Raw genomic sequence first — 288,358 nt, 5'->3', positions numbered from 1 at the left:
TGCTCAACCACTGAGCCACACCAGCCGGGCCAAGCTTCTGACTTCTAATACTTGGTAAAACATTGGCAGAGAGGATAAAAGGTGGGTTTTGGAATCATGAAGATTTAAATATGAATCTCCATTACATAACAGCTATCTAAACTTGACAATTAAGTTCTCTGGCATTCTTTTACCTCCTCTGTAAAGTAAAAGGATAAAAATGCCTTCTGAAAATAATCCTGGAGCTTGAGATTATGCATGCATCTAGTTCAGTACCTGGCACATAAAAGATGCTCAATAAAATGGAATTATTAACATTACTTAAAATTTCTAGTGTATTAGAGCTAGGAGAAACAGATATATATCCAATTTAGGATTCTTAAAGTTTAAGTGACCAAAAGCCTAACTTTGTGGTCGGCAAACCGCGGCTCGCGAGCCACATGCAGCTCTTTGGCCCCTTGAGTGTGGCTCTTCCACAAAATACCACATGCCGGCGCGCTCGTACAATGCGATTGAAACTTCGTGGCCCATGCACAGAAGTCGGTATTTTGTGGAAGAGCCACACTCAAGGGGCCAAAGAGCCACGTGTGGCTCACGAGGCACGGTTTGCTGAGCCGCAGTTTGCCGACCACTGGCCTAACTCAAACCATATTGAGCAAAAAAGTGAAATTAATTAGCTTATGCAACGGAAAGATCCAGAGGTAAGTTTTTCTGACTTTCATCTAAACTTGATCTAGTGGCACCCTCTACCTCTATCTCTTAGCTTTAGCCTCTTTTATACTATTATGCCACAAAAAGGTAATGTGCCATTCAGCAACTCCATGCCTACATCCTCCCAGGTTTCAGTCCAGCAAAAACAAGAGTGGCTCTCCCTGGTGGCTCCCACATGAGCTTTGGGCTTTGGAACAACTTAAGTCATGGGTCCACCCCTGGGTCAACAATATTACTAGGGAAGGTAACTGTGTGAAGTGATGGATGTGATGTATTAACTTGATTGTGGTAATCATTTCACAATGTATATCAAATCATCATGCTGTACACTTTAAATATATAGAATTTTATTTGTTAATTACACCTCAATAAACCTGGGGAAAATAATAAAGGTATTTTTAAAAACAATGTTATTGAGAGTATTTGATACTCCGATTGGCCAAGACTGAGTAACCTGGTCTATTTCTGGTGGAGCCCCACCAACTCATGGGGAAAAGATGGTTCTGCTTAAGACATGTGGGTAGCTTCCAGAAATGATGAGGAACAGAAAAAACAAATATTTGTTAAAAGATCAAATAATTTTTTAACAAACTAATAACAAAACACCAAATAAGGAAACAGATATTGTCATATATGATTTTAGTGGGCAGTTCGGCAACATCTGCCTAAAATTCAAATGTACATCCATGTTGCCAAATTCTACTTCAAGAAACTTACCATACAGGTAAGTCACACCAATGTGCAAAGATGTTATTTAAAGGATGATAATTGCAGCATTGATTGTGAGAGCAAACATTATCCATTAATAGGGAAGCTGTTAAATTATGATAGTCAAAGAGAAGAATATTGCACTACTATTTTTAATGAGGTAGGTCTGTACGTTCCCAGATGAAAAGAAGCCTATGATATGTTGTAAAGGGAATGAAGAAAATTACAAGAAAATACGTAAATAGCCCTGGCTGGTTTGGCTCAGTGGATAGGGCATTGGCCTGAGTACTGAGGGGTCCTGGGTTCAATTCCAGTCAAGGGCACATGCCTGGGTTGTGGACTTGGTCCCCCCCAATGGGGGACATGCAGGCGGTGGCCGATGGGTGATTCTCTCTCATCATTGATGTTTCTCTCTCTCTCCTTCTCCCTTCCTCTCTGAAATCAATAAAAATATATTTTTTTAAAAAGAAAGAAAAAGCTTTGGAAATATGTTTTAAAAAGAAGAAAATAAGTAAATATGGTATTCTGCTTGCCTAATACATAAATATTGGAAGAATATCCAAAAAAATGTATAACACTGTTTATTATTGGAGAAGAAGTACTAGGAAATTAGTAGTGGCAGGAAGAAGAAATTCACTTTTCACTTTATATCCTGAGGGATTTCATTTACCTGAGTCCATCTGATTTTTATTACTTTAAAAAGTTAGTCTAAAAAACACCTGTCATTAACTGTTACCATGACTCACAATTAGTATCATTGGCTTTAAAGGGACAAAAAATACCTTGTTTGGCCCTAGCTGGTTTGGCTCAGTGGATAGAATGTCTGCCTGTGGACTGAAGGGTCCCAGGTTTGATTCGGGCCAAGGGCACATGCCCAGGTTGCAGGCTCTAGCCCCAGTAGTGGGCATGAAGGAAGCAACCAATCAATGATTCTCTCTCATCATTGATGTTTCTATCTCTCGCTCCCTTTCCCTTCCTTTCTGAAATCAATAAAAATATTTTTTAAAATACCTTGTTTGTTTGTGCTAAAGAAATATATTAAATTATTAAAAACACATATAAATCATATTTTACCATAACACTCTATATACTTCCAAGAAGTACACAAATTTTGCTAAGAAGCAACATATTTCCATGTTAATCTAGAAGTTATCTGGGCTACTGAATCAACTTGGTTCATTTATTTACTTTGTTTATTGGTCAGACCAGCCCATCACAAGATTTTGCTACTATAAAATGGCCCCTGGACTGGCTCATTCAGGCAAGCAGCAACTCCATCAGACCCACTAATTAATCGGGCAGTCCTCCTCCATATGTCATGATGACTATTCATTAAAGCAATGCATATGGCTCTTACCTACACGTGCTAGCTTTTTGCTTCTACTCATGGTTCAACAAACTTATGATCCAGCAGAACAAAGAAAAATTAGTATAGAAAATATTATAATTAGGCTGAAAGTATAAAATTAGAAAAGGAAAAATAAAATTGAGAGATGTTGCCACTAACAGTAGAATTCATGACATAGCAAACATCTGTTGATTGCCTTCTATGTGCAAGACACAAGGCTAGGCTTCTAGAAACATGAAAAGATACATATGACATTGTTCGTGCCCACAGTCTTACTTTTTGTTCCAGGAGATGGCATATATATTAAAAAAAATAAGGTTATCACTGATGAGTGCCATATATTTCTAATTATCAAAATTCCCATTTGAGCCGAAACCGGTTTGGCTCAGTGGATAGAGCGTTGGCCTGCGGACCGAAAGGTCCTGGGTTCGATTCCGGTCAAGAGCATGTACCTGGGTTGCGGGCATATCCCCAGTGGGAGATGTGCAGGAGGCAGCTGATCGATGTTTCTCTCTCATCGATGTTTCTAACTCTCTATCTCTCTCCCTTCCTCTCTGTAAAAAATCAATAAAAATATATTTAAAAAAAAAAATTCCCATTTGAGGTGTATAAGCATTGTGGGAGTCATGAGTAAGTGAATTATATCACACTGCATATTATACCATAAGAATTACCATTAAACTCAGAGTATTGCTATGGACTAAATGTGTCCCCCCAAAATTCATATGTTGAAATTCTAACCCCCATTGTGATGGAAGTAGGAGGTGGAGCCTTTGAAGGTGGAATCCTCATTAATAGAATTAGTGCCCTTTTAAGAAGAGACAAGAGAGCTTGCTCTAGCTTCTGCTCTTTCCTCCATGTGAGGTACAATGAGAAGTTGGCAGTCTGCAACCCAAAAGAGGGTCTTCACCAGGCCTGGCAAAGCTGGGGACTTCCGGCCTCCAGAACTGTAAGAAAGAAATCTCTGTTATTTATAAGCCACCCAGTCTATGGTATGTTGTTATAGCAACCCAAACTGACTAAGACAAGTATATAGCAGTTAAATATCCAAGTTCCTAAAATAAGATATGAAGATTACCAAATTGAATTGACAGTGCTTTGGTAACTTAGGTATTCAGAACATAATCCCCATATGATTTGTTTAGCAATACACATAATAAGTACAAGACCAAAACACTGATTTAGAGGAGACCCTTAAATTGTTGCTGTGAATGATATAAATAAGATTGTAATCATAACATAATAACCATAATAATAGCTAAGATTTACCTCGTACTTACTATGTGCCAGGTAGTAAATATATATAGCACCTGGCACACATATACATTATGTTTCACATATAAAAATATATTTCATTCTCACAACAATTCTATGACGCAGGTAATTTATTTATTTATTTATTTATTTATTTATTTATTTATTTATTACTTTATAGGTGAGAAAACAGAGGCACTGAGAAGTTAAGTAATTTGCCAAAGATAAGTGTCTGGGCCAGACTTCAAAACTAGACAGAGTCCAGAGTCCCCGCCTGAAACCTCCTTGGTAAAGGTATCATATGTATTTTCTAAATTACCACTTTCTTCATATTTTTAAGGAGAAAATACAAAGCAAAGAATGGTAAATATATTATTTCTTCTGAGATAGCTCACTTCCTTTGGGACCTCAAGCCTGCCTTACCTATAAAGATGACCAATAAATACCTGTCCTATGAAAAGTTGGGCTCCAGGACTGTGAGAATAGTATTTGTGACTCTATTCCCCACTTATCTTCACAACCCCTGACCACATTGCTACTGGGATCCTAGTAGAGAGGGTGGCGCTCTTCCCAGAGTTCTGAGCAAGAAACAGAAAGAGTGTCTGACGTAGAAAATATATAGGAGAGCAGATCACTGGCCTGGAAATCAGCCCTAACATTGTTCCGTTATACAACCCAGAACAAGCTGGTTCAATTCTCTTATAAACGAATGTTCATTCATAGTTGTCAAGTGAAAGAGTTGGATTAGATGAGTGATTGTCAAACTGTGCTCAGAAGAAAGGAAGAAGAGGAAGCATGTGAACAGGTGTGACCTCTTTGGCTTCAAGGAGAATGGCTCCCCTTAAACCTGCTTTACATATTAAGGGTACAAGATTTTGTTTGAATAAAGGAACTGGGGGCTTTCCAAAGTTTGAAGACCGTTGGATTCAATCAAATTCTTAAGGACTGCCCCTTTTCAGATATTCTGTCCCTCTTGACTGCACAGACACACTCCAATACGTCAGACTATTTGTCTGTTCCCACCTGTTCAAGAGACATTCTACCTGAACCTTAGAATTCTTCCCATCACTACAATTCAGAATCTATCCTTTCAAAAAAAGAAATTGGTTTTTCCCCTCCACTCACATTTATCAGTCCATTTTATGGAAGTTCTTCTTGCCACGTCCTTAAATAAGTAAATAGGATAACTGTGGTAATTGCATGACCTGCAGAGTGTATAGAGCCTCAAGGTTAATGCTCTTGGCACAAGATTTTCGCTACAAACAGCAAAATTCCTCTAAACCTTTGCTGAGGCATCGGTTCAATAATAAGAGAAAATCATGCCATTTATTGAATTACTCAAAAGAGAATTATCAGAGAGTCCCCCAATAGTCTAACTATGGCTAAACTTTATTCCAAAAAGAACTGGTCTTAAAGAACTTCAGGAAAGGCCTTCTCCAGAGTTACAGCAGAAGAGCCAAATATTTATCAACACCACCATAACCCATGCATCCAAGAATTGGTACAATTCTACCCCAAATGTGCTCATGCCTATGTTTCATTTTATGACACCGAACTCCCTTTCACATGAATGAAAAGAATTGTTACTATTAAGCCTATCCATCCTCTGAAATTCCTTTAGTCAGTTTTCATTAAGGACTGTCAAATACATACATCATTTAGGGACTTTTAAATTTTATTGAAGATGTATTACATATGGTTTCATATTTCAGTTCAGCAATGGCAATCGGCAATAAGCATTACTCTGAGAGTGGGATTAATTAAATATTCCAGCAAACACCAGTGATCCAAATAGCAAAGAAAAATCCTGGGCACTGAGCCCAGATTCCCCACCTTCTCTTATGGTATGGCTCATCTCTCTCTCAAGTAAACTAGACAACCAACCAATCTTTCATCATTATTAGTGAATGTGTAGATGTGCAATAAGTGATCAAACTCTTCCACCAGGTCTCCTATTAAATTTTTAAGTAGAAAAAATTGCACAAAATCAAATTGCTCCCTAAAAGGCTATTTTTAAAACCAAGGACCAATATAGTGGGCAGAAATAAAAGGTAATTTTGCATGGTAATCAGCAGTTTTCCTCTAACTCGACTGTATCATCCCTCCAGTGACAAACTGGGAGATGGTGCTAGTGTATAATTATAAACCTGTCTGTGTTATGTCATGGAGTTTTAAAGTATTTCAACTTTGTATATTATAGTGACCAGGAATCTCAGCTCCACAGAAACCGAGAGATTCAGAGCAAACTCATGGTCTTAGTCCCACAAAGAGTACTGATAATAATCCAACCTTGAATGTTAGCCTTGGAGCTGAAAGGTTTTCATAATCTTAATCTGTTTTAATGGTGAGGTGGTGAGAGGAGCTCCAGGCAGAATATTTACAAGGTGTTTTATTCATCAAACTTTCCGGGCTACTCTTCTTTATTCCTTCTCTTGCTCCCAGCAGCAGCTACTTGGTGACACAATAGAGATATCTAGCCTAATCAAAAGTGACCTAGCAACAACCATTTCCTGCATCACCAAATCTGCATTTCCGAGACACAATGTACCTTTAAACTTCTCCCAAAAAATCCTCTTGGAAAAAAGATCAGATTTACTAGTAGGTGATCAAAAAATACAAACTTCTAATTATAAGATGAATAAGTACAAGGGATGTTATATACAACTAGAGGCCTGAGGCACAAAATTCGTGCAAGGGGTTTGGCCCTCGCAGCCATGGCTTTTGTCCGGAAGGCCGCCCAGACTATCCTTCCACTGTCTGGTCTAGAAAAAATAACATATGTAACATATTTGGTTCAGAGTATTCACCCAACTAGTATTATCCCTACCATGATAGGCAGTTTTTAACTAGTATTATCCCTAGCTCTTTATTATATAGGATTAGAGGCCCAATGCATAAAATTCGAGCATGGGAAGGGGGTACCTTAGCCCGGCCTGCACCCTCTCCAATCCGGGACCCCTTGGACATCCCTCTCACAATCCGGGACCACTGGCTCCTAACCACTCACCTGCTTGCCTGCCTGATCGCCCCTAATCGCTCTCCCCTGCTGGCCTGGTCATCCCTAACCACTCTCCCCTGCCAGCCTGATTGCCCCTAACCGCCTCTGCCTCGGCCCCTGCCACAGTGGCTTTGTCTGGAAGGATGTCTGGAAGACATCTGGCCTAATTAGCATATTACCCTTTTATTAGTATAGATATGCTGATATAGCTAATACTGCTGTCTGGCATATAAGAAAGTTGTTCAGAGCATAAATTTTAAGAGTTCTCATCACAAGAAAAAAAATATTTTTTGCTCTTTCTTTTTAATATCTATATATAATGACGGACACCAAAAGTGAAGGCAGCAGAAGCAAAAATAAACAAGTGGGACTACATCAAACTAAAAAGCTTCTGCACAGCAAAGGAAGCCAGCAACAAAATGAAAAGGCAACCCGCTGAATGGAAGGAAATATTTGCAAATCTTGGTTCAATGGGGTAGCTGTTAATAAAGTAACATCTTCGAAGGTAGAGCAGCTGACAAAAGAAACAAACAGCAAAAGAGCAGCAACAGCATGGCATCTATGCAGCCTCAGTAGTTTTCAAAGCACGAACAAGTACATTACATAATTGTATCTTCTCAATAAATTTATAAGGTGGTTATGGTCGTAAGTCACTTATCTTCCATGAGCTTTAGAATCCTTACCTTTTAAAATGGGGATAATATTTTACAGAGCTGCTGTGTGGCTAGAAAAAATAACATATGTAACATATTTGGTTCAGAGTATTCACCCAATCAACGATAGGCATTTTTTAACTAGTATTATCCCTACAAATAGAGGAGGCATCTCAAGCCTTAGAGAATGTAACCACCCCAAGGGCACTTTACTGAGCACCTGCAGAGGCTGTGAATACAAAGATGTGTGAGATCCCATCTCTGCCTTCTATCTAGAACAGCGGTTCTCAACCTGTGGGTCGCGACCCCTTTGGCTGTTGAACGACCCTCTCACAGGGGTCGCCTAAGGCCATCCTGCATATCAGATATTTACATTACAATTCATAACGGTAGCAACATTACAGTTATGAAGTAGCAACAAAAATAATTTTATGGTTGGGTCACAACATGAGGAACTGTATTTAAAGGGCCAGAAGGTTGAGAACCACTGATCTAGAACATCAGATTCACCTTTAGTAGAAAAAAAAACCAAATTCTAGAAACAAGTACTCTTTTTACTCCATTCTGAGCCAAGTCCAGAAAGAAAGAGGTAAACTGAGACCCATGTCAACTGCTTCTTAGATGAAAAACCTTACTATGCAGTAGTTTTTTTCATTGTAGTTAAGGGGACTCCAACTCCTGATGCCCTCCTCAACCTGGGTCCCCTCAAAATTCAAAATCTGTAACAGGAGGGATTTTCCTCCTTTGAATGAAGAATGCCTTGCTTTTTGTAATGCAGTACAGTTAACTAAAAACACTTTCACCCATACTAACTAATCTAATTTAACAAGCTAGCCTACTCTTCCCCACATCCTGTGAGATATGAATTGCTAAAGTCATTTTGAAGCATCCATCTTATATAAAAACTGCTGTTTGAAATTTTAACCCTGCTGTTTCTGGCTTCTGTAAATGCTTGCTGGCTTAAATAATAAGGAAAATAAGACTACTCCCATTTCAGCCATTAAACCTTCCCCAGACGAAGTTATCAGTGCTGGTGTCAGGCCAAGCCTTTTGGTCGAGGTCTCAAAGCGCCAGCACATAGGGCCCTTTAAGAACTTGCAAAGGGGACCGGAAAAACCCATATTGGGGAGACAAAGCGGGTAAGATAGTGTAAATACAGGAAACTTCCTGTGTGATTTCACCCAGAATTTGAGAGACTGAACAGCAGGCTGCGTGTGGTGACCAGGCTCGCGGGGGCAAATAATAAATATTTGCTGAATGAATTTATGAATTTCTTAATAATATCATTCAGTTTCTCAAGTAATTTGTTTCCATTTTCAAAAATTAAATTCAAGCTATGAATGCACTCAAATACAGTGCTTTTTCACTTAAGGTCTAAATTAAACCAATAATGCCATATTCAATACTAAACTATACATAGTGCAAATATGCTTTAAATGCTTAATCAAATTTTATCAAAACAGTCTCTGTTGTTAAGATAATGGTTCTGATGGATTTTATTATCGTTTATACATTCTCCCATAGCAATAAACATATGTAAAATATTTATTAAGAAGAAATTATCTTATATATGTATAAAATATTTAAATATGCCAAGAATAGTATAACATTTATGATGAATGTTAAATTTTTGCAAGAAGATGGCTATTATTAACATATAATTAAACTTCACTTAATAGCAAGCTATCTTGCTACACTCAAGATTTCAATTCCTGAAAAGCAGTCTTTATTTGTAAGTCAAAAGCTTCCAGAATATATGCTACAGTCCTGAGTATTTTCATATTTAGGAAGAATAAAAAATGCTACATTTTAGCTTTGCTTATTTATGCTGGCTTTAGTGGACTTCAAGTCTAAATTTTAATGTTTCATTATCATAGCTTTCTATGATAACTGGGTAGATTAAGGCTTTTCTACAAAACAAGTGCTTAATAAGGCACTAAACCTGTTGAAGGAATAAATTAGCAGGCAGGGTATGCTTTTAGGATAGTTACACTACAGAAAAGGTATTGTACTTACTCTACCTGGCGATTAGGTTTATATTGCAAAGTGACTCATAAGACTCACTGTACTGAATAAAAATTTAGGCAATTAGTGAGCTTATTTCTTAGGAAGAACTGCTTGCTATTGTATATTAACACAGATCTCACTCAATTAAAATTGCTCACAGTCAGCAAAAATAATTTCTGCACTGTAATGAAATAATGAAATAATTATATGCAAGGGAGGACTTGTGATCTTTTTAATTATTCTATTCTTCATTTTTAAAAGGGCTATTTGAAAACGCACTCTTATAATTGATAGCTATAAATCAGTCAAACGCATCCTAAGGATCATAAATATTCTAACTTTTAAAAGACAAAGAAATGCTAAATATTCAATGGAATACTTCACTATTCAGAAAATTTAATCTGGGGGGAAAGGAGAGACTGCTCTTTGGAAAATAAAAAAGTAAATTTGTTGTCCCGTGAAAAATGAAATATCTTGAATGTCAGTAACAGAAATGGAATTAACAAGAGATCTTTTTATTGTTTTTTAAGGTCATTAGGCTGTGAATTCTATAATTATGGAAATTGTCAGGCCAGTTCTGTAAGAATGTTTGCTCCCATCCATAAGGTAGTGGAATGTTCAATCAGTCTCTCTCGTGGGAAAGTTAGGTCATAACTGGAAGTGTACCAGCAAAATTGAATTAAGCAAAGAGATTTCATTAGTATTTATAGCCAGAAGGCATCTGTAAAAGTACAGGGCAAAGAAGTTATGTGGAAGTCAAAGGAGAAAAAAAAAATGGGTTTCTAGTGACAAAGGCACATCTGAAAGAGATATAAGTGTATAATGAATAGGAGCTATTGAACGCGGCTGCAAAGAGGGAGTTGCAAAGATGTCAAATATTGATTTTCTTGTGTATGCCTTTGGACTACATATGTAATTGTTTGGATTCGCTGTCTTCATCGTACAACAATATTTGTTGTCGAAGGTTAAAAAGCTTGATGTGAAATAAACTAAAAACTGAGAAACATGTTGGAGAATTATAATAACCCTCCACCCAGTATCTCATTAAGAGGGTTCTATATTTTCTTGCAAAAGAATATTTTTAATGAAGAAAAATGCTATATATTTTTTCAGACATAACAAGATTCTTATTATGTTATTGAAAATTATTTTACTGACTTTCAGCATCAATTAATTTAAATTAAACTAGGTTTTCTACTTCCTTATTTTATTGAGTGGATATTCTTGAACCATATATCTAATTTTGAAAGTACAGCTAAACCATACTTTACTTTTCCAGTGTGATTATAATGAATCCAATTAAAGCTAAGTTGATAATTAAAATCTAACGTTAGTCCTTTAAAAGAAATATCCCTTATATTTTCTTTTTCACTACTAAAACTCCAGAAGGAAAACTTCTGTAATTTAAAGTCTATATAAGCATATGTATTTAATAACAAATTGCAAACACAAGTAATCAAATTAATAATCAAGTTATATGGTCATTGGATAAAATACTTTAAAAAATATTTTTAGGGGTTATTTTCCCTTTGAATATTCAAGTCTTAACAAATAATTTTAACTATCGAATGCTCTTTGTAATAATAGACTCAGGTGTTTCTTTTATCTAATTTTATTATTTGTTAGGATCTTAAGTCATATTTATTAATATAACCTTGTTTTCTTTCCTGCCTCAGGAAGTTTAAAAACAGCAAAACTTGCCCTAACCGGTTTGGTTCAGTGCATTTAGCGTCGGCCTTCAGACTGAAGGGTCCCAGGTTCAATTCCGGTCAAGGGTACATGCCTGGGTTGTATGCAGGAGGTAACCAATCAATGATTCTCTCTCATCATTGATGTTTCTATCTCCCTCTCCCTCTCCCTTCCTCTCTGAAAAAAAAAAAAAAAATAGCAAAACTCTCCAGGTGAATTTTATTGGACTTAAAACCAGTGACCACAAATTGAAAAAAGAAAGAAAAAGAAAAAAATTAGGCATATTAAGCATGAGAGGTGGACAGCAGTACAAATAAAGGAACAGTATAAAGGATGGCAGAAGCCTATCATTTTCCCAGTGCAGAAAACACAGGATAGGAAAACTTCAGAGAAGACCATTTCTACAGCACACACAAGTTTCCGGCTTTATTTTCAATGTCTCACTTTTAACGTCACTAAATATTTAATAGCAAAGTAAAACAGAGTGACAACGTTGAGTGTACATGATATCCAAAACATTTTTTGGGGGGCGGGGGGGGGGGCGGGGCAGTGTTTTTAGAAGCATGCAGGACGCAAAGAAGATAATCCGACAGTAACAGCAGCTCCTCTCCAGGGTAAATACTTGTCAGGAGCAAAACATAATTCAGTTGCACTCTTCTTTTCTGAAAAGGTTGCTTGCGGAATATCCATCATAAAGTCATTTCTATTTCTTAAGAGCTATTAGTGCCTGACTCCTTGGCTTCATTAAGACACTCTTTTTCAGTATACTGTATTCTTTTATTTGAGACTTCATCCCACTTCCCAGCTACCCAGTGCACGCTGCAATTACTCGGCTCCTAAGGGAGATGTCAGCCACGCCCCCCAATGACTGACATGCAAGGACAAGGCAGCCACCGAAAGGAAGGCGGGTGGGTTTGTTGGCACTAGGTAGGACACATTTCTTAAACCCTAGAGGTTAAAAGGGAGTTTGGCCAAGTCTCCCAGGCAGAGTGCTATATCACTGAGCTGACACCACCATTACCATGCTCCCCATTAGGAGGGCATCAGCCTCCCGGCCCGTTAATCTCACCCAATGTTCTGGTGGAGCTAAAGAAGCTAGAAGTTTTGAGAATCCCTGCTGCCAGACCTCAATGTTGCCTAAGCAAGCATTAAGAGATTATGGTAATAGTGGGTGTGCTTACATCAAATAAAAGGTTTCATTAATCAAGCCATATTGAGATAAACCTGTCACTGGACGGAGGAGACCAGAAATCAAACGCTGTGAAAGTTCTGACAGATTGTTAAATAGAAACCCTTTAACATAGAATTTAATTTACTGTGATATTATAGATATTTATGCATCAATAGGCAAGTGCAGATTGAGTTCAGAGGTCGGCTCTGGTATTTGAAAAATAAAAGCCCAGGATGAAACAAAGGTGACAGTTACCTTTGTCTGAAATTAGGGTTCATTAGACTAAATGGGCAGGTTCTAACTGATTCGTGTAGCACAGGCATGTGATGTGCTGTGCAATATTGGATAACAGGCAAATCCAATTAAGGGATCTTCCTTCTGTTAAAGACTTGTCTACAAACTTTAAAAAAAAAAAAAAAGTCCACAGGCCAGCGGTTGTCTGTGATGGTCCTCTCTCACACCACAGCAGGTGAATCTATTCCCTTTGTGGCATTACGGTGAGCAGTGCTGGATGTGGGAGTCAGGCAGACCTGAGTTCAAATCTCACCTGTGCAACTTACTACCTGTATGATCTGTACCCTAATCAGTAAAGCAAAGTTACTCCTAGGACCAACTACCGCATCGGACTATTGGGCATTGGGATCAAGATTGCAAAGTTAGTGCTGTGGTTAGCAGTGCTCAAGAAATAACGGCTATTACTTCTTCTTCCTTTGCCTTCTCCTTTCTCTCTCTCCCTCCTCACTTCTTTCAGTTCCTTCCTTTCTGTTTTTTGCCCCCTCTTCCTTAAATTTTCTTTTTCCCCTGCTTATGTCAGCACCAACCAGCAGCACCTCCAGGCATCACGTAGCCTTTGGATTGAAGGGCCTGCAGACCTTTGGTTTGCAGGTAGAGTTCAAAATGAAGCTATGAAAGACCTGTTCATTCACAGGGACTCATTCATGAAAGACTGTTGGAAGTTCCCTTGACTCTATAATGCCTCAACTTGCTTGTTCAAACAGACAGAATTAAGTTCCAGATTCTACCAAATTGATCCACAGGTGCAATCTCTCCTTCTTTCAAGTCAGCATTTTGCCACTAATTTCATATCGATCAATAGCTAGAAATATGTGTGACAAATTACTAAGAAGATTTGCTTAATAACTTTTTAAAGAATGCTGCAGCCCTGACTAGTTTGGCTCAGTGGATAGAGCGTCAGCCTGCGGACTCAAGGGTCCCAGGTTCGATTCCAGTCAAGGGCATGTACCTTGGTTGCAGGCACATCCCCAGTAGAGGGTGTGCGGGAGGCAGCTGATTGATGTTTCTCTCTCATAGATGTTTCTAGCTCTCTATCCCTCCCCCTTCCTCTCTGTAAAAAATCAATAAAATGTATTTAAAAAAAAAAAAAGAATGCTATACCCCAGCTCTGCCAGTGTGGCTCAGTGGTTGAGCATCGACCTATAAACCAGGAGGTCACGGTTTGATTCCCAGTCAGGGCACAGGCCTGGGGTTGTGGGCTCAATCCCAGTGTGGGGCATGCAGAAGGCAGCCAATCAATGATTCTTTCTCATCGTTGATGTTTCTATCTCTCTCTCCCTCTCCCTTCCTCTCTGAAATCAATTAAAAAAAATGTATTTCTTAAAAGAATGACACACCCCAAATGTTTTATTTTTACAGTTTGACATTATGTATTTCAGCCTTCTAATTCATGTTTCCAATATTTCTATATATTTCCTGGTTTTTGTTTTGTATTTTAATGTTTCTCTCTTTCATAGAAAGGGTCTCTGTGGAAAAACAGAGAGCATCTTACCAATAAATGAAAGATAATAGGCAGGCAGCATACAATCGTGTTCCTACTACTCCCCTGTGTCTAGAAAACAGCCAAGACAAACTCAAAATGCTACAAAGGAGCTGTATGTCTTTGAGAAAGCCATTCGTCTTCCCTGAGCTAGGTGCACCTCTTCTTTTCTCCACCTATTCCTTTTTCTTACCTTCATCTGAACTCTTCCCACATGATTGAAACTATCTGCCCCACCACTAACCTATAACCTATTCATGGGCAGAGATATCTTATTTATCTTTGTATCCTCTGGTCAGTAGTGGTGTTCTTGACAAATGTTTGCAGAATTGATCAAAAGTATTCATATCTAGGCCTGGGTTAAATGACCCATTGAAATCCCCTTCACATTTATTAATTGAAAGTGGCATAATTGACCTGTGTGTAAAGATAAAATGACTCAGACTACTTGGAATGATTTAATAGCAAAACAACAGCTCTCGGAAAACTTTTCTTTAAGTGAAAGTTTCTTCAGATATAATTCTCTCGTTGGAATTTGTTGGTGTCATTTTCTATTTAGTCTTTACTTATATTTTTATAGAACCATATTTCAAAGAGAAATGGAAAAAGAAAAGAAGTATGCTTAATTCTTAGCCGTCACCACTCCCTCCGATAAGTAAATCGTTTAACTTTTCTGTTTCTCAGTTTCCTGTTTAACAAAATGAAAATATTGAATGCAGGCCAAGTATAGATACACTGTTTTATTTCCAATGGCCAAATTTCATAATAAAAACATCTACCTTGATGATGATGATGATGATGATGATGATGATGATGATGATGATTGCTTTTAAATTGAGAATGCTCAACTTTTGTCTTGTCTATTGTACTAGTTATCTATAGCTGTTTAACAAATTACCCCCCAAATTTAGCAGCTTAAAACAAAATAGCCTTTTCTCACTCCGTTTCAGGAATCTGAGTGTGGCTAAGCTGGGTGTTTCTAGGTCAGGGTCCTTTTTTTTTTAATTAACTTTTTACAGAGAGGAAGGGAGCAGGATAGAGATTTAAAAACATCGATAAGAGAGAAATATCGATCAGCTGCCTCCTGCATGCACCCTACTGGGGATCGAGGCTGCAACCAAGGTACATGCCCTGGACCAGAATCGAACCTGGGACCTTTCAGTCCACGGCCCGACGCTCTATCCACTGAGCCAAACCGGTCAGGGCTCAGGGTCCCTTTTGAGGCTGCAGTCAAGCCACCAGCTAGTGCTGCAGTCCACTGAAGGTTCAACCAGGACTGGAGGATCCGCTTGCGAGATGGCTCACTCTCATGGCTATGGGCGGGAGGCCACAGTCCCTCGCTGGTTGTTGGCAGAAGGCTGCAGCTCTTTGCCATGTGGGCCTTTCACAAAGCTGAGTGTCCTCGTGACCTGCCAGCTGGCTTCCCCGGAGTGAAGGATGCAAGTGAGTGCACAGCAGAAGCCTCAGAAATGACATGCCCTTATTTCTGCCATATTCTATTGGTAAGACAGACCAACCCTGACACAATGTGGGAGGTGCAATGCAAGGCCATAATTACCCAGAGACAAGGGATCCTTGGGGACCATCTTGGAAGCCTGGCTACCACACCAATAAAATGAACATCCACACCAAGGGAGTGAAGAAAAAATGCTTAGTTTTTCAGGGGGTGGAAAGCCTGAGTCCAAATGACTTCCTCAGAACTGAGATAAAACTCTGTGCTAAAGCCACCTCAAATCATAATTAGTTAATTAAGTGGATGACCTTGGGATCCTGGTTCTTTTTCAAATTCAAACTCCTCTATCCTGTGGTTTTTATGTCCAGAACTCTTCCTTGTATCACTTATTCCCTGAATTCACCAAAAACAAATTCACTTTCCCCAACTTTACCTATACCTGCAGCACTTGGGGTCGGGGGGGGGGGGGGGGGGGCGGGATCCTATTTCTCCTAAGCAATAACCCAACATCAACAATCAAGATATGAAATAAACCTACACCTATAAATATAGAAGCCAACAGACAGACTGGATATTCAGCAGGTAGCACTTCATTTTATTGTGTCAGTCTTTTCTTAGCTGGTTGCACAGAAATCATATAAAACTAGATTCTTTGATTCTCAGTTGAAAAGCATAAAAGTCTGAATCCTGTGGCTCTGATAAACCCTTCTCCACAAAATTATCATTCCTCCACCCCAAAAAATATGATTTTCCCTATGCCCTATATCCTACTGCTGAAAAGGGAAACTGGGAATTGAGGAGTTCTAGCCCCAGCTCTGTCATTAACTTGCTGTGTGATCTCCAGCGAATCACTTGACATCTCTGGTCTTGAACTTTAAGGAGCCAGGATTGGATCAAAAGAACTTTTCCAGGACTAAGATAAATCCAGCTTGCTTATCCTTACCTACTGTCATTTGTGACTGTAATTGCTTTGATTTCTTACTAGATTGTGTCAGAAAGCAATTAAGACAATGGCTATATCAGAAATGGTATTAGGCCTTTATTCACTCCACTCCTTCACAAAAATACTGTTGGAAATTACTTTGTAATAGTCACTGTGGGAAGCTTAGCAAAAAACGAAAACACTCAGCCAATAAGGTAAAACTATTCTGTGACCTTATACCAAATTGGAGATAAATTTCAGTACGTGGATATGAAACGTAATTTTTTTAAATGGCTTTTAACAAAAAATAATTGGTCATAAACAGAGACAGGAAGGTGTCCTTCCCCAGAAGACTCACTCTTCACCGTTTGGCAGCACAAGTAAAGGCAGAGGAGCATGATGCCATGGCCAGAAAGGAATGCCATCTCATTAGCTGGCAACCAGCTTCCCTCGGAGGAGGGACAGACATAGCCAAGCCAAGCCAGAAGTTAGGAATGTTCCTGAATTCCCACAGGAAAGAGTGGAGTACACAGAAAGGGGCCTCATCTACTAAGACTAGACAAACTTGAAGAAGAATGGGAAGCCCTTTGGCAATTTCCTGACAGAGAGAAAGAGGAGAAGTAAGACAATGAAGGAGAGAAATAAAGGTAAGGAAGAGAAAAGGCAGAGAAAGAAAATGACAGGAAAATGCAAGAATGAAAGAGAGGAGTCTGACCAGCATGGCTCAGTGGTTGAGCGTTGACCTATGAACCAGGAGGCCACAGTTTGATTCCCAGTCAGGGCACATGCCCGGCTGCGGGCTCGATCCCTTGTGTGGGGTGTGCAGGAGGCAGCCGATCAATGATTCTCTCTCATCGTTGATGTTTGTGTCTCTTTCTCCCTCTCCCTTCCTCTCTGAAATATATATATATTGAAAGAATTAAAACAAATGTCCTACCACTACATACATTGTCACTTCTTCTTCTGTATATTAATAATCTGTATCAGATAAGCACCTCATAAATATTTTAGGATCTCATGTAAAAAAAAAGAAATAAAATGATAACATTTTTATTTATATACCAGTTCAAAAAACATTCAATGGTTCTATTTTTAAAAGCACTTTATTTGGATATAGTATTGTCATCTATGTCATTTCTTAGAGCCTCTACCAATATTTTAGTATTGAAATAAAATTGTCAAGAAAAGGCAACTAAGAAGAAAAAAAAAAAACAGCATCTCAATGTTTCTAGGATTTTTATCCTTCTAATGTAGAATAAATTATTAGTTTACAAATTTGGTTCTTTTGGAGTAAATAGTTCACAAGATCAAATTGCATTGCAGTTGGAAACCTTGGCTCATTCCCCTTCTGCAGATTATTTTAGATCCTGGTCTAACACAACTATCCCTTTAGGACCAGTCGGATTGCCATAGTAATTGCTCAGTGACCACAGTTATTGCAACTTTGACACAGGAATGACCACAGTTCTAGGTCAGCTTTCATTTCACTGAGAAATGAAGACACGTTAACAAAAGTGGGACTACAGACACATACACAGACTGGAATCACAAATACAGAATCTGTTATAGAGAGAATAGAAAGAATAACATCCATTTCAATATCACACAAAGACTTGGATTAAAAATACTACTATTTTTCCTCCATCATTCCTCTCTTTTAAGTAGACAAAAAAGACAATTCCATACAGCATTTTAATCAGATATGCTTTTGTTTAAATCAAGTATATTCCCAAATGAAAAACAAACAAACCACATAGCCTGTAAATAAGCTATGAAATGGTTTTCCAAGTTCTTATCTTTTGTTAAATAAATACTTTAGGATAAGACTGAGAAATTAATTTTTTCATAATAAAATGAATTTTAAATTATCTGATTTTATTTCAGCTTAAAATGTGATTACTTTTTTTAATATATCTTTATTGATTTCAGAGAGAAGGGAGAGGGAAAGAAAGATAGAAACATCAATGATGAGAGAGAATAATTGATCAGCTGCCTCTTGCATGTCCCCAAATGGGGATCAAGCCCGCAAACCAGGCATGTGCCCTTGACCAGAATCGAACCTGGGACCCTTCAGTCCGCAGGCTGACGCTCTATCCACTGAGCCAAACCAGCTAGGGCAAAATGTGATTACTTTTAATAGAAAAACCATAAACATGTTAATAAAATAAGCTAGATTATGAGGAATTGAATTAAAAATCTATCCTATCTAATAATAGACCAACATGGTAATTAACCATACCTCCACTACGCTTCCCATTGGCTAATCAGCAGGATATGCAAATTAACTTCCGACAAAGATGGCGGCCAGCAGCCACACAGCTGAAGCAAACATGAGGCTTGCTTGCTACAGTGATGGAGGAAGCCAAGGTTCCCCGCCTGCCGTGGTCCAGCTCTGAGCTCCGGATGCAACAATGTTGCAATTACAGAAGCTAAACAAACCCAGATACCTGCTTTCAGCCGGCAACGGCCTCAGAGCTGGAGCCGGGCCTCAGAGCTGGAGCCAGCTCTCAGCTCCAGTGACAGATATAGAAGGTAAATAAATCCCAGAATAAAAAAAAAAAGAGGCTGGGAGCTTCAGTCACCCACCAGCCTGAAAATGGCCCTCAGCCCCTCACTCAGGCTGGCCAGGCACCCCAGTGGGGACCCCCACCCTGAAGGGGGTGTGACCAGCTGCTAACAGCCATCAGCCTGTCATCCAGGCTGGCCAGGCACCCCAGTGGGGACCCCCACCCTGAAGGGGGTGTGACCAGCTGCAAACAGCCATCAGCCCGTCATCCAGGCTGGCCAGGCACCCAAGTGGGACCCCCACCCTGATCCGGGACACCCTTCAGAGCAAACCAGCTGGCCGCCTTCCATGCACCAGGCCTTTATCCTATATAGTAAAAGGGTAATATGCAAACTGACCCTAACAGCAGAAAGACTGGGAATGACTGGTCACTCTGACACACACTGACCACCAGGGGGCAGATGCTCAATGCAGAAGCTGCCCTCTGGTGGTCAGTGCGCTCTCACAGGGGGGATCTCTGCTCAGCCATAAGCCAGGCTGATGGCTGCCAGTACAGCAGTGCTGGTGGGAACCTCTCCTGCCTCCTCAGCAGCGCTAAGGATGTCTGACTGCAGCTTAGGTCTGCTCCCCACTGGCAAGTGGACATCCCCCGAGGGCTGCCGGGATGCCAGAGGGATGTCTGATTGCCATCTTAGGCCCAATCCCCCAGGGAGCAGGCCTAACCCAGCAAGTGGTCATCCCCGAGGGGTCCCAGACTGCGAAAGGGCACAGGCCGGGCTGAGGGACCCCTTACCCCCAAGTGCACAAATTTTTGTTTACCGGGCCTCTAGTATATTTATATAAAAGGCTAAGTGTCTGTCCGTCTAACCGGTAGCTATGATGCGCGCTGACCACCAGGGAGCATACGCTCAATGCAGTAGCTGCCGTGATGCTCATTGGCCATCCTATATAATAAAAGGCTAATATGCAAATTGCCCCTCAACCGGGAGTTCAACCAGGGGGCAGAGCCAGCTGGCCAACTGCCCTCGGCCCCTTACCCCACCAGCCCAGCCCAATGGACCCCCCGATTGGGGCAGACTGACCAGACCCTACCCATGCACGAATTCATGCACCAGGCCTCTAGTTTAAAAATAAACGGCACCACAGACCTGGCGCCAACAAACCAACACTCGGCTTCCCCCAAGTGGGACAAAGGCCCCACCACCACCACAGAGTGACACCCCACCAAATCGCAGCCAATGCAGCCAAGGCCTCATGGCACAAAATGTGGCCCACAGCCCAGCCCAGACCAGCTCAGAAATGGTCACTGTGGGCACTGGGTAATTATGTCATGTAGCAACACCTGGCTTCCTCTCCCTAGCGACTAGCCTCCTTAGAGTTTCTTCAGCCTAGGAATCTGACTTGCTTTACTAGTATAGCCAGGTTGCAAACATTTTACAGTTAAATCAAATGTTTGTGAAGCATTTTCCTGTGCCTCATCTCATTTGATCCTCACAGAATTCCTGGAGTAGGTAGATAGGAGACTCGGTAGAATCCTACTTTCTTTTCATTAGCCAGAAAACGGAGATTTCAAAAGTTTAGAAACTTGACCCAACTGAAAAGAAGTAAGAAATGGCGGACCTTGAAAATGACTTTAGGTTTTCTCACTGCGCATAATATAGTCAAACACTGCTGCAGTTAAATATTTTACCCTTTGTTCTCCCTGTGTGATCTACAATAATCATCAGCTTCATGTTGACATTTACTGCTGTGTTGCTGACAAATATGTGAAAGAGAAGTTGGAGTTCTTCACTGGGCTGGAAAAAGTTTAGCTAAATCAGAAAGCAGGTCTACTTAAGCAAGTTTATTCTATATATGTAAAAGGCTAAGTTGACTCATACATGTGTGATACATGTAAAGCTCTCGCTGGCATTAATCGCATGCATGTGTTTTGATCTGTCATTGTCAATCGTGAATTTGGTTGACACTTCTATTATAGAGAAAGGGCGAATAGAGATATTAAAATATTTCTTCTAATTAATTTCCTTTCAATGTGTATGAATCTGTGCACTGGGCCACTAGTGTGTGTGTTTGTGTGTATATATATATATATATATATATATATATATATATATATATACACACAAATATATATATATATATATGAATTGAAAAATATATGGTCACACAAAAACTTGTACATGGATATTCATAGCAGCATTATTCATTATAGTAAAAAGTGAAAACAACCCAAATGTTCATCAACTAATAAATGAAAAGAATAAAATGAGGTATATTCATACAAGGAATGTTGTTTGTACACAAAAAGGAGTGAAGTCCTGATACATGTTACAACATAGATGAACATGAAAACATATGCAAAATGAAAGATGCCAGACATCAAATGCCATATTTTGTATGATTCCTTTTATATGATTATCCAGAATAGGCAAATAGGAAAATCCACAGAGACAAAAAGTAAATTAGTTGCCAGGGATGGAGAGAAAGAGGAATGGAGAGTGATTGCTAATGAATATTGGGTTTCATTCCTGAGTGTTAAAAATGCTCTGGAATTTTCTATGATGATAACTGCACAACTCTGTGGGCATACTAAAAATTACCAAACTGCATATATACTTTGAAAGGGTATTTTATGGTATATGAATAATACCTCAACTTAAACTTTAAAAAATATAGAATTCACCCAGTTGGTGTGGCTCAGTTGGTTGAGTGACATCCCATGCAATTCACCAAGAGGTTGCTGGTTCAGTTCTCCACCCACTCTCACCCCTAGATCAGGCACATGCCCAGGCTGAAGGCTCTCTCTCTCTCTTTAAAAAGATTAATCAATAAAAACAAATTAAAAACTTTTATTAAATATGGAATTGATTAATTAAAGATACAAGTCTCAAATAGGATAAATGAATTTAAAGACATACTCAGCACAGGGTAAGAAACCACAGAACACCAAATCAAATCCTATCTAATAAAGACAGAATATGCAAATTGACCATCACACTGTCACAAAGATGGAGACGCCCATAGCCACAGATGGTGGCGCCCAGTCCCCTCAGCCCTGCTGGAGTCCCACAGTCCTTTCAGCCCAACCGGGGCGGGGGGGGGGGGTGGCAGGCGCACGGTGCGGCCGGATCTGCCCTCAACCCCCCAGCCACCCAGGGCCAGTCCGAGGCACAGGCAAGCCTCAGATATCAGCTTCCCAGCTGCCCAGGGCAGGCCCAAGGTGCAGGCAAGCCTCAGATGGTGGCTGCCCAGCTGCCCAGAGCTGCCCGAGGCTCAGGTAACGAGGGCCGGCTGAGGCTTGCGCTGCCGGCAGTGGCAGCAGCAGAGGTGTGATGGGGCGTTGCCTTCCCCTGATCATTAGGTCGCCTCCCGCCCCTGAGGGCTCCTGGATTGTGAGAGGGGGCAGGCAGGGCTGAGGGACCCCACCCCCTCCAGTGCATGAATTTTCATGCACCGGGCCTCTAGTCATAAATATTGCCCAGCTGGCATGGCTCAGTGGCAGGATTGTTAGGTCCCCTTAATGAATTGACCTCTTTATTTTTATGAAATGACCTTGGTTGTGGGTTTTGGGGGTTTTTTGGTGTGTGTTTTTTTTAACATATTTTTTATTGATTTCAGAGAGGAAAGGAGAGGGAGAGAGAGATAGAAGCATCAATGATGAGAGAGAATCATTGGTGGGCTGCCTCCTGCATGCCACTAACTGAGGATTAAGCCCACAACCCTGGGCATATGCCCTTGACTGGAATCGAACCCAAGACCCTTCAGTCTGCAGGCCCATGCTCTAGCCACTGTTCCAAACCAGCTAGGGTGGGTTTTTTTTTTAAATAAATAAATGTATTTTTGTTAAATTTATTGGGGTGACATTGGTTAATAGGATCATATAGGTTTCAAGTATACATTTCTATGATAGAAGGTCTGTGTATTGCACCACCCAAAGTCAAATCATCTTGAATCACTATATATTAGACTCCCATTACCCCCATTCCCTCTGGCAACCACCACACTACTGTTTGTGTCTACCAATTTCAGTTTTATATCCCACATATGAGTGTAATCATATGGCTCTTAGCTTTTTGTGATTGACTTATAAAATGATCTTCTCTATCCCTGGTAATAATCTTTGTCCTGAGTAACTTTTTCAACTTTCTACTTTTAACCTATTTGTATGTTTATATTCAAAGTGTGTTTCTTGTAGGTAGCATATAGTTGAGTCTTGTTTTTTTTACCCAGTTTCATAATCTCTGCCTTCTAATTGATTTTTATAGATTTCATTTAATGTGATTATTGAAAATGATTAGGTTTAAATCTGCCATCTTGCTTTTTATTCCATCTTTTTCTGTTCTTCCTTTCTCCCTTAAGCTAATAACAGAACTCTGAGTTCCAACTGTTAGAGAATACTATTTCTTTTCAAGAACATGTGAAACATTTAACCAAAAAATACCAGGTACTAGATTACAAAGAAATTTCTACCAAGTACCCAAGAATTTGGTGCTTCTGAGATGAGGAAACTGAATTTTCATATAGTTTAGGTAATTTTCCTCAGAACATACAATTAGTAAGCAGTACATGGTTAACTCCATGGTCTCTAGTACTACCCACTACATTATACTACCTCTATTGAAAGTTAACTAAAATTAAAAATGTTCATACATGATACACATATTCTTTCTATATTATCTCTGTCATCAATGTCTAGGTGCAGATAGTCCTATTAACAGCAGCATTCTACTTTGTAATTCGAAGTATGGATGATTTTAATGGGCTGTGTAAGCATGTTAGACAGAGAAAACCACATGAACAAGAAAGGCAGAGAAGCAGGATTATGGGAAGGTGGAGGCGGGGCACATCAATTACAGTTCATTCATTAGACAGAGGTAGAGTATGGACCATTATTAGGAAAGTGACATGTTTTAGAAATAATAATCTGATTGACATAATAAGAAACAATGGTATCAAAACTACTACTCAGGAACTACACCATTGTTTCTAAATTGTCTTGTATTTCTCTTTAAATGTTCATCTCAAGAGCTAGCATGGCAGTGTAGAAACAAATATATATATATATATATATATATATATATATATATATATATATATATTTCATGCATGGATAGAGTCCCTAGGCCTGGCTGGAGATCAGGGCCAATCTGTGGGGCAACCAAAGGGGCGATCAGGGGGCCCCCACTGGCACCCGCCTTGGCCAGCCTGGCACTGCCCGCTCGCTGCTGCCACCGCTGCCAGTCATCTCCCTCTGCGGGATGCGACCAGCGGGGCGATCGGGGGGGCAGCACCAGCCCACTCGCTGGCGGGCCCTGCCACCCTGCCACCCACCACCACTGCTGGTCACCTCCCTCTGCGGGGCGACCAGCGGGGCAATTGGGGGGTCCCCACTGGCACCTGCCTTGGCTGTCCTGAGGCCTGCAGGCTGGGGGGAGCTCCTGCATTGAGCTGCCCCCTGGTGGTCACTGCGCATCATAGCAACTGTTCGTTCCACCAGTCAATTTGCATATTAGGCTTTTATTATATAAGATTAGCTGGTATTCCCTACTCTTGTGTTAGGGCATTGACCAAAGTATTTCTTTTTGTTGCATCCTGGATTTTGACTCAGAATCATTCTCAAAACAATCAATTGCTGAAACTTTTTGCAGGGCCTGGCGTTGTAAAGGAGAGTGAACTATGCTCAATTAATATTTGACAAAAAAGGCAAGAGCATACACTGGAGCAGAGACAGTCTCTTCAATAAATGGTGTTGGGAAAATTGAACAGGTACATGCAAAAAAAAAAAAATGAAACTAGACCACCAACTTACACCATACACAAGAATAAACTCAAAATGGATAAAAGACTTAAAAAAGTAAGATATGAAACCATAAAAGCCCTAGAATAAACCATAGGCACCAAAATCTCAGACATCTCTCGTAGCAACATGTTTATTGATACATCTCCCAGGACAATGGAAACTAAGGAGTAAATAAACAAATGGGACCACATGAAAATAAAAAGCTCTGCACAGTGCAAGAAACCATCATCAAAATAACAAGAAAGACCACTGTATGGGAGAACATATTTGGCAATGATACATCTGACAATGGGTTAATCTCTAAAATATATAGGGAACTCATACAATTTAACAAAAGGAAGACAAACAATCCAATTAAAAAATGGGCAAAGGACCTAAATAGACACTTCAAAGTGGACATACAGATGACCAAGAGACATATGAAAAAATGCTCAAAGTCACTGATCATCAGAGATATGTAAATTAAAACAACAATGAGGTATCACCTCACACCTGTCAGAATGGTTACCATCAACAAATGAACAAATGACAAATGCTGGCGAGGATTCGGAGAAAAAGGAACTCTCGTGCACTGCTGGTGGGAATGCAGGCTGGTGCAGCCACTGCGGAAAACAGTATGGAGTTTCCTCAAAAATTAAAAATGAAACTGCCATTTGACCCAGTAATCCCACTTCTAGGAATATATCCTAAGAAACCTGAAACACTCATCAGAAAGAATATATGCATGTCTATGTTCATAGCAGCACAGTTTACAATAGTTAAGACTTGGAAACAGCCAAGGGGCCCATCAGCAGATGAGTGGATAAAAAAACTATGGTACAGCTATACAATGGAATACTACTCGGCAATAAAAATGAAAAGAACTCTTACATTTGCAATAGCATGGATGGACCTGGAGAGTATTAGGCTAAGCAAAATAAGCCAGTCAGAAAAAGATAAGTATCACATGATCTCACTCATATGTGGAATCTAATGAACCAAATGAACCAATGATAAAATATAGACCCAGAGTCATAGAAGCATGAACAGACTGTTGAACCTCAGAGGGAAGGCAGGGGAGGGTGGGTTGGAAGAGATCAACCAATAAACTCGCATGCATAACCTGTGGACACAGACAATGGGGTGGTGAGGGCCTGGGGTGGGGGTGGAGGAGAAGGATGGGAGTGGGCTGGAAGAGGTTAATGGGGGGAAAAGGAGAACATATGCAATACTTTCAGCAATAAATATTTTTTTAAATATAAATAAATAAAAGAGATTGAGACTTGGATTATATGTCCAGCACCAGCTCTATTACCTATTTAGCGGTGTGATCATAAACAAGATACTTGGTAAGCCTCAGCTTTGGTTATAAAATGAGACTGAAGGTACTTACCATATAGAATTACACAAGATAATGTAATCAGTGCATAGGCCAACTAGCCATTTAGTAAATGTTAGTCTTTCTTTCTTCAATATAGCTATTCAAACTAGTACATAGTGTGGGCCCAGCATTTTCATAATGCTATCATCAATAGCTGGAAATAAACCCCAACTTAAAGAATATATGGCATGCAGTTCTCTTAGGAGGATAGTATACCAAGTACATACCTCCTTCAAGTCTTCGCTCAAATGTCACTTTTAAGGCCTATCCTGACAACCATGTTTAAAACGACACCAATGCACCACTCCTAATCCCTTTACCTTGCTCCTCCTTTTCTTTCTTTCTTTTTTTTATCACGTATTGCTAGGGTGATGTAGAATTGTTATTATATCTTTTATTGTCTTGATAGAAAGTAAGCTCTACTAGAATAAGCATCTTTATCTGTTTCACTGATGCACCCCCAGCACTTAGCACCGTGCCTGATTTACGACAAGTGCTCTATAAAGATTTGTTGATTATTCCCAAAGCATAATTCACACGTAGAATGAGGTTTACCATTAACAATAGTGAATATAAATCCATATTTCAAAAAATCTTTTTTTTTTTCTTTTTCAAAAAATCTTTCTTGAGGATTGTAAGTTGGTGGGCCAATTTCTTATCAACCCTAATTAGATCACCATTGTGTTGTTTTCATTTTGTAATGTGCTAGAAAAGGGCTTTAATTAGATCATTATTTTTGTCTTCTGCTGTGGCTAAGGAAGACCTCTACCTGGAAGGGGTGAAATGTCAGCTCTACCATTTTATCATTAGTAATATATTGAAGCCAAAGTTTCTTTGCAGGAATTATTTCAAACTTAAGCTATATGTACAATATATAAGGCTATTTTAACTATACAATGATCTATAAATTCGCTTAACCCAACAAATGCTAACTGCGATGACCTAACAGTAAACTGAAAGTAAACAAACAAAAAATACCACAAAAGATTCTCCTCGAAGCCCCTTGTGTTGTTCAATTCCTATTCTTCTCTCAGAATGCTTTATCTGCCTTAGTTACAACTGCCTCGGCTGTATTAGGACACTTTTTTTTTAAGTGAAAGACAGTTTATTGGTGAAGCAGTGGGACAGAGAGAAAGCTACTCCATAGGCAGAGCAACCAGGACACTACTATTTTAAGTAACCAAAGCAAAAGCAAGAACAAATTATATAATTTTGTCCTCTGTGTTGACCAAAACAGCAAATCTAGGCCCCTTCCCCGCTCCATATCACAGACTATTATTAGGTTTTTATGCCAGAGCAAAGATTAATGGCATGAATATCCTGTTTATTCAGGGTAGGGGGTGGGCTGCATTCCTGAAATAGGTGTGCAAACTAAATCAGTCTATAGGGAGATGTTTTTGCATAGCCCCTGTGGAGATGCTTGCTAAGTCAGTGATTGTCCTCTCCAAATCCCCTGGTGTCACTACATCCCTTAGATAACAGTCATCTTCGGCTACCTCCCCTACAGCCATCTAACAGCACGCCTTCAGTGATGTTTCTAATGCCCTTCACAATGTCAGAGGTTCCACCAATCTAACTCTTTTTCCTCCACCCTTCACTTGAAGACAAGCTGCCTTAAAAATGCATTTTAACACCCAGTATGATTTCCCTCCTTGGTTACTTTCTCTCTGCTATTCGAGTATTCTTTTGTCAGCCATTACGCTGGGTTTGCCAGATCACAGGATGAACACAGAAAGAAAGCAGTAGAGTACACCGAATGCAAAACACTCTCAACTCAGCATGGTAGGATGGAGGACTCCAAGGATGAGAGCAGAGGACCAGAGTTCAGAGGTCCTGAGAGTTCAATATTGGGTCACGAGTGTACAACAGTTCACAGAACACGGTTAGGGGTGGGGGATTTGACAAATTTCAGGAACGTGCATTATATTTATATGGAAAATATTTCACAGAGATCTAGGAAAGTAGTGTTGCTTAAAGCTGTTGTTCTCTTTCCAGATGAGTGTTGTCTTTCTGACAGAGCATCTTGGGAGTTGATATGTTTATTCAAATGCTCAAAACTTTTTTAGAATCCTGTTTGAAAGACCCATTCTTCTGATCATCCGTAAGGATAAGAAATTGTCATTATGTGAAGCTGGCTCTTATTTGGAAAATAGCCTGCAAAAGTGAGTTGTATAAAAGTAGGTAAGCCTGGCTGGCATGGCTCAGTGGTAGAGCCTCAACCTATGAACCAGGAGGTCACAGTTCGATTTCCGGAGTATGTCAGGGCACATACGCTGGTTGCTGACTCGATCCCCAGTGTGAGGCATGCAGGAAGCAGCCGATCAATGATTCTCTCTCATCATTGACGTTTCTATCTCTCTCTCCCTCTTCCTTGTTCTCTGAAATCAATAAAAATACATGTATTTTTTAAAAAGTAAATAAGTCAGTAGGGGGCAAAAGTTAGATGTCAGTGTAAAGTAACAGGACTAATTTTCTTTTTATGGTTTTTTTTATGACAGATCTCATTAATTGTATAACAATACTTCATAATCATTTGAATACTTCTCAGATGAGAACTCAGAACTAATATGTGGTATCACAAAGAAAAGATAGAGGAGAGAAAAAAATAAAGCAATTAAATTACAACATTTATTATTTACAATGATCAAAAAATATTACCAATAGCATTATTATCAGCTATTATTTAAAAATGGATTTGTTTGGTCCAAAATAATAAGCAAGATTTTAAATATGTATATACACATACTCACATATATACATAAACAGGGTGGGCTAAAGTAGGTTTATAACTGTGAGTATGTAAAACAGTTTATTGGGTTTTTTTTTTAGCTTTTAAGTACTTATTGCTCTGAGTTAAAAAAAAATTCTTAAATGTAATGTGGCAATGGCTCTAATACACTTGTAAACAAAATCCCACCAATAAAAATTTTATTGGCATGAAATACTGTAATTATGGATGTGTAAAACTTTTCAATTTTAAAGCCTCTTAACATAATCATGTATATCCATGTACAAAACATAGATAAATTTCATTTTATTTAAAACATGAAAGAGCAAATTTCAAATCACACTAAACAAAATAAATATAGAACTTGTATTGTTAAAAATCTACAGTGTACATTCAAGTAAAGGCTAAACTCTCAATGTCAACTATATATGGGACAAAAGTAAAACATTTACAACAATCCATTTACTAAAAGTGCTATTTTTAAAAAATATATTTTATTTTATTGATTGAGGAGGGGAGAGAGATAGAGAGTTAGAAACATCAAATGAGAGAGAAACATTGATCAGCTGCCTCCAAGATACATGCCCTTGACTGGATCCAAACCTGGGACCCTTCAGTCTGCAGGCCGATGCTCTATCCACTGAGCCAAATCAGTTAGGGCTTAAAGGTGCTATTTTTAATACCTATTAGAAGAAACTCACTCTAGTGCTTTTGTTTCCATCCAAACATCTATACATGCCTTTATTCACAGAACCAGATGCTTCTGTTACTAAAAATACATATCCAAACCTTTATATCCTTTCAAATAGATTTAACATTTTAGTTTTTGGGGGAAGAACAGGAAGTCCAGGCAAACAATTCAGACCATCTTAAATTATTAGAGATGACTGACTTTATGACACACCCTGTTTCAATTTAGATGTGAAATTTGATGAACATATTAATGAAAAAAGTCTCAGTCCACATGACTAAATTAAGCCATCTTTTTCTACATGAGAAATTGTGGAGGTCCCCGAGCACCCACTACAGCAACCTTCCTGTGATCCAGGTCTCGATGCCACACAAGCAGTTTATTCTTGTATTATTAGTAATTAATTTTTGTATTATTTAATTGTATTACACCTGTAAACCACCCCTACATATAAGATAATGAAAGTTTTGTTAGACCTTAAAAAAATATATTTAAAGTTGTAAAAACACTTACATAATCAATATCATTATTGTTCTATTATACAGGTGACCTTTAAGTACATAAGTATAATTTTGTTACCTATAAAACTAACCCTCTTCTTGGTATGCCATCTCTAGGAAAGCTTATTTTCCCATTCCCATAACATCAGTCTACACTCAATCTGGTTTGACACTGGTAAAATGTTAAAACTTTGGTATAAAAGGCAAAAGAAAAGTACTTTCAAATACATTTTTTTCAACCTCCCTAAATAGTTTACATATTAGAAACACAGGTTTGGGAATAGGGCTTACTTATAAATTAATACGTAAAAGTCAAGGTTTCATTCAAAATTTTCCTTGAAAAGGATATTTTAAGTCATTATATAATATATAAAACTAACATGGTTGATGGTATTGGTCTGAATTTGAAAGATTAAAATGTATTGAGAGTGTTTAAATTTTTCTAGGAAATAGCTTTATTAATTAACTAAAAGTTCTAGTTTTATTTTGTCCTCTTAGCATTTAAAATGAAAATTGCTTCAAATTAAGATCAAAAAGTATAATCTTCAGGGAGTAAGGAGATATACACACACACACACACACACACACACACACACACACACACATATATACATATACACACACACACTTAGTGGCCAGATTATTATGACCACCTGACGTTTGTAGGCAAATTAGCTATAATTTCGGGCTGAAGTTGCTAGAGGGCCAGACCATTATAAATAGGGAAGCAGGTTGTTTACCACGACAGTAGAAGTGATTTTTTTTTTCTGAAGATATGGGTAAACAACGCGATTTAACAGCCTTTGAATGTGGGGTGATTGTTGGCGCTCGGAGCCATGGAACAAGTGTCAGCAAAACAGCCTAAGGCTTGTTCGAACACCTTTGCTGTCTGCAGTTACCAAGATAAAACATCTCCAATTCGCACAGGAACACAAGGATTGAACAGTCGAGCATTGGAAAAAAGTCATGTGGTCTGATGAATCACATTTCCAGTTGCATCATGCAGATGGCAGAGTGAGAATTTGGTGGACACAGCATGAAAGCATGCACCCCACATGCATGAGTACAACCCTTCAAGCTGGTGGGGGCAGTGTTATGGTTTGGGGCATGTTTTCCTGGCATGATTTGGGCCCTTTAATTTGTGTGGAACAACGTCTGAATAGCACAACATACCTAAGTATCGTTGTTGATCAAGTTCATCCTATCATGTTGATGGTGTATCCCAATGGAGATGGCTTCTTCCAACAAGACAATGCACCATGCCACGGTGCTCGTATTGTGCAGGAGTGGCTTCAAGAACATGAGGGAGAGACTTCACCTTGCTTAGGAGGCCCCCACAATCACCAGATCTCAATCCAATTGAGCATTTGTGGGACGAAGTTAAAAGAGCCATCAGGCAGCTGGTTCTACAACCATCAAATTTCACAGAACTGGACAGTGCTATTCATCAGGCATGGTGTCAGATTCCTCGCATCACCTTTCAACATCTCGTGGAGTCAATGCCAAGAAGAATCTTGTCGCAGTATTGAAGGCAAAAGGTGGCCCAACGAAGTACTGATGGGGTGGTCATAATAATCTGGCCACTCAGTGTATATATTAAGCTAGAGAGAACTGGGAGTTTGATGGAAGAAGTAATTGCTCCACCACAATGTACTTTATCATTCTTCAATTTAAGATTTTTTTTCAAGATATATCATACAGAGATGGCGTTCAGAATAAAATACATCAATATTGCACCTTAGCTTTCTAAGTAACCCCTTTTTACAGCATCTTTAACCTTACTCCAAATGTTTTTTGTGTTTACTATAATTGATACAGGTGCACCCTGAAGTGGTTGTGAATGCTGCTTTTTAAATTGGTGTTGTTTTTCCCTTTTCACTTCCAGATTTTAACAAAGGACATCATCTCCACCCAGTTTGTAAGGACAGCCTTATAAAATAAACTGTCTGCACACACTGCCTGCTGAATAGGCCACACTTAACCACAAATTTAAATACCTTCAGTCTTCTTTTAACTTCCAAGCTGCAATGTCTTGTTTTAAACAAAGGAGCAGAGGGAATTTCCAATTACCCCATGGTTCTACACAAAGCCTTGTGCCTAAGAGGGAAGGGTTTAAACAATGTCATTTTACATAATACTGCTTTCTTAATTGTTGTTTTTATCAGTTTTTGTGTGTGTGTGTGTTTTATTATTATTTACGCTGCACCTTTCTTCTTAGCTTTTTTCCTCACCTTCACAGTCCACCAAGCCTTCATAGGAAGGGATGGAATCACTTTCCATTTTATAGACAGAAAAGCAGTTTTAGAAACAAGATCAGACATCAAGATAGCAAGAGAAAAGACTGGATTTTTTGTTTCCCCATCCATTGCTCTTTTAAAACTACCTCTCTAATTCTTTAGGCCTCCATATAATTTGTTAATAAATTTAAACAGCTGAGAAAATCAAATAAAGAGCCCTGGCTGGAACTCGAGAAAATTTTCCGGGAGTGCCATGAACTTCAATCCTGCTGTACACCACAGTCAAACTATTTTAGTCCTGGCTGTCCCCCAAGGGTCTAGTGACAATCGTATCAAATTGAGCATCCAAAATGCAGTAAGGACCACGATAAACACTTGCACTCATTTATACTGGAACTTTGAAATAGGATTTTGCCCCTTTCTCAGCATCCTAGTGTTTAAATCCTACTTACCCTTTCAAAACCAGAGCAAATGCTACCTCCTTCAGGAAGTCTCTCTTAATCTTTCCTCCTCCCATCCCCCTTGATCCCCCAGGGCTAAAAGAAATCTATTATGAATTTCCAGAAGTACTGTATTGGTATCTTTTATCCTACTTAATACATTCTACTTTGATGTAATATCTTATGTGTTTTAACTCTGCTATTAGTCTGCAAATTCATTAGGTTGTGATCCATATTACTTAATAAGACTTCAATACATGCTTTGTAAATTCAATCAATGTATTATAGGGTCAGCTAGTACAGGAATAAAAATAAAATGCTGGCCCTAACGGGTTTGACTCACTGGATAGAGCGTCGACCTGCGGAATGAAGGGTCCCAGGTTCGATTCCGGTCAAGGGCATGTACCTCGGTTGCAGGCACATCGCCAGTAGGGGGTGTGCAGGAGGCAGCTGATCGATGTTTCTCTCTCATCAATGTTTCTGACTCTATCCCTCTCCTTTCCTCTCTGTAAAAAATCAATAAAATATATTTTAAAAAAAATAAAATAAAATGCTGGACATTTCTAAATGGGAAATCACCAAAGAAAATACATGCACTCTTGAAAAAGTGTTAGAAGGCTAGATAATAGTATTCCAATTAATGACATAAACATTAGTTGTTAGTGTTTATCAGGAAGACTGATCTAAGAATAGCCATCCCTCTGTACAGGAAACAAAATCCAAACTCCTTTCCATGGCCGGCAAGGCCCTGTAGGATCCGGCCCAGCCAGCCCCTCGGCTGCACCTTGGGTCCCTCTGGCGCACAAGCTCCCTTCAACTGACCAAGCTCTTTTTTGCCTCAGAGCTTTGGCTTCCAAGATTATGCTACCCGGAACACAGTGCCCCACCCTTCCACCTTCCTCACCACCCACCATCTTCGAAAGATTAGGTCTTCATCCTTCAGATCTTAAAAGAATCAGGCAACTCTATCTTAAAATAAGTCACCTTAGGTTTCCCGGCTATTATTTTCTATCATGACACTGTTTCCCCCTTTATCACATTTTGTACTTTTAAAATTTGTTTCTTGCCCATTATGTAGTGATTCCATCGGGTTCTATGGTCATGACAGCAAAGACCACATTTGTGTGGTTACCACTGCAGACCTAATACTTGGCATATAGTGGTATAGCAGGTTCTCAATCCATTTGTTTCAATGAATGAATGAAAAAATGCCAAATACATGGATTTCAAACTGAAGTGTTGAGTTGACTTCAGTGTCCTAACAAGCTTCAATTTCAGATACTGTAATGACTTAAACATGGGACCTAGGTTCAAAATCCAGTTGAATTGCTTAGTAGTTATATAGCCTTGAACACTTTACAAGCCCTCTAAGCCTCATTTTTTTTTTCAAAAAGGGACCAAAAATAGCATCTATTTCTCTGAAATGTGAAAAATGAATGACAATATTTCTCCCTCCCTACTTAGCTATTAAGTACTCAACAAATGGTTGATATTATTATTCAGATTAGAATTTCTTTTGTCTCCCATTGAGTATTTATTCTTCTTTCCTGACATAATTTGCTTCACTTAAGGCACCACTTTTATGTTAATGGGGTTACTTTTTAATTTCTCTGTTTTGTAAACAGCGTTATTAAAGTATAATTGGCTTGCCCTTAACTGCACTGAGGTTATTTTTTAAATGTGATCTTAGCTAAAAGGATCTTGTAATAAGGAATGCTGAACGGCAACCTCCTGTATAACTTTCCATGTTATACGAATACTGATATGTTCCAATTGAGGAAATCTTTAGGACACATTATGTTTAGATTAAGTGAACAAATATTTAATGGCACCAATTTGTGCCAGGCAGTGTTCTAGGGGCCAGGTATATATCAATGAGTAAAATGAACAAGAACCTTGCCCTTCCTGGAGTTGATATACTAGTATTATTTGCTTTAATACAAAAGGATTTGTGATTTTTTGAAATTTTGTGAATTTTTTTAAAAGACATTCTTTTAAATAGTCATTACACATGCTTAAAAAGCAAGGCAATATTCACCTATCACATGAAGTATGCACTACCTATATAATAAAAGCCTAATATGCAAATTGACCTAACAGTGGAATGACCGGTTGCTATGATGCACACTGACCATCAGGGGACAGACATTCACACAGGAGCTGCCCCCTGGTGGTCTGTGCACTCCCACAGGGGGAGCACAGCTCAACCAGAGGCTGGCCTCACAGCTGGCGAGCACAGCAGCGATGGCAGGAGGTAAGGAACGAGGGATCCTGGACTGCGAGAAGGATGTCTGACTGCCAGCTTAGGCCCAATCCCCAGGGACCTCCCCCCCCCCCCAAGCGCACAAATGTCGTGCACTGGGTCTCTAGTCTGTAATAAAAAACCACCTCTTTTATTTAAAGTGTACCCAGTAAGGATCTGATACCCAAGTTTACAGCTGTTTCATTCCTTACCAGGGTATGCTATGAGACACTTCCTGGCTGCAACTTCCTCCACTCCTGAAGCTAGCAGTGATAAAAACTACCTTTCCATCTGTCAACCTGTAAAATTCCAGTTCTGAATATAACGTAAGGAGGAAATAAATGCTTAAAGGAAAACGTGAAGGATGATGTAAAGGAAGTAGGGAGATTTTACGTGGCTTCAGAATTCTGAAAGTCAAAAAGAATGTGCTTGGTCAATTCTGCGACTTCTCTTGAACTAGATACTGTTTTATCAAACTGTTGGCCACAACTCATTAGTGGGCCATGAAATCGATTTTGTGAATGGTGATTAACATTTCCCACCCCCCACCACCACCAGAATAGGGGGGAAAAAACATAATACAACACACAGTGTGAATCTTGTTCAAAGAAATGTGTTTCATGTATGTATAATATAGTTATATCTGTTTATATACTGAATCATATATTTCTTATTATGAGTCAAAGATAAAAAATACTGCAGAACCTTCATGTCGGGAGATGTAAAAGGGCTGTGGGTCACCGACTGGTGCAAGAGAAAGAAAAAAAGCCAAGTTTTCCAAATCAAATAAAACTCTATAAACACGTCTCAATGTTAATCAGTTTACAGGTTTTGTTTTAATCGTATGAAGGGAGAGTGAGGAGAAAGAAGCATTATGACCAAATACATTCACTTTTAATCAGAAAATTGCTAGGTCAAAACAAACTCTTTTCAACCTTTCTCTGTAAGACATAAAATGTTCTGTTCAGAAATAAAACTAAGGGTATGTTGAGTTTATCTTGGAGTTCAACTCTTAGCTTTCAAGTACTGTAATCGCCCATTAAGGTTTAGCAATCCAAGATCCCCTAGGAGAGTTGATCCTTCCTTTGTAAAATAACATGTGAATACCTAGGGCAAGGATTAGCCTCCTGGTAAAACAAAACAACAAAACAAAAACATTCCTACCTTCACAGTTGATTAATCCCCAACCACAGGTTTCTTAATTGTTGGCTGGAAATTATTTGCAGTGCCATATAAATATTATCTGAAGTAGGAGCCCCCACTTATATCAGGAAAGTCATTTCTCAAGATATTACTTCATGCCCTCTGCATGTTATTTATTTGCATGGCTTTAAAACAATTAAGATATTTAGGGAACACATTAAACTACAGATTACTGTGCATGTTTTCATTTGGACTATCTATCATTCAAAGGCTCACCCCTACCCTTTTCCACCTAGGGAGATAAATGTTTCAGAACCAGAGAGGCATATTTAATTTCTGTCTGTTTCTTAGAATTCATCTAAACATGCTTATTGAAATTTATTGCCATGCAGCATTTTAGCAAGATTCCCCAAATTTATACAAGCTTACAGACGGTAAATACTGCAGGACAAGATTGCTACCAAGTTTTCTTCCTTAGGCAAACAATACCACAGTCGAAATCCCCTATATAAACAATTCCAGTTGGTATGTAAATGACATTAACCTAATAAAAGAGTAAGTATAGCAGTTTTTCTCTAAGTCTTTTAAATAAACAGGAGTGAATATGCAAAAACTGTAAATGCCCCAGGGCATCAGGTCCTTTGAGAGTTAACTTAGGCCATTGATTTATAAGAGGACAAGAGGCCTGCCCATCTCCAAACTAAATGTCACTTTCTAGAAACAACACCCAAACCAGAGGACACACAAAATAGTTTTCTCTTTAAGGCGCTAGGTTTTAAAAATTGAGTACCTAAGGAATCCCTATGAGTTACAGGCTGTTAAGACTACCAGATACAGAAGATTTCATGGCTTTTTTGAGACCAATTTCCTATTCCTAAAAAGGAAAGATACCTGACAAAACTAAATATGACTACTTTTAAACAACTGCCCGATCAGGACACGAAAGGGAGAGTCATCTAAGCTAATACACAAAATTTCATTTCCTTAGTTAGGCCTCATAGAACATTCTCAGGGTTTGGTACAAAATACTTTGGGGGATGGGGGGAGATAAATTGCCACCCTTTTAGCAGATCATTATAGGTGGTGGGCGGGGCGGGGGGGTGGTAAATTTTCATCCTGTTCAGCTGCCTTAGGGGTAGCAAAGTAAGCAGATCTCTGTGAAACTAGCTAATTTAATAGACTGGACCTGGTTAGAGAAATTCGAATTTTGATCTCGTTTTAAACATTCTGGGTTTTAATCTCTTTTGTTTTAAAGAAAAAGAAATAAGTAATGTTGGTGATTTTAAAGCTGCAATATTGGCTCCCACAAGAATTGGAGGCTTTGACCACAGTTTTCTAGCAAATTGCCTTTTTTTCAGAAGAGTTCTCTTCACTCCGCATAGTGGTTAAAGCATAGATTTGGAATCACATAGGCTTGGGAAGGGTGGGTGTGCAGCTATGTTTTAGCTGTATCCCCATGAACAAATTGCTTAATCTAATCTCTCAACTAAAAAAAAAAAAGGGGGATATTAATCAGTACCTACTAGACAGGGTTGTTATAAGGACTGAGTAAGATAATGCATCCAAATAAGTGGTAGTAGCTCAAAGAAGACTGAAAATCAGAAAATTACCTATGCAAGAGGAAGAGGAGACAGGGGAAAGGAAAATAGGATGAGGGAAAGTGACAGGGAAAGGAATCCCAGAGAAGGGTGGGGCACGGGGCAGAGATGAGGGGTGAGGAAAAAGAGAGATCCATAAATATAATAATCAATCACTTCTTTGTAAAGTACTTGGCAAACACATAATCACATATATGAACCTGCTTATAGCCCATGATCCACTATTTTCTCCAGCTTTGCGCAATTGGCCCAAAAAACAAAACAAACAAACAACCACAGCCATGCTGACTAGGTATCACTTTTAAATTCATGGCCATAACTGGCAACTGGTTTAAAAATAAAGAACATTGTGTTTCTGGCATTGATTGATTCCGTTGATCAATTACATAATGAAGAACCTAAGGGTTTCCCCATCATTTTCCTCTGCCTGCCTCAAGGCCAAAAGATGGCAACTCCAAGTATGATGTAAACTTAACAATCTCTAATAGAAGAAAAGAAACTCTTCCCTGGGGATCTTTCGGTCAGCAAAATTATCTTTCCTAGAAACCACTGAACAATCTCCCCCTTCTTTCTCTCTGGACAAAATGCTATCACTTGATTATATCTTATCCAATCTTTGGTCAGGTGGATGACCCCATCATAGCTGGATTAAATCCATCACGTGTCAAACTCGAAGGGGGCCAAAGCTTTGCCACCCTAAAGCCGCCTTGTTCGATAATGATTTTAAGCTGGTTATTAAGAAACAAAAAATTCAGAAAGAATGTTTGACCCTCCCCCCCTTTCCTGCCAAAGAGACTCAGGAAGGAAATCCTAGGATGTTTGCCTTAGCCTAATTTGAATTGTGTATCGTGGGTGGGAGGGCTCCAGGCAGGGGCCTGATCACCCCACAGCCTCCACGCCCTGACACACACCACCCACCGGTCCTGTTTTCTGAGTTGCAAAAAAATGTGCCGGCCATATGTGTTCCGTTCTTCCTCAATCACCTGTAAATTGCCCACTGTCACTTTTAAAATCTAACATCCCTTACCACCCTTTTCTCCTTTGTCCAAAATGACATATATACCCCATGTTTGCTTTACCATCTTCGGAATTTTCAGGCTTATGTGGATTCCCTGTGTGTACACATTAAAATCTTGTTGTCTCTGTTCCTCTGTCTCTGTCAATTTGATTATTAGCACAACTAGAAGAATTAGAGAAGGTGGAAGGGAAAGTTTTGGGGGGTTTTTTAGCCTCCACACCTCCCTGGAACTGGAATGGGGCTAATTTCCATCAACATACATGTCTATGAGGATGACAAGGGGGTACCAGGAGAATTATATTAGCAGAAGAGAATTATATTGGCAGAATTATATACTGGATTTCAAAATTGCTCTGGATCAGTTATTCTTGTGCGACTCCCACTACTCCACCTTTTTTAATAGGAGGGTCTGTTTAGCAGTTATCTTATGCCTATCCTACCATTATGTGTGTGGAGGAAGATAATTTGTCTCTTTGGTCCACAGATCTTCTGATCACGAGCTGCACTCAAGGAGCTGTACTTATAAAACTACATTTGAGAGGTCTCAGTTGTACCTGAACTTGATTTATATCATGAGATTCTGAACTTTGACGTGATACTGTAATGGAATAAGACTTTGGGAGGACATGAGTACATTATGCATGTGGGAGTAAAATGAATCTTAGGGGAGAAGAGGGTGGATTGTGGTGGACAGCCGCCAAGGTAGCCCCACTGATTCCCACCTTCTGGTATCCATACTGTTACGTAGTATACTCCTACATTGCATCAGCGTTGTTCTGTGATACCAACAGACCTAGAACTGATTGCATGAGGCTAAGCCTTAAAAGACACTGTGGCTCTGTCTAACTTTTTCTTTTATGTCATTTGCTCTGGGGAGCCAGCTGCCATGTCATAAGGACACTGACGCAGTCCTATGGAGAGGCCTACCTGACAAGGAACTGAGGCCTCCTGCAACAGACATCTGAGTGAGCCTTGTCAAGTCTTCACATGAACGCAGCCCCAGTCAGCGGCTTGTCTGCGGCCTCATGAGAGATACTGAGCAAGAACCACCGAGCTATGCCCCTTCTGAATCCTGACCCACGGAAACTATGAGAAAATGAGCATTTCTTATTTTAAGCTGCTAAATTTTGGAATAATGTAGTAATAAATAAAAGTTAGAAGTAGTTATTAAAAATTCTATATCAATTTTTTCCTAAAGACGGCTTGCTCTGAGAGGCTCTCAGAATTGGTTATCAAAGTTATCTTTTAAAAGAAAATAGGACAAAATGGTTGACATATATCTTCATCCCATAAAAGAGCAAAGTATCAAACTGTGCAGTAATGATTAGGCAATAAAGATCTCTGTTTGTTCTCTGTACATCATCTTTCATAATTCAAATTTAATATTAAATTATTGGGGCATTTAATCAATATGGCCCCACCTAAAGGTTTAATTCAGTTGTGGGTGCCAGTAAGAAAGCTACTGGGGATGAGGAAGCAAAGGAAGGGGCAGGTGAAAAGAAAGATGACATTACATAGCAGTGCAATGTCGTGATTAAGAGCATGGGCTCGTAAGCCAAACTACACTTGATAGTGTAGGCCCTCCTCCCTCAAAAGCTTGCTGTAAGGATTAAATAAACACATGTCAATTAAATAGGAGAGCCCCTGGCACATAGCAAGTGCTTAATAAATAACTTTCTCCATCCTGGGGATGTCGATGGGATGGGAATGCACAGATGTATTTTGGATCACAAATAAGATTGAGTCACAATGTCACTTGGCAGGTTATGCTGCTTCAATTTCCCTCAGAGCCCTTCAGGAGAGTGCAAAGACAAGCCCTGATCTAACTTTGAGGTGATTAAAACTGCAGTAGGTGGCATCTATATCTGTTTCAAGCACTTCCCTATGCATCAGCAGAAAACCTGATGGGCAGCTTCTGAGTATGCTCTCAATGTGTTGAACGTTCTTTCCACTATGTACAGGGTGACCAAATAATTTATTATCCAAGCTCCAACATTTCTTAGAATAAAATAGGCTCTCGATATGATTATACATAAAAAGTAAGCTTAAACTGGAACATTGCAACTAACAATGAGTATTTGCTCATTGTGACTGTGGCAGAAGTTCATAGAAAGAGGCAATACACATATTCTAGTGAAATCAAACAATGACATTTTCCAACAATGCACAGAATGAAGAAATGCTCTCTACTCCCAATAATTGCCTCTTCAGAACTTGAACAGCAATCTATTTATGCTTAAATAATTCCTCAGAGGTGGCCAAACCCTTATATCTATATAAAAATTACACATAATACAAGTATATCTCAGAAACACCTGACCTTGTTGACTATTCAAAACTCCCTCTTTGCTTTCCATGATAGTACTTGCTCCCAATTTAAGCTTTATTTTCTCACTTTTTTCTATAGGCTTCTTCTTCTTCTTTCTCCCGCCTCTGATAGTTCCTTGGTCTTTTTCTCATCCCACACACTCCCAATTGCTGAGCTTACACACTCTCATTGCTTGAACTATCATATTTGAACGTTGATGTCTCCCAAATCTTTAGTTCCTGACTTCTCTCTCAAGCTCTAGACTTGAGCTATCCAGTATGATAGCCATTAGCCATATGTGGCCATGGAGCACTTGAAATGTGGCTAGTTCAAATTGAGATGGCTGTAGGGATAAAATACACCATATTTCAAAGTAAAAAAAAAGTGAATAGAAAAATATCTCAGTAATTTTTATATACATTGTATGCTAAGGTGACAATGTTTTTAGGTATATTGGATTAATAAAACATCTTTAAAATCAATTTATCTGTTTCTGTTTACTTTTTTAAATGTAACTATTAGACATCTAAAGTACTGTATACACATGGCTCACATTCGTGACTCACATTCAACAGCACTGCTCTAGTCTCTTACCTCTTACTAATTACTTCTATTCAAAAATTCTACCAGTGCCTCAAATTCAGTATGTGCACAACTGAAGCCATCATCTTCTCCTCTCAGTCCATTCTCCACACTGAATATTGAGTGATATGGCTAAAAACATATCCAGTCACATCACTTCCCTGCTCAAAATTCTGCTATAGTCCCTTTCGGGAAAAAAGTAATAGTCTAAACCTCTCAATCTCTACCTTCAAGGGCTTACAATGTCTGCCTCTCTCACGCTTCACAACTAAACCAAAAACTCCTAGAAAGCTGGGACTATGTCTCTCAATCAGAAAACACAAAAGGCATTGCAAAGGCACGATTCATTTTTAAAAATGTTGGGGGAAGCATGATCCTTAGATGTGTCAAACCCTATTTTAAGTGTTTCGGGTATACTTACTCTTTACAACAACCCCATAAGGAAGGTAATATTATTCCCATTTACAGATGAAGTAATCACAGAGAGTCTAAGAAATTTGCCTAAGGTCACACGACTGATATATGATGGGGTTCACAGTGTGTCCTGGGACCAGAAGATAGTCCATGGAGCTGAAGCATGGAGGGCAAATGGGACTAGAAGGAAAGTTAGAGCCAGATCACGGACATCTGAAATATCTTCTTAAAGAGTTTGGGTTTTCCTCTATAAACAATAAGGTTTTTGATACGGGAAGTGACTGGCATGCTCTGACTGATGTTTAAGGAGATAACTTGGTTGTCATGTGTATGACAAGGGAAAGAAACTACAGAGTGTTCCCCCATTTACGTTTTCCCTTTTGTACCATTTCCTTCAGTCTCCCAATTTTCATATCTGGGAGTTATTGCAAACTTCTCTCTTACGAGTCAGACACTTAGTTCTACCAATTTTTCCTCCTAAATCCTTCTCCATTTCATCCCACTTCCCTAGTCCGACTGCCAATAAGTGCCACCTTCCTCACCTCTTACTGAGATAACTGAACCTCTTTACTACCTCCAGTCTTACTTCCTTCAGGTTATTCTTCACATGCCCCCAACAAAGCATTCCACATTTTTATTTTGATCATGCCAATCATAAATTAAAAACCCTGTCATGGTTTCTTATCACTTTCTGGCTCTTTAGCCCAATATTCAAGAAGCTTCAGGATTTCACTTTTGTCTACCTCTTCAGTATCAACTCCAGCCACTCCCACACCTCTTGTTCCAATCAGATTAAACTATATGCTGCTCCTCATGTCATGCATACCTCTATTTCTGCTCATACTGTGTTCTCTGCCTAGAACTCTGTTCCTCTCTTCATTCACCTGACAGCAGTTACTTATCATTCAAGATGGCTCAGGCATTACTTCCTTGGGGAAGCCTTCTTTCCCACTCCTTCTCTTTTCCAGGCAGTTAGATATGTTTACTCTGCACCCATGTAACATTCTGTGATAAGTATCTCTAATTCATCACACTACATTTTAATTACAGACTTTCTAGGAATCAGTCACCCATCAGAGTGGGGCTGTGTCTTACTGATTCAGTTACTGAACCAATATTTATTGAGCATCTCCCCACCAACACCCCCGGTGCTTGGCTGGAGGCTAGGAATACAACAATGAACAAAACAGATCAAAATTCCTTGTGGAATTACATTCTAAAGGTAGAGCCTGCCTTCTTATTTACACTTGATTCCAGTGCCTGGCCCTTGATGAACTAATGTGACAAGGTTAGAAACATAGTTGGGTCCACCACCCAGTCTTTTCAATAATCTCTCCCTGTCGGTCTCCTCCCTAGGATCTTCACCTTTGATCTATGTTTCCTTCACATTTTCTCCCATGTGTTAGTCAAAACACTTCCATGTAGCCCAGCTGGTGTGGCTCACTGGTTGAACATCAACCCATGAACCAAGAGGTCACCAGTTAAGATTCCTCCATTCCCGGTCAGGGCACATGCCTGGGTTGCAGACTAGATCCCCCTGGGCAGGGGCGGGAGGGGGGGGGGGCAGGGGTGGTGGTGGTGGTGGTGGTGCAGGAAGCGACAATCAATTATGTTTCTCATCAATGTTGCTATCTCTCTATCCCTCTCCCTTCCTTCCTCTCTCTCTAAATATATATATATAAAACCCACACTTCTGGGTAACCTAAAGGGGGTCATACTAGATCTGGACTAAATTTCTCAGCAAAGTTCTATTTTTAATTACTTATTTTTGTTGTTGTTGTTAATCCTCAAGGGTATTTTTCCAATGATTTTTTTTTTTTTTTTTTTTTTTTTTTTAGAGAGAGGGAAAGACAGAGAGAAACATCAATGTGAGAGAAACACGTCGATTGGTTGCCTTCAGCAGGATTGCCAGGTCTGGGGAGGAGCCTGCAACCAAGGTAAGTGCCCTTGACTGTAATTGAACCCGGGACCTTTGGTCCACAGGCCAATGCTCTAACCACTGAGCCAAACCAGCTGGGGCCAGAGTTCTATTTTTATACTGTAACTTCTCCCTTTTCCAATTTTCTTCTGTTTCTTTGTCACACTATTCCCCATTTCCCTTGAGTATCCTTTGTCCAGAAGTACAATTAGGTACTTTGTTTTCCAAAAATATCCTAGGTTTTAATTTACTTCTCCCTAATCTTTCCTGGATACCCCTAAAGCCAGAGCTAGCTGGTCAGTGTTCGCTTATGTACTAGACAGCATCACACTTTCTCATTCCCACCCATGAGAAGGTCCTCCTCAGCGTTCTCCTCTATCACAGTGCTTATCACTCTGGAACTCGAGTTTAGTTCTTCTTTTCCTCCCTAGCACTGTCTAGAGTCCAGAACTGTTTAACAAAGTTTAAATAAAAGAATAAATCAGTAAATGAATATATCTATATATATATAGAATGCTAATATGCAGTGTTCCCTCAGGAGTCCCACCGGGATACCCGGAGTTCAATTGCTCGCTATGGTGTGCGCTGACCACCAGGGGGCAGTCCAGAATGAAGGAAGGCCCCGGCCAGCAGCCTGCAGCTGGGGAAGGAAGGCCCCGATTAGCCCTGATCGCTGACTAGGCCTAGGGACCCTACCTGTGCACGGATTTCATGCATCGGGCCTCTGGTGTGTGTGCATGTGTGTGTGTGTGTGTGTGTGTGTGTGTGTGTGTGTGAATATCACGTCCTCCTCATTGCATACATTGCAGGTAGATCTACAAAGAGCCAGGCCTTTGTCTGGGTGGCTCAATTGGTTGGAGCATCATCCTGTACAACGGTTCTGGGTTCGATTCCCGATCAGTACACATACCTCCCCTACTGGAGGCAACCCAAAGATGTTCTCTTTCTCTCTCTCCCTCCCTCCTTCCCTTTTCCCTCCTCCCCTCTTCTTCTTTCTCTAAAAATCAATAAATATATTCTAGGGTGAGGATTAAAAAAAAAGACAGCTGGAAATACCCACATGGGACCCAAAGTTAAGGTAGTCCTTTCTTTAAAAGTATCAGAAAGAGGAAATTTTTAATTTGAAAAGTATGTTTCAATAACCCAGGTCATGTCACACCTGCGTGTGTATCTTTAGTACATGGCGTTTACATTGTTTGTAAATTAAGTTTGACCTTCTGAATGAATACAGTGTGTATACAATGGTGTTTCTGTATGTTATCCAAGTGGGTCCTTTCCCCAGGATGTGACTGAGCCAATGGCATGGTTTTCTCCAGATTTTACCGAGAGAAGACTGAGCTGGAACTGAGGAATCAACTTGCTATTCAAATTTAAGAATCCTGTTGGATGTGTTTGGGAGTAGGGAGAATGGATTCCTGAATTAATACAAAAAATCATAAACTTTCTGAAGGGCAGAGTTGTAAGAGGTCACCTGGATACTCGGGGTCATAAATAAGTAGAAAATGGACCCAATACTTCACGCTGAGAATCCCCTGGGACCTAATCCTCCTCCTTACACCCCCATCACCGCCCCAAGACAGAACCTCTGCGCAGTATAGATGTGGGCGCGGTAGCTACTGCTCCTAGGACTGGACCTCTCGACCGCTCCCTTCCCAGCCAAGCTCGGGACACGTCCAAGCTTCTTAAGCAGGGATTTTCCAACCTGCCCCTGGGGAACTGCGCCTAGGCAAGGCGGACCAGCCCGAGCTGCGATGTGGAGAATTCGATGTCCGAGCGTCCAGGGAGGAGGAGTGTATCAAGTTAAATATAACCGCTCGAATGGAATGGCGCTAAAAATAAGGCAACAGCTGGCAGGTCCACAGCCAGGTCCCGGGAAGGGCGGGGCCTGAGGGATCTGGTGCAGAAAGGCCGCTGCCCGCCCCTGTGGCCCAGGGGCGAGGAGGCAGCAGCATCCGCGGGCCTGGGCTGGAAGACCAACGAGGTGGGCCCGAGCTGGCCAGCGCCCGAGAGGCCTCCACCTGCGCGGGTCCTGGAGACGGGACTCAGGGTCGCTCGGTGGCCGAGGGGGAACTTTACAAAGGAATCAGAAACGCGGGCGAACTTGCCTGGACGTGACAAGGTGTAAGGGCTGGGCGCAGAGGGAGCCCAACCTGCAGGGAGGCCCCGGCGTCGCCCGAGATCGGAGTGCGGGGGGGGCCGTGGCCCGCCGTCCATGCGCGCACACACGAGGCTCCCGTGGATAGTGGCGCTCGGCCTCTGCTCTCCCCACTTTCCCACAAGCCCCTTCCCGCGCGCGCCCCTCGGCCCTGCGCGCCCTCCCGCGGCAGCGTCCCAACCATCAAGCCCACAATTGAAACGTTTCCAAAATGGGCTATTTGTTTGCTCCCAATAAATCGATCGGCAGAGATTAAGAAATCGATGTGGCCTGGGTGGGCGAGTCACCAGCGGTGAGGGAAAGGCGCTTTCGCACTGCGCCCAAGGAGAAGCCGAGGATGGGCGCAGGCCTGGGAGAGGCGGGTCCCGCCCGGGCCACACCCGAGGACCCGGCACCCGGGCTCCCTCCGGCGGCGGCGGGGGGGGGGGGGGGGGGGGGCAGGGCGGGAGGGCGAGGGGCGGGACGCGCCCGCCGCCCGCTTCCCGCGTCCCTTCTTGCCCCCCTGGCGCGCGGGAGAGGCCGTGGCGGACAGCGGCCCGCAAGCCACTCGGAGGCTTTTGTTGCTCCTCCCCGGGCTGAAAGGGGGTTTTGTGATGCGGGACAGATAAAAATGAGCAGCATCATATTGTTTGACAGAGTGATCCCATATGATGAAGTGTCGGCTCGGAAGGGGGTGAAAATGGTGAATTCCTAAAAACCCAACCCTCGGCTCCTCCGCGGGCAGCCCGTAGCCTGGAGGGACCCAGCGGACAGCCGGGCCGCGCCGCCTCGCACCAAACCGTGTCGGAAAGATGCGAGCTTTCAATGCCAAGTCATTTTTAAGCCCCAATCTTGCCTGAGACCTTTCTCCTCGAGGATGAAAAGAACAATTTTCTAGAGAAAGGCTCGTTTTGATTAAATCTGACATGCTGCTGATAACTCCATGCTAATGTGAAATAATTAACATAATAGCCATAATTAAAAGCACGCTAACAATACCATAAATTTATCACACAATTTTACTAGCTTTCTGCCCCTAACTGCTCTCTCATCGTTAATTAAACGTGTTGCCTTTTACAGAATGGATGTTTATACATTTCCAATATAAATAAATTCAAACCCATCCTCTCTCTCTCTCCTCCTTTCCCTTTGGTCTCTGGCCATTCACAGGAACTTCTTGGCAGGGGCCCTGAGTGGCAGACAACTTGAAAATAAATGAAGTTTTGAGATGCAAATCTAAACAAGAACATTAAATTAGTCTTTTCTCCCCCACCCCGAAGAGATCTGGAGAGGTATACAAAGCTGGTGGGGAGTGGCTGAAAATCCCACTGACGTGAAAATAGAAATAATCTGGGTGGATTGGGGACCTGGGTATCAGCTCAGCCCTTCCCACCTCCCTCGGTGGCGGCCACCCAGGCAGACGCTGATCGTAGCTAAACAAACCTATTAAGATTGTCAAGAAGGAGCCGACTTCGGTTTTGGGGGGGACAGGAAGCGGGGTACATTCCAAATGGGCTCCAACCACGTCTTGTTTCCTCTGCTATAGAGGGTGGCTCCTCTCGGTGGCGGCTGCGCCCCTCAGTGCGCAGAACCTGGTCCCATCTCCCGGATTCTAAGAAAAGCGCAGCCGTGTGAGGGCATGATTCCATCTCACTTCCGTCCAACGATTTATTCCAGCCATTGGCATAGTCTCTGACCTCGAGGAGGAGGAAGGGGACGCCTGAGTTTCCTCCCTCCTGGCGAGCGTTAGGTGGGCCATTCCCGCCTCCAGCCCTCTGGCCGTGCCCCTCCTTTGTGTGGACCACTTACGAATCCAAACGGGGTTACAATTAATTTCCCCTTCAGCGCCATAAATTGTTCCACTTCTCCCCTCCCCATTTCATCCCGGAGAACGCACACAAAATCTCCCCTCCCCCGAGGTGTCTCAATTTCCTTCCAATCGATCCGGACTGCACGTTTCGTGTTTCCTGTAGCTAGAACCCTGGCCCCCTCCACCACCATGGCCAACCCCGTCCCCGACGGCCCCCGACCGGGTGGCCACCACCCAGCTGGCTACCATGGACTCTGCCCGCCCCAAGAGAAACCTCATGCCTTTCTCCTTTGGCTGAGCCGTTTCAAACATTTGAACAGGTGAGACAGCTCGCTTCCATCTTCTTTAAATCCCTCCTGGGAAGTTTGCTTGTGGCCCAGGTAGTCACTCCCGGAGTATGTGTGTGCACTCCTCTTGCTCTCTCTCCCAGTAACCCTCCACAACTCAGAAAATATTTACCGACATTTCACCCCCTCCCCAATATTTCCATTCCCTCTATCACATTTTTCTTCTCCCACTATTATGTCACTTTCTCTCTGTATCTGTCTCGCTTCTTTCATCTCACTTGACCCCAAGTTTGGCGGTAACTGACGACCTGTGGGCATTTAGTTGCAAAATGCAATTATTTAGCAAACAGGATTTACTGAGCCTGGAATGTAGTCGGCCTAGGGCAGGACCCTGCTCAATGTCAGGCTCCCGCCCAGGCCCTTCCGCCTTCTTCCCACCTTCCCTTCGCCTCCTTCCCTCCCCGGAGGTTGCGGGCTGGCGCTACTGTCCTCCCCGAAGGCGGGAAGCCGCGGCCGGTTTCCCGGCCGAGAGTGGCAGCGGGAAAGCAATCGATATTAAGCGGATGGGCCGGTGCAGGCGCCAGACGTAGAGGCTGCAGCCCGTCGGTCCTGCACGTCTCATCATTTCGCTAATCGAGTCGAAAAGTTTCTGTAAGGGCCAGACCCAGCATCAGATGGTAACACTGATTGAACAAGAGATGAGCACAATAGATCTCTAACCGAGGGGAAGCGTTGCTTTTCACGCTACGCACCGTAATTAATGGTATGAATCAATTAATTTGACTTTTATTGTGTCGAAGGAAAAAAGCGCAACAAATGGGACTGGCGGCTGGGAGTTGTTCAGCCCCCGCTTTCCCCCAGGGAGGTTACAAAGAGGCACCGGGGAATGGACGGTTCCGTCTCGGTCTTGGCCGGGGAGGTGAGAGGCAGCGACCAGCATCGCCCAGGGAATCCTGCGAGCCAGCCCGGGCGGGACAGCGGAATCCAAATTAGGCTCATTGAGACGCTACCTCCAGAAGACTGCGGAGGGCGGCCCCCGAAGCCGCCACCCTCCCGTGCGCGCACACACCCTCCCGTGCGTGCACTGGTTCACGCCGGCCCAGCCTCCTAGGCGCACGGTGGCTTGCGCTGCGGCGGCCCCAGCCAACCACTGGGGCTGGGTACCGCCGCCGATGAAAAGGAATTTCTGAATTTGTAAATTTCGGTTTTCTTTTTTGTCCTTCCGAGCTTCCTGTTGTGGTGTTTGGGTTACTCGGACAGTTGCAGCCACGACCTCTGCATCTGTGGGTAGTGGGCAGCCAGCTCACACTCTGGCCGGTTTTGCGGGAGGCTGTTCAGAAGGCATTGTAAACGGTTCGAAAGCCTGCGGGCCACAAAGCTGTGCAGCTGGGAAGTCAACGCAAGAGAAGCATTTTAGAGTCAGGTGCAACCGGGGGTCATTCAGGTACAGGAAAACTTGGATGGAGCAACGCCCCCACTTCCCCCCAGCCCCAACCTGGGAAGTCCTGCGAAGTGGGGAGCCAATGGGTTAGTGTTACAAATCCAGGAAATTATCGAATGGAGATGAGAGTCAATCTGTGTGATAAACTGCCAATAATGAAGTAAGTTTACCGACTGGGGTGGGGTGGGTGTCTAGGCCAAGGAAAGAGAGGGGGTCATCGGTGAGCGAGACAGATTGAGGGAATCAGAATACCACTGTCCACCAGGAATTTAATCGGTTTCCTAGTGTGTCCTGTAAATATGTCACTAATTATTTGTCCTCGGACCTCCTCCCCTTTTGCTCTTAGCTCCGATGAGGCCGGCATTCCCCTCTCAGGCCTTAGCGGACAGGCTGGGTTGGTTTCCAGGAGCCCGCCACACCCCGCAAGCTATGAGACGGCCTAAAAATGCAGGAGGGAAGAGGGGGCGCGTCGCGGATTCACCGCTCAGAAGCACTATTCGGAAGTGCAAGGTCCACGCGCCCCAAGTAACGCCCCAGTTCTCCTACCATCACTGTCTTTCCTCGCGTGCACGGTGCGCATCCTCCACCTGTCCTGTTGCCGACTGCCGAGGAAGTTACATCTTGGAAGGTTTCTCTAAGTCTTAAGAGGAAAGAATCCGCATTAGTTAGCAGCAACTGAGAGCCTAGCCGCCGTCAAGCCCCAGGCCACCCCCGCTCCCAGGAGGCCGGGCCCAGCCAGCGGGGAAGTCACACCACCGGCTCCCGGGCCGTCTAGTGCCATCCCAGCCCGGACGCGGCATCTAATCTAAAGGCCCAAAGTCTCTTCCCAGCACCACTCAACTTACCCAGGCCGCTGCCAATCCCAGCTCCTTCCCGGCACTTCATTTCCGATTTTTTCCCCCCCACATGCTGAGTTGTTTAACAACTCGGGAGCAGCTAGTTATGGCTTCTTTATTTATAGGTTCCCTGTTATTTTACGTCGTTTTTATTTCACTCGGCAACTATTCTAATAGATTAATCAATAGCCGTTTTCTGACCTTCGGGAACCCCAGCTGAGGCCGTCTGGACGCGGGAAAACACACACACACATATATATATATATATATACGAACATGCCAACAACGAGACGGAAAAGACAAGCCGGTAGCCAGGGTTTTGGGGAGGGGAGGAGGGGAGAGCGTCCCCTGGGTAGATGTTTCCACTGAATAAGCCCTGAGACAGGAGGAGGGGTCTGAAGTCTAATTTGCAAAACGGAGCCGAGTGCGCAGCCCTTACTCTTTAAAGCAAAAAAGAATAAAAACAAAACAGACTTCTAAGTTTTTCTTTTAAAAGGGAGGGGTGGGAATCTTGTTCTATGTTTCCCAGTCCCTGCCAAGGAGTGCCACTCTAAGGGGGGGAGGGGGAAGGGGGAAGGGGGAGGGGGCGGGGAGGGCAGGGCAGAAAGAGCCACCACGTCCCACCGACGCTCCCAGGCCCACGCCCTCACTCGCTCACACCCACTCTCCCTCACTCACACCCGCAGGCTCCCGCGCCCCCGCGCCGGGCTGCAGCCTGGGCTGAGGTCTCCGGGCAGGCCGGGGCGCCCTCGGTGCCCGCGGGATGCTGGCGCACCGCACGGCGGGAGTTGCGCGTCCCTCGTCCCTTTGTTGACAATTCCCCTGAACCAACTTGAGTTTGGCCGGCTCAGCCGTGGCCCTGACGTCACACGTGGTCACGTGGCCCCGCCTCCCGCTGGATCTTTAAGTAGAAAGTAATCTATCAGGCCAGTCCTTAAAACGCGACTTTCGACTACGGGGGCTTCGGTGTCCCTGCACCCCCTCCCCTCGTTGCCCCAGTCTGCGCCCTCCCGAGCTGCTCGGAGCCCGGCGTCCCGCGCCCGCCGGCACAGCTCCTGCACCCCACCCCCGGCCCAGAGGCCGAAGAAGGCCGGCGAAGTGAGGGGGCGCGGCGTGGAAAAGCCGCCGGGGCCGGGGCGCCTAGTACCGAGCGCCGGGGACAGCGGGAGTTTGCAGAGTGCGGCCACCGGGGCCGGACGGCAGCGCCTTCGCCGCGCGATGCCGGGCCGCCGGGTGTGAGCCGAGCCGGGAGGGCCCCGAGCCACAAACGCTCCCTCCTCTCTCCCCCAGGACCCCATCTTTCGGGGGGCGCCCAAATCCCCTTCCCCTGAGCTCGGCGGCAGCTCCTGACGGCCCCCATCGCCCGCCGCTTCTTTCCCGCAGCCGCCACCCACCCCGAGGAGGGATGACCCTCTCCGGCGGCGGCAGCGCCAGCGACATGTCCGGCCAGACGGTGCTGACGGCCGAGGACGTGGACATAGATGTGGTGGGCGAGGGCGACGACGGGCTGGAAGAGAAGGACAGCGACGCCGGCTGCGACAGCCCTGCGGGGCCGCCCGAGCTGCGCCTGGACGAGGCGGACGAGGTGACGCCGGCGGCACCCCACCAGGGGCAGCCTCAGCCGCCGCACCAGCAGCCCCTGGCATTGCCCAAGGAGGCGGCTGGAGCCGGGGCCGGGGCCGGGGCCGGGGGCGAGGCGGGCGCGTCCGAGGCCGACGGCTGCAAGGGCGGCATTGGCAGCGAGGAGGGCGGCGGGAACGGCGGCGGGCCCGGCTCGGGCAGCGGAGCGGCGGGCGGCTTGACCCCGAGCAAGCCCAAGAACAGCCTGGTGAAGCCGCCCTACTCCTACATCGCGCTCATCACCATGGCCATCCTGCAGAGCCCGCAGAAGAAGCTGACCCTGAGCGGCATCTGCGAGTTCATCAGCAACCGCTTCCCCTACTACCGGGAGAAGTTCCCCGCCTGGCAGAACAGCATCCGCCACAACCTCTCGCTCAACGACTGCTTCGTCAAGATCCCCCGCGAGCCGGGCAACCCGGGCAAGGGCAACTACTGGACCCTGGACCCGCAGTCCGAGGACATGTTCGACAACGGCAGCTTCCTGCGGCGCCGGAAACGCTTCAAGCGCCACCAGCAGGAGCACCTGCGCGAGCAGACTGCTCTCATGATGCAGAGCTTTGGCGCCTACAGCCTGGCGGCGGCGGCGGGCGCCGCGGGGCCCTACGGCCGCCCCTACGGCCTGCACCCGGCCGCCGCGGCGGGCGCCTACTCGCACCCGGCTGCTGCGGCGGCGGCGGCCGCGGCCGCGGCGCTCCAGTACCCGTACGCGCTGCCGCCGGTGGCCCCCGTGCTGCCACCCGCCGTGCCGCTACTGCCCTCGGGCGAGCTGGGCCGCAAAGCGGCCGCCTTCGGCTCGCAGCTTGGCCCCAGCCTGCAGCTGCAGCTCAACAGCCTGGGCGCGGCTGCGGCCGCCGCGGGCACGGCTGGCGCCGCGGGCACCACCGCTTCGCTCATCAAGTCCGAGCCGAGCGCACGGCCGTCGTTCAGCATTGAGAACATCATCGGCGGGGGCCCCGCGGCGCCCGGGGGTTCGGCGACGGGCGCTGGGGGTGCCGGGGTAACTGGGGGCACGGGAGGCGGTGGCGGCGGGGGCGCTGCGCAGTCCTTCCTGCGGCCGCCTGGAACAGTGCAATCTGCCGCGCTCATGGCCACGCACCAGCCCCTATCGCTGAGCCGGACGACGGCCACCATCGCGCCCATCCTGAGCGTGCCGCTCTCTGGACAATTCCTGCAGCCCGCAGCCTCGGCCGCCGCCGCTGCCGCCGCCGCCGCGCAAGCCAAGTGGCCAGCGCAATAGGGACGCGAGGTCGCCGGGACGCACGGCCCCGCGGTGGGCCCGGGCCGCGGCTGCACTTCCAGGCTGGGCGCCCCGCCCTGGTCCCGGCCCCCGTGCCCAATCCCAGACTCTGCCTTTCCTCCATTTCCTGCCCCCGACCCCTCAGCGCCGACCTCCGCAGCCTCCACCCTCTTATGCACACCTAGGCTGGCGGACCAAACTCTGCGCGCGCCCGCCGGGAATAGCTTTCCATACAGGTAAAACCGAAAACTTCAATTTTCCAAAAATGTTCCCTGACGGCATCTGCTCTCAGTACCGTGGGGAAGGGAGGGAAATTCTTTGTACATATTTATATAAAAATTACTGACTTTCCTTTTGGGGTTTTTATTTTTTTAAGAAAAAAGAAACAAATTCAGTAGATTTAGAGCTCTGAACTTTCATTTTTTTTGAAGGTTCACTCTCCACAGTTTTATGTGAGAAAAATGTATAGAGACGTTGGGAGATTTTAAATGTAAAAGAATTTTCAAAAGGCAAGAAGTGTCATTCTATTATAAAAGTCTGTTTATATATGAATGAATATATATGGTATTCTAAATGTTATTCCATCGTGTTGTACACAACTTTGTAAATAAATTTTTAAAACGCTCAGCCTAGTGTTTCATTTAGGTATCTGAAGTAAATGACGAGATTTTAAAATATTTGTATTTCATCTTTACCAGAAATTCGAGGAGTTTGCTAATTTATCAAAAGTTTAATTGAACAAGGAAAAGAATATGCTAATTTAAATCATAGTAATATTTTTATTTTAGTTTTTACATAAAACCCGGATGTGGGGCATGATCTTGTTCATATCAATCCATTAAATCTAAATGACCAGAAATGTCCATAGATAAAATAACCTGCTACTTTAAGAAAAAAAGAAAAAGAAAAACAAACCTTAGTCTCAACAATTAAATCTTTTTTTAATTAAAAAATACCAACATATTTTGCACAATAAAAATTTCTGAAATGCAGATCTTGGTCTGCATTAATATTATCCTCTCAAACGAATATAAATTCCAGACATAGCCCTCATTTTAGTATTTAAATCTTTAGTTTTTGAAATTTCTTATTTTCATTGCTCAAGTGGAAGTGGTAAATAAACCCAGTTGATTTTTTTAAGTGTATATTATGTCATTTTAAGTGTATATTATTCCATTTGCAGTGGAATTGTATTTTATTAACCTGATAGGTAATACATAGTTTTATTCTTAAATAATGTTTTCAAATAAGATACCTCCACAACATAATTTCAATTTCTGAACGGTTTCTTTGGATGCCTCCCCACCCTCCAACCCGCAGTTTTTCTGAAGGCCAAGGAATAGTGTGGCCTTAATATCCTTTTAAAAACAGGTGCACATCACCCCCTCCCCCCTTTTTTTTCTTAAAAAAATGCGTATACTTAGTGTGAAATTTGAGATCATAGGGCAGGAATGTGAAGATGTCCTAGATTTTTTTTTTCCCCTCCTAGATTATTTTAATGTGCATTTCTGCTGTTGCAACCTTAAAAGTATTAAGGTACAAATGTAACATCTAGACTCGGGATGCCGGTTCCCACCACCACTACCATATCCTCAAACGGCATCAATTCTAATTATTTTGTAATTAATTTAGGTGTTAAAATTACTTATGCGAAATCTCTTTTCAAAGCTGGAGCGGGTAGCGGTTTTGTCAGCTCAGCCCCAGGTTCCTCCTGTTTGCAGAACACGGCCACGATCCCTGCCGCTGGCGCCCACCTTGCCTCCTGGTCGCAGAGATGCCTCGGGGCTTCAGATCCGAGCCTTGTTTCTCTGCAGACGGCGTGGACGGAGCCGCGTTGAAAGACCCTCACAAGTACCGAATCTGTTTTCCTGGTCAATGGTAAACATTATTGTGTGTCAGTAAACATTCCTTCTGGATCAGGGTCCTAAAATAAAACAGGCTGCCGGGAGTGAAATAGTTCAACTTGACAAACAAGAACCAGATAACCGCCGCGGAGCCACGGTAACCTTCGAGGAGAAGAGATTATGGACCACACGGTCTCCGGGCGGGTCCCTTCTAATCTCCTTTTACAAGGAAAACTAAACGGATCTAAATCTGTTTGTGTGTTGCAGCTATAAAAGTAACAAGTTGTTTCACAGTTGTGTCTGGCTAATCGGTTTTTACACAAACAGCAAATGGTACATGATTTGTGCAAACACATAGAGGTTATTTCTAAATATAGCTGACACTCCTGGGAAAAGGGAAAGGCAGGGCTTCTTGCATTCACTTTTAGCCTCAAGAAGCTGCTGATCCAAGGCTTCTAAATGACATTGGATAACAGGGGCCTCATTCCACCCCTGATCCTTTGTTACTTATAAAATTACTCGCTCATATTTCCGCGCATAGCAGCAATACCGGCCGAGCCTGCGCCCGCAGCTTGACACTCAGCCACAAGCCGCCGCTTAAGATCCGAATGGCTTTTTCCAGCGATGCCTTGGCGGTGGGGTGTAAAGGAGAGAACCGCTGACAACTTCCAGCCTCTTAACCTTGAACTAGCTTAGAGATGGTCCCCCCCTTCCTTTATTTCTTGGAGGGTAGGAGACTCAGATCCAAACCCCCAAACCGGCAGTGGCTGTTTAAAGTCCTGGCGGATGTCTGGGAGACCCCTCTGAAAAGCTCTTTTTGTTTTAAGCTTGGTAAACCGCAAAGGTTTAGAACGGAAGGGAAAATGCAAATACATATAATGAACGCTAGCATTGGGTGGGGGAGGGCTTGAAACTCATATTTGATGTGACCGAACCTGCGCACCAGCGACGAAAGGCACTACAATTCCCTCTTAAATTGAGATTTAAAGGCAACACTACTGACACCGCTTTTTATTCCACATAGTGAGGTTTATTTGTAACAAAAGGGGGAAGCGGGTTGATTTTTATGGGGAAGAGTTTAGCGTTCGGCTACACACGGGTTTGCACTCCCTCCGACACTTATTTCTAGAAAGTCAATCCAGTTCCGAGGTCTAAGATCCTTAGAGCATCCCAGGGCGGAGTCCCTGAGTGGGGCCCCCCCGCACGCAGCCCCTTGGGGAATGGAGAGTGGATCCCGAGGTCCAAGAAAATGCGAACAAGCAAAATGCATGCATGGGCTGTACAGGGCTCTCGCTGCAATGGCGCACGTGGCCTGTAGGGGGAGACGAGCAGACGGAAAACTTGCCCATTTGTCTCCGAGGGTCCAGCCTCAGCCCTCCGAGGCCTCTCAGACTCGGAGCACGGAGCACGCTGACACTCTTGCTCATCTTCTGGGCCTGGGCCACCCAGGTCAAACATCAAAGAAGCTGTTTTCCTTGGCCTGTCTCCTAGAAGGGACAGAGTTCCGAAGGGGGTTCGTCCTAAAGATTGGGAAGCAATAAGATTTAGTGATGAGGAAACACTGACTTGGAAGCAATTAAGAGTTATATTTGAGGTTATTTATTTTACGTGGTTTATAGGAAGAGCCTTGGCAGTAAGGGGAACACGAACTGTTGGTGTGTGGTGTTTGGGGGTGGGGTCATTTTAACGTGGGCTCCTTGTGATCTGAAAAAAAGCTAGACCCAGAGCCAGGCGTCCATCGGACCATCCCCACCTGTATCTGTGATGGTGGCAAACTGCAGCATTAACTAGTGAGTGGACTCCCTCCCTGGGGGCTAGGAGGTTGGTGAGGAGGTTGGAAAGGCATTCTCACAGTTTCCAGGCTGTGCCATGGGTCTCTGTGTGCCTATTTCATGGGAGGGAATGACAAGAAGCAGTGGAATCAAAGAGGCCTTGCACAGGGGTCCAGATCAGGGATTGGGCATTTCCTGACTGTGACCTTGGACACAATGCTTGGTTTCTTTCTCTCCATTTCCTTGCCTCTACAGTGACAACGAGGAGTCTGCTTGCGGTGTGGGCTTGCAGAATTAGGCGAGTCGATATCAGTGGGAAATATTTTATAAACTGGTAAGAGGTGAGGGCACTTGAGATTTTTGTTTTTGTTTTTATGGTTTCTGGGCAGAGAAACAACTCTGTTCAACACCTGCAGTGATTGGCTTGGTTTTGAACAATTCAATTTTAGGTGTGAAAAGCATGTTTTTCTAAGAGGTCGCAGGACTTATTCTAGCCTCCTGCCTCGGGAAAGGATGGAGCAGAAGAGGCTGGTCAGAGGGAGGTTTAAAACTCTCCTCCTGGTCTTGAGACCTTCGACCACGCCCTGCCCTAGGCCTGCGGTGCCACCCACCATGAGCCTGCACCCCAGCTCCAGAGACCTCATGTATTTCTTTCTGGCTGAGCTGTCTGCTTTGCTGTTTGCCCCTTTGCTTCCTTTATCAAGCAAGTGAAGAAACCTGAGTCCTCCGTTGACAGACTCCCATTAGCGCAAGAGGTGGCCTGGGGGAGAATTAAAGGTAACCAGATCCCAAACCCACAGAAAAGACCACCCTCCCGTTGCCTCCATCCAACAGTTGGCACAATTACACCCAGAGCCAACTTCTTTCTTAACCGTCACCAACCCCTCCCTGTGCCCTGGTAGGAATGTACAAGCCATTCTTTGCTTCCAGGGGCAAAACCAGCCAAGGAGGGCTGGTGCACAGAACAAAATTTGGAGTGCTGCAAAATAGTCAAGGAGTCGTAAGAAAGCATTATCATCTTATTTTTCAAAATAAGAATTAAATTAGTTCCCTCCCTCATTTTAATATAAAACTCAGACCAAAAGCCCTTCTTTTCCGGATGATTTTGGGTTTATGCACACTGCTCTGTCCCATTATGGGCAAGGTGGAGAGGGAGAGGAAACACCTTCATTCCCTTGTCTGAGTCCTCTGGGGCTGAATTTTGGCAGCATCTTCAGCAAAACAGACCTAGAGAATACCCTTCCTCCCCTCTTTTTTTTTCTTTTTTCTTTTTACATAGACCCAGAAGGTTCCAAGACTTTCCCAAGATCACTCAGAAGCCCTGGTGTGAACTATGGAAATATTCAAGAAAAATTGTTCTCTGCCCAGGAAGGATGTCCCACTTGGGGAAAGAGAAAAAAAGAACAGTGGGGCAGAGACTATTGGGAAGAGTGGAAAAGAGAAGGAAAAATACAAATAGAGGCTTTCTGGGCCAAAAGGGACTCAGCCCCGGGAAGGGCGAAGACCCAGCCCCTGGGCGGTCCCGCGGCCCGGCCTCCCACTGGGACCGCGCCGCTGGCCCAGCGCGGGGCGGTTCTGCTGGGACCCATGGCTGGATTCCCTTCTGGCATCGTGATTTGGGAGGGGGAGAAAGAAGGCGGGAACTCCAGGCCCCAAGCTTCCCTCGCCCTGCAGGTCACCCTCCCCCTCGCGCCCCCCAGCCGTGGGGCGTCTCAGGTCGGTCCCCACGGGCCACCCCTTGCCAGCCCCTCCCACAGCGGGTTCGCAGTAGCACAAGCCACCAGGGCTCCGCCTAGGAGACTCCAGACCCTCCGCTAGAGCAGGGTTCTCAACCTGTGGGTCGCGACCCCTCTGGGACTCCAACCACCCTTTCACAGGGGCCGCCTAAGACCATCGGAAAACACATATATAATTACATATTGTTTTTGTGATTAATCACTGTGCTTTAATTATGTTCAATTTGTAACAATGAAAATACATCCTGCATATCAGATATTTACATTACGATTCATAACAGTAGCAAAATGACAGTTATGAAGGAGCAACGAAAATAATTTTATGGTTGGGGGTCACCACAACATGAGGAACTGTATTAAAGGGTCGCGGCATTAGGAAGGTTGAGAACCACTGGCCTAGAGGGAGAGAAGGGGGAAGAGAATTTGAATTAATTAGGGAGGAAGCCCATGCCTAAAAGGCACCCACTGCGGGGGAGGGGGCAGCCGGGCGCGGGGGACGCTCCTCCAGCCCTATGCAGCTGCACCCCACTTGTCTAGGGAAGCTGGGACACGAAACCAGTCCCCGCGTTAGGAAGCTGCGATCTCCGGGGCCCAGGACGAGTTTACGACACCAGTTAGGCCACATCCCTGACGAGTCTTCAGAGGGTTGTGAGGACTTTGGAGACCCGACCAAGGTGGCGGATGGTTAGGAGTGCCCCCAACCCGGCCCGTTCGCCCGGCCGCCTAGACGCGGGAAGGTGTCCTCTAGGCCACGCCCGCCCAGACCGCTCCCTCCTCGGCGGTCTCGGCATTTGTAATGCTTCCTCCTGGGATCCGGCAACAAGAGCTGCGGGCAGTGCAAGTCTTACTGAAGAGGGGAGCTTTGATGCTTTTCCTCCCGCCCTCCCTTCCACTCTCCTCTCCACAGATGGTAAGCAAGACTCCGTTTTCTCCAAAAGGTCGACAACACATTTTGCTGTTTACTCTTTTCCGCCAGGGGAGAGCGCCTGGGATAGCAGGGAGCTTTGCTGTCTGCGCCAGAGCAATCCTAAACCCTGAATTCTCTCTTCGCTAAAAAGCTCCACTTGGGAGGCAGCACCTCCTCCAGGAAGCCTTCCTGAGCTTCCCAGCTCAGGTTAGTTGCTCCTCCTTGCTGTGGCACAAAGGGGATGACCAAAATTATTTGCCTAATAAATTACAAAGTAGACCCTGGGAGTGGGGATGAGGAATCTTGAAGGCTGTTAATTGTGTAAATCAAGTCTTTGTCAAGAGTTTGAGGTCTGTTTTCTTTCCATTCCTTTTCTTCAGTCCCTTTCTTAAAAAACAAAAACAAAAAAAAACATTGATTTCAGAGAGGAAGGGAGAGGGAGAGAGAAACATCAATGATTAGAGAAAATCGTTGATTGGCTGCCTCCTGCAGGCCCCCTACTGGGGATCAGTCTAAAATCCAGGCATGTGCTCTGACCTCTTGATTCATGAGTCCTCGTTCAACCACTGAGCCACACGGAAGGGGCTTTAGTCCCTTTCCTTATAATAAATACTTTTGTTGTTGTTATTGTTAATCCTCACTCGAGGATATTTTCTCCATTGATTTTCAGAGAGAGTGGAAGGAGGAGGGAGAGATAGAGAAACATCGATGTGAGATACATCAACTGGTTGCCTGTCCCTACCTGCCAGGGATCGGCCTGCAATCGAAGTTCATGCCCTTGACCAGAATTCAACCCAAGACCCTTCAGTCCACTGGCCAAGGCTCTATCCACTGAGCCAGCTATATATAACTATATATATAACCAGCCACTATAACCAGCTAGGGCTATAATAAATGCTTTTATAAACTCCGTTTTAAAAGCATTTATTAGTCTCTCTCTCTCTCTCCCTCTCTCTTTCTCTCTTAGGAAGGAGCATTTGAAATCTTGCTTCCCAGCAATTGTCAGTTTGGGTTCAAATAAACGCACAAAAATTCAGAAAAAGAAAGAGAGAGAGAGAGAGAGAGAGAGAGAGAGAGAGAGAGAGAGAGAGAGAGAGAAGAAAGAGAAGGAAAGAAAGAAAGAAAGAAAGAAAAGAAAGAAAGAAAGAAAGAAAGAAAGAAAAGCATTTATTAGAGATCTAAAAAGTATAAGGCACATCAGCGTTCATAATATAATGGGATTTTCTGGAATGTTTTCTCTGCCATTGTGAAATTAGTTGAAAACTCCTTCTCCTAAACAAAAATACCAGCAATAAGTTGCACCTCTCACCTATTGGAAAAAACCCTTTAGAGTACCTTCTTCAGCCAGCTTCTGCTTCCATTTTTTCAGTAGAAGAGGAGTCACTTCCTCACAAAATGATCCATTACACTGAGGGCAGCCTTTCTTTCTTTCTTTTTTTTTTTTCAGCCTTTCTTTTATAGGACCCTTTTCTTTCCTTAGAAAAGTATAGAGAACTTAGGAGTCATTTGCTTAGATTTTAAAGATGATCATATTATCAGGTGTTGAGTTTCTTTATCTAGAAACACAAAGAATTCACTGTGGTTTGGCTTCTACATTAAAACTACTGGTGGTGGGGCCCTGGCTAGGTAGCTGAGTTGGTTAGAGCATCATCCCGATACACCAAAATTGTGAGTTCGATCCCCAGTCAGGGCACATACAAGAAGCAATCAATGAATGCATAAATAAGTGGAACAACAAATAGATGTTTCTCTCTCTCTAAAAAACAACAACAACAACAACAAAACACAATCAATAAATTGTTTGGTTCTTTAGAAAAAAACAACAACTACTGTTGGTGGGGAAAACTGAGCAAAAGTTAAAGCTTTTAAAAAGGATCATGATTCTGTATTAAGTCAACATTTTCCAGGACAGTCGATGGGCCTTGCTCTGATACCCACTTGGAGAGCCGTCCCCTAGGGCTGGGTTCAGGCTATACTGGTGGTAAAAGTCCTGTGGAATGGTGGTTAGAATCTCATGTTCTTTTTTCTTTCTTTTTTTTTTAACCAGAAAAATGCATTTTCAAGAAGTCAAACGAATCATTTAATTCATCTTTCATTGCTGTAATCATTGACATAAAAGTTACCTCTTCTCTGTCAATCATCCAAATCATTCACCATATGAAATTAGGAACTTAGATGTCTTCCCTGGGAAATATTCATGCAGATTCTACTGTTTCATATAGAGAAGAAGAAAAAAGAAGGGAATCCAGATTATTTGGGCACTGCCCTCCAATTGAAATTAAGATAGTTAAGCTCTTTAGTATATACACATCATGTATTTTTCTTATTTTTATTTATTGATTTTTAGAGAGAGTGGAAGGGAGGAAAGAGAGAGAAACATCAGTTTGCTGTTTCACTTTTTATGCATTCATTGGTTATCTGTTCCAACTGGGGATCAAACCTGCAACCTTGGCCTATCAGGGCCATTTGTTAGAGCAGGGCTCTGTATTTTTACTTTTTTTGTGTGTGTGTGCAAATTTATATCTAGTTTGTGTTGTCCCTATTGATTTAGTCTTTTGTGTAGCCCAGTTAGCTTCTCTGCCATTGTTACAGATCAGACCAGTAAACCATCTTTCAGATTCTACCAACTTGCAAATGTAAATGTTGGTTACAAGAGCAAGGTGGTATCAAGAGCAGCACAAATTAATCACAACCACTGGGAAGCATCTGCTTTATTGATGGTATTTCAACAGCATCACTTTTCCACATACATCAGGAATTATGACTGTATGATAAAGTTGCTCTTGTTGCTGGGGCAAATTGAGTGCAAGAGTTAATAGATTGGATTAAAAGACAAGACTAATTCCTAGTCCTAGTCTTGACATTGAACTTGGAAATATCTGATGGACTCTATATTTGCCCACATAAAAACCACTACTAAAAATTTAGCTGAGAGAAAAAGAGGACAAAGAGGAATTATAGTATTATAACTATCATTTCAAAATTTCAGCCAGCAGATCTTTTTGAATAACTTTAAAAATTTAGAGATTTTTAAAGCCTTAATTTTTACCTTTGTCTTGATTTAAGATCTCTACTCTTCCAAGATATCTGTCATTCAGACCGCCAGCACTTTGATGACTCCTTTACTCTGATATTGCTAGTTTATATTACAGTTCATGGTAGGAGACTGACTCACCCCCTCCTCCACCCCCACCCATGGGGCTCCGTGGGTAACTTGAAGAAGCCCCACGGGAGACTGTTAGTGAACCAATCCATCCTCCACTTTGGGGGCCATTGCTCTAGTACAGTATATTCAATATACATACTGAATGGATTGCATTTATTTATCTGTTGCTTTAAAATATTCTTACGTGAGATGGAGTGTGAGAAAAAACTTTATTGTTACAAAAGCTGAAAACTTACTGTGCTTTCAAAAATGATTTCTTTGCTAGAGAGGGTTTATCATTTGAGACTAGAATGATATTCTGGAAAGAGCATGGGCTTTGGATCTGATCATCCTAGGGTCAAATCTTCTTTCTGCCATTTCTTTCTTTTTTTTCTTCTGCCATTTCTTTTCTTTCTTTCTTTTTTTTTTTTCTGCCATTTCTTAACTGTGAACTTGATCAAAGTTATTTGGTCTCTCCGAATCTCAGTCTTCTTCATTATAAAATGGGGAATGTAATAGAAGGCTTACTAATGATAATGTATTTGGAGTACTCAAAAATGGTGACCATTATTGCTTTACAGTTTTGCTGATTTTATAGCAGTCATATTTTCATGAAGCTACCTTTATTTTTTTCCTCTGATATATACCAATAGTTGTCACATTTCATATTTAAAAATGAAGTTGCTGAGACCACTGCTCCTTCCATCTGTTTGAGCTAGGTATCATTTTTGTGTTCTCAGAACTTAACAAATGTGAAACAATTTACTCTGTAGTGCCACTTGGTAAATCATTTTTTCACTTCCAGGGCATTTTTCAGTCTTAGGGATGAGAGATCTTGACAATAGTCATTAAAGATATGATAGCACTTTCACAAGAACAAGGACATGTGCCTTATGTCTTTGCTGAGCCCTGGTCGAGGTGGACTACTTACATTTTTCTAGATCTACACTAAGATTTCACTAGAAGTTGCTACCTGCCCGGATTGGATCTGATTCGGCAAATACATCATTCTGAACTTGTGAAGACCACCTCGGTTATACTATCAGTTTAATGGGAGGATGTGATGTTGTATAGTTAAATGTAGGGAGCTGATATAGGGTTAAGCCTCGGTCTGACCTGTGGGCAAAGTCACAAACAATTCCCAGTTTAGAGGGCACAGTCCTCTTAGCATAATTAGGCTTGACCTTATAACACTCCCTAGATCTTATCTGGGAAGCTAATGGGCTGAGGAAGTGCAGGAAGTATAACCATGGTGTAAACAAGTGCAATTCACAAGAACAGTGTAAACAAGTGCAACTCACAAGAACAGTGTAAACAAGTGCAACTCACAAGAACTGTGTAACTAATGGAAACCACTACCTTGTTTACCTCTCACTATAAAATAAAGGCTCAGCTTGCCTTGGGATCTCTGTGGCCTCAGCCAGGCACAGGGAAGATCCACGGAGACTAAGGAAAGCTAGAGAGTTCTGAATGCTGTCTCCGTGTAAAACATTCTTCGCCGACTCCGTCCACACCTTTGGGAACCCCTGGACGGCTGGGGCAGGACCCCGGCAGTTAAAAGAGGATGGGAATGAAGTCAGCCTATTGGGGTTTGCTGCCTGGTGACAAGTGGCTGAGTCACTTGAAACTGTAAACCTCAGATCATGATAATCTAGTGGAGACATTAAATGTCTGTTTAGTTTACTCACATTAAACCAAACGAGAGAGAGAGAGAGAGAGAGAGAGAGAGAGAGAGAGAAATGAATGACCATTTAAATGTGAAGGTGCCCTGAGTTCTAGTCAATGGCCACAAGACACAGGGAAATGAAGTAAGGGTGGTATGAAGTTAGATTTTCCACAGCTAGTCAGTTCCTTTATGCCTTTTGCAGTGTGAACATCTTGCTATAGAAAATGGGCTGCGCCCTGGCCATTGTGGCTCCGTTGGCTGGAGCATCATCTCTTGCACCAAGAGGTTGTGGCTTCAATTCCTGGCCAGGGCACCTAGGTTGCGGGTTTGATCCTGGTTGAAGCATGTTTGGGAGGTCGCCAGAATTTGAAATTAGGCCATCTCATTTTCACTCCTGTGCTCTTAACCACTCCCTTATACTGCCTCTTGTTAGGCTTGTAAGTAGTTAATTCATAACTCTTTGCTTTCCCATCTAAATTTAGAATTCTTTAAAATCAGTTTTAAAAAAAGAAAGAAAAAGGTATTGGATCTCAGTGTTTAAACATATCACCCTTATTTTTTTATACAACATGGTGCCTAAGTGCAAGCCAACAATTACATCGAGAGCTCAACCAAAGAGGCCTCGACCTGTTCCAACAATGGAGAAAAAAACAGCTGTTAGATTAAGGAAAAGATCATATGTATATTGAAAGGGCAAATTTAAGGGATTTTGTGACTAATTTTTATTATTTGAGTTTTTTACCTTATATGTTACTTTATTTTTTAAATATATTTTTATTGATTTCAGAGAAGAAGGGAGAGGGAAAGAGAGATTGAAGCATCAATGATCAGACTCATTTATCAGCTGCCTCCTGCATGCCCCTACTGGGGATTGAGCCTACAACCCAGGCATGTGCCCTTGACTGGAATCGAACCCGGGACCCTTCAGTCCCCAGGCCAACACTCTATCCACTGAGCCAAACCAACCAGGGCTTATACGTTACTTTAGAATCTAACAGCTGCACAAAATGCAGTTTCCATTGTGAATTCTGCCTTACCAAGGTTGTTCTTGAAATGAAATAATATATGTTAAAGTGCTTTGCAAAAATTCATGGTGTTATAAAATGTAAAATGTTTCTGTCTGCTGGACAAACTTGGCCAGGAATTCATTTAAATTGTTTCTTTCTGAGTTTTCACACCAAAAGCGAATTGTAGCTGAAAACAGAACAACAATCACATCAGTAATAATGATAGGAGCTAAGAAGATTAATTGACCACTTACCATGGGTCAGGAAAGGTGTTTAGCACTTAAAGTGCATTATCTCTATCAGATACTACTTTGAGAGATATTCTTCCTCTTAGATTTCTACCCTCCAGGCCCTCCTAGGGGTATACCAGTTTCAAATATTATATATACTTCCTGGGAAGCCTTCGCATTATTTGTGTGTGTTTATCTGTGTGTTTGTGTGTACTTGCCGGAGTCCATTCATTGTCTTCACTAGCTGAGTTTAGACAGAGACCCCCCAAAAGCTAGTAACCTTTGAAGTTCTAGCAAAGGTCAGAACTGTGGACCACCCACTTAATTTAGGTAATAATAGTTGAAGCATCCCCGCCTTAGTTCCCTTAATTCCTTAGATACTTATGTAGATCCTTGTTGATTATTGTTAATCAGATACTCCCGGAAATCTATTGATGAGGTAATCAGATACTTTGTCTATTTCTGGAAATTGTTTGCTGATCTGTGTGTCATTGAAACCTCCTTACCTTAAGGGCTACTCCAGATCAATAAAAGATTGGAGCAGCCTGAGCAGTGGTGGAAGTCCTTCAGGACTTGCCCGCCTGGTCCCCCAATATTGCAAAATTATCTCGTGTCTTTTCCTCTCATTTGTTGTGCGGCTCCTCTTTCAGATACCGAACCCTATTCCACGCAGAACGTGGAGGGAGTCTTACTCGACATGTACTCATTATTTTTTCTTCTTATACAGCTGAATTTAATAACTAAGAAGTGCTAGGTGGGAAAATACTTATTTCCTACCCAACTTGTTTCCATGGGGAGAAATTTTCATTAGAGGACATGTGAGTCTTTCTCTACTACTCCTTCCTCCCCCGAGGGAGGGAGGATGGTTTATCTGATTGGTGAGTTTGTAGAGGGAACGGGGAGGGCATTTGTGCATCAGACACTTTTGCAAGTCTTGGACCTGCCTACTTGCAGAGCGGTTGCATTGATTTTCAGCTGCTGCCATGCCTTAGAATGTGCTCTGTGCCGTGGTTGACATTGGCAACTGCTTTTTGCTGCCTGTGACTGGTAGGTAAGTTTGACTAACTCAGCAACTATTAGCAAGTCCACTTGGTTGTACGTTATTTAGTTTAGCTTTCATTAGAAATAGAGCTAATAGGTCTTGTCTCTGCTTCTCAATTGGTTCTAAATGCAGAAGGGAAAGAAAAGGCTTATGAATTAAACTACTTACAAGCCTAACAAGAGACAACAAGGTAAGGGAGTGGTTATGAGCACAGGAGTGGAAATGAGATAGCCTAATTTCAAGTTCTGGCTTCGTCCCTTAGCAGCTATGTTACTTTGTGCCAGTTACTTAAACTCTTTGTTTTAGTTACCTAATCTGTAAAATGGGGACAATAATAGTACCTACCCTCGTAGAGCTGGTGAGAGGATTAAATGAGTTAATAAATGTAAAGTGTCTATAGTAGTCTTGGGTATAGAATAAGAAGTCAGCAAATGTTAGCTTTTTGTATTATTGTATTAATACTAACCATTCAAGGATACAGCCTAAATATTTGCAAATAATTTGCAAAATCAGCTCCTAATTTCCCTCCTTAAAAATGTTGATTCCCTGATTATGAGCACAGAGGCTTTCTACTGTGCTCTGAATTTAGTAATTCAGTCTTTTTTCTCCCTTTTTCTCTACTTGCTATAATCTGCAGGAATGAGACTCACAGTGACATTCCTTGGGGATGCTTTTAAGCTTCTTCCAGGAGGATTTTAGTCCAATCCACTGGGATCATTCTTATGTAAGAGACCCATAGTACTTTGCCTATCCTATACAATTTAACAATTAAATGTGTGCTGTCATATGTAATGGGTGCTGAATAGGGCAGATTTTTTTTTTTTTAAGACAAAATAACAGAATCACCCAAAGGGCTCTTCTTAGGGTATAAATATGTTACTGTAATATTTGAGGGAGAGTGTTTAACATTTTATTAGTAAAATTTCAGACAGGACACAGACAAAGGGTGATGAAGGTCTGGGGTGGGCTAGAGGAGTTCGAAGGGGGTAAAAAGGGAACATATATAATACTTTCAACAATAAAGATTAAAAAAAAAGAACATATATGCTTAGCCCATGGATACAGACAATAGTGTGATGAGGGCCAAGAGGGGGAGGGACTGGGTAGAAGTGGGCAAGGGGGCAGGGGGTAATGAGAGACATCTGCATTAGTGTCAATGATAAAAATTTTAAATAACAAAATGACAAAGAAAATTTCATACAGAAAAGTTGAAAGAATTTTGCAACAAACATTTGTATACTCATCATTCTACCATTAATATTTTAATACTAGAGTCCCAGTGCACGAAATTCATGCATGGGCGGGGGGGAGGGTGGGTGGTGTCCCTCAGCCCGGCCTGTGCCCTCTCGCAATCTGGGACCCCTTGGGGGATGTTCGACTGCTGGTTTAGGCCCAATCCCTGCAGTCAGACATCCCTCTCGCAATCTGGGACCCCTCGCTCCTAACCAACCACCTGCTCTCTCCTTATTGCTCGGCTCACTGCTTCTTAGCACTGCCGCAGAGGCGGGAGAGGCTCCCGCCACAGCCACTGCACTTGCTAGCCGTGAGCCCAGCTTCTGGCTGAGCAGCGCTCCTTCTGTGGGAGTGCACTGATCACCAGGGCACAGCTCCTGTGCTGAGCATCTGCCCTCCGGTGGTCAGTGCGCATCATAGCAACTGGTTGTCCCAATCATTCTGGTCATTCTGCCATTCCGGTCGCTTAGGCTTTTATACATATAGCTACCTGTTTTATCACATAATTGGTCCAGCTATCCATCCTTTGCTCTATCTGTCAGTTTATTTTACTTCTCTGATGCATTTCAAAGTCTAGTGTTGCAGTAATCTTTTGAAATGCCAACCTTTGATTTTTTTCCTTGGAATTTCCTGCAACTCCTTGATTTCCTCTCAGAGAAGTAGAAGCAGTGCATGGTGAGCAGGGTCTGGAGCCTGAACACCGGGGCTTGAAACCCAGCCCTCCCACTTATTGCCTATGTGACCTGTGTAACCTTACTGTTTCTTAGTGTCCTCATCTCTAACAAGAGGATGATAATAGTACCCACCTCATGAAGTTGTTGTGGAAATACATGTAAAGTGGTTAAAACAGTGCTTGGCCAGCAAACACCTGTACTTGTAAAGTATTAACTTGTGTTAGGCAGTTAACACCTATTAACTCATTTAATTCTCACCAAAACACCACGAGGTACCATTATTATAAAATACTAGAGGCCTGGTGCACTGATTCGTGCACTGGTGGGGTCCCGCAGCCTGGCCTGTGGGGATCGGGCCAAAACCAGCTCTCTGACATCCCCTGCGGAGTCCCGGATTGTGAGAGGGCTTAGGCCAGGCCGAGGAACCCCCACAGGTGCACAATTGGGGCTGAGGAGGGACCGAGGGAGGGCTCCAGGGCGTGTCCAGCCTGTCTGGCCCAGTCCCAATCAGCTGGACCCCAGCAGCAAGCTAACCTACTAGTCAGAGCATCTGCTCCCTGGTGGTCAGTGCGTGTCACAGTGAGTGGTCAAATGATCGAATGGTCGGACACTTAGCATATTAGGCTTTTATTATATAGGATAATGAATATTAGCTATTATATTTGGGATAGCAGAAATCATAGAGAAATAAAGTCTCTGCTTAGTTTTTGATTTTTTTAAAAGAGACATTATGAAGTTCATGGCAAAAAGATTACTTTAGGAAGGGAAGCTTTTTGAAAGAAACACTGGGCTCTTTGCCTATCAAAAGCCTAAGTATTTGGGGGAAAGTTGATGTCATTTAACAGTTGATTTTGGAACAAGAGATACAGAGTCTCACCTGCCTAAATTATGTAAAATTTCCTAGGTTCTGGCAGAGGGAATGAAAAGAAACCAGGAAGAAGATGATGAGGGTATCTGGGGCCTGCCCTTAGCCAGGCTGATTCCCAAAGTTGGGATAAATATCCCTCTGGATAGATTTGGGGACTTGAAAGCAGAGGAGAATTGTGCTTTCTGTGAAATTTTTTTGGGTTCTTCAATGCCATCTTTCTCTCTCTCTCTTTTTTTTATTTTATTCAGTGGTCGGCAAACCGTGGCTTGCGAGCCACATGCAGCTCTTTGGCCCCCCTTCTTGTTTTTAATATATTTTATTGATTTTTTACAGAGAAGAAGGGAGAGGGATAGAGAGTTAGAAACATCAATGACAGAGATCAATCAGCTGCCTCCTGCACGCCCCCCACTGGGGATGTGCCCGAAACGAGGGCACATGCCCTTGACCGGAATCGAACCCGGGACCCTTGAGTCTGCAGGCCGACGCTCTATCCACTGAGCCAAACCGGCTCGGCTCTTTGGCCCCATGAGTGTGGCTCTTCCACAAAATACCATGTGCGGGCGCGCACATACAGTGCGAAGTTGACTTAAAACTTTAAGTAAAGTTTATTAAGTTAATTTTAGGGAATGTTGTGGAGTGAAAGAAGATGTAGTGTCGAGGATTGAGAAAGGTATGTTGAGATGGTTTGGACATATAAAGAGGATGAACGAAAGGAGATGGATGAAACAAGTATACAAAGACGAGTGTGGATGGGAGAGTTGGAAGGGGTCAACTTCAGCGAACGTACCTCAATCAGATTGAGGACGTTTTTAGCAAAGGCCAGCTTAGGAGTACCCTAATTAAGTTAATAACAATGTACCTACCTCTATAGTTTAAGTTTAAAAAATTTGGCTTTCAAAAGAAATTTCAGTCGTTGTACTGTTGATATTTGGCTCTGTTGACTAATGAGTTTGCCAACCACTGGGTTAGGACATCATCCTGATATGCTAAGTTTCGGATTTGATCCCCGATCAGGGCACATACAAGAGGCAATCAATGAATGCATAAATAAGTGGAACAACAAATCAACGTTTTGCTCTCTTCTCTCTATTGTCTCCCTCACCCTTACTCTCTTGTTCTTAAAAAAGATCAATAAATGAATAAAAAAGCGTTAGGTGATTTGCAAGTTTTTGCCTTTCTAACTTAAGAGTTTATCCATAGTTCATTTTTTTCAGAATTAGGACTTCACTAAGGGTTGGGAAGGCAGATGAAAATGTTTCCTGAGATAACACATTGTTTCCCCACCCTAACTTTTCCCCTACCCTATTTTTATAGTTATTTTATTTTTATTTTGTTTTTTTCCCCCCTACCCTAATTTTTAATAGGATTGTGTTATGGACTGAATTATGTCTCCCCAAAATTCATATGTTAAAGTCCTACCTCTGTCCCCCAAACTGACTACTTGGAGACAGGGTCTTTAGGAGATAAGTTAAGTGAGGTCATAGGGTAGGGCACTAATCCAATAGGACCAGTGACCTTATAAGAAGAGATTGACAGTGATTCAACAGAAATTCATAACCCCCGCCTGATGCATGGAGGAAAGGTCATCTGAGGACACGGAAGGTGGCCATCTACAAGCCAGGAAGAAACTTCTCACCAGGAACACACCCTGCTGGACCTTGATCTGGGACTTGTGGCCTCCAGTATTATGAGGAAATACATTTCTGTATAAGCTACAGCCTGTGGTATTTTGTTATAACAATCTGAGCAGACTGAGAGAGATTATTAATTAATGAGTACCAAAAAACTGAGGAAAGCGCTTAGAGTTGTGTTCATTTGCTAAAGAATGGGCAGGCACAGTCACCCAAGTTTTCTTACCCCATCACTCCCTACACAAAGGTACCTGATGACTGAACAGAGTGGTGATATAGAAAAAAGACCTGACTTCTTGGCCCAGCCTTGCCCCTCATCACTGAGTGACTTGGGGCAAGTCTTTACACCTCTCCATGCCTTCGTTTTCTCCTCCATATAGAATGAGGTGTAAGAGATGAATATATTTATTCTGTATAATTGAGTTACATGTTTGGATCAATGACAAGGCTGGGATGAAGGGGAAGCAGCAATATAGAGCAGAGACCAAGAGCTTAAAAGACAAAGTAGTTGGAATCAGAAGCAACTGCCATGGGAATAAGCCCCTAGGTCTTTTCAGAGACGTTGGGAAGGGCGTTGGATTTTCCACAGGAGGTGGAGTGGGAGTTTGAGTCAATTTTACTAGGTCTTATGAAGCAGGGAGATCTTGGCTGATACCTGGATTATGAAGAGGTGGGGTTTTTTGTTTTTTAATCTTTATTGTGAAAAATATTGCATATGCCCTTCTCTTCCCCGCATTGACCTCTTCTAGCCCGCCCCCTCCACCCCAGGCCTTCACAATATGCATACAAGTTCTTTGGTTGACCACTTCCCACCCACTCCCCCTCCCCCACCTTCCCTCTGAGTTTCTACTGTCTGTTCTATGCGTATGAACAGGTTTTGACTACTGCTCTCTAAATTAGGTTCCAGCTTTTGGGTTCTAGAATTTAATGACTACAGGAGGTGAGGAAAGGAGCAGGATGGGCAGATGAGAATGCATTTATGCTAAAACTGAAATTAAATATATAATTGATCTCCAAATTCCCCTTAATTTCTGCAAGCTACAGTCGTTTGCCTTCTTTCACATACATATCTCTCTACCTGCCCTTGATATTCATTTTAACTTAATTGGAGTATCTTGTCTGGGTCCTCAGCATTCCCTACAATAGCCCTGGCCCTGCAGGACACTAGAGCCAATGCTGTCCCCTTTCACTTTATCTGTCATCCACATTTGCAAGGTATGCATTAGATTATAACTAGACCTCTCAGATTAACCTTGACTTCCAGCTCTGACACTACAATGTGCCTTTGAACAAGTTGCTTAAGCAGTCTATGCTACCGGCCATTTTATTTTCTAATATATTAGGTTAAATAAAATAAACACCTACTATGGCTGTTGAGAGCATTAAATGAGATCGTACTTGTAAACTCCCTCCAAATTTTAAGTAGCTTGGAACAAGAGCCATGTCATTGGTTCTTGCTCTCATGCCAGGCTAGTAATAAGTGCTCAGTGGCTGTTTTTTGAATGAATAAAAACGGCTTAGCCTGGTGCCTGGAACATAGTAAGTGCTCAAGAAAAGAACACATGCATCACCTTCTCTAGTGGTCTTCGGTCGTTTTTGCCTGCCCAGTGTCTATTTGTGCATTTTCTAGTAGCAAAACCTCCCGTTTCCTTTGTGAAAGTTCCCCTCCCTCATTCTCAGTTCTCATGATTCTCGTGGGGCTGACCCCATGTCTGTGTTCCACAAATTGGTCTGTGGCCCAGGCTTGGCCCAATTTAGGGCCAATGAGAGTCAGGCCAGGTCTTTTTCTGGACCTAATGTGAGAGATACTCTCTTTCCATCTAGGTTGCCAAGTTGGTAAAAGGTAAGCGTGAAGCTACTGGTGACTTTCTCGTTCCATGTGGGAAGAATCTGCCCAGAAATAAAACCACGAGAAAAAAAAACAGACCTGAGGGATGGAGGGAAACTGATTCCTGATGATGTCCCTTAGCATCTGGGTCCAGCCACAAGTGAGCTCTATAGATGGAAAAGGACAATATGATTGGAAGGGTCAGGCTCTCAAACAGACCAAGGCAGTCTAGCTAATCAGAATCGTGGTAAGCAGAAGTAAGTGAGGAAAGACTTCTGGACAGGCAGGAGGAGACAGCTAAGTAGAGATGGAAATGATGAATACGAATTAGCCAGGTGAAAGTGGGTGGCATAAGGATTGGTATGTGTGAGAGAGGGTAGAAAGGAAAAAGAATTTAGGAAGGAAAAAATAATGGCTCAAAGGTAAAACAGTATGGTGCTTACAGGGAGTACAACATGACCAAAGCATGCAAAGCACTTCTCCAAACACAGTCTCAACCCAACATGCTAAATCTTGCCCAGTGAAAGCAATGGACCAGTTAGAATGTGTTCAGCTGCAAGGAAATGAAAACCTGACTAATGGTGACTTAAGCAATGAAGACATTTAATTATTGACCGGTAGGCAGGCAACCCAGGGCTGGAACTGTGAATCTATGATGTCATCTACAATCTCGGCTTTTCCCATCCTTCTGTTTCACCATTATCAGCTTTGGGCCATTATGCATATTACTTTCGGTAGAAAAAAATAAAGGTCCCCCTCCCCCGCAAAGAGGTCCACATCCACATACTCAGAACCTATGAATATATTATTTCACATGGCAAAAGGGATTTTGTAGACACGATTTAGTTGAGGATCTTGAGATGGAAAGATGCCCCTGATGTATCCAGGTGACCCTGATTTATCACGTAGTCACAGTCCTTACATGAGGGAGGCAGGGGAGTCAGAGTCAGGGAAGGAAATGCATTGACAAGCAGAGGTCGGAGAAACAGAGATGTGAAGATGTTATGCTGCTGGGGTTTTTTTTGTTTTGTTTTGTTTTTTTGTTTTTTTAAAATATATTTTATTGATTTTTTTACAGAGAGGAAGGGAGAGAGATAGAGTTAGAAACATCGATGAGAGAAACATCGATCAGCTGCCTCCTGCACATCTCCTACTGGGGATGTGCCTGCAACCCAGGTACATGCCCTTGACCGGAATCGAACCTGGGACCTTTCAGTCCGCAGGCCGACGCTCTATCCACTGAGGCAAACTGGTTTCGGCTGCTGCTGGTTTTGAAGATGGAGGAAGGGGCCATGAGCCAAGGGATGCAGGCAGCCTTTCAAAGCTGGGAAAGTTCTGACCTCTAGAACTCTAATGTAATAAATTTGTTTCATAAATCACTAAGTTTGTGGTAATGTGGCAATGGAAAACGAATACATTATCTATGGTTTCAAGATGGCCGTCAGAGTTCCAGGTCTCACTTTCATATCGAATGCAGGAAGAGAGGTAAGGGTTAAAAGTACAGAACATGCTGCATCTATCCCTTCTTTCAGAAAAGCACTCTTTCCCAGGTGACCGACCAGCTGCTTTCCCCCTCCCTCCCCCCACATGTCATTGACCACAGCATGGATGCAATGACCACTTCTAGCCGCAAGAGAGGCTAGAAAACATATCACGCTCCAGTCTCATGTGTTTTGTAGATGGGTTAACTCGTAGTTAACGAAAGCATTCGAGGGTTGTGCTGAGGTGTAAAAGCTGGGGGTATTTGAGTGACGATGTCTTACATGTGGGACAATTAGGATTGGGCTCAGCCAGGCAGTTCTCTGGGTCTTCTCTCAGTCAGTCATCCAGTGACTGGGTAAGACAGGAATGATCTAAGATGGACTCAGGGTCTGGCTGCTGATGTTGGCTGTCATCTGACCCATTTGTCTCCAGCATAGCTTCAGCTTCTTTTTGTTGTTGTTAATCCTCACCTGAGGATATTTTTCCTTTGATTTTTAAAGAGTGGAAGAGAGGAGGAAAGACAGAGAGAAAGAAAAATATCAATGTGAAAGAAACATCAATTGGTTGTCTCCTGCACGTGCCCCAACCAGAACCAGCCCCAACCAGGGCCCAGAATCCAGTCTGCAACCAAGGTACGTGCTGTTGACTGGAATCAAACTCAGGACCCTTTAGTACATGGGTTGATGTTCTATTCACTGAGCCAAACCAGGTAGGGCAGCTTCAGCTTTCGGATATGATGTCTGTATTCAAAGAAAACAAGAGCTGGAGCTGCAAGGCCTTCTGAGGCCCAGACTCTAGAGAAACTCATACAATAGCACTTGGGCCACATTCATTACTTAAAGAAAGTCCCAAGGCCAGCTCAGATCCAAGGACTGAGGAAAGTCTCCGCCTCTTACTGAGAGAAGCTGCAAAAAAATTGTGGCCATTTTATTTTATATTAAAAAATTTTGTTTTTATTAATTTTAGGGAGAGAAAGGGAAAGAGAGTGAGAGTAAGAGAGAGAGAGAGAGGGAAGGAGGGAGAGAGAGAAACAATGATTTATTATTCCACATACTTATGCATGCAGTGGTTGATTCTTGTATGTGCCCTGACCCAGGATTGAATCCACAACCTTGGCGTATGGGGAGGACACGCTAACCAACTGAGCTACCTGGCCAGAGCTGTGTCCATTTTAAATCTACCACATGCACACGTTACTTTTTCCAATGAAAGGCTACTTAGTTAAAAAATAAGTATTAATGTTATTTGTAATACATTTATAGGACTTTAAGAATTGGTGGAACTTTGGAGATTATCTAGTACAAAACCCTCCAGTTTCCTAAGTAAGAAAACCGAGGTCAGAAAGATAAAGTGCCTTAGGTAGAGTAACACAGTCAGTACCTCGTAGTAGCATCGGGATTAGACCCACCGACTTCCAGTTTTGTGCTCTTAAATCCGCAGTAGTGGCTTAAAGCCACAGTAACCTTTTGCAAACAAAGCTTATTCCTGATTTGGGGTCAAGAGAACTTGACAATTTTGCAGCCTTACTGCTCTTGTAGTTAAGAACTGTAAAGGTTGCCGAAACCGGTTTGGCTCAGTGGATGGAGTGTCGGCCTGCGGACTGAAGGGTCCCAGGTTCGATTCCGGTCAAGGACATGTACCTGAGTTGCGGGCACATCCCCAGTGGGGGATGTGCAGGAGGCGGCTGATCGATGTTTCTCTGTCATCAATGTTTCTGACTCTCTATCTCTCTCCCTTCCTCTCTGTAAAAAATCAATAAAAATATATTAAAAAAATTATACAAAAAAAAAAAAAAAAAAGAACTGTAAAGGTTACATCCCAACCAAGTAAAGAAAAGACTAAAGAAAGAATTCAGGCAATTCTGAGAAAAGTAAAATGGGATCAAGTTTATCTAGTCTCAGTGCACCATTTAAAAAAAAGAAGAAAAGAGAAACTAAGATGGCGGCATAGATAAACACCGGGAAATAGTCACCCCACACAACAATTGAAAATTATCCCAAAGGACGGAGCAAACATCGTCCAGAACAACAGGAAGGCTGGCTGAGTGTAATTTCTACAACTAGAAGAAAAGAAAAGCACGCTGAGAGCCAGAGGAGCTGCGGAGGCTGAGTGCAGAGGTACGGCTGCGGCTCGTGCGCTCGGAAAGGGGGTGGCACCTGAGGATGCGGCTGCCTTTTTGAATCACAAGCTCCCGACTGCTCTGATCTCCGGTTCTGGGAAGTCTCTGGGGACCCAGGACACATACGGGGAGAGGCTGCTCTCTCAGGCGGCAGCGGGCGAACTTGAGGGCGGATTTCCCTCAGAGGTGCTTGCAGCCGTTACCGGGACACTGAGACGCGCGACTCCGGGCGCAGAGAATCAGCCATTGCTTCTTTCTCCTGCCTTTTGACTCCCTGAGACCCCGCCCCACCCAGGCTGCGGCAGAGGCTTTTGCATGTGAATGCCCCGGCCCTTTGCAACCTGATAATTACCTAACTGCAGCCGGGCCAGCCAGACCCGGAACTTCCAAGAGAAGGCCCAAGGCCCCATTGCTTCACAGCTGAGCCTCTTCGTGGTTCCTGCCCTGTGGCCTCAGGCAGGGGCTGAATTAGCACCTCCTTAGAACCAGGAGCCACTGTACCCAGTGGTCAGAGGGGGTCCATTCTCCCACTTCAGACACAGCTGCTTCCCACAGCCAATTGGACTGGAGGTCAATTCCTCCCAGTGATCCTACAACAACCAAGGCACCAAGAGTGCACCAAGAGTGTCCACCCCAGGTAACTGGGGAGGCTGAGCCACTGGGCCCTACAGGACACCTGGCGCGCAGGGCCACTCTATCAACACAGGGAAGCAGCCAAAATGCGGAGACAAAGAAACAGGTCACAATTGGCAGAAACGGAGGAGGCCAGACGACTGGATATAGAGTTCAAGGCCACGTTTATAAGGTTTGTCAAGAATTTTATGGAAACTGCCGATAAATTTAATGAATCCCTCAAGGAGTATAGTGAGACCATGGAGGACATGAAAAAGGACCAACTAGAAATTAAGCATACACTGACTGAAATAAAGAATAATTTACAGAGATCCAACAGCAGACAAGAGGATCCCAAGAATCAAGTCAAAGATTTGAAATACAAAGAAACAAAAAATACCCAACCGAAAAAGAAAAAAGAAAAGAGATTCCAAAAATATGAAGATAGTGTAAGGAACCTCTGGGACAACTTCAAGCGTACCAACATCAGAATTATAGGGGTACCAGAAGGAGAGAGAGGGCAAGATATTGAAAACCTTTTTGAAGAAATAATGACAGAAAACTTCCCCCACCTGGTGAAAGAAATGGACTTACAAGTCCAGGAAGCGCAGAGAACCCCAAACAAAAGGAATCCAAAGAGGACCACACCAAGACACATCATAATTAAAATGCCAAGAGCAAAAGATAAAGAGAGAATCTTAAAAGCAGCAAGAGAAAGACAGTCAGTTACCTACAAGGGAGTACCCATCCGACTGTCAGCTGATTTCTCAACAGAAACCATGCAGGCCAGAAGAGAGTGGCAAGAAATATTCAAAGAGATGAATAGCAAGAACCTGCAACCAAGATTACTTTATCCAGCAAAGCTATCATTCAGAATGGAAGGTCAGATAAAGAGCTTCACGGATAAGAAAAAGCTAAAGGAGTTCATCACCACCAAACCAGCATTATATGAAATGCTGAAAGGTATTCTTTAAGAAGAGGAAGAAGAAAAAGGAACTCTTACCATTTGCCACAGCATGGATGGAACTGGAGAGCGGATAAATACCACAAGATCTCACTTATTTGTGGAATATAATGAACAACATAAACTGATGAACAAGGACTGATCCAGAGATGGAGAGGCTTTGATTGGACTGTCTGGCCTTGGAGGGAAGGTAGGGGAGGGTGGGGGCAAGGGGGAAAAATCAACCAAAGGACTTATATGCAAGCATATAGGCCTAACCAATGGACACGGACAACGGGGGGGGGGGGGGTGAGGGGATGAGCGGGGGGAGGGGGGGTAGAGGGTACACATATGTAATATCTTAATCAATAAAAAATATTAAAAAAAAAGAAGAAGAAAGAAACCTAGCCTTCGTGTATTTGTAGAATACATAATTGATCAAGTCACAAATAACTTAGTCAAAATTGCTTTATAAAATGTTCAGCTGGTGGCCGTGTAGGAGGGGCAACTCGGTGGCAGATGAGATCGCCAAGGCTTAGGCTACCTGGCCTGGCATTGACCCAATCTTCAGGAAGATCATTCTCAAGGACATCCCAGCAAAAATCACTTTTGGGGATGACCAGTGCCATGCTTTCTATGACATTTCCCCTCAAGCGCCAACACACTTTCTGGCAAAGCATATATCCCAGATTTCTGTAGCAGAAGATGATGATGAAAGTCTTTTTGAACATTTAATGATTGTTGGCAAGAAATGTGCTGCTGATCTGGGCCTGAAGAGGAGTTATCAAATGGTGGTGAATGAAGGCTCCGATAGGGACAGTCTGTCATATTTATCTTCATATTCTTGGAGGTCAGCAAATAAAGCGGACTCTTGGTTAAGCATGTTCTAAGGATAATTTTCCTTTCTCTACGCAATATGTTAAGCAGTACACTTATTTTTGCCTGTGTATAGACAGATTGAGGAATAATTTTGAAAAACCCGTACATAATAAAAGACATTGTTGCATGGTCTGAAATAAAGAGTTCAAATGAGTCCGGAAGATTTTTCCTTTTGGGACATTTTAAAAAATCAAATATACTGTCAAATTTATTAAAATTATTTTTGTTGGTCCCACTGGGAATTGAGCAGTTCTCCAGCAGCTCTTCTTAGTCTTTCTTTAACCAATATAGTCTTCATTATAATTGATTGGTTAATGAATTTTTAAATTAATTCAGGAAATGTTTATTGTAAACCCACTGGTTCAAAATACTGTGGTGAAAATTGTAAAGGATATAGAAAAGAATAACACATACACTCTCCTCTTAAGAAGTTTAACATCTAGTTGCAGGCCAGTATGAGTATAACTAACTACAACACGAGGAGGAATGAATTCGATGAGGTATTAGCTATGGGAGGTATTAGCAAAGTGGAATGAGAGTATAGAAGGATGATTATAGTAATGCCAACTAGGCAGAATGGTAAGGTCTATATCATTTGTGGCAGGAAGGAAAAAGAACCAAATGAAAATTTTCTTCTAAATTTAGAGTGGTTAGTAGAATTTCCTCACGGAAAGTTAAAGTTGAAAAGGCTTAGATGCTTAGGATGCATGTCTGAGCTATTGAGAACCCTCAGAAAAGATCGTCTTTTACCCCCACTTAAGGGGATCTTTTTGGTACAGATAGTTCTGAATGAAACAATTCTTTTAGCTCAGACCAGTGTGGCTCAGTTGCTTGCGCATCATCAGGTGCACCAAAAGGTTGCCAGTTCCATTCCTGGTCAGGGCACATGCCCTGGTTGCTCAATGTTTCTCTGTCTCTCCCTTTCCCTTCCCCTCTCTCTAAAGTTCAATAAAAAAGAAAAGAATCCTTTTAATTAAAACCAGCCATGGCCCTGGTCTGTGTGTTCAGTGGTTAGATCATCGGCCCACACACTGAAGGTTTGTAGGTTTGATATCCGTTCAAGGGCATGTGCCTGGGTTGCAGGCACATCCCCAGTGGGGGATGTGCAGGAGGCAGCTGATCGATGTTTCTCTCTCATCGATGTTTCTAGCTCTCTATCTCTCTCCCTTCCTCTCTGTAAAAAATCAATAAAATATAAAAAAAATAAAATAAAACAATGTAAAAATATCCTAGGGTGAGGATTAACAAAAAAAGTAAAAATACAGTTATGTGTTTTTAGAAAAAAAGCAAACCGTGCATGGATCTGGATTAGATGGTCTACCAAACAATTAAAATCAAAGTTCTGGCATGCCAAATGAGCAAAACCATGTAAGTAGTGCTACTAACAGAATTCTCCTTTAACAGACTTACTTCTTTTGGGTTTGCTAGCACAGCACAATAGATTATAAACTACAATGAAAGAGAGATGCAGAAAAATAATTTCTGAATTTATATGAGTATAAATTTATCTCATGTTCATTTATTGACATTTTCTTTTGTGTTAAAAAAGTCACCTACATAAAAAGGTAAACGGGCAGAAATTCTTTCAAAAACAACAACAAATGCTAAAGTTGGCCTAAATTGCAATGAGAATAAATGATAAAATATCTGTTCTGTTTATTAAAACATAAGCCTATAAACCACTCCTTTCAGAGCCTTGAAACCAGCTATTGTTGCCCTTTTTGGTTTAAATAAGACTTGCAATCTCATTTTATGAGTGCTTATGTTATTTTTCAGCATCTGGTCACCTTGTGATATGCAGGTGCTAATGGAACAGAGGGAGTATATCATTGAATAAATACATCTTGAGGGACAACAGATATTTTTGGGACTTTTATTGAGTTACATTTTACTAGTCCTAAAATATTTAGAGTTATGTACTTAAAAGATACAGAGCATAGGTATTACATCCACAGAAAGTGTTTTAGTCAGTGACTGTTCAATGTAGCAGGTAGAGATGAACTTAGCACGTCTTGTAGACTGAACCGGGAACAGACTCTTCAGCCATAAAATGCACTTAACAGTCTATTTAATAGTGGTGAGGTCCTTGAAAACGCAATATCCATGCTAATCTCGCCTTTTTCTAAATCACAGATGAAAAATAGGCCAGTTAGGCAGACCCTTCTCTTTCAATTTAAAGTGTGACATTTAATCTATTTAAACAACTACCAAAACTTTATTAATTACATGTAAGAGAGGCATGCTGAGAAAGTAGAGAACTCTATTAAGAATCCGAGGTATTTTTTTTTCAAAATTTGATGTGGACGCCCATAGATCTCAGAACTCAAGAAAATCTCTACTTGGGGGTTGCCATTCAATTAGGAACACCAAAGAAGGACCAGAAAAAAACAAACACACAACTCACAATGTAATTCAATCTCACACTGTGAAATGGCTTAAAGGACCTGAGTATTTTACAAAAGGCAAGAGGTAAAAATTAGAAAAGGGAGCCCCTAGAGAAAGCGTTCCCTGATGCCTCTAGGGAGAATTCATTTGGGAAGAGAGGAACTAGCATATACAGACAGAAAGCTTCCGGCAGAGAGCAAACCAAGCAATCCCACGAGGGCCTAATGTAGCTCGGTACCGGCTTTGGTGCACGTCACTTAAACTACAATGTCCCATAGAATTCTCTGGAGAGGAAAATGCAGGGAACCTGATAAATTGTCCTTGCATTTCTCCGGGGTCTATTCTGGAGAATGACTGCTCACACTTTTCTTTCCCAGCCCCTTTCATTATTGTGAATAGGATTTAGCACTCTCTGGCCCCACCCACTATCAGCCCAAATGTATACCGAGGGTAAAGCTATACGTAGTTCCAATCTTTCCCCAGAACAATTACAAAGAACAAGCCCTCCAGCCTTTGAAAAGTAATCACAATGACACTCCACTATAGCTTTGGGTATAGGTGTTGGAAAAAAACGTTGTTGTCGTTTTTTCTTCTCATCGTACATTCCTGGGTTGCTGATGCGGGTGCCTTATTTGAAGGGAGAAGATGCCGTCCTTTCCCTCACCCACTTTTCCAGATCCTGAAAGGAATCCCGGAGGAGAAAGGGCACCTTCAGGTTATGCCTCCTACTTCACTGACTACTGTGGATTCAACAGTTTGGTTCTGTTCAGTTCAGCTCTTATTCCAGAAAACTAACTCCATCAATTATAGAAAATAACTTTTTATAGATGGAGTTGTTTTTTTTCCCAAGCCTGTCTTCACTGCATATCCAGGAAGGATTATTTTTCTTCACACCATCAAAGCGCTGAGGTTCTTTCCTTCATTTTATGAGAATCATTCAGGTGATATGTAGTAGCTCCTACTATTGGGCACATGTGGTATCTCATTTAGGTTTTTAAATCTATGTTCCCTAGAGGCAGAATATTACTATTGACAATAGCTGCCGTCCCCTTTCTCATTAAAACCAATCCCCCAAACTCACTGTAAAAAAAATGGTGATAAAACATATTTTTTTATTTTGTGTTCCATCCCCTCAGTGCTCTTTTTTAGTTGGCAATCTTTAAAAAAAAAAAAATTGGTGAGCAAAAGCAAAAAACAAGTAGGAAAAAAGGCTTTGTCACTTAGCCGGATTCTTTGGTATGAACTTTCATTCTTTACTATAAATAAAAATTTATTTAAGAGTCTGACTTTAAATCTTGATGTATTTACTGTAAAATTTACAGCTTGGAACCTCCTACCATTTTCATTGATATGATTTTAAAATGGAGTTCTTATCATTTTCCTTGGGGAGACTTTTTGGTTTGAATAGTTCTTACTGGCAGGTTGCCTCCTTTATAGTTAGCCCAAATTTTCATTTTCAAAGACCGTTTTAGACAAGTACTATGATAGCTCTAGCCAATGGATCTGTGTGTCACATAATAGAGTGTGACAATCCACTCAGTTGTGAAAGATACTGGAGCTAAAGTAATAAAGTAGCATTTGTATTATCACATTTACAAATCTACTTAAATACTGACCCAGTAGTGTTACTCATTTATTGGAAATTATAGATGTTTGTAATTCTCCAAAATATGTTGGGCTATGTTATATATCACACATTTAAATTTAAATTCAAAATCCTGGGCTGAGAGACATGTAGATTTGTTATACTCCTTGGAGATTTGGGGACCATGAACCAATGAATACATTACATTGGCACATTAAAGAACTCTTTTTTTATCAGTAAAGAAATAAGCACCATCCTATATATCAGGGGTCCTCAAACTTTTTAAACAGGGGGCCAGTTCACTGTCCCTCAGACCGTTGGAGGGCCGGACTATAGTTGTAAAAAAACTATGAACAAATTCCTATGCACACTGAACATATCTTATTTTGAAGTAAAAAAACAAAACGGGAACAAATACAATATTTGTATTTGCAAGTGGCCCGCGGGCCGTAGTTTGAGGACCCCTGCTATATATACTTCAATATATTTTTATTAATTTCAGAGAGGAAGGGGGAGGGAGAGAGAGAGAGAAATATCAATGATGAGAGAGAATCATTGATCAGCTGCCTCCTGCACACCCCCTACAGGGCATGTGCCTTGATCGGGAATCAAACCATGATCCTCAACCACTGAACCATACCAGCTAGGCCATCCAATGTTTTAATAACTTTTAAAAACAAGAGTTTTAAATTCGTATGATTTTATAAAACTTAGACTTCCATACCAAATTATATCTGTGAACTTTTATAGATATACTAGAGGCCCAGTGCACGGATTTGTGCACCGGTGGGGTCCCTCAGCCTGGCCTGCGCCCTCTAGTAATCCGGGACCCCTTGGGGGATATCAGACTGCGCGAGAGATGTAGCAGTGCGTGAAGCGGCAAGCGGCTGGGGAGGAGCCTGAGCCGGGGCTGGGCGCTACTCCCACTCATCCTGGCCCCACTGTGCCTGCTGCCCGTTGTAGCGCTGCTGTGGAGGTGGGAGAGGCTCGCGCTGCCATAGCTGTGCTTGCCAGCTATGAACCTGGCTTCTGGTTGAGTGGCGCTCCCACTGTGGGAGCGCACTGACCACCAGGGGGCAGCTCCTGCGTTGAGCATCTGCCCCCTGGTGGTCAGTCAATCGTTCAGTTGCTTAGGCTTTTATCTATCTACTAGAGGCCCGGTGCACAAAAATTTGTGCACTCGGTGGGGAGAGGGGGTCCCTCAGCTCGGCCTGTGCCCTCTCGCAGTCTGGGACCCCTCGGGAGATAACAACCTGCTGGCTTAGGCCTGCTCCCGGGTGGCAGAGGGCAGGCCCAATCCCTAGGTGCAGCCCCTGGTCAGGCTCAGAGCAGGGCCGATTGGGGAGTTGGGGCACCGCCCCCTGTCACACTCAAGGCAGGGTCAATGGGGAGGTTGCAGCGCCACCCCCTGTCAAGCACAGAGCAGGGCCCATCAGGGGGGTTGGGGCGCCGTACCCTGTCACGCACAGAGCAGGGCCCATCGGGGTTGGGAGCTCCCCCTGTCACTCACAGAGTAGGGCCTATAGGGGAGTTGGGGCACCGCCCCCTGTCACACACACAGCAGGGCGGATCAGGGGGTTGGGGCGCTGCCCTCTATCACCCACAGAGCAGGGCCGATCAGGGGGTTGGGGCGCCGCCACTGTCACACTAAATGCAGGGCTGATGGGGAGGTTATGTCTCTACCCCGTCACACACAGAGCAGGGCCGATCAGGGGGTTGGGGCAATGCCCCCTGTCACTCACAGAGCAGGGCCGATCAGGGGGTTGTGGCTCCGTACCCTGTCACACTTAGGGCGCGGCCGATGGAGAGGTTATGGCTCTACCCCGTCACATGCAGAGCAGGGCCCGTGGGGGGCGGTTGGGGCATCGCCCTCTATCACCCACAGAGCAGGGCCGATAAGGGGGTTGGGGAGCCGCCACTGTCACACTCAGGGTAGGGCCTGTGGGGAGATTATGGCTCTACCCCATCACACACAGAGCAGGGCCCGTGGGGCGGGGGGGTTGGGCCGCCGCACCCTGTCACACACAGAGCAGGGCCGATTAGGGAGTTGGGGCACCGCACCCTGTCACACACAGAGCCGAAGGGCGATCAGGGGGGTGGGGAGCTCCCCCCTATCAGGCACAGAGCAGGCTGATCAGGGGGTTGGGGCGCCTTCCCCTGTCACAAACAGAGCAGGGCAGATAGGGAGGTTGTGGCCCCGCCCCGTCACACACAGCGCCGCAGGGCGATCAGAGTGTTTGGGTGCCGCCCCCTGTCACGCTGATCCTGGTGCAGGGAGGCCTTGTGTCTTCGCTGATCCCAGTGCTGGGAGGCATATTACCCTTTTACTATATAGGATAGGGGCCAGGTGCATGGGTGGGGGCTGGCTGGTTTGCCCTGAAGGGTGTCCTGGATCAAGGTGGGGGTCCCCACTGGGGTGCCTGGCCAGCCTGGATGAGGGGATGATGGCTGTTTGCAGCTGGTCACACACCCTTCAGGGTGGGGGTCCCCACTGGGGTGCCTGGCCAGCCTGGGTGAGGGGCTGAGGGCTGTTTTCAGGCTGGTGGGTGACTGAAGCTCCCAACCGCTCCTTTTTTTCTTTTTTTTTTTTATTCTGGGCCAGCTTTAGCTCTGAGGCTTGGCTCCAGCTCTGAGGCCTTGGCTGCTGAAAGCAGGTATCTGGTTTGTTTGTGTTCTATAATTGAAACACTGTTTCAACTCCAGCTCTGAGATCCCGGCTGGCTGAAAGCAGGTTTCTGGGGTTTTGTTTAGATTCTCTATTTGTAACAATGTTTCAAACTGCAAGCTCAGAGGCCGGCAACAGCAGGCGGGGAACGTTGGAGTCCTCCATCACTGAAGCAAGCAAGCCTCATGTTCGCTTCAAGCTGCCTGGCTGCCAGCTGTCATCTTGGCTGGCAGTTAATTTGCATATCGCCCTGATTAGCCAATGGGAAGGGTAGCGGATGTACGGCTAATTACCATGTTTCTCTTTTATTAGATAGGATATATATAGACTAGAGGCCCAAGTGCACAGAATTCTGCACTAAGGGGAGGTCCCTCAGCCTGGCTTGCACCCTCTCACAGTCTGGGACCCCTCAGGGGATGTCCGCCTGCCAGCATAGGCCCACTCCCCGTGGGGATTGGGCCTAAGCCGGCAGTTGGACATCCCCCTCGCAGTCCGGGACCCCTCGCTCCTTACTGCCTGCCTGCTCCTTACCGCTCAGCTCGCTGCTCCTTTCTTAGTGCTGTTATGGATGCAGGAGAGACTCCTGCCACTGCTGCTGCGCTCACCAGCTGTGAGCCTGGCTTCTGGCTGAGCGGCATTCCCCCTGTTGGAGTGCACTGACCCACCAGGGGGCAGCTCCTGCATTGAGCGTCTGCCCCCTGGTGGTCAGTGTGTATCATAGCGACCGGTCATTCTAGTCATTCCACCTTAATGGTTGCTTAGGCTTTTATTATATAGATTTCCTGTCTTATTTGCATCTAGAAATAAAGATATAAAAGTATAAATATATGTTCTTAGAATTGTTTCCTAGATTCTGTTACAATAACACTGTTTAAACTATGTGGCAGGAACATGTATTATTTCTTTTATGGTCCATATAAACAAACCTATTTTTATATGTATACTAGTGACCCGGTGCATGGATTCGTGCACATTGAAAGGAAATTAATTAGAAGATGGCTGGTGGGGCAGGACTTGGGAGAGGGGCCAGACACGCCCTGAAGCCAACCTCCCACGGTACCTCCCCAGCCGGCCTCACCTGGGGTGTCACCATGGCTCAAAGGGCATCTGCGGAATGAGCGGGGTCCCTCCAGCGGGTGGGGTCCCTTGGCCTGGCCTGTGGGGATCGGGTTGAAACTGGTTTTCCAACATCTGCTCCCCTGGGGTCCTGGAGTGCGAGAGCGCACTCTGCAAAGTTGCTGTTGTACAGGGCATGGAACGCAAATGCAAGTGTGCAGTAAACCAGATTCGGGCCAACAGTGCTCCAGCAACAACATAACCCACAGTCAAAGGTGGACTCACCAGAGCCCACAAAGATTCGGGCTCCCTCCTCTCTGGTTTTGGGGTGTGTCACCCAAGAACCACTGCTGCCAAGTCACTGCAGCTCAGCAGCTCCTGCATTGAGCCTCTGCCCCCTGGTGGTCAGTATGCATCATAGCAACCAGTCAGATGGTTAGACACTTGGCATTTTAGCCTTTTATATATATAGATCATATACATATATATGTTTTAAAAATCTGTATTTGTAGAAAAATAATTCCAAGTGGCACCTGAAACTAACAGTAAAAATAACAATGATTTATATTCTCCTGGACTATATATAATATTGGTCTATAAACTCCTTAAGGGCAGGCTGTTTATTCAATAAATATTTGTTAAATAAATGAATATACCCATAGGTAATTTGTAACTTGATTAGCTTCCTTTAAGCAACAAAGAAATTTAAATCCCTCTATTCACAGCAGATAACAATGCAGTTTAGATAACAGCAGATAACAGCGCAGTTAATTTCACTTTGGTCCCATTTAAATATGAGGTTACCTGCTGAAGTCCCAAAGGCAATTTGTCTCATCTATAAGGCTATTGGTGCTTTGAAATAAGGGGGACTGCATGTGTGCTCAGACCAGCATGTATTTGTGTTTGTGTGTGTCTGTAAAGGAGAGGGACAGGAAAGGTAAGGGAAAGAGGAAGGGTGAGGAGGATTGGGAAGGGTAGCTGCTCTGTAGAGAGAAACTTTCCCATATCAACTATATTTGGCTACACGGTGGAATAATTTATATAACAAAGGCAAAATAACTGCTTGATTCTTTTTCTTTATTTACCAGATTTCAAAATAATGAGTGGTTTTTACTCCTTTTTCTTTTTTCTAAAGTATCATTGTGAGCTCACAAAGAATTCAAGAGACAATTCAACAGGCAATTCACATTTGATGTGTTTCAACCCATTGTAGTTATTATGCTTACTGATGCTCAATGTGTCTCATCTATGGCCAGCGGGAATCTCTTTGTTGGCTCCTGAGTCCGTCCCCCCCCTTTTTTTCCTGTTCTTTCTTAAAATTTCTTTCTTTTTGAGCCCTTCCCCCTTTTATATTTTTATTTTTTAAATATCTTTATTGATTTCAGAGAGGAAGGGAGAGGGAAAGAGAGATGGAAACAACAATGATAAGAGAGACTCATTGATTGGCTGCCTCCTGCACATCCCCCACTGGGGATAAAGCCGGAAACCCAGGCATGTGCCCTTGGCTGGAATCAAACCTGGGACCCTTCAGTCCGCAGGCTGACGCTCTATCCACTGAGCCAAACTAGCTAGGGCAAGCCCCTCCCCCTTTTTAAAAAAATCTTCATCTGAGGATATTTTTCCACATTGATTTTTAGAGAAAGTGGAAGGGAAGGAGGCGGGGGAGAAAGAGAAAAAGAGAGAGAGAGAGAGAGAGAGAGCGAGAGAGAGAGAGAGAGAGAAATCAACGTGAGAGAGACACATCAAATGGTTGCCTCCCCCACACGCCCTGACCAGGGTTGGGGATCAAACCTGCAACCTAGGTACATGCCCTTTACTAGGAATCAAACTTGGAACCATTTGGAGCTCGGGCCGATGCTCTAACCACTGAGCAACCAGCCAGGGCGCTCCTGGGCCTTCTTTCTTGACATTGACCCTAATAGTCTTTAGGTTTCCTTGATATCTGGTATAACAAAATATTACAGATTTATTTTCTTTTCCAAACCTGTAATTAGCTATTTCTACCAGGATGCCTGGTTTCTTTTAATAGGAATAGTATTTCAAAACCACAATCTGTGTGTGAAGGATGCTCATTGTTATTAAGTTGGTCTTTGCTTTTAGTTCTCTCAGTAAAAAGAGCTAGGAAATTGTTCTCTTTCTATTCCTTCCTTTTCTCCCTTCCCCCCTTCCTCTCTCTTTCCCTCCGTCCACTTTTGTCCTCCCCACTTCTTTCCTTTCAATAATTCAATAAAATAAATCATAAGTTCATACTGACACTTAATTTCTTTCTATCTTAAACCTTTAACTCATTTTTTTCCATAGCAAGAATCTTGGTATCAAAAAACCAGGGATGATAAAATTTGAATATCACATAAATCTTCATTTTCTTTATCCCACTTTACACATACAGTAGCCTTAGAACAGCACTAATCCTAATATCAACAACATGATTCTAACCATTATTTTGTTTATTTTTTAACAAATCTTTTTTTGAAAACTTAAATTTTTTTAAAAAAATTACTGATTTTTTTTTGAGACAGAAACATCCATTTGTTGTTCTACTTATTTATATTTCATTGGTTAATTCTTGTATTTGCTCTGACTGGGATCAAAACCACAACTTTGGCGTATGGGGATGATGCTCTAATCAATGGAGCTACTGGCCAGGCTGACATCATTTTTTCCTATTGGGGTTCTACCGTCAAATTACTGTTTTAAAGTCACTTGGAACAGTTATTCTTTGTGTAGTGAGCCACCAACTGTATATACACTTAAGTTCTTTTGTTTCATTTTATTACTGATTTTTACAGATTTATTTTTCCATTTAATTTTGTTGTATAATTAACTTAATTTTCAAAATTCACAGTCATACTAATGACCGTTATGTCAGTGTTTTGTCTTTTGTGCAATTTCTGCACTTCTGAATTTCACATAGACATAAAAAATGAATGAAAGTAACTGTTGGGGCAGAGGGAAGTTAGACTGGTGGGATAGCCTGGACCTGGGTTCAGCAACCGGGGTATTTGAGTTCTGGCTAAGGAAAGAATTCAGAGCCAAGACTCAAACTATAAGAGAACATTTATTTAGAAAATCACAGAGGTTGAAGAAGTAATTCATAGAAGAAGAAAACAAGTTATAGAGGCAAAGGAAGAACCTTTGGAGCTTAGAAGTGAGGAAGGTAAAGGTGACATGAGGGGAGGGGGGAGTGTGTTGGGAAGGGGGAGGGGGAAGGGAATGGTGTGCTTCTGGGAAGGAGAGCAGGCTGGGTTCTCAATTCTAAGGGTTTTAAGGGTGGAGACTTTAGGGGAGGTTCCAGGGGCAGATCTCAATAGAATATTCAGTAGTTTTCCCAGTGGGTCCTTTCAGGGTCTGGGTCTCCACTGATTCATGGGTTCACACCAGGGCAGGAGATCATTAGTCCACACAGCTGTGGCGGGTCCCGTCTGTTTTTGCTGCTGTTCTGGGCCTAGAGCTGAAATACAACTGAGGCCTCCACATTATCTCTAAGTGAGGAGCGGTCACCCTGGGGATGAGATCCCACCCTACAATTGTCTGTTGCTAAGCACCCTGGTGACCTTCTGTAGCTGTCCTATCATCCTTGCTCTGCATATCTGGCTAACTCCCTACCACATGGCTAAAATCTGTGTTCAATCATAGTTCTGACATTTATTTGCTGTTTTTCTTAGGGAAATTACACAATGTTTCAAACCAGCATTACCAACAGGGTTTCATGGACCAGTCTGTAGAATGGAAAGTGGGAGGTAAGGTTGGGATGTGGGGATAGGATTCCACGGTTAAATAAGCCTGAACATTCTATAGAGTTGACTTTTAAACAACTTTGGAGGTAGGGGCACCTAACCCCCCACAGTTGAAAATCTGCACATAACTTCTGACTCCTCCACAACGTAGTTATTCCTTGGTATACACAGGGAATTGGTTCCAGGACTCCCTACCACAAAGGATAGCAAAATCCCAATTTTCTTTGTCTATAGTCCCATTCCCATCCTCTTGGCGTATGTAAGCCCAGGCTTTCCTTCAAAGCTCAGCCGACTCCTCCAGTGAGAGCATTTCCTGATAGTTTTTAGTTTACAGTGAACCGTCTTTTCTGAACTCCGATAGTGCTTAATGCAAATACAATAATCTGCATTTAGCATGTGCTCCCTTCTGTTGCTTTCTATCCTTTTATGAAAATGTCTTCCCGATAAGAATTAAATATTTTAGGGCAGGGGCTTGGTCATTTTTATCCATATTTTCAGTGCTGATGGTCTTTTAAATATAGAATACAATTTTTGATCAGGAAGTTTACCCAGCCCCACTCACTCATTTCACGGATGAAGAAACCAAGATCCAGAAAGTGGTTCGGACCTGCATAGTACAGAGCCATAGCCAGACATTTGCTGATACTTGTGGATTCCAAGTGAGAGGGGTGGGCTCATACAGAATGGCCAGATTCAGAAGGGAGGAATGAGAGCACTCTCCGAACAGAGGAGGGGATGTAGTTATTTTTGGCAGTTCAGGAAAAGGTGATCCAGGCCGCCTGATGGGGAACGTGTAGTGGCTACTGGAAGGCAGGCCTGTTCTTCTGCATAACCCACCGGCTCTCGAAAATGGCCGGACGTTGAGTAACGTTTCTTAGATGAAGTGCCTTCCTAGCCTTAACACATTCTTCTTCGCAGGCAGGTCTAGCTTGAAGACCGTGAAGCGGTGTGGCTTTTTGATTTCTTGGGGACACAGGCCCAGAGGAAGACCTACTGGCCGGAGATAACCAGCCAAGGGCTCTCCACTCCGCGAAGCGAGCCAGGACGCGCCCCTGGCAGGAATGTGTGGACTAAGCAGCAGCTCAGGCCTTGGCCCTGATCCCAGGAAAGAAGAGCAAGGGGCTTTCCACCTGCCCCCTGCGTAATCCGGGGCCGCAGGCCTCTCGGGTTCCTCCCGCGCGTGCCACGTCTCCTAGCCCCGCCTCCTAGCCCCGCCCCTAGCCCCGCCTCCGCTGCGCGCCTTCCCCCGCCCCGCCCCTCGCGCTGGACGGGCTCGCTCCCGCGCCGGGCGCACGGGCGGGGCGAGCCGGCCGAGGCGGAAGCCGGAGGGGCACCCTGCCGCGGGGGCGAGCGCGCAGGCGCCTTCTAGGAACCCGCAGCACGCGCGAATCTCAACTGCGGAGGGCGGCGGGGTAAGGCGGGGATCCAGGGCTTCTGCACCATCCGGCTGGGTGGGGAGGGGCTGGGGACTCGCGCCGCGCCGCGAGCCAGCACGGAGCTGCGCGCAGCTGGCGGCCCGGCTCCCAGGTCCTGTTCACTGAGAAGGGGGCTTCCAGGCCTCGCAGCCTAGCCTGCAGGCGCGCTGGGGCGTGGGGGTGGGTGGGTGTGGACGCGGTGACAGTGGTGGGACCCCTTGGCTAGAGCGGCGTGGCCCCCTGCTCCTGTGGTACACTGAGAGCCTGGCCCGCTGGAGAAAGCCGGGGGGACGTCAGGAGGGGTCCCTTTTGCAAGACGTGCTCACCCGCGATAGCAGCACTCCCTGGGTGTTGTGTGCACCTTGGGGGAAGGACCTTGCAGACCGAAAGGAACAAATTCTTCCTTGGGAAGTGGACGGCCGGCTTTTCGTAAGTCCAGACGCGCTCTTAGTGCAAAGCAGGACCGAAAACTCAGCCGCCAGCGTGGCAACTTCCTGGCCCAGTGGATGGTTTAGAAAGTTACTGTATTTTGCAAGTAATAAAGGGCCCCTTTTACTCTTCAAGGAGAAGAGTCTCACATAACATCTTTAACCATTAAGGGCTCAGGAAAACTAGGGACCTCCCCATTTTACACGTGAAGATCGCCATTCTGCAAATATAGGACTGTCCTAGCCGGTTTGGCTCAGTGGATAGAGCGTGGGGCTATGGACTGAAGGGTCCCGGGTTCGATTCTGGTCAAGGGCACATGCCCGAGTTCCGGGTTCAATCCCCAGTTGGGGGCGTGCAGGAGACAGCTGATCAATGATTCTCATCACTGATGTTTCTCTCCATCTACCTTCCTTTCTGAAATCAATAAAAATATATTAAAAAAATATAGGACCGCCCCCTATGGGATGAGATTACATTCATTGTTGAACCCATCCTAAGTTAAGTTGAAAATATTGTAAGTTGAAAATACATTTAATACCCTAAACTACCCAACATCATCGCCTAGCCCAGTGGTTCTCAACCTTCCTAATGCCCTGACCCTTTAATACAGTTCCTCATGCTGTGGTGACCCCCAATTTCATTGTTACAATTGAACATAATTAAAGCATAGTGATTAATCACAAAAACAATATGTAATTATTATTTTATTTTATTTTTTAAAAATATATTCCATTGATTCTTTTACAGAGAGGAAGGGAGAGAGATAGAGAGTCAGAAACATCGATGAGAGAGAAACATCGATCAGCCGCCTCCTGCACATCTCCCACTGGGGATGTGCCTGAAACCCTGGCACACGCCCCTGACCGGAATGGAACCCGGGACCCTTCAGTCCGCAGGCCGACGCTCTATCCACTGAGCCAAACCGGTTTCGGCAACAATATGTAATTATTTATGTGATTTTCGATGGTCTTAGGCAACCCCTGTGAAAGGGTCTTTCGACCCCCAAAGGGGTCGCGACCCACAGGTTGAGAACCGCTGCTCTAGACAGAACAATGTTCTTTCAACATGTCTCTTTTGTTGTTTTTTTCACTCAGAAATATTTGCTTGTAAAGGCAGATCCTTACTTTATCTTTAGATGTATTGAGTCCCATTTAACAGGGAGAGCTACCTTTGAGGTATATTTCCTAATTAGAGGGCTAAGGAATAAGGAACTTAAAACTACCCCCTATCCTTCATGCCCCCACCCCCACCACCCAATTCTTCATCTTCCTATTTGGTTTAATGAGTTCATTGTTACTAGTACAAGTACTGTGCTCAGCTAAATCTTGGTATCCTTTTTTCCTCCCCTGCAGGCTACTTCTTCATAGACATAAAAAATCAGTATTTGTTTGGAAACGAAGCATCACTTAAAATCCTCTCCAACTCCTAATTCCAAGGAATTGATAACATTCTCTGATCAAGAAGAGAAGTGACTGACAGCTGTTAAAAGTATTCTGGCACTGGTCCCATTTTTTCCCTCCCTACATTTGAAGAAACATGGAGAAATGGTACTTGATGACAACTGTGGTCTTAATAGGACTAACAGTACGGTGGACAGTATCTCTTAATTCTTATTCAGGTAACACATTTTTACTGTTTAAAAAAATTGATAAATATTCCTTTGAAGAGTTTTCGTTTGTTTATTTGATTTTTGGTGATAGTTTATAGTTTTCCTGAATGGGATAGAGAAGAATTTCAGGTTTTATTGGTGTGGTCAAGAAAATACATTTAATCATGTAATTCTAATAAAAAGAATTTATATAAGAGCTAAATAGAGGCATGGCCTTTGTGACCTGAGAAAACAAAAATGTATTCTAACTGGGGAGATGACAAAATGAGAAACTTTGATGTACTAGACTTTGAAGACAGAAATGAGCTATTACTTCAAGGGGGCTTTTATCTATGGAGGTTTTTATTGTTTGTTCATTTGTTTTAGGGTAGAGAAGGCATGTTATTAGATTGAAAGGAAGAGATGAGTGGAGAAGAAGATTGAGAGTGATGTGAGAGAAAGGGAGGGAGAATTGATGGAGTGTGGACCAGGCGATTGAGATGGGATTAAATTTAACCCTGTGAGTATTTATTTAGCACTTCTCATGTTCCAGGCACTTTGCTAAGTTCTAGAAATACAGGATGAATATCCAGTACTCACAGGGCCCACATTTTTGTAGATAAGTGGTCACAACACAACATGATAATTATAACGTAGAAGTCTGTGTGAGGTACAAAGGTAACAGAGGTGGATGATCAGGATCCATTAGAGAAGACTTCTTGGAGATGACGTTTGAGTTCAGATTTGAAGGATGAGTTGTATTTGGGTACATTTTAGTTATGTAAATAAAGGTGAATTTTGAGAGGTGGAATTTGTGCGGGGGCACAAGAACGCATAAACCCATCTTCAGCTGGTCACAGAGTTAGACTCCAAACTTCGTACTCCAGTGCAGCTTTCTAGTGAACTAGTCTGGGCCAGTTGCAAGACTCCTTTTTTCTTGGCTAGAACCAAAATAGGCAGGTCCTTTTTGTCTTGTTTCTCTCTAAGCTCACACCCAACCTTAGATGTAGAGCAAAGCAAGGGCAAAGGATGAACTAGAAAATATTTATGCCAATTCCCAGAGCGAATTTGATCTAGGTCATCCATTCTACGCCTTTCTGATATTGAGGCAATTTCCAAGTGGAAGGATTCCAGTGACTTTACATCTTTCACATTTGGTAGCATTAAATTTTTGAATGTCTGCTAGGCTACAGTGTATGAAATGATATTTATTGTAGTTTTAATTTGAATTTCCTTCATTGCTAAATGTATTTAATTTGAATTTAATTCATTTCTGAAAGATTGAGTATATTTTTGTGATTATTAGCCTTTTGTGTTTTCTGTGATATTTGCTTATGTCATCTGTACATTTCTATTAGATTTTATTCTTGTATATAGTCTATATTTTTGTTGTTTTTTTTCTTTATGTGTTTTTATATTCTGGAAGCTAACCTTTGTACAAGTTGCAAATATCTTCTAGTTTATGGCTTATGTTTTCACACTTTAAGATGTCTTTTGATGAACAGAAGTTTTTTATTTTTTTTTTAGGTTTTCAATGAAATTTCTATTTATTTACTTTTAAATGTTCCAATTACAGTTGACATTCAATATTGTATTAGTTTCAGGTGGACAGTATAGTGGTTAGACATTTATATAACTTACAAAGTGATTTTCCTGATAAGTGTAGTACCCACCTGACATCATACATAGTTGTTACAATATTATTGACTATATTACCTTTGCTGTACAGGAGTTTTTGATTTAAGGTAATGAAATTTATCAGTCTTTTTCCTTTATGATTTGTGCTTTTTTTTTTTAAAAAAAATATTTTTTTATTGATTTCAGAGAGGAAGGGAGAATTAGAGAGAGACTGAGTGATCTGTGCTTTACTTTTTTTGTATCTTTAAGAAATCCTTCCCTACTCCTAGGAAGATCACAAAGATATTTTCCTAAAATTTTCTTCTAAAAGTTTTAAGATTTGCCTGGCCAGTGTGGCTCAGTGGTTGAGTGTCGACCTATGTACCAGGAGGTCACAGTTCCATTCCAGGTCACGTCACATGCCCGGGTTGCGGGCTCGATCCCCAGTGTGGGGCATGCAGGAGGCAGCCGATCAATGATTCTCTCTCATCATTGATGTTTCTCTTGAGCCTCTCCCTTCCTCTCTGAAATCAATACAAATATATTAAAAAACAAACAAAAAGTTTTAAGATTTATCTTCCTTATTTATCTCCTTAGAATTGAATTTTGTGTATAATGTTTAAAATTTTTTTTCATATGTATAATCAGTTGTTCCAACTCATGCATTGACTAGCCTATCCCTTCCCACTCATCTGCATGACCAGTCCTGTATTAGTTTTCCATATATGCATGGGGTCTGTTTCTCCATTTTGGTCCATTGGTTGTTTCAATACTGCGGTGTCTTCTTATTGTAATTTTACATTAAGTCTTGATATGTTGTGAGGCCTGTCCTCCCTCCTGGTAGTTCTGCTTTAGGAGGGTCTTAAATGTCCTGGGCTTTGCTCTTTCTTATTATAATAGGTAGATTTCCTAAAAATGCCCCCCTTCTTCCAAGATGTCCTGCCCTAATCCCCAGAACTTGTGGACGTGCTGAGTTCTCACTTGGGAGTGATTATGTTTTTTACATAACATAGTAGCCTTTATGATAGGGAGACTGCATTGGATTGTCTAGGCATGCACAATGTAATCACACCAGCCCTTAAAAGCCCAGAACTTTCTCCAGCTAGTGGCAGAAAGGAATTCTAGAGAGACTGGAAGCATAAGGACTAGACGCTTGCTGGTTTGATAGTGGAGAGAGTCACGTGAAAAGGAATACGAGGGGCCTCTAAGTTGCGGAGAGGAGCCCCCAGCTGGCAGCCAGCAAGGGAACTTCATACCCGTAACTGAAAGGACTTGAATGACGCTGAGAGCCTGAATGAGCTTGGAAGTGGATTCTTCCCCTGCCCTTCAGATAAGAGTCCAGACTGGTTGATGTATTATTTTGGTCTTGTGAGACCCTGAGCAGAGAACTGAGTTAAGTCCACACAGACATCTGACCTACAGAACTGTGAAATTATAAAAGAATATTGTTTTAAGCTGCTAAGTTTGTATTAATCGTTATACAGCAATAGAAAGCTAATATACACATATATGTCTTTTTAAAAATCAGATTGTCAAATCCAGTGAAAAACCCTGTTGGGATTTTGACTGGAATTACATTCTTCAATACTTTCGTTTAATGTAGGGGGGATTTGGCAATCATTAGCATAGTGGGGCTTCTAATTCATTAAGATGGTATGTTTCTCCATTTATTTAAGTCTTCTTTAATGCTTTTCAATAATAAAATTTTATAATTTTTTTTGTAAGAGTCTTATACATCCTGGCCCTGGCCGGATAGCTCAGTTTGTTAGAGCCTCCTCCCTGCATGGCAAGGTTATAGGTTCAGTCTCCGGTCAGGGCACATAGAAGAAGCAACCAGTGAATGCATAAATAAGTGAAACAAAAAGTCAATGTGTCTTTCTGTCTTTCTCCCTCACCCTTCTCCTCTCTCTATAAAAATCAAATAAATAAACAGATGAATAAATAAATGTCTTGCATACCCTTTCTTAGATGTGTTCCTAGGTATCATATATATTTTTTTCCTCACCATTGCAGATACGGTCTTTTTAAAAGTTGCTTTTCTAAATGCTTGTTGTTGGAGTATAATACGTGGTTGACTTCTTATGTTTGGCAGATTTCTAAACTCTTATTATTCTAATAATTTATCTGAAGGATCTTTCTATGTAAAAAAACTAAAATGATCTGGAACTAATGACAGTTTTATTTCTTACTTTCTACTACTTAATATTTTTAATATCTTATTTTTTTATTGTTAAGACCTTATTACAATATTGAATAGAGTAGTGATTCAGGCATCTTTATCTTGTTCCTAATTTTAATGGGTGCTTTCCATTCATGATTGAGTATGTTTTTGTTCTGTCTAGCATTGAACCAACCTTGCATTCCTAGAATAACGCTATTTGCACATTAGCACCTGTATTCGCTATCTGAAAGAAATCTGAAGATTTTTGCTTTTACCAAAAAAGGTGTTTACCATACTAATGTAGGTCTTTTATAAAAGGAAAGTGGGGTAACATGAACTTTTGGAAAGTGGGGAATAGATACGCTTCGCTTTAAACCATTTCAGCTTATGAAAGTTTTCATAGGAATGCTCTACCTTTGGATAGTGGGGGAAATTAATATAACCTTATTTTTTTTTAAAGGTATATTGCTAGATTTTAGCATCTATGCTCTTAAATTGTCCCACAAGAAAGTCAGTAGAACAAGATTACTTTTGGAATACGATATAAGAAAAGTAGTGTTCTTACACATTAGAATATTTGTAGGTGGTGATTCTCCCCTTTATTATAAAGAATACTAGAGGCCCAGTGCATGAATTTGTGCACGGGTGGGGGGGTCCCTCTGGGTGCCCTGCAGGGATTGGGCTGAAGCCCACAGTCCAACACCGCCTGCAGCTCCTATCTGCTGTTCCCGCTGATCCCGGTCGCACTGTGCCTGCCATAGGCTCGCGCCTAATCAGTCCCTTTAGCATTCACATGTGAATAACTTCTGTATCATGGGAGGCTGGGAGAATTAATGAATAAGTATGACATCTGTGATCGTACTAAGATTTTTTTCCCCTTTATTAAATACAATACTTTTGGGGGGGCTATAATTTGTTTTTAACATGCTTATTTTAGTTTGCTTATTGTTTATCTTGTTTTCAGACTGTAATTAGGAAACACAGGAATGGAGAAGCTTAGTATTAGTTTATACTTCTTTTTTGGAAATGTACATATTGGGTAGGGAAACTTATGTACATTGTAATTTAAGTTTTTTTAAAAAATGTATACCCCTTACATATTTACAATATACCCTTTACATAAGTGCTGCTTATATAATTAGTTTTTATAGACCCAAACATATTGAATAAATATTGCTTGTTGCTTTTATTTATTTTTGCTTGTTGATTTTGAACAAATCTTGGAGAGGAGACAAATTCTGATTTTAGTATTGTTTGTAGAGTTTTACAGTTCCTTTACACTTTGATCTAAAATGTTACCAATGTCTTTAGAACAAATAGCAGCACTTGAACCAATTTTAATAATCTTTTTTCCAAAGCTCCATTGGCTGTTTAGAAAGAGAAAGTTATAAAGAATCATTTTGTTTGCAAAATATTAATTATTGTTGAAGTATGTCTGTGCTCTGTTTAGTTGGTTAGTTTTTCTCAGCTTATTTCTTACTATTTGTAATGTTTCTTTTTACTCACCAGGAACATATAAAAGGGGATTTTATTTTGGAAAATTTTAGCCAGATTTTCTTCTCTTAGAATGTTTAAAATTTCAATGTAAAGGCAAGTAGTATGTATTGTTTTTAAAGAAACTACTTGTGTGTTTTGTTTTAATTCTAAAATTATTTTGAATGATTCAGCAGTTTATAAAATGAATATTTAAGTGGTGCTTAAGCCCATTTTCCTAAGAATGAGATAAAATTGAAGCTTTGTAATATACATTAGTGTGTTTTTTTTATGTAATTCTGAATCTCATGTAAATGAATTTGTGGAAGTAATCACAATGGAAGGAATCCTTTTTGCCCTTCCCAAGTGAAGCTCCCATAGGTACAGTTGGGTTGTCCTCCTGGGTTGCTTTAAGGGCACTTTAGCCGTTTTAAAAACTTAAGTACTAATTTCATAGCCAGTGTCAGCTGAATTTATTGAAGTAGGTCAGACTCTGGATAGAAACTTGTTTCTCAACCCTAAAGAGAGTCATTATCCATTCTTCTATTTATTAGAGAATGGTAATAAATTCTTCCACATTGACCACAGTCTAGACTAGAGCAATTTCAGAAAATCTAGAAAGCCGGATTTTTTTCAGGTATAAGAAATTCCTTTAGATTCTCTCTGACTTTTACTATCCCGGTGGACCACAAATAAGCAAATAAAAACAAAACAAACAAAAAAATCAACTCTTTTCCCCTATAGACAATGGCTGTATTTCTGAAAAACAGGAGAACACACTCACTTCTATAAAATACACCAGCAAAAAAATTAATTCAATGGGGAATTATTTTACTCTTTAAAAAAGTGTACGTTATTCTCCCCCTCAGTTGATTGAGGCAGTTTTTAATGGAAGTATGTACTATCTGCCTACCAGTATATTTCCTTTGAACTCTAGAAAATCATACAAATTAAAATTCTTATTTGGGTAGCAATTAGGAAATAGTATAGTCATATGATACTGAAAATGTAAGTATTGTGAAGGCAATAATTAATGATCAATATGTTTTTAATTTATAAGGGAAGAGTTCATGGAGAATTTGGAACTTAAGATGATTTTTGAAGGTTGGATTTAAGTTGATGTATGAGTAGGGGGTAGGCAGCATGAACAGAGGCTTAGAATTTCAGTGTCAGACAGTAGCTTAAAGATGTTTTTGGGCAAGAACCAATATATGGGCAAAGTAGCCGAGGCATGATTAATTGGTCTGCCATAACAAATTGCTTAATGTTGCACATCGAGTAAGTGGAAAATCAGGAACTGAAATCTTTTTTTTTAAATAAATATATTTTTATTAATTTCAGAGAGGAAAGGAGAGGGAGAGAGAGAGATAGAAACATCAATGATGAGAGAGAATCATTGATCGGCTGCCTTCTGTATGCCCCCTACTGGGGATCGAGCCTGCAACCCAGGCATGTGCCCTTGACCGGAATCGAACCTGGGACCCTTCAGTCCGAAGGCCAATGCTCTATCCACTGAGCAAAACCAGCTAGAGCAGGAACTGAAATCTTATTTTTTTAAAATTAATCCTCACCGGAGGATATTTTTCCATTGATTTTTAGAGAGAGTGGAAGGGAGGGAGAGAGAGAGAAACATTGATGTGATGGGTTGCCTTCCACCTGGGTCCTATCTGCAACTGAGGTTACGTGCTCTTGATTGGAATCGAACCTAGGACCTTTTAGCCTACAGACCAACGCTCTATCCACTGAGCCAAACCAGCTAGGGCAGAAACTCAGATCTTTTGAGAATACAAAAATGGACAAGATACAGTACTTTCTGAGAGACAGAGGCGCGCTCGCACGTGTGTGCGCGTGCGTGTGTGCGCGCGTGTATGTGTGTGTACGTACATGTGTCTATGTACTAATTCTACTTAATGTAGTGTTTTAAGCTGGACAAAATCTGGGTTGGATTTCAGAGAGCAGTAATATATCATTCTCCAACAAGGCACACCTTCCTTAGGGATTAATGACTGTATTTGATTTTCACTTGCTGATTAAAAAAAACCTATGACTAGACTATATCTCTTTGGGCCTTTTCACAATTTTATGGTCAACTGCTAGTTAAATTGTGGGTGTTTACTATTTACTAAGTGGAACTATATGTCATGTTATTGTTATTTTTATTTTTTTTATTGATTTCAGAGAGGAAGGGAGAGGGAGAGAGAGAAACATCAATGATGAGAGAGAATTATTGATTGGCTGCCTCCTGCACGCCCCACACTGGGACTGAGCCTACAACCCGGGCATATCCAACCATGACCTCCTGGTTCATAGGTCCATGCTAAACCACTGAGCCATGCTGGCTGGGCTCTTTATGTCATTTTAAATGATTTAAGGTTAATAACCTACTTAGCAGAGTAGGAGCTAAGAGCCTGGATTATGGAGCCAGTCTTCCTGAGTTCAGATCCAGACTGTGCTACTGAATACCTGGGTGACCATTGCTGCTGTTTCATCACCGCTGTTTTTCCAGCTGTAAAGTGGGGGTGATAACTTAGTTCACTGTTGTATTGGCATGTAGTAGGCACTATAAATTGTTAGTTATTAAAGATCCACTATTACTCTATTTGCAATTTTGAAATTAAAAAACAAGCTGTAAAGCACCAGTTTCTATGTAACTCATTTGACAGCAAAGCTTTGACCTACCTAATGTCTTTGTAATCTGTGTCTGTTCTTGGTTCTATACTTACCCTTAAGTTATTTATATTTAGTTTATAAAAACCCTCTTTCAAATACAGATATTTATTATTATTATTATTTAATGATACTTATTGGACATTATATGATAGTCTCATGAAATAAAAATAAACTTGGATATATTAAATTAGTATTATGAGCTAATTAATAACTAATTAACATTAATAGCTAATGTTAACAATATTTATTGAATGTTTACTGTGTGCCAGGTACTATCCGGTGCTTTTTCTATCTGTTGTCTTCTTTATTCCAATGGCCTTCTAGGTAGGTAGTGTTGATCCTGTAGGCTGAGGTTAGGGAGGCTAAGGAATTTATTTGCCTGCGGCCGCACAGTCACTCAGTGTGCTAGCAGTGCTAGGATTCAGACCTCATCTGGCTGACTCTTTTGGTAACTTGTGTTCTTTTCCTCCACCTACACTGCCTCTATAATTTAGAAATCTTTCATAAGGAAATAAAAATCTCTGATGTACTAAAATATATTGTTGTTTTGCTCTTTTTACTTTTCATCTTAGGTGCTGGAAAACCCCCTATGTTTGGTGATTATGAAGCTCAGAGACACTGGCAAGAAATCACTTTTAATTTACCAATCAAACAATGGTATGGGCAATTTTAACTTGATTATATTATTTAAAGATATTTAAATTAGATTCTTTGAAGATATTTAAAAGGAAAATCATGCTAGAAGGGTAAAAGACAAGAAAATTTAGATAAAAATGTTTTAACTTATCTGACATATCTTTTCATTTTAATTAAATTAAATGAGACAAGATGTTAAATATAATCTATGTTCTGAATATTGATTAATTGATGCTTTTTCTTTTTCTTTTTTTTTTAGGTATTTTAACAGCAGTGATAACAATTTACTATATTGGGGATTGGATTATCCACCTCTTACAGCTTATCATAGTCTTTTATGTGCATATGTGTAAGTTTTTCTTCCTTAATGTAACTAAATATTTATGTCCTTAGCAGACTTAGTAGAAACAGTAGGATCTGGCTTTGTTGAATAGAGGAGAGATTGTAGCTACTATTGTATTATGTTTGTAAAGAAAGCACTATACCTTTCTTTGCAGTCGGGTTGTAAGAAAGTTAACTATCACTTTGAACATTTTTATAATTCCTTTGGAGGACAGGCTAGAAAGAAAGGTGAAAATTAGCTTTGTTTTGAAGTGGAGTTGTTACCAATTATGCATGGACAACTGAGAAATATGTCTAATATGGTGAGTTGTGCATAGGAAAGCTTTTTTTCTGGAATGGCCTGAAGTATATGAAAAATATGGTATTCTGACTAATCTGTCAAGTTAGAAACTAGAATTACTGTAGTGTTTCACTTGTGATTTAAGATCAGGATTGGAATTCCTTCTTTTACAGAAATGGAGTGGTTTGTTGAAGATTAGGAACTTCGGTTTGGTGGAGACCCAGTTCTACTCTGTAGTGCTATTCCATTTCACACTTGAAGTGTGTCCGCAGAAATTTGAGGAATTTCACAGTATCTTCCAAATTTCAAATTAATTGTTTTACTATTTCCTATTTTGTAAAAATTAGTTTCCTGGATTAAAAACGAGTTCCAAAACTACATGATAATCAGTTATATTTTTGCAGTGTTCAGGGTAATGTAATATAATTGAAACTTAATTTATCTTTAACCATTATGTTTAGTTTTATGCAATGATTTGTGATTAATAGATATTTATTATAGCTGATTGTTGTGATAACTGAAAAGATTATAAATTATAAAACACTAGAAGCCCGGTGCACGAAATTCATGCACTTGGGGTTGGGGGTAGTCCCTCCGCCCAGCCTGTGCCCTCTCGCAGTCTGGGAGCCCTCAGGGGATGTCCGACTGATGGGGAATGCCATCAGTCGGACATCCTTAGTGCTGTCATGGAGGCAGGAGAGGCTCCCGCCACCATTGCTGTGCTCGCCAGACGTGAGCCCGGCTTCTGGCTGAGCAGTGATCCCCCTGTGGGAGTGCAGTGACCACCAGGGGCAGCTCCTGCATTGAGTGTCTGTCCCTTGGTGGTCAGTGCGTGTCATAGCGACCAGTCATTCCACCATTCTGTCAATTTGCATATTAGCCTTTTATTATATAGGATGATCCTCTGGTCAATACTAGCATATTGTTCTTTATAAAATATTAGAGACCTGGTGCACAAAATTTGTGCAGGGGAGGGGGAAAGGGAGAGGTCCCTCAGCCTGGCCTGCACGCTCTCACAATCCGGGACCCCTCGGGGGACATCCCTTTCGCAATCTGGGACCTCTGGCTCCTAATTCCTCACCTGCTTTCCTGCCTGATCGCCCTAACCACTCTGCCTGCCTGCCTCATTGCTCCTAACCACTCACCTCCCTGCCTGGTCGCCCCTAACCACTTGCCTACCTGCTTGATCACCCCTAACCACTCTGCCTGCCTGTCTGATTGCCCCTAACCACTCGCCTGCTTGCCTGATCGCCCCTAACCACTCACCCTCCTGCCTGACCACCCCTAATTATTCCCCTGCCTGCCTTTTCACCCCTAACCACTCGCCTGCCTGCCTGATCACCCCTAACCACTCTGCCTGCCTGCCTGATCACCCCTAACCGCTCGCCTGCCTGTCTGATTGCCTCTAACCACTTGCCTGCCTGCCTGATCGTCCCTAATTGCTCACCTGACTGCCTGATCACCCCTAACCATTCGCCTGCCTGCTTAACCACCCCTAACTACTCCTCTGCCTGCCTTTTCACCCCTAACCGCTCGCCTGCCTGCCTGATCACCCCTAACCACTCACATGCCAGCCTGATCACTCCTAACTGCATGCCTGCCAGCCTGATCACCCCTAACCGCCTCTGCCTCGGCCCCCACTGCCGCGGCTTCATCTGGAATGATGTCCGGAATGATGTTCGGAATGAGTTCGGAAGGTCGTTTGGCTGTCCAGTCTAATTAGCATATTATACTTTTATTATTATAGATGTGCTTAATAAGTGAAATGTCACATATCAGATTGTTTTTACACTGGAAGAATTGCCAAGGTAGGGTTCTTACCCATGTTACAAGGTTTCATTGGGAGATAAGCAAGGCAGACTCGGTTTTTTAGCTTAAGTCCATTTTACATGATTAAATAAAAAGACTCACATATCAGCCTTGACTTGATCACTTTATAAGAGCAGTGGCCACTTCTCAAAATAGATTCATATGTCCTCAGATATCCTTATTGCTAAAAATGATGGGGAATGAAGTGCATATATATATGCTTTGATTTGCAGGGCAAAGGTTATAAATCCAGATTGGATTGCTCTCCATACCTCACGTGGATATGAGAGTCAGGCACACAAGCTCTTCATGCGTGCAACAGGTAAAAGAACAATAGCTATTGAGTGCAAAATTTGACTTTCAAACATTTTTTGAACTGGTCAAAGGTTCTGTTATTATTCCTACTTACTTTTAAAATTGTACAACTACACATATGCATATATATGTAGATTTCAAAATATATTTGTGAGCTAAAAGAGAAAAGAGTAGAAAGGAATAATTCTGGAAGCTTTACATTGATTATTCTACTTAATAATTTGAATACCCAGTGAGGTAAATTCTATTATTATACTTATTTTAAGGTGAAGAAACTGAGGCACAGGTAAGTGAGATTAATAGCTCACTTTAGGTCTGATAACTATAAATTGAAGTTTTAGTTGTTTAGGTTGTTGCGTTAATATCCTAATTCCAAATCCCTTTAGACTTTTTCTTAAAGTAAACTTTACAGTCATATCTCATTCATTGTTTTGCTGTCCATTGTTGCTAAATTAATCCACTCGACAGATGTTTGTTGAGCATTTATTGTGTGCTGTTCTAAAAGCTTTACACGATTTATACTTTAACTAGAGGCCCAGTGCATGAAATTTGTGCCCTCGGGCAGGGGGTCCCTCAGCCTGGCCTGCGTCCTCTCGCAGTCCAGGAGCCCTTGGGGGATGTCTGACTGATGGCTTAGGCCCGCTCCCTGGACATCCTTAGTGCTGCTGCGGAGGCAGGAGAGGTTCCTGCCATTGCTGCTGCACTCACCAACCATGAGCCCCTCTTCTCGCTAAGCAGTGCTCCCCCTGTGGGAGTGCACTGACCACCAGGGGGCAGCTCCTACGTTGAGTGGGATTGAGCCAAAACCGGCTCTCCGATGTCCCCCGAGGGGTCCCGGATTGCGAGATGGCGCAGGCCAGGCAGATGGACCCCACCAGTGCACAATCAAGGCCAGAGAGGGACATGGGAGGTTGGCCAGCCAGGGAGGGGCCATGGGAGGGATCCAGGGCGTATCTGGCCCATTGCTCAGTTCTGATCATCCGGACCCCAGCGGCAAGCTAACCTACCAGTTGGAATGTCTGCCTCCTGGTGGTCAGTGCACGTCATAGCGAGCGGTTGAGCAGCCTTAGCATATCATTAGCATATTATGCTTTGATTGGTTGAATGGACGACTGGAGGACCAGACCCTTAGCATATTAGGCTTTTATTATATAGGATGCTAGCCTGGACCTTTTCCTCAATTAGTCTAAATTTGGTAGAGTTCTCTTTACTGTTCATCCAGGCATGGAATCTCAGGCCCAAGAGATATCTGTTTTGCCTGTCTTTTCCTTTCCCACACCATTCCCCTTTCTCCACAGTGCTTTAGTCCCCTCTGAACTACATACTCACCACATGACTATTTAGTGTCTGATCTAATACCTATGCCTGCAGGGAACTCACTCTCTTTAGAGACTATTTTGTTTTCAGAGAGCCCCAATCATTGAAAATGCCCTTCTTCTATTGAACTTCCACTAGGTATTTTAGGTTCCATTTCCTTGGGCTACATCAAGCATGTCAAACTCATGGCCCATGGGCTACATGCCTTATTTACTTAGCCTGTATTAGCCTTTAAGTTTGATATGCTTGGGCTACATAGAACAAGACTGGTCCTTTATATACTTAATACCCTAAAGACATTTGAAGTCACCTTTTCCCTGAGGAGGTTCGACATCCTCAGATCCTTTAGTTATTTCTTAGATGACCTGTTTGCTGAATGCGATTACGGCCTTGAGGCCTCTGGTTGTGCTACTTGGAATATGTTTCAGTCTGTCAGTGTCATCTTAAACGTGGCATCTGGAGCAGAAAATAGATTACACACATATAACACTGACAGTTTTCTGTCATTTACCTTATTCTGGACACTGTATTTAGTGTCCAGAAAAAATAGGCTTTTTGGATAGGCTGTGTTGTACTGTTGAAGAACTTAATGTACAGTATTTGTTTTTCTTTGTTCTAAAAGGATTGGATATTCAGAATTATGAGTTGCTTTATGTTAAAAACTTTTTTTAGTTTCTTTTTCACCTGGGGCTCTCAAGTTCTTTATATGCATGAATTAGTAAAGGTTTATGTATTTTTCTTTTTAATTAATCCTCACCTGAGGACATTTTTCCATTGATTTTTAGAGAGAGTGGAAGGGAAAGGAAGAGACAGAGAGAAACATCAATGTGACAGAGACATTGATTGGTTGCCCCTTGCATGCACCCTGACCAGGGCCGGGGAACCTGCAACCAAGGTACGTGCCTCTGAGTGGAATCGAACCGGGGACCCTTCAGTCCACAGGCCGACGCTCTATCCACTGAGCCAAACCGACTACTCTAGGACTGAAGTTAATGTATTTTTAAATAATATTCTAAAAAGATTCTCCTATGCATTGATTGCCACATTTGAGGTATTCTTCACAGGAGAAAATTTGGAGTATACAGATAGTAAAACAAAACAAAACAAAACAAAAAAACAAGGTTGTCTCTGCTTGCTTTGAGTATTCTTAATTTTTAAAAAAATATATACTGTATTGATTTCAGAGAGGTAGGGGGAGGGAGAGAGAGAAACATCAATGATGAGAGGGAGACATTGATTGGCTGCCTCCTGCATGCCCCCTACTGGGGATCTAGCCCACAACCCAGGCAGGTGCCCTTGAGGGGAATTAAACCCGGGACCCTTCAGTCCGCAGGCTGACACTCTATCCACTGAGCCAAACTGGCTAGGGCAGTGGTTGGCAAACTGCGGCTCAGCAAACCGCGGCTCGCGAGCCACATGCGGCTCTTTGGCCCCTTGAGTGTGGCTCTTCCACAAAATACTGACTTCTGCGCATGGGCCACGAAGTTTCAATTGCACTGTACGTGCACGCCTGCATGTGGTATTTTGTGGAAGAGCCACACTCAAGGGGCCAAAGAGCTGCATGTGGCTCGCGAGCCGCGGTTTGCCAACCACGGGGCTAGGGCATTGAGTATTCTTAATTTTTAAGTTCAAGTCAGAGCCAAGAGAGAATTTATTTTGGATACACCTAATTGATTCACTGTGTGAATATTTTAGAGAAAATTAAAAGAGTGTAGTACTGTATTAATTGAAATTTGGCAGAGGCCCTGCTCAGTGTGGCTCAGTTGATTGGAGTGTTGTCTCATACACCGAAAGGTCTTGGTTCGATTCCTGGTCAGGGCACATACCTAAGTTGTGGGTTCCAGTCCCAGTTGGGGCGTAGGAGAGGTAGCCGATTGATGTTTCTCTCTCCTCAGGTGAGGAATTAAAGAAAAAAATGGCAAAATTAAGGGAATGGAAAGGGCTCACATGTGAGGGACTTGTGCAGAGTGGGTAGGAACTGTGGGTTAATAGAATTCACACTTAAGGATGGAGGGAGGGAGATGATAAATACATCATTATAGCTCCTGATGGTCTCACAATTAAAATAATTTGCTTGTGTCTCTTTTTTTAGTGTTAATTGCTGATTTGCTGATTTACATACCTGCAGTGGTTTTGTACTGTTGTTGTTTAAAAGAAATGTCAACTAAGAAAAAGGTAAGTTTTAAAGCAACCTGACATCTCATCTCTGAAATATTTTATTAGCTTTACTATTGAGTATGAAGCTTAAGGAAGCCATGCTTTTGGGAATAGATACTAATAGGGAATAGTCTATATCTGTCAATTAATTTTCACTTAGAAAACATCAATTTACCTTAATTATTTTAATGTCCAACTATAGTAATAAGATGCGTTGAATTTTAGAAGTTATATACTACTGAATCATGGCAGCATGTTGAATTTATTGCTTAGCTGGTAAATCTGAATTTCTATCATTTACCTTATTCTGGACACTGTGTTTAGTGTAGTGCAAGAAAAAAAATAGGCTTTTTGATAGCTCTATTGTACTGTTGAAGAACTTCATGTACAGTATTTATTTTTCTTTGTCTTAAAAGGGTTGGATATTCAGAATTATGAGTTGCTTTTATGTTAAAAACTTGTGAGGATGACTAAACTGAAAGGTATTTTGAAAAGTTGCTATGTAGCCTCACAATCACAGTCAACAAATACTCTTTTTGGTGATTTTATATAGATTAATCATTGGATTAACTTCTCTGACCTGTGTATCTAAACGTGCTTTCTCTGACTAACACCTTCTAGTGATTTCCTTTTTACTGAGGCATCCTATCCATGAAATATCACCTCCATGAAAACTATAGTGTTTAAAGAGTTGTTTTATAAAAATGCAATTTTTTGATAACTGGAAGGTAAGAGGGGGAACATTTGCTACTGTGTTAAGTGAAACTACACTTTTACCCTGTTTGATTCAAGTAACAGATTACTCTCTTAATTCATAATATCTGTCTTTACAGGTTGCTAATGCATTATGCATATTGCTGTATCCAGGCCTTATTCTTATTGACTATGGACATTTTCAGTATCCTTTACTAATTTAGAAATGAAGCTAGATGCATGCCTATTAGGAAATCTAGACTCAGTGTGTATAATGTTATCATTCAGTAATATCTTATTTGCTAGGGTACTTGCTTATATAAACTACTAGAGGCCCAGTGCACAAACATGCATGGGTGGGGTCTGGCTGGCCCATCCCGATGGGGGCCAATCGGGGCCGGGCTATTAGGAGGGCGGGATGTGGGAGGTTGGCTGTTTGACCCTGCATGTGATCGTGATCGGGGTTGGGGGGCCGATTGGGGGCTGGGCCAGCCAGGGGTCAGGGTCGGGGAGGGGCAGGGGAAAGGCCGCAGCTGTCTGGGGGGAGGGGCCATGGGTGGTTGGCTGGCCAGCCCCGCCCCCGATTGGGGTGGGGGGGGCCAAAACTACACTTGTATGCCTCCTGAGTACTTCTTTCTCCTCCTTTCCCAGAGATAGCTAAGTGCTAATACTGCTATCCCCTCCCCCCCTTTGAACTTTATATATGAGAGACAACACACTAGGTATTCCTTTGTGTTTGGTGTTTTAGGTTCAACATTTTGTTTGTGAGAGTTATTCTTGTAGTTGTATGTAGCTGAAATTTGTTCAATTACATTGCGTTATAATATTCCATTGCAAGAATACACATAATTCTATTACTGATAGACATTTGGATTGCCTCCAGGTTTTGGCTGTGATGAATTTGCTGCTATGATTACTCTTATAAATGTCTCTGTACACATGTAAATATATTTTTTTATGAGTGGAATTGCTAAGTTACAGGGTATGCACATGCGTAATTTTAGATATTTCCAACTGGTTTTTAAGCATGGTACACCAGTTAACACTTCCATTAGCACTGTGTCAAAGTTCTAGGTGCTCATCTTCATCTGTTGTCATTCCTTGTTATTTTCACATTCTGGCAAACATGTAGTGGTATCTTCTCTGTGATTTGAATCAAACTTGAAGCTTTTGGGATTATGTCAGTTTATAGTGACACATTTTTAACCACTATGTACTTTACTTTCCTGATTTGTAAAGTGGGCATAAGAATAACCCTTACTTTGTAAACCTTTTGAGAATGAAGTGAATTAATATTTATAAAGCATTTAAAGCAGTACTTGGGAAGTATTAAGTATTGTATAAATATTTGTTGCTATTATTATCTGACATTACTGCTGCTGCTGCTGTTACTATTTTTTATTTTGGTGGCTCTGAAATTTCACAGTGATTGCTTAGGCATATGTATTTTGACAGTTGTTTTGGACACTCTATGGGCCATTCATCTTGAAGACTCATGTTCTTCAGTTCTGGGAAATTCTCTTATATTATTTCTTTGATAATTTTCTCACTTCATTCTTGAGCTGGTTAGAGGTTAGGTCTTTCATCTCCATCTTGAGCATCTCTTTGTCTTTATGGTTTGGGAGATTATCTCTAACACTTCTATTACGTTTCATTTGTTTTGTTAAGCATATCTTAAATTTCAATTCACTCCTTAATTTTTCCCTTACTATTTTCTTAATTATTTCCATTCTTCCAGGGTCATTTTTTTCCCCTTTTCATTTTGGTCTTAGGTTTTTCTTCAATGTCTATTTGATCCAAGAGTATTCTAATTTAAGGGTAAGACAGAAGAAAAAGCTACATGTGAGCTCTTTATTTATTTGATCCACTGTAGGTTAAGTGGGCAGGGAGCTGGCCAGTACATTGTAGGATCCTTAAATTTCAGGGTGTGGAGGGCTTTGTACTGTAGTGTTAATTTCTCCACTAGCTGTCCCAGATGGCTTGTTCCATTTTTTTGGAGAAATATTCCTTCTTCTGTTGCCTGGGGTGGTAAATGGTTTGGCTGCCAGATAATCTTTGCACAGGAGTGAGGTGGGATTTGATTTTTCCATCTAGGGATTTTCAGTTAATCCTCTTGTTTTCTTTTCAAAATATTGCTCAAGCCCTCTAACTTACTTGGTGTTTCCAGAGTTCTCCAGGGGCTTGCAGGGTAGACTGGCTCCTTGCTTGCCTAAGCTTCCTCTAGGCTACGGCTTCATTCATCCTATTTTATTTGTTACCACTTTTCTGTCTTCTTTCTGGCTTCTAGAAATGTGTTGAAATCTTGATCTCCTGTAGCCCAACTTCCTGTTCTCTTTATGGCTGTGAGTTTATACTTTAAAAAAATTCTCTATCTTAAGGGGGTTTAGGGAAGGAGAGGAGGTAAACATGAGTGCCTAGCTCACTATTTTGGACTGAAAATTTAATGGTGATGTTGTTTTAATATAACTGTTATTTGTTTATAATCAAGCATTTATATTTATACTGATGCATATTTATAGAGAAGTATAGTGATATCAGTAAATTTTATGTTTTTTTAACTTTTGAAGCATCATTTTATAATAACTGAAATAGTCTAGCAGAAACAAAGCTATGTGTTAACTATTTGGAGTTCTTTTAAAGCTAAACAAATCAGGTGCTGTGTTTAACACTAGATTTTATATATTTGAGGCCATTATTTATAATTTCAAATGTTTATATACATCCAATAACTTCAATTTCTATTTAAGTTAGCTTTCATATCTCTTATTTTTAAATTGTGTAAGAAATACACTCTATAAAGTGCAAGATCTACCTCTTTTAATTACTGAGATAATTTCCTTGACACAGGGACAGATATAATTCTGTGAGTCTTGGCTTTGCTCTGTGGGGTGTTCTTGGAGTATCTTGTCACTGGGACCTGCTAGGATCACTGGCATTTTGTTTAGCTATAAATTACAAACAGATGGAACTTTACCATTCCTTGCCCTTTTTTTGTTTTCTACTTGGCAAGTGTTTTAAAAAAGGCCTCAAAGGAAAAGGGTGAGTGGCTTCTAAACACCAAAATTTTACAAAGTACTCCCGAGAATGTATGTGGCCTGCTTACCCGGAGGAAGGTGGCCTTTCACCTGGCCTTTCGGTGATTTCTTACTAATGTGTTGACTATGGGGAGAGTAGGAAGAGAGAGTGTCATGTTCTACATTTACTTTAAATCTTCCTAACTAGAAAAATATTTTGATCAATGTACATTTCCTGTAGGTGATGTGGGTTGGTTTGTTAGAGCATTGCTGTAGGATTTCATCCATTTAAGAGCATGTTAGATTACATAGTTATTAGAAATATAACCCTGATTTGACATTTGTCTTCATGGCTACATAGGAATGACATCTAAGTTAAATGTTAATTAGGATGGTGACAGTTTTTTTTTTGTTAGAGCAGTGCAGATCTTTTTTAAAAAATGATTTTATTGATTTCAGAGAGAGGAAGGGAGAGAGAAAGAGATAGAAACATCAATGAGAGAGAAACATCAATCGGCTTCCTCCTGCTCTCCCCCTACTGGGGATTGAGCCTGAAACCCAGGCATGTGCCCTGATTGGGAATGGAACCTGCAACCTCTTGGTGAATGGGACAACGCTCCATCAACTGAGCCACACCTGCAGGGCGGAGAAGTGCCCATCGTAATGGTTTTGAATTTCTTAACCCTGATTTGAGTAGACTCCCATCTTAAACCCATGTCAGTGGCATGGATTTACCATTACTATACACTTGCATTTATTATATCTAGCGTGGTTCAGCTTTTCTCAGAAGTATTAACTTCTTGGCTCACGGTTGCCTTTGCTTTTGTTCCAGGTTTGTGCTGTTAGTTAAGCTGGCGTGCACTGTTGTGGCTTCCTTCGTTCTCTGCTGGCTGCCGTTTGTTACAGAAAGGGAGCAAACCCTGCAGGTCCTAAGGAGGCTCTTCCCAGTGGGTCGTGGATTATTTGAGGCACGTGTACACTCTCCTCTCACGGCTTTCTGCCACCTCCCCTGTGACCGCTGGGATTTCCTGTAGAAGACCCTCAAGGGAATAGTAACTTCAGCTGCTCTCTTCTCACCATCATTCCTTGCCAATTATTTAATTCAGTGTAAACCTCTAGCTCAGCTGGCATGTTCTAGTACATTACATGCATTGCTAATATTTATGCCATCATGAGATCCATAATCCAATTACACATTTTTCTAATGAAAGGGGTCCAGAATGAAGACAGCATGAGAAGTTGCAGCTACAGAGTTAAGAGCTCTGTAATTTCTTTGGTTTATTTTCTCTTTTTAGTCTTAGGAAATTACTTTTTAAACTAATAATCATGTTTGCTTCAGAAAGATCTCCTAATTCCTTATGAGATATATAAATACAACCTTCACCCACAGTAATTTCTAATGAGAATCTTTCATTTCATTTAATGCTAGCTTAATCACTCTTGTTAAACTTTAATTACATGGGTAATTTGATGATTTAGATTTAGTAATTAAATTAAACCATTTTTCTGAAACAAAAGGCCCTTTTAATAAAGTTAGACAGAAACAACATATTTATAGATAATTTGCTTTTGAATAAACATTTCTTTTAAAAAGAATTAGAAAAGCATATTATATGTATATGTATATGTGTATATATATATATATATATATATATATATATATATATGTAAATTTCTAATATATAGATTTGATCTGTAAGGAGATGGACCCAGCATTTTGAGACTAAGAGAATTTGGTTTTGTGAAGGAACAAGAATGCGCGACTTGTATGTTGATGGAGACCCTGCTGCTGATACTGATAATCATAAACAGTCACTATTATTATCACCACTTACTAGGTGCCAGATACCTCACATGATTTTATTTGATCCCTACAATAGGTCTGAGGTATCTATTATACCCACTTTACAGATCAGAAAACTGACGTCATGTAGGTAGTGTGTGGCAGAGCTGTGAGTCGAACTTTGAAAATTGTGCTCCTATCTTCTTTATATTTTTCTAACCTGAACACTTACTAGTATATAAAGAAAAGTTTGAGCCCTGGCTAGTGTGTTCAGTGGTTAGAGCATTGGCCTGCACATCGAAGGGTTGTGGGTTTGATTCCTGGTCAAGGGCACATACCTGGGTTGCAGGTTTGATCCCCAGCCTTGGCTGGGGTGCATGCGGGAGGCAACCAATTGATGTACATCAATTTCTCTCTCCCTCTCTCTCCCTCCTTCCATCCCTCCCTCCCTTCCCTCCCTTCTACTCTCTCTGAAAAAGCAATGGGGGAAAAATATCTTCGGGTAGGATTTAAAAAAAAGAAAAGTTTGATTCTCCTTGTAAGCTGCCTGGTTATTTGCTTTGCCTTCTGTTTAAGAGGTGGCATTTAGCATGGTAAACATAAAAATGGATATTAATATGTTTGGTGGTGTTGCAGGTCGCCTCCATTCCCTTGTTGCTCTCAGAATCTGAAGAGCATTTTTTTTTTATCTTACGGAGGGAAGAAGGGTGGTACAGCTGTCAGTGGTAGTTACTTTCTGGTTGTTTTGCCTACACAGCTGTGAGTCAAGCAGCTGTGTAGAGGATGGGTTTCACGAACAGAGAGCTGTAGTTACAAATTTAATTTTGAAAGTGATCCTAGCACAACTGCTAATGCCTTTAAACTTTTTGACTTATTAGCAATTAACTCTTGTCATTGCTAGTAGCTAGGAAGTTATATTAGATAATTTCAGATGTGTGATAAAACAGGTCACATAATATGTGTTCTACACACTAGGAAAACAAAAATATTCTAGAAACATTTTCAAAGATGAATAACTTCCTTATTTAGGGATAGTGTGCTGTTCTTAGAAAAATATGAAGTATTTCTTGGGAATGTCTAGATTAGGGTTGGGTAGTGACTTAGATAAACTCCCATTGCAAAAAAGTGAAAAATGCTTATCTGTGTGTGTACATATGCATTAGAGAGTTTAATCAACTTATAAAATTGTGAACAAAAGCTTTACATCTCACAAGTTTATTTAGGACTGTACTTTGTGGAGTTTGGTATTTCTTTCAATTATATCAGAATGTAAAACTAACAAATCTCTTTTAAGGATAAAGTAGCCAATATTTGGTGTAGCCTAAGTGTCTTTCTGAAGATCAAGAATATTTTGCCACATCACACCCAGATAAAAATCAGGTAAGAGTCACAAAGTTTGTATATAGTGTTTTGTATGCTTTCCTCTAAAAGTATTATGGTAACATCTCATTTATCTGGCATCATTAGGGAATGAGCTGGTCTTTGTTAGTGAATTTTCCACGTAACATTAATCTGTCCCTCTGTACAACAAAACTCTTCTATTTGATATATTTTATGTGAAAATCTTCCTGGATTGTTACCTACTTTTCTCCTCCTTAATTGGTGAGTATGCTCACCATGATTGAACATATGTTGGAAGAGTTGTGATTTTCAGTGATGTATCAGTCAGGGTTCAACTAAAGAATGAGGAGGGGATCAGTGTGTGTGTGAGAGTGTGTGTGTGAATTTGCTATGAGGAATTGGCTTATACAATTGTGAGGGCTGGCTAAGCAAACTGGAAGTCCACAGGCATTCAGGAAGGAATATTTAACCCTTTGCGGTCGTATGTCTGCTCTCAGCCACCACAGCAAGGAACCGTACGAATCCTAACTCTATTCATTCATGTATCAGTTCATAATTTCTCTGAAAGCTCTTAAGTGTCTAAGCGACCTTGTCACGAACCAAAACATTGCCCCGACAAATCGGAGATATCGAAACTCAATATAAACAAACGAGGTCGTTCCACACTCGCCATGTAAAACACCGTGGCGAGTCAGTCGCCTTTTGAGGGTGAAGAAATCGACAAGCTTTGGAGATACTTCGCAGAATTTCAAATAAAGCTTTACAAGTTACGTTTAACTGTATTTAGGCATTCTCGCCTGTTAAGATATTTCGAAATAATACTCCAAAATGGCAAAAAGAAAGTTACCGAAAGAAGTGTACTGCGAATCTGAAAGTAACGATGAAGAGTTTTATTTTGGCAGGAAGACCATCGGCCTCAGATAAAGATGAAAGGCTTAATGGGAAACTGCATGTATTGCGGCACTGTGAAGGTGTGAAAAGTAAAGATTGCTCTGTATGTTCGAACAGAAAGATTAGGGGCAGAAGACGCCAAACTAATTATTTTTGCGATACATATAGTCGAAAACCAGGACTGCATATTAGAGACTGCTTTCAAAGATACCACACAATGGAGAAATATAAAATATAATTTTTACATCAAAACATGTTATTGAAACACATTATTGTCTAAACATACATCTAATGTTCAAAAAAGAATTAATAATTCTTGTTTATCCTTCATAATCTTGCATGTTATGTATCACTGCTCTTTCAATGGAAATTAATTCCGACCAGTACGACACCCATGTCCAAATTTAATACGACCGCAAAGGGTTAAAGGGAAGGAAGAGCGATTCAGACCCAGCTGCTGTTGAGAATCTCTGAGTTTAGGGAAGGCCTAAGCCCTTTTACTGGTAAAGGGCTTCTAACTGATTGAGTCAGGCGCACTCAAGACTATCTTCCTATCGATTAACTTAAAATCAGCCGAAACCGGTTTGGCTCAGTGGATAGAGCGTCGGCTTGCGGACTGAAGGGTCCCAGGTTCGATTCCGGTCAAGGGCGTGTACCTGGGTTGCGAGCACATCCCCGGTGGGGGATGTGCAGGAGGCGGCTGATCGATGTTTCTCTCTCATTGATGTTTCTGACTCTCTATCTCTCTCCCTTCCTCTCTGTAAAAAATCAATAAAAATATATTAAAAAAAAAATCAACTGATTAGGGACTTTTGTTAGTTCTGCAAAATCTCTTCCCAGCAGCGCCAAGACTAGTGTTTGAATAACGGGGCAAAGCAGTGTGTGTGCTGCCTCCCTCTCCCATCCAGTCCTTTCACGAATATCCCTTATAGCCCGTGTAACGAGGGATTGTAGTTCTTCGGAGCCAAGCTGACACACCACAAAGCCACCCAAAGTGGGAAAATCAGTTACTGTATGAGTTATGATCCCGTGTCAGGGCTTTCGGGGCTGCGTGCCGTGGTACCACATGGCTCCAGATGGCTCTGCTTACGGAGTTCTCCCCTGCCCACCAGCCATCACTAGAAGCTCTAGCAGCTTCTGGCTTGTTTTTTCATTTTATTTACCAGGTGCTTGAAAATCAGATAATCAACTTTGTGAATTGAGGGCCTGAGAGATTCTCTTAGAGTACATTTTATCAATGTTTCTGTTACAAATAGAGCGTTGTCTCTTTATACTTGGTTATGTCTTCTCATTTTGAGTCTCTGATAATGAATATTTAGCTACCTTTCTTTTCTCTAAATGAGACTAAATAGTAAAATAACATAAGCAGCACTTACTACTATAATGTTTTGTTCTGTATTATATAATTATGTATATGTTGAAGAGCGTACATATTTCAAGGTGTGGATTTTATTTAAATTTTATTTAGTCTTAAATTTAAAAAGTAAAAATAACCTTTAATTTGAAGTCAATTTAAGTTGATAAGTAATGTGATCCTTATATTTAAAAAAGTATTTGTTTTAGCTATAGGCCTTTACAAAGATAACAAGTATTTTATTTTTATTCATTTTTTAGTTTTTGTTTTACATTTTTGAGCCTGCTTCCTGCATGTATAAAATTAATACTTCAGCCCTCTCCCAAAGGATTCAGATATACTCTGGTAAGTTTCTTCTTACTTTAGATACTTAATTCTTGCTGTAAATAATCTTTTAAAAATAGAGATAATTATTTGCTCTGAACAGGAGGCTTTATTGGGTTGGAACATTCATTTATTTGATGAACATTTATTGAGTGTCTGACATACTTAGGTATTCTTTTTGGCACTAATTACACTTTCAGTTTAATTCAACAGTTATTTAAGTCCTGCTTTGTATTAGTCAGTGAGGGAATCCAAACAAGAAAACAGTGGTGATAGACATATGCTTAAATAATTATGTGATAGAGCAGATGGTGTTAAGTTCTATTTGGTACAGATTAGGTGCTATGACTGTGCGGGAACAGGAGCTATTACTTGGGGGAAGATGTTAGACAGCCTCTTAGAGCAAGTGGGATTGGAGACAAAGTTTGAAAGCTGGGCAAGATTTGGGATAGGAGGTTATATAGTAGAAGAGAATTCAAGACAGGAGGAAGAGCTTGAAGGTATAGAGATGAGAAACGATAGGGAATGCTCTGGGAACAGCTATTGAACATTGAAATGTGTGTGTGTGTGTGTGTGTGTGTGTGTGTGTGTAGAGGATATAGTCAGAGAGCAGAATCAAAAATGATCAAATTGTATAAGGGCTTGAATGTTAGGTTGAATAAGTTGGAGTTAGATTTGTGTGCAAGAGGAGCCAGAAAACGATTTCTAAGCAGGGGAGGGAACAGATTTCTGTTGTAGAAAGATGACTTGTGTCAGTTTGAAGGTGCATTGGTTCTATTTCCTGTAGTTTAGGGTTTCTCTGAGTGGGTTTACAAATCCCTCCAGGTTGTATTTCTGCGGCACTTTTACAATTTTGTTCCTGTGTGGATGGGCCTATAAAATGACATTTAAAAGTATCTTTTAATATGTCCAGAAAATTTGGTTTATGAAAACAGTAAGTCAGTGGACTTTAGAAGGGCACAACATTTTAGGAATTAGGGTTTTGATTCTGGGACTGCCACGTACTTACATTGCATTCTAAAAAACAAGCCATAACATAGCATACTGCTGAAATACTTCAAAAGTGCCTATCAGTACCACCATGGAAAAAAGATAGTTTCATGTTCTTCTTCTCTTTTGATTACCTTTTTATTGACGTTTTCTGTTGTTTGACTCTGTGAATGAACTCTGAGCACACTGAGTCATCTACGGTTAATATTCTGTAGGACTTTTAGAACAGAGGGATATGGTTAGTGATGCTCCGATGTCTTCAATAGGCCTAACTTGAAATATTTGCAAGTTTATATCAGATGAGGCTATTTCTCTAGGAAATAGCATGCTAAATAAAGGTGTATTTCAAAGATAATGGAATGCAATTTTAGAGTTTGAGTAACTGTGGCAGCGCTAGAGATGATTACTTTCAGGGATTATAAGCCAGAAAAAACATTTTCTCTCTCTGAGTTTCCTAATTTTATTCTGTTTTAATACAAGCCACTGTGTTTAAAAAACAACAGAAAGAGACTTATATTAATGACTTTTGTTATTTTTGTTCGTAATGTTTTGAATTCTTACTGAATACTTCTAAGAGCTTTAAAAATATTTCTCATTTTAATTTCTTTTAAAGTGTTTTCCTTTCCATGAAGATTGAATTATTCTCAAGTCAATTCTCCGTATAAGTCTGTAATTGAGGTAATGGATGATATGAATACTAATGTATTTATAGCAGCAAAATGACTTATATTTAATTCATTCAAGTAGTACTTACTGAGTGCTCGCTAATGTGTCCAGTCCTTTTCAAGGTACTGGCATGTGAGGGAATGACAGCGAGCATCCCTGCTCTCTTAATTCTGGCAGAAGAACTACAATAAACAAAATAAATCAGTTAACAAGAAAGTATGTGGGAGTAGTGAGGACTATGAAGAAAACAGTGGTATGTGAAAAGACTGCGGATGGGCTTGGTTAGGGGGCATTACTTGAGTTTGGGAAGGTCGTTCTAGGGAAGTGACATTGATCCTAGGACTGAGTGTTCGACCAGAAAGAGCCAATCACAAGAAGATCTGGGCTCTGACTTGATGAAAGCAACTTTTTCCTTAAGGCAGGAACATGTTGGCACGTTTCAGGCTTAAAGGCACAGGTGTGAAGTGCTAGTGTGAAGTGAGGGAGGAAGACAGCCGTAGAGTGGAAGAGGAAGGCAGGACCCACATGACGCAGGAGGGAAGCAATGGGAGGAATTTAAATAAGGAAGTTGACATAAACGGGCATGGTGGCTGACTGGAGAATGGATTGGAAGGAGGCATGAGTGTCACCAATTAGGACGTATTGCAGTAGTCCAGGAGAAAGATGGTGGCTCAGACCACTCTTCTATCAGCGTCAGCAGAGGGAAGGAGAGAAGTGGGTGGGTATTGTATTTAGGAGGTGGTGTACAAAGGATTTGCTGATGGATTGGATGCGTAGCATGTACAAGGTAGTGACCCACATTTTTTACTTGAATAACTACATTTGGATATATACTGATGTCTGATATTCAGAATATAAACGTCTGAAAATGGGTCTATGTAATTTTTTTATTTAAAATCCCAAATAGCAAATGATTACTTTATAAAACATTATTTTTATTGAAAAGCACATTTTATTTTAAAATTAAATCGATTGTGGTGCCGTTGGTTAATAACATTATATAATTTTCAGGTGTACATTATAATTCAACATTTGTGTACACTATAGTGTGCTCACCACGCAAAGTCTAGTTTCCTTCCATTCCCATGTATCTGACTCCCTTTACCCAGTTCCCCCTCCTCCATCCCCCTTTCCCGCTGGTAACCACCATTCTGTTGTCTGAATCTATGTTTGTTTTTGTTTTGTTAGTTCATTTGTTCTTTTTGTCTTATATTCCACATATGAATGAAATCATATGTATATATGAATGAAATTATTATGAAATACTTAATATATTTTATTGAAATGCATGTTTTAAAAACACTGAAATAGATTTGTTTTGCCAATTTTAGATTTTTGACCTCCTTTTCCTTCATGCTTTTTAATTTAAGTTGTCAGAGATTCCAAGGGAGGATTAAGGCATGATTGTTGTATCTGAAGTGTTTAGTAGTTTTATTAATAACTGAGTCTCAATGAACTTACTTTATATGGTTAAGTATAGTGTTATAATTAGTTTTCTCAAAAATATGTTGACTATATATTTGAATGAAATATTATGCATTTAGTGCTATGTATATATTTTCCTTCTAGATAGAAGCCACATTAAACTTTAAAGTTTTACCTGAAATGATTTTTATTCAAATTCATAATTAAATTGCAGTTATATTTTGTAAGCTGTTATATTTCATTTCCCTTCTTTTTTTTCTTGAAGGTTACCTGTGCACTATCATTCTTTTTATTTTCTTTCCAAGTACATGAAAAGTCCATTCTCTTAGTATCATTGTAAGTAAAAATGTTTCAAGTATTTAATTAATTATTATCCTATGTAATAAAAGCATAATATGCAAATCGACCGAACAGCGGAATGGCCAGTCACTATGACGCGCACTGACCACCAAGGGGCAGACGCTCAATGCAGGGGCTGCCCCCTGGTGGTCAGTGTGCTCCCACATGGGGAGCGCTGCTCAGCCAGAAGCCAAGCTCACAGCTGGCGAGCACAGCGGTAGTGGTGGGAGTCTGTCTCGCCTCCACTGCAGGCGGGCGGTAAGGAGCCAGGGGTCCTGGACTGTGAGAGGGCACAGGCCGGGCTGAGGGACCTCTTCTCCCCCAGTGCATGAATCTTGTGCACTGGGCCTCTAGTGCATTTATAATATATAAATCAATGTGTTACATATAATTACATAAGTATAAAACACAACTATGCAAATGTTATATAGTTGCATAAAGTTATTTCATTAAATCATACTTTTTTCAGTTTTACTTCTTTATATTTTAAACTGAGAATATTTCATAGAATTATTACCGACAGACTTATTTCTTCCTACATATATTCTGTATGCTAATAAAGAATGTCTTCCAAAGATTGGAGTCTCTTTGTCATCTTTGCCTTTTTCATTTTCATACCTATTCAAAGCCTTGTTCTCTCCATTCACCTCGTTAGGGGCTTTCTTATGTTGCCTCTTTTCTATTTCCTTTGTCAAAACCTTTGGTTAGGCCCTATTGGCAATCTCTAACCAGACTACTTTGTATTAGGAGCATTAATTTTTCCCCCCTGATCTTCAGAGAAATTGGGTGACAGTTAAGGCTATATTATCCCAATATTAAAATAGTATTTGCCTAGAACACATTGGAATACTTGAATCCCAACCCACAACCACTCTACCCTTCACCCTGTTCATAGGTTCCTGTGGAAGATATGTACAGAGTGATCAATGGCAAGTGGGAAGCGGAGCTTTGCACTAAAACCTCAGTGCATAGCTTTATAGTAAGCTGGGATGGCCTATGTGGAAGGCTTCTTTGCTTTGAACAAAACAGTCTCAAATCAGTTTGATTTCATCCTCCAAAGTCTAAACCTGAGTTACCACTATTATATGAGGCTAGGGCCAGGGGTGGGCAAACTTTTTGACTCGAGGGCCACAATGGGTTCTTAAACTGGACCGGAGGGCCGGAACAAAAGCATGGATGGAGTGTTTGTGTGAACTAATATAAATTCAAAGTAAACATCATTACATAAAAGAGTACGGTCTTTTTTTTTTAGTTTTATTCATTTTAAACGGGCCGGATCCGGCCCGCGGGCCGTAGTTTGCCCACGGCTGGGCTAGGCTGACCCTGCACACAAATCTCAGGTGCCAAGAACTAGGGAGAGGTATTTACTTTCAAACATAGATTCTCCCTAGAATTTCTACCCCATAGAAAGGCAGCTCATTCAGTGATCCGTAATCTGACCATTCAGATTAGCTCTTGGGCCCCGAATACTAGATAATACTTGTAAGAGTATTTTCAACTACTTAACAATACAAGATACTATTATTTCAATTACACATAAGAAAAAAAGTTAAATTAACCATTTTTTCAAGGACATACAGTGAGTTGGTGGCAGAGGTGAGACTAGGACTCAGGTCTTCTGGACAGCACCCCCCCCCTTTTTTTTTTTTAGTATGTTTTTATTGATTTCAGAGAGAGGAAGGGGGAGGGGGAGAGAGAGATAGAAACACCAATGATGAGAGAGAATCTTTGATTGGCTGCCTCCTGCATACCCCCTACTGGGGATTGGGCCACAACCTGGCATGTGCCCTGACTGGGAATCGAACCATGAACTCCTGGTTCATAGGTTGATGCTCAACCACTGAGCCCTGCTGGCCAGGCCCCTTCTTCTTGAGCATTATTGCCACAGTTGGATCCAGAGGTAATAGGTCTGAGGTTGGTGGTAAGGAGGTCAGAGTTTGCACTTACGACCTTAAACCACTCTTTGGTAAAGTCAGTGGCTCCATTTCTTGGCATTACACTTCCTGTTCCTATACTATTGCTCTTTTCATGTAGCCTATTCCTACTGTTCCCCCACCCTCTTTTCTTTTCTTCTACAATCATGCACTTGTTTCCCTTTATAGTTCTTCTTTGCTTCTGTTGTCCTCTCTTCAGTGGCAGATGATCCTATTACAACTAGTTTTGAGCTGAGTAATATGTAACATGGAAGGTCATAAGAAGTATGAAAACCACTATTCTGGGAATTCATTTCATATTTACCAAATATGAAATATATGAAGCAGTTCTCTTTCTCTGTTTAGATTGGTTTATCTGATTCTTTTTTTAAAACTACTTTTGTATGATAAATATTCCATTGGTGGACTGAATTCTGGAATCACTTTTCCAGTTATGAGGAATTGACACCTTCTCTGTATTTAGACGCATTTAATTTGGATTGATGGTTATAAAAAATAAGTGAATCAGTAGTCCATATGAAGACCTTGATGGCTGTTTTAAAGTTTTTGGTTTTTTAGCTACCCTGAAAATAAGACATAAAATCTCTCCATATTTTTTATGAGAGTTGAAATTATATTCTATAAGATTAAATTGTTTTTTTTTCTTTATCATTTTAGACCTGTCTGCTTAGTTTTGAATGAAATTCCTTTTATGTCTACTTGGTTTTTACTTGTGTCGACATTTAGGTGAGTCAAACCAGTTTCCATATAATATTCTCAGTATAGTTCTTATAAACTCATTTAAAATGTTTTTACAAAGTGATGATGGTTTCTATTTTCCCTTACAGTATGCTACCTCTCCTACTGAAGGATGACCTCCTAATGCCCACAGTTGTGACAGTGGTGGCATTTTTTATAGCTTGTGCAACGTCCTTTTCAATATTTGAAAGGACTTCAGAAGAAGAACTGCAGTTGAAATCCTTTTCCGTTTCTGTTAGGAAATACCTTCCATGTTTTACATTTCTTCCCAGAGTTATCCAACGTTTGGTAAGTTGTTTGGTTTTTACGGAATGGTTCTTAGCTTATGCCGGTACCACACTGTCTCATTTACTACAGCTTTGTAGTTTTAAAATTGAACACATGGGCCCTCCAACTTTGTTCTTCTTTTTCAAGATTGTTTTAGCTTTCTGTGTCCCTCTTCTATTTCCATATTATTTTTAGGATCAGTTCATTAATTTCTCTAAAAGCCCAGCTGAGATTTTGAGAGGGATTGCTTTGAATCTATCTATCAATTTGTGGAGCATTACCATCTTAAGATTTTTGCCATCCAAACCCATGGACATAGGGTGTGCTTCCATTTATTTAGATATTCTTTAATTTCCTTCAACAATGTTCTATAGTTTTCAGTGTACAAGTTTTACATGTCTTGTTAAATTTATTTCTAAATATTTTATTCTTCGTGATGCCTTGTAAATATAATTTTCTTAATTTCATTTTCATAATGTTCATTGTTACTGTATACAAATACAATTTACTTTTTTTAAATAATGAACTTGTATTCTGTGCTATAAATGTTTAGTGGATTTCTTATGATTTTCTATATACAAGAATATGCAAATCATGATGGTTTTACCCTCTTCCTTTCCAATCTGGATGCCTTTTAATTTCCTTGCCTATAAATTACCCTAACTAGAATTTCTGGTACAGTGTTGAATACAGTGGCAAGAGTAGACATCTCTTCTTCATGATTTTAGGGGGAAAGCATTTAGTCTTCCTGCATTAATTAGGATGTTAGCTAATAAATGGCCTTTATTTGGTTAGGAAGTTCTTGGAAATTCTTCTGTTCCTAGTTGAGTGTTTTTATCATGAAAAGGTATTGATTTTGTCATATGCTTTTCATATATCTAATGATTTGGTAATGTGATTTCCCCCCTTTATTCTATTAATGTGATACATTACATTGATTTTTGTGATACATTACATTGAACTAGCCTTACATTCTTGGGATAAGTCCCACTAACTCATAATGTACAATCCTTTTTAAAAAAAAAAAATGATTTTTTTTTTTTTTAGAGAAAGGAAGGGAGAGAGAAAAAAAGAGAGAGATAAAGATTAAGAAAAACAGTGATGTGAGAGAGAAACAGATTGGTTCCCTCTCGCATGCACCCGGACTAGGGATCAAACCTGCAAACTGGATATGTGCCCTGACCAGGAATCAAACCCACCACCTTTTGGTGTATGGGACGATGCTCCAACTTAGCCACACTGGTGTACAATCCTTTTTATATACCACTGGTTTGGGTTTATCAGTATTTTATAGAAGACTTTTGCTCCTGTGTTCATAAGGGATATTGATCTATAGTTTTCTTTTCCTGTGATGTCTTTTTCTGGTTTTGGTTTTTATTTTTAGGTATGGTAAGCAGTGATGTCCTTTTTTCACTCCAGATTTGGGGAATTTGTACCTTTTTTTTTTAATTAAATATATATTTTTATTGATTTTAGAGTGGAAGGGAGAGGGAGAGAAACATCAATGATGAGAGAGAATCATTGAACAGCTGCCTCCTGCACATCCCCTCCTGGAGATGTAGCCTACAACCCAGGTAAGTGTCCTGACTGGGAATCGAACTGTGACCTCCTGATTCATAGGTTGACACTCAACCACTGAGCCACATGAGCTGGGCTATTTCAGTATTTTTAAATATACTAACTTTTATGTTAATGTCTCCTTAATTTTTGAAGGGCATTTTTGCCAGAAAAATTGTCTTTTTCTTTTAGCAACTTGAATGTCATCCATCCCAGTGCCTTGTGGCCTCCATGTTTTCTGATGAGAAGTCAACCATTACTCTTATTGGAGATAGCTGTGACATGTATTTTAGATTTAGATGCTTATAGATACCCAAGTGGAGATAACTTTCTTCAGTGCCTGGGTGGTATGAAATCAAAGATAGGGGTTCTTAGACTTTCCCTACGCATCGGAATCACTTGGAGAACTTTAAAAAATACTAAGGCCTACCTCAGAAACTGATTTAATTGGTCTTGGGTATGGTGTGGGCACCGAGTTATATAACCTCAGCTGATCCTAACTTGGACTCTAGGTTGAGATCCACCATAAAGAGATTGTACCCCCGAACCCAACCCTTCAGTTCTACTGATGTACAGCTGCAAATTTAGTGTTACATTAAAATTTCTTCTATATTCCTTCATAATACGTCTTTCTCCTTGCAGTTTCTTATGTCAGCAATCACTATGGTCCTCCTGACGTTAATGACTGTAACGCTGGATCCTCCGCAGAAGTTCCCGGACTTATTTCCTGTTTTGGTGTGTTTCGTGTCCTGCTTGAAATTCCTGTTCTTCTTGGTTTACTTCAACATTGTAATCATGTGGGATTCCCAAAGTGGAAGAAATCAGAAGAAAACCGACTAGCTCTACCTCCAGACAAATGTGGAAATGTTAACAGCGCTACGCATAAATAAAATGATCATCTTTGGGTATTATGGAATTATAGGAAACAATGGAGTCATTTTTCTCTACACAAATAGAAGTATTTGGGGACCAAACCCAGTTGAGGCTTTTATTTTCTATTCACTGGCCAAGACATACTGGAATTTTGTTAATATTCAGTTATTTAAGTGGGAAAACAAAAAATGCCTTTCGTTTCAGTATTTATTTAGAAAATGTACTCTATAATTCGTTGTCTTGTAAAAAATCTACAAATACAGCAAGTTTAATGGAGGAATTTAGGCCCTCCCCTCCCCCTCTTTTTTAAAGGAAATTCCTAATTTTGGTATTTAAATGTAATTTTCTTGCCCTGGCCAGGTAGCTCAGTTGCCTAGAGTGTCATCCCAGTATACCAAGATTGTGGGTTCGATTCCCAGTCAGGGCACATATAAGAATCAACTTGTGAATGCATAAATAAGTGGAACAAGTTGATGTTTCTCTTTTCCCCTCCACCTCTCTTTAAAATCAATAAATATTTAAAAAACACAGTTTTCTTTACGTTTTAGAATACCAGTAATGTGTATTTAATTCTTTACATGTGCAACTTTGAATTTTTTTTAACAAGGCAGAAAGATTAAACTGTTTTGTATTGCCAAGAATGTTGATTTACTTTAGTGTAATTAAACAATGAATTTTCCTGAATTTAAGTCTAAGTGGTTTGAGTGAAGTCTTTTTATTTCTCATGAGCACTAGGTTCTAAGCTTTCAGGATCACTTTATGTTAAACGTCCTAATGCAGGATTTTATCCTGTTATTTTTTATTTTAACACTAGAGGCCAAGTGCATGAATTCATGCACGGGTGGGGTCCCCATGGGATGGGGGAAGGCTGGGAGGCGATCGGCTCTCCAGGCGGGTGGTAGGACGCCCTTGCTGGCCTGGGATCCGGATCCATCCTGCTAACGTTTGCACCGGTTGTCAGGAGCCACCTGGCAGCTGCTTTTATATCCTTTCTTCCGTGCGGAGCGTCTAGGGAGGGGAAGCAGCCCCTGTGCCTGAGGCCAACTTCCAGGAGGCCGGTGCTGTCAGGATCTGCTGGCAGTGCTGGTCCATCAGTGCCTGGCCCATTCTCCAGAGATTGGACCTGCAGGACTACTGAGGGAGTGAGTGGGCCGCCAGGACGGGCCAGTCGGCTGAGTGGCACTCCCGCTGCGGGAGTGCACTGAATACCAGGGGGCAGCTCCTGCGTTGAGTATCTGCCCCCTGGTGGTCAGTGCATGTCATAGCAACTGGTCAACTGGTCATTCAGGCTTTTATATATATATAGATGGTTCAAGGTTACCAGTACCATAGGCATTGACTTCTATCATGCTTCATGTTAACTTGGCCTTGTTATTACTCTATCACTTTATATTAGCAGAAGCCCATATTTACTCTAGTATTCCATTGGTAAAAATAATGTATTATATCCATGTTGGAGTTTCTCATGTAAAGATGTGTTTTCTTTAATCTGTGATAAAAATAAAACCACTATCCCATCAAAAAAAATATATTTTAATCCTCACCTGAGGATATTTTTCCATTTCCATTGCTTTCCAGAGAGTGAAAGGGAGGGTGAGGAGAGAGAGAGGAATTGCGTGCCTCTTGCACAAGCCCTGACAGAAGTTGGGGATCGAAGCTGCAACCCAGGTACATGCTCTTGACTGGGAATTGAACCCACAATCCTTTGGTCCATGGGCTGACATTCTAACCACTGAGCAAAACTGGCCAGGGCCCATCAACATACATTTTTTTAATGTTTTATTTATGTATTTTTTAAGTTAAATCTTTATTGTTCAGATTATTACAGTTGTTCCTCCCCCCCCCCCATAGCTCCCCTCCACCCGGTACCCGCCCTCACCTCCCCCCCCCCACTGTCCTCATCCATAGGTACACGATTTTTGTCCAGTCTCTTCCCGCATCCCCCACACCCCTTTCCCCCCCAAGAATAGTCAGTCCATTCCCTTTCTATGCCCCTGATTCTATTATAATCACCAGTTCATTCTGTTCATCAGATTATTCACTTGATTTTTAGATTCACTTGTTGATAGATGTGTATTTGTTGTTCATAATTTGTATCTTTACCTTTTTTTCTTCTTCCTCTTCTTAAAGGATACCTTTCAGCATTTCATATAATACTGGTTTGGTGGTGATGAACTCCTTTAGCTTTTTCTTATCTGTGAAGCTCTTTTTTTTTTTTTTAAAAAATATAGCTTTATTGATTTCAGAGAGGAAGGGAGAGGGAGAGAGATATGGAAACATCAATGATGAGAGAGAATCGTTGACTGGCTGCCCCCTGCATGCCCCCGACCGGGGACCGAGCCCGCAACCTCGGCATGTGACCTTGACCAGAATTGAACCTGGGACCCTTTAGTCCGCAGTCCCATGCTCCATCCACTGAGCCAAACTGACAAGGGCATCTGTGAAGCTCTTTATCTGACCTTCAATTCTGAATGATAGCTTTTCTGGATAAAGTAGTCTTGGTTGTAGGTTCTTGCTATTCATCACTTTGAATATTTCTTGCCACTCCCTTCTGGCCTGCAAAGTTTCTGTTGAGAAATCAGCTGACAGTCGTATGGGTACTCCCTTGTAGGTAACTGACTTTCTTTCTCTTGCTGCTTTTAAGATTCTCTCTTTGTCTTTTGCTCTTGGCATTTTAACTATGATGTGTCTTGGTGTGGTCCTCTTTGGATTCCTTTTGTTTGGGGTTCTCTGTGCTTCCTGGACTTGTAAGTCTATTTCTTTCATCAGGTAGGGGAAATTTTCTGTCATTATTTCTTCAAATAGGTTTTCAATATCTTGCTCTCTCTCTTCTTCTTGCACCCCCTATAATTCGGATGTTGGTACGCTTGAAGCTGTCCCAGAGGCTCCTTACACTATCTTTGTATTTTTGGATTCTTTTTGCTTTTTGCTTTTCCGGTTGGGTGGTTTTTGCTTCTTCGTATTTCAAATTGTTGACTTGATTCTTGCGATCCTCTAGTCTGCTATTGGGAGTCTGTATAATATTCCTTATTTCAGTCAGTGTATGCTTAATTTCTAGTTGGTCCTTTTTCATAACCTCGAGGGTCTCACTAGATTTCTTGAGGGTCTCATTACATTTATTGGCAGTCTCACCAGACTTTTTGAGGGTCTTACTAAATTTATTGGCAGTTTCTAGAAAGTTCTTGAAAAACCTTAAAAGTGTGGTTTTGAACTCTATAACCAGTCGTTTGCTTTCCTCCATTTCTGTCATTTGTGTCCTGTTTCTTTGTCTCCACCTTTTATGCTTCCCTGTGTTGATAGAGTGGCTTTCTGTGCTAGGTGTCCTATAGGGCCCAGCGGCTCAGCCTCCCCAATTACCTGAGGACACTCTTGGTGTACCCCTTTGTGCACTTTGTGCACAGTCTTGTTGTAGTTAAGCCTTGATTGTTGTAGGTATCACTGAGAGGAATTGACCTCCAGGCCTATTGGCTGTGAGAATCAGCTGTGTCTACAGTGGGAAAACTTCCGTGCTGAAGACACCCTTATGGGGCAAGACTTGCTTCAGTGGGGCTTTGGTGCTAACTGAGTCTGCCCCCTGAGTGTGTCCCTTATGGATCTGAGGAGTTGTAATTGGATGGTCCCACCCTGACCACTGGGTACACTGGCTTTTGGATCTAAGGAGGTGCTAATTTAGTCTCTGCCTGAGGCTACCCAGCAGGAGCTATGAAGAGATCTGCAGATTCCCCTTCCTTTTTTGGGGTTTGGAGGTGCCCAAATGAGGCCCAGCTGTGAAGCAATGCAAGCTGCTGTGGGGCCTTGGGCCTTCTCTTGGAAGTTCTGTGTCTGTCTGGCCCAGCTGCAGTTTGTTAGATAATTTTCAGATTGCAAAGGGCCAGGGCATTCATATGCAAAAGCCTCTGCCAAAGCTTGGGTGGGGCGGGGTCTCAGGGAATCAACAGGGTGGAGCAAGCAGCTATGGCTGATCCTCAGCCCTGCTTTAAGAGGCCCTGAGTCTCAGTGTCCCAGTAATCGCTGCAAGCACCTTTGAGAGAAAGCCGCCCTTGAGTTCCGAGTTCTGCCCGCTGCCAGACAGTCCAGTTTCTCCCTGTATGAGTCTGGGTCCCCAGAGGCTCACCAGAGCTGGAGTTCAGAGCAGTCGGTGGCTTGTGACTCCCTCCCGATTCAAAAAGACAGCCGCGTCCTCAGTTGCCAGCCCTTGCCGCAGGCGCCTCCGTACCTCTGCACTTCCGCACCTCCTCTGAGTCTCAGTGTGCTTTTCTCTTTCCTTCTAGTTGTAGAATTTCCACTCAGCCAGCCTTCCTGTAGTTCTGGATGATGTCCGTTTTGTCTTTTAGTTGTATTTTTGAATTTGTTGTGGGAGGCAGCAATTTCAGGTGTTTACCTATGCTGCCATCTTGGTTTCCCCTCAACATACATTTTTAATGAATATATCTATTACCTAAGACAGCATGAAAGCAAATTAGCTAAGTGGTGGTGTATTTTAAAACAATGCAAGCATAACGAAAATCTGGTTTTTGACATTAACAACCATAGGCTGTTGCAAGAATGTATGTGTGTCTCAGTCTGATAAAGGGAGTGGGTTTAGACAAAGTGAAAATCAAGAAGTATTTCTTTCTCAAAGTAAATGTGCATAAAGACTCAAAGGGCAAGTCCGCAGAGAAAAGCAGCCTTGAGTCACTGCCGAATCAGCAGGAACATCGCTGTCCATGGTCACCATCTGTAAGCAGTGCGCCCAAATGACAGCATCTTGGCTGGCTGTGTAGTCTTATTTTTTTATTTTTTGTAATAGTGTACTTGTGTTAGCACAGGGTGTTGATTTAAGTCAATGATGAGGAAATTCTAACTTCTGAATAACTGGAACAGAGAAATGTTATTTGAAAATAAAAGTAGTATATAAATAGTAAAATAGAATGTACCCATATTCAAGGTATGTTATAGGTAAATTCTGTAAATAAAATATTTTCCAGAGGATTTAATCTAATGTTACTGAATTACATTGTAGCTTTCATGGAGATTTATATCAATTACCTTGAGTCAAATGCCTCTTATCTCTGTTAGAAACCACTTGAAGAAGAGTCAACTTTGTACTTTGAGAGATTTAAGTTCCAAATATCAAAAATGTCCAGTGATGAATTAAAATCACAGAAATAGGCAATTCTGTCAGCTACACCCAGGATTATAGGGATGTTTTAATACAAAACATTTAGGTTTTATAAAAATATTAAAGATTTATCACTTTCGTCACTAACATACCTGTCAAAAATAAACCCTTCTAAGTTATTTTCAACTTCATTTTAGAGGGAAGGGCTGTTTCTGAGAAATGCAGTTTTCTCTTTTGCCAATAATTTTTTGCTTCTTAAAATGAAGAGAATAGGGTGTATGTTCATGTATCAAATATGAGGCACACAAAGTCATTTTCCCTTGAGCCATAGGGAGGGGAAAAAAATCCCCGATGTAGCATTCTGTCCAAATGATGAACCACAACTAAGTGAGTGAAACATTCACAAAAGTCAAGGCAGCCCAAGGAGCCTCTCTGTTCAATAGAGACAGAGTAAGAGATGGATAGGATGCAACTAAATAATGGCTGGAGTAACACAATGGTTTCAAATCTCAATTGGTCTTTTTTCTGTTATGTTCACTGGAAAATCAGGGCCAAGTGTATCCACCCCCCACCCCCATATAAACATTAGTTTTGTGTGTGGATCTTTCTGCTTTGTCCTTCATGTGGCCTCCAAGGGTGATAAAGCGAGAGTCATCTGATCTACAATGAAGAGAACTGAGAAATGATTCTTAGCAGACCCAGCTGTTCTGAAAGGCAAAAGCTTAGTATATCAAGAGGTCAAATATACAGTAACTGATTTAATAGCATTAAGCACATACCTACATAACTTGGATTACATATGAAACCAATCTATTTCTTAACTCTTTATTTCCTTACTAAAGTAGGCTTCTTTACATGTTTTGGCTAACATTCTAAGGTTTCAATGCTAGAACTCAAAGGAATGATCCTTTTTGGTATATTTTAGGTAATGTTCTATAAGGCTGTGTCACAAAGTGTTCTTAATATTCTTAATATTTAGCAGACCGATTATCTCAAAAATCTTATTTAAATAGTACTAATACATTAGAGAAGGCAATTAGGCTTAATCGGGCTACTGTTTAGTGTTTGTCATTTAAATTAATAATATTTTTAAAAAAACTTATTTTCATTTTAAGAGGTGAATTTTAAATTTCTCTAAATGGTAATTATTTTCAACCTTAATTTGTTAAATTTTAAGATGTTCAAATAGTATTTTTATTTTTATGATACACTGAATTAAATGACATGGTAATATCCTATACAAATTTTGTTAAGACTTAAGTCAAGTACCAGGGAGTAACATTTACCTCCTATGGGGAAATCATGTTATCAAGTTATAACATATTCTGTGATTCCTCTTCTCCTTTATTTTTTTAAATTATTTTTTAAAAATATATTTTATTAATTTTTTACAGAGAGGAAGGGAGAGGGATAAAGAGCCAGAAACATCGATGAGAGAGAAACATCAATCAGCTGCCTCCTGCACACTCCCCACTGGTGATGTGCCCGCAACCAAGGTATATGCCCTTGACTGGAATTGAACCTGGGACCCTTGAGTCCGCAGGCTGACTCTCTATCCACTGAGCCAAACCAGTTAGGGCATATTCTCCTTTATTTTGTGATAGCACAAACATGATATAAAGCAACACCACAGAGAAACAGAATTAATGCTTCAAAATAATTTGGAGGGGATCACATACTGCCCCATAAGAAAATTCTCTTCTTTAAATTCAGTGATTTGTATAGTTCAGTTTAAAAACAACTTCATATTTAAATGTCTATTGAAAATGCATCTGGTATTTTATAAAAAAGGTGTGAAAATTTTAAAAATTTAAAAATATTTTTTCTCTACAATAGAAATAACTATAGAGTATAATAAAAATTCACCCTTGAGATATTAGCTACACAATAAACTTCTGGATAAATTTTTAAAGTTTTAAAAAGAATCTAATTAATACACATCTGGTCCTTAAATGGAACAACTGGTACCTAAATCTACTCACCATTAGATTTAATGAGTTTTAAAATATACAGCTCTACCAAAGGTGCCATTTTCATAAATGCTTTATTAAATCTATCCACAAATGCTAAAAGTTTACAGAAACATACATGATATAGAATAAAAGTCAAGATACTTGTCTACATGTTGGCTTATTCATTAAAGGGTCAAGAAGAAATGTATTATTTACATTGAGATTATCTACTGGTGTGTGTAGAAAGTTTAAATTAGCTGCAAGAAATTTTATCTAGACATGCACCTGCCTAGTGCTGTGATCTGGTATTTACTGGGCAGATTAATTACAAACATTTCTTCTGTTCCTTTAAATATGATCAGGCAGATGCAGAAGTTGGTGTTCAGAGTGAATACACTTCTTCTGAATGCCTACAGGATATAAAAGATGATTATTATTAAATCATCAAGAATTAGCTTCCAAATTAACATGCATCGCATAGATGAGATACGAAATGATTTAAACACCCATTTATCATGTGATTTCATACCTACTTTAGATACTGGTAATCTCTCATTTGCTTATTTTTGAGCCTTCTAAGCAAGATTCACCTTCAGAAATAATTGTCAATATGACTACTCTGACATAGCACTCCTTACTTTATGTGAATATGGATTTTGACATACTTCTGAGAGTGTTCTAAAACTCCAACAGGGCCTATCAAAAACTCCAAAATTTACATGCCTTTTGTCTATAAGCCTTAAGGGCCTTGCAGCAGGTGTTTCCTCCAACAGCTGCCCCCACCCCCAAAAGACAGTATTTACTGACATTCCTATTCACAGTGTGTCCCTCTGGGGACTCCTAGTGGTGGTAGAAGTTTTTGTCTATTTGGCCTTATGACCCTTGTGTGAAAGGAAGCCTTTAAAGAAAGCTGTCTTTGGCAACTGATGGCATATATTCCCATAGGGCACATGGACCATTCACTCCTGAAATACCCCTTTCCTTGATCACATTGGTAGTTATGAAGTAAAGCATGATGGGCTGCTATTCTTGAGAGTCTATATATATATTCTTTTTATTTTTTCCAATTTTATTTTATTGTTTAAAGTATTACAGTTAGTAGTACATATGTCTCCTCCCCCCCCCCCCCCCGCGCCCGCCCCCGCATTGACCTGCCTTATATATATTCTTCTTATCCTATAAGAAGATCGGTTGCCAATTAGACAACTTCCACCAACTCTGGTTTGAATCTGGTCTGAACTCCTATAGAAAACTGAATCACTTTAATATCCTTATACGTTATTGATACACAGTTACCAGAACTAATGGTAACACTATAGAAGGAAGGAAGACCAATTTATTAGTTACTCTGGGGGAGGCACTAATTATTTTGTACCATACCACAGGTAAATGTTATCACTCCCATTTTATAATTCAAGTTTAGTGGAAGAAAGTTTCTTGTTTAAGGCCACACAGCTAAATAGGTAACAGAGCTGGTGCTGGACATTTAATCCAAACCCTGTTCTCTATGACAATGCCAGTGCCTGTAAAGATGTTTCATCAGCTGACCATGGCTGCTAGGAAAATTGTGTTGAGAAAGATTCTGAGGCCAAATTCAGGATCCAGCAAAAATAAATGCTTTGATCAATGTGAGGTATGTTGTGGCACAAGAGTAGGGAGTGGCACTATGTTATCTCTACACTGCCATACTGTTCTAGAGAGGAATATCTCAGAACACAAATAAAAAGCAACCCAGTGATGCAGTTTATGAGCAGCATTTTGACAGGATTCATTGTTCATACAGTTATTCTTTCTGAAACATTTTGGATTGCTCCTTCACCGGTCCGCTTCTGCCTAATGAATAAAGTCTGAACTCAGTAGCCTGGCGGTCACAACTGTCAATGAGGGGGCTGGACTCTACCATTCAATTATTCTGCTTTTCTGCATTTTTGATCACATTTTCTCTGCCTACTATGTTTATACAGCCTGTTAAAATTAGTAATTTTTTATTTTTCAAATGCCAAATTCCTAGTAAAGTGCGAAGTTTCCATTACTAGGGTCTGGCTGGCCCTCTGTCAGCCATGTTGTAGAGTGGAATAACTAGAACTGACTTTAAAATCATGAACCCTTAACAAGCGACCTCATTAAACCACCCTGAGAGGATCTGTCTGTTGTTTATTACTATACCACTGCTTATTCTTCATTTGGTACTTGGAGAAGAATGTTTATACTTCTCAGTCTGAAGAGGAAGGAACTTCTGTCAACTCTTTTGCTTTCTATACCCCATGAAAGTGACACATTTAAATGGTCAAAGTCCAGAACACTGGTCCACATGTTACTACTAACAGGACATGCCACTACTCTATACAACACTCTTCCCCGCTATTTTGTTTTCCTTTTACTGTCTAGTCTCAAGTCCAAGGGGTCTTGGTGTTCCTAATTTAATGTTGAAGAGACTAGCCCATTCTACCTCCTACAAAACACATAAGGCAGATGTGTGGTCTTCACTGTTGCAGAAGCACATGGACATGGGAGTTTATTTCAAAGATCCAGCTTTCTTGTCAGGTTCAGGAGAGCACACAGAGTTCCAGATTTAGACTCATGTGGAAGAAGGGAGGTCCCACTTTTGCCTTAGGCACAATCCATATTAGTGACCCCAAGCTTCTACCAGAGAACCTCTTATATTGGAGATTATCAATTCCTCCAAAAATCAAGTTGGTACTTCAATCCTCTTTGGACTAAATCCTATTGTGAATTTGCTGTTGCCCAGAACCCTAAAAAGACAAAGGGTCTGAACTTGTAGTACTATCATAGCTTGCCATATATTATTATTTCATGTGTATAATAACATAAATCTGATATTCTTAGCTTGATTACTAGGTTTCACAAGGTTGACATTATACATGGTGCTGTTTATACTAAGCCTCATACTGCTGTTAATGAAGTAATTTACCCACATTATTTCTAGATAAAGCATCCCAGTGTCCCCTACAATATTATCTCACTAGAGGCCCGGTGCACAAATTCATGCACCGGTAGGGTTCCTCAGCCTGGCCTGTGGGATTAGGCTGAAACTGGCTCTCTGACATCCCCTAAGGGGTCCAGGATTGCAAGAGGGGGCAGGCCAGGCCGCGGGACCCCACTGGTATACGATCGGGAAGGGGAGGGGCCACGGGAGGGTCCAGGGCGTGTCCAGCCTGTCTCAGTCCCGATCTGCTGGACCTCAGCAGCAAGCTAACCTACTGGTTGGAGCATCCGCGCCCTGGTGGTCAGTTCACGTTATAGCGAGCAATTGAGTGGCCTTAGCATATCATTAGCATATTACGCTTTGATTGGTTGAATGGATGACTGGACACTTAGCATATTAGGCTTTTATTATATAGGACTAGGGGCCTGGTGCACGAAATTCGTGCACTGGGTGTGTGTGTGGGGGGGGGAGTGTCCCTCAGCCCAGCCTGCCCCCTCTCACATACTAGGAGCCCTTAGGCGTTGACCCCCATCACCCTCCGATCGCCTGATCGGCCCCTTGCCCAGGCCTGACGCCTCCGCCAGAGGTGTCAGGCTTGGACAGGGAACCCCCATCTCCCCCCGATCACTGGCTCTGGCCCCCGCCCAGGCCTGAGGCCTCTGGCCCAGGAATCATGCCTGGGCAGGGGACCCCCATCTCCCTCTGATCGCTTGCTCCACCCCCCACCCAAGCCTGACCCCTCTGACCCAGGCTTCAGGCCTGGGCAAGGGGACCATCATATTCCCCCAATCCCCGGCTCCGCCCCCCACCCAGGCCTGATGCCTTGGCCAGAGGAGTTGACCCTCATCACCCTCCGATCACCAATTACCGGGTCGGCCCCTTGACCAGGCCTGAGGCCTCCGGCAGAGGTGTCAGGCCTGGGCAGGGGATCCCCAGCTCCCCGCGGTTGCAAGCTCCGCCCCGGCCCAGGCCTAACGCCTCTGGCCTAGGCGTCCGGCCCAGGCAGCAGGGACCCGCAGTGGCAGCGGTCCCGCGATCGTGGGCTCCGCTTTAGGCCCAGGCAAGGGACCCCTAGCTCCTGGGACTGCCAGCTTCGACCGTGCCCAGCTCCCATCGCTGGCTCCACCCCTACTTCCTGCTATCACTGGCCAGGGCGGCAAAGGCGCCTGATTCTCCGATCATGGCTGGGGGGCAGGGCAAAGGCGGCCTCAGAGCCGCCTTTGCCCTGCCCCCCAGCTCTTAGCTCCCCCCTGGGTTTCCAATCACTGTCAGTGGCAGGGGGCTTCTTCCTGCTTTCCCTTTCGCCTCCCTGCATTGTGCCTACATATGCAAATTAGCCACCATCTTGTTGGCAGTTAACTGCCATCTTAGTTGGCAGTTAATTTGCATATAGCCCTGATTAGCCAATGAAAAGGGTAGCGCTGAGGGCCAATTACCATTTTTCTCTTTTATTAGTGTAGATTATTTTATAAGACTTCATTTTTTTTTAAATCTTTACCTGAGGATATTTTTCCACTGATTTTTAGAGAGAGTGGAAGAGAGGGGGAAAGACAGAAATATCGATGTGAGAGAAACACATTGATTGGTTGCCTCCTATACTTGCCCCTACCCCAACCAGGGCCCAGGCCGGGGAGGAGCCTGCAACTAAGGTATGTGCCCTTGACCGGAATGGAACCTGGGACTCTTCGGTTCGCAGGCCAATGCTCTAACACTGAGCCAAACTGGCTCGGGCAAGGCTTCACTTTTTAAAGGCTCTGGGAGTGAATATGTATGGGGTGGTTCCTCTGACTGAGGGCAGAAGCTGATGTGCAGACAGAGAAGTTGGCCACAGTGGCACCACGGATATGATCACTGATAGAGGTTTCCAAGGCATAGGACAAAATCAGATAGTTTAATGCCTTCCCTTAGTCATGCCAGTTGGGCAGCTATGACAAATGCACAAAAGAGCAATGAGAACACAGAAGAGGGGAATCTGAGGAAGCCTCCTGTAAGGTGAGTTATAAGCAGGTTTTGAAAGATGGGCAAGCCGAAACCGGTTTGGCTCAGTGGATAGAGCATCGGCCTGCGGACTGAAGGGTCCCAGGTTCGGTTCCGGTCAAGGGCATGTACCTGGGTTGCGGGCACATCCCCGGTGGGGGGTGTGCAGGAGGCAGCTGATCGATGTTTCTCTCTCATCGATGTTTCTGACTATCTCTCTCCCTTTCTCTCTGTAAAAAACCAATAAAATATATTAAAAAAAAAAAAGAAAGAAAGATGGGCAAAATTTTGCCTTAACCAGTTTGGCTCAGTGGATAGAGTTTAAGCCTATGGACTGAAGGGTCCCAGGTTCCGATCAGGGCACATACCCAGGTTGTGGGCTCGATACCCAGTGGGGTGTGTGCAGGAAGCAGCTGATCAATGATTCTTTCTCATCATTGATATTTCTATCTCTTCCTCCCTTTCCCTTCCTCTCTGAAATTAATAAAAATATATTTTAAAAAAGTCACTCCTTTAAAAAAAAAAGATGGGCAAAATTTTGACAATGCTGAGGGAAAAGGTATGCCAAATAGAGGAGACAAGAACAATGGTAAAGAAATGAGGAATGTGTCTGGAGAATGGCAAATAATCTGGAATGACTGAGGCACAATGACAAATTGGAAAGGCACATTGTGGTCAGATCAGGGAGAGTTTTTAAATTTGCATTTTACGTGACTATGGTAGAGTAATATCTTCTAAAGCATAATTTTTCCAGCAGTAAGACAGGCTATATAGAAAAGGGACCAAAGGGCAGAGAGGCAGGTTACAATGGGGATGATGATAATCTGGAGGATAGGTAATGAAGAAATAAACTAGTGTAGTGGGCATGGAGAAGAGAAGTAAACATTTTTGGAAGTGATGTGACATGGCAGCAGTTTGGATGTGGGAACAAAAAGAGAGACAGAATTTTGAGATTTTGAGCCTTAACATTAGATGAACACAAACCCTAGGAAGGTAGAATAAAGAACAGTTGAGGTTGAAATCAGCATATTTGGGGGACAATGTATAGCAGCTGAGATGTGGGTTTATATCAGGAGGAGGATCACAAATAGATTTGGAAATAATATACACTAAGGTAAGAACTATAGTCAAGGAATGGCTGAGATCATGAAGAAAGTACCCAAAGAGAAAAGAAAACACAGTCAAAAGAACCCAGGGAAATACCTCAAAAGTAAGTCAAGTTTCATTTCACTGTTACTTCTCTTTGTTGCTTCCCATGGAAAAGGAAGTTACCTGGTTGGTCAACCTTCATTCTTTCAAGTTTTTTGAAAGTACTCCTCAAATTAAAGACTCAGAAGAACACCCCTAATATGTAATGATCTTTACTAGATTCAATGACCGCAAAGCTATTCTCAGTTCCTCTAAAGGTCACTAATGAGACTGTCACACACTAAATGTGTTTGTTCACTTGTCCAATGTGTTAACTGTGAATATGTATTTATGATCACCATCTAATAGTTTTCTGTTGGATTTCCATGGATCAGAAATTTTATAAAAGATTTAACCCTATAATAACTACATGTTTGCATGTGTACACATATGATATCCTTACTGATTAATAGGATCTAAAACCTTTAACCAGTAGTAAAACCCGACATTCACAGATTACTGCAGTACAGTGGGCAAGAATACTGAATAACACCAAACTACACAGGTTAGTATCCTGCCTGTCTCTTAGGTAATTCTGGAACAAGATACTTAACTTCTTTGTTTCTCAGTTTCCTTACCTATAAAGACAATAACTATATCTACTTCATATAAGTTATTGTGAAGATTAAATGGGATATCTATGAAGAGCTTATACTGGTATACTGAAAGTGCTCAATAAATATTAGCTGTTATTATAAGCTATTATTTGTTGTGTACAACAGACTGAACAATTTAATGAATGAAAGTGACATTTACTATATAAAGTGCTTTGCAGATATTTTAAGAAGAAGCTAGTTTGTCAGGAAGCTGATACCAATTATTTGAGATACCATTTCCAAAGAAATGTATTTTCAGAATAGAATAGAATTATTTCATTTTGCATTGTTTCTAAGAGATAGCAGCAACATCGGGTTAGCTTCTAAGAAAATTAATATTGATGCCACCAAGTTTGGGATAATGGTAGTTCTTAATGTGAACCTTCAGTTACAGGTATAGTAAACACTAATAACACATCATGACTCATGTTGCTTCTAGCTGGCTAAGTTATAATAAGCTATTTGGAAATATGTCATGTTTTACTTGTATTGCTGAATCCACAGGAACTGTTTTAAAGAAAAGGAACAACTAATTAATATGTAATTAATCAATTTAGCATATTTGTAAATTGATAGACTTGTTATATCTTGTTCAGACAGATGTGCCCTATAACTCACCTGTCAGTATCTAGTTAGATATTTCTACTAAAGGTACTCAATTAAGTGTCCTCTTTATATTTACTTAGATATCCTCTCTCTGAATTAAACTTAGCCTGGTCAGATCAACAGTGTTTTCTTAAAATCAGTCTCTAACTCACAGATTTTGTCAAACTTCCCTCCTACTGTTTATCAGAACAGATAAAATATAATCAACTAAAGCTCCAAAGCACATGGCCCTATTTTCTTTGTAGACAGACAGTACCAAATTTGCTGTCAATAAAATGTTTCCATCTGAACAAAGCAGTGAAATTTAACAAGATTATACTTAATTAGAAAGGTGAAGCATTACCTCAATTTAAAATGGCCTTCAGGAATTCATAGCTGTCAAGATGATGTAACTCTGTATGAAAGAAAAAAGATTTTTTTTTCAGAAAATAATTCAATGCAAGTTGTCACAGTATATGATGCAGAATAAATGCTGAATCAAAATGAAATTAAAATAAAGAGCCCAAACATAAAGTTTTATTTTACATTATAATTAGCAGCTTTGGGGCTATAAATTCTCATTTCAACTGATTTGCCTGACTCTGTTTCAGAATGTATATTTAAAAATTTAGGATGAAAACTGCCAAGAGATTTATTATTATAATGTATGGTTATGGTTTATTACAATTGTCTTTTGTGCTAGCTTCTATGATTCTTGTCTTGTTCATTAGTGTATAGAAGAGTGCCTGGCTCATAGTAGGTATTCAATAAATGTTGAGTGAATGAGGCATTAAGGAGATAGCAATTTGTAAGTAATTGAAAATATTTTGGTAATTCCTTTAAAAAATTCTTAGAGTGCCCATTTGTTTTTATTCATTCACTGAACATGCACTGTGGACCTTCTACCCGGGCTCTATAGTAGGCTGCGGGGCTACGATATAGAGATGGCTTTTATTTGTTTGTGGAGAAGAGCCCAGAAAGAGCCCTGTAACCACACAATCACAATACACAACACTGTAACGTGATACATTTATAAACATTCAGACAAGTGTTGTAGAAGCCTAGAAGATGAAGCAATTTAGCTTGGAGAGTCTCACAGAGAATGTGGCACCTAAAACTGGCCTTAAAGCATCAGCAGAAGTTTACTAGATGGAGAAGAAAGAAAAAGCACCCCAGGTTGAGAGAGAAGCAGTAGAGAGGCCTGGAGTCCCAATTTGTGAATAGCATGAATTAAAATGACTACTTTCCTCCTACGTGAGGTCTGAGCTGAAGGAAAAAAATCACCTAACATTTACTTATTACACAAGTTCTGCTTTAAACTATATAATTAGCTATATAACACTATAAATATCTATTATTACATATGTGTTTAAAATATATAAACCACTTAGAGAATTTAACTAACTTTTTTTTTTGAGGAGCTTTTCTGACTACTCTAAGTTAAAATGGGGGAAAAAAGTTCAACTGTCAGGTGACATAAAAGCAATTTCTAATAAATGTGCCAGAATAATTTTTCTCCATCTCAAGAACAGTTAGTCTTCAGTCTGTTCATTACTGTCTTTTTATAGTATTTTTATTTAATAAAACCTATTAAGACTACCATACAAATCTCTTTACTTATGCTTTTATCTTTTAGCTGATCAATTTTTATATTGCTGACATCCCTTCTTCACCATTTGCTCATTTAAAAATTCATAATATGTGAGCTATGTCTCTGGAGAAAATGTCTATAAAATTTGTTACAGCTGGCAAATGTGTATGAGTCAGTGATAGCACATGACTAAATGCTTCACAGAAAATAAAATTTGTTTCTGTAGTAAGCAGAACTGTTTAAATGTTATTTATTTTTATGTTTCAAAGAAAATATATTGTGAAGTGCTGCATTGATTTAATACGCAACAATGTCTGTGTACACGCTGTAGAAAGAAAATTTATGAAACCTTTGCACAACTCCTTTAATTGAATTTTCCAAATCTCTCACCACACACAAATAATCAATATCTTCTGCAGAGAAAACCAGTCAGAATTATTACAGTCTTTCGTTTCAATTTTGTTGTCATCAGCACATACAGAGCACCTGGATATTTGTAATGTCTGGTAGCAGGTTATTTATACCTCTTAAACACATAATTGCTATTAAATGAATTCAGGTCTATGGTTTAATTTTTTTAAATGATTACTTAAAGATAAAAACTATCATACTTCTAGTATAATATAAATAAATTTAAATTATGGAAAAAATTACTTAAAAAGCTGTGAAAAGTAATAAAGCAGTTTTTCCTTAAATCCTAGACAAATATCAAGTAAGCAGTTGAAACGTATCCCCCAAACAGTGCTAAATAATGTAAAAAAGGGCATTATCATTATTACGAGGAAAGGTATAACCCAGGTACAGCTTACATGACAGCTGAACCCTTACAAAGAGCTGAGGACTACAATTGTACATTAATGGATATTTGTGTGACCAAAACTAATATCTCCATTTTCTACAAATCTTCTGATAAACTTAGAATGTTGAGGCACAAAGGAAATTTTTGTTGTTTCTCCTAAAACTCTTAATGTCTAAACATTAAACTTCAGTGCTTTTAAAACTAAGCATTTGTTCGAAAAAGAATATTCTTTAATTGTTAAGATATAACAGAAAAAAACACCCTTTTAGGAGTAAAATTATTTAGCTGATATAATGAATACTTTTTTCAAGACTGTGTGGGAAAAAGAACAACATATTTTTAAGTTGAAAAATACTTCTGTGGGTGGTTAGAATGAAAAGGCAATATCAAACTATTTTATAGTCTTAGAACAGAAAAAGTTTAAAATTTGTCCTGTAGTCCACAAATTTGAAAACTTTAAAATCCTATAACTAAGATGAATTTTACAATGTAAGAGACAGTTAAGTTAGCTAAAGAAAACAGAAACATTATAGTCTGTGCTTTTCTTTTTAAGGCTAGCAATAGAAATGCTGAAATATTTTGTATTACAAACAGCTGAAACAAGCAACTTTTTTGAACAATAGAAAGTTCAGATGGTTAACATTTCATTTAAAATATGCATACTACAACCTACACAATTATTCTCAAAAATAATAAAATATGTTTTGGACTGAAGTTAAGTGTCTAGATTTCATATCTTGGCAACTGCTCTATAATTTGCTTACATTCTTTCAAAAACATTTTGTTTACTGGAAGTAGTAGACACAGACAAACAATGATGGCATTTTCTAATATCTCCAGAAAAAATGAAAATACTAAGTACTATATAATGCCATCTACTGACTTAGGAATATTTGTATCAAGTTATTTTAAGTTGAGGATGATTATGTAAAGTAAATTTTATGCCTTACCATGTGATGATAATGTGACATTCCGTCTCTATCAACCCATTGAATGGTCATGTTTTAAATGTTCAGCATAACAAATTAAAAATAATTATGAAAATTCACATCCAAATGTAATAGAAAAAGAACTTTTCATTTCATTATTTTTCTAATAGTCATAAAGCCAATATTATTAAGGAAAGTGAAGTTAGGCTTACTTCCTAAGTAACTTAAAAGAAGCCTTCCTTTGTTTAAGAAATTTGTAGTTAGCAAACTATAAAAAACCTAGAGTATATTATACACTCAATCAAGGCATCCCCTGATTTAAAAACTATAAAAATCTCAGTGTACTCTTTTCAATTTTTTTAATAAGTTATATAAAGTTTTAAGAATCGGTGTCAGATGTCTATTTATTTAAAACATTAGTGTTATTTTTACAAGTATACTCCTGTGCGTGTAATAAAGACTGCAACTGATGCTAAACAAGCCAGCAATGAAATTTAAAGAATATACAACTAAGGGACTAATTTGAAGGGTCCACTACAGCATTAGTCTTGGAATTCTCCTGGTATTGTCTACTTTAACTATTCTAGGAAAATTTTATAAGAATCTGAAGGACATTCCTCTTCTTTTTTTAAAATATATTTTTATTGATTTCCGAGAGAACTGGAGAGGGAGAGAGAGATAGAAACATTAAGGATGAAAGAAAATCATTGATCGGCTGCCTCCTGCACATCCCCTACTGGGGATCGAGCCCACAACCCAGGCATGTTCTCTGACCAGAATAGAACCGTGATCTCCTGGTTCATGGGCTGATGCTCAACCACTGAGCAACACTGGCCGGGCTGAAGGACATTCTTTTGATAATGAAACAAGTATTTGTTTATTCTCATTTCATAATTACCTAATAAAAGAAATCTAACACATATTATAGGGCTGGATTTTTATATTATATATCTCCTAACTATATACTTTCCAACATTATGAAGATACACAAAACATTTATTTTTTTAAAATATATTTTATTGACTTTTTACAGAGAGGAAGGGAGAGAGATAGAGAGTTAGAAACATCGATGAGAGAGAAACATCGATCAGCTGCCTCCTGCACATCCCCCACTGGGGAAGTGCCCACAACCCAGGTACATGCCCTTGACCAGTATCGAACCCGGGACCTTTCAGTCCGTAGGCCGACGCTCTATCCACTGAGCCAAACTGGTTTCGGCAACAAAACATTTTTAAATTTAGACAATTCTAGGTAACAGCATACCAAAAGAGAAAAGTAGAAATTTCTATAAGATGTTCAAGGCCAGGTCTCCAAATAAGAAATATATAAACAAACTAGTTTGAGATATTGGATAAAACTAACAAAGTCCTCTTAAAATGAATGTATGAATAGAAAGAGTTTAAAGTTATTAGCTTAGCAAAAAATTCACATATATATGTGCATGTCTTGCTGCACATCAACTTTAACCAAAAAATAAAACAAAACAAAATATGCCACCAAAATAAAAATCCTATATAATAAAAGCCCAATATGCAAATTGTCCCCTTGGGTGGTCATCTGACCAGGAGCCTGGGAGTTTGACTGCTCGGTATGACATGCGCTGACCACCAGGAGGTGGTGTGGAACGTGACAGGTGTTGGTGACGCACTGCGACTTCTTGCCAGCTACCTGGGGGCAGGTGTGATGGGGATGGAGGTGCAGTGAGAATGCAGGGTATCCGCCAAGCTCGTTCTCACTCCCCCTGCTACCCTCCCCTGGGATGCCAGGGCTCATGTGCTGGGGAAGCCCCTGTGCTCAGGTGCTGGGAGCCCGCGAGGAGCCCGCCCCACATCCACGCGGCCTCTTCCGGGTGAGCTGGGCAGCAGCCACCAGGACCACAGGGGCCGGGTCGGGTTCCCCGTGGGTTCATGCAGGAGCTGGTCAGTGAGGCTGGCTGGGAGAGAGCATGCTGCCCACCCAGCTTCTGTGCGGTGCTGGGCGACCCAGAGGCCCACAGTATGCCCTGGCCTGTAGCATCTGGCCATGCTCACCGCATCTCTGTGTGGGGACTCGGGTACCATGCCTCAGGCGTAAGGGGGCTCACAGGGGCCCGGGGGCCCAGAGGTCAACTGGGACCTGCCCTTCCATGCCAGATGCTAGCACTTTGATTGCCGACCATGCCTAGGGACTGCACCCATTCACCGATTTTGTGCACCAGGCCTCTAGTATACACATAATACTAGGAACCACATAAAGAGAAAAAAAGAAAAGCACCCAGTAAAAACATATAGCTCAGCCCTGGCCAGTTAGCTCAGTTGGTTAGAGCGTCATCCCAATATGCCATGGTTGTGGGTTTGATCCCTGGTCAGGGCACATACAAGAATCAACCAATAAATGCTTAAGTAAATAGAATCACAAATAGATGTTCTCTCTCTCCCCCGCCTTCCTCTCTAAAATAAATTAATTAAAAATATATTTCAAACTCAAATTATAAAGACAGACTTCAGACTTATTTTTCAGGCATTACTTCAAAATAGTTAAAGAGTTACTGAAGGTTTGAATACCTTAGGAAATATAAGGAGCTAGTGTAGTTCTTGCCAAGAAACTGAAATGGAAGATGACATATATTCTAGTATATACAATATATATTAAAATATAATGTAAGTTATGTACCTACTAACTCAATTTTCATTTAAACCACAACAAAAAAATCAATGCTTATTAGAAATTTAAAAACACGATTTAATGATACAATCCTCTCTATGCATGAAGAAATACTTAGTCCTTAGGGAAAACTTGGTAATGGCTAAATCAGTTTTAATGCCTAAAATATTAGAAAACAGATTTAAGACCGATCATGCATAAACACACAAAGAATCAGTATATACTGGATAACTGAAAGGCAAGAATTGTTTAACACATGGAAATAACTTTAATGTCTTAATAAATGTTTAGGGAAGGAAACAATTCTTTTGGAAAATTTTCTCCATTAATTATCAGCAGTGAAAATTCACTTATTTATTCTATAATTTTCCCTACCTCATTTTTCCAAAACTGTTGGCTAAAGCCAAGTATGTAAAGCCTAATTCTAATTAGTCCCAGGAAATCACAGATTTAAAAGAAAATCACACAATTGGCATAGGATATATAGAGTCAAGATTTCTTCTAACTGGGAAATAATAAATGTTCCAATTTCCTATTATAATTCTCTAAAACTTGTCATGTTTAGAGAGAATGAAACCACTGAAACCCATATATCAAGTTCGCCAGGCAGGAGAAAAGAAATCTCAAGCCTTTTAAGAAAAGGGCTACCATCATGTTCTTAAATGCTTGGGATCACAATGAAGTTAGCTGCTCAACTGAATAGCTCAGGAAGCCTGCTCAGCTCCCTTCCCACAGGGGTTCTGGAGGAGGGGTTCTGCTGGCCTGCTGTGACTTAGCTGGAACCACCCGCAGGGAATCCTAGTGCTTTCCACTGCAAAGTCATCACCAGCTGTTAAAGATCCTAAAACAGTCTAACAGAATAGATTGGCTGAACCAGTTTCAATTATGCTTCATGTCTGAATCTGAAAGCTGGGATGACTGGATGATTTGATTTGTTTTAGGAAGAGGCAATATGGAATAATGAAAAGATCATACTTTCTGAGATCAGACTGGTCTTTAGTTGGAATCCTTTCGCTGACACTTAAGTAGCAGTGTTTGGACAAGTTACTTAACATTTTCTGTGACCTTGTTCCTTATCTGTAATGGCAATAATAGCAGCTATCTTACAGAGCTGCTGTGAGGATAATAATCATAGTAATTATTGGTCCTCAAAAGTCATCATTGGTACTCAAAAATGATAGATTAAAACATGGCCTACCCACGCATTTCAAGGCCTACCTCTAGTTTTTAGTAGAGATTGCTAAATGGCATTTATGTCAGTGATATTAAAATGATGCCTCTTAAGCTGGTTAAAAGGTTTTAATATTTAACAGCCCATGATTATTTTGCTTGCTGAGGTTGGATGTGCATGTGTTATGGGAACTTAAAACCTGCTAATTTAATTACCCATACTGTTAATGCTCAGAAGCATAAGAGTTAACAGTAGATTCAACATCATTAATGATCTGAAAGTTTTCAGAACACTGGTTACAAAGTAACTTTATACTTGGCGTCTCCTTCTAATTCACCATTAAAACCTGCTATATATTAATGCATTGTTGCCCCATTTATCTGGATTCTCAAAACAGAACTTTTAATAAAACTACAAATCTTAAACTGAAACTTATATTTCAAAAGATATTTTAAAAGTTCAGTCATCAGTGAAGTTGAGCTCTTCAGACCTGGTCTTCTGCTAAATGCAATATAAAATTTTTCAAAGAAGATTCCTGGTCTTTTAAGAGTACACTAAAAGACTCATAATGATTTTTTTAAAATGGTAAATGAGATGAAAGGATTATTTTTATATAATAAATTAAAATACAACTTTTTACCTTTGTTAGAAAGTTCTGAACTCTTCTTTTCAAACAGTTTTTGTTTTATTACTTTTGTCACTAGAAGGAAAAAAATGTTAAGAATTAACATGGTACATGAATAACTTCTCATGTTGGAATAAACTTCATGAAAAAAAATTCAAAGTAATACATACGCATAGGTAGCAAACACAAAATGCAGTACTTTATCATACATACTACAGTAGGCCCTTGGGTTACATTGGAGATCCGTACCTAAGGCGCAACGTAATGTGATTGTCACCGTAAGTCGGAACCCACCTTCATAAGCACCTATGCCCCTCACATGGAGCACATACACAGCAGTAATGAAGTCTAACAGTAAAAAAATTTTTAAAAAAGATAACAATTCCTGACCTTTACTTGTGGGAAATAAATAATAAAAAAAACATAAAGTACATATGTACATACGTTGAAATGATGGAACTTTTTTTTTTTTTTATAAATAAATGGGAGATGGCGACGTTACCACAAAACGACAGAGTCCGACGTAACCCGAGGACTGTCTGTATATTTAAAGAATGAGCACCACATAAAAAAACTCCAATTACAGTTTTGAAGGTACATTCTTTCCCTTTACATTAAAGAGGAATCCCTGAAATAACATATCCTGGGGTAAAAGATATGTGGCTTCTTATTCTTTAAATACTATTTCTATCACATTTCCAGTAGTGATATATATAAAGAAGTCTATCAATGAGCGGATAAAAAAGGTGTGGTACATTTATACCATGGAATACTATGCAGTGGTAAAAAAGAAGAACCTTTGAGACAGCATGGAGGAACCGTAAGTGCAATAAGCCAGTCAGAGAAAGTCAAGTATCACATGATCTCACTCATATGTGAAATCTAATTAACAAAATAAACTGCTGAATGGAGTGGATCCAGAGACATGGAAGCATGGACCAGAGTGTGGAATCTCAGACGGAAGGTGGGAGAGGATGGGTAGGTGGGAGGTGATCAACCAAAGAACTTGCATGTACATATGTATAACCTATGGACACAGAAAATAGGGTGGTGAAAGTCTGGGTGGGGGTGGGCTAGAGGAGGCCAATGGGGGTAAAAGGGGAATATATATATGTAATACTTTCAAAAATAAAGATGAAAAAAAAAGAATGTTGGAAAAAAAATAAAGAAGTCTTTTAAATTTGGGAAAATTAATAGGCTTATCTCTAAATAGGCTTTATGGCTAAAGTTGAAAATATTAAAATATTTATCTAAGCTTACAAACAAGGAATGGAGAGACACCATTGTAAACTCATAGTCTTCTTACTTAGTTCTTTCGTTTTCTTCATTTCTCTTTTTAAGAAACATGGTCCATAAGAGATGCCAATGAGATTCTGAAGCTTTCTACTGTCCTTCAAAGCCTAAAAGAAAGTCATTTTAAATGAGTTAAGTAAGTTCTCTTCAAATATAGTATTACTGACAACTCTAATGAAAATATTATTTTCTTCACCTGAAAAACTTAAACTCTATGGTAGGAAATTTTCTGGTAGGTCAACTATTGTGAGTCTTAAAATGCTTGCATAGCCGAAACCGGTTTGGCTCAGTAGATAGAGCGTCGGCCTGCGGACTGAAGGGTCCCGGGTTCGATTCCGGTCAAGGGCATGTGCCTGGGTTGCGGGCACATTCCCAGTGGGAGATGTGCAGGAGGCAGCTGATTGATGTTTCTCTCTCATGGATGTTTCTAACTCTCTCCCTCTCCCTTCCTCTCTGTAAAAAATCAGTAAAATATATTTTTTAAAAAAATATACTTGCATAAAAATAATTTATTAATTAAAAAGACTAAACATAATCTACAAATTTACTTTTACATGTGAAAAAGATAGGTATTACTAAAATGTTATAGTTTATTAATGTTCATAAAAGAAAAGAAACTGACATGAAAAGTAAATTAAACATATCCCCTGCAAACTCTTTTCTGAATGGGATTCTCCAATCTGGGGCTTTTCTCCTATTCTCTGTTTTCAAATGGGATAGAATTATTAAATAGTATATGCCAAATGTGCCAATATATTGGACAACCTGGACTAAGTGGAAAATTCCTAGAAACATACACTTTTCCAAAACTGAAACAGAAGGAATTAGAGAATCTATATAGACAGGTTACAACTAGTGAAACCGAAGCAGTCATCACCAATCTGTATTCCCATCAAAAGTAAAAAAACAAACCAACAACAACAACAAAAAAAACACTACAAAGAAAGAAAATTATAGGCCACTATCCCTGATGAACATAGAAGATAAAATCCTTTACAAAACATTAGTAAACTGGATCCAGCAATACATTAAAAAGTGCATACACCATAATCAAATGGGATTTATTTCTGGGATGCAAGGTTGGTTCAATATCTGCAAATCAATAAATGTGATACATCACATAAACAAAATGAAGGATAAAAATCACATGATCATATCATATCAATAGAGTAAAAAAAAAAGCATTTGATAAAATCTAGCATCCATTTATGATAAAAACTCTCAACAAAGTGGGAACAGAGGGAACACATACCTCATCATAATAAAGGCAACATGACAAACCAACAGCCAACATCATATTCAATGGGCAAAAACTAAAAGCATTTCCCTTAAGATGGGGAACAAGACAGGGATGTCCTCTTTCATCACTCTATTCAACATAGTACTGGAAATCCTAGCCACAGCAGTCAGACAAGAAGAAGAAATAAAAGAAGGAAGAAGTAAAACTGTCATTATTCAGAGGACATAATACTGTATGTGAGGAACCCTAAAGATTCCACCAAAATACTACTGGAATGAGAAATGAATTCAGTCAAGTAGCAGAATATAAAATAAATATCCAAAAATCAATTGCATTTCTATACACGAATAATGAACTATCAGAAAAGGAAACTAAGAAAACAATCCCATTTACAATCGCATCAAAAAATATATAATATGCCAAAAAAAGCACAAACCTGAGTGATACTTAAACTTTGCGTTATTTCCATGATTTCCTCTGATGATTTCTCAACTTTAGATAGCAACACCATTAATCTATGAATAAAGAAAAATATTGTATTTAGCAAGAAGATCAAGCATTTAAACACAAGTCATTTTCAGAGCTTTAATTCTTTTTTGAAAAAGGATTTTACATTCAGTTTCCTATTCATTTTCTTTACATTTTTTCAAAGTGGTTAGAGATATAAATGCTTCTCCTCCATTCTTTCATTCCTTTACAAGACAATCTATATTATCAACCATCCTGTCTTTTAGAGTTTTGCTATTCCTCATTCCCACTGAGTAGGAGAAAAGATTGTAGATCTAAGAAATGTCTAAACTTGTAGAGAATTTTTATTAAGTGTTTATTTGAGCCACACTGGCAACATGTTGGGAAGCCTGATCTCAAATGCTCCTGGAGAATGACAGTTTTGTTGTTTCTTTTACACATTTGGAATTAAGGAGGGAACATGAAAAAGATTACATAAAGGTGGGAGAAAAGTATAGGATAGTTAACAAGATTATGTGCTCCCTTTTGGGTGGGTAAACTTTCAAGGGGTCTGGAAAAGAGGACTGTTCCACAGTTCAAAGGTGTGTTAACCTAGATACACAAAAATAGTAGACTGGGCTGGATTAAAAATCTTTTACTAGAGAAGTTACAGTCCTGGGGCATGATAACCCACTATGACCTGCCCAGTTAGGAATTTATGATCAGATCAACCTGTAAGGTTACTTTCAGTCAGACTTATTACAGAGCCCCTTTTTCGTCTACAAGATGTAGTTGGCTTATTCCATTCTCCACTATACCAGTTTGAGAACACGAATAGACCATCATCTCCTTATTTACCTAAATCTAAGCCTATGAATCAGTGTTACAAGGAGATTTTTTTAAAATAAAAAAGTTTTATGGCTTTAATATATTCCAGTGTGAAAAAGATACAAAGGCACTCTCAAAAAAAGCTTCACTTGTAATCATACTTCTCCAACATATCTCTAGTTAGCATTTTAACATTCTGGAACAATCCTTAGTTTTGTTTTGTTTTAAAACATTTCTATAACTTTATATCATACTTCCTTTCTTTTTTTTTTTATTGATTAAGATATTACATATGTGTGCCCTCTACCCCCCCCCCCCCCCCCCGCCGCTCATCCCCTCACCCCCCCCGTTGTCCGTGTCCATTGGTTAGGCCTATATGCTTGCATATAAGTCCTTTGGTTGATCCTTCCCCCTTGCCCCCACCCTCCCCTACCTTCCCTCCAAGGCCCGACAGTCCAATCAATGCCTCTCCGTCTCTGGATCAGTCCTTGTTCATCAGTTTATGTTGTTCATTATATTCCACAAATAAGTGAGATCTTGTGGTATTTATCCGCTCTCCAGTTCCATCCATGCTGTGGCAAATGGTAAGAGTTCCTTTTTCTTCTTCCTCTTCTTAAAGAATACCTTTCAGCATTTCATATAATGCTGGTTTGGTGGTGATGAACTCCTTTAGCTTTTTCTTATCCGTGAAGCTCTTTATCTGACCTTCCATTCTGAATGATAGCTTTGCTGGATAAAGTAATCTTGGTTGCAGGTTCTTGCTATTCATCTCTTTGAATATTTCTTGCCACTCTCTTCTGGCCTGCATGGTTTCTGTTGAGAAATCAGCTGACAGTCGGATGGGTACTCCCTTGTAGGTAACTGACTGTCTTTCTCTTGCTGCTTTTAAGATTCTCTCTTTATCTTTTGCTCTTGGCATTTTAATTATGATGTGTCGTGGTGTGGTCCTCTTTGGATTCCTTTTGTTTGGGGTTCCTGCGCTTCCTGGACTTGTAAGTCCATTTCTTTCACCAGGTGGGGGAAGTTTTCTGTCATTATTTCTTCAAAAAGGTTTTCAATATCTTGCCCTCTCTCTCCTTCTGGTACCCCTATAATTCTGATGTTGGTACGCTTGAAGTTGTCCCAGAGGTTCCTTACACTATCTTCATATTTTTGGAATCTCTTTTCTTTTTTCTTTTTCAGTTGGGTATTTTTTGTTTCTTTGTATTTCAAATCTTTGACTTGATTCTTGGGATCCTCTTGTCTGCTGTTGGATCTCTGTAAATTATTCTTTATTTCAGTCAGTGTATGCTTAATTTCTAGTTGGTCCTTTTTCATGTCCTCCATGGTCTCACTATACTCCTTGAGGGATTCATTAAATTTATCGGCGGTTTCCATAAAATTCTTGACAAACCTTATAAACGTGGCCTTGAACTCTATATCCAGTCGTCTGGCCTCCTCCGTTTCTGCCAATTGTGACCTGTTTCTTTGTCTCCGCATTTTGGCTGCTTCCCTGTGTTGATAGAGTGGCCCTGCGCGCCAGGTGTCCTGTAGGACCCAGTGGCTCAGCCTCCCTAGTTACCTGGGGTGGACACTCTTGGTGCACTCTTGGTGCCTTGGTTGTTGTAGGATCACTGGGAGGAATTGACCTCCAGGCCAATTGGCTGTGGGAAGCAGCTGTGTCTGAAGTGGGAGAATGGTCCCCCTCTGACGAATGGGTACAGTGGCTCCTGGATCTAAGGAGGTGCTAATTCAGCCCCTGCCTGAGGCCACACAGCCGGAGCCACGAAGAGGCTCAGCTGTGAAGCAATGCAAGCTGCTGCGGGGCCTTGGGCCTTCTCTTGGAAGTTCCGGGTCTGCTTGGCTGGGCTGTAGTTAGGTACATTCACATGCAAAAGCCTCTGCCACTGCCTCGGTGGGGTGGGGTCTCAGGGAGTCAAAAGGGCGGAGAAAGAAGCTATGGCTGATTCTCCGCGCCCAGAGTCGCGCGTCTCAGTGTCCCGGTAACGGCTGCAAGCACCTCTGAGGGAAATCCGCCCTCAAGTTCGCCCGCTGCCGCCTGACAGAGCAGCCTCTCCCTGTATGAGTCCTGGGTCCCCAGAGACTTCCCAGAACCGGAGTTCAGAGCAGTCGGGAGCTTGTGATTCAAAAAGACAGCCGCGTCCTCAGGTGCCACCCCCTTTCCGCGCGCGCGAGCCGCCGCCGTACCTCTGCACTCAGCCTCCGCAGCTCCTCTGGCTCTCAGCGTGCTTTTCTTTTCTTCTAGTTGTAGAAATTACACTCAGCCAGCCTTCCTGTTGTTCTGGACGATGTTTGCTCCGTCCTTTGGGATATTTTTCAATTGTTGTGGGAGGCGACTATTTCCCGGTGTTTATCTATGCTGCCATCTTAGTTTCTCTCCCATACTTCCTTTCTTTATAAAACATTACATATATATAATTTTGGGCACATCATCCATGGCTATAATTTTGAAGGCTATAATTTGGGGTCATTTACAGTTTTTTTTAATTGAAATATATTTGACATGTGTAAATTTAAAGTATACAACATGTTAATTTGATAGATTTATATGTTTTAACTAGAGACCAGGTACAAGGATTTGTGAACTGGTGGGGGTCCCTAGGCCTGGCCTGCGGGTATCGACTGAAACCAGCAGTCGTACAGCCCCTGAGGGATGTAGTAGTGCCAAAGCAGCAGGCAGCCAGGGAGGAGCTTGAGCCTGGGCTGGCGCTGCACTGCACCGCTCCTGCCATCCCAGTCCTGCTGCGCGGACTGCTGCCAACACTCGGTAGGCTCGCTGCCACTCCGCTGCAGTCTCTGCGCCCATCCTAGGGCAATACTGGCACGCCCACGACCAAGAAGTGGCTGCGGCCTCATGCCCAGTCAGTCCCGATGTGGGTCCCAGTCTGGATGGGGAGGGGTGCACAGGGGGAGTCTCCACGGGATAGGCTTGGGCCACCGCAGCTGTGCTCGCCAGCCATGAGCCCAGCGTCTGGCACCTGATAGTCAGCTGAGCAGCGCTCTCACAGTGGGAGTGTACTGACCATCAGGAGGCAGCTCCTGCGTTGAGCATCTGCCTCCTGGTGGTCAGTGCATGTCATAGCTACTGGACGACCAGTTGGTCAACCAGTCACTTAGGCTTTTATATATGTAGATACGATTGCCATTGTAGTGATAATTAGCACCTCTATCATCCAATAAAAGCCTAATATGCTAAGTGTCCAGTTGTCCAGTTAGCCGTTCAACCAATCAAAGTGTAATAAGCTAATGATATGCTAAAGCTGCTCAACTGCTCGCTATGATGTGCACTGACCACCAGGGGGCGGACAGTCGAACAGTCAACCAGTCACTATGATGTGCACTGACCACCAGGGGACAGACGCTCTGACTGGTAGGTTAGCTTGCTGCTGGGGTCTGGCCGATGGGGACTGAGCAAGATGGGCTGGACATGCTCTGGAGCCCTCCCACGGTCCCTCCCTGGCCGGCCAACCTCCCACATCCCACCCAGGCCCCAATCATGCACCGGTGGGGTCCCTTGGCCTGACCTGCGCCCTCTCGCAATCCGGGACCCCGCAGGAGATGTCAGAGAGCCGGTTTTGGCCCAATCCCGCAGGCCAGGCTGATGGACCCCACTGGTGCACGAATTTGTGCACCGGGCCTCCAGTGTTACATAATTATCATTTTTTCTTAGTGATTGGAATAATTAAGCTCTAGACTTAGCACGTTTGAAGATTATGTTAACAAATATTGTTGCCTATATTCACTATGCATTTAGGACTTATTTGTTACTTGTCTCAAGTTTTGGACCCTTAGACAACATCTACTCTATCCCCCATGCTCCTTCCCCTGGCAACCAATATTTTATTCTGTCCTTTTGAGTGATTTTTTTTAAGATTCTACATACAGACAGTCCTCGGGTTACATCGGACTCGACATATGTCGTTTCGTGGTTACGTCACCATCTCCCATTTATTTATAAAAAAAAAAGTTCCGTCATTTTGACGTATGTACATATATGTGCTTTATGTTTTTTATTATTTATTTACCACAAGTAAAGGTCAGGAATTGTTATCTTTCTTTTAGATTTTTTTTTTACTGTTTCACTTCATTACTGCTGTGTATGTGCTCCATGTCAGTGACATAAGTGCTTATGTAGGTGGGTTCCGACTTACGGCAAAAATCATGTTATGTTGCGCCATAGGAACAGATCTCCAATGTAACCCGAGGACCTACTGTATAAGTAATATCATACAGTATTTGTCTTTCTCCACCTGACTTATGCCACATAGCATAATGTCTTTGATCTCTACCCATATAGTTTCATATGACTTTGAGGACAGGCTTTTCCATTTTTGGAAAAAATGATGGAATTTGATAGTGATTATAATAAATCTGTAGATTCATATTGGGTGGAGGTAGTAACATCTATTTTTTTAAAAATATTTTTATTGATTTCAGAGAGGGAAGGGGAGGGAGAGAGAGAGAGAGAGAAACATCAATGATGAGAATCATTGATTGGCTGGCTCCTGCATGCTCCCTCCTGGGGATCAAGCCTACCACCTGGGCATGTGCCCTGACCAGGAATTGAACCATAACCTCTTGGTTCATAGTTTGACACTCAACCACAGAGCCACACTGGCAGAGCATAACATCTTAATGATATTAAATGTTCCTACCCACGAACACAAAATGTCTTTGCATTTGTTTAGATCTTCTGTAATTACTCTCGGCAATGCTTTATAATTTCAAGTGTATAAGTCTTTCATCTCTTTAGCTACATTTATTCTTAGGTATTTTATTCTTTTAGGTGCTATATAAATGGAATTGCTTCTTTAATTTCCTTTTCAAACTGTTCTGCATATACACTGAAATACAACTGACTTTTGTGTGTTGATCTCATACCCTGTAATTTTGCTGAGTTTATTATATCTAGTATCTTCTTGTGAATTCTTTGGGAAGACCAATATATAGGATCATGTCCTTTGCAAATAGAGTTTTATTTCTTCCTTTCCAATTGCTACTTGAAAGCTCACTGATATAGGACCTATTCTCTCTCTCTATCTCTTTTTTTTTGCTTTAAAACTTGAAATTTATTTCAGTTTTTGTGCAATGATACAAAATTACATCAAGTGGCATTCATAAAAGCTCAGTAAAACATTAGGTACTAAAAAATACTTATTAGACCAAATAAGCTTTAAAAAAATTAGTTAAGTTACAAAAGCCGAAAATATAAAAAAATGCAAAAACAGTGGCAATCTACTAATTGCGTAAACAAAAAAGAAGGGAAACAATGTCAACAATCAATCATTTATCTAACACGGTGGATTTCTGAATTAAAGGAATATCTATCAGAGTGTGAGGAGGCTGGTTGTGTTGGCAGCTTGAAACTACTAAGCTCAGACATGACCCTTTAACAGAGGAGTTTCTAACTTGGGATATTTAGGAAATTCACATGTGGCTTGTGGAACTAGCTGAGTTGAAATTCAGTCTTGGCACTGGATATACAGTTAAATTATTAAACCTGAAAATCTCTTCCCAGGGTCCTTACTTAAGCAAGACCATGCCAAACACAACCTTCCTTGCAAGAGTTTTCAGCAAATAGCTGTGCATAGGAGCTATTCTGAAAAAATGTGAGCTGTAAGTAAATTGATAGGTTCAGAAAAAGAAAGAAGAAAAAAAACCTACAAAAAGTTAGATTAAGTGGAGCTGTTTTAGGGGGAAAGCAGCAGGTAATTGTGGCTTGCTTACATGGTATCACTCTTGTCCAAAAACATTTCCTCCTTCATTGCCTCTTTTCACTTCTAAGTTTGTTATACTTTATACTATTGTATTAGATAGTCATTTGGTTTAGCAGTTAATTGCTTTCAAATACAAGATTATATATGATTCAGAAAGTCTTAATTGCCATCGGCTTTCACTGTATGTCCTTTAGTACAAATTGAGATTTTTTAAAAAATACAAGTGGTTTTTAAAAATGGATTTCTAGACAGATAAGAAGGGAGAGGGAGAGAGAGATAGAAACATTAATGAGAGAGAAATATCAACATCAAACGGCTGCATCCTGCACGCCCCCCCACTGGGCATCAAGCCTACAACCCAGACATGTGTCCTGACTAACAATCAAACCGGTGACCTGTTGGTGCATGGGTCGATGCTAAACCACTGGGCAAAACTGGCTGGGCCTGAGGTTGTTTTTTTTACTCTGTACCTATATTGTTTATTTTTAAATACAGTAAGTTAAAAAGTGCTTTTCTCATAATATCTAGTTGAGATAGATTTCACTGAGGAAATGGGAACTTTAATTAGGGTAAGGAAAGATTAGTAATTTACAACAAAAATGTTTTGGGATAGGGCACATGGAAATATTTGGAGTTGGGGGGAACATGGCTAGGGAAAGCAAATAAAGGGGTACAATGATAAATGTAGGAGATGCCAAACAAGGGGACTTCTTTGAGAACTTCTTCCCTGCATCACTATTGTACTCAAAATGGCACTCACTTTCTGTTTTTTTAAAGCATTTTAGCTACATTATGTAAAAAAATTGACTTGTGACCCTGACCTGGGGGTATAACTACAAATTACAACACTATTTATATGAAAAATTCATTCTGAGTTCCACTAAATGATTTAAAAACATTTTGAAACATTACCCACAACCCACTTCTAAGATGAGGAAGGTATCCTATATAATAAAGAGCTAATATGCTAATTAGACTGGACGGTGGAATGACCTTCCGGAATGACCAGTGGGTGGGGGGTGGGGCCACAAGGCAGCTGGGGCCGTGAGGGCTGAGGCAGCCGGGGCTGTGAAGGACTACTCTTGCACGATTTTCATGCATCAGGCCTCTAGTATTAACATAAGACCATCATCTCACAATGGGTAGAAACTTCATTTTTCTCATGTCTATCCACCCACCATATTGTGTGGCACACAGAAGATACAGCTAAAAGGGTAAATGAGCTGAACATATGAACTACTACTTAGAAAATTTAATCCCTGTTCTTAATTCAATTTTTCTAGCCTCAGTGAACAAATATTCTTTCCCAAATACATAAGCAGTAGCTTTCTGCAGATAATGACTTCATCCAAGGCACCATTGGCAGTCCAATATGAGTATGGTTGGTTGCTGGCATGTTGCCTTCTAGGTTCCTCTAGATCCCTTACTCTGCTGGCTTCACTGTATTCTTAGCTCTTAAACCAGCTATTTGGTAGGCATTGGGTTCCCAGACAACATAAATCTATAAGTCTGATTTATGTAAATCTGAAAAGAGTGTGTTCCTCAGTTTTACCTTAAGCTGGTCTCTTATATATGCTGGGAAAACTGGGCTCAATGAGTATTAAAATTAAGGTATCATATATCACCATCATATGAACATTGTAAAACACATCATAAATAAAGTATTTTACTTCTTTAAGAAAGAATACTTCAACTCAGGTATGACTATTTATTAATGTCTGCAAAGAAATAATTTCTCTTAAATTATCACTAACAAATATGATCCTTTTCTTTCAAGATGTGTATATTATTTCAAAAATAAACTTACTCATCATCTTTTGTCGTAGATTTATTTCTCTGGGTTAAACTGAGATGATTCAATTTTTTTTTCTTTCCTATACATGTACAATAAAAAGAAGAACGTAAGGGGAAAATTGTCAAATTTTAAATAAAATTTTGATCACCAAATTTTAAATAAAACGGTAGACAAAAGAAAGTAGGAAAAGAAAAAGTATCCTGAAATTTGCTATGAGAAAAAAATTAACTATTATGGATAACTTCCCAATAACTATTTTATGTTTTTCATTTTTTATTATTCTATTTTTTATCCATGATGACATTATACAGAGAAAAACAATTGTTTGAAAAAAATGTCCACTGGGGCTTAGTATATTGAAGAGAAAACTAGAAAAACTAAGTTATCCTTCATATGTGTGCAGGGTTAAATTATGTTTGATTTCATAGCTCTAGTAGAACATGATGTTTACACTTATTAGAGGTCAAGTAAATGATTGTTTAATGAGCTAACCATTTAGTTGTTTGTTCTATAGTACTTTATAGTACAATATACACTACATATTTTAAAAATACTTGATGTATAACAAGTATTTGAGGACACATTAGCATAAATATTCTCAGTGTCTTACATATGTGGCCTTTGATAAATGTTTATTGAATGAATAAACAAGCAAATTAATGAATAATCCAAACTCTTTACTTCTAAGGAGAAACAGAAAAGTGAAATCATTTTCTAAATGTATAAATGATGACACCCCCCGCCCCCGCACACTACTACATATTTTTATATAGTTCTATTTGTTCAATAATTGGCACAGGAACTATTATTTACTCAATGTTTTCATTATTTTTCTAAAAATTTGTTTGATACAATGTATGGTGAAAAACTATCTGACTCGCCAACAGAAATATAATATGTCATTTAATGTAATTTAAAATCTAAAAATTTTTAAAAAGGAAAAATAGGTGAAATAAATTTTAATATTCCACTTAACCCAATATACCCAAAATATAATTTTAACATAGAATATAAAATGATTAGAGGTAATTATTAATATTTTTTTCTCACACTAAATCTTTGATATGTGGTGTGTACTTTACACTTATGCACATCTCAATTCAGATGAGCTACATTCTAAATGCTCTATATCTACATGTACTGAACAATATAGCTGTAGGCAAACACTGTTGAAGGATCCAATACTTCCCAATGAAATCAAATATACAGGTAAAGTGAAGCAATTTTTAAAAATTTTCAAATGTAATTTATTAACATATTAAGAAATATATTGTCTGGAACAGACTTTCCAGTACTGGTTTATATTTTTTCTTCATTTAATTTTTATTTCATTAATCTTACTTGCTCCTATTACTAGGGGGAAACGTATTTAAAATATATTTTCTGTGCTCTGGTATTTATAATTTTATTGAGTAAGGTCATTCAGAAACTGATTAATAATAATTTCCACATTTGTTACTTTGAATGTATGCTTTCTCTCAAAAAATTATATCGTAACTAAGTTGTCATTTCAAAATAGACTTTAATGCCAAAAAATAAAACTTATGATTTAGAAATTTTGCTAAAGTACTAATTACCTCCTTTGTTTAACTTTTCATTATATGACTTGTCTGTATCCTTAAATTCCAAACAGAATAAATTAATATGGTTAAGAGTTTATTTAATGAAAGATAGAAGGGTAAAAAGGTAACATTTATGATTTTGGAAAACTTTGAGGAAATAAGTCTATTAAAATCTGTCTCTCTAAAGAAAAAATTAAGCTGGAAATGTATGTTTTGTAGAAAATCACTTGTATCAAGTGAAAATCCATGATACATATTAAACTTTATTTAGAAAATTAATATTAACTAATTTCCTGAATTTTGTACTGTGCTGTCTACATTCAATAAAGCTCCCCAATTAAATATTAAAATTAATCTGTTCTTGCCCTGGCCAGGTAGCTCAGTTGGTTAGAGCTTTGTTCCTATATACCAAGGTTGCGGGTTCAACCCCTGATCAGGACACATATAAGAATCAGCTAATGAATGCATAAATAAGTAGAACAACAAATAGATGTTTCTTTCTCTCTCTCTCTCTCTCTCTCTCTCTCTCTCTCTCTCCTTTCCAATGTCTTTCTAAAATCAATAAATACAAATTTTAAAAAAATCCTGGCCAGTGTGATTCAGTTGGTTGAGCATCATCCCATGCACCAAATGGTCACTGGTTGGATTCCTGGTCAGGGCACATGTCCAAGTTTCAGGCTCCAACCCCAGTAAGGGGTGTGCAGGAGGCAGCCAATGGATATTTCTTTCTCTCATCTATGTTTTGTTGTTTTTTTCTCTCTCTCCCTCCCTCTCTCACTCCCTTTCCTTTCCTCTCTTTCTAAAAAAAAAATAAACAAAGCACACACACACACATACACACACAAACAACCCTCAATAAAAACATATTTAAAAAAATAAATAAATTATTCTGTCCTTTTAACTTGTAATTAATTTTCACATTTTAGCACCAGTCAGTAATGTTAGGTGAGAAATAGTAAAAGAATGCGTTATTTAAGTTTTCACCAGTTGTTCAATACCTTTCTAAACATTTTTATTATTGTAAGAGGATCAATCAAATCTCATCCTATAAAATGTAATCAACAGCATTAATCTTAATCTTGTCATGGAAGGGCTTATGTTTATTATATATATTTCCAATTGTTAAATAGGAGGAGTATTAATGTCACAAAGACTTGAATAGACTCTAATACATTACAGTGGTTCTCAACGTTGGCTGTTTCTTTGTTATGGGGTAGGGCCACAACATTAGTAATGAAGGAACAGAATTTCTGGAGGATGAGGCCCAGAAATTAGGATTTTAAAGAGATTCCCAGGTGATTTTAATGTGCAGCTGACGTTGAGAACCACTGCTCTAATGTCATTAAGAGTCTTCTAGTTACTTAATAATTACTTTCCTTTATTTCATTCCATTCTGTTAGCAATGACCATATGCTAAAGGGCTGTGGATTCTATATGGTCTTTTTCTTGCTAGGTAATAAACAGTTATATCACCAGTATATTACCTGTGTACTTGATTTCCATTAAATGTAACTTTGCAAAACACTGGTAATAAACATGCCATCACTAAATCTGGATTCCATTCAAAATTGTATTTGGACTTTCCAGTAAGGCTCCAGGGAGCCTTTTCACTAACTAATGAAGATAGCTTTCAACAGATCATAACATTTAGAAATACAACCAATGATGATGATGATAATGGCTAATATATAATACTAGAGGCCCGGTGCACAAAAATTTGTGCACTCCGGGGGGAGGGGGGGTGGGGGGTCCCTCAGCCCGGCCTGTGCCCTCTCGCAGTCTGGGACCCCTCGGGAGATAACGACCTGCTGGCTTAGGCCTGCTCCCGGGTGGCAGAGGGCAGGCCCAATCCCTAGGTGCAGCCCCTGGTTGGGCGCAGAGCAGGGCCGATTGGGGAGTTGGGGCACCGCCCCATGTCATGCACAGAGCAGGGCGGATCGGGAGGTTGCGATGCCACCCTCAGTCATGCTCAGGGTAGGGCCGATTGGGGGGTTGGGGCACCGCCCCATCACACTCAAGGTAGGGTCGATGGGGAGGCTGCGGCGCCACCCCCTGTCACGCACAGAGCAGGGCCAATCAGGAGGTTGGGGCGCTGGCCCCTTTCATGCACAGAGCAGGGTCGATCAGGGGGTTGGGGAGCTCCCCCCGGTCACGGACAGAGCAGGGCCCATCAGGGGGTTGAGGAGCTCCCCCCTGTCACGCACAGAGCAGGGCTGATCAGGTGGTTGAGGAGCTCCACCCGTCACTCACAGAGTAGGGCCGATAGGGGAGTGGGGCACTGCCCCCTGTCATAGACAGAGCAGGGCAGATCAGCGGGGTGGGGCGCCGCCACTGTCACGCATAGAGCAGGGCCAATGGGGAGGTTATGGCTCTACCCCATCACACACAGAGCAGGGCCCGTGGGGTGGGGGTTGGGGCGCCGCCCTCTATCACCCACAGAACAGGGCGGATCAGGGGGTTGGGGCGCCGCCACTCTCACACTCAGGGCAGGGCTGATGGGGAGGTTATGGCTCTACCCCGTCACACACAGAGCAGGACCGATCAGGGGGTTGGGGCGCTGCCCCGTCACACACAGAGCCACAGGGCGATCAGGGGGTTGGGGAGCTCCCACCTAACAGGCACAGAGCAGGGCTCATCAGGGGGTTGGGGCGCCTTCCCCTGTCACAAACAGAGCAGGGCAGATAGGGAGGTTGTGGTCTGGCCCCGTCACACACAGAGCTGCAGGGCGATCAGGGGGTTTGGGCGCTGCCCCGTCACACTGATCCTGGTGCCGGGAGGCCTTGCAGCTCAGCTGATCCCGGTGCTGCGAGGCATATTACCCTTTTACTATATAGGATAGAGGCCTGGTGCATGGGTGGAGGCCGGCTGGTTTGCCCTGAGGGTGTCCTGGATCAGGGTGGGGGTCCCCACTGGGGTGCCTGGACAGCATGGATGAGGGGATGTGGCTGTTTGCAGCTGGTCACACACCCTTCAGGGTGGTGGTCCCCAATGGGGTGCCTGGCCAATCTGGGTGAGGGGCTGAGGGCTGTTTTCAGGCTGGCGGGTGACTGAAGCTCCCAACCACTCCTTTTTTTCTTTTTTTTTATTCTGGGCCAGCTTTAGCTTTGAGGCTTGGCTCCAGCTCTTAGGCCCCCGCTGCTGAAAGCAGGTTTCTGGCCTTTGTTTACCTTCTGTATTTGTAACAATGTTGCGATCCTACTGGCTGAAGCCCAAAGGACTAAAACAGGTTTCTGGGGTTTTTGTTTAGCTTCTATATTTGTAACATAGTTGCTTAGAGTTGCAGCTCAGAGGCCTGCAGCAGCAGGCGGGGAACGTTGGAGTCCTCCGTCACTGAAGCAAGCAAGCCTCATGTTAGTTTCAAGCTGCCTGGCTGCCGGCCGCCATCTTGGCTGGCAGTTAATTTGCATATCGCCCTGATTAGCCAATGGGAAGGGTAGCGGTCATACGCTAATTACCATGTTTCTCTTTTATTAGATAGGATTTTTAGGAGTAGGCACTGTTTTAAATGTTACGTATATTGACTAATCAATCTGTACAACTCTAAGGCAGTCACTCTTATTCTCATTTTACAGATGAGGAAATAGAGGCACAGAATGGTTACATAATTTATCCAAGTCCTAAAGCTAGTAGATGGCAGTCAGGATCTAAACCCCGCCACCTGGTACAAAGGCTGTGCTCCTAACCACAATGCTATGCTTTTTTACTAATAGATTAAAGTTCAAACAGGTTTAGGCTAGTATCATGATGCTACTAGATAGATACACATACTTTATAGCATCATTTGATTCCAAATCAAAAGTTATGACTTGAGAAAAACCTTGATTGACCCAGAAAGATTCAAATTATTTGTGTAAGGTGTCACTACTAGTTAGCAACTTTTTTCTAAGACTGTTTGCCAGATCAAATTGGAGTTTGTAGGCAATAAGGCAAATGGAGTCCTGTTATTATTTTAGTTAATCAAATTAATATTAGTAAACAAGTGTGGAGAGTGAAGAACCTTTTAGAGAATTAATTTATGGAAAAAATAACAATGTAAATGGCACTTTTTAAATTCAAAATACCTTTACTGAGTCCCACAGAAGAAAATATAGTATTTTTAAAATATTATGTATATTATTGAATAGAAAGGTATCAATGAGAACAATGGAATTGCATTTTATATGCTAAAACATTAATATCTGAGAAGCAACAGAACGATAAGTTTTAAAATCTTTCATCCAAATTAGATTGTGGGCCACATTAAGAAGCATTTGGCGCACATATCTCAAATTGCTAATCATATAGTTAAACTGATATTAGTTTATCAGCTCTTTTGAAATATGTATCATGTGTTCCTTCTTCCACTTAAAAAAATCAATCTTGTCAGAGACTACTATTTGATCAGTCTTTTCAAAAAACCTTCTTTTAATTTTGTTGCTTTTCTTTATTATTGCCTGTTTTCTATTAATAATCTCTGTTCATATCTACCACTAGAGGCCCGGTGCACGAAATTCATGCACTGGGGGAGGTGTCTCTCAGCCCAGCCTGCACCCTCTCCAATCTGGGACCCCTGGGGCGATGTCCGACTGCCAGATGTCCACTGCAGTCGGGACATCCCTCTCACAATCTGGGACCAAAAAACTCGTAAGCTGGCTCCTAACCGCTTGCCTGCCTGATTGCCCCAACTGCTTCTGCCTGCCAGCCTGATCACCCCCTAACCGCTCCCCTACCGGCCTGATTAACACCTAACTGCTCCCCTGACGGCCTGATTGCCCCCAACTGCCCTCCCCTGCCAGCCTGGTTGCCCCCCAACTATCCTCCCCTGACAGCCTGGTCACCCCCAACTGCCCTTCCCTGCCAGCCTGATTGCTCCCAACTGCCCTTCCCTGCCAGCCTGATCACCCCTAACTGCCTTGCCTCCTGATCACCCCTAACTGCCCTCCCCTGCCGGCCTGATATCGCCCACAATTGCCCTCCCTCGCAGGCCTGATCTGCCCCAAACTGCCCTCCTCTGCCAGCCAATTTAGTTCTGATTGGTCAGTTTCTATGTCAGTCAGCGTCAAAAGCTCTGCCTCCTAGAAAGCTATTGGCCCCTCACACTTCACCCAGGTTTGGTTCTGATTGGTCGGTTTCTATGCCAGTCAGCGTCTCTGGGCCTATCAATGGGGCATGATCAGAAAGGTGGAGGGAGGCCTGGAGAGAAATGGAGGCGTGGCTGCTGACCAAGCCCGGAGCTAAAGAGAGAGGCAAGTGCTGATCAACAGCTGCCACAGAGGCTACAGATCAGACCCTGCTTCTCTCTTCAGGCCTCTCTCTGGGCCTGATTCACAGCCCCCTCAGCAGTCAGTGCTGGGTCACCATGCCTGCAGCCATAGCAGTCTGACTGCAGGACTGACTTCCGGTTGATTGAGCCTCCTAGTCGTTGTAGATGTGATGGACCCAGGGTTTTTATATACTAGAATTATTTCCTTTCATCTACTTTTTCAGGTTTGTTCTACTGTTCTCTACTTTTCTGAGTTGAAAGATTGGCTCCTTTTTTTCAATTAGTCTTCCTTTTTAAATATATGTATTATAAGCAAAAAAATTGTTTTGACATAATGCAGTATTTAGGTATAACATTTTTTTCTAAGTATTGACATGTTTTCATTATCATTCAATGTCTAAATATTTTATACTTTCCATTATGATTTTTCTTTTATTAAAAAATACACTTTTATTGATTTCAGAGAAGAAGGGAGAGGGAGAGAGAGATAGAAACATCAATGATGAGAATCATTGATCGGCTGTCTCCTGCACACCCCTACTGGGGATCGAGTCCGCAACCCAGGTTGTGCCCTTGACTGGAATCAACCTGGGACCCTTCAGTCTGCAGGCTGATGCTCTATCCAGTGAGCCAAACCAGCTAGGGCTGATTTTTCTGATCAATAAATTATTTACGAGTTTTTTTGGTTTCCAAACACATGTGCTAAAATTTTTAGAGGGCGGCCTTTTTATTATTGATTCCTAATGGCATGAAATTTTGATCAGAGAATGTGATCTGTATAACAGCAATTTTTAGTACGATGAGACTTCTTTGTGACTCCAAACTAGTTATGTTTTTGTAAAAGTTCTGTGTGCTTTATTTTTTTGTTAATGCTCAGCCAAGGATATTTTCCCCATTGATTTTTAGAGAGAGTAGAAGCGGGGTGAGGGTGGGGGAGGGGAGGGCGGGGGTGAGGCCAGAAGGGAGAGAAAGAGAAACATCAATGTGAGAGAGACACATCAATTGGTTGCCTTCTGCATGCACTGGACCCTGGCCAGAGACTGAACCTGCAACCCAGGTAAGTGCCCTTGACAGGGAATTGAACCTGAGACCCTCTGATGTGAAGGTGACACTTTAACCAAGGAGCCACACTAACCAGGGCTATATGCTTTATTATATGTGGGTATTATCTTTGTTTGATCATTAGATCAAGATTGCTAGTTGGGTTCAAACTTTTTATCCATTCTATCAGCTTTTAAGAGAGGAAAAAAGCTGCTTCCGGCCCTCGGCTGCCCGGCCTTGCTCCCTTCTCCCCGTGGATGCTACGCCTCTCGGAGCGGAACATGAAGCTTCTCTTCGTCGCCGCCCTGATCGTGGGCTCCGTCGTCTTCCTTCTGTTGCCGGGACCTTCCACGGCCGATGAGAAGAAGAAGGGGCCCAAAGTCACCGTCAAGGTGTACTTCGACCTGCGGATTGGCGATGAAGACATCGGCCGGGTGGTCATAGGTCTCTTTGGAAAGACTGTTCCAAAAACAGTGGATAATTTCGTGGCCTTAGCTACGGGAGAGAAAGGATTTGGCTACAAAGACAGCAAATTCCATCGTGTGATCAAGGACTTCATGATCCAGGGCGGAGACTTCACTCGGGGAGACGGCACTGGAGGTAAGAGCATCTACGGTGAACGCTTCTCTGATGAGAACTTCAAGCTGAAACACTATGGGCCCGGCTGGGTGAGCATGGCCAATGCTGGCAAAGACACCAATGGCTCCCAGTTCTTTATCACAACAGTCAAGACAGCCTGGCTGGATGGCAAGCATGTGGTGTTTGGCAAAGTTCTAGAGGGCATGGAAGTAGTACTGAAGGTGGAGAGCACCAAGACGGATGGTCGGGACAAGCCCCTGAAGGATGTGATCATTGCAGACTGTGGCAAGATCGAGGTGGAAAAGCCCTTTGCCATTGCCAAGGAGTAGGGCCCCAGGGACAGCTTCCTCTTGAGCGACTGTGTTTGGGCTTGTTGCCCTCTCTGGGGGGCGAAGACAGCCCCCCACAGGGCTCTGCTGCACCAGCCCTAGTGCGGATGTCTGACAGAGCGGCCCCTGCCTCACATTTCACAGGCCCAGTTTTGTAACAAACTTCTACCATCACTGACCAATTAAAAAAGTAAGGTGGGTTTTTTATAAAAAAAAAAAGAGAGAGGAAAAAAATCTCCTACTATGGTTAGGGAATTTTAAATTTCTTCTTGTAAGGCTGTCTTTTTGTCTTGTTTGAGTTTTTGTTTTACGTGCAGAGGTTCAGCATTTTCTGGATTGAATCTTTCTTTCTCTAATAATGTAAAGATTCCTATTATCTTCAATAAAGCCTTTTTGTCTTAAAGTCTGTTTTAGTCTATATTAATATTCTTATACCAACTATTAGCTTCTTTTAAAAGCTAATGTTTGCTTTGTTTTCTTTTTCTGTTCCATTTACATTTAATTGTCCTAAGTCTTAAAATCTAAATAATAATATTAATAAAAGTAGCTAAAATATGTATTGAAACTTACTGTATGCCAGGCACTATTCTAAATCTTTTTATGTATTAAATAATTTAATTCTCGTGATAATCCTGACAATTTCCCCACTTTATAAGGAAGCAAACAAAAACACAATTAAAAAGTCAATTTACAGATTTTCCAACTGCTCCCTGAAAACTACAAGGACCTTAAATCACTAACTCCTTTCTGCTCCCTCATCTATCTTCTGTGCTATTATGAAATATTATTTGTTTTTAACTCACCACAGGTCATATTGTTTGTCTTTTGCTTTACAGTCAGCACATTTGTATTCATATTTTAGTCATTAAGTTTACAATTAAGAATTACTAATTTGTTTGCTAATTAATTTTTCACCAGTATGCTTTGCATTCCATCCTTTACCTGAGGTTTGGTTTGCTTCTTATAGAGTACATTCTTCAGTAATCCTTTCAAGGGAGTATCTGTTAATGGTAATTCTTAGACTTTATCTGAATATACCTTTATTTCATCTTCACTTCCTGAATAAAAAAATCAGCTGTGATTTTAGGCTGGTATTATTATTCCATTTCCTATTGTAATGATGGGAAGTCTACTATCAGTCTGTCATTCCCTTGTAGGTAATTTGTCTTTTCTTGGTGGCTTTTAAAATTTTCTCTTTGCCCTGACCGTTTTGGCTCAGTGGATAGAGCGTCGGCCTGCGGACTCAAGGGTCCCGGGTTCGATTCCGGTCAAGGGCATATGCCTTGGTTGCGGGCACATCCCCAGTGGGGGGTATGCAGGAGGCAGCTGATCGATGTTGGGGGGTGGCGAAGGATTAAAGAAAAGAAGGTTTCTCTCTCATCGATGTTTCTGGCTCTCTATCCCTCTCCCTTCTTCTCTGTAAAAAATCAATAAAATATATTTAAAAAAAAAATTTTCTCTTTGTCTTTAATGCTCTAGAGTTCAGCATGATATGATTAGGTATGGATTTGTTTTAGTTCATCCTGCTCAGACTAAGCATACTACCCTAATCTGAAAATTCCCTTTTTTCCTTAATTATGAAAAACTGATGGACACAGACAATAGTGTGGTGAAAGCCTGGTTAGGGAGCGGGAGTAGAAAGGAGGGGGGTCAAAGGGCAAAAAAAAGGGACATCTGAATACTCTCAACAATAAAGATAGATAAAAAACTGAGAATTCCATAGAGCCTTTGTTTTATATGGGTTAGATCTACCAATCTTTACCATATAATAAATTAAAATAGAGAACATTAAAAAAAAAAGAAAGAAACAGATAGTCCTTATCTCTTATAATACTGGTTCTGCCCCATTCTCTCTACTTCCTCCTTGTGGAACTCCTATTTGACATAGGTTGGAGCTTCTTCCTCTATCAATTTTCTGCATTGTTTGATCGTATTCTCTTTATATCTCTGTGATGTTACACTGTTGCAGTATGGGTGACTTCTATAGATCTATTATGTAACTTACAAGTACTCACTTTAACTATACAGATTTATTGTTTATCCCTCTACCTTAATTATCTAAAAATAAGTCTGATGCATTCTTGGGAGTAAAGGAGAGAAAAAATGTACCATTCTTCCTTTCCTCTGAAAAGCAAAACAGTTTGGAGAAATTTGCTAAGGGGGAAGAGAGGGCAGCAATACAATGACACTCACATACATATATAATACATATGTATATGTATATATGTAATGATAAATAAATGAATATGTATGCTGTAGGGAGCGGCTATAGGGTTAAGCCTCGGACTGACCTGTCGGCAAAGCCACAAACAAGTCCCAGCTTAGAGGGCACAGCCCTCTTAGCATAATTAAGCTTGACCTTATAAGCTCCCTAGATCCTTCCTAGGTAGCTAATGGGCTGCCAAAACAAGTGAACTCACAAGAACATTGTAACTATGGTGACCACTGCCTTGTTTACCTCTGGCTATAAAATAAAGGCTCAGCTTGCTGTCTGTATCTCTCTCTGTGGCCTCAGCCAGGCACAGGAGATCCACCTAGACCAGTGATGGTGAATCTTTTGAGCTCGGCATGTCAGCATTTTGAAAAACCCTAACTTAACTCTGGTGCCATGTCACATATAGAAATTTTTTGATATTTGCAACCATAGTAAAACAAAGACTTATATTTTTGATATTTATTTTATATATTTACATGCCATTTAACAAAGAAAAATCAACCAAAAAAATGAGTTTGCGTGTCACCTCTGACACGCGTGTCATAGGTTCGCCATCAATGACCTAGACCCAGCTTATTCTCTTTGTCTGTCTTTTCTTTAATCCTTCGTCACCGCCCATCAGGCTCACCGAACCCTTGGCTGTGTTGGCACAGCACAGTATGTGTGTTTATATCTTAAATGTATGAGGTGGAATCGGTCACCTCATTTTTGGCCCATGCAGAGTAAGTAGAGGGATGACGTAGAATCAGATTTTTCCTCTTTTCATAACTACAAATGGATTTACATTTAATATTAAGTCATCTGTTGACATACAACATGGTTCAGATGTATATAGAACGTACATATCAATACCTGGAACAAGGGTATTCCAGACTGAGAGAACTGTAAGTACAATGACCTTGTGGTGGAAAGTGGCTCAGCATGATTAACGAATAGCAAGAAAGAATAGCTAAAGTAGTGTAAACTTGGGAAGGTTAGTAGAGAATGAGGCAGGTGATATGCTCAGGTATTAGATGATGTATGACCTTAAAAGTCATAATAAGGTTTTGAATTATATCCCAAGTATGATAGGAAGTGAGTAGTACCTCAAATGTCCTTGAAAATGTTAGATAAAAGTGTGTATTAAAATTGTACTTTATGTTTTGTATAATATTTAAAAAGTGAGGATTGTTAATAGAAGTTATGACTTCATTTGGAACTTAATTTACTTCATAAGAGTTAGGCTTTCTTATTTCTAAAATATGTATAAGATGACATAATCTGATATAAGAGCCTAGACAGAATTCTCCTACTTTGAGACTTCTGTGAAATACATATAACAAAGAGTATATAAAACACAGTTTTAATGAATAATTATAGTGAACCAGTGTAGCCACAAGATAGACTAAGAAATAGAATATTACCAGCTCCCCAGGAAACCTTGCTATATGACTTTTAAAAAAAGAGCTTACTTAGTACTATAATCTGTGATAATTATCCACTTAAATGTCAACTGGAATCATGTGACCAGTCTTTTTATAGGCAAAAGAATGTTCCCTTAAGTCCATATTTAATTTCAATATGGAAATTAAATAAAGATCCACTTAAAATCTATTCACATTTCACTATAGAGAAGTGCCATCTCTAAAGCACTAATTTTTATTTTTAAACATAAGTTATATCAAGTGTATAAAAAACAACTATAGAACTTGAAGAAAATGTATACATCTTCATATATTTTTGTGAAAGCAAATCTAACAGTGATAGTTTTAAGATAAAAAGCATTTGATTAAAGTAAAATAAATGTCACTTAAAAGTTTAAGATCTCATTATGGGTTTCATTACAACAAATTAGGTAAAATGAGAAGACTTCTTTGTTTCTGTGTAGCTTCTAGTATATGCTTAGCACTCAATAAATGTGAAACAATAAAATATGAATTAGGCTAATCACAGCATATCTTAAATATATTTTATTAAATTTGAGCCTACTTAAAATTTTATATTATAGAAACTTGACATGCCACTGATTCATAACCTTTTCCAGTATTAAAAATTAAACCTATGAAATCTAGATTTCTATATCTTTTAAATAAACATTTAGCAATAAACTACCAAAGAAGAAAAACTATGTATGGTTAAATGTAAATTAACAATACTTTAAAATAAAAAATTAATATTAAATTAGGTTATTCTCTTATGGAAAATTCTACAAACCTTTTGCAAATTCATTTAAAATAGTAAAAAAAAAAAAAAGAGAGAGAAGGGAATGAAATATAATAAATAAAGCCAACTACATAAAGATACACAAAATGTGAATAAAACTAAATGGACAACATGTATAAAAATAACATTTAGAAGTATCATTCTTAAACTGTATAGTGCAGCGGTACCTGAATTATGTGCCCTTTAATTTATGCACATGATGGATAGCTTGTTAAGAGGCATATCTGTAACCATTATAATTGATAGTAGCTGAAGGCAGTCAGGCCATAATTTCTATTTAATGGATGGAATAGAAAGGGAACAAAGTCTGCAGCAGCATTTTAAAATAAGTGCCTAGAAAGTTTACATTTATGTCCAAAGTAATACCTATATTCTACCCTTTTCTATGTTGAATTCTTTAAGAAGAAAAAAATCAGCTGCAGCAATATTCATGTATTATTAAATCAAAATTTTGATTTAACCAATACCTGAAAAATATTACAGTAAGTGGGAAAGAATGTGGACTACTAACCATTTGTAGGTCCATTTTTGTGCTCTTGTTCTTTAGAGTTTGTGGGAGAAGCATATGGGCTCAATCGACAAGTTCCAGTTGATGGAGAATAATTTGTAAAACCTCTTTTCCTTGTGATTCTTGAAGGCTCAAATGACTGGAAATAAACATTAATTTGGGACAAAAATATTTATGTTTAGTTATAGATCTTTGAAAACTCAGAAAATTTAACCAATACACATTTTCTTATTCTTTCTTTTGGATTTTAGGTATAGTCAATTATTACCTACAAAGTGCACACTATTTTTCAAGTTATGTAGATATATTAGGTCTCCACACTAACTAGGCATCTCAATTTGCTATTTATAAAATTTTAACATTAAAAGTTTATTATTTTCTAGATACTATTTCCAAACAAGCTAGAGATAGAGGTAGCTGACTCTCCCAATTATATCCTGACTTTTGCTGTCAGTTGAACCAGAAGTAATAATGGGGCGAGGCCAGGGAAACTCTCAGATGTCATAAAAAATCCCACAAGGAAATCCTAGGAAGGATCAGTAATGTCCTAAACCTTCACACAGTTGCTCTGTCACAGTGTCTTGTTTTATTGATAACCAAAATAATGTTCAAACAATTGAGTATGGAATTTAAGGTATTTGAGAATTTGGCCTATCTTACACAAATCCTCACTGCAGCTCCCTCCTCTGTGTTCTCATACTTCCTATTGGAGCTAGCAAATTTTTACGTTTCTGTTTGCCCCACTAAAATTTGAATTCTTGAAAATAAATATCATTTCTTCATGTTTGTACCCTAGGGCTCAAAACTGTGTGATGAATAAATGACTTAAAAGGAACAGTCCAACAATATGCAGATGATGTATCATAGAATTATACACCAAAACCTATATAATTTTATTAACCAATGTCACCCCAATAAATTCAATAGAAAAAAAAAAAGAACAGTCAAATAAATTTGGCCAAGCCACTCTACACATTCATTCTTTAGTTGATTCATCCGATATTAAATGGCACCTGTAGTCCCAGTATCTAGATTATGTACATTTGGGCCTTAGCCCTCTTGTTCTTACCTTCCCTGGGACTTTGTCTTTCGCTTAGGTCCCTATTCATGATCCACTTCTTCCAAATACCATTACCACATTACTAATTGCTTGCTCTTCTTAATTCCCTTTGAACTTGTTTTCTATAATGCTTACTAATCACCCAGTACTTGCTAACTAATGTATACAAAGAAAGAGAATAAACTGTTGTGGCCTCAGATAGTAAAGTTGTATGTGTGCTAAAGAAATTAAGGGGAGAGAGAAAATCAAAGTGGGCTGCAGTAACCTCACAGAACAATTCTTGTGAGAGTAAAGGGTGAGGCTTAGATAAATGAAAATAAAATTATGAAAGACCTGAAATCTAGATGTAAAACAGACATAATAGGATAGGCTTGGGGGATAAAGGAAAGGTCTGAAGGCTCATGAGATGTTGCCACTGTAGAACTGAACTTAGCTTGGTAGCTGTCTTGAAAGTTATATAATTCTCCACTGTCAACTATTCTTTATTTTTAAGACACCATGGCAGAAATAGTGGCTGTATCACATTTTTCAATAATCGTGGTATTAGTTCCCAAATCTGTAGTATCAACTTTATTTTACAGTTAAGATTTTAAATGATAAATACTTTCTATTGAGGGAACAAAAGCATTCCATTCTTTATTTTATGTACCCATAGTAGCCACAAGTGTAACCAATATCTTTTTAAAAAATCAAACTATAATATTAAGTTATAACTCTAACACAATCTTTTTTGTAGGGTGAAAGGGTTTTAAGTTTCTTTATCAGGTGGTTATTATTACCTCTCCATCTTGAGTTTTCACCTGTTTATATGTATTCAGTCATAAACTATGACATTTATCCAATCCTACCCTACTTTTCCAAGAATTTATTGTCCAGAACTATTTCACTGTGTATGTACAAGAAATGAAAGTCACTACCCTAATGTACATTTATGTCAATCTGTTTTCCTATTTTCACCAAAAAATTATTTTTTCCAATTGCCAAATACCTAAACATTGTAACTGTAGATCATACATTTCTCCTTGAAAACAATTTTCTAGCTTTCATAAAATAAGTCTTTGTGTGTGCACGTGTGTGTGTATTTTTTTTCTTCTCTCACCTTAAAAATACTGAGGTGTCTCTTTTTTCCTTTTTAGTATCTGTGTTGGTTAAAAGGAAAAATACCTGTTTACAATTATTATATACAGAGTAATACATACTATCCCACTAAATATTCTTCAGTAAATAATTTTTATAAATCTGCCTACTGATATACACGAAGGCATAATTTAACTTCTGTAAGTCTCCCCTCTCTGAAAGTTGTATCAAGATCCTCTTTTAAACCTTAAAGATGCTTAAAAGTGACCTTAGAATTGATCTGAGACTGCATTCTGCAACCCCCCAAATGTTGAAGGACATGGCCTACTGATTAGTATCCCACAATAGGAAGAGTTAAGAAGACTGATGTTTGTAAGCTATTTCTAGTGGTTTCTCCATACAAACTACTTGTCTTGGCTCATGCTGCAAACTTTCTTAAAATCTTTCAAACAAGCAGCATCTGGCCTTGGGGAGCTCTTGCTAAGAGGCCCTAGGCCCAACACTAGGCACCCAGCCTTGGTTCATGGCTTGGCTCTCCTGGGCACTTCCAAGTCTAGCACAACTAGCAGCTCTCTGCAGATCTCTTTGTAGCTCATGCCAGGTGGCCCCAGGCAGGGCATACTCAGTGACTGACCTTGGCCTGCACCTCCCAGGAGGCCCCAGAACCAGCGCACCCAGTGGACAGCTTCAGACCATGCCAAATAACCACCCAACTACCTCCACAAGCAACACACTCAAGGGATGGACTCAGGGAGCATTTGAGATCTTGCTCCCTGGCATGAGTCATCGGTTTGGCTCAAATAAACTCTTATAAAAATTCTCCACGGGTTTGGCATCAACATTTACTTGGTAACTGGCAGTAATCTGAAGAAGCCCAACCAGGACCATCCCATGGACCTGGATATGGTGCTAGGTACAAGCAAGGTCCCATTATGCCCCACTGGCTCCTTGCTTTGTATCAGGAGATGAAGACTTTAAAGGTCACTGACTGCTACCTGGAGATACTGTTTATTGGAAAGGACATCTAATAAAAGACACACACCAACCTAAATGTGAATGAACATCTATGCCTGTCTGTGGACATTAAAGACTCCTTGAGGATGAGGAGTCACTGACACAAAGGCAGACAGCTATCCCAAGTCATTGGCAAGGCCTGTATATGTACAGATTGATATTGAACTCAGAATCTTTTTGTTTGTCTTTACCTGTCTGCTAATGATATTAGTCATAATAATAGATATATTTGTTCTTTGGGTTTTCCTATGTAGTCCAAATGTTTACGATTACTGAGCATGTATATGATATCTGTTAATCCTCTTTCATGGCTCATGCAAATGTTATACTTAATGCCAAATACTGAAAGATGAGAAGGCAAAACTCGAATCATGATAGTTCAGAAGAGTATATTTTCACAATGAAGGCCATAAGACCTTACTGCCTTCCATTTACCTGCCCTTCCTTTTTTGGGAAATATTCTGCCTTGACTCAGATCCCATGATTACAGAAATTACCCCATCCCCAGTGGTGAACAAGACAATGTCAATACTGAGACTTCCTAGGAATGAGCCTTCCTACTGCTGTGAGACCACACTATCCAACCCAAAGGCTGGTCATCAATGCATCCTTCGGGCTGATTTCTGACCAAAAGGGGCAACCGTGGAGGAAAAAAAGGGTCCTATGAAAAGTAACCCCACAGAATGATCTGATCAAATTCCTAACTGGGCAAGTTATGGTGGGTAGTAAAAAACCAGACCTATAAGTTCTTTACTGAAAGGTTTTAGGGAGGCCCTGCCCGTTATTCTTGTGCGCCTAAGTCAGGGATGGGGAATGTCCACCCCGTGGGCCCTATAAAACCTAAGAAATCATTTGGTCTGGCCCTGCCAAGATTTATCAAAATTCAATAAATCTAGGAGCTTTTTTCATAGCAACATGAATTTATATTAAGCAAATGATGTTATAAATACCCAAGTGGCCCTTAGCAGAAAAAAGGTTCCCTACCCCTGATCTAGGTTAACACACCTTTGAAATGCAAGTGGTGTATTAATCCTCAAGAGACCACATACTTGCCCTAGCTGGTTTGGCTCAGTGGATAGTGTCAGCCTGCGGACTGAAGGGTCCTGGGTTCGATTATGGTCAAGGGCACATGCCCAGGTTACAAGCTTGATCCCCAGTAAGGGTTGTGCAGGTGGCAGCCAATCAATGATTTCCTCTCATCATTGATGTTTCTCTCTCTCTCTCTCTCTCTCCCCCTTCCCCTCTAAAATAAAAAAAAGAACACATACTCTTGTTAACTATCATATAAACCAATCCCCACCTCACTTTCTCCAATCTTCACATCCCCTCCTTAATTTCAAATGCATAAAAGAAACTGCAAAACTGTTTTTCTCAGAAACATTTGAGACCTTGTTCTATGGCTTGTGTCATCAGTTTGGCTCAAATAAACTCTTATATTTAAAAAAAGGGGGCAAACACAGAGGGCACCAGAGCCACACTAAAGTGAGTCCTGCTCCATGAAGTTGGTCTCTACAAAGCAGATCCTCCACAGTGGTTATGGCCAGTACTCCTAATTGATCAGCCTGGGGGTAAATCCTTCTCACTGGTGTGCCCACAGCAAACAAGGCTCAACCACAACAGAAAGGTGCATACAGCCCACAGGGGATGCTGCGTAGTTGAAGTATCCAGCTTGGGTGACTGGGGAGGCTGTGCCATTGGGCATACAGGACATCTACTACATAAGGTGACTCTATGGAGACCAGGAGACATAGCAGCTCTACCTAATACATAGATACAAACACAGGGAGGCTGCCAAAATGAGGAAACAAAGAAACATGTCCCTAATGAAAGAACAGAACAAAACTCTAAAAAAAGAATGTAACAAAACGGAGACAAACAATCTAACACAGTGATGGCGAACCTATGACACCTCTGACACGCGAACTCATTTTTTTGGTTGATTTTTCTTTGTTAAATGGCATTTAAATATATAAAATAAATATCAAAAATATAAATCTTTGTTTTACTATGGTTGCAAATATCAAAAAATTTCTATATGTGACATGGCACCAGAGTTAAGTTAGGGTTTTTCAAAATGCTGACACACCAAGCTCAAAAGGTTCGCCATCACTGATCTAACAGATGCAGAGTTCAAAACACTGATCATAAGAATGCTCACTGAACTTAAGGGAAGAATAGAAAAAATGAGAACATCAATAAGATCATTTTGGGCCTCTTGAGGTGATGTAACAGGAACTATACAGATTACCTACGAGGCACTTCTTACCAAACATTTGAACCAGAATCTAATCAATCCTCTGTCTCTAACTACAATTTCTATAGGAAATAGGAAATATGAATAGAGAAATCATTTAAAGGATACCACAAGATTTTGGTTGATTAACCAAACCAGAATTTGGAAGATGCTTATAGAATAAATATCTGTCTTTCTCAAAAAATAAATTACAAGAAAAAGAGTAACATTTAAAAAGTTTCAAAAAGACTTAAAATATATAAGAACCATTACAATGTATAAACCTTGTTTGGATCCTTTTTAATAAGCCAACTATAAGAGGACATTTTGAAACAACCATGGAAATAGGAAGATTACCTTGGTGAAAGATATTATTAAGAAATTACTATTAATTTTGCAAGGTGTAATGGCACTATGGTCATGAAAGAAGTAATTATCTACTAGAAATGCATACTAAAGAATATTCTGATGAAATGACATGCCTAGGATTTACAAGTCTATATAGCATGTTATTGCTCAAAACAACATGAGACTAAATCAAGTGCAAGAAAAAATGATGCAATCAGGAGACAAAGTAAACATGAGATGTATGAAGCTGTGGCTGGCATAACACGGCATAGTGTCTTACAGCAAACTTTTTTCTTTTACCAGTAGAAAGAGAAAACTCTAAAATACCAATAAAAGTAAAAAATATATAAACCAGTAACATAGTTATTTATTATTATGTACTAGAGGCCCGGTGCACAGATTTGTGCACTGGTGGGGTCCCTTGGCCTGACCTGTGGTTTTTGGGCCAAAACTGGCTCTCTGACATCCCCCGAGGGGTTCCAGATTGTGAGAGGGCACAGGCCAGGCAGAGGGACCCCACCGGTGCATGATCGGGGCCAGGGAGGGGCCGCAGGAGGGCTCCAGGGCCCTCACCCAGTCCTGATCGGTCGGACCCCAGCAGCAAACTAACCTACCGGTCGGAGGGTCTGCTCCCTGGTGGTCAGTGCACATCTTACGAATGGTCAGACACTTAGCATATTAGGCTTTTATTATACAGAGAATTATGTACTGTACATAATTGTATGTGTTATTATTTTATAAGAATGGCAGCGTTCTAGGTTTGTTTACATCAGAATCATCACAAACACATGAGCAATGCACTGCACTATGATGTTATGATGGCTACATCACGAGGTGACAAAACTTTTCAGTTCCATTACAATCTTATGGGACCCACCGTTGACAGAAATTTCATTATGTGGTGCATGACTGTACATATGTATGTGTATATATATATCCTATATAATAATCCTATATAATGAAAGGGTAATATGCAAATCGAATGAACAGCAGAACGACCGGTCGCTATGATGCACACTGACACCAGGGGGCAAATGCTCAACACAGGAGCTGCCCCCTGGTGGTCAGTGCACTCCCACAGGGGGAGTGTCCCTCAGCCACAAGCTGGGCTGATGGCTGACAAGCGCAGCAGTGGTGGCAGGAGCCTCTCCGCCTCTGAGGCAGTGTTAAGGATGTCCGACTGCAGCTTAGGCCCGTTCCCCGTTCCCCTAAGCCATCAGTGGGATATCAGCTAAAGGGCGCAGGCCGGGCTGAGGGACAACTCCCCCATGAGTGCACAAATCTCATGCACCGGGCCTCTAGTGTGTGTGTGTGTGTGTGTATATATATGTATACATATATATATATACAAGGGGCCCGGGGCACGAAATTCGTGCACTGGGTGTGTGTGCGGGGGGGGGGGGGGGCGGGGGGGGGGGAGAGTGTCCCTCAGCCCAGCCTGCCCCCTCTCACATACTGGGAGCCCTCAGGCATTGACCCCCCTCACCCTCCGATCGCCTGACCGGCCCCTTGCCCAGGCCTGACGCCTCCGCCAGAGGTGTCAGGCTTGGACAGGGGACCCCCATCTCCCCCTGATCACTGGCTCTTGCCCCCGCCCAGGCCTGAGGCCTCTGGCCCAGGAATCATGCCTGGGCAGGGGACCCCCATCTCCCTCTGATCGCTTGCTCCACCCCCCGCCCAAGCCTGACCCCTCTGACCCAGGCTTCAGGCCTGGGCAAGGGGACCATCATATCCCCCCAATCCCCGGCTCCGCCCCCCACCCAGGCCTGATGCCTCAGCCAGAGGAGTTGACCCTCATCACCCTCCGATCACCAATCACTGGATCGGCCCCTTGACCAGGCCTGAGGCCTCCGGCAGAGGTGTCAGGCCTGGGCAGGGGACCCCCAGCTCCCCGCGGTTGCAGGCTCCGCCCCTGCCCAGGCCTAACGCCTCTGGCCTAGGCGTCCGGCCCAGGCAGCGGGGACCTGCAGTGGCAGCGGGGGGCGCCGCGATTGTGGGCTTCGCTTTGGGTCCAGGCAAGGGACCCCTAGCTCCTGGGACTGCCAGCTTCGACCGTGCACAGCTCCCATCGCTGGCTCCACCCCTACTTCCTGCTATCACTGGCCAGGGCGGCAAAGGCGCCTGATTCTCTGATCATGGCTGGGGGCAGGGCATGATCGGGGCCGCCTCTGCCCTGCCCCCCAGCTCTTAGCTCCCCCCTGGGTTTCAGATCACTGTCAGTGGCAGGGGGCTTCTTCCTGCTTTCCCTTCGCCTCCCTGCATTGTGCCTACATATGAAAATTAGCCGCCATCTTGTTGGCAGTTAATTGCCAATCTTAGTTGGCAGTTAATTTGCATATAGCCCTGATTAGCCAATGAAAAAGGTATCGCCGTACGCCAATTACCATTTTTCTCTTTTATTAGTGTAGACTAGAGGCCCGGTGCATGAGATTAGTGCACAGAAGGGGTGTTTCCCTCAGCCCAGCCTGCACCCACTCCAATCGGGGACCTTTCGGGGGATGTCTGACCGCCGATTTAGGCCCACTGGAATCGGGCCTAATCAGGTGGTTGGATACCCTTCTCACAATCTGGTACCGCTGGTTCCTAACCCCCACCTGCCTGCCTGATCGCCCCTAACCCCTCTCCCTGCCTGATTGCCCCTAACCTCTCTGCCTGCCTGCCTGATCGCCCCTAACTGCTCTACCCTACCAGCCTGATCGAGCCCTCAACTGCTCTCCCCTGCCAGCCTGATTGCCCCTAAATGCCTCTGCCTGCCTGATCACCCCTAACTGCCTCTGCCTGCCTGATCACCCCTAACTGCCTCTGCCTGCCTGATCACCCTAACTGCCCTCCCTTGCCGGCCTGATCTTGCTCCCAACTGCCCTCCCTGCAGGTCTGATCTGCCCCCAACTGCCCTCCTCTGCCAGCCAATTTGGTTCTGATTGGTCAGTTTCTATGCCAGTCAGTGTCAAAAGCTCCGCCTCCTGGGCAGCCATTGGCTCCTCACAGTTGACCCAGATTTGGTTCTGATTGGTCAGTTTCTATGCCAGTCAGCATCAATAGCTCCGCCTTCTAGGCAGCCATTGGCTCCTTACATTCACCCAGATTTGGTTCTGATTGGTCAGTTTCTATGCCAGTCAGCATCTCTGGGCTACAATGGGGCCTGATCAGAAAGGCGGGGCTGATCAGCAACCTTGGTGGAGGCTAGGAGAGAAATGGAGGGCGGCTTTTGGCCAGGAGAGAGAGAAACAAGTTCTGATCAATGGCTTCTACTGAGGCTATGGATCAGACCCTGACTCTCCCTCTACAGGCCTCTCTCCGGGCCTGATCCATAGCCCCCTAGGCAGTCAGTGCTGGGTCAGGGCGTCTGCAGAGGCCCCAGTCAGTGCTGGGTTGCCACCCAGCACTGACTTCCGGTCTGGTCGAGCCTTCAGTGGTAACAATCCTGGCTCTTCAAAATTGGCAAAATGCTACTAATTATTGAAACAGCATGGGAGTTCATAAAATCATTTGTCCTACTTTTGTATATGTTTGAAAAATTTCATAATAAAAAGGTAAACAAAGCAAGGAAGAAGGGAAGGGGAGGGAAGGAGGGAGAGGGAGAGGAGTAGATTTGAGGCAGATCAGGAAGTAAATCTACAGAATGTAAGCTATAAAAGTTCCTAATGCTCAGAAGCTCTGTCTTAGATAAGACAAGTATAGGCCATGGGAATAAGCAGATTTAGAAGTGTCCTACCAATAGTAATGTAATAATCTATGCCCAAACCTAAACTGCCATTCCAGATTTCTAGCAGCATGCTGACTGAGTTTGTCTTAGCAGGAAATATGCTCCTCCCCTTCCCATTCGTAGCATCTGCACCTTTCATTCCTTCTATGAGATGGACTGAAAGGGATTGTGTCAAGCTGGCTAGGTCTACAACCAGGTAGCCAGTTGTCCGTATAACATCATCTGGACTGATATTGGCAGCAGTTCGTAATAAATAATTCATCTTTGCTCATGAAAGTTTATCAAGAAACAATGCTTAGAGAACAAGAACTTGAGCAGCCCAAATACTGTAGGTGATGATAAATTGAAACTTTCAGGACTCCTCACAATCCCCAAATAATTTGGAAGGTTCAGTAAGTACTGGTACTTGCAGTATACATTTTATATATTAAAGAAAGGTCACAGGGGATGATCCATACCTCTGCTTCCCATACTAGGAGAATGATTAAAAAAATGACTTTTGTAGACTTGCCCTGACATCATGGAGCATTAATCTATAGCTCCATAGGAACACTGGGATATGAAAATTCCCAATATCTATGACAGAGGAAATAGCAGATTAAGATAAACAGGTTCCACTTCAAACAAGTGGCATATAAGGGCTATCTCCTCTCCTTGGACACCAAACCCTTCTTCCTTCAGCATTGTATTGGTCAGGCAAAATGACCAAAAATTACTACCAGTCCCACTGTAGCTTACAGCAATATGTACTCTTAGAAGTCTAGCGCTGTGTTTCTTTTTGAATGTCTGATTTTCCTTTGCATGGGCTAAGACAGCCTCGATGGGATCAGTGACATGTGGGTAGATTCTTGGGAGCCTGGCTGTTTCAGGGTTGAGTTGTTTCTGGAGAAGATGGGAGGATAAATGTAGCTGAGAGAAGACTAGACTTAGCAGCAGCACAGAGGCTATCAGACCTAAGATGTGAATACAGAGTTGCTAACAAATGATTAGGTAGAGTACAAAAGCTGAAAATATCAGAAACAGATGAGAAATGATGAAGGCCCAGGCGAGGATGCTGAAAACTGGTATGTAGCAGGTGCTGGCCAAGCTAAGTCAGCTGGTTTAAAGGTACAAATTGGGCCAAACAAAACAATGTATTTTTCTAATACAGGATATTAGCTGTGGCACTGGCTTCCTTGATACATCGTAATTTGGAAAGAGGAAAGGAAGGAAGGAAGGAAGGAAGGAAGGAAGGAAGGAAGGAAGGAAGGAAGGAAGGAAAGAAAGAAAGAGGAAGAAAGGAAGGAAAGGAAGAAAGAAAGAAAGAAAAGGGCAGAAAACCTGCCATGACAACAACTGTACTTCACAAAGAGGATAAATTCCTAAATGGCTATTCTTTTCCATTCGAATAATGTCACCATCTCCCAAAGAACAGTTTTGGGGCAGGAAAGAGCAGTATTCCATTTCAAGCTGGACTACTCATCTACCCAAATACCATTTTGACCAAAGAAACAGATGCAGAATTACAGTCACAGCTGCATTCTGTACAGAGCAAGTTGGATAATGGTACTCTAAATTGCTAATTACACTGCTAATGATTTTTTTAGTGGCACTGCAGTATTTTGCCATCTTTGTTTAAATTTTTTAAAAAAGCATTTAGGAACTTTTAAAAATGGTAAACTGTTAAATACCAGTGAGTCTTCCAAAAAAGAATTCCATATAAAACCATTTCTTGAAATGGTATTCTCCTATGGGATTTTGTAGCAGCCTATTTATTGACTAGCTATTTGTTTTAATTTACTTTCTCACCAATTTATTTGCACTTAAGATTACTGAGGCCATAAGTAGCTCAGTATTAGTGTTTGTATCTAGATCCATATTGGTATGAAAAGATAATAAACTAACATATGTCATGATATGCTGGCATTGGGAATGTGCTATGACTAAATTTACAAAAAGTAATAGCAACAGTACAATTTTATTTTTATTGTGACAACCATGGTGAAATTTATTACAGTGTTAGTATTTTATTGTTTAATCATGCCAGTGTAGCTGAAACAGGTAATTACATTTTTGATATAAAAATGCTGTTAATGTTTTTATTTCAGATATTATAGATTATAGAATGTAGATTAAAACATTACCATTGTCCCATATTGTTTCTTGTGCATTTAAGTGGCAGAATATTTTTTCTACAAATAGTGAATTAATTTCTACTAAATTATTTCCATAATATTTCTCAATAATTTGCCTCTTAAATGAAACCTCAAGCTGGCCGGGAACTTCCATACATTAGATTTACAGAAATGTGTTATATGCAGAAAATTATGTACCAATCACAATTATGCTACCATGTTTTTTGATGATTTTTATATTTAGTAAGGTAAATTAGCTGTTAAAAAATTAAGACCACAATCTTACTATGCAATTATAAATTCATAAGTAAATACTTACATGAGCTTCGAACGGATCATCCAATTTCAGTGATCTTTTAACACTGCAAACAAAATATTTAAAGAAATCTTAGATTGGATGTGCTTTTAGTAACCAAATATTTAAGAGTAGTATATATATAAAGATTTTAAGTTACCTTCTCCAAGTAAAGTAAAATACCATAAGAAAGCAATTTTCAGAGCAATGAAACTTTTTAAAATAGCATATTTCAAGATGGAATCATAATTAAATATTTAAATGGATCTTTTATGCATATGTGGTTTTATATATGCATTATCATACAATTCAATCATTAGTCATATTATAAAATAATCTTAGTAAAAATTACTTATTTGTGTTCTAAAATAACACTAATAAAAATTATACAGAAGAGCAAAATAATTTACATACCTTCAATGGAGATACTGAAAGTACATTATTTGCACAAATAATGTACTGGGTATTAAAATAAAGGTATGAGCAAGGTGAAACAAGTTTTTCACATTTTTGTAGCTTTAAACATGATTCAATGCTACCAGACTATGACTTAACTGAGGAACAGATGCTCTATGTCTTTATCAGTCCCCAATCCATATGAAACTATTTTTCGTCTCCTTCGCTAAACTGATTCAGGAACATGCCAGGCTCTCTCTGTGCAAAATCTGTTCTGCTAAACTGGATGCCCAGCTGTTGGTGACAATGCTTAGAAAGGAAAGCTGAATATTTATAATACTTTATTTCATACAGCTGTCTTCTAAAGAGCAGTCATCAACATTTTATTGAATGCAGACTAAATGCTCAAAGGAGAAAAAGGTCAATATAAATTAAAACTAGTTTTCCCAGTGACAAATACAGAGTTATAAATATTTTCTTGATCCCTGAGAAACAGAAATTGTTATTTAAAATATTAGAGAATTTGTGCATTAGGAAAAAAAGATTGTATTACAGCTAAAGGTTGCAGTATAGAAAACAAAAACATATATTTTAAAAATGACTATTCATAAATGACTGACTACTGACTTTCAAATAAGTGACAGGAGTGAGAAAAATAAAAGGGATGGACAATTTACAGAAATTACTGTTCATTAAATATTAAATACAAAAATTTTATCTAGAAAGGATTCACTTAAATTTGCTATTACATCTATATTAGCCTATTACATAACATTATTTCTTGAGATTAATTAAACTGGTTTAAAGAATTTTATCTTTTCAAAGTCTATTTGAAATCAATATAATATAAATTCTCGATGAAGCAATAATAGAGGTAAGAACAAGTAAAAATGTCAGATAACCCCAAAAAAGTATTTTTATTTAGTTTTGGAATATACAGGTTGTCCCACTTTGAATAATTACTCATTCCAATGGGTTAAATCTGAAAAGAAAGAAGCATCAATTGAGCTATAAGAAAAAACTGTGTATACATTTTGGGGGGACACCTACTCAGGTGTGTAAGACATTCTGGCATTTAATGAAACTTCAAAAGTAGAAATAAAAAACAAAGTATGCAGAAGAGCATTTTTTTTAATCCTTTATTTTCAAATCCTGTTAAGATGCAATACTGCCCTACCCAGTTTGACTCAGTGGATAGAGGGTTGGCCTGAGGACTGAAGGGTCCCAGGCTCGATTCTGGCCAAGGACACATGCCCGGGTTACAGGCTCGATCCCCAGTAGGGGGTGTGCAGGAGGCAGCCGATCAATAATTCTCATTTATGTTTTTATCTCTCTCTCCTTTTTCCTTCCTCTCTGAAGTCAATAAAGAAATATATATATTTTTAAAAAAAGATGCAATACTACCCTTCAGAAGGAAACAAAACCCCACCCTGTTATTAACTGTTTAAAATATTTTGCTTTATTATTGACTAGGGGCCTGGTGCACGAAATTCGTGCACTGGGTGTGTGTGTATGGGGGGGAGTGTCCCTCAGCCCACCCTGCCCCCTCTCACATAGTGGGAGCCCTCAGGTGTTGACCCCCATCACCCTCCAATCGCAGGATCGGCCCCTTGCCCAGGCCTGACGCCTCTGACAGAGGCCTGGGCAGGGGACCCTCATTTCCCCCCATCACTGGTTCTGCCCCCAGCCCAGGTCTGATGCCTCTGGCCCAGGCGTCAGGCCTGGGCAGGGGACCCCCATACCCCTCCGATTGCTGGCTCTGCCCCTTGCCCAGGCCTGATGCCTCGACCAGAGGCGTAGACCCCCATCACCCTCCGATCGCCTGACGGCCCCTTGCCCAGGCCTGACGCCTCTGCCAGAGGTGTCAGGCTTGAACAGGGGACCCCCATCTCCCTCCGATCACTGGCTCTGACCCCCGCCCAGGACTGAGGCCTCTGGCCCAGGAATCATGCCTGGGCAGGGGACCCCCATCTCCCTCTGATCGCTTGCTCCACCCCCCGTCCAAGCCTGACGCCTCTGACCCAGGCATCAGGCCTGGGCAAGGGACCCCCAGCCCCCTGCCCAGGCCTGATGACTCGGCCAAAGGAGTTGACCCTCATCACCCTCCAATCACCAATCACCGGATCGGCCCCTTGACCAGGCCTGAGGCCTCCGGCAGAGGTGTCAGGCCTGGGCAGGGGATCCCCAGCTCCCCGCGGTTGCAGGCTCCGCCCCTGCCCAGGCCTAACGCCTCTGGCCTAGGCGTTAGGCCTGGGCAGGGGACTCCCAGCTCCCCACGATCTCCCGCTCTGCCCCAGCCCAGGCCTAACACCTCTGGCCGAGGCGTTAGGCCTGGGCAGGGGACCCCCAGCTCTCCGCGGTTGCAGGCTCTGCCCCTTCCCAGACCTAACGCCTCTGGCCAAGGCATTAGGCCTGGGCAGGGGACTCCCAGCTCCCCGCGATCTCCCGCTCTGCCCCTGCCCAGACCTAACGCCTCTGGCCTAGGCGTCCGGCCCATGCAGCGGGGACCCGCAGCAGCAGCGGCCCCGCGATCATGGGCTCCGCTTTAGGCCCAGGCAAGGGACCCCTAGCTCCCGGGACTGCCAGCTTCGACCGTGCCCAGCTCCCATCGCTGGCTCCACACCTACTTCCTGCTATCACTGGCCAGGGCGGCAAAGGCGCCTGATTCTCCGATCATGGCTGGGGGGCAGGGCAAAGGCGGCCCCACGGCCGCCTTTGCCCTGCTCTCCAGCTCTTAGCTCCCCCCTGGGTTTCCGATCACTGTCAGTGGCAGGGGGCTTCTTCCTGCTTTCCCTTTCACCTCCCTGCATTGTGCCTACATATGCAAATTAGCCGCCATCTTTGTTGGCAGTTAACTGCCATCATAGTTGGCAGTTAATTTGCATATAGCCCTGATTAGCCAATGAAAAGGGTAGCGCCATACGCCAATTACCATTTTTCTCTTTTATTAGTGTAGATGGTTAATTCCTTGAGAATGAAACTAAATGTTCAGATTTTAAAGGCTTCTAGTTTAGGTAGACTGATCTAAGTAGTCCAAGGAAATATGTAAAAATAAGCAAGAAAGTGAGCAGAATTAGATTGCTACCTCCCAGTTTAACAGTTTAGTGAGAATCTGAACCATATTTTATTGTGGGAAATGTAATTTTCAGATAATTCAGGTATCCAATACTCAAAAGCTGAAAATATTTACAAGAATCATAAAAAAATTAATAGAGAAAATTGGAGAAATCACTTAGTTAATTCAGTAAGGTTGAGTTGAGCACTATCACGTAGATCGAGTGAGAGAACTCAGATCTAGGTCCTGTGCATCATAAATCTTTGCTAAATTGAAGGGGAAGGACTAAAGAAAAGATAAGGAAGAACAAACCTACTACAGGAACTTATGACCATCTATTCTTACTACCCTCTATTAGAACTGGGCTCACTGTCAAGATACCAATTATTAAATTAAGCACCTACTATATGCTTTTACCTGTTTTGTTTTGTTTTGTTTTTAACCCACTCTTTTATCCAGATTCAACTGTAATAAAAGCATGAGATGATGTCAAGCAGACTAGGATAATGTTAATAGGAACAGAGAGGAAGAGATGGATAAAACATATTATAAAAGAAGTACAGACAACACTTGATTAGATATATAGGCTATTTTCCTAAAGTATACACTCACCTGCTACCAGTATTATTTAGCAATTAAAAGTGATATATCTCTGGTAGTTCTGTAAAGTTATAAGCAGCTCTTGTGGTTACTACCTTGGTTTAAAAAAATGGGGCACTCAAAAATAGGCAAAGAACTCAAATAGGCATCTCTCCAAAATTACACAAATGGCCAGTAAACACATGAAAAGATGCCCAACATCACAAATATTAAGAGGGGCACTAATATTAAGGAAATGCAAATCAGAACCACAACGGGATATCACTTTACAATTATTAGGATGGCTACTATAAAAATAACAACAGATAATAAGTGTTGGTCAGGATGCAGAGAAAGTAGAACTCTTGCGCACTGCTAGTGGTACTATAGAATCATACAGTTGCTATGGAAAACACTTGGGCAATTCCTCAAAAAATTAAACATAGAATTATCATCTAACTCAGCAATTCCATTTCTGGTATATACCCCAAAGAATTGAAAGCAGGGACATGAACAGATATTTGTACACCCCTGTTCACAGCAGTACTGTTCACAATAGCCAAAAAATACCAGTACCAGTAATGCAAATGCCCATCAACAGATGAATGAATAAACAAAATGGTATATACACACATGCACATATACATACACACAATGGAATATTATTCAATCTTAAAACGGGAATTCTGCCCTTGCTGGGTGGCTCAATTGGTTAAAGTGTTATCCCATACACCAAAAGATTGGGGGTTCAATTCTGGTCAGGGCATATACCTAGGTTGTGATTTGATCTCTGGTCAGTGTATGTACGGGAGACAACTGATAGATGTTTCTCTCTCTCTCTCTAAAATCAATAAAAACATATCCTTGGATAAGGATAAGAAAAAAAAAAGGAAATTTTGACACATGCTACAACACGGATGAACCTTGAAAACATTATGCTCAGTAAAACAAGCCAATTACAAAAGGACAAATAGTATGTGATTCCACTCAAATGAGGTGTATTTTAACACAAAAGAAATTATTCTAAAAAATGTGAACTATCATTTGATTCCTAATGAAGAACTAAGAATGGTATCATTTGAGGTTCTCTTACAGGACTTTTAATTTTGTTAAAAAAATATTTTTATTGATTTAAGAGAGGAAGAGAGTGGGGGAGAGAGAAACATCGATGATGAGAGAGAATCATTTATCTGCTGCCCCCAGTGCGCCCCCTACTGAGGATTGAGCCTGCAACTCAGCATCTTACAGGACTTTTAAAACATTAGATTACATATAATTTTGAATAGCTGAGCTGAGGGGGATTAGGAAGATAAAATAAGGAAAGCAGATAAGACTCAGGGAGCCTTGATGCTCTGCCAAATTCCTCCCCTAAGGTCAGGCAAATCACATAAACTCACTGAGCTTCAGAAACTTAATATTGGCCTGTAAACTAGTAGGAAATTTCTGAATGGAAAATAAAAATGTGATTTGATATGTGTTTCCATTTACTCCTCAATATAATAAGGATGATAATATTGCCAGCTACTTCATGGGAGTATGCTTATGAGATAACTTAGAAATCCTTTAATGAACAGAAATGGCCAAATTCACATCCCATGTGACTCCTCAGGTATAAATTGAGATATCTAAAATGATTATCCCCATTCTATGTATAGGAATGAACTACAAAGGGAGAAAAATCTTCTATATCCTCTTTGCATTCTCCCTTTCATTCAAGCCTATGCTCTTTTGTGTTCAACATTTATAATGATTACACGATAATTCACTATCACAGCATGGGTGAGTAGGAACATCACTCCACTACATGTATAAATATGGTCACATGTGAAAGAATCTATATAACAATGAAGCCTCTGTTCTTTGTGACAAAACTGGTCTATACTGCAACCAGTTATTGGACAACATGTTTATAGTGTCAAAAGTTTCTTTATTAAAGATTAATAAAAAAAAATGGCTAACGTATTCTTATAGAAGCAAAAAAGATATATTTGGGAATAATGACCCCAGAAGATAAACAGGCAAATATGAGATCTTCTTTGGGTTGAATAAAATGAGAAATGCCATAAAATTATTTCATTCCTAAATGGGTACTCTCAAAAATGAACATTAATAAAATATTCATTACTGTTACCTTCTGCAAGAAATATATAAGAATGTATATCATCACACCTACATACATACATAAAGTCCTTTAAAAGCGTCTATTGAAAGGGGCCAAATAGACATATCAGAATCCTATATAATAAAAGCCTAGGTGGTATCACGCCCTTGCATGACATCATCACAAGATGGCCACCACAAGATGGCTGTCACAAGATGGCCGGCAGGGGAGGGCATTTGGGGGCAACCAGGCTGGCAGGGGAGGGCAGTTGGGTGCGAGCAGGCCTGTAGGGGAGGGCAGTTAGGGGCGACCAGGCCTGCAGGAGAGGGCAGCTGGGGGTGATCAGGCCAGCAGGGGAGCAGTTAGGCATCAATCAGGCCAGCAGGGAAGTGGTTAAGGGCAATCAGGCAGGCAGGCAGGTGAGCAGTTAGGAGCCAGCAGTCCTGGATTGTGAGAGGGCTGTCCAACTGCCGGTTTAGGCCCGATCCCTATGGGGTTCTAGATTGGAGAGGGTGCAGGCCAGGCTGAGGGACATGCATGAATTTCATGCACCAGGCCTCTAGTTTTATATAATTTCTTATATGTATTATATTTTACAACATAAAAATTAATAATAATAAACTAACATTGATGCTACCCTTCCCTTTAGATTCTGGCACAATCATTTCTTTATTAAAAATTTTATTTATTTAAAAAAAATTTTTTTGAAATTTTGTTTAGAAAGATGGACAAGTAGAAACATCTATGAGAGAGGAACACCACCTATCGGCTGCCTCCAGCATGCCCTCCACAGAGGACCAAACCCAAAACTCGGGTATGTATCCTGACCAGGACTCGAACCCGTAACCTCTTGGTTCCTGAGTTGACACTCAACCACTGAGCCACATCAGCTGGCCCAGCACAATCATTTCTAAGTTTTCCCTAAAGATATTTAGTTTGCACTAAGGATTCTTCCACTCTATACCTAAAGCACTTGTACATGCCTCTCTCACTAAACTTATTTATGTTGAATAATCTATTTATTTAGTTTGTCTTCCCTCCTTAACTAAGATATTTATATTATTAGCACCTTGTCTGTTAACTGGTAGGTTATGAGTTCTAAAAATGCCTGCTAAAATATCTCTCCTACTAAAGTTAAAACTCCTAGAAAGGTACAGTATCTGTTCACAATTATATCCCCAAGGCCTGACAGTGATTGGCATAAAGTTGTTCAATTAATGATTTATTATTTTTTATTTAAAACCTGTCTTAACTCCAAAAATATATTTAATTCCTTTAATTTTTATGACTCTCCAAATTCTATTTAAGGTCATTTAAATGCAGGTTCCTAAAGGATGTCATATTAACAGTCTTACCTATAGTCTCTTAGCTGGTGTGTTCTGTGGTTAAAACCAAGAGCATACCAAAATATGTTAAATTTCTCTATCCAACAGTGAAAACCTAGCTCCCATGATCCTCAATACATTTATTTGCTCAAGCCTAGAAGACACAGGAACTATTTTCATAAGTGCTAACCCATACCTCTATGAAACAAACCTACTCACCAAGATTTAATAGTCAGCCCTGGCCCAGGTGGCTAAGTTGGTTGGAGCATCATCCTGTACACTAAAAGGTTGAGGGTTTGATTCCTGGCCAGAGCACATTACCTAGGTTGCAGGTTCCATGTATTGGAGATATCTGATCCATGTTTCTCTCTCACACTGATGTTTCTCTATCTCTCCTTCTTTATAGTAAAAAAATAAGCATATCCTTGGGTGAGGATAAAAAAGAATTTTAAAAAAAGATTCAATATTCGCCTAGTATTCTTAAAATGTAAAATGTATATACAATATTCTATTGGATGTTCAACATAGTTTTAGTTTTCATTTCCCTGATGTCTAACAAAATGCTTATTTGCCATTCATAAACCTTTTTTTAAAAAATATATTTTATTGAGACAACCAAGATGGCGGCATAGGTAAACACCTGAACTTGCTGCCGTGCACAACCACATTAAAACTACAACTAAAAGACAAAACTAGTACCATCCAGAACCACGGGAAGGCTGGCTGAGTGGAAATTCTACAACTAGAAGGAAAGAGAAAAGTGCATTGAGCCCGGGAGGAGGTGCAGAGGTGTGGAAGCGGGGAGGTACAGAGACATGTACGAAAAGGGCTGGCAGCTGGGTACGCAGTTGTCTTTTTCAATCGGAGGGAGATACAAGCTCCTGACTGCTCTGAACTCCAATTCTGGGCGAGAATATGGGGACCCAGACTCATACAGAAAAAAACTGGACTGTCTGGCATCGGGCCAGAACATGAGGGCGGCTTTCTCGCAGAGGTGCTTGCAGCGTTCATTATTCCTGCATGGGGCCGCGGAACACAGACCCCAGGACCTCTCTGAGCCAGAGCAGATTGGCAGCCATTGCGGTTTGCTCTGCCCTGGTGATTCCCTGAGAACTCGCCCCACCCAATTTACAACCCCACCCAAGCTGTGCGCAGAGGCTTTTGCATGCGAAAGGCCTGGCCTTTCTCTGCCTAAAAACCTGTCAAACTGTAGCTGGGTCAGAGAACCCCAGACCTTCCAAAAGAAGGACTAAGGCTCGTCAGCAGCCTGCATTGCTTCACAGCTGAGCCTCATCTGGGCACTGCCAAACCCCAAACAAAGAGGAAGAATCTTCAGATCTCTCTGTAGCTCCTGCTGGGTGGCCTCAGGCAGTGGCTGAATTTGCACCTCCTTGGAGATCCAAGAGACAGTGTACTCAGTTGTGGGAAACCAATATAGGGTTAAGCCTCGGACTGACTTGTTGGCAAAGTCACAAACAAGTCCCAGCTTAGAGGGCACAGTCCTCTTAGCTTAATTAGGCTTGACCTTATAACACTCCCTAGATCTTATCTGGGAAGCTAATGGGCTGAGGGAAGTGCAGGAAGTGTAACTATGGTCAAAACAAGTGAAATTCACAAGAACTGTGTAACTATGGTAACCACTACTTTGTTTACCTCTGACTATAAAATAGTTGGTGCAGCCTGAGCACCGGTGGAAGTCCTTCCTCTTGAGTTGGACTTACCCGCCTGGCCCCCCAATATTCTCAAATTATCTCTTGTCTTTTCTCTTCATTTGTGTGCGGCTCCTCTTCCAGATCCTGAACCCTGAACCACGCGGGACGTGGAGGGAAACATTTACAACACCCAGTGGTCAGAGTGAGACCATCCAGATTATAACTCTTCACATCCATAAGAGACACACTTAGGGGGCAGACTCAGTGAGCGCCAAAGCCCCACTGAAGCAAGTCCTGCCCCATAAGGGTGTCTCCAGCACAGAAGTTCTCCCATTGTAGACACAACTGGTCCTCTCAGCCAGTTGGTCTGGAGGTCAATTATCCCAGTGATACCAACAGCAATCAAGGCTTAACTACAACAAGACTGTGCACACAGCCCACAAAGGGGTGCACCAATCGTGTCCAACTCAGGTAATTAGGAAGGCTGAGCCATTGGGCCCTATAGGACACCTAGCACAGAAAGCCACTCTATCAACACAGGGAAGCAGCCAAAATGTGGAGACAAAGAAACAGGTAAAAAATGACAGAAATGGAGGAAAGCAAACTACTGGATATAGAGTTCAAAACCACGGTTATAAGGTTACTCAAGAATCTTCTAGAAACCTCCGAGAAATATAGTGAGACCCTCAAGGATATGAAAAAGGACCAATTGGAAATTAAGCATACACTGACTGAAATAAAGAATATTATACAGACTCCCAACAGCAGACTAGAGGATCCCAAGAATCAAGTCAAAGATTTGAAATACGAGGAAGCAAAGAACACCCACCCAGAAAAGCAAAAGGAAAAAAGAATACAAAAATATGAAGATAGTGCAAGGAGCCTGAGGCAACTTCAAGCATACCAACATCCGAATTATAGGGGTGCCAGAAGAAGAGAGAGAGCAAGATATTGAAAACCTATTTGAAGAAATAATGACAGAAAATTTCCCCTACCTGGTGAAAGAAATAGACTTACAAGTCCAGGAAGCACAGAGAACCCCAAACAAAAGGAATCCAAAAAGGACCACACCAAGACACATCATAATTAAAATGTCAAGGGCAAAAGACAAAGAGAGAATCTTAAAAGCAGCAAGAGAAAAACAGTCAGTTACCTACAAGGGAGTACCCATACGACTGTCAGCTGATTTCTCAAAAGAAACTATGCAGGCCAGAAGGGAGTGGCAAGAAATATTCAAAGTGATGAATAGCAAGAACCTACAACCAAGATTACTTTATCCAGCAAAGCTATCATTTAGAATTGAAGGTCAGACAAAGAGCTTCACAGACAAGAAAAAGCTAAAGGAGTTCATCACTGCCAAACCAGTATTATATGAAATGCTGAAGGGTATTCTTTAAGAAGAGGAGGAAGAAAAAGGTAAAGATAAAAATTATGAACAACAAAGTGACAACAAATACATATCTATCAACAAATGAATCTAAAAATTAAGTGAATAAAAAATCTGATGAACAGAATAAACTAGTGAATATAATAGAATCAGGGGCATAGAAAGGGAGTGGACTGACTATTCTCGGGGGGATGAGGGTGTGGGGGGTGCGGGAAGAGACTGGACAAAAATCGTACACCTATGGATGAGGATAGTGGGGGGACGGTAAGGGTAGGGGGTGGGGTGGGAACCGGATGGAGGGGAGCTATGGGGGGGGAAAGAGGAACAACTGTAATAATCGGAACAATAAAGTTTTATTTTAAAAAAAAAGTAACTATATTTTATTGATTTTTTTTACAGAGAGGAATGGAGAGGGATAGAGAGTTAGAAACATCGATGAGAGAGAAACATCGACCAGCTGCCTCCTGCACATCCCTTACTGGGGATGTGCCCACAACCAAGGTACATGCCCTTGACCAGAATCAAACCTGGGACCCTTCAGTCCACAGGCAGACGCTCTATCCACTGAGCCAAACCTGTTAGGGCCATAAACCTTTTTATTAGGTATTGGTTCAAGTCTTTGAGCCTTTATTTTAATAAGGTTTTTGTCTTTTTACTGTTGAGTTGTAAGAATTCTTTATATATACTAATATACTCTAAAAATAAATTTGTGTCAGATATACTAGTATGTCCTATGACGTCAACCTCAACTTTAAGGTTACATATTTATTGTCAGAATATCTGTACCACAGACTCTTCTAATATAACATGTGTTTGTTAGTATGCTAGGAAAACAATTATCCAAAAGTTCCACTTTTAATAGTTTTTTGGTTCCCCACTATCTATACAGAACAGGGTCATAGTTATCACCACTTACTAAGCAAATGCACACCAGTTTCCATTGTATTCCTATTTAGTAGGACTTTTGCTACATTATCCTTGAAGGTTCACAAAAGTGCTAACTGGATTTTTTTAAAGTGCAGCAATAGGAAGACAAGTCTTCTTGCTTAATCCTGGGGAAAGCAAAACCTTTTCAATAATCCTAACTTTTTTTTTTTAATATATTTTATTGATTTTTTACAGAGAGGAAGGGAGAGAGATAGACAGTTAGAAACATCGATGAGAGAGAAACATCGATCAACTGTCTCCTGCACACCCCCTACTGGGGATGTGCCCGCAACCCAGGTACATGCCCTTGACCGGAATCGAACCTGGGACCCTCAGTCCGCAAGCCGATGCTCTGTCCACTGAGCCAAACCGGTTTCGGCTATAATCCTAACTTTTAAGGATATAATTGGCCCGGCAGGCATGGTTCAATGGTTGAGCACAGACCTATGAACCAGGAGGTCACCTCGAGCTGTATCCCCAGTGTGGGGGTGCAGGAGGCAGCGAATCAATGATTCTCATCATTGTTTCTTTCTCTCTTTCCCTCTCCCTTCCTCTTTGAAATCAATAAAAATGTACTTTTTAAAAAAGGATATAAGTGAAACACATTTATTGATATTGTGTAGGACACCATATTAAGTGCTGAGTTTTCTTATCTGGAAATTATAGATAACTGTACCTCCTATTTCTTATCTGGAAATTATAGATAACAGTACCTCCTAAAGTCCCTTCTTAGGATTCAATGAGAATATGTAGGTAGATTGTTAAAACTGTACCAGATCACAAGGACTCAATAAATGCAGGTTATTCTTTTTTCTTTTCTTTTTAATCCTCACCGGAGGATATTTTTCCATTGGTTTTTAGAGAGATTGGAAGAGAGAGGGGAAGACAGAGATAAACATCCATGTGAGACTGGTTCTCTCCTGGGGCACTGAGGGAAGGGGGAGGGGGAACCTACAACCGAGGTACGTGCCCTTGACCAGAATTGAACCAGGACCCTTAGGTCTGCAGGCCAACGCTCTATCCACTGAGCCAAATTATTATTTCTTTACATCTTTCCACTTTCATGTCAATTCTTATTTAATACAAATATTTCCCCCTCTGTGTTGCTTTGCATTTGGCTCAAATCTAAAAATAAAAAAATAAAAATAAAAATAATAGTGGAATAAGTAAGTTACTTCAGAAATGCACAGGAGGGGGCACCTAAGTCAACCTGGGGACAAGGACTGCCAGAAAATTTCACGTGTTAGATAGTAATCCCTCCACCCCAAAGAAAAACTTATTTCCTGAACTTTTTAAAAGTTTCTATACAGCAGCAATAAAGAAACTGACGCCAGAATTGGCTACGCTTCCTCCTGTCATAGCTGGAATGCAGGTCTCTTGAGACTCAGTTCTCCGTATTTGTTGCATTGAAAAGGTGGAAATTTATTGAAGAACAAGTACAGACTCCAGTGGGGAGGGGAAAGAATCTCACAGCACAGACTCCCATGTGGGGAGGCAGAAAGAGTCCCCCAGACCCAGTTCTTGAGTTGCCCTATAGGTTTGTGGGAACTCACCACCCTCATGGGCATCGTCAAATGATCTGGCGTGTTCCAATCGACTCCATCCCATTCTTGGTATGTTGACCATATCTGGAATTACTTCAAGCACTAAAATACATCACAGGCTACCGCCCACAGCCTACCAACCCAGTCAAAGGCCGTGGATGTCAGGATTAACGTGGACCAAGACTATCACCTAACTGCGGCTGCAAGGTGGGCAGAGGTGGGTTGAGGGTACCAAGTGGGTAAGCACCAGGAACTGTCGGCGGAGGAGACAAGTTTATACTCAGAAAAGTAGAAAAACACAAAAGGCTACTTTAAAAAACAACAAACTCTCCAGGCGCGCAGAGGGGCCCGACAAACAGCAATGCCTGGACGGAGATACCTACGGCATTTCCACACTGAGGGAAGGACCACTGCCGCTGGATCAAACTAAGCGAGCAACCTTCCCGCAGACAGAACCTCCCGGAGGAACCGCGGAACCTGAAAAGCGCGGGCGAGCCGGCGTCGACGAGGTGTCACACTCAATCTAGCCCGCCGGAAACACAGACCCGCGACAACGCATCCGAGTTCCTGCGGGGAAAAGAGGAGGGGGCGTCGGTCAGAGACCGCATCCAGCCCCTTGCAGTGCAGCCCAGGAAGGACCCTCGCTCACGATGCTGGCCATACCAGCCCCGGATGGCGGAGCAACAGGACCGGCTCTGACCACTGTGGATTAACGATCCCTAGATTCCTAGCCGGACCTTTTTGGGAGGTGCGCTGCGTCTGATTTCCGGTGGCAGCGAGGTTCAGTTGCCATGGTAATTAGAGAAAGGCCGAGGTCCGTCCGGCTTCGGTGAGGGGATCGTGGAATCCGTGCAGAGAATTGGCTGCGCCCGTTCGTCTGTAAACTGCAATTAGGTAGCGATCAAGCCGCGGTCTCTCTCTGCGTGTCGTGTCCCTTACTGCTCGGCTTTCCTCTCACCCGCTTCGTTACCTTCTCTGTCATACTAACACCGGGTGCACGGCGGGACCTGAAATGTACACTTAAATGCAGGCTCATGCTCTGAGAAACACAGAGAGACAGCGATGCTGCCCGGGACCAGCTGTGTGCACATGTTTCTCCGCGTGGGGACGGTGTGGCTGGCGCTGTTTCCACTCGGCCCTGGAAAAGCCCGAGGCGCTTGTTCGTTTATTTTTCTCGCTACCGTGTGGCTGGTTATTGATGGAGCCGTTTGCTGCAATGTGCTCTCTAGGCCCCTGCCTGGCGCTCGGGCTGGAGTTTTAAATGGAGGTTTCCAAGCCTGAGGGGGTCCAGTTATATATTTATTTAAGCCTAGTTTCGGCTCCCCTCACAGAAAGGGAAAGAATCGAATTCTGTAACATTTCTGCCGGGGGATTTCCACGGGAGGGAGGCACCTTATTTGGAAAATACGTATTCGAAGACAATCCAAATAAATAAATAAATAAATAAAACCCATCACATTTTAAAATTGCTTGCTGCAAAATGCGCGTCCTCTCTTCCTCGTTGGAACGGTTTTCTTTCCCATTTTTTTGGAGGAGATGCGTGGACGCATATGTGTTTAAAACTCTGATGCTTAATTATCGTGATACCAATTTGCAGTAACCAGACTGTGACACCACATCCCTATGGGGTCCTTCTAAATCTGGTGTAATAGGAAAGTGTCAGGCAGGCGGTCTGTGTATTATAAATAGGGTACTTCATCCATGATAAGCGATTATTATCTTTCTTTCCCAAGTGTAAAAGACCTATATAATTCAAGAAGGTGCAAGTGATTTAGGCCTCTTGAGTAAGAATCCAATGAGTCCTGAAGGGGACCCTACCTGTGTCGTCTTATTGTTGAACTTGAAATATTCAATTTATTAGGCTGGAATGTATTTTTTAAAGTCAAAGCTGGGTAAAATAATGTTGGAAGCTGTTAGACGGCCAGCACGATTTAGTGCCTCATTGTAACTATTGTACAAGAAGCCTTCATGCACATTAATAAAGAAGCAATGGTTACTGAAATTTACTGACTTTGGCTACCTACTGTTCAGTTGGTGACTCTGTGCCCCTCAATTTTCTCATCTGTAAAATGGATTAAAAATACCTGACCACTGTAGTAGGGATACATCATGATGTATGACAGTTTTTTAAGCTCTTATGAGCAGAGGTGTTATATAAACCCAAAACATTATTGTTAGTAATGGAACACAGTAAAATCTCATGATAACACTATAAATGGGATTTTTAAAAACCAGTCATGTAAAATGTGGGGCTGTATTATTGAAAGGTTAGTGAAATGACCTGCTTTATCCTGCTGTGGAGATGGATGCCAACTGCCAATCACATTACATCCACGATCTTGTTACTGTGGCATTTCACTCTCTGTACAGCTTCTTTAGCACTTAATTTGTGCCAAGCACTGTTCTGGATGCTTCACATATATTAACTTACTAGTGTTTAATCCTCATGACAATCCTATGAAGAGTCTTAACTGACTGTCCTGTTATTTTGAGAGAAAAGATGTAGGTTTTTCCTTTCCTATGATTCTTCTTTGTATTTGTTACATCTTTGTTTTGGTTTTGTTCTTTGGTATATACATATATATTAATAAAGCAGACACTTTTCTAGTTTACCAGATAATACAACCTTATGCATAATATAATGTTCATCTTTTTTCCCCCCACAGCTAAAAACTCTAATGTCTTGATCCTCCCGCTCTCATTTGAAAGGCAAGATGACATTTGTACTTTAGGGGATTAACATTTACTAAACCAGTTTTTAAAATTATTTTTTAGTAGAATGGCCATCAGTCCAGGAGGTGATGCAGCCTTCTCCAGTCAGAAATCATCGCTTTCCGAGAGTCCTCGAACAAAGAAATATCCACTAACTGAAGAGGAGATATTTTATATGAACTGTAGAGCTGCCTACTTAACTGTTTTCAAAAGCAGCTTAGAAAACATTATTTCTAAAGACCAACTTTACTTAGGTAAAAAATAAAAAGTATTTTGCCTTATTTGTTGAAAGTTAATTAAATCAGAAAGACTGGAATTAGAATTATGTTGTCAAATCATCCAATTTTAGTTTGAGCAATGGAACTACTACATTATGCTATCATGCTATTTTATATAGTTACATATTGTAGGATCTTCAAAATAAAACTTTCAATGTTTATGCAGGATAGAATTGTACTTTTAAACCTGTCAATTACTTTCAAATTTTTTTAAATTCTCATTTTGGTACAGGAAGATTGACAATAGAATTAAAACACTTTCGGCATCTGAATAGCTACTCTGAATTTGACCTATATTAAGGAAAATGTAAAGGATATATAACAATGGGGTGAATAGCTATAAAAGAAAAGTATTAGGAAACTAGAGGCCTGGTGTACAAATTTGTGCACGGGTGGGGTCCCTCGGCCTGTCCAGCGATTGGGGCTGATCAGGTCCTGCTGGCGGGGGAAGGGACCGCAGGAGGTTGGCTGTGGGAGTGCACTGACCATAGAGGGCAGCTCTTGCGTTGAGGGTGGTCAGTGCGTGTCATAGCAACCCTGGTGGTCAGTTCACGTCATAGCTACCAGCCAGTTGTCCGGTTCTAACAGTCGCTTCAGCTTTTATATATATAGACTAGAGGCCCAATGCACGAAGATTTGTGCAAGAATGGGTCTTCCTTCCCCTGGCTGCCGGTACCGCTTTTGCTTCGGCTGGAGCCGCCTTTCTGCCTTTGCTCCGGCCTGGAGCTGCCCTTTTGCCTTCCCACGCTGCCAGAGGCCTGGAGCAGCTGGGATGGTGTGGAATGCCCGCATCATCACAATGCCCCCCCCCCCCGCCACCCCTGGCCACTTGGTGCCTGCGCACGTGCGCGCTGCCCACAGGCCCGCCATCCTGTTGGGTTAATTTGCATACTCCTGATTGACTTGGGGTGTTGTGAAAGTATGGCCAATTTACATATTTGTCTATTATTAGTGTAGATAACTGAATTTTTAAAAATATATATATTTTATTGATTCTTTACAGAGAGGAAGGGAGAGGGATAGAGAGTTAGAAACATGGATGAGAGAAACATCGATCAGCTGCCTCCTGCTCACCCCCCACTGGGGATGTGCCAGCAACCAAGGCACATGCCCTTGACTGGAATCGAACCCAGGACCCTTCAGTCCACAGGCTGACGCTCTATCCACTGAGCCAAACCGGTTAGGGTGAAATACCATTTCTTTACATGGGCTTTTGACTTCAAATAACTTCACTGAGGTTCTACTTGTATTCCCAGCATTTATTTATTTAAATATATTTTTATTGATTTCAGAGAGAAAGGGACAGGGAGAGAGAGAGAGAAACATCAATGAAGAGAGAGAATCATTGATAGAGTGCCTCCTGCAGGCCTCCTATTGAGGATCGAGCCCACAACCCAGGCATGTGCCCTTGTCTGGAATCAAACCTGGGACCCTTCAGTCCACAGGCTAAAGCTCTATCTACTGAGCCAAACCGGCTAGAGTGTATCCCCAGCTTTTAAAGCAAGCATGTCAAACTCAAAGGCTAACACGGGCCAAGTTTACGTGGGCTGCAAAAAAACAAAAGCTTCAATTTTCATAGGAACGTAGGTGTATTTCAGTGGAGACATGCTGAATACAAAGGACTGAAATAAATGAGTAATCGTTAACATAAAATAATAGAACATTTTAATAAAAGTTAACATTTTTTCTTGAACATTACCTTACCAGACACTGAATAACTGCACAAAATTAATAAGCGCCATGCAAATAAACCTATTTTTCTTGTTCTCTGAAAGCCAAATATTTCCTGTTGCGCACACCAAACAAGTCAGTCCAAGACTAATGACGTGGCAATCGGCTGCTAAAATATTTGCTGCTAGTATTAGTGGAGAGAAATGGTGCGCCTGCGCATAAGGCGCGTAAGGGAAATGAATGCAACATGATTATAGTAATCAGTCATTAGCAAATGTTGTAGTTTGTTATTAATAATTATGTATAACCGGGTATTGTAAAACTTAAGTTACAAAATTTTTATTAAAACGTTTCTTTACATGCCATTATATTGGCTGGCCCGCATAAATGTTCATATTGGGCCGCATGTGGCCTGTGGGCAGCGAGTTTGACGTGCTTGTTTTAAAGGGTAAAGGTTGGCTGGGGATGGAGTGCTAAAACATTTATCTTTATCTTCTTGATAGATGAATTAAGGAATTGTCCATTTATAAACTAGGCAAAATACTGCTCTTTATTCCTAGGTCAGCATGGTAATCAGTATTTTTGTCTACATCCAGAATAAACCTGTGGAAATAAAAAAAAAATTTATGTTATCTCCACTGTTACAAATTTCCACAAAGGCTTTCTAGGTGAACAGAAGATGTCAATTACTACAGCTACACCTTTTGTAGCTCTGAAAGGCACCTCTAGATGATGAACTTGTTTCTGTTTCTGTGCCAAAGTTTTGTCTAGAAATGATGCACTAGTATAATCTGGAGGATGGGGACATTTCTCTTGGTCTATGGACTTCTAATATGTTATGAACTATACATCATGACCACAGGTAGCAATTTTACACTTCAGGTGTGCACTTTCTATTGAAATTATAAAACTTAGGAGCCAAGGAGCTTGTATCTCTGGAAAATAAAAAAATCACACTGTTATGCCTGTGCACAGTGAAAGTTCAATATAATGGACTCACAGATGTCTCTATTATTTTTTATATCTATATCTATATCTATATCTATATCTATCTCTATATCTATCTATCTATCTATCTATCTATCTATCTATCTTTCTATCTATCTATATATGAAAAATATATATGCCCCCTCCTTGGGATCAAGACCGCAACCCAGGCATGTGCCCTGATTTGAAATCAAACTAGTGACCTCTGGGTGCATGAGTCAACACTCAAGCACTGAGCCACACTGGCCTGGCTATAGGATTATTTTCAAATGTTTTGGATAAAAATAAAAAGTGGTTTGACCATTGTAGCTCTACCATTGTCTTCCCTTAAGTTTGTTGACATTCTTGATTTTTAGTAGGGCTATAGCTGTAACTAGATATTTTTTGTGCCTATATTTGACATTTGGGGCATGATGTTCTTGAAATTATAATATCTAGCAATGATGAACATTTTAGATATCATGCCTTGGTGACAGTACTGTTTTCAAACTAATTATTTCTTTATTCCATTAAGATATTTGTTGAACCAGAAAAAGTAATAATTTATGATTTTATGGTTATTCTTATGTCCTCAAAACAATCAAGTAGATGGTTGTTTTTTAATCTTTTATTTTCTCCAAGCACTGTTATGAAATAAATAAGGTAATTAAACCATGTAGGTTGAGAAAAACCTGTCAGAATAGGAAAAATCTATTTAATTCTGGCATTAATAAATCAATAATCTTTAGTTGGATATATATATACCTATACATATATATTTATATATATATGTTGGAGCAAAAGTAGGTTATTCATATAGAAAATAATACAGCAATTAATAAATAATAGTACAAGAATAAACTATTTCACATACAACTATATATTAGCAAAATCAAAGGTAATATATTTGTATTTGTGTACTTTTATATAATATTGTAATCCTATATAATAAAGAGCTAATATGCTAATTAGACCAGACAGCTGAATGACCTTCCAGAATGACCAGGGGGCAGGGAAGCGGGGCTCCGAGGGCCAAGGCAGCCAGGGCTGCGAAGGCCTACCCTTGCACGAATTTTATGCATCGGGCCTCTAGTATATAATGATTTAAAGAAAAAATGTACTTAAGTACCAATTCCAAATGTTACTTTAAAAATAATACTTGTTTTATTGGGCAGCTCTTCAGCATGCAGGAAGAAATCCATCCCAAAAGACTATTGATAAGTATTGGACTCCTCAAACTGACAAACTGAATTTTGATGATTTTTGTATAATTTTAAGAAAGGAAAAACCCACTTCAAAAGCAGAACTGCTAAAATCATTTAAACAATTAGATGTAAATGATGATGGCTCTATTTTACACACTGACCTTTATAAACTTCTAACAAAGGTAAGATCTGTGAAACAGTTTTGTAATATGAGTATTTTGCAAAAACTTGGAATCTGCTTTTGGCAACCAAAGTCCACATTAAAAATAACAATTTCATTGGCAGGTGAAATGAATCATGTATGTGTTGTTTATAAAGTACCTAAGGATCTTTCTGGATGAAAGGTGCTTTGTAAATACAAGATAACGTGTAAAATTGAGCCCACTTTGCAATCCCCTTGTGTTTCCATGCAATTCTTTTCTTGCTCAGAACTCTGTAAATCAGTGATTCATATGTGATAAATAAAAGAGAAACAAAGTATTAATGGGATTCAGAGTTGATTCTCTTTCTTGGTACTATGTAAGAAAGTATCATCATTGTAATTTTAATAGTTATTACTGGATCTATGTTACACATTGTTCAAATTTAGTATATTGAAATTCAGCACACATTTACAAAATTTTATAAAATTGTGAAATTTTATTTTATATGTTTTATTCTTACTTGACATAGTACTCATTCTGAGATTTATAAGGAAACCATGTAGTCAAACTTATAGAAAAGATTAAAATGAATTTCCACTCTCCCCATGCATAGCAAAGTAATAGTCATGCTGTTTTGAAATAAATATTGTTTTTTCAGAAAGGTGAGAAGATGACTCAAGAAGAAGTAAATGCTGTAATAAATTTGGCCGATGTAAATGCTGATGGCAAATTTGACTACATCAAGGTACATAAGTTCACATTGATGTAAATTTGCTTACTATGTAGAAGTGTTTTTAAAAGAGCACATTTTTAAAATGTTGGCAATAACATACTTGTATATTGTGTACTGATTATACTTGAAATTTAACCTCTCCATTCCCACAATTGTGATCTGATGACTACATTAAAATAATATAACCAAGTTAAAATGCATGCACACTCACACAATGTACCCATGCAAAAACAGAGACTCCTCAGGTATATGCTTTTCTGGGGTGGAAGAATCATAAAATTACTTAGAACAAATGCAAGTCTACATGTGTTGTAAAAAAATAATAATAAACCACCTCTCTTTGTGTAACATTTTATTTTCACCCAGAGTATGCCTTCCTCAATGAATCATGGTTGCATTTCACTAGGTCACTTGAGGGTGGTCAGTCTGACTCAAGAAAATAAAACGAGTACCCTCGTTCAATAGGAAACATATTCCATCTATCAGTCTATTCCTTGCCTACTAATGTGCATTTGCTTTCTCCTCCCAAATGTATGATTGACTGTTTTAGCAACTGGACTACTTTCTTATTTCCTGTAGTTTTGTAAATTATATATGATAACCAATGAGCAGTGCCTCAAGACTACTCTAGAAAAACTGGAGGTTGACAGCAAACTGAGACGTCAACAGTTTGGAAGCCACATTGAAGGGTTCCCTGAAAGGGACCTATCACCAGTACCAAAACCATCGCCTAGAATCATAAGAAAAACTGATCAGGAAACATTCTCAAATAAAGGTATTTACTTTTTTTAAAACTTAATTGTTGACACTGTTACAGATGTCCCCATTTCCCCTCCTCTTTAGCTGCTCCCTGGCCCCCCTTCTCTCTGGCCATCACCTCACTGTTGTCTGTGTCTATGGGTTATGGATATAGTACGTTCTTTGGCTAATCTCTTCACCTTCTTTCATCCAGTTCCCTCCCTGACAGCTGTCAATCTGTTCCATGTATCCATGCCTCTGGTTCTATTTTGTTGGCCAGTTTATTTTGTTCATTGCATTCCACATATAAGTGAGATCATATGGTATTTGTCTTTCTCTAACTGGCTTATTTCACTTAGCATAATACTATCCAGGTCCCTCATGCTGTTGCAAAAGGTAAGAGTTCCTTCTTTTAAGGCTGTGTGGTATTCCATTGTGTAAATGTACCACAGCTTTCTTATCCACTCATCTACTGATGGGCACTTGGGCTGATTTCAGATCTTGGCTATTGTAAATAATGCTGCTACGAACTAAGAATTTTTTCATCAAGAATGTAGGGTTATATTCAGATAAATTTTTCCTTCATCTTCACTTATTAGTGATAAAACAAATGAGAATCCAACTTTTGTCAGCTATCATTTTTATACTCTCTTAGCTGTAAAAATCTATTGAAGTAAAATTTTATAATGGAACTTGATTTGACTGTGCTCATTATATTTTATTAAAACTAAAATTCAAGCTAAAAGATGACATATTGAAATAAAGAATCTTGTTAGTAGCCCATAAATTAGGGACCTTTACAGTTTGATAAATATAAAACTTCTGACTTTATTTCAATAGGAAGAACAAAGAATACAAAATTAATACATAGACTGCTTATGCTACTTTGTATTTAACAACAAACTTTCTATTGACAGCTTTTAATATTGGGAGACCAAATAACTATTACTTGTTGCAGGTGATTCCAGGAGTTCTTTACTGGCAACAAGCAGAAAGTTCAAAATATCTGTTTCTTTCACAATTACCATGGAGGCTAATAGTAACCGAAACTCAAAGTTAACTGAGCCAAACTCAATAAAGGTATAGTATTTTAAATTAATAGGTAAGAGTTTTTCTAAAAAAATTGACATAAAGTTTATTAATAACTATTTGGTGTCTACAGGGAACCAGTAAAATTTGTGACATAAATTTTTGAGACTTTTCTGAGGATTGCAGCATTTCTACCTGTAAACCAGCTCTAATATTTTAAAGTGAAAATTATGAATAAGAATATTATTAAAAGGTCTTCGGTTTAAAGATGTTCACTCTTTAATTTTTGAATTTGATGAACAGATTATCTAATTACTTTACCAAGCAATTTTTTTGTTTTAACAAATACTTTTCATAGGTGTTTCTTATACATAAATCATTCATTTAATATCAATTCCTATGAGAGAAAGACAACAAAGTCACTTTGCTAAGTCAATATTTGTAGAGTGTTAATATTGATCTTCTTCCTTTGTTTTCCCTTTCTAGATTCAACCTTTACCAGTTTTCTTTCAACAGAAAATAATAGCTACAAAAATATAAAACATTAACTGGAAACTGCTAGGATACATTAAAAATGTGTACCTAGAGACCTCTGTAAAAGGGGGAAAAATGGTTATGACCACATACTATAACTGCTGTTAGAAAACTGAACTGATTGTTCTCAAGAGCTACATTTTTGTTTCAAATAACAACTCTGTATTTGTAATTGAACTCTGAAGTCCCTTATATCTTTAAATTGCTAGACAGTGACATTTGTTCTATATTAAAATTTTAAAACATTATCTCCAAGGAATTTTGTTCAGACTGTTTAGGAAGCTATACACCCTAAGCAATTTGGTGTGTATGTCCAACATGTTCACATACAATATTTTGTGTACCAGCAATATTATTTTCCACTAATAGAAGCTTTTTGTATTTTGAAACTAAATTAGATGTTAATAAAATTAATTTATTTAAATAATTGTGGTTTACCTGATTCAAGGTATAAATAAATATAAGTTTAGCTAGTGTGAAGAGAAAGATAAATAAATATTAATGTGGATTATATTAAAGCCATAGTAAAACTTTTTCTCTATATCATGCGCTTATTAATTGGGCCCATATCAAACAATTCCTTTAATTTAATTTTATTCAACAATTACTTACTAGAAAGGTAGTGTATGCCAGCTATTTTGTTTAGTTACAAAATATGGGTCTTGAATTTAAAAAAATGAAATTTTTCATTAGATTATTAATATACCAATGTAATATAGCATAGTATTTCCTTTATTCATTAATTTATTTAACAAATATTTATTGAGTGACCACTCTGTGCCAAGCACTATTGTAAGTGCTGCTTGAATCTTAGCTTTCTCAATTAATAACTGTGTGACCTTTGGCAAATTAGTCAGCAATCTTTCTGAGTCTCAGTTTCCTAATCTATAAATTGGGGATAATTATACATAGTGTCCTTTTTGAAATATTAAATCATCTAACATATATAAAGCATTTAGCACAGTGCCAGGGACATAGTGTTCACTTTAATAAATAATAGTATTGCCAAAACCGGTTTGGCTCAGTGGATAGAGCGTCGGCCTGCGGACTGAGGGGTCCCAGGTTCGATTCCGGTCAAGGGCATGTACCTGGGTTGCAGGCACATCCCCAGTGGGGTATGTGCAGGAGGCAGCTGATCGATGTTTCTCTCTCATCGATGTTTCTAACTCTCTATCTCTCTCCCTTCCTCTCTGTAAAAAATCAATAAAATATATTTAAAAAAAATAGTATTGTTAATATTATTACAGAACTAAGAAACATTTGTAGGTCTTTATAAAGGAGTAACATAATAAAAGTATAATTTAAGAAAAGTTATTCTATTGTATACTGTGTACAGAGACCTCACCTTAGGAAGACTATCTGAGAAGCTGATAAGAGTTATTCAGATATAAAGTAATGATAGTTAGGAGACTTGACTTGGGATGGTGAACATACAATACAATACAATATACAGTTGCTGTTTTATAGAATTTACACCTGAGACCTATATCATTTTATTAACCAATGTCACCCCAATAAGTTCAATTAGAAAAGAAGTGAAAGAGAAGAAAAGTAAAACAAAGTAATGGTAGTTAGAACTATCATGATAGTTAGGGAAGTACCTGAACATACTAAGGGAGGGACAGAGCTAATAGACAATGCCAAAATTAGTATGTAAGCCACAGTGACTGTATAACAGAAGACTACTTAAGTTTTGCATCTAAGACATTAAGAGCAAGGAATGGTGCTGATGATAATTGGGAATTAGGTAAAAGATACTAGGAGGATTTAATGAATAAAAGAAGATAGCATATTGTCAACGTTTAAACCAATGTTGTTTACTCTCTCATATTTCTTAGATGAGCTAAAAAAATTTTTTTAAAAATCCATGATTCTTTTGTTATTCAGCAGAATTCAGTTCTTTGTTTGCATTTTACTTCGAAGCTACTTCATAAATCTTGTAAATCGTATATATTTCTTGAGTTTCATAACAACTCTGAGAAGTACTTGGTTATGAGTATAATGTATAATTTGTTTTAATTGAGATTGATAGAATAAGTTGCTAAAATAATTGTTAAATCATTTGCTGGGGTCCAACCCCAGCAGGTCTAGGGGTCCCCAAAGGTGTGGACGGAGTCGGCGAAGAAGGAATGACACGGAGACAGCGTTCAGTTGATCAGCAGCCTAGCCAGGTTCCTCTAGCCAGGATCTCCAGCCAAGTTCTGGTCTGGATCTCCAGCGAAGTTCTGGTTAGGATCTCCAGCCAGGTTCTGTGTCCATGTTCTCTTGCTAGGTTCTCCAGCCAGGTTCTGTAGCCATGTTCCCTCACTAGGTTCTCCAGCCAGGTTCTGTCTAGGATCTTTTGCCATGTTCTCTGGCTAGGTTCTGTCTCTAGTTTCTGAGGCCAGTTTCTGTCCAGGATCTTTTGCCATGTTCTCTCAGCGAAGTTCTTCTGTCTCTAGGTTCTGTGTAGGTTCTGTCTTCTAAGTTCTGTGTGTAGGTTCTGTTTTCTTGGTTCTGTCTTCTAAGTTCTGTGTTGTTGTCTCTGTATTTATACCAGTTGATTCCAATCCTATCAATCTCTATTCCAAAGGTTAGGGTGTTTCTTATCTCCATTCCAGGGAGTAAAGATTATGTAGCTTAAGCATGATTGTTCGTAGTTAAAGTGATTAATTACCCGCCTGGCACTTAGTTAAGAGGTTTTATTCCCTCCCTAACTTCAGGGGAAAATCCCTACCTGGGAAACAACCTTTCTCAGAGACCTTGGTTAAAACACATAGTGCCAAGAAGGTGAGCAAACATATTAAGAACAGTATGCCATATATGCCAGGTCCCTTGAAACAGCAAGCATGGACCGGCTCCCGGCACATATTTATTCAAATACTTTAAATCTATTTTAAACAAGTTTGGGTACCTCGATTTCAAGTGGAGTGGAGAAGTATGGAGTTGGGAGAAGAAGGGTCTTTTCAGAAATTAGAAAATTGTTGTAATGGGGTACATATAAACCAGATTTTAAACCATTAATCCATACAATTGATAAGGGACCTGAGTTATAGGAAGAAAATAAGACCCTTATAGGAACTATGTATGTGTTAGTTTCTATAGGCCAAACATAGGTACTGTATCATTATTATTTTTTTAATCCTCTGGTGTATCCATTTGCTTAGGATTTACAATGTGCAAGGAGTGTCAGGAATATTTCTTTGAGAGAGGAATAGCTTCAATTGCCAGTCATGACTAGAATTAGAGAAAACCCAAAATGATGAGTGGTAAGCTCTACAGATGCAAAACTTCCTATATCCAGACTCCTAATTAAGACTATACCTACATATATATTTTACATATATGTATGGATGTACGTATGCATATGTGTGTTGTATAAAATATCTATACTAATAAAAGGGTAATATGCTAATTAGACCAGGTCAACTGGCCATCTTCCGGACGTCCAACTTCCTTCCGGACAAAGCCATGGTGGTGGGGGCTGAGGCAGAGGCAGTTAGGGGCGATCAGGCCGGCAGGGGATGGCAGTTGGGCACGAAATCAGGCCAGCAGGGGAGGGCCATTAGGGGTGAGATCAGGCCGGCAGGGGAGGGCAGTTGGGGGCGAGATCAGGCTGGCAAGGGAGAGCAGTTGGGGGCGAGATCAGGCCAGCAGGGGAGGGCAGTTCGGGGCGATCAGGCAGGCAGGCAGGTGAGCGGTTAGGAGCCAGTGGTCCCAGATTGCGAGAGGGATGTCCAACTGGAGAGGGTGCAGGCTGGGTTGAGGGGACCCCCCCCCCCCCGCACGAATTTTGTGCACCAGGCCACTAGTGTTATATATTTATCTATCTATATAAAACAATGTAAATACAAACATTTTTTTTGTATTTAGAAATGGTTGTCTAATTTAATTTTTGTGAAGGTTCCCAGTAATAATTTTGTTAACGAAAGTTTCTCATATTTTTAAAATGCTTATCAATTCTACTTGTCAGTTAGTGGTAATCCATATCAAGTGTTCTCTTTATAAATCATCTAAAATTATCTTTGTTTTCAAGTATATACAGTTTATAATTCTTTAATAACAAAAAGTTCAGTAACTACCTACTCGTCTTAATGAAAAGAAATAGCTTCCTAATAAGTGACATAGATGTATCTTTATAAAAAACAACAGTAATGATGATAGTGCTGATGGCATAATAATTCTACCTCACCGTAAGTTTTAATAATAATACAGAATTTTATGTCAAAACAAATTATGTTCCTAAGGTGTTCTAAGAAAAATGTAACTTTACTAATATTTATTTCTTGATAGCTAGAATTTTCAATTTTACTATTTTCAATTTGTGCTTTTCAGCATTTTCTTATACATTGTGAATGAAAATAAGTAAAATTTGTATATGACAAATGAATTAACAGTTCTTTTTTCTTTTATGTGAATTTACCTGAAATAGTAGAATGTAGCACCACCTTATGCCCTGTATAAGAATTACAAGCTATTTTTTATGTTGTCAAAAATTACATTATACATGGAATTTCTTATTCTATCATTCTAAATTTTTTAAAAAACTAAACCTTTTCCATTTTCCTCACACTACTCACTTTTAACTTAATCTATAACTCTTTCCAATTGATTTATTTGAATGAGCCAGCATTTTGTCAGTACTTTTTTTCTTTCAATTCATTACATTTTAGTCTAGACCCTAGAGAAAAAGCTTTGTCTCTTTGAAAGTCTGTTTGTTTTAAAGGAAATTTTGATAGAAAAAACTCTGGCAGATCTTAAGAATTTGAATGCTTCCTTTTAAACAGGAAAGCTACAAATTCTCCTAGTAATGCTATTTAGTATTCAAAATAATCTGATTATTACTTGAAGTTTGGGTGATATAAATAATGTGACATTTGTCTTACTTCTATTTTGTAATAGCTGTTGTCCTAAAAATTTCTAGTCTTAGTAACCATGGATTATAGTATACAGGTTGGCTGTCTTTTCAAAGAAACTTATAAATTCCTTTCTGCCTGTACTGTTTCTAGAACTGGAAGTTAGGAAAGACCTCTACTAAAAATGTTTAACTCGCTTCCCAGCTAAATTTTATAAAGGCTATTCCTGTCAGCTCATGCCACTGCCCCCAGAAGTACCATAGGAAAAAATTTTCCATCTTTGAGTTTCTCAGATGCCACAAATTATGTTCACTACTTAGATACCTGGCAAGGTGCATTCTTCTTTAGTTTTATTTAAGCATTTTTTAAAAAATGGGGTGGGAGGTTACTATATCCATGATTGCAATACAAATTTAAGAATTTTTTTTCAGCTATTAAAATCTTATTTTTTAAATAAGAAAAGTAAATAATTTATGTTCACCTTAATGCTTTTATATATGGACAATTCTAATGATAATGCCTTATACTTTATTACAATAATTCATAAACATGAAGTTTCTTTAAATTCTAGCTTTTAACAAAATCATGGCAGATATTCAAGTGTGAAAAAGAACAGAATTTTGAGTATAGCTTGTAGTTTGGGGAGAAGTAAGGAGACTTGGGTTCCAGCTCTGATTTTGCAGTTAATGAGAATTGTAACTCAAGGATATCACTTTATTTTTCAGATTTTCATTAATCAAAAGAGAAGTCGACATTGGATTGCTTTTTAGTCTTCTTTTACTTTTAATATTCTGTAATTCTAAATTAGTACCCCTTACCCTTCCAGATGGGTAATAGTAAAAGCATTGATCCAAACGTCTTAGACTCTAGACCTGATATTTCTACAAACTCCTTATAAAAGTCTGAACCAATAAACCTCTGGTTATCTCAATTGCTCTGTTTATTAAAATGACTAATTTATACCTACCCCATATTGCTTCATAAGGATGTTGTTGCAGTATCATATATAAAGACTTATTTCTGTCATGAGCAATATACTTATGAAGATGAATCCCAGTAACTGAAGTCACATTTTAATTTCTCAGAATTAAAAGTACACATATCTTTTATACCCCAAAGGTACAACAGTGCATGTGATTAACTATTGACCGAAACCTTGAATAATAGTTCAGCAATAATGGTAAAATTCAGTTTAAGAAGAAATCTCCAGGCCCAACCGAGCCTCGCATCTCAGAGCAGCCAGGCTCTGACTCAGCTCGGCCTGGCCCCCAGTCCTCCCTGCCTCCCCAGACCCAGGCCAAGGGGGCAGTGTCCGTTCCTGCTGCTTCTAATAAACTCACCCTGTCGGTCAGCAAGGGATGCCAGTGTGCCCAGCTCTGCGAGGGCAGCCCAATGCCAACCGTGCATTTTAAGAGAGTAAACTGGAAGCTGGAGTCCCTAGTCACTAGTGAGTTCACCTTGGGAGCGAAGGCGGATAACTAGAGACACTGTAGACGAGAGTGTGCCCAGGATGACAGAGGCAGGGACACAGCACCCCCCTACCCCAACCCCTACCCCCAGGCTCCTCGTAGCGCCTTCACCTGCAGTGAGCTAATAGCCAGTCTCTGGGGCTTCCATTGCTATCACATTCATGCCTTATGAAATGTCAAAAGGGAAGAGCTGCTGCTTAAATACAGCAAGGAATTTCTTTTTTCATTCTCTCTCTCTCTCTCTCTCTCTCTCTCTCTCTCTCTCTCTCTCTCTCCATGTAATGCCCTTCTGAAGAATTTTTGCAACCTGAATAAATAATTCTCTGTCAATTAAAAAATAAAGAAGAAATCTCCAAAGAAAATATGAATATGAAAATGTAAAACTTACATAAGTTGAAAAATAACCAAAACTAAAATAAAAGGAAATAGAGAAAATGCATGCATAAAAGCTTACAATGGGAGGTTAAGATCTAAAATAGCCAAAATAAAAAAATAAAATAGCCAAAAGAATTTATTAAAATATGTAAGAAAACTATCAAGTCTGCAATAGAGCTATGAGAACAGGGGATGAATAGGCAGTTCACACAAGGGAGACACAAGTAATAAACACATGGAGAAAAGTTTAGCCTTGCTAGTAATCAGAGAAATTAAAATTAATGCAAAAGTGATTACAACACCATTTTATTATCATTTTGTTGCATTAATATAAATTAATAAAAAATCATTATAATACATGTAAACATACAGAATACTATAATGAATATTTTATGTACTTACACCTTGCTTAAGAAATCATCCCCCACTACCACCCAAATTTTTTTTTAATAATTCTTTATTGTTGAAAGTATTACATATGTCCCCTTTTCTCCCCATTGACCCCCTCTAAACCATCCCTACCTGCTGCCTTCACCACCCCACTGTCTGCGTCCATGGGTTATGCATATCCTATATAATAAAAGGCTAGTATGCAAATCGACTGAACGGTGGAACGACCGGTCGCTATGATGCGCACTGACCACCAGGGAGCAGATGCTTAATGCAGGAGCTGCCCCCTGGTGGTCAGTGCATTCCCATGGGGAGCACCGCTCAGCCAGAAGCCAGGCTCACAGCTGGTGAACGAAGTGTCAGTGGTGAGAGCCTCTCCCGCCTCCACAGCAATTGGACATCCCCTGAGGGCTCCCGGACTGCGAGAGGGTGCAGGCTGGGCTGAGGGACCCCCCCCTCCCCAGTGCACGAATTTTGTGCACTGGGCCTCTAGTATGCATACAAGGTCTTTGGTTAATTACCTCCCACCCTCCCACCCACCCCGTCTTACCTCTGAGATTCCACACTCAGTTCCATGCTTCCACGTCTCTGGATCCACTCCGTTCATCAGTTTATTTTGTTACTTATATTCCACATGTGAGGGAGATCATGTGATACTTGTCTTTCTCTGACTGGCTTATTTTGCTTAGCATAATATTCTCCAGGTCCCTCCATGCTGTCTGAAAGGGTAAGAATGCTTCTGTTTTTACTGCTGATTTATTGGTATAAATGTACTATAGCTTTTTATCCACTCATCTAATGATGGGCAATTGGGCTGTTTCCAGATCTTAGCTATTGTAAATTGTGCTGCTATGAACATAGGGGTGCATATATTCTTTCTGATTGGTATTTCAGGTTTCTTAGGATATATTTCTAAAAGTGGGATCACTAGGTCAAATGAGAGTTCCATATTTAATTTTTTAAGGAAACCATACTGTTTTCTATAATAGCTGCAACAGTCTACATTCCCACCAGCAGTGTACTGGGGTTCCCTTTTCTCCACATCCTCACCAGCACTTGAAATTTGTTGATTTGTTGATGGTAGCCATTCTGACAGGTGTGAGGTGATACCTTGTTGTCATTTTAATTTGCACCTCTCTGATGATCAGTGACTTTGAGCATTTTTTCATATGTCTGTATGTTCACTTTGAAGTGTCTGTTTAGGTTCTTTGCCCAGTTTTTAATTGCATTGTCTTCCTTTTGTTAAGTTGTAAGAGTCCCTTATATATTTTGGATATTAACCCTTTATCAGGTGTATCATTGCCAAATATGTTCTCCCATACAGTGGGATCTCTTTTCATGTTGTTGATGGTTTCTTTTGCTGTGAAGAAGCTTTTTATTTTGATGTAGTCCCATTTGTTTATTCTCTCTTTAGTTTCCTGTGCCCTAGGAGATGTATCTGTAAACATATTGCTATGAGAGATGTCTGAGATTTTGCTGCCTATGGGTTTTTCTAGGATTTTTATGGATTTTCCCGACTTACATTTAAGTCTTTTATCCATTTTGAGTTTATTCTTGTGTATGGTGTAAATTGGTGGGCTAGTTTCATTTTTTTGCATGTACCTGTCCAATTTTCCCAACACCATTTATTGAGGAGACTCTCTTAACGCCATTGTATGCTCTTGTCTCCTTTGTCAAATATTAATAGAGTGTAATGGCTTGGGGTCTCTGTTCTGTTCCATTGATATATATGCCTGTTCTTGTGCCAGGCTGTTTTGATTATGGTGGCTTTGTAGTATAATTTGATAACTGGTGTTGTGATTCCTCCAACTTTGTTCTTCATTCTCAAGATTGCTGTAACTATTCGCTGTCTTTTTTGGTTCCACATAAATTTTTGGAATATTTATTCTAGCTCTGTGAAATATGCTGTTGGTATTTTAATAGGGATTGCATTGAATCTGTAGTATGGACATTTTAATGATGTTGATCCTACCAATCCATGAACACGGTATATTCTTCCACTTGTTTATATCTTCTTCTATCTCCTTTTTCAATGTCCTGTAGTTTTCCAAGTACAGGTCTTTTGCCTCCTTGGTTAAGTTTATTCCTAAATATCTTATTTTTTTTGTTGCAATGGTAAATTGGATTATTTTTTTAGTTTCTCTTTCTGAGAATTCATTATTGATGTATAAAAAAGCCATTGATTTCTGGGTATTGATTTTGTATCCAGCTACCTTGCCAAATTCATTTATTAAATCTAGTAGTTTTTGGTGGAATTTTTAGAGTTTTCTATGTACAATATCATCTCATCTATGAATAATGAGAGTTTTATTTCCTCCTTTCCAATTTGGATACCTTTTATTTCTTCGTGTCTGATCACTATGGTTAGGACTTCCAGTACTCTGTTGAATAAGAGTGAAAGAAGATATCCTGTCTTGTTCCTGTTCTTAGTGGAAATGGTTTTAGTTTAGCCCGTTGAGTATGATGTTGGCTGTAGGTTTGTCATATATGGCCTTTATCATGTTGAGATATGCTCCCTCTATTCCCACTTTGCTGAGAGTTTTTATCAAAAATGGGTGTTGTATTTTATCGAATGCTTTTTCTGCATATATTGATACGATCATGTGATTTTTGTCTTTCAGTTTGTTTATGTGATGTGTCACATTTATTGATTTGCAAATATTGTACCAGCCTTGTATTCCCAGAATAAATCCCACTTGGTCATTGTTTATGATCTTTTTAATATATTGCTGGATGCAATTTGCTAATATTTTGTTGAGTATTTTAGCATATATGTTCATCAGGGATATTGGCCTGTAATTCTCATTCTTTGTAATGTCTTTATCTTGTTTTGGAATTAGGATAATACTGGCCTCATAAAGAGAGCTTGAAAGTGTTCCTTCCTCTTCGATTTTTTGGAATAGTTTGAGGAGTATAGGTGTTAGTTCTTCTTTGAATGTTTTGTAAAACTCCCCTGTGAAGCCGTTTGGACCTGGGCTTTTGTTTGCTGAGAGTTTTTGATTACTGCTACTATTTCATTAGTTGTTATTGGCTTACTCAGATTCTCTGATTCTTCCTGATTCAGTTTTGGGAGATTGTATTTTTCTAGGAATTTGTCCATTTCATCCAGCTTGTTATATAGTTGTTCATAGTATTTTCTTACAATTCTTTATATTTCTGTGGTATTAGTGGTTACTTCTCTGCTTTCATTTCTGATTTTATTTATTTGGGTCCTCTCTCTTTGTTTCTTGATGAGTCTGGCAATGGTTCATCAATCTTGTTTACCCTTTCAAAGAACCAGCTCTTGGCTTCATTGATTTTTTGTGTGTTTTTTTTAGTCTCTATGTCATTTATTTCTATTATAATCTTTATTATTTCCTCCCTTCTATTTACTCTGGGCGTTTCTTGTTTTGTGTGTGTGTGTGTGTGTGTGTGTGACTGTTTCTCTTTCTAGCTCTTAAAGTTGTAGGGTTGAATAGTTTATTGTTGATTTCTATTGCTTTTTTAAAGAAATATATTTTATTGATTTTTTTTTCCAGAGAGGAAGGGAGAGGGATAGAGAGTTAGAAACATCGATCAGCTGCCTCCTGCACACCCGCTACTGGAGATGTGCCCGGAACCAAGGTACATGCCCTTGACTGGAATCGAACCTGGGATCCTTCAGTCCTCAGACCGATGCTCTATCCACTGAGCCAAACCGGTTAGGGCTTTTTTGTTTGTTTGAAGTTGGCCTGTAGTGCTATGAACTTTCCTCTCAGGACTGCTTTTGCCGTGTCCCAGAGATTTTGGGTTGTTGTGTATTCATTTTCATTTGTTTCCAGGAAGTTTTTTATTTCTTTCTTGATTTCATTGGTAACACATTCATTCTATTTAGCCTCCAAGTGTTTGAATGATTTCGGTGTTTTTACTGTAGTTGATTTCCAATTTCATTCCACTGTGATCTGAGAAGATGCTTGATATGATTTCAATCTTCTTGAACTTATAGAGACTTGTTTTGTGTCCTAATATGCGGCCTATCTTTGTGAATGATCCATGTGCACTTGAGAAGAATGTATATTCTGCAGTTTTGGGTGAAATGTTCTATGAATGTCTATTAAATCCATCTGATCCAGGGTGTCCTTTAGAGTCACTGTTTCCTTGTTAATTTTTTGTCTGGAAGATCTATCCAGTGAAGTCAGCAAGGTGTTAAAGTCCCCTACTATGATTGTTGTCGATCTCTCCTTTAAAGTCTTCAGAATTTTTTTTTAATATATTTAGGTGCTCCTATGGTGGGTCCATGTATGTTTACCAAGTTTATATCCTCTTGTTGGATTGATCCCTTTAGTATTATGTAGTGGCCTTTGTTGTCTCTTGTGATGGCCTTCATTTTGAAGTCTATTTTGTCAGATATGAGTATTGCTACTCTAGCTTTTTTTTCTTTTCCATTTGTATGGAAAAATTTTTCCCACCCCTCCAATCTCATCCAGTGTGTGTCTTTTGTTCTGAGGCAGGTCTCCTATAGACAGTATATAGTTGGGTCATGTTCTTGTATCCATTCAGCTACCCTATGTCTTTAGATTGGAGCATTTAGTCCATTAACATTTAAGGTTATTATTGATAGGTACTTATTTATTGCCATTTTACTTCTGTATGCCTAGGTTTCTCTCTATATTTCTTCTCATTACAGCAGTTCCTTCAGCATTTCTTGTAATGCTGGCTTGGTGGTGATGTACTCCTTTAGCGCCCCCCCCCCTTTTTTTTTGTCTGAGAAGCTCTCTATTTGACTGTCTATGTTGAATGATAACCTTGCTGGGTATAGTAATCTTGGTTTCAGACCCTTGCTTTCCATAACCTTGAGCACTTCATGCCATTCCCTTCTGGCCTGTAGAGTTTCTGATGAATAATCAGGTGTCAGCCTTATGGGAGCTCCTTTGTAGGTAACAGTTTGCTTTTCTCTTTCTGCCTTTAAGATTCTCTCTTTGTCTTTAATATTTGGCATTTTTATTATAATGTGTCTGGGTGTGGGTCTGTTTGGGTTCTTCTTACTTGGGGTTCTCTGTGCCTCCTGAACTTGTGTGAGTTTTTCCTTTACCAGGTTAGGAAAGTTTTCTGTCATTATTTCTTCAAACACTTTATCCCTTTCTCCCTTTCAGCCTCTTCTGCTATTTGAATATTATGTTTCATGTTGTCCCACAGCTCTCTTAAGCTGTCTTCCTGATTTTTAATTGTTTTTTTTTTCTTTTTGGTTCTCTGAATGAGTGATTTTTTTCCACCCTGATTTGATCCTCAGCTTCCCCTAATCTGCTGTGTTCCTTCCAATGTGTTCTTTATTTGTGCTATGTCATTCTTTATTTCTGTTTCCTTTTCTTTTTTTCTTTCTTTCAGGAAAAACTTTATTTTCAGATGTACTAGTACAGTGACTCAGGGGAATCTGTTTCCAAATCCTGAGTCTATTTTTTTTTTCATAGTTACTATATCTTTTCTTATGCTGTTGATCATCTTTACCATCATTATTCTGAACTCTATATCAGGTAAATTTCTTATCTCCATTTCATTTATCTCTTCTTCTGAAGAATTTTCTTGTTCTTTCATTGGGGGTTGTTTCTTTGTCTTCTCATTTTGGCTGCCTAGTTGGGCTTGTGACTATGTATTAGGCTGATCTGCTATGCCTCTCAATCTTTAGTGCAGGACAATGTCAAATGCTGTTTTTGTCTAATTAGATCAGGCAAAGACTCAAAGCCTCCAGAGAATGTCTCTGCCTAACAGACTGATAGGATTTTGTCTTGAATTGCCCACAGGCAATCGTCCACAGGTGTGGCAAGAGTTTGTTTGTTTTTTAACAGGGTGGGGCAATTTCTTCTGCCTGGATCCTAATAGTTATTCTCAGTCTTTTATTGGGCTTCAGAAACTCTGCACCTTGGGTTAAGGTGTTTTCCAATAGGGTGGATCAACTGTCTTCCCCCAAGGCAAGCCACTTATATAGCAAATGTCTGTGTGAGAAAGATGACCTCCACAGCATGAGGGAATGACTCAGCACGGGAAGCCTTCTGAGCTCCAACCCCAAAGCCCCTGGTCCTGGCTTCTGCTCACACAGCTCCAGTCCACTCTGCCAGAGCACAAGGTGAGTAGCTCCACAGGGAATTTTGTGCAATGGCCCTTTAAGAGGGTGCCTAGATTCCAGCCGTCTCTCCTTGGCAGATAACAACCCTATTGCTTTTCATAGCCAGATGTTGTGTGGGTACCCTTCTCAGTTCTGATGCTCTCTGCTGGGGGCACAGCTTGGGAATTAGACCCCAGAGTTCTGAGGGGCAACCCCCCACAGCTGAGATATCTCTCAGGAACTGCAGTTGCTGTCTGTGGGAGCCTGGCCAGCCCTTTCACACTTCTGCCCCTCCTACCAGTCTCTATGCCATCTCCACTTTCGGTTCTCAGTTAACAGGGTTCTCTCCAGTGAGTCTTCCATGGGTTATTCAGGAAGTTTTCTTGTATTTTAGTTGTAATTCCAGTTTGGTCCTAGGAGCATGTCCATGCAGCATCCACTGACTCTGTCGCCATTTTTAATCATACCACCCAACTTTTTAAATGATAACAATACTGATCACATTATGGTAAAGGCAAAATTATTACTTTATACACAATTAGTGGCATAAAATTAGCATCACTCTAACAAAGCAATATGGAAACACATCACTAGCCTTAAAAAATATACATACTTTTTGTCTAGAAGTTCTTCTGAAGGATATTATTTATTAGAAGAAAAAATTTAGATAAAATAGTATTTATTTTAGCATTGTCTGTGCTGATGAGAAATTTAAAATGACCTACATGTCCAATATTTTAAAAATTGTTAGGTAAGTAATGGTATACCAACTCAATGGGTAATTATAGAACCAGTTAAATTGAAATTTTGAATATTGCTTAGCAAAAATTTTTTTCAAGAGACAAGGTTAGCATTATTTATTTATTTATTTATAGTCCTCATTTGAAGATATGTGTTTTTTTAAAATTGATTTTTAGAGAGAGAGATCAATATAAAAGAGAAACATCGATTGATTGCCTCCTGTACGCCCTAACCAGGATTGAACCTGCAACCTAGGTACGTGCCCTGACCAGGAATCAAGTCCACAACCTTTTGGTGTATGGGACAATGCTTCAACCAACTGAGCCACCCGACCAGGGTTGTGTCTTTTAAGTGCCATATAAATCTTTCTATAATGGATTAGTAATATTTTTATATTGTTGTTATACAGCAAATACACACCTAGTTATCTTAATATTATTAAAGCCTTGAGTTTATTATTTAAATATCCTTAAAGATAATTTTTCAGAATCATTCTTTGTAAAGTAACTTCAAAATCTCATTAATATTTTTTGAAGTCATTAGGAGTAGAATAGACATATGTGCTACATTATAGCTAAGCAAGTCTACTAATGATGAAGTGAAAAGCATTTTTGCACAGATCTATGGTAATGACACAATTTCTTATACCTTGAATTGAGAATCCTTTACTTTCTACATGAGGAGCCATCTTCAAGTTGTGTATAATTCTAGTTATGAGATCCCATATATACATATTCATTTGGGTTAGGAAAAGGGATTTGGCTAAACCAAGAGATGGTAGAGCCAATTTTATAGAATGTTCTTTCTGAAAACTGATATTTATCAGTATTTTGCTATAGCTCTGAAACTAAGTGAATTTTCTTTTAGTATGTAGACTTGAGATAATTATTTTTATTTTCACATATTTTATCTTTTAAATACAAAGTCCTTTCACTTTTTCTTTCAACAGATAAGTTTTAGCAGTCCTTTTTTTTGACATTTTAAAAAAATATATATTTTATTGATTTTTTACAGAGAGGAAGGGAGAGGGATAGAGAGTCAGAAACATCAATGAGAGAGAAACATCGATCAGCTGCCTCCTGTACAGCCCCCAACTGGGGATGTGCCCGCAACCAAGGTACATGCCCTTGACCGGAATCGAACCAGGGACTCTTCAGTCTGCAGGCCGATGCTCTATCCACTGAGCCAAACCGGTTAGGGCAGTCCTTCTTCATTCCTTCTATAATCATTATTATTATTATTTTTTTTTTAAATTAAATCTTTATTGTTCAGATTATTACATTTGTTCCTCTTTTTCCCCCCCTATAACTCCCCTCCTCCCAGTTCCCGCCCCACCCTCCGCCCTCACTCCCCACCCACTGTCCTCATCCATAGGTGCACGATTTTTGTCCAGTCTCTTCCCGCATCTCCCACACCCCTTTTCCCCCCAAGAATAGTCAGTCCATTCCCTTTCTATGTCCCTGATTCTATTATAATCACCAGTTCATTCTGTTCATCAGATTATTTATTCACTTGATTCTTAGATTCACTTGTTGATAGATGCATATTTGTTGTTCATAATTTGTATCTTTACTTTTTTTTTCCTCTTCCTCTTCTTAAAGGATACCTTTCAGCATTTCATATACTGCTGGTTTGGTGGTGATGAACTCCTTTAGCTTTTCCTTATCTGTGAAGCTCTTTATCTGACCTTCTATTCTGAATGATAGCTTTGCTGGATAAAGTAATCTTGGTTGTAGGTTCTTGGCATTCATCACTTTGAATATTTCTTGCCACTCCGTTCTGGCCTGCAAAGTTTCTGTTGAGAAATCAGCTGACAGTCGTATGGGTATTCCCTTGTAGGTAACTGACTGTCTTTCTCTTGCTGTTTTTAAGATTCTCTCTTTGTCTTTTGCTCTTGGCATTTTAATTATGATGTGTCTTGGTGTGGTCCTCTTTGGATTCCTTTTGTTTGGGGTTCTCCGCGCTTCTTGGACCTGTAAGTCCATTTCTTTCACCAGGTGGGGGAAGTTTTCTGTCATTATTTCTTCAAATAGGTTTTCAATATCTTGCTCTCTCTCATCTTCTGGTACCCCTATAATTCTGATGTTGGTACGCTTGAAGCTGTCCCAGAGGCTCCTTACACTATCCTCGCATTTTTGGATTCTTTTTTCATTTTGCTTTTCCGGTTGGGTGTTTTTTGCTTCCTCGCATTTCAAATCATTGACTTGATTCTTGCGCTCCTCTGGTCTGCTGTCGGGAGTCTGTATAATATTTGTTATTTCAGTCCATGTATGCTTAATTTCTAGTTGGTTCCCCAATATAAGATCGAGGGTCTCATTAGTTTTCTTGTAGATCTCATTAAGTTTATCGGCGGCTTCTAAACAGTTCTTGAGAGACCTTAAAAGTGTGGTTCTGAACTCTATATCTTCCATTGACAATTTTGTCCTGTTTCTTTGTCTCCGCATTTTGTTATGCTTCCTTGGTGCACCCCCTAGTGGTCTTTGTGCACAGTCTTATAGTTAAACCTTGATTGTTGTAGCTAATACCAGGGAGGGTTTGACCTCCAGGCCAAGTGGCTATGAGAATCAGCTGTGTCTGCAGTGAGAGAACTTCTGTCCTCTAGGGAGGTGCTAATCTAGCCTTTGCCTGAGGCTATCCGGCAAATGCCTGTGTGCAGGGCTTGGGCGGGGCTGGTCGCACAGGATCAACAGGGTGGGCTGGAGAGAGCAGTTATGGCGGCTCTCAGTCCTGTCCCCAGGGGCTCTGCCTCTCTGAGTCCCAGCACCCGCTGCAAACCTTGGAGAGAAATCTGCACTCGCTCTGACCGAAGCCAGACAGTCCCGCTTCTCCCGTTTGAGTCTGGGTCCCTAAAGACTCGCCTGTATCTGGAGCTCAGAGTCTGCGACTCCCTCCTGATTGAAAACGCCAACCGCGCCCTCCTCCGCCAGCCCGCTCTGCGCACTCCACACCTCAGAATTTGACTTTTGCGCTGCGCCTCCTCTGAGTGTCCTAATGCGTTTCTCTTTCCTCCTAATTGTAGGACTTCCACTCAGCCAGCGTTCCTGTGGTTCTGGGTGATGTCCCTTCCGTTTTTTAGTTTCACTTTTGAAGTAGTTGTTCAAGGCAGCAAACTCCCTCCGGCATTAACCTATGCCACCATCTTGGTTCTCCTATAATCATTATTATTGCAGCATGTTTATTTATTACTAGAGGCCCGGTTCATGAAATTTATGCACTTTAGGGGGGGGGGTCCCTCAGCCCAGCCTGTTCCCTCTCATAGTCCAGGAGCCCTCAGGGGATGTCTGACTGCCAGCTTTGCACTGCCGTGGAGGCGGGAGAGGCTCCTGCCACTACCACTGTGCTCGCCAACCATGAGCCCTGCTTCTGGCTGAGCAGTGCTCCCCCTGTGGGAGTGCATTGACCACCAGGTGGCAGCTCCTGCATTGAGCATCTGCCCCCTAGTGGTCAGTGTGCATCATAGTGACCTGTCATTCTGATGTTTGGTTGATTTGCATAGTAGCTTTTTATTATATAGGATTTTGTTTCAATACTTCTCTCATTCTCATGAACTTTATATTTTTTTACTTCTTCTCTTCATTATGTTTTTTTTCCTAACTTGTCATTATCCAAGTTCGGCTAACCCTTCAAGATACAGTTCATGGGTTGCTCTCTCAGTTTATATTGATGAACTCCTTCCCTCCACCTCTCCCTTACTGCATGCACACACACACACACACACACACACACACACACATCAGACATTGAGCACCTACAATGTGTCAGGCACTATTTTAGGAACTGCAATTATAATATTATTTTGCATATATAATTCTTTTTTTGTTCTAACCATATACTACTATCAATTATAATTGAATTGTGTCATGTCTGTTTTTTACCTCTTAATGACAGTTGCAAATTCCTGGAAGTCAATGCTCTATTTACAGTTCTTTTATATCCTCCTCAGATTTCTCCTCCTTGTTATGCATGCTGGCAACATTTAGTAAACATAGTTTGAAAAAAAAATTTTTTTCTTTATTTCAGGAGTGGCAATGTGTACAATCAAAAGGTTGCTTTTTTTTAGAAGAAAATGGTGAAATCATTAGTCATCAATACAGGATGCAAATAGCTCAGAGGTCCATGGTTTATTTAACAATTAAACCATTAAATCTGAGCCAAGTTGAAGGCAAGTTTAAAATTTTTACATATTTTAACCCTCTTTGAAAATACTTATGTAAATATGTGATAGTTTTATTTAGTGAAGAAGATAATCTGCCTAAGAAACATGTGGTTACATACATTTAAAGAAAGAGTTAGTTTATACATTGACTGTTACCATATTTTGCGAAGCAAGTAAGTTGCTTTTTTGTATATGTTTAAAGCATGTTTTATTTTAATTCATTTTAAAATCTTATGACATAGAATTAACTTTTCATTTGCTAATTAATCCTTAGCTTTGTCACTTACCAAATTTTAGAATTAATATGTTAAGAGAAATTCTATAGAAATGTAATTTAAGACAATATGAACTGCAAGTATTTTTTAATAATTCCAAAGCCATATGTCATATGATTTAGACAATTCTTATTAATAATGATTGCATTCATGCTAATATTCTTTTTTTTTGTACACAAATGCTAAGTAAAAATTAGTAATTTCCAAGTGTCTAATGTAGTTATTATGTCATTTAATAATTCCCTAGAAACCCTTATAATGTTGATTGTTCTAAATTTCAATGTTTTCTTTTATTATGTTTACATATAAACATTTTCTAACTAGAGGGTTCTTCCCCATTCCCATTCTTTTTTCCTCCTAATGTAGATTCACTGTATATCTTGTAGGATACTTACAACATTTGGTAGTTGATACTTTTAAATAGTAATTACAATAGTCATTTTTTAAATAAACGTGTCAAGATAGGCCTGCAAATTCAATGTAGTTGTTAATTCTCCATATTCTTACAAAAAAGATTTCCTTATTCATTTATTTCTCAAATATTTATTGAGGATCCATATACTTAGTAGCATTTTAGGTGCTTAGGATACATCAGAATACAAAAAAGACAAAAATGCCTGCCCTTATGAACTTACATTCTAGTGGGGGAAATAATAAATAATAAACATAATAAATAGTAAATGACATGTATGTTAGAAGGTGATAAGTGCTATGAGAAAAACATAGGGAAAAGGGTGCATTGTGAATGCTGAGGGAATATGGGTTGCCACTGAAATGGAGTGGTTAGTGTATGCTTCATTAAGAAGCTGATATTTGAGCAAAGACTATGTCAACTGCTACATAACAAACTATCCCAAAACTCAGTAGCTTAAAATAATTAAACATTTGTTTGCTCATGAGTTTGTCTCCTGGATAGTTCTTTTGGTCTGAGTTAGGCTTGGCTTTTCTCTGTAGGGCTCATGCATGCACCTGTTGTCTGCTGCTGGCTAGCTGCTGTCTGGCATTACTGATCTTGGCTGGGCTCTCTACTCTGTATGGGGTCTATGGGCTCTCAGTTGGGACAGTTTGACTCTGCCTCATTTAATCTTTTTCTTTTTTTCTTTTAAGATTTTTTTTTTTTTTTAGAGAGAGGCAGGGCAAGGGGGATTAAGAAACATTGATGCAAAAGCAAAACCGATTGGCCACCTCCCAAACTCTCCTTACCTGCAACCTGGGGATATGCCCTGACTGGGAATTGAACCAGCAACCTTTTGGTACATGGAACAAAACCCAACCAACTGAGCCACACACCGGCCAGGGCCTCATATATTCTCTTATCATCTAGTTAACTAGTCTGGACTTGTTCTCATGGTGTAACAGGGATCTTTGAGAGAAAGCAGAAGCACCATAGGGCCTCCCAATGCCTGGGCTCAGAAATGGCATGTTTCTTCTTGTTGCTCACAGGAAGTCATAAGACAAGTCCAGATTTATAAGTGAAGAAATAGACTTGACCTCTTAATGAAGGAGCTGCAAAGTCACATTGCAAAGGGTTGTAGATACAGATAGGAAAAGCCATTTTTGCTGTCTTCCACAGAAGAAAAGGGGGTATGCTTTGTGGGTGTAAGGGTGTTGAGAAGGATGTGTGAAGAGTGGAGGAGGTGAGAGTGTGCATAGTTTAGAAGAAGAGCAAGGGGCTAGAGTGTCTAGAATTAGGTAAGGAAACTATGAGGAACAAGGACAAAATCAGATAGAGGGTTTTTACCATAATGAGGATGTGGCCTTTAATCTGAGGGAAATGAAGAACCTCTAGGAGGATTTTTCCCCATGGCTGCCATCAAGATTTTCTTTTTCTTTTATTTTCAACAGTTTGAATGTGTGCTTGGTATTTTTGCTTTTCTTGTTGATACTGCTTGATTTGGGTTTTTTGTTTTTTGCTTTTTTGTTTTTTGGTATTTATCCTCCTTAGGCTCTATGAGTATCTTGGATTTGTGGCTTGTTGTCTTGTATAATTTTTAGAAAATTTTCCACTTTTATTTCTTCAAACCAGAGGCCCGGTGCACGAAATTCGTGTACGGGTGTGTGTGTCCCTCAGCCCAGCCTGCACCCTCTCCAATCTGGGACCCCTCAAGGCAGTTGGACATTCCTCTCACAATCCAGGACTGCTGGCTCCCAACCGCTCGTCTGCCTGCCTGCCTGATTGCCCCTAACCGCTTCTGCCTGCCAGCCTGATCACTCCCTAACCACTCCCCTGCCAGCCTGATCGACGCCTAACTTCTCCCCTGACAGCCCAATTGCCCCTAACTGCCTTCCCCTGCAGGCCTGGTCACCCCCAACTGCCCTCCCCTGCAGGCCTGTTTGCTCCCAACTGCCCTCCCCTGCAAGCCTGGTCCCTCCCCCAACTGCCCTCCCCTGCAAGCCTTGTCCCTCCCAACTGTCCTCCCCTGCAGGCCTGGTCCCCCCCCCCAACTGCCCTCCCCTGCAGGCCTGGTTGCCCCTAACTGCCCTCCCCTGCAGGCCTGGTCACCCCCAACTGCCCTCCCCTGCAGGCCTGGTTGCCCTAACTATCCTTCACTGCAGGCCTGATCCCCCTCCAACTCCTCTCTCCTGCAGGCCTTGTCCTGCCCAACTGCCCTCCCATGCAGGCCTGGTCCCCCCAACTGCCCTCCTCTGCCGACCTGGTCACCCCTAACTGCCCTCCTCTGCTGGCCTGATCGCCCACAACTGCCCTCCCCTGCCGACCATCTTGTGGCAGCCATCCTGTGTCCATATGGGGGCGGCCATCTTGTGTGTTGGAGTGATGGTCAATTTGCATATTACCTCTTTATTATATAGAATATTGCTCTGCCCTCTGTCTTTATCCACTTGTATGGTGCCTGACATCTCGTCCTCCTGTTTTTTATCACAAATAAGCCAGTGCTTGCATGTCCTCTCTCCTTTGAAAGGTCTGTCTTTCCTTGGATTTGAGGCTGTTGGTGGCCCTGTGACCTCAGCTCTGAATGGGCTCAAGAAAATTTATGATTTTGTAGTTCATTCACTTTTCCTTATTGTTTGGGTGGGAGCAACATTTTTCCAACTCCCAACTCCATGAGAAGATTATGAGTAGAGGCAGGACATAATATGACTTGTATTTTATCAAGATCAGTCATATTGTCATATTGAAAAGAGACTGAAGGGTGCCCAGGAGAAAGCAAAGAGACCAGCTAGGATGCTATTGCAGAATTCTAGGAGGTAAGTGATTATGCTTTGAACTAGAATGTACAAAGGATCAGAAGTAAAAATTCTGGAGATATTTTGGAGGTTGAACCATAGGGTTTCCTGGGTATTGGTTGTGATATATGAGAAAAGAAAAAAGTTAAAGATGACTCCAAGATTTCTGGCTTGAGTAACTGAAAGGAATGAATTACTATTAATGGGGATTGAGAAGAGTATAGATGGACAGTTTTTTAAAAGGGGTTGAGGAAGGTCAGTTTTAGATATAGAAATCCAAGTGCAAATGTTAAATAGCAGTTGTTTATACGGGTCTAATGTTGAGAGGTAAGGTTCTAGCTGGAAATACAAATTTTGGAGTTGTTAACACATAGATGGTGTCTGACATCTCTTCCTCCAACTATGTTTTCCCGCAGGTAACCAGTACTTGCATCCCTTCTCTCCCTAAAGGGTTTTGTTTTTCTTTGGATTTCAGGCTTCTTGGTTGCCTTGCAACCTTAGCTCTTTGATAAATTCAAGAAAAATTATGATTTTTAGAAATTGTGTATGTGGAGAATGTTTCTAACAAGCTCACTGTATATAAGTATGTGCCTTATTGCAAATGCAATTATGTTTTCATATAAAAGTAGAATGTGTATTTCTAAAAAAGAATCCAGTGGGAAAAGAAACCACTAACTTCTTCTTTAAATGGGAAGAGTAAGTAGTGATTGCTTATTTTAAGATTTTGGGTTTTTTATTTGTAGGAAAACCATCACCTTGGTTATCAGTTGATACTGCCTTGTATATTCTTAAGGAAAGTGAGAATCAAGCAAACCTACAGCTCATGTGTTTTACTGAACTACAAAATAGAGAAGTATACATATTTATTTTCTAATATTTAATTTAAAAATATAGTATGAATTCAAGTTTGGGGACAATAGTAGTTTTTCTATATTTTATTTTTTTTAACTGTTGTATATTTTCTTCCAATTAAGGCATATACAGTACTTAAACACTATGAATATTACATATGTTTTATTGTGAAGGACTATTTCTTGTTTGCTGAGATTTAAGAATTGAGGCTTGATTGGTAGTCTTAGCTTCATAACTTAACAGTTGTATGACATTGTACTTCACTTTCCTCTTCTCTAAATACCCATTTCCACACATGAGAACATTTTTTGTTAGACTCAAAAAAACGGTTGATACCAGTGGACAGTTTCCCCCTAAATGCAAGTAATTCAAGATTTGGGAAAGACTTGCTTTAGATGTTTATTTTACTTACATGCTACTGCAAAAAAGAAAAATGTCAAGATTACTATCCTCAGGCTTGACTCATATTATAGGGTTCAAAAATAGATTGATCTGAAGAAATGCTTTTAAATGATTTTATATGTTGCTCATAGGGTTGCTCTGATCTTTTCTAATTATATATTTACTCAGAAGCCAAAAATGTGAGGCAGATACATAAATGTGGCTATTTATTTTATGAGGACTACAAAATACATCTGCTACACAACAGCAGGAATAATACTATTCAAGGGCTTACTGCAATATCATATTTAATCTTTATATAGGTCCAACGACAGACAAACATTTCCCTGATGGAATGTTATATAAAAGTCTTTATTGTAGGCTTCCTTACAGACAAGAATAGTTATAGGCAAGAAACAAATAAAATGACAGAAGTTAATGTTTGACTAAACTCCTCTTCAGAACTGACTACAAAGTTAAGTTCAAGATAAAGCATTGTCTAAAACAATAGCTTTTCCCATTTTTGCTTTGGATAAAATTACTTTCTTATGAGATTGCATGTGTAAAAATGTTAGTACATAGCAAGCCTGTAATAAAGTTTGAATGAGTTTCTATTTACCCCTTTACTATATGGGCTTCTGGTTATCTGTAATATGTCATATTTACAAAGGACTTTTCATTTTTAGTTTTAGTTTCACAAATTTTCTTTAAAAAGAATTTTGTGCCCATGAAAGACTTTCCATTTGCCATCCACAGTGGCAATTCAGGGTTATATGTGGAGTTTCATGGGATAACATATATTAAGAAGTGGCAAGAACTGTTTTTCACTCCTGGGTATCAGTCTATATCTGGCCAGTCTAAAAGATTATGGCTTCCAAAGGATGGCTTTGGTCAATCTTTAGTCTTCAAAATGACTCTTGGTTTTATTAGGTTGCTTCTTGCATTAAAATAGGACATGGTCACTTTTTTTAAATATGTTTTATTGATTTTTTTACAGAGAGGAAGGGAGAGGGATAGAGAGTTAGAAACATCAATGAGAGAGAAACATCGACCAGCTGCCTCCTGCACACCTCCAACTGGCGATGTGCCCGCAACCAAGGTACATGCCCTTGACCGGAATTGAACCTGGGACCTTTCAGTCTGCAGGCTGACGCTCTATCTACTGGGCCAAACCGGTCAGGGCGGACATGGTCACTTTAAGATGATTATGGTTCCCCTGATATGTGAGGGCAGAAATAGGGCTGATCCTTGAATACATATGAGCAATTTTATTTGGGATATACATATACAGGATGACCTAAAATATACCTGGGTTTTGAAAGGTTTTGAACATAATACCAGACAGAAATCCCTAGAACTATTCTGTACTGAAGGGCAAATAGCTGACAGAACAGTCTTAGAATTAATATGTTTGACAGAGACAACCCCTAGGTTTTATAGGAAGCCATTGGGCTTCAGAAAGTACCTAGAAGTTCCATAGAGAGATACCATTTTGCTTTATTTTATAGAACAAGAGAATAAAATATTTCCCTATACAAATATCCTGGCACTCATTATAAATACCCTGTGATGGAAAATAATTTTATATAAGGTAGATTTACATGGGATTCTGCCATCTTGTTTTATAGTCCATATTACATAATAGAAAAATTCCAGTGTGTTTGTCTATAGAATTGGATTCTTATGAATATGACTAATTTATATAAATAGTTTACTCTTTTAAATATATTTAGTTTTTGTTTTGTGTTATTGAAATATGAGTTACAAATTATATGTTTATATTTGAATCATATTAGGGAACTGTACCCTGGAAAAATTATTCTAAGATCTCTGTTTTTGCTTTCTGTTGAAGATATTTGCTTCACAATCATTTTTGAACATGATTGGAAAAGATTTAGAAATTATATAATTTTTTACCTGTTACAGTTTTAAGCATTAAAAAGATAGAACTACATAAAATTATATATAATAGTCTTATACTACAGTTACCATTGAAAAAAGATTTTGAAGTCTGTAAAAGACTGATAAAACTAAAATAGAATTGGTGAATATTGATTCCAAAATTTATTTCTAATGCTTCTTTTTCAGAAGGAAGATGAAAAGTCATTAAGATTTATGGTCGTTTTAAAAATTATTATTCTTTTCAAAACAGGTTTTTGGATGGACTGGTGAACTAGGACCTGGAATTTACTGGTTAATTCCTTCCACAACTGGCTGTAAGCTGAAGAAGGAAGTAAAACCAATAACAGAAGAAGCCCAGCTGGTGTGTAGGGATGAAACAGGGGAATTGTTTCTTACAAATGAATTTAGGTAAGTCTTGTTTCTGAAGGTTAGAACTTAACATTTAGACAGGACACATATATATTAATAGCCTGTCTTCCACCCTTTCCTTTGGGCAGCTGCCACTCCCACCCCATGATTCTAATTCAATAATTCAACTCTTTCACTAGGCTTCTGGAAGTGACCTTCCATTCACAGGTCTGGGATTGCCATTTATTTCTGGGTTCCATACATTTAGCAAGTCAGCTTTAGTCATACATTTCAATTTCTCCTCCAGTAGGCACTGCCTTAAAACTAGATCCTGCTAGTTGCACTGTTAATTTAGATAACTGTCAAACATGAAATCCAAGCACTTAGGTGGTTTTCCCATGCCCTAGATACACACAACATCATCTGGTAGAAAGGAAGAAGAAAGATTGGAGAAAGGAAAAAAGAAGGGAACTACTATTAATTGAGGTCCTACTATGTGTTAAGATACAATGATTGCTTTAGAAGCTTCTTTATCTCATTCAATACTAGACTGAGTGAAAATATACATTTGGATACATTAGCTTTATAGTTCACAAAAACTGTTCAATAACTTGATATTACTTCCTTTTGAAAGTTATCTTTATAGAGCTTCAGTCAAGTTGCCTTGGAGACAAGAAATAATTGGCTATTTTTATAATTTTAGGTCAACTTTATCAGATATATTTGAAATAATTGACTTAGATGGAAATGGTCTTCTTAGTCTTGAAGAATATAATTTTTTTGAATTGAGAACAAGTGGTGAGAAATGTGATGAAGATGCTTGGGCTGTCTGCAGAGGTAAGCACTTTTCTTTTTTTTTTTTAAACAATATGTTTTTATTGATTTTTTAGAGAGAGAAGAAGGGAGAGGGACAGATAGAAACATCGATGAGACAAAGACATCAATCAACTGCAACCCGGGCATGTGCCCTGACCGGAATCGAATCGGTGACCTGTTAGTTCATGGGTTGATGTTCAACCACTGAGCCACACCGGCTGAGCAGCACTTTTCTTTTTCTTAATGGATTATGTAAAGAAATATATAGGTCCCCTCTCATTCTTATGAAGTAAAATGTCAGACTTCTCAATGGAATATTATTATAGCGATTGTTTGTAGATCATAAAAATGTAAACATTTATTTTACTTAAACTGATAGTTGGTATAGTACTCAAAGAAAATATGAATTATAACACTTAATTGTAATTTTGTTTTCAACCTGTGCTCTTTGGTGCTTAGAGTGTGAAAAACTTTGCCCTAGCCCTAGCCAGTTTGGCTCAGTGGACGGAGTGTCGGCCTGCGGACTGAAGGGTCCTCGGTTCGAGTCCAGTCAAGGGCACATGCCTGGTTGCCGGCTCCATCCCTAGTAGGGGGTGTACAGGAGGCAGCCAATCAATTATCCTCTCATCATTGATGTTTCTATCTCTCTCTCCTTCTCCCTTTATCTCTGAAATCAATAAAAATACATTAAAAATTTTTAAACAAACAAACAAAAACACTTTGCCCTAGCTCTTGATATCAATGGGACTGCAGTGGTCAAGAGCCCCAAACTGTGCCCAGGAGAGGGCAGCAAAGATCTAGTAAACTAGAGTTTTACTAAAAATTAAGTTTCCAGGAAGTTGTTTATACCTATTAAGAATTCTTTGGGTTTTTTATATTCGAGTTAAATTATAAAATTGTATCCATGGAAGTATGGAAACCAAAAATACCAAAGAAATATATTGAGAATGAGGTAAAAGCAATTGTCACTTAGGAGGAGTGTGGGATTTGGTTGGGGCTTTATATTTAAGACAAGGACTGAAAGGTCAAGGGGGGAAAGCAAAAAGCTGTAGTCAGAACAAGAAGTTTGAGGAGGAACAAATACCAGATTAATTGACATATATCTATCATTGGGGCAGTACTATGTTCTACTCTTCTGGTTCTTAAAATGATCTAAGCTTGAAAGTCAGTGAGCCAGATGGAAGTCTGAAAAATATTTATCTAAACTGCAAGTAAGGTAGAAATATCTCTTTAACTGAGTTTATATAGTATAATCAATAATAAGAAATGTATATTGATTTATAATATTAAATTTTGATTAACAAGATTGATAATATACTTAAGTGTATTATTTTTAGAATGATGCTATTATCTTGTAACTTTAATAATATAATCTTTTAATTTTTTATTGTTTATACTAGAGCAGGGGTGGGCAACCTTTTTGTGAGTATGTGCCAAAACCAGCAAAATCTCTGACTCAAAATTCTTCTGCGTGCCAACCCTAATTTTTTGAGAACATGTTACGCCTACTTGATATCTCTTAAGGTGTACATATGTGAAGAACCTTGAAGAAATAATAAAATTCTTTCGAGCGACAAAAACACAGTATGTGATGAGGAAAATTCATTTATGTTTTAATGTATACATGTACACTGATAGTCCAACAGAAAACTTTATGACTCCGTTTGATATTATCAGTGGGACTTTTGCTGCTGCATCACTGATGACAGAGATTTTACCTCAGGTTTTTTTTTTATATTTTAATATATTTTTTATTGATTAAGATATTACATATGTGCCCTTATCCCCACGTTACCCTCTACGCCCCCTCCCCCCCCCGCTCATTCTCTCCCCCCTCCCCCCGTTGTCCGTGTCCATTGGTTAGGCCTATATGCTTGCATATAAGTCCTTTGGTTGATCTTTCCCCCTTACCCCCACCCTCCCCTACCTTCCCTCCAAGGCCTGACAGTCCAATCAATGCCTCTCCGTCTCTGGATCAGTCCTTGTTCATCAGTTTATGTTGTTCATTATATTCCACAAATGAGTGAGATCATGTGGTATTTATCCGCTTTCCAGTTCCATCCATGCTGTGACAAATGGTAAGAGTTCCTTTTTCTTCTTCCTCTTCTTAATACTGTTTAGCATTTCATATAATGCTGGTTTGGTGGTGATGAACTCCTTTAGCGTTTTCTTATCTGTGAAGCTCTTTATCTGACCTTCTATTCTGAATGATAGCTTTGCTGGATAAAGTAATCTTGGTTGTAGGTTCTTGGCATTCATCACTTTGAATATTTCTTGCCACTCCGTTCTGGCCTGCAAAGTTTCTGTTGAGAAATCAGCTGACAGTCGTATGGGTACTCCCTTGTAGGTAACTGACTGTCTTTCTCTTGCTGCTTTTAAGATTCTCTCTTTGTCTTTTGCTCTTGGCATTTTAATTATGATGTGTCTTGGTGTGGTCCTCTTTGGGTTCCTTTTGTTTGGGGTTCTCTGCGCTTCCTGGACTTGTAAGTCTATTTCTTTGACCAGGTAGGGGAAGTTTTCTGTCATTATTTCTTCAAATAGGTTTTCAATATCTTGCCCTCTCTCTTCTTCTGGTACCCCTATAATTCTGATGTTGGTACGCTTGAAGTTGTCCCAGAGGCTCCTTACACTATCTTCATATTTTTGGAATCTTTTTTCTTTTTCGGTTGGGTCTTTTTTGTTTCTTCGTATTTCAAATCTTTGACTTGATTCTTGGGATCCTCTTGTCTGCTGTTGGATCTCTGTAAATTATTCTTTATTTTAGTCAGTGTATGCTTAATTTCCAGTTGGTTCTTTTTCATATCCTCGAGAGTCTCACTAGATTTATCTAGGGTCTCAATAAATTTATCGGCGGTTTCCATAAAATTCTTGAAAAACCTTATAAACGTGGCCTTGAACTCTATATCCAGTCGTTTGCTTTCCTCCATTTCTGTCATTTGTGACCTGTTTCTTTGTCTCCGCATTTTTTATGCTTCCCTGTGTTGATAGAGTGTTTTTGTGTGCTAGGTGTCCTGTAGGGCCCAGTGGCTCAGCCTCCCCAGTTACCTGAGGTGGACACTCTTGGTGCACCCCCTTGTGGGCTTTGTGCACAGTCTTGTTGTAGTTATGCCTTGGTTGTTGTAGGATCACTGGGAGGAATTGACCTCCAGGCCAATTGGCAGTGAGAATCAGCTGTGTCTGCAGTGGGAGAACTTCTGTGCTGAAGACACCCTTCTGGGGCAAGACTTGCTTCAGTGGGGTTTTGGTGCTCACTGAGTCTGCACCCTGAGTGTGTCCCTTATGGATCTGAGGAGTTGTAATCTGGATGGTCCCCCTCTGACAATTGGGTACACTGGCTCTTGGATCTAAGGAGGTGCTAATTTAGCCTCTGCCTGAGGTTACACAGCAGGAGCTACGAAGAGAACTGCAGATTCCCCTTCCTTTTTTGGAGTTTGGAGGTACCCTGATGAGGCCCAGCTGTGAAGCAATGCAAGCTGCTGTGGGGCCTTGGGCCTTCTCTTGGAAGTTCTGGGTCTGTCTTTGCCCGGCTGCAGTTAGGTAATTTTCAGGTTGCAAAGGGCCGGGGCATTCATATGCAAAAGCCTCTGCTGCAGCCTGGGTGGGGCGGGGTCTCAGGGAATCAAAGGGCGGAGCAAGCAGCTATGGCTGGTCCTCAGCCCTGCCCTAAGGGGCCGCGTGTCTCAGTGTCCCGGTAATTGCTGCAAGCACCTCTGAGGGAAAACCGACCTCAAGTTCCGAGTTCTGCCCGCTGCCAGACAGTCCAGTTTCTCCCCGTATGAGTCCTGGGTCCCCAGAGACTTCCCGGAACCGGAGTTCAGAGCAGTTGGGAGCTTGTGACTCCCTCCCGATTCAAAAAGACAGCCACGTCCTCAGGTGCCAGCCCCTTTCCGTGAGCGCTTGAGCCTCCGTACCTCTGCACTTTACTTCCGCAGCTCCTCTGGCTCTCAGTGTGCTTTTCTTTCCTTCTAGTTGTCGAATTTCCACTCAGCCAGCTTTCCTGTAGTTCTGGATGATGTCCGTTTTGTCTTTATGTTGTTTTTTTGAAGTTGTGGGAGGCAGCAATTTCCCGGTGTTTATCTATGCCGCCATCTTAGTTTCTCTCCTACCTCAGGTTTATATTTCATGACCTTCAGAGATATGCACGAGCTATTACTTTCATCCATCAGGCTACTCATATTATGAGACTTAACAAAATTCATCACTGAGAACAAAGATTCACAAGCGTATGTGGATGAAACCAAAACACTGGCCGGATCTAGGAAGGCAGGGAGAGTTAAGGCAGAGGCATTGAAATTGCTCTTCCCCTCTCTCGTCAATCCATGTCTATGGTCTTTAAGATAACTTGTTATGTAAAATTATTTATTTATCTAAGATGCACCTACACTGAATTTATCTGAAAAATAAAAAAGTCGATATTAAGAAAAAAATTGTAAATGGAAGATAAGAGAGGGTTTTGCGTGCCAGCAAAAGTTATTGGCATGCCATTTTTGGCATGCGTGCCAGGAGTTGCCCACCCCTGTACTAGAGCATAGTCCATAAGAGTGATTCATAAATAGGATTATCTTACTATAAAGTTGTTGATAAATATAATTTGTTTAATAATTTAATTAAATTGGTAGAGTTGACAGTTAACATTTTTTGAGAACTTATCATGTACTAGGTAGAAGCACTTCTACATATCAACTCTCTGAGATATGTGCTATTATTCTCATTTTACAAATAAGAAATTAGAATAAAAGAGGATAAGCCACTTGAGCATGGTTAGACAGCAAAAAATTTCACAGCTGAATTTCAAACCTAGGCAGTCAGACTCCAGAACCTTAAGCACCATGCTTTAAAAAATACCCAAGAATGGTTGACTGAAAAAGTGATTTGGGGGGAATGACTCTTTTACTAACATTAATAATACTACAAAAAAAAACAGGCTTTTTAAGTTCTGAAATGTTTATATTTTTAATCACATATAATATTAATTTTATCATTTTCTTTGATAATAAGAAAACATTATTTATCTGTAAGGTCATCTTAATAAAATCTTGTTAGACTTAAATGTGCCTTGATTTTATTTTTAGAGAAGTTTTAGGTTTATAGTAAAGATTAAATAGATAATCCCATGTATCCTTTCTCTCCCCCCATCCCCGGCCCCCAACCAGTTCTCCCTATTATAAACATGTTGTATTAATTAGTATGGTACATTTGTTAAAATTGATACTGATACATCATTATTAACTAAAATCCATAGTTTATATTAGGATTATATTGTACAATTCTTTGGATTTTGACAAATATATAATTTCATGTATCTGGCATTACAGAATCATACAAAATCATTTCATTGCCCTAAAAATCCTCTATGCTGTACCTATTTATCTACCTATTCCTCCCTCCAAACTTTTGGCAACCACTGATATTTTTACTGTCTCTATAGTTTTGCCTCTTCCAGAGTATTGTCTTGTTAGAATATCGTACAATACATAGCCTTTTCAGACTGTCCTCTTTCACTTCGCAATAAACATTTAGTTTCCTTTATCAAGGCTTGATAGTTCATTTCTTTTTACTGCTGAATTATATTTTGTTGTTTGAAAGTACCACAGTTTGCTTATTCACCTAGTAAAGGACATCGTGATTTCTTCCAGTTTTTGGCAATAATGAATATAGCTGTTATAAATAATCAATGCGCAGATTTTTGTATGTACATAATTTTCAACTCATTTCAATCGTTTCAGTTAATGAATGGTATAGCAATGAAATGGTATTGCTGTATGGCATAGGAAACCTGGTTTAACTTTGAAAGAACTGTCAAATTGTCTTCCAAAGTGACTACCATTTGCATTCCCACCAGCAATGAATCCTGTTGCACCATACAACATTTGGTATTGTCAGCTTTTTGTGTTTAGCTATTCTAATATGTGTGTAGCGGTATTTCATTGTTGTTTTATTTTGCAGTTCCTTAATGAAATATAACATCGAGTATCTTTTCATATGCTTCTTTGCCATCTGCATATTTTCTTTGGTGAGGTGTCTGTTCAGATTTTTTGTCCATTTTTTAATTAAGATATTTGTTTCCTTATTGTTGAGTTCTTAGTATATGCTGGATACAAGTCTTTATTGGATATATGTTTTATAAGTATATTCTCCCAATCTGTGGCTTGTATTTTCATTCTCTTAATAGTGTCCTTCACAGGGCAGAAGATTTTAATTTTAGTGAAGTTCCACTTATCCATTTTTTTCATGGATCATACATTTGGTGTTGTAGCTAAAAACTCATAGATATATACAAGTTCACTCAGATTTTCTCCTGTTATCTTGAAGTTTTATAGACTTGTGTTTTGAGACTATGACCCTTTTGGGTCTATGGTCCATTTTAATTCATTTTTGTGAAAGATGTAAGATCCTTGTCTAGAATTATAGATTTTTCCATAGTGATGTCCAGTTGGTTCAGCACCACTTTTTGAGAAGACTATCCTTTCTCCATTGAACTGACTTTGCTCCTTTGTCAAACATTGCATATATTTGTATGGTTCTTTTTCTGAGATCTGAAGTCCACTGATTATTGTGTTTAATTTTTTGCCATTATCACACTATCTTGATTATTGTAGCTTTAAAGTAAGTCTTAAAGTTGGGGATGTTAATACATTTTTTAAAACTTAATGGAGGATTGATAATTTTAAGTTTTAAAAGTAGATTAGTTATTAATAGTCTTTATAGTACAGTATCTGGATACATTTTTGAAAGCAATAATTTCTTTGGATTATAATCAAATATTAATATTTTTCATTTTGCTTTACTGCATAAGTAGCTCCAACCTCCATTTTAGTGGCTACCATTTCTATGATCAAATTTGATCTTCATTTATTTTTTTTCTTGTAAAAGGTATGAGTCATTTTCCAAACTCTAAATATTTTAAACTATTATTCAGTCATCCACTTTTAAACAGTCATGTCTCTGATGCTTTTCTTACTATAATGCATACAAAAGGGATATCTCAAATAGGAGTACCCATTTGCCTTGGATATATTACAGGTAAGAGTTGGAAAATGGAATCTTTCTTGTTGCTAGGGCAGTTAACAGAATATAATCCATAATGAGTAGCTGTTTGTTATCTATATTATAGATAAATTCAGGAATTACACATATTTAGGTACTTCTAGGTGGATTTAGTTTTGCTTGCAAATAATATTTAAATGGATATACTTATATTTGTCTGGGACATTCATGAACTCCAAAGTGTTTCCTATTATCTAATAGTTTTTTAAGGGGACAATTCAGTTAAAATTAGAGTAATTAGGCATATAGCAGTCTCCTTAAATCTGGCATATCCTCACCTCCCTTTTTGAAACACCAGTAGTTTGGGAGTTATTATATCAAATCCATTCAAGTTCTGCTGATTTTAAGTAGCAAATATATATGAAGCATTTTAATTTTTTTTGAAATATATAATAGTATCTGCTCTACATAAGCAGGCAGGTTAGAATTTACCCAATATTACACTTTCCTTTAATTTTGGAATATATTTGCATTTTTTATAACTTCAGAGTTTGTTTAAAAACTAAAGCATGCATTGTGATGGTTATGCTGAATTATGGGAAATTAGACTCAATCATGTTTTTTTTTTAAACAGTTGTCTTCTCCCTCCCTCCCTCCCTCCCTCCCTCCCTCCCTCCCTCCCTCCCTTCCTTCCTTCCTTCTTTTCTTTCGAGAGGAAGGGAGAGAAAGAGAAACATCAATTTGTTGTTCTACTTATTTATGCATTCACTGGTTGATTCTTGTATGTGTCCTGATCAGAGATCGAACCCACAACCTTGGCATATTGGGACAATGCTCACCAACTGAGTTACCCGGCCAGGGCTCAAGCATGTTTTGAGTCATTCCACTTTCAAACATGGCTCACGGATTCATAAGGTCTCCTTTAAAATAAACATTTATGAATACCAAAAGATAGACTTTTTATTAAATGTATGAAATTTATATCATATAAGGAAGAACTTTTGGTTGTTTTGACAGAGAATTTTGATACAAAGAAGAATGAACTAACAAGACAGGGCTTTATGGATCTGAATCTAATGGAAGCTAATGATCGTGAAGGAGATCCTCGTGACCTTTGGGTAACTCTGCTCTCAATGGGCTACAATAAAGCTCTGGAATTAACAGAGGTAAAGCAATCTGAAAATTTTATTGTGGTTTTAATGTACATAATATTTTGCCCCATGAACTTTTTCCCGATACATGACTTCTAAATTGGGCACTGAAATTCTTGAACTTTAGCATATGAATGAATCCTGGGTGCAACGGCCCATTTTGCTAGTTTATGAAAATTCCTATTTTGAGCTGAAATTTAGTTACTACAAACATTCAGGAACAAAGGAGTTTGAACATATGATTGTAATAAAAAAATTATATTTCTTAATTGGTAATGGCTATTTGAGTTGCTAAAGTCTCATTTCCATGGGGAAACTCTTTGTCCCAACAGAATAAAGGCTCAGAATAAGGAGAATGTGTCTGTATGAAAACTGGAATTCTGATTTTTTGACAAAGGATGCTTCTTTGGCAGTGCTTCACTTATTTAAAGCACTGTGTATGTGTTAGCTATCATTATTATTTATTAACATGATAGGTACAGAAGTTGAATAAGACTTGTAATAATCCAAAGGAATAATAAAAATTAGGCCCTACTTCTTTTTTTATTAATATTTTTTTTATTGATTTCAGAGAGGGAGAGGGAGAAAAAGATAGAAACATCAATAATGAGAGAGAATCGCTGATCGACTGCCTCCTGCACACCCCCTATTGGGGATCGAGCCCGCAGTCGGGGCATGTGCCGTTGGCCGGAATCAAACCTGAGACCCTTCAGTTTGCAGGTGGATGCTCTATCCACTGAGCCAAACCAGCTAGGGCTAAGTCTTACTTCTTAAGTTCTATATTTTTGTGTTAGGTTTAAAATAAAAAATTTAAGAGTTTCAGGCCACAAATTAGATAACTAGTTTTGTTTATATTCTTAAAATTAAAAATAGTTTATGTTCTTTCTATATATAAATCATCTTAGGGCAACATTAACACCAACAAATTTTGAATTTGAGTGTATTGAGACTTTGGTTTAATTCTTAGTTTTGATATTATTCAAAATCCCTCATAAACCTGTTTTCTGAAAAGTTTTCTATACTTTTTTGTTGTTATTAATAACTAGAGGTCTGATGCATGAAATTTATGCAAGAGTAGGCCTTCCTTCCCCTGGCTGCCAGCTCTGGCACCCAGGACCTGGGCTTCCTACTGGCTGCCAGCAGGTAACCGGGACCCGGGCTTCCCTTGCAGCTCCAGCTTTGTCTGGGAGGATGTCTGGTCTAATTAGCATATTGTGTTTTTACTATTATAGACTAGAGGCCTATTGCACGATTCGTGCAATAGGCCTACCTTCCCCTAGCTGCCGGCACCAGTTTTCCTCCAGCACCCGGGACCCAGGCCTTTGGTCCGGCCACAGCAAGGCTTGGGTTCTCCCCTCTGGCTGCAGCGAGGCTTGGCTTCTCTGCTGCGGCCGCAGCAAGGCTGGGCTTCTCTGCTGCAGCTGCAGCGGAGAAGCCAAGCCTCTTCAGTCTTCAGTCTTCAGTCTTCACTCTGGCTGGAGCCTTCAGTCTTTGCTCCATGCCTGTGTATGCAAATTAACCACCATCTTTGTTAGGTTAATTTGCATAGTCACTCTGATTGGCTGGTGGGCATAGTGGAGTGACACCAATTTGCATGTTACTCTTTTATTAGTGTAGCTAGGAGGTAAATAGTTACAGTTACTTTTATATCCTACTTTAATCTAACATTCACTGAACCCCACATTTTAACCATGTTACAAAATCAGAATCTAATCTATGAATAATATTGCATCTGTTGTACATGTTTTCACTTAATAGAGAAATTAGTTGAGTAATTTAAAATATTTTATAGCATTTACTGATGTCATGGACCTTTGAAATCATAGGCAAAAAGGATTTTTGAGATAAAACTTTTTAAACTTAAAGTTTATTCATTTATTTACTATACTAGTAGCCCGGTGTACAAAAATTTGTGCACTTGGGGGTGAGGATGAGGAGTGGGGCCAGACCCCTCAGCCTGACCTGCACCCTCTGTCATGTTCTGGGACCTCGGCCACTCCTGGCCTAGGCACAGGCCTACAGGCTTGGGCAGCCTGGCTCCCAAGGCCCCAATTTATCAAGAGAACAAAGTCGGCGTTAGTTACAGCCCTCACAGAACCCAGTACACTGCATCTGTGCATACAACTGCCTCATTCATGTGCCTGCTTCGCCCTACTGAATTACTAACATCTTGAGGACATAGCTCTGTCTTATCCTGCTTCACCTTCAGTGCCTGGCCTGGTGCCATGGACCTGAGAGGGTTTGCTGAGTGAGTGAATAATGAGCGAGTGAATGAGTGAATGAACGAGCGAGTAAATGAATGAGCAAGCAGCTACCAGCGGGGATAGTGCACACTCTGCTCTGAGCTGCCTGACGCCAACCCCGGGAAGTTCCCGCCCTGCTCCCAGTGGCCCCACTCTCCCCTCCCGGCTGCATAGTTCGTGCAGTGCAAAGGCTGCCTGGGTGTGCGTTTTGGCAAATCAGTGCATTAGCACCTGCCAGCCTGGGATCCCAGCAGAGGGCCGTTTGTGGGCATGGCCAGTGGCAGATTGGTGCATTAGCACCGGTCAGCCGGGGATCCCCCCCAGGGCCGTTTGTGGGCATAGCCAGTGACAGATCAGTGCATTAGCACCTGTCGGGAGGGGATCCCCCCCAGGGCCATTTGTGGGCGTGGCCAGTGGTAGATCGGTGCATTAGCACCTGTAGGCTGGGGATCCCCACTGGCGGGCTGTTTGTGGGTGTGGTTAGTGACTGATTGGTGCATTAGCACTAGTCAGCCGGGGATCCCCCTGGAGGGCTGTTTGTGGGCGTGGAAGATCAGTGCATTAGCACTTGTCGGCTGGGGATCCCCCCAAGGCCGTTTGTGGGCGTGGCCAGTGACAGATTGGTGCATTAGCACCTGTCTGCCGGGGATCCCCCCCCTGAGGGCCATTTGTGGGCGTGGCCAGTGGCAGATCAGTGCTTTAGCACCTGTTAGCCAGGGATCCCCTGGAGGGCCATTTGTGGGCATGGCCAGTGGCAGATCAGTGCTTTAGCACCTGTCAGCCAGGGATCCCCTGGAGGGCCGTTTGTGGGCATGGCCAGTGGCAGATCGGTGCATTAGCACCTGTAGGCCGGGCATCCCTGCTGGAGGGCTGTTTGTGGCCGTGGCCAGTGACAGATCGGTGCATTAGCACCTGTCCAGGGATCCCTGCTGGAGGGCCGTTTGTGGGCGTGGCCGGTGGCCGAACGCTGGGGTTCTGCCGCCAGCCCTGGGTTTTTTCCCATACGGGCCGCCTGCCACCGGGGTCGCAAATAGCAGGCCCGGATGGCAGCGGGGCAGGCAGGATGGCGCTGTCCCGCCCTGCCTACAGTATGCAAATTAGCCACCATCTTTGTTGGCGGTTAACCGCCATCTTGGCTGGTGATTAATTTGCATATCTCACTGATTAGCCAATGGGAAGGGTAGCGAAGTTACGGTTAATTACCATGTTTCTCTATTATTAGATAGAATAATATATTCACATCATTGGAAATTCAAAAGGTAAAAATATATATTCAGTGGAAATTCAAAGGATGATGAGACGCCCCTCAGTAAGTGAAATAAAAAGGCAAAACAGAATTGATTGCTTACTGTAAGGGAGAGCTATGTGGTTAGTTGCATTCTATCCACACAGAGCAGAATTCTCATTTTATTATAGGATTTGGGGGAAGCATGGTTACTCAGGTAAGACTGTTGATTGATTGGCACTTGGCAGTGTATTTATTGACATGAATCTGTCTCTGACTGCTTGACTTTCAAAAGTGAGGAGCTGACACCAGTTGGCTTACAAAACTGTGTTCATTGAGATGACTTGTTGCAGATCAGTTGAATAGGTTTAAACCAGTTCTGGTGACTATTCATTACCATGAAAACACAATAATTGTGTTTTGTTTTGTTTTCATATGTTTGTAGGAACTTTTTTTTATCCCAGCCTCTCCTTTTGATTTTCATCCAGCTAATGCTGTGGAAGAAGTTATCAAAGATTCCCCCAACCACTGTTGTTGATTTTTTTTTTTAATCATTTCATCTGTGGGGATCTGATTTACAGTTTGTGCATTTATCATGATTTCATCCTGCTTTTGTGTTTAAGTCATCTGTTGGGACAATACTATACAGAAGCATTTTAAGACACTGGACAACATTTAAACTCTGACACAAAAAAGTATAACTAGGAGTATTATAAGAAGGGACTGGAGGGCACTCCAGAATCATGACCCTAGATTTTCCAAGTTTGGCCAAGATAAGATCCAAGGACCTCCAGAGTCTTCTTGGTATAACATTTCATAGTTAGCTCTTTTTTAAAAGAAAAATATGGGGTTTTTTTATTTCAGAGAGAGGAAGGGAGAGGGAGAGAGAGATAGGAACATCAATTAGAGAGAAATATCTATCAGCTGCCTTCTGCATACTCCCTATTGGGCAAGTACCCTGACGGGGAATCCAACAGAAGACCTCCTGGTGCATGGTATCACACACTGGCAACCAACTGAGACACATCCACCAGGGTATAGTTAGCTCTTCTAATGAATTGTAGATGGTTTTACTTGTAGTGTTAATCCAGGTACAACATGTACTATTAGCATTCGTACAGACCCTCCCTGTTTGATCAAGAGAAAATCAAGTCTTTTTTATTATCTGTGACTGCTTGAGTTAATTTAAGCTGGTTTGTTGTACCCATGGGACTTAGACTATATTAATTATTTTGTCAACCAACATGAAGGAAAATTTTTTTTATGACTACCTGGAGTGGTGTAACTACTATGAATAGGATCACTATATTCCGGAATCTTTTTCCAGAAAAATTTTATTCTTTGGGAGTGTTAGGAAACATAACTCATTGAGGGTGTTGGAGAGTCATACTCTTGGGATGGCCTAGCTAATAGGTGTACACAAAAATTAATCTTGGTTCAGGGTTGGCATTAAATAGTCTGATTTCCACATTACCTGCACAAGAGATGTAATTATCCTTAATGGAACTCTAGGTGTATTGTTTCATGGTGTAACAGTTTGTACTTCTCATAACTCAAACACATTTTCCTTAAAACCTAGATTTAGGCAGGTTATTATTACCAATAAGGAGAACATGATAGGTCACAGTCAGACATGCACTCTATTAAATCTGTAAAGGGTGCAACTTATGTTCCCATGATCTTGAGCAGAAGCTGCTTACTTAATGATCATGTGCTTGTTCAAGAGTTTTAGGTTAATTCTATGGACTCTGCTTCTAAAGGCTCTGTAGAGAACCTCCCTTTAGGATATTTAAAGAATGTACCTTTCCAGTTATTTTATGGCCTTTTTTATTTTTCTACAGGTTTGGGAATGATAAAGACAAAAATGTTATTTTGTTTTTGTTTTTTAATATATTTTATTGATTTTTTTACAGAGAGGAAGGGAGAAGGAGAGGAATAGAGAGTTAGAAACATCAATGAGAGAGAAACATTGATTCAGCTGCTTCCTGCACACTCCCTACTAGGGATGTGCCTGCAACTAAGGTACATGCCCTTGACCGGCATCGAACCTGGGACCCTTCAGTCCGAAGGCTGACACTCTCCTCTTAGCCAAACCGGTCAGGGCAAGACAAAAAGGTTTTTGTGTAAGGAGTAAACCCTTACATAATCAAAATTCATGAATTATTATTCCAGTTAAATGTGTTCTTCATCACAGAACCAATAATTTGGAATGTCCTAGGCAGTGATGATGATTGTGGCTTTTCAATAGGGAAATATTTTGACCCATTCTGAAAATAAATACACTGTTAAGTAGTAGCACATATTCATACAGCATAAAGGGAGAACCTACTATATAGAATCAGTTTGGAAATGCTTAGAGTCTTTTAGAGCATATGCTCAGTTCATGTACCACAGTTTTCCAGGTTATTTATATACTAGAGGCCCAGTGCATAAAATTCATGCACGGGTTGGTTCCCTAGGCCTGGCCCGCCATTAGGGCCTATCGGGGCCTTCCTTCCCCCGACTGCCAGCTGCTGGCCAGGGCCTTCCTTCATTCTGCGCCACCCCCCGATGGGCAGCGCACGTCATAGCAAGCGGTCGAACTCCTGGTCGGCTGAACTCCTGAGGGGACAGTTTGCATATTAGCCTTTTATTATATAAGATAGATAAAGCATGGACTAACCACATCCTTCATTATCCTAGGAAAGTTTCCTTAGTGTTTAATATTATAGCTTATTTATCTTTATTGGAATGAGCCGTTTCATAGAGGATTTTATGTAGCGTCCAGATGGCCATTCTGGGGCCACATGTGTATTAAAATCTGATGGTACTCAGTGTTCTTCTCAGAATTTCACAGGCCACATTTTGTGTTCCTATGGTTGGAATCCTTGAACTTCTCCGTAGATTTGTTTTATATTGTTGTTGTTGTTGTTTTATATAAGGACTTTAGTCAAAGTGATCTGTTTAGTTTTTTTCAGCAAAAGAACATCCAGTCTATAGAAAAATCATATAAAAGTTTATTGGAGCCAAATTTTGAAAAATTCCCAGGAGCAAAATCTTAACAGATTAAGAAAATGCTCTGGAGAATGGCAGTTTGCAGCTAATTTTATACATTAGAATAAAAGGAAAAGTCATAAGGAGGGTTACATGAAATCCTTTGGTGGTAGATTAAGGGTGCAGAAGAAAACAAAGCCAGGAAATCTCTAGGATTGGATAAAAAGCAAAACAGAGAGACACATACATCTTTTACATTGGTGGGAACAGGATAGTTAATCTTTAACATTTATAGTAGATAGTGATGGAATTTAGGGAACAAGATAGCAAGGAAGAGTTTTGTGGATCATGCTCTGGTTCCTGTGGTTTTGTCTTTGAGGGGTCTAGCAAAGAAAATTACTCTGACATTTCAAAGGTATGCTATCCTAGATGCATAAGAACAATGAACACATTGTTACAGTTTTTTTCTTGTGATGAAAACTTCTAAGATCTTCTCTCTTAGCAACTTTCAAACACACAAAATAGTATTGTTAACTATAGTAATCATGCTGTATATTACATCCCCAAGACATTTATTCTTTAACTGGAGGTTTATACCTTTTGACCACCTTCAACCCATTTTTACATTCACCCTTCACCCCCCCACCTCCAGCAACTACGAATCTGTTCTTTGTGTATCCATGAGGTTGTTGTTTTTTTAAATATTTCACATATAAATGAGATCATGCTTTATTTGTATTTCTCAGTCTGACTTATTTCTCTCATATAATGCCCTCAAGTTCCATCAGTGTTATTGCAAATGGAACTATGTGTCATGATGGGTGTTTATTAGACTTATTGTGGTGATCATTTTTCAATATACACATATATAAAATCAGTATGTTGTATACCTGAAATTAATATCATGTTAATATAATGTTATATACTTATGTTATATTTTAATATAACATATTATATGTTATTAATATAATGTTATATGTTAATAATATCTCAATTTAAAAATGCCCCCTCCAAAAAAAAGAACAATGGACAGAGCTCACTTAAGGTAATGTAAGGGAGCTATAGGCCTAGAACATGATTAGCTGCTATGACCTGCCCAGTCAAGAATTTGTGATCTTGTGTGGCTGGTTACTTTTAGTCACTGAGCTTGTCAGGCCTACCATGTGGCCCCTGAGTTTGTCAGGTTTACTTCATAGCCCCTTTTTCGTTTATAGTATAGTAATATATTAAATGTATTTTTATAGTATTTCTAAAGTGCTTTTATAGTATTTCTCATATAGTACTTTTAAAGTATTTCCATAATATCTGTAATATAGTATATTAGTAGCTACAGAACTTCTTTTACTTTGAGTCTTCTGGCTTGTTATATGCTTCCTATATTAACTTAATAGAATAAAGAGAATAGGTAAATAAAAGATTAAGCCCAGGAACAGGAAAAAATAATATAGTTATAGGGCAGCTTTTTTTTAAAGCAGATATGATTTTATTTTTAAAATCTTAGAGAACATATCTTCAACAAACACCTTTTAAGATTTTTATTTTCTGTGAATCGTTAAATATGGACACTTTTTGGTGGAATAAAACAGGTAACCAAGATTTGGAAATGGCAAAATAATACCAGAATCTGTTTAGTAATAAAAAAAATAAAGCTTTAAAATTTCACAATCATTTTTGTAATTATTATAAATAATACTGTTTCAGAATTCTACATTCTGAAATATTTTCACCACCCAATCACATATTAGGTAGTTGCAACAACTCTTGGCAGAATATATCCTATTTAATCCCACTTTTTCAATGAAGAAACTAAGTGTTATAGAAATTGACTTCCCCAGGTCATGTAGCTAGTAAATGGCAAAAGCATATTACAAACCAGGTCTTCTGCCTTCTAATTCAATGATTTTAAAATTGTATTGTCTTTATTTAAAAAAGGTAAGTTTGCCTGGCTAATGTTTCCCAGGGGTTAGAGCATTGGCACACACACCAAAGGGTCACAAGTTTGATTCCAGTCAAGGGTATGTACCCTTTTGGGTTGCAGATTCAATTCCTGGCCCTGGTCCAGGCACGTGCGGGAGGCAACCAGTTGTGTGTCTCTCTCACATCAATGTTTCTCTCTCTCTTTCCCTCTCTCTCTCTCTCTCTCTCCTTCTCCCTCCCTCCCGCCCGCCCTCCCTGTTTTCCTTCCACTCAGTCTAAAAATCAATGGAAAAAATATCCTCGGGTGGTGAAGATTAACAACAACCAAAAAAGATAAATTTGTTATGGTGAAGGTCATAATCATTAAGATATATATTTTTAATTTTAGTAAAAATGTGTATCAATGCTCAACTAACTTCAGGCTTTTATCTTTTGTCCCCCAAATAAAAAGATGACCATCAGTATGTATAAATTTACTTACTTGTTGAATAATTATTTTTTGGATGCCTATATGTGATAAACCTCTAATAAACAGGCACTGAGAATTCAATGATGAATAAAATTGTCAAAATTTCTTTCCTCAAGGAGAATAATTAATTAAATACAAAAAAATCATTTCAAAAGTGGTTTGAAAAAAATAAGCTAGAGGTCAAAGTAAATAACAGGAGGGAAATGAAGGAGATTGGGAAATAAGAGCAGCTCTCTCTGCAGAGGTAACTCTTAAACTTTAACCTGAGGAAGAAGGAGGAGGTACCCATGTAAAAAGATGTGAAAGGATCTTCCAAGCAGAGAGAACATTACATATAGGGAAGTGGGGGGGAGCAAAAGTAGGTTTGCAGTTGTTCATATGGAAAATAATACAATCCTATCTAATAAAAGGGTAATATGCAAATTGACTGTCACTCCATCACAAAGATGGCGATGCCCAATCCCCTCAGCCCCGCCAGAGTCCCCCAGTCCTGGGGGGGTAGCTGCTGTGGCGACAAGGCAAGCGTTCTGCCCCAGCCGCGGAGAGCCTCTGGGCAGTGGGCGCGGAGCAGCCAACCCCAACAGAGAGCAGAGAACCATGGGGAGTGGGCCTAAGCCATCAGGGCTCCCGGATTGGAGAGGGCTCCCCTGAGGGCTCCCAGATTGGAGAGGGTGCAGGTCGGACTGAGGGATCTGCCCCCCCCCCCGTGCACAAATTTCATGCACCTGGCCGCTAGTAATTAATAAATAATAATACAAGGATACACTCTTGTTTTGTGTGCTCACAACTATAAACCTACTTTGTCCCACCCTGTATTAGGGCTGTAACATAGGAATGAGCTTCAATTGTTATAGAGCAGTGATGGCGAACCTTTTTAGCTCGGCGTGTCAGCATTTTGAAAAACCCTAACTTAACTCTGGTGCCGTGTCACATATAGAAATTTTTTGATATTTGCAACCATAGTAAAACAAAGATTTATATTTTTGATATTTATTTTATATATTTAAATGCCTTTTAACAAAGAAAAATCAACCAAAAAGATGAGTTCACGTGTCACCTCTGACACGCGTGTCATAAGTTCGCCATCACTGTTATAGAGCCTGAAAGATCAGAGTAGCTGGAATATAGGGAGGCAGAAGATTGGGTTGGATGGAGAGGCAAAGGCAACTTGTGGGCTGTGGTAAAGACGGAAAGGTAAACATTAGAAAAATCCATTTCCAAAAGCACCAAACATTTTTAGGCCTTGGATTTTAAAGGTGCTTTTACACTAACTTTGAACTGTTGGTTTGTTTTTATACATTTAGTTCTTTTCAGTATTCTTTATCCACCTCTTAAATTTCATTTGTAAACATAATTCCTTTAGAGCCCTTTGATGAGTTATTTCTATGCCCTTAAAGTTAGAAAAGGGTATTAAATAAGTAATATTACACGAGTTAGCTTTAAAACAAATGGAAGCATGGTACAATGGTTCAAGGAAGTGTTACTGATTTGCTAGAGGTTATAGTTTTCTTTCCTTTTCTGTGAATATTATCCATTAATATGCTAACCCAAAATCAGAATTTTATGTTTTTTTATCACTAAATTTAAAGTACTAAACTTTTCTTCTAAAAGCGTATCAGAAGGACAAGCTAGGAAGTGTAGTGTATCTTCTTAAATCATATGATAAACATATTAATAATAAATTTATTTAAATTCTGTCAGAAGGCTAAAATAAGGTTTGCTTTTTCTTTTATATCAGGCATGCCCATTTGTCATCGATATCTATGCAGACAAATGCAAGCCAAGAATTAAAGCTGTCCATATGGAGCCATGCAGTGGGCAACTTGAGAAGGCCATTTGCAAATCTGTCCTTGACAAAGGCGATGCCAAAGTAATGGATGGTTATGAAAATATTATTGTACATACTCATAAGCGTGACACCTGGATAACTTCTGTTATTGAAAACAAGGTATCAGTTATGAAATGGTTCTCATGACTGCAGTGTTTACTAATATTTTCCATCTTCTTTCTTAATTTATTTTTACACAGTAATTAAATGTCCCATTACATTAATAATATTTATAACTAGAGGCCTGGTGTATGAAATTCGTGCATGGGTAGGGTCCCTAGGCCTGGCCAGTGATCAGGGCCAATTGGGGCCTTCCAGCTGCTGGCCAGGGCCTTCCTTCACTCTGCACCGCCCCCTGCTAGTCAGCACATGTCATAGCGAGCGGTCAAACTCCCGGTCTCCTGGTCGAATTCCTGCAGGGACAACTTGCATATTAGGCTTCTATATCTATAAAAAGCCTGTGGCCATAACGCCATAACGACCAAAGACTGGTCACCAGGAGATGCATGGATCACCTCTTGATCCCGCGGCCCACAGGCTCCTATCGCAGCAAGGCAGGTGGTTGGCGGGCTGGGCTGCAGGGCAAAGAGGGCATGGGGGATGGGTGCCAGGTGGGCAGGGGCAGGGAGCATGGCGCAGGTCCCCAGGTGACTAGCAGAGGTGCTTCTGCCGCGGGGGGAGGGTCGGGGGCGCGTGCAGCTGGCGGCGGGGGGAGGCGGCATGTGGGGGAAGGGTGTGAGCTGGGAGACGAATTGAAGCAGAAGGTAAAAGCTGTTACTAAGGGAAAGAGCCAAACAGTTCAGAGCAGCCAACGACTCAGACACTCAACACTGGGGAGAGAGGAATGGGGACCAGTCAGGCACAAATGAACTCGTGAGGCCCACAATGGCGGTGGCAGCGGTGGAGTCTGGGGTCCCGCCGGCACGCGCGGCTGGTTTGGGGTACCGCTGGCGGGCTCAGCAGGTCTAGGGTCCCGCCGGTGGATGCTCCGGAGGGAGTCTGGGGTTCCTCCCACGATGGCGCGCCGGAGCGAGTCTGGGTCCCACGCAATTTATCGCCCTGGGCCTCTAGTTTATATATAAATTATCATGCAAATTGTCCCCACAGGAGTTCGACTAGGAGACCGATTGCTCTCTATGACGTGCGCTGACCACCAGGGGGCGGTGCCGAATGAAGGAAGGCCCTGGCCAGCGGCCAGCAGCTGGGGAAGGGAGGCCCTGGCCGGCAGCCAGAAGGCCCCGATTGGCCCTGATTGTCAGCCAGGCCTAGAAACCCTACCCATGTATGAATTTCGTGCACCAGGCCTCTAGTATTTAAATAAAAGCTCTCTTTTATTAAGGCATCACACAGACTACAAAATGAGAAAACTGACTGACAGAGATCAGAGGATCTGTCTGAATTTTAAAAGGAAAATTAAGCATGGTGTTTTGTCCATCTATCACAGCAAAAATGTTATTTTAGCAAAGTAATGGAGACAGTGACCTTGTTTCCATGCAAAACCCAGAGTAAATGACTTTGTACATTCAGTCAGCTCCACTAATAGCAACAACTACAGAAAGTTGGAAAATATATTCAGCAAGCTTCTTGAAGCCAGATAATCTATCTTATACATAAACAGTGTATTTGGTTTGGAAGTATTACCTGTATTATGGATGCAAGGACAAAGCAGAAGCAGTTTTCTTTTCAATTCATCTTGATGTCAACCTTTTCAATTGACTTTTTTGGCGGGGGGGGGGGGGGGGGCGGGGGAGGCCTCTGAATAAAGTTTTGTTTCCTTTTTTTTGGTCTTTTTATTTATTTATTTATTTAATTAATTTATTTATTTTTATTGCTTGAAGTATTACAAAAGTATTACATATGTCTCCTTCCCCCCTCCTCCCTTGACATTCCCTCAGCCTCCCCTACCCCTCAGTGGCTTGTGTCCATTGGTTATGCTTATATGCATGCATACAAGTCCTTTGGTTGTTCTCTTACTCCCCCCCCCCCCCCACCCCCAAACCCTCCCCGGCCTTCCCGCTGTAGTTTGACAATCTGTTCGATGCTGCTCTGCCTCTGTATCTATTTTTGTTCATCAGTTTATAATGGTGTTTATTATCCATAAATGAGTGAGATCATGTGGTATTTTTTATGTATGTTTTACAATATCAATAATAGATTAGAATAATAGTATGTGTATATAAATTAAAATACATGTACATTTTACATATGTACTCAAAATTTTGTTATTAATATTTTTTAACTTTAAATAATTTTGAGCATTTTATTATTAATGTATATTTTTTTACTTTAAATATTTTTCAATTTTTCAATTACAGTTGACCTACAATACTACATTAGTTTCAGGTGTACAACCAATAACTAGTCACCATATCACTTATTAAGTTTTCACCCAGATAAATCTGGTACCCATCTGATACCATACATAGTTATTGCAATATTATTGACTATATTTCATATGCTATACTTTACATCCCCATGACTGTTTGTAACTATCTATTTGTATTTCTCAATTCCTTCACCTTTTTCATCTATTCCCCTAACCCCTGCTCCAACCTTAAAGAAGACCTTTTAACATTTCTTGTAATACTGGTTTAGTGAAGCTGAACTCCTTTAGCTTTTTCTTGTCTGGGAAGCTTTTTATCTGTTCTTCCATTCTGAATGATAGTTTTGCTGGGTAGAGTAATTATGGTTGTAGGTCCTTGCTTTTCATCACTGAATATTTCTTACCAATCCCTTTGGGCCTGCAAAGTTTGTGTTGAGAAATTAGCTGACAGTCTTATAGGAGCTCCCTTGTGGGCAACTAACTGCCTTTCTCTTGCTGCTTTTAAGATTCTCTCTTTGTCTTTTACTTTTTGCATTTTAATTCATGTGTATTGGTGTGGGCCTCTTTGGGTTCTTCTTCTTTGAGACTCTGTGTTTTCTGGACTTATATGTCTATTTCCTTCACCAGGCAAGGGATGTTTTTTGTCATTATTTTTTCACATAGGTTTTCAATTCCTTGCTCTCTCTGTTCTCCTTCTGGTACCTCATGATGTGAATGTTGGTATGCTTGAAGTTGTCCCAGAGGCTCCTTATACTATCCTCATTATTTTTGGATTCTTTGTTTCTGTTCTGATTGGGTGTTTTCTGCTTTCTTATCTTCCAAATCTCTGACTTGATCCTCTGCTTTATGTACTCCACTGTTGATCCCCTGTAATGTATTCTTCATTTCAGTTAATGTATTATTCATTTCTGACTGGTTCCTTTTTTATGTTATCTAGTTCCATTTTTATGTTTCCTATCTCTTTGTTGATGTTCTCACTAGTTCATCTACTCTTCTCCTAAGTTCATTGAGAATTCTTATAACCAGTGTTTTGCATTCTGCAGCTGGTAGGTTCCTTGTCTGTTTTGTTTAGTTCTTTTTCTAGAGTTTTGTTCTGTTATTTTATTTGGGGCATGTTTCTTTGTCTCCACATTTTAGCAGCCTCCCTATGTTGGCTTCTACATATTAGATAGAGCTGGTATGTCTCTCAGGCTTGGTAAAATGACTTTATGTAGTAGGTATTCAGTAGTATCTAGGGCACAGCTTCCCTCCCTGATCACCAGAGCTGGGCACTCCAAGTGTGCCCCCTGGGTCTACCCTCCTGTTGTAGTTGAGCTTTGATTGCTGTTGGTCCATCAATTGGAGGGATTTACCCTTGACTGGCTGCAAGGACTGGTTGGAACCAGAGTGAAGTATCTTCTCTGCAGGGGCCCAACCCACAGAGCAGGACTTACTTCTGCAGGGTTCTGATACCCACTGAATTTTCCTCTTGAGTATTTCCTCTTGTGGAGGTGGTTCTGGGGCCTCCTGGGAAGTGCAGGCCAAGGTCTACCGCCACCTGTGTGCTGCCCGGGGCCATCAGGCATGAGCTACAAAGTGGTGTGAAGATGATTGCTACTTGTGCTGAGTTTGGAGGTGGTCATGAGAGGTCAAGCTGCCAACCAAGGCCGGTTGCTACAAGTGCCAGACCTGGGGCCACTTAGCAAGAGGTTTGTGTCACCCCAAGGCCAGATGCTGCTTCTTTGAGAGGTTTTTGGAGAGTTTAAAGCATGAGTCAAGACAGGCTGTTTGCATGGAAAAGCCACTGGAAACAGTTTGGGTGGGCCCACAGATTAGGCGGGACTGGGTCTCATGGAATTCCCTGGGCTGGGTGAACAGTGTGGGCCAGGTTAAACTATAAAATATTGAGGGAGGGGGAGTGGGGGAAGGAAAGGGCTGGGAAACAGCATGCAAAGAGAGGAGAATCCTGGCATCTTCTGAGGATGTAGAAAAGAACATTCTATTGGAGTGGAGGTTCTTGAAAAATAGTGTAAAGGCTTGAGATAATTGTTTTTCTCTTAAAATATTATTAAAGCAAATGTTTGGAGATTTATACAGATAGAGCTTTATTTGGCTATAAAATAATTAGTTTGTTAATAAAAGTCTTCACTCAAACACAACTATTTTAAATAATAGATATCGTGTTTTGAAGCAATACAGACAAAGACTTTTGCTTAACTCTTTACACAAACATTGCAATATCAGAAATCCTATAGACTATCATTTTACCAAATTAAGAATATTCCACTGTCCATAACCTATTTTTATCACACCAGTTATTTCTAGCTTTGGCCATCTTCCCTGCTAATATTGATATTGCAGGTCAAGAGAAAATATGCATACATTCTTAAAGTCAAAGACACAGTTTTCTAGAAATTATAAATTTTCATAAACCCTTGCTCAATATGGCTGGGTTTTCTTTTCTTCTTTTTTTTTTTTCTTAGAACTGTTGGTTTATTTTTTTTAGTTCCTGGGTGATATTTTCATTATTTTTATTTCTGCCATAAATTTCTTAAAGGGTTTAAGATTTGACTGAGTATTGAGTCAATGTGAGTAGTATACATTATGTAACCAACTCTCCTAGTCAAGTAAGGGCCACTAGAAAGTGTAAAACGGTCTCAGCTTTCCAGGATTTTATGGTCTAGTTGAAAAGACAAAATTAATACTCTTAAAAGAGATCTGAGAATAATTAAGTGTTAAGTAATGCTGTACTAATGCTATGTGCAATAGTCTACTGTATTTTTATCTCTTATAATTGATGTTTGGACTATAGAAGTTGGGAAGGATTTGTGATGAGGAGAAAAGGGGACTGTGATGTGGGATTTGAGCAGGTGGTGTGGGATTTAAAAGATAACTAGGATTTAGATTTGCAGAGAGGCAGTCTTTAGACGCAGGGGAAACAGTGTAAGGAGAAATGTGAGAAAGGGTTAATATAAAGTGTTGCGGAAAGCGTGAGACTATCTGCTTTGCAGAAACAGAGATCTTTATTTGGAAGAGTATTCGGAAGATAAATACATTGATAGAATGGATCCAGATTATATGGGGTAGGACAAAGGTAGGTTACAGTTGTGAGTATGCAAAACACAGTTTATTTTTTGTATTATTATTTATTAACTAGTGGCCCAGTGCATGAAATTCGTTCACGGGGGAGGACGTGTTCCTCAGCCTGGCCTGCACCCTCTCCAATCTGGGACCCCTCAAAGGATGTTCTATTGCCGGTTTACAGGGATTGGGCCTAAACCAGCAGTCGGACATCCCTCTCGCAATCTGGGACTGCTGGTTCCTAACCACTCACCTGCATGCCTGCCTGCCTGATTGCCCCCAACTGCCCCCCGCTGCCAGCCTGCTGGCCCCCAAATGCCCCCCCACCAGCCTGATACCCCCAACTGCCCCCCCTGCTGGCCTGCTCGCCCCCACCTCCCCTCCCCACTGGCCTGCTTGCCCCCAACTGCCCCCCTGCTGGCCTGCTCACTCCAAACTGCCCCCCCCCCGGTATCCTGATAACCTCCAACTGACCCCCACTGATGGTCTGCTTGCCCCCAACTGGCCCCCCTGCCGGTCTGCTTACCCCCAATGTCCCGCCCCCCACCAGCCTGATCACCCACAACTGCCCTCCTCTCTTGGCCTCTAACCGCCTCTACCTCGGCCCTGCCACCATGGCTTTGTCCAGAAGAACGTCCGAAAGGTCTCCTGAAAGGTCTCCCAGTCTAATTAGCGTATTACCCTTTTATTAGTATAGATAGAGGCCTGGTGCACGGGTGGGGATGGCTGGTTTGCCCTAAAGGGTGTCCCGGATCAGGGTGAGGGTTCCCTTGGGGCATGGGGCGGCCTGGGCGAGGGACCTGTGGTGGTTTGCAGGCTGGCCACACCCCCATGGGGTGAGGGTCCCCGCTGGGGGGCATGGTTAGCCTGGGTGAGGGGCTGAGGGCTGTTTGCAAGCTGGCCACACCCCCTTCAGAGTGGGAGGTCTCTGCTGGGGTGCCTGGCCAGCCTGGGTGAGGGGCTGAGGGCTCTTTTCAGGCTGGCCACATCCCCTTCAGGGCTGCCATCTTGGTTGGCAGTTAATTTGCATATCGCCCTGATTAGCCAATGGGAAGTGTGTCAGAGGTACGGTTAGTTACCATGTTTGTCTATTATTAGATAGGATTATTTTATTATTTTCCATACAAACAATGGTAACCCTACTTTTGCCCCACTCCGTATGTTACCTTGAAAAAGAGGTGAAGGCATTTGGATTTGATTAAATAAGCTAGAGTCCCCAGCTAGTAAATTGCAATCTTCAAATGGGTCATAAAGCCTTGGAAGGTGATTCTGAAAATCCATCATGTTTTCCTTTCTGCCCTCTATGTTTTATTGGGATTACAAGGGTAGAAGGGAGTCACTACCTTACCCCACTTCCTCTGCTCTGCTATAACTTATCATTTCTCAACCCTCTACATCCTTTTCCCTCAAGGAAAATTAAACTTCCTTCACTAAAATGAAGTCATAATAGTTTAGAGTTCACAGTGTATGAGGCACTTAACATATATTAACAGTTACTTTTCACAACAACTCAATGGGGTGAATACTATCCCCATTTTACACACAAGGAAACTGAAGCACAGGGATGTTAATTTACAAAAGGCCACACAGGTAAGTAGCAGAGGGACTGAGAAGTGAATCTGAGTTGTCTGTTACACTACCCCTCGGTAGCCATTAGGGAGTGATTGCAGTTCTATAGCAGGGGAATACTTTGACTTGAATTTCTCTCACTTCTCAGCTCCTTTCTGCTGTTTCTTCTTCCTATCCATCCTAGAGGCCATCATCTATTATCTCAAGTATCATTTCTTCCATAAGGTCTTCCTTGATACCCCAGTCTCAGCTAATGTTTCTGTATTTCTATAATGTCTTCCATGTGTCCGTAGAACCCTATGAATACCTCTATCACAAGACTTACACAATGCCTTATAATTACCGTTTTCTTTATCTGCTTTATTAAAGACAGAACTAACAACTTATCAAATCTTTTTTATAGTCAGATAATAAAGTGATTATTCACATCAACAATGAACTAAGTAAAAACTGCATAAACAACAGAGGACTCAACATATTTGCAGTAGAAGTGGCACCCAAATCTGCAATGGTAATGCATTGTTTTCTAACTAAAGCTTTCTGTTTTGTCAATTGGAAAATTTTTTTTTGCTATAATGCTATGAATAAATGTATATATAAAATGAAGTGGAGAGTTATTTTAAGTTTGGTATTTGTATTAGTATCATCTTATATTAGGAGATAGGAGACTTGGTTCTAATCACTTACCCTTTCTGTTCCAGTCTATTTAAGTGTAAAATTAATATATCACCAGCTCCAGGTACTTCATAAAGTTAACATAAAGATAAAATGATGTACATGAAAGCACTTTTGAACATCATATACAAACACAAAGCAGTATTAATAGTATTAGGAATTTTGATAATCCACAATACTTTTATGTATATTATTTAGATTTTCCAAGGTAACCTGAAGGAGAAAATGCTTCTGAGTTTTAGGTAACCAGCTAAGTCAAATCAGGAACAGCTGGGTTCCAGTGTTAGCAGAGCTCTGGGTTTCTGATTTAGCCAGGAGTTCAAAGGCAGGGACAGATCAGTAGATGCTGAAACTAGTCTAAAGAAGGGAGACAGGGAAAATCTTTCTATTCTTACCCTTTCTTTCTCCATACTCTCTGTGAAATCCTAGAACATTCTAGAACAGGATAAAGGAGATTTTTTTCAGTTATCCCAGTGAGGATTTTATAAAATGTTGTAGGTAATGAGGAAAGGATATTTACTCCCCTTTCCACCATCCTTCTTTATATACCTTCACAAACACCAGTTCTCTTCAAGTAGAATTTAGTCTGTCTTATTCTGTTAGACATCAGATTATGGACTGCAAGTCCCTGCTAAAGATAAATATTATAGAATTTTATAAGTACAGGGATATTTTTTACATAGAGTCTAGAAATGTCCTATTGAAAAATTAGCGCAAAACATCAATATGTAAAAGGAAAGTAAATGCTCTCTATTTTTATACGCAGGTTTGTCAACATGTAATGCCTCTGGATGAACGACAAGAATGGATATATAATTGTGTATATTCCCTTATATCTTAATCTTAAATACCATTTCTAGGAAATAATTCTACACAAGACTATCAGACAAAGAAGAATTATTTCAGGTTTAGTATGGTATCTGTTGATCAACTAAATGCTATTCAATTTCACTAATATACATAAATAATCTAATTTGTATGTATTTACATTTCCTCCTATATTATATACTTTATTATTAAAATATAAATAACTTTTAAATGTGTGGCTTTATTTAATGGTAAATCTGGGCACATTTTATATATGAATAGTAAATAAAACTAAAATTATAGGTGAGCTTTTAAAAAGTAATAGTTGGACGCTCAGTATAGGTGGTCATGGCCGCAGCCGCTGGGCGTGAGGAATGTGTGGCGTGAGCACGATTGCTGCCTCCTCTGCCTGCAGGAACCCGTCGCTGAGCCGAGGCACGCTTTCCACTCACATTGCGCAGTTGTGCCCACCATGAGGCGCCTGGGCTCCGTGCAGCGGAAAATGCCCTGCGTGTTTGTGACCGAGGTGAAAGAGGAGTCCTCCACCAAAAGGCAGCATCAGACATTTAAAGTTTTGGCAACTGAAACTGTAAGTCACAAGGCATTATTAGATGCAGATATATATAGTGCAATTCCAACAGAAAAAGTGGATGGAACATGTTGTTACGTTACTACCTACAAAGGTCAGCCATATCTGTGGGCTCGATTAGATAGAAAACCTAACAAACTAGCTGAAAAAAGATTTAAAAATTTTCCACATTCAAAACAAAACTCAAAAGAATTTTTTTAAATTAATAAATCTTTATTGTTCAGATTATTACAGATGTCCCTCTTTTTCCCCCCCATATCTCCCCTCCACCTGGTTCCCATCCCACCCCATGCCCTTACCCCCTGCCATTGTCCTCATCCATAGGTGTAAGATTTTTGTCCAATCTCTTCCTGCCCCCCCCCACTTCAACCGTTCCCCCCATGAATTGTCAGTCCACTGCCTTTCTATGCCCCTGCTTCTATTATATTCACCAGTTTATTCTGACTTAATGTTTAGGTTCACTAGTTGATAGGTATTTATTTGTTGTCACTTTGTTGTTCATAATTTTTATCTTTACCTTTTTCTTCTTGTTCCTCTTCTTAAAGAATATCCTTTAGCATTTCATATATTCCTGGTTTGGTGGTGGTGAACTCCTTAAGCTTTTTCTTGTCTGTGAAGCTCTTTATCTGACTTTCAATTCTGAATGATAGCTTTGCTGGGTAAAGTAATCTTGGTTGTAGGTTCTTGCTATTCATCACTTTGAATATTTCTTGCCACTCCTTTCTGGCCTGCATGGTTTCTGTTGATCAATCAGCTGACAGTCGTATGGGTACTCCCTTGTAGGTAACTAACTGTTTTTCTCTTGCTGCTTTTAAGATTCTTTCTTTGTCTTTAGCCCTTGGCATTTTAATTATGATGTGTCTTGGTGTGGTCCTCTTTGGATTCTTCTTGTTTGGGGTTCTCTTCGCTTCCTGGACTTGTAAATCTATTTCTTTCATCAGGTAGGGGAAGTTTTCTGTCATAATTTCTTCTAATATGCTTTCAGTATCTTATTCTCTCTCTTCTCTGGCACCCTGATAATTCAGATGTTGGTACGTTTGAAGTTGTCTCAGAGGCTCCTTACACTATCTTCATATTTTTGGATTCATTTTTCGTTTTGCTTTTCCAGATGAATGTTTTTTGCTTCTTCACATTTCAAATCTTTGACTTGATTCTTGGGGTCCTCTAGTCTGCTGTTGAATCTCTGTATTTTATTTTTAATTTCAGTCAGTGTATGTTTAATTTCTGACTGGTCCTTTTCCATTTCTTTGGCATTCTCATTAAGATACTTGAAAGTCTCACTAAGTTCCTTGGAGGTCTCACTAAGTTCCTCAGAGGTTCGTAGAAGATTCTTGAGTAACCTTATAACTGTGGTTTTGAACTCTGTGTCCTCCATTAGTTTGCTTTCCTCCATTTCTTTCATTTGTGACATGTTTCTTTGTCTCCACATTTTTGGCTGACTGCGTGGACCCGTTGTGTCTATAGTGGAAGAACTTCTGTGCTGGAGTCACCCTTATGGAGCAGGACTTGCTTCAGTGGGGCTTTGGTGCTCACTGAGTCTGTTTCTTGAATGTGTCCCTTATGGATGTGAGGAGTTGAAATCTGGTATCTGACCAGGGGTACCCTGGTTCCTGGATCTCCAAGTCAACCACTGTGTGGGTCCACCCAGCAGGAGCTACAGCAATATCAACAGATTTCTCCTCTTTGTTTGGAATTTGGAAGTTTTGGAGCTCTCTGACACAGCTGTAGTTTTTTGGGATAGGCTGCAAAAACGCAGGTGGTTCCTTGCGCCACTGGCACAGCTTGGGCGGGGATGTAAATTGAGTGGGGCAGGGTCTCAGAGAATCACCAGGGCGGAGCAAACAGCAATGGTTGTCGTCCTCGACTCTGCAACTCCTCGTATCTCCGCGACTCCGACTCTGCGTCTCTGCGTTCCTGAGTCCCGCACCCCCAGGGCAACAATGGTCCCTGCGAGCAGCTCTGCGAGAAAGCCACCCTCGCTTTCCGACCTGCTGCAAGACAGTCCAGTTTCTCCCCGTAGGAGTCTGGGACCTCAGAATCTCGCCTTAAACGAGCTCAGTGCGTTCGAGAGCTTGTCTCCCCTTCCGATTGAAAAAAACCGCGCATCCAGGTGCAGCCCACCTCGCGCGCGCCTTCGTACCTCTGTTCTTGGCGCCTCTGCAGTCTCAATGTGCTTCTTTCTTTCCTTCTAGTTGTAGAACTTCCACTTGGCCAGCTTTCCCATGGTTCTGGATGATAGCTGTTTTGTCTTATAGTTGTAATTTCAGTGTTGTTGTGGGAGGCAGTACGCACAGGTTTATACCTTATGCCGCCATCTTGGTTCCCCCCTCAAAAGAATTTTTTGGAATGTTGAGGAGGACTTCAAACCTGTTCCAGAGTGCTGGATACCAGCGAAGGAAATTGAACAATTAAATGGAAATCCGATGCCTGATGAAAAGGGACACATTCCTGGGTGGGTACCAGTGGAGAAAAACAACAAGCAGTATTGCTGGCATTCCTTTGTAGTTAATTATGAATTTGAAATAGCCCTGGTACTGAAGCTTCATCCTGATGATTCTGGTCTTTTGGAAATTACTGCAGTGCCACTATCAGACCTCTTAGAACAGACGCTGGAGCTAATAGGAACAAATATTAATGGAAACCCGTATGGGTTAGGAAGCAAGACGCATCTGTTACAACTTCTTATACCACATGGAGCATTTCAAATAAGAAATCTACCTCCCCTGAAGCACAGTGATCTGTTGTCCTGGTTTGAAGGTTGCAGAGAGGGTAAAATTTAAGGAATAGTATGGCATTGCAATGATGGCTGTTTAATCAAGGTCCATCGCCATCATCTTGGTTTATGCTGGCCAATTCCAGATACTTACATGAATTCAAAACCGGTTATTTATTAACATGAACTTGAACAAACATGACTATGCTTTTGATACTGTCTATTTAATCATTTTTCAAAAATAGATCATCAGAAATTTAGTAGGCTCAAACTCCATGAATGGACTGGAAATGTAATTAAAAACCAGCTTTATTGTTGTTATATTTGAATCTTGAATATTCTGCCATGTGTAAAAGGTGAAAATATCTCAAGGTTCCTATTTATTGTTCAGTGTCTAATGGAGAAATAAGTCTTCTAACATTTGAAGAAATGAATTTTCCAGTTGGAAATATCTAGTCAAAGTCTTATTTAGAATCAGCAAATGAATTTTAACCTCTGGATTTAAAAATGTAAGTAATAGTAAGCTCCCCAGCTTGTACAAAGGGTTGGATTCTGTCCACTATAACTGAGTAGTAATTTAAAGACAACAATGAAACCAACAATTTTGGATCATTTACTTTCAAAATTAAATACTTTAAGCTGAGTTTAATTTAATCTTGCTTGACATTTAACAATATTGTACACACACACACACACACACATACAAGTTATAAATACATATAAAATGTAAGAACCATGACACATATATAAATAGGTAAGAATATAAAACCTCAATTTTAAATGTTAAAATTGTTATTCTCATATTTAAAAACTTAAAACATTATGAATGTACAGAAGTTCACTAAAGCTCATTGCCTACTTGATAGTCATAACTTACTTTAAAAATCTTCAAATATATACTTTTGTAATGTGTTAAAAATTTCATACAACTTTATTTACTAAAATTTCAAATTCAGGTAAAGGTAGAGGGTATTGGAAAGGATATCATGTAGGTCAGAGACTTGTAAATAGTTAAATAAAAACTGTAATTATAGCTGGCCCTTAATAAGTGGGGAAATTGACAGGACTTCCCTCTTCATCTTCAAACTGTTCAGAAGCAGCAACAGGACTAGTTAATTCAACTGCAAATTGTTCAGAAAGTTTTTTTAACTTCTCTTCTAAAAGAATATTTTTTTCACTTCTTTGTGGTTATACTTCAGATCTTCAATTTCTTCAAAAAATGACGGATCAACATTTTCCAGTTCTTCAGCTTTTTTATTTCCTCCTAATAGAAACATATTGTCTTTAAAAGACATCAATACTATCTAATAAAAGAGAAACATGGAAATTGACCATACCCCCGAATGCTTCCCATTGGCTAATCAGCAGGATATGCAAATTAACTGCCAACCAAGATGGCAGCCAGCAGCCAGGCAGCTGAAGCAAACAGGAGGCTTGCTTGCTCCAGTGATGGAGGAAGCCAAGGTTCCCCACCTGCCACCGCCCAGCTCTGAGCTCTGGATGCAACTATGTTGCAATTATAGAAGCTAAACAAGCTCCAGAAATCTGCTTTCAGCTGGCAGTGGGCTCAGAGCTTAGAGCAGCAGTGATGGCAACAGAGTTCCAATTATAGAAGCTAAACAAAGCCCAGATATCTGCTTTCAGCAGCTGAGGCCTCAAGCTGGAGCTGGCCTCAGAGCTAAAGCCGGCTCTCAGCTCCAGCGACAGCCATAGAAAGTAAATAAATCCCAGAATAAAAAAAAAAAAGAAAAGAAAAGAAAAAAAGGAGAGGCTGGGAGCTTCAGTCACCCGCCAGCCTGAAAATGGCCCTCAGCCCCTCATCCAGACTGGCCAGGCACCCCAGTGGGGACCCCCACCCTAAAGGGGGTGTGGGCAGCCTAGAAACAGCCATCAGCCTGTCATCCAGGCTGGCTAGGCACCCAAGCGGGACCCCCACCCTGATCCGGGACACCCTTCAGGGCAAACCAGCTGGCCCCCACCCGTGCACCAGGTCTCTATCCTATACTACAGGCAGGGCGGGACAGCGCGAGCTGCCATCCAGGCCCCATGTGCAGCCCTGGGCAGCGGGGAATACGCCCAGCCCCCAGCCGGGACCCCTATGTGCCGCCTGAGCCCCCAGCTGGGACCCCCGTGCCGCCTAAGCCCCGCCCCCAGCCGGGACCCTATGACTATTGGAGAGCAGGGAAGTGCTGTTGGGCCCTGGGTCACTGTGGTGATCCGGCATCGGTAAGTAGAAAAGTACGGCCTGTAGGCAGCCCCCAGCTGCACTTGATTCGAGAGCAGGAAAGCCCGGCCTGCGGGCAGCTCCAAGCTGGGCCTGCTCCCCTGTCGCCATGGCGATCCTGGAGGAGGAAAGCTCGGCTTGCAAGCAGCACTCCCATCCTGGCCATAGCTCAAGGGAGAGTACAACATGCAGTGGAGGCTAGGAGCCTGAGAGATCAACACAGAGGGGCTCCTGCTCCAAGCCTCCATGGTGTGGCTGGGGGAAGGCCCCCAGCAGACATACACACACACACACACACACACACACACACACAGTGCCTGCTCTGAGCCTCCAATGTGGCTGGAGGCAGACCCCCAGTGGGGACGGACACACACACACACACACACACACACACACATACACACACACACGGCAACCGCTTTGAGCCTATGTGGCACAGCTGGGGGCAGGCCCCAGCAGACACACACACACACACACACACGCACACACACACAGGACGCCTGCTCTGAGCCTCTGCTGACAGACTGTGGCCATCAGTAGGACATCCACTGAGGGCTCCTGGACTGTGAGAGGGGCAAGCTGGGCTGAGGGAACTCCCCCTCCCCCGTGCACGAATTTCGTGCACCGGGCCTCTAGTAAGTATATAATACACTTCTTAGGTTTAAACTAAAGAGAATTAATTATAAACGAGCACCAAAGTAACCTGAATAGAAAATATAAAGATTGAAGTATTAAGATTTTGTTAATAAGATTTTATTGTGCAGTATAAGTAACTAACTTGTTAAATGCCACATCAAATGACCTGTTCTGTAAGTTATGTCCTAGTCTTTGACTAAAATTTATTAGCTCTTAAATTAGAGGGGGATTTCATCTTTCTCCAAAAGCATACTCTCAGATATTCAGTAAGGCAAGCAAAAAGACATGGCTATTCACAGCATTAAGGTTGTTTCGGTAATATTCTTTAGCTTAGGCTTTATTTATATTTTCTTTACAAATATGTAATTTGTAATGAATAATGGTCAATTTCTTATAAATATATTTATGATCAGGGAAATTCTAGGGCTTCTTGCCTGACTAAGAGCTATGCATCTGGTGAAGAGGCAATTTGAGCTTTAGAATAGCCAATAATCACTAGTTAACTTTCTTATCATGTTCTTTTCTATTTACAGATTCTTGAAAGACATAATAAAGCATAGCAAATATCTTTTTTAAGGAAGGGGAACAATTCCTAAAAAGATTTTCAAAAGGAAATAAAAGACACTGTTTGCAATGTGACCAAAAACTTAAGAAAATATTAAAATGAGCTCTATATTTGTGACAATTAAAAAATAAATTTACTCTTTAATCCTAAAAATAAAATAAAATAAAAAGTAATAGTCGCCCAGCCAGTGTGACTCAGTGACGCAGGAGGTCACTGTTTGATTCCCAGTCAGGGCATGTGCCCAGTTTGTGGGCTCTGTCCCCAGTGTGGGGCGTGTAGGAGGCAGCTGAATGATGATTCTCTCTCATCATTGATGTTTGTATCTCTCTCCCCCCTTCCTCTCTGAAATCAACAAAATATTTTTTAAAAAAGTAATACTCAATGAATTCTACAAAATCCTAAAAGGAAATGTAAATGGGCCAGCTGCAGCAAGTGCCCTGTGTGATCTCTTTGGCTTTTCCATGCCCTGTCCAGGGAACTCTTGGGTCCGGAGTTCCTGTCTGTGCCTGTGTGGTCGCTGGCATGTGGCTGTGGAAGGATCAGGGGACCTTTTGGGTTCCTTCTTCCTGCTGCTGCTGCTGCTGCTGTTGCTGCATTGCCTGCCTCTTCACTGGTAGCCTCTATGTCCTGCTCTGTATCTTTAGCTTTGAACCTGTGCCTCCCCCAGGGCCCTGCCGGTGCTCAGCCTGGGACCACATTCCACCATTACCAAAAAAATATTGAGGTGTTCCAAACCTCTCCCGTGTCTTAGGTCCTATCCCTACCTGTCTCCTTAGTGTTTGCATTAAAGCTCCCTAAGAGTGAGTCTTACCTACCAACGCCCCCTCTATGTTGGCTTTTTCCTGTTGTATTTACACATTATAGACTTCTTATTTTTAAGAAACCTCTCACTCCCTTTCTCCCTCTGTCCTTATATCTCTTGTCCCCATTTGCCATGCCCACTTTCTTGTCCATCTTTCTTTCCATTCTCTCCAGTTAATTCAACTACTGCTATTCCCCCACAGACCCCGATAACTTCCTTGTCAGCAAATCCAGTGGATATCTTAAAGCCCTCTCTCCAATGTTAGACATTGCTATCTTTCTATCTTCAGATTTTCTTCCTCCCTGTGACCTTTCCTTTTCAGACTTCTTTCCAGTCATACTTCTGTACTTTCTCCCAATTTCCACATTCTCTCTCATCTCAGATCCTTCGGATGGAATGTTTCCTTCTTGCCTATAGAATAATTTTTCCCTCCCACTTCCCTCTTCTTGCTTCAGGTCCCAGAAAATGTCGCCTTTCCCAAGAATTCTTTCCCTATTACTGTGCCCACCAAGACTACTCTGATGGCCCCAAGACTTGGTGCTTACTCTTTGTTGTCACACTCACCATTCTGTCCTGTAGTTACTATTTATCTGTACTCTTCACTAGGCTGAGAGCAGGGACAGTTACAATTCCAGCATATGCCTTAGAAACCATATGGACATGCAATAAATATTTGTTGGACAGTTGAATAAAGTGGGCAGAAATTTAAAATAAACTTACATGCGGCATGAATTTTTCTTAATTCTTAGGGCTGTTTGTAAACTTAAAAAAATAGAAACATTAAAAAGGTCTCATTACTATTTAATCCCATTTATGCAGACTTTGTTTTTTATGTCATTAGTTAACAAGTTAAAATAACTAAAATAAAATGAAATAAAAATTTAATTTTTAAGCTAATTATCTAACATGCAGTTTTAAATGGGAGAGGAATAGACTACATGATAGGTAATTCCTTCCTACTTTAAAATTCTATAGTTCTATTTCAAAACTGAATTAGTGTTAAGTATCAAATATTATCACACGCAATTCTTAAATTACTATATTTAATGATTTAGTTGATTTTCCTTTACCATACTTCTGTACCTTTAGATATTGTAGTAGACCTGCTTGGCTTTGTTTTTTAAGCCAATGGCCTTCTTTTAGGTCTATTTTTGGTATAGGTTAAATATGAAGCAGAAACTTAATACACCACACTAATCCTATTTTGAATATAATCCAGGAAAGTGGAAATGTATTTCTGACTTTGGCCACCAGAGGGTGAGCATATTATTTTATTATTCATTAGGGAGGGAGGGAGGAGAGGGAGAGACTGATAGATAATATTTCTCAGCACTGCATTAAGTTTTTCAGTGACTTTTAAGATGGCTTTGTTGAAATATATTGTATACTATGGATATATCCATGCACAGGCATGTACACACATTCTTATTAGAGAATATATAAAAATTATTTCTAACTTGTAAGTGGATGCTAAGTCTTCTTCTCTTAAAAGGGCATTGACTTTCTTTTTTTTTTATTGTCTAAAGTTTTACATATTAGTATGTCTTCTTTTTCCCCATTTGACCCCCCTTCCCCCAGCCATTCCCACCCTAGGCAAGCCCCCACCACCCCAGTGTCTGTGTCCATTGGTTATGCTAATATGCATGCATACAAGTCTTTGGTTGCTCTCTAACCCCCCTCCCCTGCCATTTGTCTCTGAATCTATTCTTGTTCATCAAATTATGTTGATCATTATATTCCACATATGGGTGAGATCATGTGATATGACTTTCACTTTGTTAAAATTAATAAACAGAGACTAGACTTGAAAATTCCCTGAGCAGACAAAACCAGTTTAGTCCATACAAATAAACCTTAATGTAGCTTATTTGCAAGACTACCTTGACTTGGGTCATTTTTTGCTTATGCCTCTGGAAGTCATAAGCAAAACTTGAACTGTTTCCCAAGGTTGATAGGAAGTAGCCACTAAAAATTCTAATATAACCAACCACTATCAAGAATAAACAGTCCGCCGAAACCAGTTTGGCTCAGTGGGTAGAGCGCCGGCCCGTGGACTGAAAGGTCCCAGGTTCGATTCCGGCCAAGGGCATGTACCTGGGTTGCGGGCACATCCCAGTGGGAGATGTGCAGGAGGCGGCTGATCGATGTTTCTCTCCCATCGATGTTTTTAACTCTCTATCTCTCTCTCCCTTCCTCTCTGTAAAAAATCAATAAAATATATATTTTTTTTTAAAAAAAGAATAAACAGTCCCTGCTTTCTCACTATATAAACTGCTTTATAACAATACTAGTGGCCCGGTGCATGAAATTCATGCACGGAGGCGGGGGGAGTTCCCTCAGCCCAGCCTGCACCCTCTCCAATCTGGGACCACTGGCTCCTAACCACTCGCCTGCCTGATCACCCCTAACTGCCTCTGCCTGCCTGCCTGATTGCCCCTAATCCCTCTGCCTGCCTGCCTGATTACCCCTAACCTCTCTGCCTTCCTGCCTGATTCCCCCCCTAAATGATCCGCAGCTCCCTCGGCAGTCACTGCTGGGTCACCACAGCAACCCAGCACTGACTGCAGGACTGACTTCCGGTGTTCTGTCGAGCCTTTGGTCGGTCGTTACGGACCCTGGGTTTTTATATATTAGGGTGCCCTTGAGCCTCACTCCATATTTTGGTTTGAGTGCAAAGTCCTTTTTTGGTGAGTGAACAATAAATTTTTACTAGTTGCTACTTCAGTGATTTGTTGTTTTTACTTCTGTTATATCTGAACCTTTGATAACTTCATCATGAAATTATAAGCACAAGAGCATATAGAAATGTAATTGAGGGGTCCGGGCTGCCTGTCACTACTTTAGCCAATTAAGCAGAAACAGGATTGAATCATATATGAGCATTTACTAATATTCCAATATGCCAGCAGTATGGGAGAGCAAAAGATCATCCACAAAGATCTTCTCTGCCTCTCCCCATAAACCAGTGGCTTATATTGGGTAGAAAGACAAATATTACATGGGAAAGTAAGAATTACAGGCATGGGAAAGTAGGCACGGTGTAATCATTACAGGTTACAAGTAATGCGGGCTGGTGGGGTTGTAGAAGGAGGGTACCCCTAGGCGCTCCAGGACCAGATTACAGTCAACAGAGGGCGGGTGCCTAGGCACCCCTGGAACCAGATTACCAGCAATAAGGGCTGTGTGTTGCAAAGGGTGGGTGACTCCGGCACTAGATTGGTCAGCTACCAGGTTATAAATCTTTCTATAATGATAGGCAGTTCTCGGGAAAGGAGGATGGCTGCATTCCGATGTTAGCTTCCATGTCCCAGGGTATACAACTCTCAGCCAGGTTAGAACGTACTTTCTCTAATCAGAAAGGAACCATCACAGTTAACAGAACATGATGAATATTATAATTGTAGCTAGTCCCTAATATTCTATTTCTGCCCCTAATAGAAATAGCCCTGCTAGCTTTACAGAGGATTATAAAGCTTACCTTTCTGCTCAGCCTAGGGGGAAAAGAACTATGTAATTATTTGAGGGGAAATAAGGCAAATAGTAGAACTGATTTATAGAAAGTAGGTGAGATTCATGTGAAGTGACAATTTAGGGGCCAGGAACTAGGAATTGGTGCTAAAAATAGGTACTCTGGCCTTGGCCAGGTGGCTCAGTTGGTTGGAGCATCCTCTGGTACACCAAGGGGTTGTGGGTTCGATTCCCGGTCAGGACATATACCTTGGTTACAGGTTGCAATACAGGAGACAAGATTGGTGTTTCTTTCTCACATCAAGGTTTTTTTCTCTCTCTCTGAAAAAATCAATAAAACATATCTTTGGGTGAGGATTAAAATAAAAATAAGGTTTTTTTTAAAAAAAATAGGTACTCTACTTTTTGCATACTACATTATTAAAGATATATATGAACGTTCCATTCCTCCCAAATTGAAATATATATATATATTCAATTTCTTTCAGACACAATAAATACCTAACATTTTATACACATTCCTTTAAAAAAATTTAATTTTGGAGAGAGGAAGGGAGAGAGAAAGAGAGAGAAACACCAATGTGAGAGAGAAACATTCATCAGTTGCCTCCTGCACATGGCCAGGATAGAACTGCAACCTGGGTATGTGCCCTGAACGGGAATTGAACCTGCCACCTTTTGTTGTACAGGAGGACTCTCCAACCGACTGAACCACACTGGCCAGGGCTTATACACATTCTTAATTTTTTTTAAAATATATTTTATTGAATTTTTACAGAGAGGAAAGGAGAGAGATAGAGAGTTAGAAACATCGATGAGAGAGAAACATCGACCAGCCGCCTCCTGCACACTCCCCACTGGGGATGTGCCCGCAACCCAGGCACACGCCCCTGACCGGAATCGAACCTGGGACCCTTCAGTCTGCAGGCCGACGCTCCATCCACCGAGCCAAACCGGTTTCGGCCACATTCTTAATTTTATTCCTTACAAGTTAACACAAAGGTCAACCAACTTAAATTCAAGTCCAGCGTAAGCTCAATCATAAAGGAAGCTAATGTCAACATCCTATATAATAAAAGCCTAATATGCAAATTGTCCCCTTGACCCAGAGTTTAACCACTCGCTATTACATGTGCTGACCACCAGGGGATGGTGAGGAACATGGTAGGCATTGGCGACGTGGTGCTGGCAGCGGGTGGCAGTGAAGGCGCTGCTGGCCCCGATGGGCCCCAACAAGAGTGGGACTGCGGAGGGATGGTGGAGCAGGTGAGAGGGCAGTGCCAGGCCAAGGTGGGTGCGAGTGGGGCCTGATTGCCCCGCCGATCACCCCACAGATGGCGACCAGCGTCCATTACAGAGAAAGGGCAAATAGCAATATTAAAATATTTCTTCTAATTATTTTCCTTTCAATGTGCATGAATCCGTGCATTGGGCCACTAGTATAATATAAATGCAATAGTGCCATTTACAGAATACTAACATTGTAAGCTTTCTGGCAATTTCAGATATGAATATGTAAAAATTACTAAAAAGTACATTTCTCTGTGCCTTTTCTAAACATCTGTTGCAAAAATTTCTGGATTTAGAAATTTCAATTTCTTTGAAAGAATTTTCTTAGCAGAGCACTAACAATTTTAGGAGACAAGTCGGCTGGTGAATGGTCAATAGGGACATATAGTGAACAAGTCCCTGTTACATATTGCATCAGTTATAACAGAGAAGTAGTAGACATATCTATCTCTGTCCTCAGGAAAAGAAAGGGCGGAGGAAATGAGTTACATATCAGCCTATCCTATATAATCAAAGCCTAATATGCTAAGTGTCCGGTTGTCCGGTCGGCCGTTCAACCAATCAAAACATAATATACTAATGATATGCTAAGGCCACTCAACCGCTTGCTATGATGTGCACTGACCACCAGGGGGCAGACATTCCGACCAGTAGGTTAGCTTGCTGCTGGGATCTGGCAGATTGAAACTGAGTGAGATAGGCCAGACATGCCCTGGAGCCCTCCCACAGTCCCTCCCTGGTTGGCCAACCTTCTGCGTCCCTCCCCGGCCCTGATTGTGCACCGGTGGGGTTCCCTCGGCCTGGCCTGTGCCCTCTCGCAATCCGGGACCCCTCGGAGGGTGTCAGAGAGCTGGTTTCAGCCTAATCTTGCAGGCCAGGCTGAGGGACCCCACTGGTGCATGAATTTGTGCACCTGGCCTCTAGTTAAGAAATATTATGAAGTCTTAAGTTAATAAACACTGTTCATTAAGCATAAAAGAGTGATGAGGATGTGGGAACAGAGTGGAAGGGAAGGCCAGCCCAATTTGGGGAAAGGTAGGGAGATTAGATTCTCTTAGAAGCTTGAAGGAATGAATGAGGTGTAGTTATTCATTTTTAGTCATGCAATATGATGTATTTAAAATATAAAAGAGGCACCTTTTAATAACTATTAAAGGAGATGATTCATAGGGTTTAAAGTACTATTAAGTACTACACTTAAGCTTGATAGAACAAGTTTAAACAAGTTGGAAAGATTAGTATGGACTGGAAGAATCAGGGGATAAACTACAACTTTAACTGATCTTAAAGGGATAAGAGGGATTTTAAAAGGGGGAAAGGAAATTTAAGGCATGTTCTCATGTTTTTTACTTTTCTAGAATTTGCTGTATTGTATTTCTGCCTATTAATATCATAGACAATAGGGCAATTGATCATATACTTACTGAGTATATATACTGTATATGTATGTATATGTATACATATGTATAGAGCACTACTACACTTACTGCTATACAGAGATGAGCAAGCTAGACATTGTTCCTGCTCTCATTATAGATAGTCTATCAGAAAAGATAGATTGTGAACAGGTATTACACATGGTACCTGTAACATACATTTTTAAATGCCTCATCCTTCATGAAGCCTTTAATCTTTTTCCCAATCCAGAAGAAACTATTTCACTTCTTGAACTCTATTTTAGAATGAACTAATGTCATGTTTTTATTTCATATTAAAAATTATCACAAATTCGACCTCATTTTGGGCATGGTTGTATTAACACATGTATAGACCCATTTAAACACCACTGCAGTCAGGAAATAGAACAGTTCCATCACCAAAAACTCCCTTATACTATCTCTTACAGTCACATCCTTGTCCTCTTGCATCTGTGCCTCCCTCCCTGCCTCCCCCCCCCGCCCCCACACACACACTTTAGCCCCTGGCAACCACTGATCTGTTTTCCATAGCTATGGTTTTCTCTTTTGAGAGTCATAGAAATGGGATGGTACAATATATATCCTTTTGAGATTGATTTTTTTCAGTCACTATAGTGCCTTGAGAATCCTCCAAGTTGTATGTATCAATAATTTGCTCCTTTTATTTTTTTCTATATATTTTATTGATTCTTCACAGAAAGGAAGGGAGAGGGATAGAGAGCTAGAAACATCATCGATGAGAGAGAAACATCGATCAGCTGCCTCCTGCACACCCGCCACTGAAGATGCGCCCACAACCAAGGTACATGCCCCTGACCAGAATTGAACCTGGGACTCTTCAGTCCGCAGGCCGACACTCTATCCACTGAGCCAAACTGGTTAGGGCTAATTTGTTTCTTTTATTGCTTAGTAGTATTTCATTATATGGTGGTTTCAGAATATGTTTATTCATTCATCTGTTAGGTTGTTTTTGGTTTTTGGCAGTATTAATAGAGCTGCTCTAAACATTCATGTATAAGTTCTGAAGTGAACATAAGTTTTCACTTCTCTAGAGTAGATACCCAAAGGTGATATTTCTGGGTCATCTATATATATAAAAGCCTAAGCGACCAGCCAACTGGCAACCAACCGGTAGCTATGACATGCACTGACCACCAGGGGGCAGGCACTCAACGCAGGAGTGGAAACCACAAGCATGGAAACATGGAACAGATTGATGAATCTCAGAGGGAAGAGGGGAGGGAGGGAAGAGATTAACCAAAGATCTTATATGCATACTAGAGGCCTGGTGCACAGATTTGTGCACTGGTGGGGTCCCTGGGCCTTGCCTGCGGGGATTGGGCCGAAACCAGCTCTTCGACATTCTCCCAAGGGGTCCGGGATTGTGAGAGGGTGCAGGCCAGGCGAAGGGACCCCACAGGTGAACGAAACTGTACACTGGGCCTCTAGTATGGTATAAAAGTATATATTTGATGAAACTGCCAAAGTGTTTTTTTGTAGTGACTATACCATTGTGCATTTCCACCAACAATGAATGAGAGTTCCAGTTGATATTATCAGCACTTGGTATGTCAGTACTTTTAATTTTAGCCAGTCTAATAGATGTGCAGTGATATCTCATAGTGGTTTTAATTTGCATTTCCCTTAGGGCTAATGATGGACAACTTTCCAGAGGCTTCTTTACTCTCTGTAGATACCCTCATCAGTGAGGTATCTCTTCAACATTTTAAATTGGGTTGTTTGCTTTCTTACTGTTGAGTTTTGAGGGTTCTTTATAAATTCTGGATATATCTTTTGTTATACATGTGATTTGCAAATACTTTTTACTAATCTGTAGCCTGCAGCTTGCCTTTTCATTCTCTGAACTGTATTATATGGAGAGCACAAGTTTTTAATTTTGGTGACATCCAATTTATTAATTTTTCCTTTAATGGATCCTGTGTTTGGTGTCAAGTCTCAGAATTTGTTGCCTAACCTCGGGTCACAGAAATTTCTTCTAAAAATTTTATAGTCATTTTACTTTGGACCTTTATATCCAAATTACATTAACATTTATGAGTTAATTTTCATATGAGTTATAAAGTTTAGGTTGAGTATTTTGTTTTCAATATGTATGTCAATTATCTCAGCACCATTTGCTGAAAAGATGGTCCTATATTAAATTGCTCTTGTGCCTTTGTTGAGAGTCAACTGACCATATAGTCCCATATATTTCTGGACTGTGTTCCATTGATCTACGTGTCTTTCCCTTAACAAATACTATATTGTCTTGATTATTGTAGCTTTATATATAGTCAGTTTTGTAATCAGGTAATGTGCTTCCTCCAGTTTTTTGTTCTTTATCAAAATCGTCCTAGCTGTTCTATTCTCTTTCCCTTTCCATGTAAATTTTAGAACTATCTTGTTTATATCCACCAAAACTCTTGCTGGAATTTTGATTCATAAATATATTTGGATGCATTTGATATGCTTATTGTGTTGATGCTTCCAATCCATGAGTATGGTATTTCTCTCCATTTATTTATGCTTTATTTTATTTTATCAGCATTTTATAGTTTTAGCCAATAAATCATGTATACCCATCATTAGATTTATTTATTTATTTATCTATTATTTTTTTAAAACATATTTCTTTATTGATTTCAGAGAGGAAGAGAGAAGGAGAGAGATAGAAACATCAATGATGAGTGAGAATCATTGATTGGCTGCCTCCTGCATCCCCCCCCCCCCCCGGCTCCTCCCCTCCCCCCCACTGGGGATCGAGCCCACAACCCAGGCATGTGCCCTTGGCTAGAATTGAACCTGGGACTCTTCAGTCCGCAGGCTGACGCTCTATCCACTGAGCCAAGCCGGCTAGGGCTAGATTTATATCTAAATATTTTATGAGCTATTAAAAATTGGATTGTTTTTTAAATTTCTGTTTCCAGTTGTACAGTGTTAGTATTGGTCTTATATCCTGAGACTCTTGTTAAACTCATTTATTAGTCCTAGGAGTTTTTCATTTGTAGAGTCCATGGGATTTTCTACATAGAAAAACATGTCACCTGCAAATAGGGACAATTTCATTTCTTTCTTTCCAATCTGTATGCTTTTTCTTTTTTCTTGCCTTATTGCAATGGCTAAGATATCCATAATTATGTTGCATATAAATGGCAAAGTGGATATCCTTAACTTTTTACTAGTCTTAGGGAGTAAAGCATTCAATCCTTCACCATTAATATATTAACTGAAGGTGTTTGTTTGTTTATTTATAGTTTCCTTCTATTTCTAGTTTGCTGAGAGTTTTTATCAGGAATGGATGTTGATTCTGCATCATCATATAGTTTTTCTTTTTCAGACAGTTAATATGGTGGATTACATTGATTTTTTTAAGTATTGAACCAGCCTTTCATTCCCAGGATAAAACCCACTTGGTTGTAATATATTATTTTTTAATTATTGTGGATTCAATTGACTAGTACATTGTTGAGCATTTTTGTGACTGTGTATACGAGGGATATTGGTCTTTCGTTTCTTTTGTTTGTAATGCTTTTGTCTGGTTTGGGTATCAGGACAGTGCTGATTTCATAAAATAAGTCAGCAATGTTTCCTCCTCTTGTTTTCTGGAAGAGATTGTGTGAAATTGTGGTTATTTCTTCTTTAGATAATTGAATTTGCCATTGAAACCAACTGGGTGTGGAGGTTTTTAAGTACGAATTCAATTTCCTTAAAAGTAATGGGGATCATTCAGTTTATTTCATCTTGGGTGAGAGGTGGTTTGTGGTTTTTGAGGAACTGGCCCATTTTATCTAAATTATCAAGTTTATGTGCATAGAGTTTTTAAAAAAATGTTTTTGGGATCTCTTGTGATTATCCCCCCATCTTTTTTTATTCCTGATATTAGTAAAATGTCTATATTTTTTCTTTTTCAGTCTTGCTAGAGGTTTATCAATTTTATTGCTCTTTTCAAAGAACCAACTTTTAGTGTTATTAATTTTTAAAATTTTTGTTTTCAATTTTATTGATTTATGCTATTATCTTTATTACTTCCTTTTTTTCTGCTTGTCTTCAGTTTTTTTGTTCTTTTTCCAGTTTGTTAAGTAAAAACTTAGATTACTGAGTTTAGACCTTTTTATTCTAATATGTTTAAAAATAAATACTTTTTGCCCTAGCTGGTTTTGCTCAGTGGATAGAGCATCGGCCTGCAGACTGAAGGGTCCCAGGTTCAGTTCCAGTCAAGGGCACGTACCTCAGTTGCGGGCTCCTCCCTGGCCCAGGCCCTGGTCAGGGCACATGCAAGAGGCAACCAATCAAAGTGTTTCTCTCACATTGATGTTTCTTTCTGTCTTTTCCTCTCTTCCACTCTTCTAAATATCAATGGAAAAATATCTTCGCATGAGGATTAAAAAACAATACTTTTGTGGCTTATATTTCATTTCTTATATCATATTAATTTGTATACATATTAGGATACTCCTATTTTAAATTCCTTAGGTTCAGGGAGTACTTAGGTAAGTACTCTGAGCCTCCCTAAGTATCTCGTACTATGTACTTGGTGAGAATTTTATAGATAGTTTGAATGGAAGAATAGATGGATGAAAGGAAAGTAAGTGAAAGCAATGAATATAAATATTTCAAAGATATCTTCAAAATAAATAAAAATATGTAACAGAAACTTCAAGAGTTAATAATATCAAGAGAAAGAAACAGACAGTTCACTTATGAAGAAGAAAATTGCTAACACCAGTCTAAGCTACTTCTGATAGGGAGTATTCAGAAGCTCAGAGTAGTATACAGAACACCCACAGTGTGTTGCATTTAGTTCTACATAGGGAATGAAACAAAGAACTCTGTTTCCTAGACAACTCAAGAAAAAATTAACTTATTCAAATAAGGTAAGCAAAATAATAATTTGGAAATATTTACCTCCATGATTTTCTTGATTCCATTTTTTACTGCAAAGCCTGATATACTTTCCTCTGTGTTTTCATTGGTAAAACCTTAGGATAGCCTTCTTTATCTTACTCTGTCTCTTGTTGACCAGCGAAGTCACAGTTTAGATCTGTAGAAAATTAGGCTATGAGTTGACTGGCTCATACCCCTTCATAAAATTAAAGCATCTGTATTAGTTTCCTAATTAGTTGCCACAAACAAAAAATTCCACAAACTTGGTGACTTAAAACCACTTGATGGTTTAAATATATTTTTACCACAGTTCTGGGGGCCAGAAGTTCAAAATTAGTATCACTGATACCCTTTTCAGTAGATTCCAAAAATGAATTTCAAGGTGTCACCAGGTTGTGCTCTCTCCAGAGATTCTAGAGGAGAATGCATTTCTCACCTCTTCCAGCTCTGGGTGGCTGCTGGCACTCCTTGGTTTGTGGCTGTATCACTCCAATCCCTGCCTCTGGTCATACTGCCCTCTCCTTTTCTGTAGTCAAATCTCCCTCTGCCTCCCTCTTACAAGGACACTTGTGAATAATCCAGGATACTTCCCCTTCTCAAGATCCTTAATTATACCTTCAAAGTCCCTTTTTGCCATATAAAATACCATTTGCAGGTTCCAGGGTTGAGGACATGGATATCTTTTGGGGAGCTAGCACCATAGCATCTTGATCCCTTAATCAAGAACATTGATGAAATAACATAACAGAAGACATTCATTATCTCTTTAAAGATGTCCTTCATAATCTGTATTTTTAAAAATCTTATCTTTTTGCCATCTAAAATATTAATATTTGCATATCAAATATACATTAATTTAGACTGATATCTTTTATAGTAGGTTCCAAAAATGAATTCTAAGAAAAAAACCCCAACTTATCATATTTCAATCTATTTAAAATATAGCTTCATGAATAATCATTTGACACAGAAACATGAGTTCAGAAACTATTATTATTTTGGCACAGGAACAAACTTAATTTCAGAATGACAGACTCCAGATATCCATTAACTTTCACTAAAATAAAAGTTTTAAGCTCCTGGATAACTTATGAATACAAATAGAATAGATGTTATATAGTTTCATGTTGCTTCCATATGTAGGAACTGGTCATTTCAACAAATTATAAATAGATAAAAAAAAAATTCACATAATGATCTAAATTTGCAGCCACAAAGAACCCATGACTTAGGTTTAACAAATGAACCAAGATGAGGTTTGCAGTTTTGTTCAGAATTAATGTGCATGGGTTCATATGGAATCATCAGTCAGTTATTTGCCAGCTATAAGCAATTGAGAATTCTTATAGGAGATTATCTGCAACTTCCCCATTCCTTCAGAATTCTCAACTCAGAGACTGTCTTTCAGGCCTAGTAGAACCTTTGGGTGGGAGAAAGATTGGGGTGACCATTCTAGGTCTACACTGACTATGATCTTAATATTTTTCAATATGTATTCTTCCACCATCACTTATACCACCAGATAGGAAGTTGAGTGTACACAAATACAGTTGTGTGGTGTGTTTTGTTGTTGTTGTTGTTGTTAATCCTCACCTGAGGATATTTTTCCATTGACTTTTAGAGAGAGTGGAAGGGAGAGAGACACAGAGAGGGAAACATCAATGTGAGAAAGACACATGCATTGGTTACCTCCGCACAGGCCCCAGCCAGGGCCGGGGACTGAGCCTGCAATTGAGGTGCATGCCCTTGACTGGAATCGAACCCAGGACCCTTCAATTCACAGGCCAACACTCTTTTCATTGAGCCAAACCAGGTAGGGCTAGAGTTGTGTTTTTAACAATAATGTGACATATACTTTTATTATATGGCATATAAGGCTTTGTCTGCATGTTGTTAATAAATTACTTTTCAGTATTTTTTATTTTGATAATCAGTTTCTTTATGAGCCATGTAATTGCTGTTAGCGGCTCATGCCACTAGATCATCCACTTCACTGTCCAGTGTTTCCAGGATAAATTCCGTACGTTTTTTTTCATTACAAATTTCACATGGCCATTTGTTATTTGTTGCAGTCATCAAAGTTTGATATCCTATGGTAAACACATTTCTTGAAATCGTTAGAGTTGGAATGCAAAAGATAATTTGTGAAGGTAGAGTTGTCTTTAATGAACACTGTTTGGAAATGGCATTTGATCAACTATTGTATATTGATCTGGCCAGGATTTTATCTACATCGCAGTCATACACATTGGTATATGTAGGCAGAAGAATCATTCAAGACTTTCACAGAATTGCCAACTGCTTGTTCCTTGACCTAGATAAAATTTTTGATAAATTTGCTTGAAGGAAGACTCATAAATGGCATAGTAATAACCTGCTTAAGAGGTAAATCTTCCTTGCCTGTGAATTTAACCTAATAAAGTCCGGTTTACGAAAGGCTGGATGGCACATCTAAATCTCTTCATGCTGGATTAATGTTTCTAAACAAATTATCTTTCAAAGGTAGAAAAGCCTAACTTTTCCATACTCTAGTTCCTGGACTTTATTTTTTTTTATTATCATTTTTTAAAAATATATTTTTATTGATTTCAGAGAGGAAGGGAGAGGGGGAGAGAGGTGAAACATCAATGATGAGAATCATTGATCGGTTGTCTCCTGCACACCTCCCTCTGGGAATTGAACCTGCAACCTGGGCATGTGCCCTTGACCAGAATCGAACCCGGGATCCTTCAGTCCACAGGCCAACACTCTATCCACTGAGCCAAACCTGCTAGGGCTAGTTCCTGGATTTTAAATGTTGGAGTTTCTCAGAACTTGGTATTGACCATGGTTAAATGGTTGAAGTGTAATTTTTAAAAAATACATTTTTATTGATTTCAGAGAGAAAGGAAGAGGGAGAGAGATAGAAACATCAATGATGAGAATCATTGACTGGCTGCTTCCTGCACACCTGCTACTGGGGATGGAGCCCACAACCCTGGCATGTGCTCTTGACCGGAATCAAACCTGGGACCCTTCAGTCCACAGGCCAAAACTTTATCTACTGAGCCAAACCAGCTAGGGGTGAATTTTTATATTATATATATTTTCCCCTGTATTCTATATTCTCCTGTTAGGTGATCTCATTCACTCTCATGTTTTCAAATGCTATCTACATGCTATTGGATTATAAATTCATCTTATGCCCAGGTCTCTTTTCAAAGCTCTAGACATCTATATCTAACACCTCTTGGATGTATGCCAGGCACCTCAAACTTTACATGTCTAAAACAAAATTCATGGATCACAGCGTACTAGCGTACTACCCTGCACCCCCACACTTTTTACCATAGTCCCAGTCCCGGGTGGCTAGGAAACACAACACCTCATATATATATATATATATATATATATATATATATATATATATATATATATATATTAGCAAGTCTTACTGATTCTACTTTCTGAAAATTTCTTGAGTTTATTCACTTCTACCCATCTCCATTGACATCAACTTACTACAATACACTCAGTTTCCACCTGCCTATCTGGCTCACTTCATCCACTTTTCCCCTTTCATTTAGTCACACAGTAGCCAGACTGACCTCTTAAAAATGCTATTATGATCACAGTATACCTCTGCTTAAAACCATTTAGTCATGCTACAACAGGTATGAAACTTGAAGACATTATGCTAAGTGAAATAAGCCAGGCACAAAAGGACAAATATTATTTGATTCCACATATATGAGAATAGAATAGTCAAACTCATAGAAAGTATAATGGTAGTTACTAAAGGCTGAGGGAGGGAGAAATGGAGGGTTAGTGTTTCATGAGTACAGAGTTTCAGTTTGGGATGATGAAAAAGTTCTGAAGATGAGTAGTGGTAATGGTTGCACAACAATGTGAATGTCCTTAATGTTATTGAATATCTTTAAAATGGTTGAAGTGTAATTTTTATATTATATGTTTTTTACTTCAATTAAAAAAACAAACAACCTGCCCTAACTGGTTTGGCTCAGTGGATGGAGCATTGGCCTGTGGACTGAAGGGTCCCAGGTTCCATTCTAGTCAAGGGCATGTACCTTGGTTGCGGGCACATCCCCAGTAGGGGGTGTGCAGGAGGCAGCTGGTCAATGTTTCTCTCTCATCGATGTTTCTAACTCTCTGTCTCTCTCCCTTCCTCTCTGTAAAAAATCAATAAAATATATTTTTTAAAAAACCAAACTTTTGGTTGTCCATTGCTGTTATGATCAAGATCAAAACGCTTTACACTGTCTAGAAAGCCTGATGTGACCAGGCCTTCCACTCTACCCTCAGTTTCCATGCTTCAGTTACACTGGCTGCCTTTTAAATCTTTGATGACACTAAATTTCCTTCTTATTTCAAACCTTCCCTCTTAATGTTCCCTCACCTGGCCAACTACTACTCATCCTTCTAGTCCTCAGCTTAGGCATCACTTCCCCCACAATATTTTCCCTGACTCCCTCCAGTGATAGACCCTCCTGTTTACATTCCTATAGCGCCTATACTTCTTTGCAGCACTATCACAATTATGACTTACTAGATGCCCGGTGTATGAAATTCGTGCACAGGCGTAGGGGTCCCTCAGCCCGACCTGTACCCTCTCCAATCTGGGAGCCCTCAGGGGATGTCCTACTGATGTCCCATGGGGAGCGGGTCTAAGCTGCAGTCTGGCCTCCCTCTGCAGGAGGCAACCAGGCTGATCAGGGGAAGGCACCATCCCCATCACCCTGCTGCTGCTGCCACTGCTGGCTGCCGCAGCCGCCAAGGTGTTTTTATCAACAGGGACTCGTCCCTTCACCACGAAAAAATGACAACTTTCTTTAGGCATTTTCAAGATGTCTCTTTCATCGGATATGACATTTCTTCCTTCCTTCTTTCCTTCCTTCCTTCTTCCTTCCTTCCTTCCTTCCTTCCTTCCTTCCTTCCTTCCTTCCTTCCTTCCTCCTTCCTTCCTTCCTTCCCTCCCTCCCTCCCTCCCTCCCTCCCTCCCTCCCTCCTTCCTTCCTTCCTTCCTTCCTTCCTTCCTTCCTTCCTTCCTTCCTTTCTTTCCTCACCTGAGGGTATTTTTCCATTGATTTTTAGAGTGTGGAAGAGAGGGAAAGACAGAGAGAAACATCAATGTGAGAGGGACACTTCGATTGGTTGCCTCCTGCATGAGCCCTGACTTGGGCCCCGGCCAGGTAGGAGCCTGCAACCTAGGTACATGCCCTTGACCAGAATTGAACCCAGACCCTGCAGTCAGCATGCTGAGGCTCTATCCACTGAGCCAAACCAGCTAGGGCAGGATATGACATTTCTTAGCCCCTCCAGCAGCAGACCTTCATTTTTTTCCTCCAGGAGTGAGGTGGAAAAACCATAGATCACCTTCTTGGATTCTTATTATGCAAGTTACCAAGAACACTGCGAGTAGCGTACCAGAAGCTTAGCCAATGAGCTGTCAGAAAAGGTGTTTCCTCTGCAGCTCACGCACAGAGGCAGGACTGCTGGCGTGCCCCAGCTGGCAGGCCCTGTTCTCTGCAGGCCCTGCTCCGCCCTGCTCTCTGCGGGCCTGCACCATCCGTGGCTTGCCTCTCTGCGCAGCAGTCCCCTGCCACCCACCTGCACACACTGCCTCCTCCTGAGTGGTCGTGACTGTTATGGCATCCTGGCTAATTTGCATATTACCCCCCCCCTCTATATTTAGATTATTTAGTATCCATCTCCTCTAACCTATAGCAAGCTCTGTGAGACCAAAGACCATTTTGACTTGTTCACCTTATACCAGGGGTGGGCAAACTTTTTGACTCGAGGGCCACAATGGGTTCTTAAACTGGACCGGAGGGCCGGAACAAAAGCATGGATGGAGTGTTTGTGTGAACTAATATAAATTCAAAGTAAACATCATTACATAAAAGGGTACGGTCTTTTTTTTTTTTTAGTTTTATTCATTTCAAATGGGCCGGATCCGGCCCGCGGGCCGTAGTTTGCCCACAGCTGCCTTATACCCTTTAAACAGCTGGTGCTCTGCAGAAGTTCAACACCTAATTGTAGAGTGAATGTGAATGGATCAATATATGAATGAATACCATCTATAGGATAAAGAATAACTCAATGAAATTAGAATGACCAATTACAAGAAGTAATAAAAATGTATTTTTATTTTATAGAACAATACAAATACCCTATAGAAAACATGAAAAATCCAGGTAAAGCATAAAGAAGGAAATAAAAATTACCCCGTTTCACAAACCAGAGGTGATGGTTGTTATATATGTTGATATATTTCCTTCTAGTCCTTAGCGTGTGTGTGTGTGTGTGTGTGTGTGTGTGTTTCATAAAGAAATAAAATACTCAAGTAGGATAATACTATATATACAATTTTGTTTTTTTATTCATGTTATACTATTTAGGTAAGCCCATGTTGTAAGTAATTTTGAGTTAGAGTATCTTCTGATAACTCTTTGACTGCATCTTGGATTTTCATTAGGATTAATTAATAAAAGTAGATAACACTGTATGAACATGAAAAAATATGAATCAGATAACAGATGAAAGGGTTACACATCTCACTATAATCTAACTGTTCATGAAAGACACTTTTTTTTTTTAAATAACAATTTAATGTTTTCCAAACTCCCTTCTGCTCTGCTGGCAGAGGCTTAGAGATTTCTATGAGCGGATATACATCTCAGACCACAGTTAGGTATTTGGGAAATAACATTTATTTTTCTAGAATTCATCTTTTTTAAAAAAAAGTTTTTATTGATTTTTAGAGAGAGAGGGAGAAACATCAATGAAGGAAACATCAATCGGCTGTCTTCTGCACACCCCCTACTGGGGATTGAGCTGGAAACCTAGGCATGTACCCTAACCTGGAATCAAACTGGTGACCTCTTGGTGCATGGGTTACGCTCACCCACTGAGCCACATGAGCAGGGCTGGAATGCATCTTGATTTCTATTTCATTTGGCTGAGATAGCCCATCTGTGGCTATTATTAGGTACTAGAGGCCCGGTGCACAAAAATTTGTGCACTCGGGTGGGGAGGGTCCCTCAGCCCAGCCTGTGCCCTCTTGCAGTCTGGGACCCCTCGGGGGATGTCCACCTGCTGGCTTAGGCCCGCTCCCCGGGGGATCAGGCCTAAGCTGGCAGTCAGACATCCCTCTGGCATCCCAGGAGCCCTCGGGGGATGTCCACTTGCCAGCGGGGAGCAGGCCTAAGCTGCAGTCAGACATCCTTAGCGCTGCTGAGGAGGCGGGAGAGGCTCCCGCCACCACCGCTGTGCTGGCAGCCATCAGTCTGGCTTGTGGCTGAGCAGAGCTCCCCCTGTGGGAGCGCACTGACCACCAGGGGGAAGCTCCTGCATTGAGCGTCTGCCCCCTGGTGGTAAGTGTGTGTCATAGTTACCAGTCATTCCTAGTTGTTCTGCTGTTAGGGTCAATTTGCATATTACCCTTTTATTATATAGGATAGTTAGTTCATATAGCGCCAAAGCATTGGAGAAAAAGAATACCTGGCCCTTTGGTACCAAATGTCTCTGGAGCACACAGTCATCCTGTGTTATTGTTGGTCTGTCAAGAATTCTCATTTCTCTTTCTATGGACTCTTCAGGTCCAATGGCTTCTTTTCCTGCATTAGTGTTATCCACGAGAAAACTGGAATCATTCTGCTGCTTTTCTCAACACTGCAACTGGGAAATCTCTGAAATCAGCTTTGAGTACAGGTAGATCTCACTCCCCCAGTCATTTCATTGCATGGCAAAGGGAGATTTCCAGGTATGTCTAATCAAATTACATAAAAGTCTTCTCTGACTGATGGCAGGAGAGGGAGTCAGAGATTGCAAGATAAGGAGGACTTGATGCAGGTGGCTTCTGGGAGCAGAGAGT

General features: G+C 40.7%; 5 protein-coding genes and 1 pseudogene across 6 annotated transcripts; 5 read left to right on the top strand and 1 right to left on the bottom strand.

Annotated features, from left to right (window-relative positions):
* Window positions 1-52,065: 52,065 nt before the first annotated feature.
* On the top strand, window positions 52,066-53,517 carry FOXD3 (forkhead box D3; the record flags this gene model as incomplete). The annotated part of the gene is made up of 1 exon (XM_081088569.1): window positions 52,066-53,517. The coding sequence occupies one exon, from the start codon at window positions 52,066-52,068 to the stop codon at window positions 53,515-53,517; it is 1,452 nt and encodes a 483-aa protein (XP_080944695.1).
* Window positions 53,518-91,911: 38,394 nt separating this feature from the next.
* ALG6 (ALG6 alpha-1,3-glucosyltransferase) lies at window positions 91,912-127,652 on the top strand. The gene is made up of 15 exons (XM_081088075.1): window positions 91,912-91,975; window positions 93,760-94,025; window positions 102,489-102,573; window positions 102,812-102,901; window positions 105,217-105,305; window positions 108,708-108,790; window positions 109,606-109,670; window positions 112,319-112,504; window positions 113,312-113,447; window positions 115,557-115,642; window positions 118,109-118,193; window positions 121,519-121,589; window positions 124,184-124,252; window positions 124,354-124,552; window positions 126,731-127,652. The coding sequence occupies exons 2-15, from the start codon at window positions 93,944-93,946 to the stop codon at window positions 126,926-126,928; spliced, it is 1,524 nt and encodes a 507-aa protein (XP_080944201.1). The 5' UTR covers window positions 91,912-91,975; window positions 93,760-93,943; the 3' UTR covers window positions 126,929-127,652.
* A 6,435-nt stretch (window positions 127,653-134,087) lies between these two features.
* On the bottom strand, window positions 134,088-199,400 carry ITGB3BP (integrin subunit beta 3 binding protein). Its single transcript, XM_081087927.1, has 9 exons — window positions 199,260-199,400; window positions 185,935-185,977; window positions 174,067-174,202; window positions 160,398-160,464; window positions 152,035-152,113; window positions 150,372-150,465; window positions 149,081-149,140; window positions 141,672-141,722; window positions 134,088-134,424 (listed from the first exon to the last, which is right to left on the bottom strand). Exons 1-8 carry the CDS (start codon window positions 199,262-199,264, stop codon window positions 141,673-141,675), a joined length of 534 nt encoding a protein of 177 aa, XP_080944053.1. The 5' UTR covers window positions 199,265-199,400; the 3' UTR covers window positions 134,088-134,424; window position 141,672.
* LOC308516802 (peptidyl-prolyl cis-trans isomerase B-like) lies at window positions 168,447-169,315 on the top strand. Its single transcript, XM_081087926.1, has one exon. It carries the CDS (start codon window positions 168,488-168,490, stop codon window positions 169,136-169,138), a length of 651 nt encoding a protein of 216 aa, XP_080944052.1. The 5' UTR covers window positions 168,447-168,487; the 3' UTR covers window positions 169,139-169,315.
* Window positions 199,401-201,655: 2,255 nt separating the features above from the next.
* EFCAB7 (EF-hand calcium binding domain 7) lies at window positions 201,656-262,052 on the top strand (the record flags this gene model as incomplete). The annotated part of the gene is made up of 13 exons (XM_081087928.1): window positions 201,656-201,842; window positions 205,679-205,890; window positions 206,510-206,596; window positions 207,164-207,359; window positions 208,281-208,402; window positions 226,774-226,915; window positions 231,114-231,223; window positions 233,756-233,913; window positions 234,557-234,690; window positions 242,674-242,822; window positions 253,373-253,582; window positions 260,818-260,925; window positions 261,856-262,052. The coding sequence occupies 13 exons, from the start codon at window positions 201,656-201,658 to the stop codon at window positions 261,928-261,930; spliced, it is 1,890 nt and encodes a 629-aa protein (XP_080944054.1). The 3' UTR covers window positions 261,931-262,052.
* A 316-nt stretch (window positions 262,053-262,368) lies between these two features.
* On the top strand, window positions 262,369-265,526 carry LOC308515533 (RNA ligase 1-like; annotated as a pseudogene). Its single transcript has 2 exons — window positions 262,369-262,676; window positions 264,821-265,526. The product of its transcript is annotated as an RNA ligase 1-like (transcript).
* The last annotated feature ends 22,832 nt before the right edge of the window (window positions 265,527-288,358 follow it).

This window comes from Myotis nattereri (genome assembly GCF_964212035.1).
Source record: "Myotis nattereri genome assembly, chromosome: 3".
In the NCBI taxonomy this organism is placed as follows: Eukaryota; Metazoa; Chordata; class Mammalia; order Chiroptera; family Vespertilionidae; genus Myotis; species Myotis nattereri.
The sequence above is the reverse complement of the archived record's forward strand: the minus strand, read 5'-3'. Positions and strand labels throughout refer to the sequence as shown.

Excerpts from the sequence above, each read along its gene's own strand:
- ALG6 (XM_081088075.1), top strand. The coding sequence starts at position 93,944 with ATGGAGAAATGGTACTTGATGACAACTGTGGTCTTAATAGGACTAACA. Across the intron at positions 109,671-112,318 it reads ATTGACTATGGACATTTTCA|ATATAATTCTGTGAGTCTTG; the intron begins GTATCCTTTACT and ends ACACAGGGACAG. Across the intron at positions 115,643-118,108 it reads CACACCCAGATAAAAATCAG|TTTTTGTTTTACATTTTTGA; the intron begins GTAAGAGTCACA and ends TTCATTTTTTAG.
- LOC308516802 (XM_081087926.1), top strand. The coding sequence starts at position 168,488 with ATGCTACGCCTCTCGGAGCGGAACATGAAGCTTCTCTTCGTCGCCGCC.
- ITGB3BP (XM_081087927.1), bottom strand. Across the intron at positions 160,465-174,066 it reads CAAAAATGGACCTACAAATG|GAAAGAAAAAAAAATTGAAT; the intron begins GTTAGTAGTCCA and ends GTACATGTATAG. Across the intron at positions 149,141-150,371 it reads GAAGAAAACGAAAGAACTAA|TGACAAAAGTAATAAAACAA; the intron begins GTAAGAAGACTA and ends TTTTCCTTCTAG.